The sequence below is a fragment of the Jaculus jaculus genome, chromosome 10, assembly GCF_020740685.1.
Source record: "Jaculus jaculus isolate mJacJac1 chromosome 10, mJacJac1.mat.Y.cur, whole genome shotgun sequence".
NCBI classification, from domain to species: domain Eukaryota; kingdom Metazoa; phylum Chordata; class Mammalia; order Rodentia; family Dipodidae; genus Jaculus; species Jaculus jaculus.
In genome coordinates, this window is record NC_059111.1 from 89,577,179 (window position 1) to 89,859,574 (window position 282,396).

The 282,396-nt window shown below is 48.5% G+C and overlaps 7 protein-coding genes and 1 non-coding gene across 24 annotated transcripts in view; 6 read left to right on the forward strand and 2 right to left on the reverse strand.

Annotated features, from left to right (window-relative positions):
- The first annotated feature begins 13,929 nt into the window (after positions 1-13,929).
- On the forward strand, positions 13,930-14,001 carry Trnap-agg. The gene has a single exon. It is a non-coding gene; the product is annotated as a tRNA-Pro (tRNA).
- A 6,984-nt stretch (positions 14,002-20,985) lies between these two features.
- Positions 20,986-61,671, forward strand: Ccdc136 (coiled-coil domain containing 136). Of its 6 annotated transcripts, XM_045161037.1 has the most exons (19): positions 20,986-21,044; positions 21,729-21,836; positions 23,872-24,117; positions 24,214-24,288; positions 35,622-35,945; positions 39,444-39,555; positions 40,689-40,857; positions 42,949-43,089; positions 43,409-43,561; positions 44,468-44,638; positions 45,536-45,718; positions 47,403-47,597; positions 48,350-48,577; positions 49,937-50,446; positions 50,840-51,061; positions 52,894-53,154; positions 53,949-54,251; positions 56,671-56,777; positions 61,346-61,481. In XM_045161037.1, the coding sequence occupies exons 1-18, from the start codon at positions 20,987-20,989 to the stop codon at positions 56,770-56,772; spliced, it is 3,561 nt and encodes a 1,186-aa protein (XP_045016972.1). In that variant the 5' UTR covers position 20,986; the 3' UTR covers positions 56,773-56,777; positions 61,346-61,481. The 6 variants fall into 6 exon arrangements, with proteins under 6 accessions (XP_045016972.1, XP_045016971.1, XP_045016975.1 ...); XM_045161036.1 differs by lacking the exon at positions 56,671-56,777 and having other exon boundaries at positions 61,346-61,671; XM_045161039.1 differs by lacking the exons at positions 20,986-21,044; positions 56,671-56,777 and adding an exon at positions 21,422-21,632 and having other exon boundaries at positions 61,346-61,671.
- Positions 61,672-70,401: 8,730 nt separating this feature from the next.
- On the forward strand, positions 70,402-105,331 carry Flnc (filamin C). Of its 2 annotated transcripts, XM_045160144.1 has the most exons (48): positions 70,402-70,946; positions 77,432-77,680; positions 79,221-79,318; positions 79,693-79,843; positions 79,931-80,049; positions 80,187-80,264; positions 80,449-80,611; positions 80,772-80,972; positions 81,941-82,078; positions 82,458-82,584; positions 82,741-82,877; positions 83,015-83,208; positions 83,302-83,415; positions 84,072-84,215; positions 84,322-84,445; positions 84,592-84,752; positions 85,042-85,132; positions 85,237-85,406; positions 85,585-85,702; positions 85,797-86,059; positions 86,397-86,994; positions 88,110-88,283; positions 88,400-88,562; positions 88,830-88,990; positions 90,117-90,284; positions 90,364-90,487; positions 91,322-91,478; positions 91,553-91,742; positions 91,940-91,963; positions 92,065-92,312; positions 92,730-92,828; positions 93,128-93,227; positions 93,779-93,919; positions 94,364-94,492; positions 94,584-94,757; positions 96,734-96,895; positions 96,974-97,177; positions 98,048-98,200; positions 98,290-98,412; positions 98,526-98,768; positions 98,952-99,221; positions 99,340-99,477; positions 99,762-99,877; positions 101,382-101,514; positions 101,614-101,790; positions 101,944-102,162; positions 104,127-104,336; positions 104,448-105,331. In XM_045160144.1, exons 1-48 carry the CDS (start codon positions 70,595-70,597, stop codon positions 104,633-104,635), a joined length of 8,178 nt encoding a protein of 2,725 aa, XP_045016079.1. In that variant the 5' UTR covers positions 70,402-70,594; the 3' UTR covers positions 104,636-105,331. The 2 variants fall into 2 exon arrangements, with proteins under 2 accessions (XP_045016079.1, XP_045016080.1); XM_045160145.1 differs by lacking the exon at positions 92,730-92,828.
- Positions 105,332-110,375: 5,044 nt separating this feature from the next.
- Atp6v1f (ATPase H+ transporting V1 subunit F) lies at positions 110,376-113,724 on the forward strand. Its single transcript, XM_004661220.2, has 2 exons — positions 110,376-110,601; positions 113,245-113,724. The coding sequence occupies exons 1-2, from the start codon at positions 110,444-110,446 to the stop codon at positions 113,444-113,446; spliced, it is 360 nt and encodes a 119-aa protein (XP_004661277.1). The 5' UTR covers positions 110,376-110,443; the 3' UTR covers positions 113,447-113,724.
- Positions 113,725-116,246: 2,522 nt separating this feature from the next.
- Positions 116,247-119,289, forward strand: Atp6v1fnb (ATP6V1F neighbor). Its single transcript, XM_012949371.2, has 2 exons — positions 116,247-116,832; positions 119,023-119,289. Exons 1-2 carry the CDS (start codon positions 116,412-116,414, stop codon positions 119,130-119,132), a joined length of 531 nt encoding a protein of 176 aa, XP_012804825.2. The 5' UTR covers positions 116,247-116,411; the 3' UTR covers positions 119,133-119,289.
- Positions 119,290-130,822: 11,533 nt separating this feature from the next.
- LOC101604950 (kielin cysteine rich BMP regulator) lies at positions 130,823-166,300 on the reverse strand. Of its 7 annotated transcripts, none has more exons than XM_045160326.1 (41): positions 166,217-166,300; positions 163,626-163,783; positions 161,531-161,720; positions 161,365-161,441; positions 159,303-159,399; positions 159,092-159,174; positions 158,799-158,892; positions 158,037-158,072; positions 157,723-157,811; positions 154,897-154,990; positions 154,693-154,772; positions 154,528-154,621; positions 154,142-154,227; positions 153,821-153,902; positions 153,434-153,586; positions 153,250-153,356; positions 153,081-153,174; positions 152,117-152,290; positions 151,901-151,983; positions 151,716-151,809; positions 151,384-151,572; positions 150,860-151,030; positions 148,540-148,716; positions 147,031-147,116; positions 146,708-146,798; positions 146,518-146,600; positions 146,335-146,428; positions 144,833-145,006; positions 144,554-144,636; positions 143,671-143,791; positions 139,785-139,864; positions 139,455-139,554; positions 138,885-138,973; positions 138,554-138,656; positions 138,321-138,463; positions 137,883-138,058; positions 137,668-137,779; positions 137,289-137,390; positions 136,448-136,612; positions 131,403-131,709; positions 130,823-131,270 (listed from the first exon to the last, which is right to left on the reverse strand). In XM_045160326.1, exons 1-41 carry the CDS (start codon positions 166,290-166,292, stop codon positions 130,999-131,001), a joined length of 4,959 nt encoding a protein of 1,652 aa, XP_045016261.1. In that variant the 5' UTR covers positions 166,293-166,300; the 3' UTR covers positions 130,823-130,998. The 7 variants fall into 7 exon arrangements, with proteins under 7 accessions (XP_045016261.1, XP_045016263.1, XP_045016262.1 ...); XM_045160328.1 differs by lacking the exon at positions 166,217-166,300 and adding an exon at positions 165,895-165,922; XM_045160327.1 differs by lacking the exon at positions 158,037-158,072.
- A 43,093-nt stretch (positions 166,301-209,393) lies between these two features.
- Irf5 (interferon regulatory factor 5) lies at positions 209,394-225,411 on the forward strand. 3 transcript variants are annotated; one of them, XM_045159970.1, is made up of 9 exons: positions 209,394-209,477; positions 215,289-215,494; positions 221,640-221,829; positions 222,209-222,273; positions 223,104-223,137; positions 223,307-223,576; positions 223,790-224,182; positions 224,256-224,392; positions 224,580-225,411. In XM_045159970.1, exons 2-9 carry the CDS (start codon positions 215,300-215,302, stop codon positions 224,823-224,825), a joined length of 1,530 nt encoding a protein of 509 aa, XP_045015905.1. In that variant the 5' UTR covers positions 209,394-209,477; positions 215,289-215,299; the 3' UTR covers positions 224,826-225,411. The 3 variants fall into 3 exon arrangements, with proteins under 3 accessions (XP_045015905.1, XP_045015904.1, XP_045015906.1); XM_045159969.1 differs by lacking the exon at positions 209,394-209,477 and adding an exon at positions 212,625-212,705; XM_045159971.1 differs by lacking the exon at positions 209,394-209,477 and adding an exon at positions 212,628-212,705 and having other exon boundaries at positions 224,274-224,392.
- Positions 225,412-227,183: 1,772 nt separating this feature from the next.
- The window catches only part of Tnpo3 (transportin 3), a 98,987-nt gene continuing 43,774 nt past the window's right edge, over positions 227,184-282,396 (reverse strand). For 2 of the 3 annotated variants that reach the window (XM_045159966.1, XM_045159968.1), the window contains 18 exons: positions 281,616-281,791; positions 280,792-280,930; positions 277,439-277,585; positions 274,207-274,314; positions 272,455-272,546; positions 268,854-268,993; positions 265,888-266,079; positions 262,360-262,451; positions 256,936-257,012; positions 254,306-254,366; positions 252,835-252,975; positions 249,230-249,346; positions 246,135-246,229; positions 244,320-244,476; positions 242,842-243,009; positions 237,178-237,290; positions 229,228-229,319; positions 227,184-228,253 (listed from right to left, as the gene is read on the reverse strand). In XM_045159966.1, coding sequence (XP_045015901.1) covers positions 229,259-229,319; positions 237,178-237,290; positions 242,842-243,009; positions 244,320-244,476; positions 246,135-246,229; positions 249,230-249,346; positions 252,835-252,975; positions 254,306-254,366; positions 256,936-257,012; positions 262,360-262,451; positions 265,888-266,079; positions 268,854-268,993; positions 272,455-272,546; positions 274,207-274,314; positions 277,439-277,585; positions 280,792-280,930; positions 281,616-281,791 — 2,076 coding nt within the window. In that variant the 3' untranslated portion in view covers positions 227,184-228,253; positions 229,228-229,258. The remainder of the gene's footprint in view (positions 228,254-229,227; positions 229,320-237,177; positions 237,291-242,841; positions 243,010-244,319; positions 244,477-246,134; positions 246,230-249,229; positions 249,347-252,834; positions 252,976-254,305; positions 254,367-256,935; positions 257,013-262,359; positions 262,452-265,887; positions 266,080-268,853; positions 268,994-272,454; positions 272,547-274,206; positions 274,315-277,438; positions 277,586-280,791; positions 280,931-281,615; positions 281,792-282,396) is intronic. The other variant, XM_045159967.1, reaches the window with a different exon arrangement.

Sequence of the window (282,396 nt, forward strand, 5' to 3'; positions counted from 1 at the left end):
AAGACTCCTGGAGGGCAAAACTTCCTAGAAGAAAGCGTTTGGTGCATGTTTGGGGGCCACATGAGGTATGCTGAGTTCTGCCTCGCTGAGGTCCTGATACCCCTGAGACATGGACACCCTGCCCGCCCCTGACTGTCCTTCCACCCTGGTCTCTGCTGTCCCACAGTGACTGTCAGGGGACAGGCTCTTCTCTCTGGTCCAGAAAGGACAAAAATGAAGCCCTTGTTTTGCTCAGCATCAGGGCACATATTATTTATTTATTTTGGTTTTTCAAGGTAATATCTCGCTCGAGCCCTGGCTGACCTGGAATTCACTATGTAGTCCAGGATGGCCTCGAACTCACAGCAATCCTTCTACCTCCGCCTCCCAAGTGCTGAGGTTAAAGGCATAAGCCACAATGCCTGGTTAGCACACATTAAAAATCTACTTATTTAGCTGGGGCGTAGTGGCACACACCTTTAATCCCAGCACTCGGGAGACAGAGATAGGTGGATCACTGTGAGTTCGAGGCCACCCTGATACTACACAGTTAATTTCAGGTCAGCCTGGGCTAGAATGAGACTCTACCTCAAAAAAAAAAAAATATTATATATATACATATATATATATATATATGCTTGTTTATTTGCAAGGAGGAAGAGAAGGAGAGGGAGAGAGATAATATGCATATCAGGGCTTCTTGTCACAGCAAATGCACTCCAAGTGCATGCACCACTTTGTACATCTGGATATAAGTGAGTACTGGGAATTTGAACTTGGATTAAACATAGGCCACCAGACTTTGAAAGCCAATATCTTTAACCACTGAACCATCTCCCCATCCCCTTCAGCACAGGTTTTTTTAAAAAAATATTTAAATCATTTTTATTTATTTATTTGAGAGCGACAGACAGAGAGAGAAAGAGAGAGAGAGAATGGGCACGCCAGGGCCTCCAGCCACTGCAAAGGAACTCTAGACATGTGCACCCCCTTGTGCATCTGGCTAACGTGGGTCCTGGGGAATCAAGCCTGAACTGGGGTCCTTTAGGCTTCACAGGCAAACACGCAATGGCTAAGCCATCTCTCCAGCCCAAGCACAGGTTGTTTTAGAGAAGAACTTTACTAAAAAGCTGGGGAAATCGAAACCCCTTTCCTATTCCTTTTGACCTAACTCCCTGCCCCTCTCCCCTGCCAGGGATCAGGGAGAAGTTCTGAGCCTGGCTGGCCATCAGAGTACTTATCATCTCAATCCAAGTTGAAAATAGAAATCAGTCATCTTTTCCAGGGACTGGAGAGATGGGTCAACAATTAAGATGCCCAACAATCTGGTTTTGATTCCCCAGGACCCACATAGGCCAGATACACAAAGTAGTGCACACATCTGGAGTTTGTTTACAGTGGCTAGAGGCCCTGGCATGCCCATTTTCTCTCCCTCACTTTTCCTTTTTATTACTATACATCAAGAAGTGTAGGAGTGCCGGGTGTGGTGGCGCACACCTTTAATCCCAGCACTCGGGAGGCAGAGGTAGGAGGATCGCCGTGAGTTCGAGGCCACCCTGAGACTACATAGTGAATTCCAGGTCAGCCTGAGCCAGAGTGAGACCCTACCTCGAAAAACCAAAAAAAAAAAAAAAAAAAAAGGAGACCCAGCATCCTGCTGGTGTTGGTGGAGCTCCTCAAAAAAAAAAAAAAAAAAAGAAGTGTAGGAGTGAGCTGGGCGTGGTGGCGCACGCCTTTAATCCCAGCACTCAGGAGGCAGAGGTAGGAGGATCACCGAGAGTTCGAGGCCACCCTGAGACTCCATAGTGAATCCCAGGTCAGCCTGAGCCAGAGTGAGACCCTACCTCGAAAAACCAAAAAAAAAAAAAAAAAAAAAAAAGAAGAAGAAGTGTAGGAGTGGAAATCTGTGTTCAATTCAGTGGGTAAACCAATCCTGTATGCTCTGGCCCTATTGCCTAGATGAGGCCTTCAATGCTGCCTAGCTCCCGGTCTTCCTCTAAGCACAATAGCTTTCTTCATCTTATACAATATGGGGCTGGGCATGGTGGCACATGTCTTTAATCCCAGCATTTGGGAGGCAGAGGTAGGAGGATCGACATGAGTTCAAAGCCATCCTGAGACTACATAGTGAATTCCAGGTCAGCCTGGGCTAGGAGTGAAACCCTACCTTGAAAAACCAAAACATATGGTTGGAGAGATGGCTTAGCGGTTAAGACATTTGCCTGCAAAGCCAAAGGATCACGGCTCTATTCCCCAGGACCTATGTAAGCCAGATGCACAAAGTGGCACATGCATCTGGAGTTCATTTACAGTGGCAGGAAGTCCTGGTGTGCCCATTCTCTCTCTCTCTTTCTCAAATAAATAAAATAATTAAAAAAAAAAAACAAACAGCCGGGTGTGGTGGTGCACACCTTTAATCCCAGCACTTGGGAGGCAGAGGTAGGAGGATCTCTATGAGTTCGAGGCCACTGTGAGACTCCATAGCGAATTCCAGGTCAGCCTGGGCTAGTGTGAGACCCTACCTCGAAAAACCAAACCAAAACAAAACAAAACAAAAAACCCTATATATATAGAATCTCTAGAGGGGCCAGATACAAACTAAGCCATATTAGGAAGACTGATGTCCCATGTGCCCATACACACAGAGGCTCGTCTGCAGACAGGATCCTGTGCAGATTACTGGAAAGAAAGATCCATCTGAGGGTGTAGAAATCACAAGGCCACTTTGACTTTATCAGGCCATCTGAGCAGGATCCAAGGACAGAGCTAAAGGCCACTTTAAGATGCCTATCTGTGAGCAAGCACATGACATGTGTCAACCACACGTGGATGCCACAGGTCAGCTTCCATTGTTTGCCAAATGGCTCTGACAAGAGTCTAGCTACTGTGGGCACAAGATACAGAGCCCCCTTACTTACTTCTCCTGTGAGGTTAGATGGCCACGTCTTTGGCCTCTCCTATCGCTATCCTAACACCTTCTTGAACAGCCCCCTCCCACACTATTCTCACTCTCCTTAGGAAGGGAGGAACATGGGGTTCAAGCTGGGGGTGACCCAGCTCCAGCTAAGATGGGTAAATGCCTCGGAGAGGCTCAGGCCCAAAAGATTAGTCAAGTACACAGTCTCACTGGCACCAAGCCAGAAAATACTATTTTCCTTTCTTCCTTCTTTCCTTCCTTCTTTCTCTCTCTCTCTCTTTCTTTATTATTTAAGAAAGAGAAAGAGAGGCAGATAGAAAGAGAATAGGTGCTCCAGGGCCTCTAGCCACTGCAAACAAACGCATGTGCCACCTTGTGCACCTGGCTTATGTGGGAAATGGGGAATTGAACCTGGGTCCTTTGGTTTTGCAGGCAAGTGCCTTAACTACTAAGCCATCTCTCCAGCCCCTAGAATCCTATTTTCTAGAGTCACTGAAGCCATAGAATAGGGGGACAGAAGATATTAAGTATAGGGCATGAGGTAGAGAAGGAGTATACTGATATAAAAACTGAAGATGTAGCCGTGGTGGAGCACGCCTTTAATCCTAGCGCTCGGGAGGCAGAGGTAGGAGGATCTCCATGAGTTCGAGGCCAGCCTGAGACGACATAGTGAATTCTAGGTCAACTTGGGCTAGAGTGAGATCTTACCTTGAAGAACAAAACAAAACAAAAAACCCTGAAGACTTTCAGGTGCTGAAGGATTAATAGCTCTTCCTGAAAACTAGAGGGAACTAAAGAGTTAATAACTAACCTTAAGATTAGAAGGCCATAAAGACACCGCACAGACATTCAGTCTTGAAAGGCCTGACAACTCCCCTGATTGATAAGCGTCCCTTAGCTCAGAAAAATAACTTCAGTTCCTTATCTCCTTCCCTGGGAGCTACAGCTGGTTCAGTCTGTTTGTCCTAGGGTCTTCCTTATAAGTTCACAGCCCAGCCTGACTCAGTGCTTCAGCCTTCATCCCACGGGAAGGCTGCTGCTGCTCCCCGTTTCTCTCAATAAGCAGACTGGAGCTGGAGGGATGGCTTAGCAGTTAAGGCGTTTGCCTGTCAAGCCAAAGGATGCCGATTGGATTCCCCAAAACCCACGTAAGCGATGCACAAGGGGACCCACGCATCTGGAGTTTGTTTGCAGTGGCTGGAGGCCCTGGCGCACCCATTCTCTCTCTCTCTCTATCTGCCTCTTTCTCTCCCTCAAATAAATAAATAAATAAATTACATTAAAAAAAAAATAACAAACAGTCTGTCTGTAGAGATCAAGTCCAGTGTTCTCTTTCGCTTTTCTCTTACACTTTCCTTACAGGTGCATTTATTATATAAAGTGCCCTTCCCAGTAAAGTCACTCTGTTGGTTTAGGAGCATGACAAATGCCAAGGTCACATAAGTCATATTTAGACCACGGTTTCTCAGCGTGGGCACCATTGACACACTACATCACATACCACCTCCTTGTTGTGGGGTTGCACTGTGTCTCATACAGTGTTTGACAGCACCCCCAGGTCAGACCATCAATTCCATTCCACTCATCATAACCAAAACATGTTCCCCGAGCGACAAAATCCTCTCTTTCCTCCTCTCTGCCCTCCAGTAGAGAGGCACTGATTTAAATTTAGACTTATCAATCTGCCCAGAACCAAGTGGAAAACAATAAAAAAGAAATTTGTTTTCCAGGGGAAAAAAAAAAAGGGAAAGTCCTACAAAAAAGGTATTTTCTGAATAGTTTCAGGGCTTTTTCTCCTAATCTCATTAGAGTTCATCATCTTATACTCCTTATTATCCAGAAATAGATTAAGGGAGGTTTCTAGGAAAAGATGGGCTGCAACAAGAACCCACGAATCAAGTGTGGGAACACAGGAAAGAAAAACACCACCACAGAGTTACAAAGTCAGGAATGAAGCTGAAATTCAATCACCCTGTGGGCTTGTTACCCCCAAGGCCACAAACTCAGCTCCATGCTTTGGAGAAGCCACACAGTTACGTAATTCAAAGTGTCCAGAGAGTCACTGCAAACCCGTTGTTCCTGGGATCATGACAAATGAGAATGTTCCTCTGGGGACTTCACAAGAAGACATTGGTGGGATACCATAAAAAGTGTCCTCAACAGCGTTCCCAAGCAGACACGAAAAGCAATATCACAAGACTGGATCTATCACTGACCCCCAATATAGACTCCACACAGCTCAGAACTGTGCAGAAGCTGAGTGTCAGGTTCAGTGGAGGGAGCTCCCCTGAGCCAGAGAAATGTTGGCTGTTTAGAGGTTTGAAATGTATTTCTTCCTTTCCTAATGATTGCTTCTCTCTGCTGAGTATTTGCAATTTAATTTCTGTTTAGAGTGCTATATACATAACATATGTGGGCTGGAGAGATGGCTTAACAGTTAGGGCACTTGCCTGTGAAGCCTAAGGACCCAGGTTCGATTCCCCAGGACCCATATAAGCCAGCTGTTTGCAGTGGCTACAGGTCATGGTGTTCCAATTCTCTATCTGCCTCTCTCTCTCTTTCTCCCTCAAGTAAACAAACAAACAAAAAAATAATATAATGTATAACATGCATCCAAAACTTATTTATTTATTTATTTATTTATTTATTTATTTATTTATTTATTTATTTATTTGCATGTGTGGGGGAGAGTGCACCAGGTTTGTGTCCACATGGGTGGCTTGGAAATTAAACCCAGGCTGGCAGGTCTTGCGAGCAACCTTTAATGACTGAGCCATCTTCCCAGCCCTACAATTTTTTGTTTGTTTGTTTGTTTTTGTTTTTTTGAGGCAGTTTCTAGCTCTAGCCCAGGCTGACCTGGAATTCACTATGTAGTCTCAGGGTGAACTCGAACTCATGGTGAGTCTCCTACCTCTGTCTCCCGATTAAAGGCATGCACCACCGTGCTAGCTCCCATCAAAATTTTATTTTTATTTATTTATTTTTCCTACAAAATTTTAAAAAGCACCAAAAGAATATATAGGGAAGAATACGTTTCTTTCCCAGTGTCCAACAACTTAGTCACTCCTTTTCAGAGACAACTTAGGCTAATGTGTTCCTATGTGGTTTTTTTTTTTTTAATAATTTTATTTATTTACTTAAGCAGAGAGAAACAGAGAAATGGGTGAGCCAGGGCCTCCAGCCACTTCAAATGAACTTCAGACGCATGTGCCATTTGCGCATCTGGCTTTGCATGGGTACTTACTGGGGAATCAAACTCTGGTCATTAGGCTTTGCAGGCAACGGTCCCACAGAACCATCTCTCCAGCCTCCCGCTTCCCCCCCTCCCAGCCTTATTATTATTATTATTTTTTAGTGTTTTTTTAGTGTTTTGGTTTTTCCAGGTAGGGTTTTGCTCTAACCCAGGCTGACCTGGAATTAGTTTCAGAATGGCTCTAACTCTTCAGCCTCCTGAGTGTTGGGAGTAAAGCCAATGTGCCACCATGCCCGGCCTTATTCCTATGTTTTTGATGCAAAGGAGGTGACAATAAGCTTGAGAAGATACGTTGTGACAGTATTCTCTGTTGAAAACTGACCCACAGGGCTCTCCACACAAATGATGAGAAACAGGACCAGTTGCCATGTTCTTGTGATTTCTATCCCCATGCTTGGGAGGGTGGTAAAGAAACTTCCGAGGTAGAGCTAGGATTTTCCCCAGAAAATTCCATCTGTGGCTTTTGTTTTTTTTTCCGTTTTTCGAGGCAGAGTCTCACTCTAGCTCAAGCTGACCAGGAATTCACTATGGAGTCTCAGGGTGGCCTCGAACTCATGACGATCCACCTACCTCTGCGTCCTGAGTGCTGGGATTAAAGGTGTGCGCCACCACGCCCGGCCATCTGTGGCTTCCTTGTTACAGAAGCCAGCAAATGATGGAGAGTGCCGTGTCCTACTGCACGGAGCAGTATTCACCACCTTTCCTTACCCCCACCCCACACAGGAGGCATTGGAAAGCTGTGGGACCCAGTGAGAAATGGGATTGCTGGTATTTAGTAGGCAGGATGCTACCCCAGATACTTCAGATAAGCCATGCAAAGAATAATCCTGCCTCAAATCCAAAGCTCCCCTCCTCCAGAGCAATATTGGCTGGGACCCAAGTGGGGTCTCAGCTCTGAAACATTCTCAGTGAAGTGCCCCCCCAGGAGCCCTAGCTTTGAGCATCATTCTCTGACACACCCACCAAAGAGAGCTGTTTAGGGGACATGGTTGTGCTCATGCAATGACATATTGAGTGTGCTTTTTTTTTTTTTTTTTTTAATTTGAGAGTGACAGAGAGAAAGAGAGAGAATGGGTGTGCCAGGGCCTCCAGCCTCTGCAAACAAACTCCAGACGCGTGCGCCTCCTTGTTCATCTGGCTAACATGGGTCCTGGGGAATGGAGCCTCGAACCGGGGTCCTTAGGCTTCACAGGCAAGCACTTAACCACTAAGCCATCTCTCCAGCCCTTGAGTGTGCTTTTATTTATAAGTCATTTTGAAGCTTAGGAATAGCTATCCTCCCCCACCCCCGCAAAAAATAAATAAATAAAAAGCCTCTTTGGTTTGAGAATAGACTGTGACGTCTCTCTCTGGCCATGACTGGTCAGTTAGCAGAGTGGTGTCTGATGCAGTCCTGGGTGACAGTAATAAAATCTTACAGCCAGGGAGACCAAGGCGAGATGGCCGGTTCATTTTCAGGAGGGAGGCCCATTCCTCCCGCCTGCTGGAGGGAAGTGCTAACCCTTTAGGAAGTCTATTCCACAACCTGGGTGTCAGGGGCCTTCCTCCAGGCCAGGCAGTGAGGAGTCACATGAACATCTGTTGGTATTTGTGACTTAAAAAAAAAGAAAAAAACCACTCCTGGGACTTTCTTTCTTTCACTCCCTCCTTCATTCCACAGACAGTTGCTAAGTGATGACCACATCCAAGAGAGATGCTTATATAAGCCAGGCTTACAGACCTGCTTGGGAGTCATTGGCATTGTTGAGATTGTCAAGAACCACATACGCAGGGTTAGACTCAAAGACGGCAAGACAGGTCTCTGACCCTATGGAATTCCCAATTCACTGAAACTCCTGTCCCCTGCCAAATGCAAGCAAGGATGGGTGTGCTTGGGTGTGCTACAGGATGGGTGAGCCCACTGGGATCTCCCATAGTGCCCTAGAATTTGAGACATACTCTCAGCTCCTCACCTGCTTTTGAAAATCTTCTCTCCTGAAGGGTCCACAGCCAGGCCGCTCTTAGGCTATGAGGAGTTCTTCTGGGTGTAGACTAAAGTTCTCAGTTAAAGATTCTTCTTGGGCTAGAGAGATGGCTTAGTGGCTAAGTGCTTGCCTGTGAAGCCTAAAGACCTAGGTTCAAGGCTTGTATTCCCCAGGACCCACATAAGCCAGATGCACAAGGTGGCACATGCATCTGGAGTTCGTTTGCAGTGGCTGGAGGCCCTGGTGCACCCATTCTCTCTCTCTCTTTCTCTCTGCCTCTTTCTCTCTCTGTCTGTCTGTCACTCTCAAATACATAATTAAAAATAAAAAGAAAGATGCTGGGCATGGTGGCACACGCCTTTAATCCCAGCACATGGGAGGCAGAGGTAGGAGGATCACCAAGAGTTCAAGGCCAGCCTGAGAGTACAGAGTGAATTCCAGGTCAGCCTGGGCTAGGGTGAGACCCTACCTCGAAAAACAAAAAATAAATAAAAAGAAAAAACAAAAGATTCTTTCTTTCTTTCTTTCTTTCTTTCTTTCTTTCTTTCTTTCTTTCTTTCTTTCTTTATTTATTTTATTATTTTTTTTTTCAAGGTAGGGTCTCACTCTGGCTCAGGCTGATCTGGAATTTACTATATAGTCTCAGGGTGGCCTCGAACTCTCGGCGATCCTCCTACCTCTGCCTCCCTAGTGCTGGGATTAAAGGCGTGCACCACCACGCCCGGCAAAAGATTCTTCTTGAAGGCTGAGCAATTGATTAGAATTTTGTGATTGTGGAGAGTTGAAATATTGTCTTGATGTATTTTAGCCTCTTCAGTAGCCATTGATTGCTCATCTCTGTGTCTGACTTGACATCCTGTGACTATTACATGAAACCTTTGAGGATATATTAACAGACACCAACCCTAAAGCTGAGAATCTCCTCAGACAGCACTGGGTATTTCCCCATTTTACTATGACCTGCCTACCTGATGGCTCCATCAGTGTATTTGAAATATGTCTTGGCTTATGCTTTTTCTTTGTTCTATAACTATAAAATTTTTCCAAACTGGGCTGAAGAGATGGATTAGTGGTTAAGACACTCGCCTGCAAGGCCTAAGGACCCAGGTTCAATTCCCCAGTATCCACGTAAAGCCAGTTGCACAAGGTGGTGCATGTGTCTAGAGTTTGTTTGCAGTGGCTAAAGGCCCTGGCATGCCCATTCTTTCTCTATCTGCTTCCTTCTCTCTCTCTCAAATAAATAATATAAAATAAAATAATTTAAAAACTTTACAAAACTGATATCACTTTGAAATATGGTATTTGGGGGATGGAGAGATGGCTTAGTGGTTAAGGTATTTGCCTGCAAAGCCAAAGGACCCAGGTTTGATTGTTCAGGACACACGTAAGCCAGATGCACAAGGTAGCTCAGGCATCTGGAATTCCTTTGCAGTGGCTGGAGGCCCTGGCAGACCCATTCTCTTGCTCTCTTTCTATCTGCTCCTCTCTCTGTATTAAGTAAATAAAACAAAATAAAAACATTTTTTTAAAAGAAATATGCAGCTGGGCTTGGTGGCACACACCTTTAATCCCAGCACTTGAGAGGCAGAAGTAGGAGGATCTCAGTGAGCTTGAGGCCACCCTGGGACTATGTAGTGAATTCCAGGTCAGCCTGGACTAGAGCAAGACACTACCTTGAAAAAAAAAAAAAAGCTATCTGCGCTATTTGAGGTTATTTGAATCTATGTTGTTGGGCCACAGTCACTCCTACTTGGCTCCAGAATAGATGATCCCTTATTCCCTTTGAGATGAGAGATGTATTTCTTTTAACTTTTTTTTTTTAATTGACAGCTTCCCCATAATTATAGCCAATAAACCATGATAATTCCCTCGCTTCTTCCACTCTTGAACATATCCCCTCCCCCTCTCAATTTTATTTTGATAAATCAATCTTTTATTTTGATGTCTTCATCTTTTCCTCTCATTACACAGGTCTTGTGTAGGTAGTGCCAGGCACTTCGAGGTCATGGATATCCAGGCCATTTTGTGCCTGGAAGGGTGCATTGTAAGCAGACCTAGCCTTCCTTTGGCTCTTACATTTTTTCTTTTTCCGCCATCTCTTCTGCAATGGACCCTGAGCATTGGAGGGTGTGATAGAGATGTGTCAGTACTGAACACTCCTTTGTCACTTTTCAGCACTATGGTGCCTTCTGAGTCTTCCCAGGGGTCACCACCGTCTGAAAAGAGAAGCTTCTCCAATCAAAAGCAAGAGTAGCATTAATAAGTGGGTATAAACATTAAGAAAGTTGCTTACTGGGCAGTTTGGTGAGCATAATATATGCATTTAACCAGACACAAGCAGCCATTATAGCTCTAAGGCTCATGACCTCACTTGACATAGGCTTTTGGTTAGGTTTTCAATACCAAGCATGTATTTCCTCCTGTGGAGCGGGCCTCCAGTCCAATTAGAGAGCCTTTGGTTTCCCCCACAACAGACATGTCACTATTGCAACTGTTGGGTCATTTGGCCTGGCTGGCCAAAGTTAAGGTTTGCAGTGCCCACTGTTTATTACCGCTGATGACTTCTCTCTCTCCCATAGGACCACATGCAGAGTAGCTTTTTCCCAGCTTTCTGTCAGCCGGTCTACAGGAAGGAGGTTTTCAGCTCAGCTCCAGCTTGAATTCTAAGTGACCTTGTAGCCAAATCATGTGGAGTCTTCAGCGATAGGGTGTTGAGAGTGCTTTTTAAAAAATTATTTATTTATTTATTTGCAAGCAGAGAGAGAGAGAGAGAGGAGAGACAGAGAAGAGAGACAGACACAGAGAGAATGGGCATGCCAGGGCCTGTAGCCACTGCAAATGAACTCCAGACACATGTGCCCCTTTTGCATCTGGCTTACGTGGGTCTTGGGAAATCGAACCTGGGTCCTTTGGCTTTGTAGGCAAATGCCTTAACCACTAAGCCATCTGTCCAGCCCGAGAGGTGCAGTTTTGAGTTGACCCCTGACAGCTGTCCTGGGCAAACTGAGTGGGGCTGGAATCAGGAAGGTAATATGAATGGATATATGCAGATGTCGTTCCATCTCCGGTTTTCTAGCAAATCTGGGAAGCTGTGTGTCTGGCATTTCAAATAGGCTTTGAATTCAGATAAATGTGCCTAGGCTGAATTTAGGCGAGCTTAAGCATTCAAATGGATATGCAGCATGAGATGAATTTAGTAAGGTGTCTTTATCTTAAAGCAGAGTGGGGGTGGGCATGGATCTTGCCACACTAAAGTCAGAAAGGTCTGAGGGCTGGGGAGACAGGTCAGTGGGTAAAGTGGTTTCAGTGCAAGCATGAGACCTGAGTGTGGATGCCCGGAACCCATGCAAAATGCCCAGCGTGGGCTGGGGAGATGGCTCAGTGGTTAAAGCCACTTGTTTACAAAATGCCAGGCATGGTGGCACCTGCATGTGAGCCCAGTGCTGAGGAGGTGGAGACAGATGGCTCCTAGAGCTTGTTGGCCACTTTGTCCAGCCACGATGGTGACCTTCAGATTCAGGGCCAGATACTATGTCATCGGGGAGAGAAATTGAGGAAGATGTCTGACTTCAGCCTCTGGCCTCCACCTGAAATATGTTTAGGCACACATGTACATAACTACTCACACATACACATGAACCCATATACATGCAAATATGGGCTCACATACACATACATGGGCAACAGAAAAAAAAATGTGTAAAACACAGAGTGTGTGCCTGGGTCTCAGCAGACATGAGATGGCAGCTTTCCTGTCTTGCAACCTACTCCCTTTGGGTTGCAGTCTCCAGTTCACAGAGGGCATCACATACATCCTCTCACCTGATCCTTACGGTCACGGTCACCCTGTAAGGTAGACAGGGCAGATGAGTACATTAAACAGCTTCCAGATGTTGTCCTTCCCAGGTGGCAAATCAAGAAACTGAGTAATTTAGCAGATGTCACTGAATTAAAGGTGAGCTGGGACAGTCTCTGGGTTCTCATCTAAGAGTCTGGCAAGCATGAAGTTTTCTGGGGTGGGAAGATGGATCGAGGGTAAAGCACTTTTTAAAAAATTTTAAATTTATTATTTATTTATTTGAGAGCGACAGACAGAGAGAGGAAGAGGCAGATAGAGAGAATGGGCATGGCAGGGCCTCCAGCCACTGCAAATGAACTCCAGATGCACGCGCCCCCTTGTGCATCTGGCTAATGTGGGTCCTGGGGAATCAAGCCTCGAACCGGGGTCCTTAGGCTTCATAGGCAAGCGCTTAATGGCTAAGCCATCTCTCCAGCCCAGTAAAGCACTTAAACAAAAAATACTTTTTATTTATTTATTTGTTTATTTATTTGAAAGAGAAAATGAGGCAGACAGAGAAAATAGGCATGCCAGGGCCTCTAGCCACCGCAAATGAACTTCAGATGCACATACTACCTTGTGCATCTGGCTTACGTAGGTACAGGGAAATCAAACCTGGGTCATTAGACTTCTCAGGCAAGCATCTTAACCACTGAGCACCTTTATAGCCCAGGTAAAGCACTTTCTCTGCAAGTATGATGACCTGAGCTTGGCTCCCCAGAACCTACTTAAAAAGCAGAATGCAGGCTGGAGGAACGCCTTAGTGGTTAAGGTACTTGCCTGCAAAGCCAAAAGACCCTTGTTCAATTCCCCACGACCCACGTTAGCCAGATGCACAAGGGGATGCACGCGTCTGGAGTTTGTTTGCAGTGGCTGGAGGCCCTGGCATGCCCATTCTCTCTCTGTCTCTCCGTGTTTCTCTGTCAAATAAATTAATTAATTAAAAAAAAAAAAAGCAGAATGTGCCAGGTGTGGTGGTGCATGTCTTTAATCCTAGCACTTGGGAGGCAGAGGTAGGTGGATTGCTGTGAGTTTGAGGCCACCCTGAGACATGGTGAATTTCAGGTCAGCCTGGGCTACAGTGAGACCCTACCTCGAAAAAACAAACAACAACAACAAAAAAAGCAGTGTGCAATATTGAGTGTCTGTAATCCCAGCCGTACTATGGCAAGACAGGAGGCGGATACAGGAGCAGGCCAGAAACTCCTGGCCAGCTGGCCTGGGGGATGCAGCAGTGGGCAGGAGACTTTGCCTCAACACGAGGTGGAAGGTGCATACTCGAGGTTGTCTTTTGATTGCCAAACATGCTCTATAGGGTGCTTGTTTCTGTATTTGCACACATATACACACACGTGCATACAAAGATAATTTTAAAAATTGATTTGCACTCTGTGTGTGTGTGTGTGTGTGTGTGTGTGTGTGTGTATGGGTGCACCAGGGTCTCTTGTTGCCTCAAATGAATGCCAGACACTTGTACCCTTTTTTGTGACTGGCTTATGTGGGTTGATTTAGAAATTGAACTCAGGCTTTGCAAGTAAGTGCTTTTAAGCACCTAGTAATTTTCGCAGCCCCAATAAAAAATTATTTTTTAATAATGGAAAAGAATTTTTTTTCCTAGTAGTCTAATCAGGAGTTAAGGAAGAGGGGTGGTTCTCAGTTTGTTGCAAGAACATCTGGAAAGGCCCGTTCAGCCCAGGGGCTACAAATCGGTAGCCGCTGGGGCCTGGCCTTCTCTGTCTTTCTTCCCCCAACCCACTTGCATGGAGCCCCAGGCAGAGGAGTGGCTCTGCAGCTCTGCTGTGGGCTTAGGAGCCCAGAAACCAGCCAGGCCTGCTGGAGTGTTGCCTGAGGCCTGGGCTGGGAGCCAGTCTGAGGGAGGAGCAGGGAGGCTGCTCCTAGGAGCCACACACTGCTGCTGCTGCTGCTGTTAATGTTGATGTGGCAGAGAGGATTCATCTGGCCAGGCATAACTACCAGTGGCTCGTTGGTCTAGGGGTATGATTCTCGCTTAGGGTGCGAGAGGTCCCGGGTTCAAATCCCGGACGAGCCCTGTTTATTCTTTTCTGGTTTTTCATTGGCTGGCTGCCTGCACTTTCCAGTAGTATGTTATTAAAAGCTCCTAAAGGCCACCTGCCCATCAGTCACCCCTTAGCCAGGGTCTGTGTGCAATCCTGTTATTTCCACGCTGGGGAAATGTGAGGAGGTCAGAGCCAAGCATTAGGCAGAAAGACAGCCTGAAGAGTGAGGGGCCCAGCTGGTGCTGGGACTGAGCTGAAGAACAGGTGCACTCACCAAGTGAAGCCCAAGCCATATGATGCATCGCACTCAAGGTCCAAAAGCTGAGATTTGAGGGCTGGAGAGACGGTTTAGCAGCTAAGGCGCATGCCTGCTAAGCCTGAAGACCCAGGTTCAATTCTCCAGGTCCCACGTCAGCCAGATGCACATGGTGACACATGCGTCTGGAGTTTGTTTGCAGTGGCTAGAGGCCCTGGTGCACCCACTCTCTCTCTCTCTCTTTCTCTCTCCAATAAATAAATAAAATAAAATAAATCTAAAATAAAAAACCAAAATATGGGATTTGAGCATTTAATGCTGAGACTTTTTTTTCCTTCAGCAAAATGGTAACGATACTTATTTCTCAGAGTGGTTGGGAGGGTTAAATCAGAAACTGTACTGCAAATAGGACTTGTTAGGAATAAAACCAAGGATAAAGAGAATCTAGAGGGATACTTCTGGCGATACAATGGACTGGACTGCTGGAACTATCCCCTTATTTAGCACCCTGAAAACACACAGAGAAACTGGGTAAAATGGACTTCTTGGGCTGGAGAGATGGCTTAGAGGTCAAGGAACTTGCCTGTGAAGCCTAAGGACCCAGGTTCAATTCCCTAGGACCCATGTAAGCCAGATGCACAAGTTGGTGCATGCATCTGGAGTTTGAATTTGCAGTGGCTAGAGGCCCTGGCATGCCCGTTTTCTGTCTCTCTGTCTCTCTCTCTCTCTCTCTCTCTCTCTTAAATAAATGGGCTTTTTTTTTGAGGTAGGGTCTTGTTTTAGCCCAGGCTGACCGGGAATTCACTATGTAGTCTCAAGGTATCCTTGAACTCATGGCTATCCTCCTACCTCTGCTTCCCAAGTGCTGGGATTAAAGGCATGCACCACCATGCCCAGCTCTTAAATATGGACTTCTTATTAGCAATAAAAGATTATAGAAAAATAGCTAAGACTACATAGTGAATTCCAGGTCAGCCTGGGCTAGAGAAAGACCACACCTCAAAAAGTCAACAAAAATGTATAGAAAACTAATAGAAAAGATCTACAGAAAAATATTATAGAAAAATATCTTATTGGTACTAATTAACAACAAAACACCTTTAAAAGTCTAAGGAAGCAGGGCATGGGGAGGCAGAGGTAGGAGGATCGTCGTGAGTTTGAGGCCACCCTGAGAATAGAGTGAATTCCAGGTCGGCCTGGACTAGAGTGAAACCCTACCTCAAAAAACAAAAACAAAACAAAACAAAACAAAAAAATGTCTGAGGAAGGCAGGTGTAATCTTGGCACTTAGAAGGCCAAGGCAAGAATATTTCCTTAAGTTTGAGGCCAACCTGGGCTGCAAAATGAAACATCATCTCAAAAAAAAAAAAGAAAGAAACTAAGAGAAAATAACTGTCACTTAGAATTCTATGCCCACAAAATTGCCATTTAAGGAGTATGAAATAAAGACATCTTAAGAAGAATTACCAACCAAGGCCTTTCATAGAAATGCCACAAATAGATATGCTTTATAGGAAGGAAACAGAAATGAGAAGGAAAACAGTGGAATGTAAGCAAAAATGGTGAACAGAGAAATTTATAAATATATTAGTAGGGTCGGGATATAGCTCAGGACCTGCCTACCATGCACAAAGCCCTGGGTTGGATCCCCAACACCGTAGACACCTGGGATACCAGAATCAGAACTCAAGGTCATCCTCAGAGTTCAAGACTAGCCTGGGATACATTAGACCTTGTCTCAAAAAAAAAAAAAAATAGTGAATCCAAACAAACAGTGTTTAGAGGACGGTGATGGTAAATCAGAAATGATACGGTGGTGAGAACTAGTGGTGCTAGAAGCAAATATAAACTAAAGCAAAGATTGAAATACATGGGGGCTGGAGAGATGGCTTAGCGGTTAAGCGCTTGCCTGTGAAGCCTAAGGACCCCGGTTCGAGGCTCGGTTCCCCAGGTCCCACGTTAGCCAGATGCACAAGGGGGCGCACGTGTCTGGAGTTCGTTTGCAGAGGCTGGAAGCCCTGGCGCGCCCATTCTCTCTCCCTCTATCTGTCTTTCTCTCTGTGTCTGTCGCTCTCAAATAAATAAATAAAATTAAAAAAAAAAAGATTGAAATACAGGCGGGAGAGATGGCTTAGTGGTTAAGGCACTTGCCTGCTAAGCCTAAGGACCCACATTCAACCCCCCAGGTCCCACATAAGCCAGACACACGAGGTGTCTCAAGCACACAAGGTCACACACCCTCACAAGGTGGTGCATGTGTCTGAAGTTCAATTACAGTGGCTGGAGGCCCTGGAGTGCCAGTTCTCTCTCTATCTCTCTTGCATTAAAAAAAATAATAAAAGGCTGGGCATGGTGCCAACACTCAAGAGGCAGAGGTAGGAGGATCATTGAGTTCGAGGCCACCCTGAGACTACATAGTGAATTCCAGGTCAGCCTGAGCTAGAGCGAGACCCTACCTTGAAAAAAGAAAAGAAAAAGAAAAAGAAAAGAAAAAAATAGAAGAAGAAAGCAAAGCAAAGCAAAACAAAACAAAAGGACAGTCTGTTGGGCTTACCTCAAAAAAAAAAAAAAAAAAAGATTGAAATAGAAGAGATTGTGAGAAAAGATCAGAGTTGACATGTTCTAAGATCTTTTCATTATTCTGAAAAAGTATGGTGATACTGGCACACTGTAAGCTTAACTAAGAATTTATAGCAAATATATAAAGAGGGGATGAGCAAAAGAGTCGAAAGAGAATACACAGCTTCCAAATCAGTGGGGACTGGGAGTCAGTAAGATAAATAACAAATAAAGCCAGTGGTAATGCTCTTTAAGTTGGCTCAACTATTTCATAGAGCACTTTGGCAACAATTAATAAAGTTTTTAAATATTTATATATATTATTTATTTATTTGAGTGAAAGAGAGAGAGAGAGAGAGAGGGGGCACGCCAGGGCCTCTAGCCACTACAAACAAACTCCAGACGCATGTGTCACCATGTGCATCTGGCTTACATGGGTACTGGGGAATTGAACTGGGTCCTTAGGCTTCACAGGCAAGCGCCTTAACTGCTTAGCCATTTCTCCAGCCCAACAATTAGTAAAGTTTTAAGAGGTATCTACTCCATGTTCCAGAAATTCCCTTTTGGGTGTCTGCCCTAGAAGCCCACTCACACGCATGCCAAGGAGGCAGGCACAGAACTGTCCAAAGCAACATTCATTTGAATCTGGAAAACTGAACACACCCTAAATGCCCACTGGTAGCTGAAAAGCTAAATGAATTACAACCCATGAACTCTAGTTACAAGAAACAGCATAGATGCCAGGTGTGGTGGCACACACCTTTAATCCCAGCACTTGGGAGGCAGAGGTAGAAGGATAGCCATGAGTTCGAGGCCACCCTGAGACTGAGATTACACAGTGAATTTTAGGTCAGCCTGGGCTAGAGTGAGACCCTACCTTGAAAAACCAAAAAGAAAAAAGAAACAGCATAGATGTCTAAAATCCCCAGAGAAAAATTTTGCAGAAGAAAGTATATAATGTAACATTCTTTAAATAGACACCCAAAACACACAAATCAAAATGATACATTGTTGGCAGATATGCACATATAATGTAAAAGTCTAAAACCATGAAATCAGATGCATCATGATATGAATAGTTGTGGTAGAATGGTCTGGTAGCATAGGCCTATAATCCCAGCTACTCAAGCTGAGGCAAGAGGATCAAAAGTTCAAGGCCAACCTGGACATTCTAGCAAGACTTTCTCAGAATAAAAAGTAAAAGAAACAAAGAGGATGGTTCAGGTCATTAGGTGCGGTTAAGTGGCAGAGCACTTCTCAAGCATGCACAACCGAAGGTTCGATCCCCAGTGCTGCAAGGGTTAAAAAATATATATATGAACAGTTGTTGTATTTCAGTCCTGTGCAAGCATTTGTTACACTATTCTCTGTGCTATACTTCTCTGCATGCTTCAGATACTCAATTTTAGAATGTTTAAAGCCGGGCGTGGTGGTGCACGCCTTTAATCCCAGCACTCGGGAGGCAGAGGTAGAGGATCGCCGTGAGTTCGAGGCCACCCTGAGACTACATAGTGAACTCCAGGTCAGCCTGAGCCAGAGTGAGACCCTGCCTCGAAAAACCAAAAAAAAAAAAAATAATAATAATAATAATAATAATAAATAAATAAATAAAATAAAAATATAATGTTTAAATGGTTCCATCTAGGCATTTAGAAATGAGGGTAAAGGGGGATAAATGGCTGGATCAGTCCTCAGGAAGGATGATCTCCTGGGACAGGATTAGGAGGGAGGCTGAGCCCTGACTCTGGGGATTATAAGGATTAATTCAGATCATCCCCTAAACTGATCACCTGGCTGACCCACCAGTCCTGGCCTTTTAGACATGTCCTGAGGCCATAGTCCCCACCCCGTAACTCTTAAGCTCTCTCTGTCTGTGTTTCCAGGTAGGGTCTCTCTCTAGCTAAGGCAGACCTGGAATTCACTCTGTAGTCTCATGGTGGCCTTGAACTCATGATCCCCCTACCTCTGCCTCCCAAGTGCCTGGACTAAAGGCATGTGCCACCACGCCCGGCCTTCTGAGCTCTTTTCGGCTCCTAACTTTACCTTCATCCTCAACCCTACACTAGTTTGAATAAGGTTTGCTTGTAATAACAGACTGACTCAGCTCACCTTTGCATATTCTCCAAGTCAAGAATGAGTGGTGACATATACTCAGCAACCAGGGAGAGATTAGTCTCAATACTCAAGACGGGGGCTCCCTAAGGACAGCTTGGACTCCTGGATGTCACAATTGCAAACTTCTCCAGTCCCTCCTTCTATCTGCCCAGAGGCCAGTAGCCAACGCCAAGTGCTAATCTGACCTGCTTTTGAGGTGGAACCAGAAGGAGCTGTGTAGGGCAGAGCCACTGAACTTCCACCATAAACCATCCCTGTCAGCTTGCCAGGCCAGGCCAGGCCAGGCCCCTTTTCATCGGCTCTAATGACTACCAAGTTGCTCCTCCATCTGGGATAAACCCTCTGCAGAAAGGGTCTACCTAGTGGGATCCTGTCCTCTGGGGAGCACATAATAACACTCTTCCAGAGCCCTGGGGGTGGTGATGGCTGTAATGGACAACTCCTACTGTAGTCACTTAAGTGTTGTTAAAAGATAACCTAACTCCTGTCTTAAATAATAAAGCAGAGCGTTTCCGTGTAGTTTAGGAGATTAATGTTTACTGGTTTATTCTCAGGGTCAGCTACTTTGATAGATGACTAAGATACTGCCCGACCCTGACAAGCCAGGGTGCTGCTGCCCACGGGCACAGAAGACTGAGCGCAGCGGGGCCATCTGATGAGGATGGGATGCGAAGTGACTCCGCACTGAAGGCTGACAGGAGCATGTGAAGGAGAACACAGACAATCCAAGCCCCAAACCTGGGGAGCAGAAACACAGGAGAAGGGATGGGTGTGTGGAATCGGTTTAGGAATCTCCCAGTCTTTTTCTGGGAGGCTGGTTCCCAACGTGTCCATGTCGATGCTGCGCTGAATGAGACCTGCAGAGATGTGAAGCTCTGCCTGTGAGTTCTGCTTATTTCTTAGAGAGAGAGAGAGAGGAGATGCACAGATAGGGAATGGGCAAGCCGGGGCTTCCAGCCACTGCAAGCGAATTCCAGACGTGTGCACCGCCCACTACATCTGGTTTACGTGGGTACTGGGGAATCGAACTTGGGTCCTTAGACGTGGCAGGCGAGCACCTTTTCTCCAGCTCCTGGCAGTAATTTCTTTCTTTCTTTTTTTTTTTTTAATATATTTTATTTATTTGAGAAAGAGGGAGAATGGGCGCGTCAGGCCCTCCAGCCACTGCAAACGAACTCCAGATGCATGCGCCACCCTGTGCATCTGGCTTACGTGGGTCCTGGAGAATCGAACCGGGGATCCTTTGGCTTTGCAGGCTAAGCCATCTCTCCAGCCCGCCTGGCAGTAATTTCTTGAATGAACACTACAATAAATCCGACCCTTCTACATCTCCCTTCTGTGACAGGAGCCATCAGCAGCGCTCCCACTGAATAGGTATAGGGGAGGGGGTTGGCTCAGAGGACAGCGGAGGAAGCAGGTGCGGGGCACTGAGGCCGAGTGGGGCGACGGAAGGGAGGACCCCTTTCTGAACTGGTCCCTGGCTCTGGCTTGGTGGGAAAGCAGAGAGGGCAACGCCGGGCAGTTGGCCCATCTCGGGCCCTACAGGAGCGTTGAGGCTCGCTAGGTCACGGTGCGCGGCCGAGGTCAGCCGACTGCGGAGGTGGCGTGTTTCACGGACGCCAGGGGAGGCGCGCGTGTCTGCGCATTTGGAGGAAACGGTCCGTCCCGGTCTTTTCTGACCCAATCACTGGACAGGACCGGGCCCGACACCCTGGGATCCAGGGATTTTCCCTACGAAGAGAGCTGACCTAGGGTGGGACCCGCCGTCAGAAACAGCGGATCCCGTGGCCATCCTGTAGCCCCCGACGGCTGCCCCCGCCCCGCCGCTCCTCGCGCGCGCCGGGTCCCGGGGCGCATCGGGGGCCACGCGGCTCGGCCACCGGGTCCCCGAGAGCCCGGGGAGGGCTTCGAGGAGGCGGTGGCGGGCGGGCACCCGCGTCAGGTGGCCCTTCGAGGCCCCGCCCCCTGGGCCCGCCCTCCCTCCTCTCTGCGCACCCGGCTGCTCCCGGTCCCCGGCCCCGCGGCTGCGGCTTCTGCTCCGGGAGGCGGCGGCGGCGGCGGCGGCGGCGGCGGCGGCAGGAGCGGCCATGGAGGCGGGCGCCGGGGCCGGCGCGGGTGCCGCGGGCTGGAGCTGCCCCGGCCCAGGTCAGAGCCGCCGCTCCCTTAGCTCCCACGCCCCTTTTCCTCTCCTCCATCCGGAACCCCCGCCTCTCCCCCCATAACCCTACTTCCCCGGGGCTCCCGGGGCTCCTTCCAACCCCGGCCTCCACCCCAGCCCAGATCTCCATCTTTCGGCCTGGGGCGTCCCCCCGTCCCCCGGCAGTCTCTGTCCAGGCGCTCCCCCATTGGCATCTCTGCAGCCCGATGGTGCTTCGAGCTCGCCTGCACTCCTCCAAGCCGGGGCTTGGGGAGAGGGCGAGGTGGGCGAGGTCTAGTGAGGGAGGAGGGAGTTGCAGCCCCCTTCCCACGTCGCCACGCCGGCCCTCCCCTCCTGGCCTCGAGCCACGGCACCCTTGCAGCCCCTGTCCTCGCTTCCGTCCACCCCCATCCTACCTCTCCTCTATCCTCCCCCACCACCCCAAGCTAAATAGACACACACCCTCTTTCTAGCTGGTTCAGGGAGAGGAGCTGGGAGCAGCCTGAAATAGGGGTGCCAAGGAGGTTTGGGCACTGTCGATCTGGGGTCCCCCCCCCCATAGGCGGAGCATGAGAGGTGGGGAGGAGAATCGCAGAGTAAGGCAGAGTTAAGTCAGTCGCCTCTATTGGGGTTACAAGTCAGGGCTCCCCAGACTAGAAGGCACAACCCTTCTCCTGTCTCCCTGCTCACAGGACCCACAGTCACCACGTTAGGATCCTATGAAGTGTCTGAAGGTTGTGAGAGGAAGAAAGGCCAGCGCTGGGGGCCCCTGGAACGGCGTGGATTGCAAGCAATGGAGGGTGAGTTTTCTGCAAAGGCTTTCCATCTTATCCTTCCTTCCCTGACACCGGGAGCTCTGAGCCAGGACCGGCCTTCTCACAGCTGCCCTCAGACCCCTCCTCCCTGGCAGCTGAGCTCCACACCTCCCCAAGGGCTTATAGGCCCAGGACCCCCCGGGTGCAGTCCCACTGGGGCCCTTAATCGCCCAGCTAACCAGACTGCGCGTCTTGAGGAAGCTGCCAGACAGAAAGAGGCCCCGTTGAACAGAGCATTGAAACAGCCTTTCCGCAGGGGGGTTTGTTCTCCCCGCTTGAGCGACCCAGATCCCAAGCTGTCTCTCATTTTTTCAAAGCCAGGGTATGGCATGTGAATTGTCTTTCTGGGGCCAGTGCTAACTTCGAATTGAAGCCTTGTGGCTTTGGTAAGACAGCGCTTAGGATAGAGGGCCTAGATGAAGCCAATTTCCCAATACACAGGCATCCCCACCACACCTATACATATGACAAGGCAATTGTTGCCAACACATTTCCCAGGGCTTCCTGTGAGCTGTCCCCGGACCCCTGTGTAATTCACTTATGGCAACCCTGCTCCCTAAGGTGGCGAGATGAAGCAGGGGGTTTCGGATGAACTTTAGGCTGGTGGTATTAGAGGAGGTAAGACCAATGATGGAGAATTTCAAAACAAAGCAGGAAAATCTCCATCCAGCCAAAATTTTGCTATTTACAGGAACTGCATTGCAGCAAACGAGGGGTGCTCTCCAACCGGGGCTGGGGACCAGCACCACACCCCAGGTTTAAAGTGTATTGAGACAAAGATTTCTGCTACTAAGTTCAACCTCAGACTGCATTGGGTTAGCAGGAAAAGAGGACCTCATGAAGGGACGATCAAAGAACAGGTGTAAAAGATTTCAAAAGGGGATTTGATACATACATTTAAAGCAGCTTCCAGTATTTGTTCAATAAAACAACTTAGAATCATTTCATTCGAATGTTTTCCTTTTTTTTTTTCTGAGGTAGGGTCTCACTCTACCTCAGGCTGACCTGGAATTCACTGTGTAGTCTCAGGGTGGCCTCGAACTCACCTCTGCCTCCCAAATTGCTGGGATTAAAGGGATGCACCACCACATCTGGCTCAAATGTTTTCTTTACCTACTGACAGCCAATGCTTTCTTATAGAAAGACCGATGTCTTGCAAGCCATGTGGATAATTTTTTAACTTCCAAACTTGCCCCATTACTTCCAAACTTGTCCTATTTGGCCTAAATACATAGTCAGGGTCTGAATCATTTCTTTTTTAAATATTTTATCTATTTATTTATCTATTTGAGAGAGAGAGAATGGGTACACCAGGGCCTCCAGCCACTCTAAACGAACTCCACATGCATGCGCCCCCCCCCCCCCCCCCGTGCATCTGGGGAATTGAACTGGAGTCCTTTGGCTTTGCAGGCAAGTACCTTAATCGCTAAGCCATCTCTCCAGCCCTAAATCCTTTCTTGACTACTTACTTGTGCCACCACTTAGAGACTACACTAGAAGGACCAGGTGTCCTCACACAAGCTCACTTCTTATTTATTTATTTGAGAGTGACAGACACAGAGAGAAAGACAGATAGAGGGAGAGAGAGAATGGGCGCGCCAGGGCTTCCAGCCTCTGCAAACGAACTCCAGACGCGTGCGCCCCCTTGTGCATCTGGCTAACGTGGGACCTGGGGAACCGAGCCTCACACCGGGGTCCTTAGGCTTCACAGGCGAGCGCTTAACCGCTAAGCCATCTCTCCAGCCCACAAGCACGCTTCTTATGACTGATCTAGCACCAGGCTGCTCCAAAGGCAGCAAAAGTTTAATATTGGGCCAGAAAGAGCTGGGGGAGGGGCCTTGAACTTGACCCACCAGAATATTCATCATGAGTATAGGTCCTGCCCAAGGGTGCTTTGGGGGACACCAGATGGCACTGTTCCTACCATCTGGGCCTTGGTATGGCGAGATATAGGGTCCTGGAAGGAATGTGGACAGGGAGTGGGGTGCTGATTCTCCGGTGGGATGGGCATCTCTCCTAGGGGAGGTGTTACTCCCAGCTCTGTATGAAGAGGAAGAGGAGGAAGAAGAGGAAGAAGTGGAAGAGGAAGAGGAAGTAAAGAAAGGGGGCAATGTGGGCTCCCTGTCAGTGGGTAAGCACCGGGGCCTGAGCCTCACCGAGACCGAGCTGGAGGAGCTGCGGGCTCAGGTGCTCCAGCTGGTGGCGGAGCTGGAGGAGACCCGGGAGCTGGCCGGGCAGCATGAGGACGACTCTCTGGAGCTTCAAGGTGAGCACCTGTGACGGTGGGGTGGAGGAGGGAAGGGACCTGGGCCCAAAGGCTCTAATCCCCTGGACCCAAGCCAGATTCCCCTTCTCACGGCAGGGCTCTTGGAGGACGAGCGGCTGGCCAGCGCCCAGCAGGCCGAGGTGTTCACCAAACAGATCCAACAGCTCCAAGGTAAGCCCCCCGCCACCCCACAGCCGCGGCTCCCGCATCCAGGAGGAGAGTGGGTAGCCACCCAAATCAAACAAACCTAACTCAGTCCTCTCTCTTTCTCTTTGCTTTCTGTGTTTTCAAGGTAGGATCTCACTCTAGCCCAGACTGACCTGGAATTCACTATGTAGTTTCAGGGTGGCCTCGAACTCACAATGATCCTCCTACCTTTGCCTTCCAAATGTTGGGATTAAAGGAATGTGCCACCACATCTGGCCCTTTTTTTCTCCCTGCAATTTCTGCTTTCTCTGTTCATCGTTTTTTTCCTTGTGTCTCTAGTCTACGTTTTTCCCAGTTTTCTTTCTTGTTTTTTTTTTTTTAAAGAGCATTTTAAAAATATTTTCTTTTAGTTTTTTTTTTAATATTTATTAGCATTTTCCATGATTATAAAAAAAATCCCATGGTAATTCCCTCCCCCCCCCCACTTTCCCCTTTGAAATTCCATTTTCCATCATATTACCTCCCCATCTCAATCATTTAAAAATATTTTCTTTATTGGCAAGGAGAGAGAGAGAAAGAGAATGAAGGGCCTTTAGCCACTGCAAACAAACTCCAGATACATGCATCACTTTGTCCATCTGGCTTTATGTAGGCACTGAGGAATTGAACCGGTATCATTAGACTTTGTAGGCAAGCACCTTAACCGCTGAACCATCTCTCCAGTCCCAAAATGCATAGCCCAGGCTAACCTTGAACTCCTGATCCTCCTGCCTCTACCTCTTCAGCAATTTGCTACTGGTGTGTGCCATCACAACCAACCCAATTTTATTTCTCTGTATCTCTACCTTTCCTGCCCTGTTCTCCCCTTCCTTTTCTTTTCTTTAAAACAATTTGTTGTTGTTGTTGTTTTGGTTTTTCAAGGTAGGGTTTCACTCTACCCCAGGCTGACCTGAAATTCACGGTGGCCTAGAACTCATGGCAATGCTTCTACCTCAGCCTCCCAACTGCTGGGATTAAAGGCATGAGCCTGGCTCTTTTTTTTTTTTTTTTTTTAAACATTTTATTTATTTATTTGAGAGAGAGAGAGAGAGAAATAGCATGCTAGGGCCTCTAGCCACTGCAAACAAACTCCATATGAGTGTGCATCTGGTTTACTTGGGTACTGGGGAATTGAACCTGGGTCCTTAGGCTTCATAGGAAAGCGCCTTAACTGCTAAGCTGTCTCTCCAGCCTTCCCCTTTCTTTGCTTACCATCTTGCCTCGCTTTTTTTTTTTTTTTTTAATCAGGTTGATTTTTTTTTTCCCTCTTTTCTCAGTCTCAGTCTTCACAGTACATCTCTTGTCCTTTGTCCCCTGTGCAGGGTGGTCAAGGTCATGTTCCAAGCTAGATTCCATTTTCTGATCCCTCCAAGGGCACCACGGGAAGGATGGGGAGCCAATGCCAAGTGGCAGGAGGACACGCAGATAAGAGCACTTTTCTGACTCTGTCGTACCTGAGCTTGTGGCCCCCACATCCCTGTCTTCTAATGCCTATGTCCCTTGTCTCCAGAAAGCAGCAACCAGACACCCCACAGTCCACTGCGCCACTAAATAAAGAGGAAGCTTTTGTTAATTCTGTAGGCTTCCGGAAGGTTTTTTGGGGAGCTGCCCTAGAAAACAGCAGGGACGTGCTAGGGACAACTGAGATCAAGCCAAATGAGAAGTATAAATGGAGACAAGAAAGGAAGGCTGGGAGCTGGCCTGGAGGGAGCCAGCAAAGGTATAGGAGTAGGAGGGAAAGAGAAGCTGCAAGCAAATGGAGCTGTGGGAACTATGGTTATGAAGAGGGAAGGAGGCAGGGGATCCTAGCACAGGGAGAGAGCGTGAACACTGGTTTCAGACCACCTAGAACCTTGAGCCCAGCTCTACTACTTACAGGCTTTGTGTTCAAGTCACTCTGAGTCTCAGTTCTAATCTGTCAAAGGGGTTGAACTCATTAGTCTATTGAGAAACTTTACATTTGAAGGACCACAATCTAGGAACAAGGTTGACCACTTTCCTCATGAACTGTCTAGGTGTGGTGGTGCATTTGGGAACTACAGGCAGAAGAATCAAGAGTTCAAGGCCAGCCTGGGCTACTTGAGACCTTATCTCTAAACCAAACAAGCAAATAACAATAACAACAAAAAGAGTAGGTTCTAAGGGAGAAAACCAAGAAATAAATAAATAAGCTACACAGGGGCTGGAGAGATGGCTTAGCGGTTAAGGCGTTTGCCTGCAAAGCCAAAGAACCTAGGTTCAATTCCCCAGGACCCATGTAAGCCAGATGCACAAGATGGCACATGCTTCTGGAGTTCGTTTGCAGTGGCTGGAGGCCCTGGCATGCCCATTCTCTCTCTCCTTCTCTCCCCCTCTGTCTGATTCTGCCTCTCAAATAAATAAATAAATAAAATAAATATTTTTAAAAAATAAGCAACACAGATTTAGGTTGTAGTAAGTGTATGAATATATAAGTATATGAGAAGAATTCAGCCATTCAAGATCTGATGGAAGACCATACCTCACAGAAGGAGTGGCAGCTGCAAAGGCCCAGAGATGGCAATGAGTTTCACATGTTGGAGAACAGAACAAAAACCATTGTGAGGTGCATGTCGTAAGAGAAAGTTCCAAGAAATAGGCAGAGTCAGATTACAATATGCCTCTGAGGCTAGCTAAAGATCTGGTTTTCATTTTAAGAGTAGTTAGAAACTATAAGGGAGTCTTGGCTAGGCTGGTATGATGTGATATGTTTTACATTTTTAGGGTTTTTTTTTTTTTTTTCCAGTGTTGGGGTTTGAACCTAAGCCTTTGAATGTACCAGACAAGCTTCTACCATGGAGTAACAGCACCAGCACTTTGCTTTATAGCTTTACTTCTTTCTCTTTTCTTTCTCCCTCCCCTTCTCTTCTTCTCTCCCTCCACCCCCACTCCAACTGTCATAGGTATTGGAGATTGAACCCAGAACTCAGAGTCTTATACATGCTTTAGACCAATTATTTATTTATTTTGTTTTCTCGAGGTAGGGTCTCACTGTGGCTCCCAGGCTGATCTGGAATTCACTGTGTAGTCTCAGGGTGGCCTTGAACTCACAGCGATCCTCCTACCCCTGACACCCAAGGGCTGGGACTAAAGGTGTGCGCCACCACACCCGGCTGCTTTAGACCTTTTAAAAGAGTACTTGACCACTGTGGAATCCAAGTTGAGGAGAGTGAGTTTGGTCAGCCAGTGGTCCATCCAAGAGATGATGGTTTCTTGGATTGAGGTAGTAAAAATGGAGATAGTAGCTGGGTGTGCTGGTACAATGGAGGCTGAGGTAGAAAAATCATTGTGAGTTCCAGGTCAGCCCCGGGCTAGAGTGAGATGTACCTTGAAAGACACAAACAAAAAAGAAAATGGGAATAGTTCAGAATATATTTTGAAGGTGGAGCCCTCAGGGTTTGCTGATGAATTAGATGGGGGATAACAGAAACAAACAAACAAACAAAAGCATGAATTTATGTAGAGAAAGTGGGTGAATGGTGACATCATTTGTTGACATGGGAAAAAACTTGGCAAGTTGGGACTTAAGGAACCATTTAAGACTTATGCTACCAGAAGAGTTTGACATCCAAGTGACTAGGTGAGGGAAGCATTTGGAACCAAGGGAAAAATGAGGGCTAGAGATGGAGATTTGGTGATTATTAGCATACAGATAGGGTTAGAATCCATGGGAGGTGTGACCTATGGACAGTACCAGAAGAGGGAAACGAGACCTGCCCATAGAGGGCCAACAAAAGAGAAAGGAACTCCTGAAATACATTCCTTCTTGAAAGCCAAAATCAGAAAGTGCTTTGAGCAGCTAATGCTGTGTGTCCAGATTTGCTAAGGCAAGTGAGATAACCGCTAGAATTGGCAAAATGGAGAACAGTGAGACATTTTTATGCAAGTACACAGCTGATTGGATTGAAATTGGAGAGAAAATGGGAGGTCCCATGGAGATCGTGAGTACAGATCACTCTAATACTCATTTCAAAGATAAGCAGAGAAGCATCTGGCAAGGTGAAGTGGGGTCAAGGGAGAGCTTTTTTTTTTTTTTTTTTTTAAGGTAGAGACCCCCTAGATCTTATTTGCATGATGAAAAGAACAAACACGCAGTTGAGCAGAGGAAAAGTAATAGCTTTTGCTTGGGAAATGAGCAGTCTTCTTTCCCAATAGGTGGTGGGGAAAGTCTGAGAATCTGCACGATCAGGGAACCGTTCTACGGTTCTTGTAGCTAGGATGTCCCAGGTTCACAGGGATCTCAATCCAGGCCTGGCTGGTCGGGGGGGCCCCAAGGATGGAGATGCCCTTGGCGCACGCGCTCTGCCCGTTTCCGCCTAGTGGGGGCGCTCGCGGCCTCGGAGGTACCTGGTGTCCAGAGGCCCTTCTGGCCCGCCACAGCCCCTTGGGGGCTGGGACCGGCCAGGAGGCGGGAGGCCCCCCAGGGAGACCGCTGGTGGGGGGCCGGCGAGATGGAGGCCATCACTAGTGAGTGAGAGTCGGCTTGGGTGCCCCCCAATCGCGACTCCTGGGTCCTCGGCCACCCCCTCCCTGCCTCCCCGAGGCCCCAGCCCCTGGGTCAACGGTTCTGGTCTTTTCCATGTCCATCCTGCCACTTGGACCCGCCCTGGCCCCCTGCGGGCCTCTTGGCTCCTCTTCCATCTCGCGGTGGATCTTAGCGCCTGATTCCAGGGGAGGGTTTAGGGGCGATTTGAGGGCCATAATCAGAGGGGGTGTGGTTGAGGTTGGTCTGATTCCCATAGAGAGCCTGCCTCAGGCTCTGGGCGAGGGGGGAAGAGGGGAGTCTTCGTTCCCAGTGGTCAGTTGACTCTTGTGTCTCCTCCGAGACCGCCTCAGTAGTCTGGATGGAGCAAAGAGTTCTTCCCTTCAGTAAGACGTCAGACTTGCCTGGCATACCTGAGGTCCTGGGTGCAACCCTCAGGACCACTTAAGAATTAAAAAAAAAAAAAAAGGACAAGAGGGCTGGAGAGATGGCTTAGCGGCTAAACGCTTGCCTGTGAAGCCTCAGGACCATGGTTCGAGGCTCAATTCCCCAGGACCCACGTTAGCCAGATGCGGAAGGGGCCGCACGCGTCAGGAGTTCCTTTGCAGTGGCTGGAGGCCCTGGGGCTCCCAGTCTCTCTCTCTCTGCCTCTTTCTCTCTCTGTCACTCTCAAGTAAATAAATAAAAATAACAACAACAACAACAAAAAAAATAGAGGCTGGAAGAGCCATATGTTCTCCCTCATATATGGATCCTAGCTACAGATGATTGGGCTTCTGCATGAGAAGGAAAAAACTCAGTAGCAGAGGCTAGTAAGTTAAAAAGGAGATGTAAAGGGAAGAGAAAGGAAAGGAGGAGGGTATTTAATAGGTCGGTATTGTATATATGTAAGTAGAATGATTGAGATGGGGAGGGGATATGATGGAGAATGGAATTTCAAAGGGGAAAGTGGAGGGGGGTATTACCATGGGATATTTTTTATAATCACAGAAAATATTAATAAAAATTGAGAGAGAAAAAATAGGGGCTGGAGAGATGGCTTTGGCTTAGCGGTTAAAGTACTTGTCTGTGAAGCCTAAGGATCCCAGTTCCATTCTCCTAAGGATCCAGGTCCCACGTAAGCCAGATGCACAAGGTGGCACATGCATCTGGAGTTCGTTTGCAGTGGCTAGAGGCCCTAGTGTGCCCATTCTCTCTCTCTCTGTTTCTAATGAATAAATAAAAATTTAAAAAATCTAAAATAAAAAAAAAAAACAGGACAAGAAACGGGGGTTGGTGGCAGCGTATGCCTTGAATACCAGCACTTGGGAGGCCCAGGTGGGAGGATCACTGTAAGTTCGAGGCCAGCCTGAGATTACAGAGTGTGTTCCAGGTAGCCTGGGCTAGGGCTAAACCCTACCTCCAAAAACCTTTTAAAAAAAAAGAATTTTGGGCTGGACGTAGCTCAGTTGGAAAAGTGCTGGCCAGTTCAGAGTCATCCTCATATACCTGGGTTAGCAGTTAGTAACTTCCAGGCTAGCTTGGGGGAAGAAAAAAACAAAACCAAAAACAAACAAAATAACAAAACAAACAAAGAACACACACACACACACAAAAAAAAACCAACCCACCCATCCCTACAATATCTTGTATATGCTGCCTAGGCTGGTCTCAAACTCCTGAACACAGGAGGTGCTCTGGTCTCAATCTCTGAAGGGCTGGAACAACTGATATGTACCACTGTACCCCAAATTTGTTTTATAAAATGTCTACATTCTCTTCTGACGTACACAAAATACAAAAATACAATTCTTTTTTAAAAGTTAATTTATTTTTGTTTTTTGAGGTAGGGACTCTCTCTGGGCCAGGTTGATCTGGAATTCACTATGTAGTCTAAGGCTGGCCTCAAACTCATGGCAAATCCTCCTATGTTGGCCTCTCGAGTGCTGGAACTAAAGAAGTGCACCACTATGCTTGGCCAATTCATTTTTTTAAATTTTTTTTTAATTAGTAGGCTTATTCTTTTGAATGTTATTTATTTATTTGAGAAAGAGGGAGAGAGAGAGAATGGGCATGCCAGGGCCTTCAGCCATTGCAGACAATCTCCAGATGCATGCATCCCCTTGTCTTTGCAGTCAAAAGTGCCTCAACCTCTAAGCCATCTCTCCAGCCCATCCCCCCCAATACAATTCTATATACCCAGAGAAATATAGCAAAAGTTTGTTGAATGGATGAACCCTGCCTCAAGTATGCATGAATACAGTAAGTATTTATTGAGCTGCGTTCTGTCAGATCTTGGAGCTACAATGCTGAGCAAACAGGCATGTTCCCTACTTTCATAAAGCTTATAGCCAAGTGAGAGGAAAACAAACATGTACACTGCAAAAGCTCACAGTACGCCAGGCATGGTGGGGCATACCCTTAATCGCAGCCCTTGTGAGGCAGTGAGTTCAAGGCCACTCAGACTACACAGTGAATTCTAGGTCAGCCTGAGCTAGATCGAGACCCTACCTCAACCCTACCCCCCCCCAAAAAAAAACAAGTTGACATCTGATTGCTGAGTAAAATAAGCAGGGGATGGGACTTGGAAGGAATGTTAGCTACAAAGGACTGTGGAAGGCCCACAAACCATCCCAAGTCTCATTAATTCCTGCTTCCCAAAGTTTGAATTTTATTACTATCAGTCTCTTTTACCACTTTTGAACTTTTTAAGCTTTTTTAAAAACCATTTATTTTGAGAGAGATAGAGAAAGAGGCAGATTCAGAGAGAATAGGCACACCAGGACCTCTAGCCAGCGCAAATGAACTCCAGATGCAAGTGTGCCCTTGTACATCTGTGTGTCCTGGGAAATTAAACCTGTGTCCTTTGGCTTTGTAGGCAAGCACCTTAAACACTAAGCGATCTCTCCAGCCTGAGTTTATTTTTTTTAACATTTTTTTTTATTTTTAGAGAGAGTGAGAGTGAGTGAGCGAGTGAGCAAGAGAGAGAGAATTGGCATGCCAGGACCTCAGCCACTGAAATTGGACTCCAGACTGTTGCACCACCTGGTGGGCATGTGTGACCTTGCACTTGGCTCACTTTTGTGTGTCTGGGATCTGGAGAGTTGAACATGGGTCTTTAGGCTGGCAGGCAAGCACCTTAACTGCTAAGCCATCTCTCCAGCTGCCACCAAGGTTCTTTTTTTGAGTAGGGGCTCACTCTAGCTCAAGCTGACCTGGAATTCACTATGTAGTCTCAGGGTGGCCTTGAACTCATGGTGATCCTCCTACCTCTACCTCCCAAATACTGGGATTTAAGGCATGTGGCACCATGCCTGGCTCCAGAGTTTATTTTATTTTATTTATTTATTTATTTATTTTCTGAGGTAGGATCTCATTCTAGCCCAGGCTGACCTGGAGAATTCACCATGTAGTCTCAGGCTGGCCTCAAACTCACCATGATCCTCCTACCTCTGTTTCCTGAGTGCTGAAATTAAAGGCATGAGCCACCATACCCTGCCACTTCTGAGTGTTTTTTTTTTTAATTTTTATTTTATTTATTTATTTATTTGATGGAGAAAGAGGGGGAGAGAGAGAATGGGTGCACCAGGGCCTCCAGCCACTGCAAACAAACTCCAGATATGTGCACCCCCTTGTGCAGCTGGCTAATATGGGTCCTGGGGAATCAAACCTGGGTCCTTCGGCTTTGCAGGCAAATGCCTTAACCGCTAAGCCATCCCTCCAGCCTTTTTTATTTTTTTGGTTTTTCAAGGTAGGGTTTCACTTTAGCTCAGGCTGATCTCAGGATGGCCTTGAACTCATGGTGTGCACACGTGCACACACACACACACACACCACACACACACTGTAAACAAGTTTGACACATGAGCCACTATTTCTGTCTGGCTTAATGTGTGGGTACTGCGGAATCAGTCTCTGACTGCTATGCTTTGCAAGCAAGTGCCTTTTCCTGTGGAGCCATATCCCCAGGCCCCTTTTGAGTTTCTTTTGTTTGTTTGTTTTTTCGAGGTAGGGTCTCACTCTAGCTCAGGCTGACCTGGAATTCACTTTGTAGTCTCAGGGTGGCCTCAAATTCATGGTGATCCTCACACCTCTGCCTCCCAAGTGCTGGGATTAAAGGCGTGCACCACCATGCCCGGCTTTTTTTTTTTTTTTTTTCCCTTTTGAATTTCTTATTCCAGAGGAACCTGCATTCAGGAACTATTAGATGCTCCGCAGATGCAGAGAGCTCTGACACATTTCTTTTGCAAATTGAAATGCACACACACAGAGGAATGTGTGAACAATAAAATAGCACATATGATATGGAAGTTAGAATACTTGGTAGCATGTTATATCCACTGCTCTGAAACTACGCTTTCTGGTGTGGGGGATATATCTTAACAGGCTTTTCTCCATATCTTTGTAAATTTGTGTGTCACATATGACTTGTTTTTTTTTTTTTACTGATTATTGTAGCACCACATTTTTTTTTTTTTTTCTGAGGACAGGGTCTTATGTAGCCCAGGCTGTTCTCTGTGTGTACAAGAATGACCTTGAACTCCTAATTCTTCCGCTTTTACCTCCCAGGTGCTGGGATTATAGGCACATACCACCACTCCCAGTTTTCTGAGGCACTGGGGATCAAATTCAGGAATTCATGCTAGGCAAGCACTCTACCAAAGGAACTACACCCCCATGCCCAGAAAACTCTTATACCTTTTATTTCAAGTAGTAAAAGAGGTTTATTTTGGCTCACAACTGTGAAGGTCCAAGACCCTGGCACTGGTATTCTATGAGGGCCTCATGGTGGCATCGCATGTTAGGAGCACAAAAGAACATGAGAGAAGAAAGGAGTGGTCAGCTCACAGGGCAAGAGGGAAGCAGAGTCTTTTTCATACCTTCACTGTAGGCTTGCTACTTTCACTTCAGTGATTGCATCACATTCTGTTTAACCATCATTGATTAAAAACTTTGGCATGAAAGGAAGGGTAGGACTCCTTACAACGTGCTCTTCCAGACACAAAATGGCCTGGCTATCCATGACCTCAAAGTCCCTGACACTACCTACACAAGACCATCATAATAGGAGGAAAAGATGATGACATCAAAATAAAAGAGAGACTGATTGAGATGGGGAGAGGATATGATGGAGAGTGGAGTTTCAAAGGGGAAAGTGGGGGAGAGGGAGGGTATTACCATGGGATTTTTTTTTTAATATTTTAATTTTTTTTTATTTATTTATTTGAGAGCAACAGACACAGAGAGAAAGACAGATAGAGGGAGAGAGAGAGAATGGGCGCGCCAGGGCCTCCAGCCTCTGCAAACGAACTCCAGACACGTGCGCCCCCTTGTGTATCTGGCTAACGTGGGACCTGGGGAACCGAGCCTCGAACCGGGGTCCTTAGGCTTCACAGGCAAGCGCTCAACCGCTAAGCCATCTCTCCAGCCCATGGGATTTTTTTTTTAATCATGAAAGTTGTTAATAAAAATTTGAAAAATAATGGCATGGACTGGAGAGATAGATGGCTTAGCAATTGCCTGCAAAGCCTAAGGACCCAGGTTTGATTCCCCAGTACCCATGTAAGCCAGATGCACAAGGTGGTGCATGAGTCTGGAGTTCATTTGCAGTGGCTAAAGGCCTTGACGTGCCCATTCTTTCTCCTCCCCCTCATAAAAATAAAATATAAACATTTGGCATTATCTTTTGACATTTAGGTTATTATCGCAGACCTTGTTATCATGTGATAAACTTATAATTGAATTTGAGCTGTGGAATTCTAAATACACATTGTCTTGCATGCTGTGCTTACCTGAAGCAGTTAGTTCATGGGGGCTCAGAGACTGTCATTTCTAAACTCTCTCAGGATGAATAGGAGAAAACAGTTTGTGAAGATTTTTCAGACAGCGAATTTGTAGAAATGCTCAGGACATTGACAAAAACTACCAATTAGGTTTGGTTTTTAATCTGTCAAGTGTCAAGTGATTCCTTAGGAGCACTTAATAGTAGCCAAGCATGGTGGCACACACCTTAAATCCCAGCACTGAGGAGGCTGAGGTAAAAGGATTGCTGTGAGTACAGGTCAATCTGGACTACAGAGTGAGTTCCAGGTCAGCCAGGGCTAGAGTGAGACTCTATCTCAAAAAATAAATAAATTCTTGAAAATGTCTTAAGTGCTTGTAGCCCAGGCTGACTTGGAACTCACTCTGTAGCCCAGGCTAGCCTCCAACTCACAGCAATCCTCCTACCTCAACCTCCCTTGGGCTGAGATCAAAGGGGTGCATCACCACACCAATCTTTCATCAAGGCAGTTTCATTCCTATCTGCCATTTTCTTTTGTTCTTTTTTTAATTTTTTTTTTGTTTATTTTTACTTACTTATTTGAGAGCGACAGAGGGAGAGAGAAAGAGAGAGAGAATGGGCACGCCAGGGCCTCTAGCCATTGCAGATGAACTCCAGACATGTGCGCCCTCTTGTGCATCTGGCAAACGTGGATCCTGGGGAATCGAGCCTTGAACCGTGGTCCTTAGGCTTCATAGGCAAACGCTTAACCGCTAAGCCATCTCTCCAGCCCTTCTTTTGTTCCTATAGGAGTTAATACTTTCCTTCACAGTGGCCTACATTGTTGGTTTCAGTGCAAGCCTTCAAATTTGCCTTTCAGTCACCTTTCCATAGGAGAGTCACTCTCTGTTCCCTTCTTACCTATCCTTCCACTCCATACCATATACTTCTCCGGTGCGATAGAGACTTAGGGCATGTTGAGTTTCCAGTCAAGAAACGCCTGCCTTGAATTTAGCACATGTAGAACATGGTAGATTCACTTGCTTTCCTGACCACGTTAATCTCTGGGCCTTCCAGGTGAGCTGCGGCATCTACGGGAGGAGATTTCCCTGCTAGAGCGTGAGAAAGAAAGTGAACTTAAGGAAATCGAACAGGAGTTGCACCTGGCCCAGTCTGAGATTCAGACCCTACGGCAGGCTGCGGCCGACTCGGCGACGGAACACGAAAGTGACATAGCCTCCCTGCAGGATGACCTCTGCCGGCTGCAGGGCGAACTCGACGACATGGTACGCATCCGAGGGGATTATGAACTGGAGATTGCCGCCCTCCGCGCCGAGATAGAAATGAAGTCCTCGGAAACATCTGACAGCCTGAGTCTCTCCGAGTTTTCCGGGTTACAAGGTATGAGCTCTTTTCCTGGTCTGCCAGCAAAATCAAACAGAGGAGAGGACGTCATAGTTAGGAAGGTGGTAGACAAGCGCTGTTACATAAATCGTGCATTAGAAACCTCTAGAAAAATCCTCCAGGTTGAACTCAAGACTGTAGGGGAGAAAAATAAAACCCAACTGTTGTGTAAGCAGTGCATGGTGGTGTAAGAAGTAACACCGTGGAGACATGGGGATTCTCAGAGAGTTACCAGGCATTTTCTTTCTTTCTTTCTTTCTTTCTTTCTTTTTTTTTTTTTTTGAGCTAGGGTCTCATTCTAACTCAGGCTGACCTGGAATTCACTATGTAGTCTCACGGTGGCCTCGAACTTACAGTGATCTTCCAACCTCTGCCTCCCAAATGCTGGGATTTAAAGCGTGCACCACCATGACCGGCTCCTGAGTATTTTCTGATTTACCCATGAGAAAGCCCTCCTGGGAACAGTGTCTGTCACCTGGGGAACTGGGACATGTCCCGCTGCTCTGGCACCATGGCTCTTGGCCTGAACCATTATGCTTCCAGTCCCATTTCTCCGATCCCAGAATGCTGATTCTTAGGGTCCATTAGCCTTCTCCAGAGTCTAAACTCTAAGGGGCAACAAATCAGAGCACAAGACAGCTGGAGAAGAAGAGAGGTTATTTCTAGCAATGCATGAAGTACTCAAAAGCTTCAAGCCCTGTTTTCAGAAAGTCTCCCAGCTAGTTGCTAGGATTCATGACATCAGAGAGCTTGCCTTTATTCTAGTCTAGATTTATGATCTGGGTATAATAGAGGCCCTATATTTGGCCAGGTCAAGCAGAGGCAATCAACAAGAAAATCAGAGAACTCCATGTTTTCCCAGATGTATCAAGCCTCCCAGGAGAGTCTTTGGATGGGTGGTGCTAGGAAGAGGAGACAACATGGAGAAAGGCTTTGGCTAGTGTGATCCTGACCTGAATTCAGAACTCAGCTCTACCTGCCAGCAGGATGAACTTAGTCAAGTTATATATTCCCCCCCGCCTCTCTCTCTCTCTTTCTCTCTCTCTCTTTCTCTCTCTCTCTCATTTCCATATCTGGAATATGGAACCCAAATTAGTTAACAACATCTTATAGCAAGATGGGACATGGGAACAGAAAAATGGTGTTAAGAAAAATGTAGAGAGATCTGAATGAAGTGTGGAGTTAATGGTAATGTTCCGAGGTTGATGCCTTAGTCATGACAAATATGCAATAGTGATATAAGATACTGAACAGCTGAAGGAGTTAGATGAGAATCCTCCCAGGGAACTCTGTTATCATGGTGATATTTCTTTTTTAAATCTAAAACTACTCTAGGGGTGGAGGGATGGCATAGAGGTTAATGTGCTTGCTTGTGAAGCCTAAGGACCCAGGTTCAATTCCCCAGGACCCATGTAAGCCAGTTGCACAAGGTGGCGCATGCATCTGGAGTTCATTTGCAGTGGCTGAAGGCCCTGGCCCGCCCATTCTCACTGTCTCAAATAAATGAAATAAAAATTTAAAAAGTAAATATCCTAAAACTACTCTAAAGTTAAGAATATTAGAGGAAAAAATCCCTTATATGACTATTTCAGAGAGTAAATGAAATGTCTAGCCAAGGCCAAGACCATCAAATCTTATGCTTCATGCATAGTTAGTATGGTTTGGGTTTTTTTTGTTGTTGCTATTGTTGTTTTGTTTTTTGAGGTAGGGTCTCACTCCAGTGCCCAAGCTGACCTGGAATTCACTATGTATTCTTTCTCAGGGTGGCCTCGAACTCAAGGTGATCCTCTTACCTCTGCCTTCTGAGTGCGTTGGTTAAAGGCGTGTGCCACCATACCCACCTGGTTATTTTCATTAAAGTTTCCTTCCTTTCTGTGATGATCCCTGACAGTCAAAGGACTTCTGTTTGGAATAAAGAGGAAACATTGGAAGTGATGTTCAAAGTGTTGAATCTTCTGGCAGAGAAGGAAGCTCTTGTGTTGTAATTAGAGCAAGTTAGTGAACCTTAAATGTCAGTAGAATCAGTGTGGTAGGCTACGTGATTCTCAATCATAAACAAAACATGAGTGTTTGTATCATCTGGGCATTAAAAAAGTGTTTGGAGAGATGGCTTAGCCATTAAGGCATTTTGCCTGCAAAGCCAAAGGATCTTAGTTCAACTCCCCAGAACCCACATAAGCCAGATGCACAAGGGGGTGCCTGCATCTAGAGTTCATTTGCAGTGGCTGGAGGCCCTGACATGCCCATTCTCTCTCTCCCTCTGTATGCCTCTCTTTCTCAAATAAAAATAACAGTTAAAAAAAATAAAGGTGTGTACCATCACACCCAGCTTAGATGAATTTAAAATAAAATAAATTTAAAAAAAAACTGTTGGTAACAGCTCCTTAGGAACACTTACTGGGAAGTGTCAACCAGACCTCTCCTAATGCTTGAGGAAAAGATGGAACCTGGCTGGAATGGACTTTTCTGTCAGCAGACAAAAGATTACCTGGGACTAAGGATGTGGCCCTTGACTCTTGGTGATTCTCCTACCTCTGCCTCCTGAGTGCTGGTATTAAAGGCGTGCGCCACCACCTCCTGGAATTTTTTTTTTTTTTAAGGGCTTGGGCTGGAGAGATGACTTAGCAGTTAAGCGCTTGCTTGTGAAGCCTAAAGACCCCGGTTCGAGGCTCAATTCCCCCATACCCATGTAAGCCAGATGCACAAGGTGGCGTGTGCATCTGGAGTTCATGTGCAATGGCTGGAGGCCCTGGTGCAACCATTCTCTCTCTTTCTGCCTCTTTCCCTCTCTGTCATTCTCAAATAAATAATTAAAAATAAATAAATAATTTTTTAAAATAAAGGGCTGGTCGGGCGTGGTGGTTCACACCTTTAATCCCAGCATTTAGGAGGCAGAGGTAGGAGGATCGCCATGAGTTCGAGGCTACCCTGAGACTCCATAGTGAATTCCAGGTCAGCCTGGGCTAGAGTGAGACCCTACCTCGAAAAACCAAAAAAATTTTTTTAAATTTATTATTTATTTGCAAGCAGAGATCAGAGTGAGAGAGAAAGAGAACTTTAAATACAATAAGCCCAAAACTTATTTAAACCTTCAAGAGCTCCTAAAAGCTCAAGCTCAGTTGGGCCTTTCAGGATGAGTGCACAGAGGAGAGGAAGAACAGCTTATCTGAGAGGGAGGATTTGTTGTTAATGGTGCTGGGGGGGGGGGGGGGACTCAGGGCCTGACACATGTCAAACAAGTGTATCCCGGAGCTCCATCCCCAGCCCAGTTATCTGAAAGAGGACAAAGACTCGGGTGCCCTGTGGAATTTTCTGGGCTCTGTCATCTGTACTCTGCATGTGGTATTTCTTTTCTGTCTCCAGAAAAAGAGAAGCTGTTTGGCTCTCTGCTGTCAGGCTTCTAGGCAGGAAAGCTGGGGGCTGGTCATCAGTGTTTCCTCCTCTCCGCCCCCCGCCCCCCCCAGGATCTCACCTTTCTTCCTTTGTCCTCTGCAGAAGAATTGCAGCAACTGCGGGATCGCTACCACTTCCTGAACGAGGAATACCGAGCCTTGCAGGACAGCAACAGCAGCCTCACGGGGCAGCTTGCTCAGCTGGAGAGCGAGAGGTACAGCCAGGAGGCAGGAGCTCTGTGGACTCTGCCTTGGGCATTCCCCAGAAAGCAGAGGGCAGGGTCACGAATGTTCCTCTATTCCTGGGGAGCCCATTGTTTCCATGGTATCTCAAGTGTGTGGAGACCACCTAAAAGCAGGTGCAGGATGCTACCCAGTTAATTGTATTAGAATGCACTTGAGTGAGCTCTAAAATTTAGTTTTCTTCTATTTTTTAAAGTATTTTATTTCTTTACTTATTTGAGGGGGGGGGGGAGGAAGGGGGAGAGAGAGGAGAAGAGGCAGAGAGACAGAGAATGGTGCATCAGGGTCTCCAGCCACTGCAAACGAACTCCAGATGCAGGTGCCCCCTTGTGCATCTGGTTTATGTGGGTCCTGGGGAATCGAACTTGGGTCCTTAGGCTTCATAGGCAAGTGCCTTAACCACTAAACCATCTCTCTAGCCCTAAATAAAATACTTTAAAAAAAATAGGGGGCACATGCCTCTGGAGTTCATTTGCAGTGGCTAGAAGCCCTGGAGTACCCATTCTCTTTCTCTCTCTCTCTCTCACCTTCTCTCTCTAATTAATAAAAATAGTTTTCTTAAAAATATTTTATTTATTTGAGAGAGTGAGTGGGTTGACACCAGGGCTTCTTGCCCCTGCAAACGAGTTCCAGACCCATGTGCCACTCTGTGCATCTGGTTTTATGTGTGCCCTTGGAAACTGAATGTGGGCCATCAGGCTTTGCAAGTAAGCACCTTTAACTGCTGAGCCATCTCTCCAGCCCGTTTTCTTCTATCCTTGTTATTGAAGTCTAGTTTGCCCTGATGTACTTAGAACAGAAGAAATATGCCTCTGTTGTCCACACCTATGGGATCCAGTCTAATGACACTAAACCTCTGGGTTGGAACTGGCTTCATGCCAGGCTCAGTCTTGAAACCTAGGGAGTCAGTCCTCTTAGGCTATCCCAAAGCCCAAACCACCTTTGCCCGGAAAAGCACTGGAGGCTTCCTGAAATCTTCTAAGCACTATAAAAAGTGAAGTACACTAAAAGGCTCTTTCCTGCTTTGGCCTAAACTGAAAGCATCAGGCCTGTACCCACTAGCTGGTGATAGAGGCAGAGCTCCCAACATAACTCCTCCCAACAGGACACGAAGAGCAACAGAGATGTGGTTGGAGTCCCAGACGCTAAGGAGTATGATGTCAACAGAGTCTCAGACTTCAGAAATGGATTTCCTAGAGCCTGATCCTGAAATGGAGCTGCTGCGCCAGCAGCTACTGGGGGCCGAGGAGCAGGTGCAGAGCATGCAGGACAAGGTGGGCTGCAGGAGAAGGGAGGCGGACCCCTCCTACCGTCTCTCTTACCTTCTTCTGGTCTGTGGTGGGCACAGGGCCAGGGCAGGAGATACTATCTAGGATCTTTGTAGCCTGCCTGATGTAAATACAGTTATATGTCGTGTGATGATATGTCAATAAAAAATGGGGGGGAGGCAGGGCTAAAGAGGTGGGTCAGTGGGTAAAACACTGCCACAGAAGTGCAAGGTCCTGAGTGTGGATTTCTAGAACCCATGGGAAAGCCAGGCAGGTAGGTGGCTCACTCCTGTAATTCTAGCTCTGGGAAAATGGAAACAGGGTTTGCATTGCTGGTAGAAATCGCCCAACCAAGAGCAGCTTGTCGTGGGGGGGGGGAAGGTTTATTTTGGCTTACAGGCTCCATGGGGAAGCTCCATGCTGCCAGCGAAAACAACAGCATGAGCAGAGGGTGGACATCACCCCCTGACCCACATAAGGTGGACAACAGGAACAGGAGAGTGTGCCAAACACTAGCAAGGGGGAGCTGGCCATCACACCCATAAGCCCGCCCCTACAATACACTGCCTCCAGGAGGCTTTAATTTCCAATTGCCTTCAGCTGGGGAGACTAGCATTCAGAATATGTAAGTTTTGGGGGGACACTTGAATCAAACCATGACACAGGGAATCCCCGGGCCTCACTGGCTGACTGCTCTAGCTGAACCAGTGAGCTCTAGGTTCAGTGACAGCTCCTGTCTCAAAGGAGGTGAAGAGCAGCTGAGGAGGACACCTGTTGTTGACTGTTGGCCTCCACACCCCATATCCCCCCCACATATATCTACTCACATATGCAGACCACACACACATATACACATAACAAAAAATGGACTGGGGACTGGAACAATGGCTCAGCAGCTAAGGCACTTGCCTGCAAAGCCTAACAACCTAAGTTTGATTCCCCAGTACCCATGTAAAGCTAGATGTAGAAAGTGGTGCCTGTATCTGGAGTTCATATTTTTAATTAATTAATTTATTTATTTGAGAGAGAGAAAGAGGCAGAAAAAGAGAGAGAGAATGGGTGTACCAGGGTCTCCAGCCACTGCAAACGAACTTCAGATGCATGTCCCACCTTATACATCTGGCTTACGTCCTGGGGAATCGAACCAAAGTCCTTTGGCTTTGCAGGCAACTGCCTTAAGTGCTAAGCCATCTCTCCAGCACTGGAGTTCATTTGCAGTGGCTAGAGGTCCTGGCACACCCATTCTTTCTGTGTCTGTCTGTCTCTCTTCTCTCTGTGCTTGTAAATAAATAAAAACATACTTGGCAATAAAAAAAAATGGACTGGATGCATGGTAGTGGTTCCACAAGATATAATGGGGTAATTGGAGTTCTTCTTACCTAGTAAAGTAGTGTAGCATGTTTCTTACAAATCCACCATGCTGCCAATTGTGTAAGATTATAGCACAAACAATTATGCCCAGTCCCAGGGCTTGATAATAAGTAACTGCGTTATTTTACATATTATTGTTATTGTTACTATATTCTTTCTACTTACAGAAACAATACACATTAACCCTAAAACAGCATGCCATGTTACAGCCTCAAATATCGCATGTTTATCTCTGTCTCTTAAAGGCATCATTTTCTTTTTAGCTTGATTCCATCTCATGCTGTTGAGCAAAAGACCAGCCACACACACACACACACGTGCACACACACACACGTGCACACGCCATACAGTTTAGGTGAATAGCAGGTCTTTTTTTTTTTTTTTAATTTTTTGAGGTAGGGTCTCTCTCTAGCCCAGGCTGACCTGGAATCCATATGTAGTCTCAGGCTGGCCTAGAACTCACAGTGATACTCCTACCTCCACCTCCCACATGCTGGGATTAAAGGTATATGCCACCACGCCTGGCTTCTATTGTCTCAAGTTTGTGTACAAATACTCTAGTATATGCTTTCGTGTTCATACAACGATCCAATAGCCAAGTGACACATTTCTCAGTTGGAGTCTCTGTTGTCGAGTGACACCTGACTGTGACATAGTTTCCCAGTCCTGCTTGTGAGCCGCACGTGGTACTGATGGTAAATGAACCTCCCGCCCCATTTCCCACAGTGTAAGGAACTATGCTGTGAGCTGCAGGAGCTACACCATCATCGCCGGGTCAGTGAGGAGGAGCACAGGCGGCTGCAGAGGGAGCTCAAGTGTGCCCAGAATGAGGTGCTCCGGTTTCAGACCTGCCACAACGTCAACCAGGTAAACGCTGCTGGGGGAGGCAGCTGGGAGGGCAAAAAGGCTGCCTCCAGGGAGGCTGGGTACCAGGAGCGAGGCTGTACTCCACCGACTCTTGCCTGACTAGCTCAGCTTACTGGAAACCAGTTATAGAAGCCACATGGCATGGCGTTCTAGAAATGGTCACTGTTGAGTGTCTGCCTCACGGAAGAAGCCAAACCATAGATCCAGGGAGCTTCTCAAGTCCTCAGTGCCTGAAAGTGACCAAAGTACCAAAGTGACCTGGAAAGGGTCTGCGGCTTCTTGAGAGTAAGTGTTCTACCCGTGCCCTCCCTTGCCACAGAACGAGGAGCTCAAGACCAGGCTCTGTGCCCTGCAGCAAAAGTACGATGCTAGCCAGGATGAGCAGACGGAGCTTCTGAAGGTGCAGGTGCAGCTTCAGAACGAACTCCGGCAGCTCCACGTCACCAGAGTCACAGAGGCCCAGAGCGAGAAGGTAAACCCGCTGGAGGTGAAGGCACAGCTGAGGGACTAAAGACATGGGTCTCGGGCTGGAGAGATGGCTTAGCAGTTAAGGCGCTTGTCCGCAAAGCCTAAGGACCCAGGTTCAAGTGTCCAGATCCCACATAAGCCAGACGCACAAGGTGATGCAAGCATGCAAAGTCACACATGCCCACAAGGGGGCGCACATGTCTGGAGTTTGACTGCAGTGGCTGGAGGCTCTAGTGCGCCAATTCTCTCTCTCTCTCTCATTAAAGAAAAACCTGGGTCTGAGGTTTGAGGGATGATGAACAGGAGCCGAAATTAACTCCAAGGCTGGGGATAAGCTCAGTGGTAGAGTGCTTGCCTACTATATGCATGAGGCTCTAGATTCAACTCCCAGTCCAAAAGGAAAAAAAAAAAGAGTTGCGTGTGGTGGTGCACACCTTTTAATCCCAGCACTTGGGAGGCAGTGGTAGGAGAATCTCTGTGAGTTCAAGGACAGCCTGGGACTACAGAGTGAGTTCTAGGTCAACCTGGGCTACAGTGAGACACAACTTTGAAAAAAAAAAAAAGAAAGAAAGAAAGAAAGTTTGAGCTAAGTGTGGTGGCACACTCGGGAGGTAAAGGCAGAAGGATTGGGAATTCACGGACTGCCCCGGCTACATGTCAAGTTTGAGGCAGCCTGGATTGCATGAGACTCTATCTGAATTAAATTAATAAACCAAAAAGAAAAGAAAAAAAAAACAAAACACTCACTCCTCTCATTACCTACAAAACACCACCGGTGAAGACCCGGGCCACTTCAGGCGCTGCTATAGATGAGAGGACACGGGCAGGGGGCAGTAAATTCACAGCCCGGTCGTGGCTGAGAGGGCCAGGAGCGAGTGAGGTCACCCACGCCCCTGCACCCCGCATGCAGGAGTTGCAGGGCAGGTTCCAGAAGCTGCAGCTGCAGCACCAGAGCGTCACGAGCGAGAAGGACAGGCTGATGGAAATGCAGTGCCAGCTGCAGGAGGAGCTGCGCTGCCACGAGGCGGAGATGCAGCGCCTCCGGGACATGGTGAACTGCTTGCGCGAGAGCAATGAGAAGGTAAAAGGAGGCCCAGGCGAGGGGAGCCGAGCCAGGCAGCGAGGCGTGCGAGGGCGAGCACGGGACTGAGGCCCGAGGGAGCGGTGCGGAGGGTCTGCCATCAGCTGGGCTGGAGAGGTACGAGGAGAGGACCGATACTGAGACAGTCACGGCTTCCTTTCCTTTCCTTTCATTTACTTTTTTTTTTTTTTTTTTGAGGCAAGCCTAACAGACTGCTCCCCCTCCCCCCTTTTTGTATGAGAGGGAATGAGAGAGAGCGAGAATTGGCATGCCACTGTAATTGAACTGTGGACACGTGTGCCACCTTGTGCACATATGTGACATTGCATGCTCACGTCACCTTGTGCGTCTGGCTTACACGGCACCTAGAGAGTCGAACATGGGTTCGCAGGCAAGTGCCTTAAGCACTAAGCAATCTCTCCAGCCCTATTTTTTTCTTAATATTTTGTTTGTCTATTTGCAAGTAGAGACAGATAGAAGAGACAGATGGGCACACCAGGGCGTCCAGTCACTGCAAACAGACTCCAGATGTATGTGCCACTTTGTGCAGCTGGCTTCACGTGTATACTGGGGAAATCGAACTTGGGTCATTAGGCTCCGTAGTGAATCCCCTTAACCGCTGAGCCATCTCTGCAGCCCCTCATTTTAAATGAGAAAATTAGCCTATAGAAAGGAAGCTTCTTTCCTTCCTACCTCTCTCAAAAGGAAGTCTATCATAAGGTCAGGGTGTCAAACCTGTTAAGGATTAACTATCTTGAGCCTTCCTGGCTGGGATGAAATCAGGGCTGGAAAGGACAGGGGAGGACACATCCCTCCGCTGGTCCCTACCCAAGAGAAAACAGCAGAGCGTAGGGCAGTAGGTGCACCTGGGGTGATGGCTCGGCGCCCCCTGCCCAGAACGCAGGGATTCAAGTTGAGCTTCAGGAGATGAAGGGGCTGTACGAGGCCAGCAAGGATGAGCTGGAGCGGCAGAAGCACATGTACGACCAGCTGGAGGAGGACCTCCTGCTCTGCCAGATGGAACTGCAGCAGCTTAAAACCAGCCAGCCGGAAGACAAGGGAAAGTGCACCAGCAACAAGGTAATTGTAGTGCCGGTTGCTAAGCGCTTCTGGCACCTTCCCTGGACACAGGAGATGTAGAGGCAAGGAGTGAGGTCACCCAACCGCAGGAGACAGAGGTAAACCCATGTGGGCTGTCCTTAAAAGAGTTTGCCTTGATCTTGACTTTGAGCCAGAGCCACAGCTCAGTAGATCAGTCCATCTGGATCCTAGTCTGAACACCTGACTGTTTTAGAGACATCGCCATGCGTGGATACATTCGCACCTTGGTATGATGACTGGTGACGGCTGGTTATTCGTGGAGAGGAGCATACGCATGGACCCTCACGCATAGCTGTTGCTACTGTCGGAGCTGAGAAGAGGGGGGCCGGTTTTCTAAGCAAATTGCGAATGTTCTTTTTAGGGGTATGGTCTGTGCCCAGAGGGCTCATGGAGGATCTAGTCTGTAACTCGAAGTAAATTCCCAAGGCTTAAAATTTGCCCTGTTCAAATTGAATAGGATGCTAGTGTTTTTCTGTTTTTGTTTTGAGGGGTAGAGGTCGTTTGTTTGCTTGTGTTTGAGAAAAGGCGCGAACGAGTTGGGAGATGGGGGAGATAGTCACACTTTGCGAGAATGCTCAGGGGCTATTGCCTCTGCCAATAGACAGAGGACTGGGAAGCTTTTCGATTGCCAGGCTCGTTTTTCTCCCCTCCTTCGAGTCCCTCAGTTTAGGAGTGCACTTTAGAAGCGACTTTAGAACGAGAGACATGGTAGGGGATGAAGCTAGCCTTCCCTACGGTCATAGGGCAGCATTGCGATTTCATTTGATATTAGATTTGCTTTTTGGAATCATGAGGTAATTTAGTCTTAACCTAAATTAAGCAATAGCTGATACTTCTCCAAAGGGTTTTTTAAAACTTTTTAATTAATTTATTTGACAGTGAAAGGCGGAGTTGGGGAGAGAGAGAGAGAATATGGGTGCTCTAGGGCCTCCAGCCACTGCAAACTCCAGATGCGTGCATCCCCCTTGTGCATCTGGCTAATGTGGATCCTGGGGAATCAAACCTGGGTCCTTTGGCTTTGCAGGCAAACACCTTAACCGCTAAGCCATCCCTCCAGCCCTTCTCCAAAGGTTTTAAGAAATGATTATAAGGCTGGGTGTGGTGGCACTCCCCCTTTAATCCCAGCACTTGGGAAGCAGAGGTAGGAAGATCACCATGAGTTCAAGGCCACCCTAAGACTACATAGTGAATTCCAGGTCAGTCTGAGCTACAGTGAGACCCTACCTCAAAAAAAAAAAAAACAAAAAATGAAAGAGAGAGAAATCAGAATAAAATCAAGCTTTTATTGATAAAGAGCATAAAATTAGGTCCAAAACAATTGACCCTTCGAGTGGCTGAGCTGGAGTCCTATAGAGTAGGAAAATAGCATGCTACAGGGCCAGAGAACAGGAAGGTGGGAAGGAGGGAAGAGAGGGTTGCATTAACAGCACGCCTTCTCTTCTCACTCTTAGAGCACAGCCATTGGCGGCGCAGAGTCGCCTGCTGAAAGAGGGGCCTGCTGTGCTCCGCCTTAGCATGAGGCTGCTCTGCACAGGGAGATCAGTCCAGGGTGACGAGGGCAACCCCCAGGAGTGGCAGGAGGCAGGTGCACACAGGTGCTCCGCTGGCTGTCAGCCGTGCGCCTTGCAGAGTAACCGCGCCCCATGCACCCCTTCCCATCCAGTGTGAGGCGCTGCTGGCCAAGCTGACAGACTTGCAGAACAAGTTCAAAGCCACGCAGAAGCAGATGGGGCAACTGCAGATGGAGCAGTGCGAGCTCCTGGAGGACCAGAGGAGGCTGCAGGAGGAGCAGGGCCAGCTGCAGGAAGAGCTGCACAGGCTCACCTTCCCGCTGCCCAAAAGCGGCCTCCTGCCTAAGGTACCCACTGGCCAGGGCGAGGCCTCTGCTCAAGGCGCAGCTGCCTTGAGAAGCTTCCCCAGGTGTATCTGTCCCTGGGAAAAACAAAATGGTGGGCAGTGAACATTTTCCTTTCCTGCCCAGCCATTCCTTTCTTTCTCTCCAATCTCCCCACACCGAAACAGTTCCATAGGGCTGATTTGGACTTTTCCTCCTAAGGGCTTTAAATCTTAAAATACATTTTGTATTCTTAAAAAATCTGGGCAGTTTTTCAGATTTAGATATTTAGTCCATCTGGAGGAAGAGCACCTGAAGGCACTTTGTCAACTATGAAACACGCACGCGCGTAAGGACCCATTGCTATTCAACTAGCAGGTCTCCGCAGAAAGAGCCCCTGTCCTCTGGGGGGCTATGGGAAGCCAACACAGAGATGGGGCCCAACAGGAATGAGGTGCAGGAGGGGCCCAACCTTTTTCTTTATTTTTTAAAATTTATTTGAGTGACAGAGAGAGAGAAAGAAGCAGAGAGAGAGAGAGAGAGAGAGAGAGAGAATGGGCGCGCCAGGGCCTCCAGCCACTGCAACCAACTCTAGACGTGTGCGTCCCCTTGTGCATCTGGCTAACGTGGGTCCTGGGGAATCGAGCCCTGAACTGGGGTCCTTAGGCTTCACAGGCAAGCGTTTAACCGCTAAGCCATCTCTCTCCAGCCCGGGGCCCAACCTTTTAGTGGGCTTTCCCTTTAACCGCCACTTTTCCTTCCTCTGCTCAACTCAGAGTCAGGAGTTGTTTGCAAAGTTGCAAGATCTGTGCGAACTGCAGCTGCTCTACCAAAACATGCAGGAGGAGCAAAAGAAACTGATCCAGAATCAAGAGTGTGTGTTAAGGGAACAGTTAGAGGCTCACAGAGAGCTGCGAGATTTCCAAGACACTAATTTCCAGCAAGTGTTGAGGAACTCTGAGGATGCCAAGGGGCCTAAGTCCTCAAAGTCTTCTGAGAGCAAGGTAACTATAGAAAGAGGGAGAGAGACGGTTCTCCTGCGCCCAGCAGTGTGGCAAGGAATAGGGGCTCTGTGCCAGGGCCAGACTCAGGGAGGCCTGTTTGGCTAGGAGCAAAGTGAGGCTAGAGCCCTGCCCTTCATAGCCAGGAGCTCCATGGGCTCCAATAAGCTGTGGCCTCGCGTGGCCTTCGCTCAGGTGGTTTGGCTTTTAAGATCGTGGAATGATTTAGTCCTAATAGATGACGTACTGCCAGCACCTAGAACAGCGTGGGCAGCCCAGGAGTCCATGTCTGAACACGGGACTCAGTCCCTTCAACATGGTATTTTCAAGATGTGGGATGCCAAGCTTGTGTTGGTTTTGTATCCTTTTCTTATGAACTGAAAAATACATTCTCTCTTTTCAAAGTTGATAACCTTTTGAGGCTTTTTGGGGCAAATCTGGGCCTATTCATCTCCATGAGAAGCACAGTTAGCAGTTAGGTTCATGATCCTGCCCTCTGTCTTACGTGGGACTCTGACAGCAATAACAAAGCCAGGACACAGGGGTTAAATCAGAAAAATCAATGTGTGTCTCAAGTATCACCTGACTGGTCTTGAATATGAGGCAATGCAGGCAGAAACATACACGTCTATTGGTAAGGGACACATCTGATCCCAGGTCTCACTCAGCATAAGTACGGGGGAGCAGGCAGGTAGTTTCAGTGTAGGCTGACTTTCCCTATTTAAATATTTGCCTGGACAAGGAGATGACAGAAATCCAAACGGAGAATGAGTCCTCCCATGGCCACAGATCTCCACACTGAAAACCTGGATACCACAGGAACCAGGAACTAGGCATAATCTATTGTCTTCACCAAAAAGATTTCATCTGGGCATCAGCAGCCAAAAAGCCTGGGATCATGACTAAATGCCAAATGACGGCAGGCGGTATAGGAGCTAGTGCACAGCAGGCCACTGATTCCAAGCATGCATCTTCTGAGGAAAGAACTCACACACACACACACACACACACACACACACGCTGCAGCTAGGCGGATTTCAGCGTTAGGGGTGGAGAGGGCTGAGCCTACAGGTCAGGATAATGGGTACATCAGGCTGAGAAGAGGGAGGGATAGGGCCAGGGTGTTCTTGAGACCCACTTAGACTGCTTCAAGAAAAGGGATGTGCCGGAGAGGGGACAGAAATGGGAGCTCTGTAATCACAGAGCCTTTGCTGTGGGGAGACTTTCCCAATATGAGCAGGAAACTGACGTATGGGTGTGCACTTCTCTCAGATGCAAACTCAAATCTGCCCTGGGAGAGGGGCAGCTAAGAAATACCTCAGAGTAGTGATGGTATTTCCTGCCTCCTCCACCCTGTACCAGTCTAAGGTGCTCATGAGCCAGCTGCAGGCTCTGCAGACGCTGTACAGCGCCAGTCAGAAGGAGCAGGAGCTGCTGCAACAGGAGCATGGGCGGCTCCTGGAGGAGCGGAAGAGGCTGCAGGCTGATCTGCAGCTCTGCATGGAAGAGATGCAGTTGCTCAAGATGCAGTCCCCCACCATCAAGATGAGCCTTGAGTCCTACAGGAAGAACCTAGACAGCACAGTCCCCAGCAGCGAAAACTTCCAGAGGAGCTACGACAGTACCATTGAGGAAAACGAAGGCTACCAGAAGAGTTATGTGAGCACTCAGGCCAGCAACGAAAGCCTCCTCAAGAGCTATGACAGCAGCACCAGCGCCAACGAGGCCTACCAGAAGAGTTACCACTCGGGCAGCGGCAGCAGCATTGCCAATAAGAAAAGTTACGGCAGTCCTAGTGGCTCGGACGTCTACTACAAGAGTTACGCAAGCAGCAGTATTGTTGAAGACCCGGCTGAGCCTGAAGACATCGAGGTAACCACTGTCAGGTGACAGGGCGCAAGGGGAAAGACAGGCTCCTCCTATCTTGTATAAGAGAAGCACTTGCAGGGGAAGGGCACAAAATGAGATGGGAATAGTGTCAGAGCTCACCTAGGAGACTTCCGGAAGCAAGTTAGGACTCTGTCCACGGCGGCCCTACTTCCTGTCCCTAACCTCAGTGCTCTCTGACAGAGGTGCCTCATCTGGACAGGGACTGAGGACCATCAACCTGCCAGGGTGCTCTTTATGGGAAGCAATCGGGTATCCCCACGGGCAGCTCCAGATCCTTGTAGCCACTGTTTGCATCTAGGGAAGGGCCTAGCAAAAGCACCGCGTAGAAGTCAGGTGCTTCTTGGGGGTGCTGTCATTGCTCCCCGCCTTCTGCAGCACTTTGAGGAGACGGTGGCCAAGGTGCTGGTCAAGCTCCAGGCAGTGCAGGCCCTGTACCAGGTGAGCCAGGAGGACCACGGGCAGCTGCAAGAGCAGATGAACAAACTGCTGGTCAAGCAGAGAGACCTGAAGGAGGAACTGGACATCTGTGAAAAAGAACTCAAAGAGTGCATGGAAAGCCTGGAGAAGTCAGCAGCCTGTCAGAATGACAAGAACGAGGTAACCGCTGTCAGGCGCCAGTGTTTCTCCTGGGAGCCCCTGGAGCCATTTCAGAGAGACCGAAGAGGGGGGGGGGGCAGGGCAGGGACACTGAATCCTAGGAGGCCGGGCAGTCTACTGCAGCTGATGGACATTACTCAGGCAAAGGACAGCTCTCAAGTGGCCACTGTGCTGTGAGGTACTACTGGTCATCCAGGCTCCTTTCTTGGAATGATTCTCTTCTTCCTTTTGCCACTTCTAGTCTGTGTTTTGCTGTGTGTCCTATATCACTTCTTTTTATTTTATTGGTTTTTTTTTTTGTTTTTTTTTTTTAGATAGGGTCTCACTATGGCCTGGAATATAGGCTGACCTGGAATTCACTATGTAGTCACAGGCTGGCTTCAAACTCATGGCGATCCTCCTACCTCTGCCTCCCGAGTGCTGGAATTAAAGGCGTGTGCCACCACGCCCAACCTTCATATCACTTCTGAAGAGGTGTATTTTTTTTTTAACTTGCCAGTTTCTTTCATTATTTTGAGTGTATTTGTCTTGTCACTCCAGCTAGATTTAGGACTACAAGAACAGGGCTGTGGCCAGTGGTGATTTAAAGTCCAGTAGGGACTCACTGTCTTTACACCTGGGAGGAAAAGGAGAGACCCTGACAATGATGGCCACACGAGCCAGGGTTGGTCAGTGCTGACTGTGTCTGCTGGGCTGTCCTCAGCCAGGGACGACACCCGAGATCAGAGGGCCGGGTTATAGCTTGCCTGTGTTTCCAGTATAGGCTGGGCATATGCAACAGCTCCTGAAGTCACTCCATCGCTCAGAGAATGGACTGGGTGAAGTAAGAATTCCTGGAAAAATAATTACACAATGAATGCCTGAGGTTCAGCAGTGGTTGTTGACCTGTAGTTATTCCTCAGACTGGTCATAGTAAAACCTGTAATTTAACTCAGCATTATTTGATCTTGTTAGATGCAAGTCTTCAGGTATGTCAAGTTAGGGAACAGCTATTTTTTAAAACGGTTTAAAAGGCTTAGTTTTATTGTTTAGTTTATTTTGTTTTTTTGAGGTAGGGTTTCACTAGCCCTAGCTGACCTGGAACTCACTATATAGTCTCAGGCTGGCCTATGAACTCATGGTGATCCTCCTACCTTTGCCTCCCAAGTGCTTGGATTAAAGGCGTGTGCCACCATGCCCAGCTGTTTTTTTCTTTTTCTTCTTTTTCCCAAAGTATGGTTTCACTCCAGCTGGCCTCAAACTCATGGCAATCCTCCTACCTCTGCCTCCGGAGTGCTGGGATTAAAGCAGTGTGCCACCATGCCCAGCTGTTTTTTTCTTTTTTTTTTTCCCCAAAGTATGGTTTCACTCTAGCTGGCCTCAAACTCATAGCGATCCTCCTACCTCTGCCTCCGGAGTGCTGGGATTAAAGGAGTGTGCCACCATGCCCGGCTCAAAGTTTTGTTTTGTTTTGTTTTTTATTGTTATTTTTATTTATTTATTTGAGAGTGACAGACATAGAGAGAAAGAGGCAGAGAGAGATAGAGAGAGAGAACGGGCGCGCCAGGGCCTCCAGCCACTGCAAACAAACTCCAGACGCATGCGCCCCCTTGTGCATCTGGCTAACATGGGTCCTGAGGAATCGAGCCTCGAACCAGGGTCCTTAGGCTTCGCAGGCAAGCGCTTAACCTCTAAGCCATCTCTCCAGCCCCTTGTTTTGTTTTTAATTATCCACTTCCCTGTGGGACATTAGCAGGAAGATTCGTGAAGCAGTGACCCCTCCCCCCCCCCCGCCCACCAAAGGAGGGCCTAGGCTGACCATTCTGGGTAACTGGCACCCCAACTACCAACAGATCAAAGAACTGCAGGCCAAGCTGCGGGAGCTGCAGCTGCAGTACCAGGCCAGCATGGACGAGCAGGGGCGGCTTCTGATGGTGCAGGAGCAGCTGGAGGGGCAGCTGCAGTGCTGCCAGGAGGAGCTCCGCCAGCTCAGAGAGAAGAAGCCCCCTGTTGACAGAGATGTCAGGGCCAAGAATGGCAATAAGAATATGAACAAGAATGCCAATGGAGTTAAAAACAAACGGGCGACCAATATGTGCCCAGATAGTACCGAGGTGAGTTGCCACCAGAAAGGCAGGTGGGTGGAGAAGGCCTGGGGGAAAGCAAAACAGAACTTCGGCACTACCATTCCTGCCAGGTAAGGTATTTGTAGAAAGGCTTCTGGGATCCCTAAGTAGTTATAGGAGTTCTCTCTCTCTCTCTCTCTCTCTCTCTCTCTCTCTCTCTCAAACACACACACACACACACACTCACTCTCTTTTACTCAAGGTAGGGTCTTGCTCTAGCCCAGGCTGACTTGGGATTCACTATGTAGTCTCAGGGTAGCCTGGAACTCTTGGTGATCCTCCTACCTCTGCCTCCCGGGTACTGGGATTAAAGGCGTGTGCCACCATGCCTGTGGAGGAGTTATGTCTTCATAGGAAGTTTGGACTCTTTTCCAGAAGTTAGGGGGAGAGTGCTGAGCAACTGGCCCAGGTCCATGTTTTGGGTCCTGCTTCTTCCTGGGTTATATGGCCAAGAGAAGACCCACTAGATGGAGAGAAAGGAATTTATTCAAAGCAGTAAGTGGCAGAGGACTGGGTGCGCTAGGAATCTTCAAGAAGGGCGGGAAGCAAGAGTTGAGACAGCGAGCCCGAGGATCTTGAATTATGATTGGCTCTTTGAAATGGCTGGTGGCCAAATAGATGCGTTAGCCCCCCACATTGTGCTCAGAAAGCTTAGCTTACAGTCCTGAAACCTGGTGCTGCACCTCGGCACTGTGATGCGGTGCAAGTCGTTTTCTGAAGACAGTACAGACCTGTCATAAGGAGAGCAGTGGGCCCCATCCTGTCCTCCCTCCACCCCGCAGAGTCTGGAGGTGGTATTGTACTACAAGGCCAGCCAAAATCAATTAGATGAGCTACGAAAAGAGGAGGAAAGAAAAGAGATGGAGGAAGCAGAACAGAAAGAAAAAGAGGAAAACAAGAAGTTGGAGGTGCTGGCTACGAAGCCGGCAGATCCTAAAGAAGCTATGGCACCGAAAGACCAGGCAGAGGAGTTCGAAGAGTTCAAAGGGGAAGAGGAGGGCAAAGGAGGCGAAGAGGAGGGAAACCGTGACAGCTCTCCTGAGAACGCTGAAGAGAACCCACTCAGGCTTTCTGAAAGCAAAAAGGTAACCACAGCCAAAGGCCGGATCGAGCCGGAGCAGCGGAGGGCTCGGGTACTCCAGTGTTCACGGGTGGGCCCATCAAGAGGGTACTTGGAAGTAGAGGCCCTTGAGTATGAGGGGACATGGTACTCCGAGGAGGTGAGAATGGAGAAGGTAGCTTCTCCGACAGAAATGTCAGGCCTAGGTCGATTTGCTGTGGAGTCATCTCACAATGACTACTTGTGCTGGAAACCAAAGTGGGGGGTGTTGAATCCTGGATCTTTTCACTTACATGGAAGTGCCTGTTACCTCTGTATATCAAGACTGTTCCTCCACTGTCACTGTGTCTTTGGTATGCACAAAGGACCTTGACAGTGTGAGACCTTCATGGCGCTCTACTACCTCAGCAAATGGTTCGGTCCTGTTTTCCCATAGTACCCTGTTAGAGTTAACCATTGTTGCTGTTAGAGTTGTGGGAGGCAGATAATCTCTTTGTAGGCTAGTGTTCATCCACTGGGTTCTACGTATCACAGGACATAAAGGTCAGGGCTGGAGGTAGTAAAAATTTCGATGTCCACAGAGGGGGAATTGGTGGGTCCGTGACCAGCCACAGCCTTGGTCCTTTAGTTCCTAGCTCTTTGAGGGATTAGAGTGGAGATATCTTGGGGTTATATTCCAGGATGACAGGGATAATTTACCAAGTGTACAGAATTATCTTCATCTCTTAGCAACTGGCACATTTTTTTTTTTTTTGAGGCAAGCCCAACAGACTGTTCCCTTTTTTTAAAAAAAAATTGTTTATTTTTATTTATTTATTTGAGAGTGACAGACAGAGAAAGAGGCAGATAGAGAGAGAGAGAGAATGGGCGTGCTAGGGCCTCCAACGACTGCAAATGAACTCCAGATGTGTGCACCCCCTTGTGCATCTGGCTAACGTGGGTACTGGGGAATTGAACCTGAGTCCTTAGGCTTCACAGGCAAACGCTTAACCACTAAGCCATCTCTCCAGCCCTGCCCCCTTTTTTTATGAGAGGGAGTGTGAGAGAGAGAAAGAGAGGGAGTTGGTATGCCAGGGCCCCCAGTCACCGTAATCAAACTCCAGATGCGTGCACCAACTTGTGTGCAGGTACAACCTTGCTTGCTTGTGTCACTTTGTGCATGTGGCTTACATGGGATCTGAAGAGTCGAACATGGGTCCTTAGGCTTTGTAGGCAAGCACCTTAACTGCTAAGCCATCTCTCCAGCCCTAACTGGCACATTTCTATTCATATGTATTAGTTGAGTTCTTGCCTTGGGGTTAACTAACTGGAGGCTCTGGAGTTTGAGTGTTTCTTTTTCTGTTTTGTTTTTCAAGGTAGGGGCTCACTCTTAGCCCAGGCTGACCTGGAATTCACCATGTAGTCTCAGGGTGGCCTTGAACTCTCGGTGCTCCTCCTACTTCTGCCTCCCAGGTGCTAGGATTAAAGGCGTGCGCCACCATGCCTGATTTGAGTGCTTCTTGAGTAAGTCCTCAGTTTACAGTCCATCTGCTTTAAGGATATCTGAAAATCTCCAGCAGTTCAGTCTATAGCACTAAGGATGTAGTGTGTAGCCTTCAGCCTCGTGGCAGAGGACAGGCACCTGGGATGAAGACAGTAGAATCTCCAGCTCTTCCCCAGGGTCATAGTTCTTCGAGCCACCCTATGCCACCACAGTCTGGCTCAGAGCCTCGTAGATTTGTTTACCTTGGGGACCACATTTCCAAAGCCAGACCTGATTTTTTTTTTTTTTTTCTACTTCGAAGCCAAGTCCATCACTTGTCTGCATAGGAAGGTATCCCTTTGTTTACGTCAGTGGGTCCTGCGTCTTTTGCAAGCAGCACAACTGGTACTTCTGTCACCGCCTACAAGTTCAGTTGTGGCAGTCAAAGATCTGGCCCGTTTCCGTCGTTGGCTTGTGCTGCATTTTGTCTCGCAAGGCTGACAGGTGGCCTGGCTGAAGAGCGGCTCATCCCAGAGCGACGGAGGAAAAGCATCTCTGCTGCTCCCTCCTTTTTCTCCCAAGGGAGCACACTGCACTCTGCAGTGTCACTTTTCCAGAGTGTGTGACTCTCGAGAACGGTCTAGATACCGGTACCTTCTGCTCGACGAGATATGAGTGGTACATACCAAGAGAGAAACCTGGCCCCACCGCCGCATTTGGACCTGGCTGCTGCTTAACCCATTCAGTTTTGCCACTTCTGCAGGCTGCCCGCAGGATGAACTGTGCTCTTCTCAAGGCTTGGGGGACAGAGAAGTAACGCTACCTCTCTAGCTTGTATGGTTTTTAACCTTTTGATTCTTTTCTCTTTTCCCCGTGTTTCTTCATCTTCATTATCTGGTGGGTTCATGTGTTTGTGTCTTTTTCACACACCTCACATCCTCTGGTCTCTCCCTGTGCTTGTCTCTCATTCGACATGCTGTAGCCATCCCCTGCCCCTGAACCCCCCATATTCTCCTTGCCTCTTGTAGGCCTGGTGGTCATATCAGCTCTGCTCTGGTGCTGGTGGGCCGAGACATCATCCTAACGCAGGTACTGGTATCGCTTCCACTCCTCTTTCTCCCCAGCTGCTTGCTTCTTGCTCTGGCCATTGTGAAACAGTGACCGCTCGGGTTTGAGTTGCGCCCTGACTTTTCCTCAGACTCCTGCAAGGCCTGTGTCTTCCCCAGAATGTCCCACAATGCACGTCCTGTATAGAGAGTTAGAATGCTTTCCAGGGGTCGGGGAATCCTCCCATAAGCCTACTTCTGTTACTGTGGTCAAAGCTGCCCAGCTACCTCCTGATGAGCTGATGTTTGTCTGCAAGGCAGGTCTGGGCCCTTTTTGTGTTTGTTTAACCCCAGAGCCAAGCTCTTACCATTCCCTCTACCCTATGGTGAGAGAAGAGGCCTAAGGAGCTGTGGTCCTTCCAGTTCTCCCAGGGGCATTTCAGTGAGGACACCCTAAGTTGGTCCTTCTCCTTTGACTGAAATGGAACCAAATCACTGGCATATGCCACACTTCTACCTAAAAATATTTCTGGCTTATAACCTTTTTTAAAATTTTTTTTTTAAATTTTTATTAGTATTTTCCATGACTGGCTTACAACTTTTAATCTCCAGAAAAGTTAGAACAAAAAAAATGCCAGAATCATGGATGAACCTAAACAATGGTACCAAACTGCCTGTATTTGCTGAAAAGAAAACTAATAAATTAAATTTAAAATAAATAAATAAATAATGCCAGAAAATCATGTACAGGTCTCTGTTAATCACTTCTGGGAGCCATATTACATTATAGTTGGCTGTCCAAACTAGATTTGCTTGAGAGAATGTGGCCTTGGTAGAAATTTCTAGTAGCTAGTGATGTAGATGCTCTCAGGAATCAATACTGTATTTGGGGCATCTCCCCATTGGTCCAGTTCACATGTTCTGGTCTGTCTCAGGGGCTGAAGTAGAAACCCGGAGTCCCACCTGCCTTCTGGAACCCATAAGCTCTTCTTTCTTGACCTTGGTATCCCTGCTCCCCACTTCTCCCCTCCTGTCTCTATAAAGAAAACGCAGAGCTGGAGAGATGGCTTAGTGGTTGAGCGCTTGCCTGTGAAGCCTAAGGACTCTGATTCGAGGCTCAGTTTCCCAGGTCCCACGTTAGCCAGATGCACAAGGGGGTGCATGCATCTGGAGTTCGTTTGCAGAGGCTGGAGGGCCTGGCTTTCCCATTCTCTCTCTCTCTCTGCCTCTTTGTCTCTCTGTGTCACTCTCAAATAAATAAATAAGAATAAACAAAAGAAAAATTTTTTAAAAAATGCAGCGGGCTTAATGCAACGTGGCTGAAGCATGCATTGGTGGCACCTCTCACCGCTTCCCTTTCTGTCCTTTAGTTACGCCCATCCCTCCCCTCTCCTCTGCAGCCTCTGGTTACTTCCCATGGTAGACTTTAGCCCTTTTTTCTTTTCTTTTTGGTTTTCTCGAGGTAGGGTCTCACTTTAGCTCTAAGCTGGGCTTCGGCTCTTTCAGTGACGGAGGTTTGACCTTTTACTCCGTCTTCCCCACAGTCTCCCAGAAGTGTTGAGTCCCTATGGCACGAGACACCAAGCACTCGGCCACAGTGTTTTGCCAGCGCTGGCTCTGCCGGGCCCAGTCACAGTGCAGGGAAGGGACTTCTCAGAGGAGCCTCTTCCTCCCAGAGCTCTGGCTGAGCCCCATGTGCGGCTCCTACCTCGGACTTGGAGCAGCACCGTATCTAGTGAAAGGTCTGGCTCACAAGTGGCAGGGAAGCTTGGATGCATCCCTCCAATCTTACTGGCTTTATCCTGAGGAGCAAAATGCATAATCTGAACTTGAATTTCTTCAAATATAAGTAAAGAATGATTAAGTGCTGCCTTCCTCATAGGGTTTCTTCAAGGGTCAGATGAGTTAATGCATGCAAAGCAACCTGTACAATATAAAATTCTACATAAGTAAAAAAAATCCTCCACTTACACAATGCATGCTATATATGCCGGGCACTGCTTTAATCAATTACATATCTTAACTAATTTAATTTAGTGAGGAAACTGTCACATTTTAGACATGATAAAACTCAAACATAAAAAAAAAAACCCTCTCAAACATAAAAGCCAGGCATGGTGGTGCATGCTTTTAATCACTGTAAGTTCAAGGCCAGCCTGGAACTTGTAACAGAGTGAGTTCTGTAGGTGAGGTAGGAAGACTGAGGATTCAAGGAGTCAGACCCTGTCTGACTCGGAAAATGACAAATAAAAACCTGCTTCCACTTATCTCTCTGAGCATTTTCCTTGGTTGGCCCCTAAAGTAACTAGAAATGCACCTACCACAGACTATACTTTCATTGTAATCTTCTGTGTATGCTGCCTTGGATCTCAGCTGTCTTGGTAACTAATGTCATTAATTCACTTGGTGTTTTACTTATAAAGCGCTTTTGCATTTGGCATATAGCAAGCCTCCTCTCATTCTGTACTGGCATTTAATTATTTGGGGTCCAACAGCAGAATTTTCCATTCTTCTCTATTAGAGATCTCACCGTTGTCACCTGTGAAGTTTTGTTTGCTTGCCCACTTGTTTGTTGGGCTCTTTGTTCTTTTTCTTTCTTTCTTTCTTATCAAAAATACTTTTAGCTGGAGCGTGGTGGTGCGTGCCTTGAATCCCAGCACTCAGGAGGCAGAGGTAGGAGGATCTCTGTGGGTTCGAGGCCACCCTGAGATTACATAGTGAATTCTAGGTCAGCCTGGGTTAAAGCGAGACTCTGCCTTGAAAAACCAAAACAATAAATAGATAAAAATATTTTTATTATTTATTTGAAAGACAGAAAGAGAATATGGGTGCCCCGAAAGATCACTGGGTTACTCAAGCCCTTCTTTTATACATCTAGTTTAGGATCTTGCCCAGTATAAGCTCCAATTCTCATTTATAGATTTTACCAACCTTCCTCCTTCAAGAACATAGACTGACATATTTTAGCAATTTATATTGAAGTCTAAACATTTTTCCTAGTTATTTTTGCTTATCTTCTGAGTTGATTGGTTGTGTTTGTTTGTTTAAGGGGCAGAGAGTATATGGGTGTGCCACCTTGCCAGTGCAAAATGAACTCCAGATGCACCCATCACTTTGTGCATCTACCTTTATGTGGGTACAGGGGAATTGAACCCAGGCTGGCAGGCTATGCAAGCACATGTCTTTAAGCACTGAGCCATCTCTCCAGTCCCTGGCTGGTTGTACTAAGACAAGGGTTCACCATGTAGCCCAAGCTACCTCCTCATGGTCCGTCTGACTCTGCATCGTGAGTGCTGTGGTCACAGGCCTACAACAACACGCCAGACTCAGTTTTATATATTGATTATTCTGTATCTCCTCCAACATTATTTTGTTTGCCATTTCATGTCTTCTGTTCTTAGGTAACTATTTTTACATATGTAGGAGAATTTCTTTGCTCCTTGTGAATCTGGATTTTTAAATTTTTTATTTATTTATTTATTTTTTTTTATTTTTTTGGTTTTTCGAGGTAGTGTCTCACTCTAGCCCAGGTTGACCTGGAATTCACTATGGAGTCTCAGGGTGGCCTCAAACTCACAGCGATCCTCCTACCTCAGCCTCCCAAGTGCTGGGATTAAAGGCATGCGTCGCCACGCCCGGCTCTGGTTTTAATTTTTTGAGGTAGGGTCTCACTCTAGCCCAGGCTGACCTGGAATTCACTATGTCGTCTCAGGGTGGCCCTGAACTCACTGTGATCCTCCTGCCTCTGCCTCCCCAGTGCTGGGATTAAAGGTGTGCACCACCACACACGGCTAGATCAATTAAGCAAATGTCTTCTTAACTTGGAATGGGCTCTGCTCCATTTTTACCTAAAGCTATCCTTCTTTTACGTTATGCCATAGATCATGACTGAAATTCTAGTCTATCTTTCAAGTAGTACAGTAAAATACAAAAGGAACTCTTACCCCTAGTATATATTTTAGTGCCTTTAATTTCATGTTTCCTGAACATTTTCTGATAATGCCATTTCTTATCCATGAGTCAGCAATATCTAGAAGCCTCCACACACTTCAGCTCATGTCCCAGGGAATTAAGTCCATGCACCTAGGGGCAGGGCAAGGGCCACACTCGCCTCCACAATCAGCAGGATATTCCCTTCAAGTCTTTGACCCTTCGCTGCTTGGCACAGGTGTGGCTGCCTAAGAACTCCCTCTAGCTTCATTCTGCCCTGTCTTTTGCTCACTTTCATTCATAGCCCTGCTTTGCTTCCTCCGGACTTGGAGTTCATTTCTCCTCCATACAGCTCAGAAGGTGCTAGTCCTTTCCCCAAAGGTGTAGGTTACCCCCCCCCATTCACAAGGAGGATCTGAGGTGAGCCTGTGAGCTTGCTTTGGGGACCAGCGATCTCCTCGTTCCACGGGAAGAAGTGAGGCCCAGATATGGACTTTACCTGGGTGATGTGTACAGCCTAGTTTAGTGGTACCAGGATGAACAGACCACCTGGCCTCCACTGGTTGTCCAGGAGAGAAAGAGGCTAAGCTATGACGTTCCCAAGTCCAGCAGGCAGGCGATCTCTGGCTTAGGGAGGGTTCAGAAGGCTGGGCACTCACTGTTTCTCTTTGGTCCCCACAGAACATGTTTGGGATGTGGAAGCCTGTTGTGTTCTTGGCTATTGCAGCTGTGGCTCTGTATGTATTACCCAACATGCGCCCACAGGAGACAGAGTTCTGCCTCATGGAGTGATGGCAGACATGGGCTTGCCCAGAGGGCAGATCCCCAGCGGTCACCACCCTCACCTTTGGGCAGAATTCCCTGTGCCAGCACCCCTACCCTACCCATGTGCCCCCATCTCCTTTGCCTCAGTCGCTCAGGCTAGAAAGGCTTAGGTGGCTGTTGGCTCCCACCTCCTGCCTTGTGTAAGATTCTAGGTTCCTTGTAATTAAATATCGACCTAATTACATGAGTCTCTGTGGTATATTTTTTTTTTATTTGCTACATACTTCACATATACAAAGCAGAATAATTCCCCTTCAACCAAATATCTCACCTAAGAGCCTGGCTTTGAAATGTGAATTCTCACCTTACAACTGATCTCAGAAATGAAGCTGGCTCCCTGGAAGCTGAGTGCCAGGGAGTGATCTGTGTTTATTAACCCCATCTCAAGGAATTGTCCTGAGCATGGAAATATGAAATAAACTGGGTCCTTGCGGGGGACAGGGGAGGCAACAACGGCAGCCAGAGACCTCCCGTTTGGTTTTGTGCCCTAAGATCTGCATGGGAGCCTTTGTGGCTTAGTTCTTATGACTCAAGAGATTCACTTTCAGAGGCCTTTTTAATCATTCAAATACCCCGACTGTAAGCAGGATACCCAGTGTCATTTGTTATCCATGAATCAGCAGTGTCAGGAAGCCTCAACACACTCGAGCGCATGCCCCGGGAAGTCGGTCCACGCACCTAGGGGTGCATCTAATGAAGGTACTGTGTGTGAAGGCAGAGTTAGGAGAATCCAAAAGAAATCGTGAAACACCCAGGTCCTGGCAAGGATGGAAAGCTGTGGCTGCCCCAGGCTGGAGTGGGGCGGAATCCAGAGCTGGAGCTCTGAGAAGACACCCTGGGCCAGATCCATGAGGGGGGAAGGCTTGGTCCCCTCCCCTTTCCTCCCACCCGCCAAACTTCCTAGTGGCACCTCTCAATGTTAGAACCCATCAGGAAACCGGAGGTTAGAGGTGCCCAGCTGATGTCGTCTTTCAAGGCCAGCCTCCTGAAGGTGAGTGCAGGGCAGAGGACTGGGAACAGATCTAAGAAGAGACAACAGCATGGCCAGGATGATTTCTGAATGTCTCTGTGCACCCTCATTCCTGTGGGGCCCTTTCTTTATGATTTGTTGTTTTCAAGAGTATTTCCACATGAAGCCAGGTATGGTGGCACACGTCTTTCATCCCATCCCAGCACTCAGGGGGCCGAAGTAGGAGTGTTCCCGTAAGTTTGAAACCAGCCTGGGCTACAGAATGAGTATCAAGTCATCCTGGGCTAATGAGACCCTGCCTTGTCAAAAAAAAAAAAAAAATATGTTTCCACTTGAAAGGCCACAAATGTGTATTTCAAAGTTTTTATTGGTATATATTAAACTTATATATAATTGGGCTTACTAGGATGTGTTGATATGATGTGGGATTTTTTGTTGTTTATTTTTACTTATTTGAGAGGGACAGACAGAGAGAGAAAGAGGCAGACAGAGAGAGAGAGAATGGGCACATCGGAGCCTCCAGCCACTACAAACGCACTCCAGACGCATGCACCACCTTGTGCATCTGGCTTATGTGGGTCCTGGGGACCTGAGCCTCGAACTGGGATCCTTAGGCTTCACAGGCAAGCACTTAACCACTTAGCCATCTCTCCGGCCCACTGTGATGTGTTTTGATGATATCCGTTGCCCCCTCTTCTTCTCTCACTCCTGCTCCTCCCCTGCTTCCCAACCAGCCTGCTGTCTACTTCTGTGCTTTGTTTTGTGACCCATTGAGTTGAGTTAGTAGCGTGGTTTTTACAGGGACCAGGGTGAGGGGTTGTTTACCCGCCCAACTACACCACTGAAGAAGATGCCTCTCCCTCCCCCCTCCCCCCCCTTCCCACAACCATTAACTGCCAATGGTTGCTCAGGGAGGGGTGGGGCCCTGTGAAGCCACTCCTCTATCCATGAGGGAATGTTGACAGACCCAATCTTGTGCAGGTAACCACAGCTGCTTTGAGCTCATAAATACAACTGTCATGCTGGAAGACAGTGTTTCATAGCACTCCACCCCATCCTCTGGCTCTTGGATCCTTTCCGCCCCGTATTTCACCATGCTTCCCGAAGGTTGGAGGAGATGATCCAGATGTTTCCTTTAAGGCTGAGCAGGCAGCAGTCACTTATTCTCAGTATTCTGACCAGCTTTCAGTCACTGCAGTAATTGCTGCCTAGTGCTGACCAAAGCCGACAGCCACACGAATCCACTGGGCGTAAACATAAATATTTTGAAGGAAATTTGATAGGCACCTCATATCCATTTAACACAACAGTAGTAGCTTCCCCACTTGGACCTATGACCTCCCCTGGCCACAGGATTTTGACCAGGTTTCACCACCACCACCACCAGGTGTATAGTACCATCTGTGAATTCTCTCCTGTGGATTGGGCCTCAAATCCAATCAGATACCCTTCGATTACCCTCATAACAGTCATGCCACCATTGCATCACTGACTTGGCACATCTTGCCAGACAAGTTGGTAATACAGCACCCAGGGTCCACGGCCGAGGGAGACTGTTGGTACTAGCTCTCTCCTGGTACCCTGCATAATACCTTCGGACACTATGAAGACTAGCAGCAGGACCAGCTGTATTCTTGAACTACAGTGCACAGGGCTGAAGGGATGCCTTAGCGGTTTAGGAGCTTGCCTGCAAAGCCAAAGGACTCAGGTTCGATTCCCCAGGTCCCACGTTAGCCAGATGCACAAGGGGGCGCACGCGTCTGGAGTTCGTTTGCAGAGGCTGGAAGCCCTGGCGCGCCCACTCTCTCTCTCTCTCTCTCTCTCACTCACTCACTCTCTGACTCAAATAACTGAAAATAAAAATAAAAGAACTACAGTGCACAGATGACTCTCATGACCTTGTGACCTGCCCCCTTTTTACCTCCTTCCCACCTGACACCCTAGGACTTTGTGTCTTTTTCAAACCCAGCTAAGCATCAGAAGTGATGCCTTTGGCCAGAATGTATGCTGTGGTGGGTGCTGCTAAATTCCCAAAGAGGAAGAGGAGGAGGAGGGAGTGACATTTCGAATGGAAAGATTTTCAGAAGAGTGATGTGGCTGAACCTAAGTCCTCCTCAGAAAGGCTGGGTCAGTGTTGACATCGTGACCAGCCCCAGAAAATCATGGTTGCAACTAGGCAAACTTGCCCCACGCGTCTCTTTGCCTCTCCCAAAGTTGATCTTTGAAGATCATCCTGATTTAGGGTGGTCCACACTAGCAACAGTAACATCATGTAGGACTTCTTAGAAAGACAGGCAGAGTCCTGGGCTACTTCAGACCTCCCAACTCAGAATCTGCATTATAAGCAGGTTCCCAGGTGATTAGAATGCCCAGTAGGTTTGAGAAGCATCATCATCCCCAATGAAGATGCATATTCCCAGTTGTAACCTAATTCAAGAAATTCTTTCACACTAGCTGGTACATTTTATGAGCGAGTGAGCAAACGAGCGAGAGAGAGAGAATTGGTGTGCCAGGCCTCCAGCCACTGTAATTGAACTCCAGACGCGTGTGCCATTTTGTGCGCATGTGTGACCTTGATATATGTCACCTTGTGTGTATGGCTTATGTGGGATCTGGGGAGTCAAACATGGGTCCTTAGACTTCACAGGCAAGCACCTTAACTGCTAGGCCATCTCTTCAGCCCACTAGCTGGTACTTTTGAAAGTGGCAACACCCTGCTTTATCCCACTACCACCAGCTGCCTAGCCAGACATTTGTGTGTCCCCAGAATTCATGTTCAAATCCTAATCCCTGAGGTGACGCCATTAAGAGCTGGGGAAGAACACTGCTGAGTGCAGTTAGTACCCTTTTAAAAATTTATTTTAATTTTTATTTCTTTGAGAAAGAAGCAAATAGAATGAGTGCACAAGGGGCCCTAGCCACTTCAGACAAACTCCAGATACATGCACCACCTTGTGCATCTGACTTACATAGGTGCTGGGGAATTGAACCGGGGTCCTTAGGCTTCATAGGCAAGCATCTTAACCACTAAGCAATCTCCCCAGCCCTAGGGCGCTTGTGAAAGAAATCTCTCAGCCCTTCTGCAATATAAGAGGATGGCTGTCTCTGAGGAAAAGTCACTCACTAGACGCAGAATCTGCAAGTGCCTTGAACCCAGACTTCTGGCTTCCAGAACTGTGGGAAACAGACCTCTGCTTATAGTCCATCCAGCGTGTGAAATCTTTTTTTTTTTTAAATTTTTATTTATTTATTTATTTGAGAGCGACAGACACAGAGAGAAAGACAGATACAGGGAGAGAGAGGGAATGGGCGCACCAGGGCTTCCAGCCTCTGCAAACGAACTCCAGATGTGTGCGCCCCCTTGTGCATCTGGCTAACGTGGGACCTGGGGAACCGAGCCTCGAACCGGGGTCCTTAGGCTTCACAGGCAAGCGCTTAACCGCTAAGCCATCTCTCCAGCCCGTGTGAAATCTTTTGACAGCAGTTTAAATGACATGAAGAATCACTAATTTCATTTGGAATTAGAATCAAGAGGAAGGTCGGGTTTTGGTAAGCAGATCATCCAGTCAGGGGATCTGCACCTAGAGCCTGGGTAATGACAGGAACATTTCGCCATGAATAGGGAGCTCTTCTCTCTTGCCCCTCTGCTCAGTTTACAACCTCCCTCTCTTCATTTGGTTTGAACGTAGTGCCTCCTGCTCCTGCTCCTGCTTTCTGAAAACACAGGCTTCATTCCGTTAAATGCGAAACATCCACCTGAGCTAGCTTTAAAAGGCAAAGGGGCCGGGCGTGGTGGCTTACACCTTTAATCCCAGCACTCAGGAGGCAGAGGTAGGAGGATCGCCGTGAGTTCGAGGCCACCCTGAGGATACAGAGTGAATTCCAGGTCGGCCTGGGTTAGAGTGAGACCCTACCTCGAAAAACCAAAAAAAAAAAAAAAAAAAAAAAAGGCAAAGTGGGTAGGGGGCTGGAGAGATTGCTCAGTGGTTAAGGCGCTTGTCTGCAAAGCCTAAGGATCCCAGTTCAATTCCCCAGTACCCATGTACACAAGGTGGCGCATGCATCTGGAGTTTGTTTGCAGTGGCTAGAGGTTCTGGTGTGCCCATTCTGTCTGTCTCTTTCTTTCTCTCTCAAAAGTAATTTTTTTAAAAAATATATATATATATCTTTTAAGGCAAAGAAAAGGCACTAATTTTAAGTTGGGCTCATCAAAGAAACCACAGCCAGGCATTCACCTCAGTCTGAGTACAAGTGAAATGAAGGACCCTCATCTCCCCAGCTACGACCCCCCCACATAGCTGCCTGCTTTCGACCCCTCCCTGCAAGCCAGGCCCGGATGCAGCTTCTATGAAAGACCAACTGCTATTGGAGGCAGGGTGAACTGCTCTAAAGATCACAGAACTGCAGCTTCCTCCGACTCTGGCAAGGGAAGGAGTGAGGGGAGTGGCATGGAGATCCAGCTGTAATGAAGGGAACCCACTTAGTTCCCTAGATGTCAGAAGCAGCAGCAAACTAGGTTTTCGAGCCTCTATTACACAGTAGGCCCCATACTAGTAATTCTTTGTGTTATTTCTTCTCATTAACACATCTTTTTTTTTTTTTTGGTCATTAACACATCTTTTAAAATCCCTTTGAGTATGTTATTAACTCCATTTTACAAATGAAGAAGCAGAGATTCAAAAGTGTTACATAACCGGCTCAAGGTTACAGAGCCAGGAGTAGAGACACTGGAACTCAGCCTGCGAAGTGCCCCTCCATTCTGCCACCCTGCCTGGCACACGACTCAGACCACAGTGTCACAAAAAGATTGACAAAGTGCTTGCTGTAAGCCTGGCCTACCTGTAATTAGCACAGGTGATTGGGATGGCCCCTGATTCCAAAGCCCAAGACTTTTTGGACCCACTCAAATGGATCCAGCTCAAACCAAGTTAAATGTGGCCTGGGTTTATGACCCACGAGCAGTGCCCCTTGAAGGGAAAGACAGGCCCAGGTGATGAGCCAGGCAGACAACCTGGTCTCCTGAGACAGATCAACGGGGTGGTGAGTCAGGGGGCTATAAATGGCCTGTGGCCCCAGCCAGCACTACACATACTCAGCTGATGAAACCACCTGTAAGCCCCTCATGGGGCCCCTGCCTAGCTAGCTCTTCTCAGGGTGGGGGCCCCATTTGGCAGGTCCTGGGATAGCATTGCGCACGGTCTGTTCCGCCACATGGCCAGGCCTGGGGCCTGGGCTCATGGGCTATATTGAGGGCTGAGTCACCGGCCTGTGCCTGGGTAGGCTGACTGTGACTGGCTGCTGGAGCCTGAGTCAGGCCCCAATTTATCCTGGAGAGTGACAGGCTCAGGTTTCCAGAAGGGGGGTTCTGAGAAGCATCCATTGGCACCCTGCTCTGCCAACCATTCACTATCCCCCCCGCGGGCCTGCACACCGCCATCCCCCTAGTGAGACAATAAATTGGAAAACTCAAGAGAGGCTATCCTTAGGAGGTCTCTCTCTCCTTGTGGGGGTTTCCCTTTGAACCCTGCCACCCTAACAGAGGCCCTGGTTTGACTGGGGAACCCTCAAAACACCCACCTGAGACCATGAGCCAAGAGGGCTTGTGATGGAATTGTCAGCTCTAGGGTAGTCCACCTGACCCCTTTCCTTCCTCCCCAGCAGCTCAGAAAGGAATCTATCCTTTCTCAGATCGATACCTCAGTTTCTTCATTAGAGACCACACTGCAGAGTCCGTGGGACCTCAGGTTGATTGTCAAAAGTCAGCGCTTTCTCCCTCTCCCTCTCTCTCTCTCTCTCTCTCACACACACACACACACACACACACACACACACACACACACTCAGAGTCTCCTTAGTAGGCCTAGCTATGGGTCGCAAGCTGGGCATCCCTCCACAGAAAAGCTAGGTGTCTCAGTGCCATGGGATAAAGGTGGCCTGGGAAGAATGACAATTCTGGAGACAGGGAATGGGGGGGTTGCCAACAGGAGAGTGGAATTCCTGAGCACCTCGTCACAGGCAGCCGACAGGACATGAACCGCAGGGCGCAAGCTATTTATACCTCTCCTGTCACTGTCAGGGCCCCTAGAGGCAGCCCCCCCCCCCCACCAGACATGCACAACAGGCCTTTTTTCTGTTTCTAGCCCCTTCTCTACCCCTCCCCCTCTCTACCTAAGGACCAGACCGTCTCATTAAGTGAAGAGGAGAAAATAGAGATGTTTGGGGCCTGTCTGCTAAGGGTTTTTTTCATGGAATGATGTTGTTATAAGCACTGCCCCCTTTCCTGCAGACCCCCTCAACTTTCTCAGGCCATTACAGGCATTATCCTCTTGAAGAATCCCCTTGAAGAGGGATTCCCCGCAAATGCCCGCTATCTCTTTCTTTTTCACCTGGCATGGAAGAAAAAGTAAGGTAGAATGAAATGATTCGCCCCTAAGGTCCCAGAACCACCCCGAGCCCCAGTCGCCTCATGTCTTGAGTAGAGAACTGGTTGGCTCAAAGAAATTTCTCAGACCCAGACAAGGTGGAAGGCCTGAAAGGGATGAGAAGCGTGGAATACACTTAGGTGGCAGAATGGCTGTAGATGTGTATTTTCCTTCTGGGAGCTGGAGAGATGGCCTAGTGGTTAAGGTGCTTGCTTGTGAAGCCTAAGGACTCAGGTTCTATTCCCCAGAACCCATGTGAGCCAGATGTACAAGGTGGCACATGCATTTGGAGTTCATTTGCAGTGGTTGGGGACACACACACTCTCTCTCTCTCAAATTAATTAATTAAAGCATTCTTTCTCCTCATCCGTAGCTAGGCTCTTTGAGTGTCTCAGTTTCTCTGTTTTCACCAGTCCCCGTACCTTCTGCTACACTGGTTTTACTGTAAAGCCTAACTCTGCCTAGGCCACCTGCCTGGTCCTTCCCCCTGTCCCTGTCCTCTCTGCTCCCAGCCCTGCCCACCACGTCCAGTCACGTTTCTTTTGGCTGCTTTACCAGGGCTTTTCCTGCTGTCTGGCACACTTGCATTTTCCCTGTGAGGATCTTCCCTGTGCCCAGATGGGCACATTGCCCGGGGGGGTGGGGGGACTCCCTGGCACTACCTAAGCAGTCTCTCCCTCCCTCATCACCACCGTTGAGTCAGACGGGGGACAAGGGGGGCCCACAGTGTGACTCACTGGGTACCCTTTTCCTGAGCTCAGCTTCCTTCTGAGCCAATGAGTCTAAACGGGCTGGTGACAGGGTCATTGAGTCAGGGGCAAGAAAGAGCCTCTGTCTTGCCCCTTTGACCCTGGGTTTGGGCTCCAAATGAGGGTTTTCTATCTATAAGGTGAAGCATTAAGGGTAGCCCCTCCACCCCAATCTTCTCCCCAGTTGGTCTAGTCAGTGTCCCCACTTCTCGTAGGTCATCTCTTAACACACGCACGTGCACACGCACGCACACACATACACTCCCTTTCTCTGTCCACAGGTGGACAATAGTCCAGGCTACAAGCCAGGACTCCCGGGGCCTGTCAACAGTCCCCATCACCACCAACTCATCCAGAAAATTCTGTCAACACCAGATCCGTGCGTTCAGCTCTAAACCTCCTTGCGCCTCAGTTTCCCCATGCATCACTTTCATCCGGGCTGGGTAATGCAAGACGCGGACCTCATCCCTCAGTTGACAACATCCCAGCTCTGGGGTGCTGCGTGCGCGTGCAAAGCGGTACCCCCAAGCCCTGCTCACCCTACTCCACCCCACCCCACCCCGCGGCTCGCTCACTCGCTCTCGCTCTCTCTCTTTGGTCGCGCGGGCCCGTGGGGGAGGGGCTGGCGGAGGCGGGGCCGTGGGGCTCGGGCGGGCGGCATTCCTGGGAGGCCGGCGCTCTGACGTGGACCCGGGGGCCGCGGGCGCGGCGGGGGGTGCGAGGGTGGGACGGCGGCGGCCCGGGGGCTTCTTAAACCCCCCGCCCGGGCCCGGCCCGCACTTCCCGAGCACCGCTCCACCCCGAGAGGGACAGAGGGAGAGAGAGAGAGAAAGAGAGAGCCGAGAAGCCCGAGGGAAGAGGAAGGATCCCCCGGAGTGCCACCAGCCAGGGCGCAGAGAGAAAGTTGGAGAGAGCGCAGCGCCGTGCGCCGACGCGCAGCCCCGAGCCCCGAACCCGCGCCGACATGATGAACAACAGCGGCTACCCCGACGCCTCGGGCCTCCTGGGCGACGAGGCGGACGAGATGCCGTCCACCGAGAAGGACCTGGCCGAGGACGCGCCGTGGAAGAAGATCCAGCAGAACACGTTCACGCGCTGGTGCAACGAGCATCTCAAGTGCGTGGGCAAGCGCCTCACGGACCTGCAGCGCGACCTCAGCGACGGGCTGCGGCTCATCGCGCTGCTCGAGGTGCTCAGCCAGAAGCGCATGTACCGCAAGTTCCACCCGCGCCCCAACTTCCGCCAGATGAAGCTGGAGAACGTGTCGGTGGCCCTGGAGTTCCTGGAGCGCGAGCACATCAAGCTCGTGTCCATCGGTCAGTGCGGGGCGGCGAGGCGGGGAGGGACCTGGTCACAGCGTGGGGTTGGGTGTGGGGGGAGCCTCGGGGACACAGGTGCCTGGGAGCTGAGAGCTGGTCCTTCTGGCACGCCAATGGCCCCTGGTTTTGTCTTCGCTCTCTCTGCCACCTGGGCACTGCCCTGACAGCCCTTTAGGGACACCAGGCACCTCCTGGGTTGCCTGAGAGAGGCCAGGCCTTCGGAAGGTTCCCGAACCGTCGCAGCTACAAGCCTGTCCACTCACACTCCCACCAAACCTGCCAAGCTCACCGGTACCCTGTCCCTCCTCTTTCCTTCCTTTGGGCAACCCTCCTTGCGCATGCTTGAGAGCATAGGGAGGATAGTCCACTGCTGACTTTGAGGGCGCGGGGTGGGGTGGCCATCTCCCTCCACCCCCAACAAAGCAAATGGCTTCCCCTACCCGCAAAAAAAAAAAAAAAAACCCTTAGCAGACAGGCCCCAAACATCTCTAGGTGGATGCGGGGGGTCTTCGGGCTCTGAAGCCAGGAACACTGATAGTCTGCAGCTCCACCGAGGCCCTTTGCGGGCATGTGCTTAGCAGCTGGGATCAGGCTCAGCCTCCGAAACCTAAAAAGGCGCTGCGCGACGGCAGGCAACCTTAACCCCTGTTTGCCTCCCTGGCTTCAGTCGCCCTGGAGGGGGGCGATTGCCTGTCCCCGGTCGGGGAGGGGGCCAGCCCACCCCCTGGCCTGGGATTGGCTGTAGCTAACGGTCAGGCTGCCCCTGGAGGGAGGGGAAGAAGGCCTGCGGAAGGGAGGAAGTCACTGAGTGTAACCAGATTTGGAAGGTGTGTCAGGGCTGGATGGGGGGTGGGGAGACACTCTAGCCTTGGGAATCCCAGAAGCCCACGGTGGGCTCTCAGGGTCAAGGGGCTGCCTCGCCCCCTCCCAGCCATGCTGTGTCCTGCTAGGGAGGCCAGGGCAAGCAAGACCTCCAATGCCACCCCTACGGGTGAGCTCTGTTGGTGATATCTTGCAAGGACTCTCTCCGAAGATGCACCCTAGGGTTCAGGAGAGGAGTTTCACATGGTGCCAAGTGCCCCATCCCTCCCCACACGCTGCCCCCGAGAGACTTCTCTACCCAACTAGATGATCCGTCCACCATCCCCCCATTGTTGCTCAGGGCCATCTTCAGACCTCCTGAATTAGCAGCTGAGATCAGTCCGGGGCCCTTTGCCCTGTCCAGTCCCCTCCCTGGGCCTTACCTCTTCTTGTCCCAGCATTACACTGCCCCCCCCCCCCATCACCACCCGCCTGCCCTGGCCTGGAAATAGCCCTGTCTCCGTGACACAGCAGATGTCTCTGAGCTTTCCAGAAGGACAAGTTTGAGGACAAGGGGTGGGGGAAGGGGCCTGTTGTGTGTAGTGGGACTGAGGGTTAGGAAAGTGTGCGGGTGGGGTGGGGGGAGGCTCTAGACAAGCCAGACCTGGGATTGTCATCTCTCCCCCGCTCCCCACCCCTCTCTATGCGGGGACTGACTGTCCCAGGTGGGGTCTCCAGGGGAAAGCCTGAAGTCTCTGCAAGACATTATAGGAAATGGCTCAGCCGTCGGTCCCTGCTGGCTGCGGGGGCGGTGGGCCCCTCTCCAGGCCCCATCCTTCCCCGGCGCACCTCTCCCCTCCCCCACGGTGGTGCCTGGCTCCAGCCCCCTTGGCTCGGCCGTGGAGGGGCCGGGCTCAGAGTAGAGGGGAAGAAACCAGCGCCGGTTGAGGGGGGCGGGAGGGAAGCGCCAGGGATCCCGCTGAGAGGAAGGGGAACTGTGCCCTGTTTGGGCCATGTGGCTCACTCGCACTGATGAGATAAGCTGTCAGCAATTCAGCTGCTGGGCTGGACCCGAGGCTGCAAGAAAGGGGCGCAGACCCAGTAGGGGGGATCCCCAGGAGCTGGAAAGAGGCTGTCACTGGGAGGGGCACCCTGCTTCCTCTGGCTCCCTGACCCATCTAGACGTAGAAAGGGGAGTCCCTTGCCAGTCACCAGCTCAGGACTGAAATTGAGAATCTGAGCACCTGAGGAGGGGGGTTCTCAAAGACTCCCCAGGTCTCCCTAGAAGGGAAGTTAGGGCCTGAGGTCAAGTTGACAGCTGGGAAGTCCACCTGGAGGAGGAGGAGGAGAAGGTCCTCGGCCTGCCGAGCTTCCTACCTACCCCCAGCACTGGGTGCAGCCCCCCACCGCCCCCGCAACCTCTCCAAACAAAGAGGTCTATGAGACAGTTCTGTCCCGCAGCTGTTCCCCAGTTGCTCTCCCTCTCCTGAAGCCAACAGCCTGGGGAGGGGTTGGAGGGGGTAGCAGCTGTCCCGGCCCCTCCGTCGGCCAGCCCACTCTCCTCCCCTTCACTAGAGGCTGGGGAGGGGGGGGGACTGAAGTGGCTGGCTCCCCCTAGCCCTTTGGGGGTGTCCTCAGGCAGGCAGAGAAGTGGAGGCTTGGTGGGGTGCAGTGCGCGGGAAGAAGCCAGGGTTGGGTGGAGCCCCACCCCGCCCTCTCTTGGCCTGGCTTCGGAGGAGGTGGAGGGAACGGAAGGTCATTGCTCCCAGGGTGGAACTCGGGGCCTGTCCCCTCCTCCCTCCTGCCCCAAGCTGGGGGACCACTTGCTATCTGGCCCAGAGCCAGTTGCTAGGGAGAAACCTTCCTCTCCAGCAAACATGAAGGACCCTCCCCTGTCTACCTCCACCCCTGTCTCCGCCCCAGCGGGCAACTTCAAGGTCTCCCTCCCGCAGGGGTCCGGCTCTGGTTTGCAAAGAAGAGCTAGCTATTGGGTGTGTTTGAGCCCCTCTTTGGCTCGGGAGGCCATCGGGGGTTGTCCGAGAGGCTTGGGGGCACTGGGGCATCCGGACTGTGTGAAAAGTGTTGCGGGCCTGTATTGGAGAGAGTGAAAGCACCGGGAGCGAGTGTGTCATGGAATCCGAGCGCTGCCAAACCATTGTGCTTCAGTGAAACCAGGGGAAAGGGGCGGGCTGCAGAGGCTGGGGAAGGAAGAATGAATCAGTGACCGAGGAGGGAGCGGGAGCCAGAGCTCCAGCCCTGGGGAGAGGCTGGGGGCGGGGGGCGGGCGACAGATTCTCCCTCCTGGGGCAGGTGGGGGTGGAGTTGGAGGATGCTGCTCCCTGGGCCCTTCTCCCTTGCGCCTCCTCCCTCTCCCCCCGCTCCCAATCTGGGCAAGGGGGAATAGAAAAAGATGTGTAAGAGGGAGGGAGCCTCCAGTCCCACCCTCTTCCATCTCTCAGGAAACAACAGTAAACAGAACTGAACCTTCTGTCCCCTCCTGGCCTCCTAAAAGCTGGGTTCAGGAAAGCTGATGGATATCAGACTACCATTTGCCTCAACAAATAGGCTAGATTCCAAAATGTATAGACTCACCCCAATGTTCTGCAATTGCAAAAGGGAAACCAGACTCCTAAAATCTTGGGAAACTATTCCCTGAGAGTTGAGTTCTCATTAGGTGACAGTCCTGGATCTTGGGACACCCTGTTGGCCTCCAGGACTTTCAAGATTTAGTTACACATGTGCTGGACCTCCCCCCCCCCCGTTCTCCTACCAGAACCCCTGTTTTTCAGGAAAAAAATTTTTTTGGTTTATTTTATTTATTTATTTGAGAGCGACAGACAGACAGAGGCAGATAGAGAGAGAATGGGCACGCCAGGCCCTCCAGCTGCAAACGAACTCCAGATGCATGCGCCACCTTGTGCATCTGACTTACATGGGTCCTGGGAAATTGAGCCTCGAACCAGGGTTCTTAGGCTTCACAAGCAAGTGCTTAACTGCTAAGCCATCTCTTCAGCCCTCCAGAAGGCTTTTTGACCCTCAGGGCAGATTCTGAGTGGTGCTGAGTTGGTCCTTTTAACTTTTGCTTTCAAGATACTCATTCATTCAACCACTTTTTAAAAATATTTTATATTTATTTATTTATTTGAAAGAGAAAGAGGGAGAGAGAGAGAATGGGCACTCTAGGGCCTACAGCCACTGCAGATAGACTCCAAACACGTGTGCCTCCTTGTGCATCTGGCTAATGTAGCCCCCGGAGAATCGAACCTGGGTCCTTTGGCTTTGCAGGCAAACGCCTTAACTGCTAAGCCATCCCTTCAGCCCAACCACTTTTTTTTTTTTTCTTGAGAACCTGTAAAGGTCTCCCCAGTTTAGCATGATAAAAATCCAGGTCTGAGTGAAAAAGAAGCCAGAAACAAATGAAAAGAAAAACAATTTACTGTATGGTCCCATTTATAGAAAACTAGGGCTGGGGTTGCCGGCTTGGTGGCTGACCCCTGTAACCCAGCCCCTGGAAAGCTAACGTAGCAGTTTAAGGCCAGCCTAGACTACATGTGAGCCCTAGGGCAGCCTGGGCCAGAGTGAGCCCTACCTCAAAAAGACAAGACAAAAAGCAGGCTTAAGGCGCCTGCCTGGGAAGTCTAAGGACCTGTGTTCAACTCTCCAAGTCCCAGCCAGACGTGACGCACAAGGTCACACTTGCACACTAGGTGGAGCGCGGTCTGGAGCTTGATGATAGTGGCCAGAGGCCCTGGTGCACCAGTTCTCTCTCCCTCTCCCTTTTTCTCTCTCACTCACTCACTCTTACTCTCGCTCTCTCCAATAAAGAAAAATGGCCCCCACCCTACCTCTAAAAACCAAAAACAACATCAACAAAAGGTCAGGCGTGGTGGCACATAGCTTTAATCCCAGCACTCAAGAGGCAGAGGTAGGAGGATCGCTGTGAGTTCGAGGCCACCGAGAGATTCCATAGTGAATTCCAGATCAGCCTGAGCTAGAGCGAGACCCTACCTCAAAAAAAAAAAAAGGAGGGGGGCGCTGGAGAGATGGCTTAGCGGTTAAGTGATTGCCTGTGAAGCCTAAGGACCCTGGTTCGAGGCTCGGTTCCCCAGGACCCACGTTAGCCAGATGCACAAGGGGGCGCACGCATCTGGAGCTCGTTTGCAGTGGCTGGAGGCCCTGGCATGCCCATTCTCTCTCTCTCTTCCTATCTGCCTCTTTCTCTCTGTGTCGCTCTCAAATACATAAAAATGAACAAAAAAAATTGAAAAAACACCCAGCAATAGCTTCCTGCTCAGGACCCCTCCCTGCTTTCTCCTTCCTAGCTTGGTTGCTTTCCTGATTTACTTCTACTTTCTGCTGTGCTCTCTTAAAACAAATCTTGTTTGTTTGTTTTGTTTTAATTTTTTTAATTTAATTTATTTGAGAGAGAAAGAGAATGGGCATTCCAGGGCCTCCAGCCATTGCAAATGAACTCCAGATCCATGCGCCACCTTATGCATCTGGATCCTGGCAAATCGAACCTGGGTCCTTTGGCTTTGCAGGCATATGCCTTAACTGCTAAGCCATCTCTCCAGCCCCAAATAAATGTTCTTAATTTAAAAAAAAAAAAATCAGCTAGGGCTGGGGAGATGGGTCAGTAAGTAAAGGGATTGCTGCACAAACATATGGACCTGAGTTCAAATTCCCAGAACCTAGGTAAAAATCCAAGTGTGGTGGTGCACACCCGTAATCCCAGTGCTGGGGAGGCAGAGACAGGCGGGTCCCAAGGGTTTGCTGGCTACCTAGTCTAGCAGAATTGGTGAACTCAAAGTTCAGTGTGGGACTCTGTTTCAAAAACTAAGCTAGAAGACCAAGGAAGACAACTGAGGTCCATCTCTCGCCACCACACACACATGCTTACATACACTTACGAACATGCATCCACCCACATATGCATTAAAAAAAAAAAAAACTGAAAAGAAAGGAAATACCAGCTATCAAGAGAGCAGGTCATTTTTTTCCCTGGAAAGGTGGGAAAAGGACAATCAGGATGGAGGGATCACAAAAGGGTACATGCCAGGAAATTTGGGGAATGATAGCTATACTTACTAGTTTTGATTTGTGCCTATGGCTTTGTAGGTACGTGCCTATTGTCGACGTTTATCAGATTGTGTTCTGTAACACAGGCAGCTTGTGCGTTAGGAAGACAAAATAGTATCTGTCCCCCAAAAGCCTTCTGGCCAGTAGGAACAAAGACCAAATTGCTTACAAGGGAGATGACTCTAGTGTTGGAGGTAGGGCTGTAGAGGAAGAGAGATCAGGCAAGAAGCACAGAAGAAAGCAATCTGGTTCTGAGGATTGGACCACAGAGGAGTTGACATCTGGGCCAGACCCGAAGGAGGAGAAGACATAGGCAAAGGAGGTAGGTTCCTTATGTAGGAGGTTGTGCAGCTGCCTCTAGAGCAAGTTAGTTTATTTTTATTTGTTTAACAGAGAAAGAGAGAGAGAGGGAATGCACCAGGGCCTCCAGCCACTGCAAACAAACTCCAGATGCGTGCGCCCCCTCGTGCATCCGGCTAACGTGGGTCCTGGGGAATGGAACCTGGGTCCTTTGGCTTTGCCGGCAAACACCTTAACCGTTAAGCCATCATCCCTCCAGCCCTAGAGGAGGTCTGAGCCGGCCTGTTCTCTTCGCTCTGCAGACAGCAAGGCCATCGTGGATGGGAACCTGAAGCTGATCCTGGGCCTGATCTGGACGCTGATCCTGCACTACTCCATCTCCATGCCCATGTGGGAGGATGAGGACGATGAGGATGCCCGTCAGCAGACACCCAAGCAGCGTCTGCTCGGCTGGATCCAGAACAAAGTGCCCCAACTGCCCATCACCAACTTCAACCGCGACTGGCAGGACGGCAAGGCTCTGGGTGCCCTGGTGGACAACTGTGCCCCTGGTGAGTCGGCCACCTGGCGCGTGATGGAGCCTTTTGTGCAGAGGGTGAGCTGGGGGTACGGAGACCTGTGGTTCAGCAGGAGCAGATAAATGACTCATCCGCTCTCACACTCCAGAAGCACCCCAGGGCCTTGACTCCCGCCCTGCTCCATGAAACGTCTGCTTTGTCACGTGGACACACACACACACACACAGACAGACACTGAGCTGAAAGAAAGGAAATAATAGGGACTTACAGAAAGTGCTGTTCGTGAGACCATGGTAGAGCTTTGAGATGACATTAGACCTGGAATGGTGGCATTATACTGTCCAGTGACAGGTGACCCAGCTCTCCCCCTCCACACATGCCACACCCCTAGGTTTGGTCAGATCAGAGCAGATCAAGGCCCTGGAAGAGTGAGTGGGGCTCCAGAGCCCCATCCCCATGTCCAGCGTCTTCCTGACTGTCATCCACCCTGGGTCGGCCAGCTCTGCCTGCAGAGCCTCAGCCCCTTGGGGGGAATCCACCCCCACCTTGGGGTCAGCTGGGGAGCGGGGGGTTGGGAGGCGGGGGCATTCAGCCTGGGAAGCATTCCCAGCAGCTGAGCCATTGCCCGTAGCTGGTGTGGCTGCCAGCAGTGAGCTCAGCTGTTCCAGCCAGTCATGGATTCTAGCCTGTGGGGGGGCCCTCTCCCCATCACTGTGCAGTGCCCCCTCCAGCTCCTGCCTGGACCAAGCCACCTCTGACCCTGCAGCCCTTCACAGGATAATCTGGGACTGCCTCAGCATTCTTCCAACCAGGAGGCTGGGTTCTTAATAGCTATACAAGAGAACTCATCCTCCAATAGTTGTTTCCAAGCCTCGGTTTCTCCAATAGACAGTTAAGAAGGGAGAGGTAGAGCTGGGGGCTACAACTCAGTTGGTAGAGTACTTGCCTAGCATGCACAGAGCCCTGGGTTCTGTTCCTAGCACCACATAAACCGGGCATGGTGGTGCATGCCTGTAATCCTAGAACTCAGGAAATGAAGATAGGCGGATCAGGAGTTCAAGGTTGTCCTTGACTATATAATGAATTCAAAGCCAGCCTGGGATACATGAGACCCTGTCTGGCAGGCAGTTGTGCCTTAAGGTTGGTGTGAAAGAGCTTGGAAAGCTGGGAACTTCAGGGAAGAGGTCAGAGGACTTCGGGGGAACAAAGGCTCTGGCCACTGCCCACCTGGAAACAGATGAAAGGGTCAGGAATGACACGTGGACACTTAGAATGTCCAGGGTCTCTGCTGGATCCTGGGCAAGAGGAACACTGGCTGCTAAGGCTGGTGCCAGGCTGCATCAGTCAAGGGAGAAAGGCTGCATTGTTAGGCTACTCTACCTCAGCGTGGTGATGGGCATCCCAGCTGATGGGTTGCAACGTCAGGGGTCAGTGAGAACCTAGCCGGAGAAGGACCTGGATACGACCAGAAAGGGTCTGAAGCTGCAGCCTCTGGGAACATTGGATGAGCAAATGTTCTGTGGCTTGCCTGTGTCAGTTTTCCTAACTGCCATGTCCCTCCACAACTTCTCAGGTCTCTGCCCTGACTGGGCAGCCTGGGACCCCAACCAGCCCGTGCAGAACGCCCGGGAGGCCATGCAGCAAGCGGACGACTGGCTCGGGGTGCCCCAGGTACTCTGGCAGATGGGACATCGTGGGAAGAAGGGCAGGGAGAGCTGACAGCTGTAAAGATAACCTAAACAGGGGCCTGGAGGGATGGCTTAACGGTTAAGGCACTTGCCTGCAAAGCCAAGGGACCCAGGTTCAATTCCCCAGGACCCACATAAGCCAGATGCACAAGGTGGCACATGCATCTGGAATTTGTTTGCAGTGGCTGAAGGCCCTGATGTGCCCGTTCTTTCTCTATCTGCTTCTTTCTCTCTCACTCTCTCAAATAAATAAAATTAAAATAACTATTAAAAAAAAGAGAGAGATACCTGATCAGGAAGCAGGTGAGACTTGAGTGGGTAGCACTGGGTAAACAATGCCACCTCTCCCCCTGGCAGGTGATCGCCCCTGAGGAGATCGTGGATCCCAACGTGGATGAACATTCTGTCATGACCTACCTGTCCCAGTTCCCCAAGGCCAAGCTCAAACCTGGAGCCCCCGTGCGCTCTAAGCAGCTGAACCCCAAGAAAGCCATCGCTTACGGGCCAGGTATGTGTTGAGCTCTGCTAGCCTTCCCTGAGATAGCTGGGCAGCCGTAGGGTCTCCCCGAGTGATGTGGGCTCCTTGTGCCTCCAGGCATTGAGCCCCAGGGCAACACGGTGCTGCAGCCTGCCCACTTCACGGTGCAGACAGTCGATGCCGGCGTGGGCGAAGTGTTGGTCTACATCGAGGACCCTGAGGGCCACACTGAGGAGGTACAGAGCGACGCTGAGGTTAAAGGCATCAGCATGGGACTGGGTGAAGAGACGGCCTGGGACAAGGGAGCCCTGGGCACTGTGGGGTCAGTAGGGGCTACAATTGTGTGGCTATCGATCTTTTTCCTTCCCAATAGGCCAAAGTGGTTCCCAACAATGACAAGGATCGCACGTATGCCGTCTCCTATGTGCCCAAGGTTGCTGGATTACACAAGGTATCTCCCTGGAACCCCCTCTTGCCCTCTTGGCCACTCACCATTGTGGCTATGACCAAATGAATCTCTTAGTCCACACCCTGCCCAGGCTAATCTCTTGATTCTTTTCCGCCCCTCCACCTTCTGTCAGGCCACGAGCCCCTAGAAGCTAACCTTTGACCCCTGGTCCCCCCACCCCCCCCAGGTGACTGTGCTGTTTGCTGGCCAAAACATCGAGCGTAGCCCCTTTGAGGTGAATGTGGGCATGGCCCTGGGCGATGCCAACAAAGTGTCAGCTCGTGGCCCCGGCCTGGAACCTGTGGGTAACGTGGCCAACAAACCCACCTATTTTGACATCTACACTGCCGGTAAGGGCGGGCCCGGGGAGGGTTGGGTGGCGGCCTCCAACAGTGCGTGGGCGTGGGTCTGAATAGAAGCTAACGCAGTGGTCCCAGGGTGCGGCTCCGGGGTCTCAGGATCAGTGAGAGTGATCTGCTGTGTCCACCGACAGCCACCTGTCCTTTGCAGGGGCCGGCACTGGTGATGTCGCCGTGGTGATCGTAGACCCGCAGGGCCGACAGGATACAGTGGAGGTGGCCCTGGAGGACAAGGGTGACAGCACGTTCCGCTGTACATACAGGCCTGTGATGGAGGGGCCACACACAGTGCATGTGGCCTTCGCTGGTGCTCCCATTACCCGCAGCCCTTTCCCGGTCCACGTGGCGGAAGGTAAGGGCGCTTCTCATCAAGATCAGACACATGCCAGGCATGGTGGCGCACGCCTTTAATCCGGCACTCGGAAGACAGAGGTAGGAGGATAGCCGTGAGTTCGAGGCCACCCTGAGACTACATAGTGAATTCCAGGTCAGCCTGAGCTAGACTGAGACTCTACCTCAAAAAACCAGGAAAAAAAAAAAAAAAAGAAGCTGACACAGAAAGACTTGCCACCAAACTTCAGGTCTCAGGATGATGAGATATGCAGCGCTTAATTCCCAGGGGTACAGCTAGCTTTGGGTTAGACTCGACAGGTCTCTGGGGAGATCTTGTCTTTATCATCCCCTCCCCCTATCCAAGGAGGCTAGGATGGGTAAAAGAAGGATCAGAGACCACACAGGGAATTAGACTAAAATAGGGGTGACATGGAAGATCCAAAACACTGACGGGCACAAAGGGTAAGCCCCCACTGATTTGCCAGCCCCCTCAGTTGGTGAACGCCTCACTGGTTCTCTCCCTGGGCTCAGTGCCCTTGCTGCTGCCGGCCCCCTCCGTGCCCGTAGTCCGCCAAGCCAAAAGAATGGTGCCACGGCAGTACCCTTTGGTGGAGGTGGGGCCAGGCATGTCCCTAGCTCACTGGCCTTCTGGAAGGCTGTAAGTTAATGGCCGTGGATTTGGGGAAAGAGCCTTTCTCTGTCTCTTAGCCCCCTCCGCCCAGATGCCTTTGTCCGAAGTGACTCTGGCTCTGAGGACCCCAGTGGGGAAGGGAGTTTTGTAGCCTCCCTGACCAAGGCCCAGCATGGGTCCAAGCAGCCTCAGTTACATGGGCTGCAAAGAAGGCACCAGGGTAGGGTTGCTTGAGGCCACATCCTGTGCCTAAGAGGGATCAGAATGGCACACGGCAAAGGGAACCAGTGGTAGGAGCCGGGCCTATGTCCAGGGCCGCCTCCCCATCCCAACCCCCCTTCTCCTCTGCTCCCCAGCTTGTAACCCCAATGCCTGCCGTGCCACCGGCCGAGGCCTGCAGCCCAAAGGTGTACGTGTGAAGGAGGTGGCTGACTTCAAGGTCTTCACCAAAGGAGCCGGCAGTGGAGAGCTCAAGGTCACAGTCAAGGGGCCAAGTGAGTGCCAGGGCCCAGGGCTGAGAGGGCCAGACAGTAGCTCTGACAACCTTGAGGGCACTGACGACCAGCACCCCTGCACACACACCCTAGACCCAAGGAACCAGAGGCCCTATGGGATCTCCCACATGTTGGCTCCTCTCTGCCTCAGTTTCCCAGTCTTCAGACTGGAACTCACTGTGTCTGTCCTGTGTGCTACCCTGGCCTGTTGTATATGGGGATGGCACGGGGTCCTGTCCTGAGATCCACCTCGGTCCACTAGTAGCTCTGCCTTCGGGTGGGCCTGGGCCCCAGGGTGCCTTGACCCGGTGGGGAAAGCGGCTGAAGAGCCGGGACTCCCAGACTACTGACTGTCACCCCCTGACCCCCACCTCCTCAGAGGGCACGGAGGAGCCTGTGAAAGTGCGCGAGGCTGGGGATGGTGTGTTCGAGTGTGAATACTACCCTGTGATACCTGGCAAGTATGTGGTGACCATCACATGGGGCGGCTACGCCATTCCCCGCAGGTAAGCACCATGGGAACCCCGCTTGGGGTCTTCCTGTCTGGACCATCAGTATGAGAGGCAGGGAAGTGGCTACACGGGGATTTGAGGGAAGAAAGGAGGCTGTCTCTGGAAGGGGCACCTCCTGTCATTGACCCCCAACTCCTTCCTTGCCCCCAGTCCCTTTGAGGTCCAGGTGAGCCCAGAGGCCGGGGCCCAGAAGGTACGGGCCTGGGGTCCTGGTTTGGAGACCGGCCAGGTGGGCAAGTCAGCTGACTTCGTGGTGGAGGCCATTGGCACAGAAGTGGGGACGCTGGGTGAGTCGACCAGGCAGCAGTAAGTGGGGTTGCTGAGGGGGTGTCAGGATAAGTAAGGAGATGGGGTGGGAGCTGGGAGAGAAGTGGGTGCCCATCTGATGATCCAAACCGCCTCTCATACTCTCACCTTACCCTAGGCTTCTCCATCGAGGGGCCCTCACAAGCCAAGATCGAATGCGATGACAAGGGTGACGGCTCCTGTGACGTGCGGTACTGGCCCACGGAGCCTGGAGAATACGCTGTGCACGTCATCTGTGATGATGAGGACATCCGTGACTCGCCTTTCATTGCCCACATCCAGCCAGCCCCTCCAGACTGCTTCCCGGACAAGGTGCAGGGCCAGCTCTCATGCTGTGACTGACGCGGGCCAGAGGGTGCTGGTCTCCCTCCGGTCCCCAACCGAACCCTCCTCTCTTCCCCACAGGTCAAGGCCTTTGGGCCCGGCCTAGAGCCTACTGGCTGCATTGTGGATAAACCTGCCGAATTCACCATCGATGCCCGTGCTGCCGGCAAGGGAGACCTGAAACTCTACGCCCAGGTGGGGCACCACCGCCTTCACTGCCTCACCCACTGCCCCAGGCAGAGACCCACCCCCCCCACACACAGAAGGGAAACTGTGGCATCACAGAAAGGCAGGAGGACCGAGTCTCCTGTGTCCAGAGTACTATGAAAAAGTTCAAACTATATATTAGTTACGGCTTAAAAACACATTTTATCCAAAACTCATTTTTTTGTATGAATAATTTGTAAACTGAAATGTGATTTCACCCAATAAGACATTGGTTTCAAGTCAGTTTCCTAGACCAGTGTCCACAGACCCCTAAAGGTGAATGGCCACATTCTTGAGGCTCCAAGGGGACAATTCTTTAGAAGGCTTATTCAGTTTTAGAACAGTGATTTAACCCAACCTTTCCAATTAACACATTTTATAGATGAGAAAACAAAAGTCTTAGAAAGCAGGCCTCATGGGGTAGCCTTGCACAGGATCTTTGGGCTCCCAGGGTGGGCCCTGACCACCAGAGTACTTACTTGTCAGTAGGCTCACAAGGCCTGACCTCAGTGACTAGGAAAAGGAGTTCTGTGTGATACCAGGTGGGAAAGGAGGGGTGCCAAGTCCGCCCTAGCCAGCAGAGGGCGCACTGAGGCACCTTAAGTTGGCCACTACCGTGACCGCTTTCTGGCTGATACCCACAGGATGCAGACGGCTGCCCCATCGACATCAAGGTGATCCCCAACGGCGATGGCACCTTCCGCTGTTCCTATGTGCCCACCAAGCCCATTAAGCATACCATCATCGTCTCGTGGGGAGGCGTCAATGTGCCCAAGAGCCCCTTCAGGGTACGTTTGCCAAGCTTGCCCGTGATCAGTAATCCCGGAAGGGAGTGGGCCCCACATGCAGCCCACGTTGGCTGTCTGTGGCTGAGCGTCAATCCTCTCTCCGCAGGTGAATGTGGGAGAGGGCAGTCACCCTGAGCGAGTAAAGGTGTATGGCCCCGGTGTGGAGAAGACAGGCCTCAAAGCCAACGAGCCGACCTATTTCACAGTGGACTGCAGTGAGGCCGGGCAAGGTATACGCACTTGCCTCGGGGCCAGGGCCTGGGTGGGAGGAGCTTGGGACCATTAGCACCAGTTTCCAGGACACGGCTCCTGGCGACTATTCGGGTCAGGGGGGCTGTTGAGCCCCACTCCCAACACCTATATGTCATTATCTCAGGTGACGTGAGCATTGGCATCAAGTGTGCCCCCGGCGTAGTGGGGCCTGCGGAGGCTGACATTGACTTTGACATCATCAAAAACGACAATGACACCTTCACAGTCAAGTACACGCCCCCCGGGGCCGGCCACTACACCATCATGGTGCTGTTTGCCAACCAGGTATCACAGCCCTTCAGGAATTGGTATCCACGAGCCAGCACGTTGAAGGACTGGCCAGACAGCTAGAAATGGGTGCTCTGCATGCAGCACAGGAAGCGCAGTTAAACGGACACCGAGGGAGCCCCACATGTGTGAGGGCACTGTGCCTCAGCCATTGGGGTGGGGGGACTCTTGTAGAGATCACTTTGGCCTTCGTTTGGTCCCTGGACATCCTCACCAACATCTAGCCCAGCACAGGGGTGAGTGTGGTCTTTCTGGGGAGCCCTCACCAAACCTTCACCCCATCCAGGAGATACCCGCCAGTCCCTTCCACATCAAGGTGGACCCATCCCACGATGCCAGCAAGGTCAAGGCTGAGGGCCCTGGGTTAAATCGCACAGGTAGCTGTCTGGACAGGGTTGGGGCTGCTGTGAAGTTGGGGTTGGGGCTAGATGTCTTCCAGGCTCTCACCATCATCTCCTGGGGTGCGGGGGGGCAATCTCAGGTGTGGAAGTCGGGAAGCCCACTCATTTCACCGTGCTGACCAAGGGAGCTGGCAAGGCCAAGCTGGACGTGCACTTCGCTGGGGCAGCCAAGGGCGAGGCTGTGCGGGACTTCGAGATCATAGACAACCACGACTACTCTTACACCGTCAAGTACACCGCAGTCCAGCAGGTGTGCCCCACTCCTTCACGCCCTCCCCCTCTCCTGCCAACGGAGTCCTGGATGGCATCGGGGCTGTTCTGAGTCCATGGCCATTTCCCACCTCCGCTCTTCGCTATGGCTTTCTGAGCCCCAGAGTCTAAGGGGATGCTGCCAGGTTGTCAACCTAACCTTCTCTCGTACCCAACAGGGCAACATGGCAGTGACAGTGACCTATGGTGGGGACCCTGTTCCCAAAAGCCCCTTTGTGGTGAATGTGGCGCCCCCACTGGACCTCAGCAAAGTCAAGGTTCAAGGCCTCAACAGCAGTAAGCGGGGCAGTCGCCGCCCTGGGGAGTGACAGGGGCTGGAGTAGGTGGCTAGCGTCTCTGCTTATGATGTCCCTTGTCTTCTTCCGTGCAGAAGTGGCTGTGGGGCAGGAGCAGGCATTCTCGGTGAACACACGGGGGGCTGGTGGTCAGGGCCAGCTGGACGTACGGATGACCTCACCCTCGCGACGACCTATCCCCTGCAAGCTGGAGCCTGGAGGTGGAGCTGAAGCCCAGGCCGTGCGCTACATGCCCCCGGAGGAGGGACCCTACAAGGTGGACATCACCTATGATGGCCATCCAGTGCCCGGCAGCCCCTTTGCTGTAGAAGGCGTCCTGCCCCCTGACCCCTCCAAGGTGAGCAGAGAGGGGTCTGATGGGAGTTGGGGGCTGATGGGGAACATGGGTGAGTGGCGAGGTAATGACCCAAAGGACTTACATGCCTGGAGTGGGCACAGGCCCTGGACCATCCCACACGTAGAGTCTTCCTTAGAGGCAGCTTAGTTATAAAGAGCCTGGCCTTGGAATCAAACCTGGGCTTGAGTTCCAGACCCCCAATGGCTTTATCTGTGCCTCAGTGTCCTTTTCTTGCCTGGAGTTGTAAGTACTCAGTCTGTCGGTGGGCAGCTGCGGAGGCTAACAGCTTGGAAGTGGCCAAGTCCAGGGGACCCATACGCTTTCTCTTCTCCCCTAGGTCTGCGCTTACGGCCCTGGTCTCAAGGGTGGGCTGGTAGGCACCCCTGCTCCGTTCTCCATCGACACGAAGGGGGCCGGCACTGGGGGCCTAGGGCTGACCGTAGAGGGTCCCTGTGAGGCCAAGATTGAGTGCCAGGACAACGGTGATGGATCCTGTGCTGTGAGCTACCTGCCCACTGAGCCAGGCGAGTACACCATCAACATCCTCTTTGCTGAAGCCCACATCCCAGGCTCACCATTTAAGGCCACCATCCAGCCTGTATTCGACCCAAGCAAGGTGAGGGCCAGTGGGCCGGGCCTGGAGCGTGGCAAGGCTGGCGAAGCGGCCACCTTCACTGTGGACTGCTCGGAAGCGGGAGAGGCCGAGCTGACCATTGAGATCCTGTCGGACGCCGGGGTCAAGGCCGAGGTGCTGATCCACAACAACGCGGACGGCACCTACCACATCACCTACAGCCCCGCCTTCCCCGGAATCTACACCATCACCATCAAATATGGAGGCCACCCTATACCCAAGTTCCCCACCCGTGTCCACGTGCAGCCTGCAGTGGATACCAGCGGCGTCAAGGTCTCGGGGCCTGGTGTAGAGCCTCATGGTAAGAGAGGAGCAGGTAACAGCTGTTAAGTTGTAGATTCAGAAGCCAGGTCATAATTAAAAAGGAGGGCTGGATGACAAGGAGGCTTTAGGAGATTTTTCTGTTGAGATCTTTTTCTCTAAATATTTTATTTTACTTTATTTTATTTTTGGTTTTGCAAGATAGGGTCTCACTCTAGCCCAGGCTGACCTGAAATTCACTATGTAGTCTCAGGGTGGCCTTGAACTCACGGTGATCCTCCCACCTCTGCCTCCCGAGTGCTGGGATTAAAGGCGTGCGCCACCAATGCCCTGCCTTAAGATTTATGTTTATTTATTTATTTATTTATTTATTTATTAGAGACAGAAAGATGGAGAGAGAGAATGAGTGAGAATGGGCACGCCAGGGCCTTTAGCCACTGCAAACGAACTCCAGACGCATGCGTCACCATGTGCATCTGGCTTATGTGGGACCTGGAGAATTGAACCTGGGTCCTTAGGCTTTGTAGGCATGTGCCTTAATCGCTAAGCCATCTCTCCAGCCCTAAACATTTTATTTATTTATTTATTTATTTATTTATTTATTTATTTGTGAGAGAATGGGCACACCAGGGTCTCTAGCCACTGAAAATGAACTCCAGATGCATGTATCAACATGCATTTACATGCGTTTTGGGCAATCGAATCTGGGCCCTTCGACTTCACAGGAAAGCACCTTAACCACTAAGCCATCTCTCCAGCCCTCTGTTGAGATCTTTGCGCTTGTCATCTTAAAAGGCATCTTTGACCCAAGAAAGCTGAGAACTCAGTGGGAACACTTTTGGGATAGAGGGATGACAAGAGTCGGGAGACAGTGTCATGAGTGGCAGGAGAAACTAGATTAAACTGGCCATGGGGTGAGCAAAAGCGTGTAAGATTCCGAGCCACCCCTCAAAGGGCTGCACCCTCGGGTGGGGGGGTCACTGATGCGGGCAGAGGATGTCATCAGATGGCGAAGGGAAGGAAGGCAGAGGCTGTGGATGGAGGCTAGCCTGGGACTTGAAGAGAGGTAGCTGGCTCTACTTGGAGGAGCAGCCATTGAGTGGGGGGTGAGGCCCCGAGACTGTGTGAAGGCTGAGCATGCCTCGATATACCCAGGTGTCCTGCGGGAGGTGACCACTGAATTCACTGTCGATGCAAGGTCCCTAACGGCCACAGGTGGCAACCATGTGACAGCTCGTGTGCTCAACCCTTCGGGCGCTAAGACGGACACGTATGTGACAGACATTGGGGATGGTACCTACCGGGTACAGTACACAGCCTATGAAGAGGGTAAGGAAGTGGCCCTGAGCTCCAACAGGGCCAGCCGACATTCCATCACGGCTCCCTTGGGGCGGGCAGGGATGGGGGTTCTTCCGTCCTTGGCTGAATTGGTACCCCACTTCCAGGCATGCATTTGGTGGAGGTGATGTACGGCGAGGTGGCCGTGCCCAAGAGTCCCTTCAGAGTGGGCGTGACTGAAGGCTGTGACCCCACCCGCGTTCGGGCCTTTGGACCGGGCCTGGAGGGTGGTTTAGTCAACAAGGCCAACCGCTTCACTGTGGAAACCAGGTAGCCCTCAAGGGTCTAAGCTTGACCTAAGGCTGTGACCACCTTGATCTCAGCCACTCATCCCTCCTAATCTGCCCTGTCACTCGCCCCCACCCCATCCTTTCTCAGAGGTCACCCAAGAACACACCTGCCTCAGTGATCAGCCTGTGTAGTCCATCCCTTCTGATCTGGGGCCCCAGCAGCCTGCTGGCTTTCCCCACCCTGTCCCAACCCCTTCCACGCCCATTCGTTGATTCCAGCAGAGTTGACAAACGTGTCATTTTACAGGGGCGCTGGTACGGGAGGCCTAGGCCTAGCCATTGAGGGCCCCTCAGAAGCCAAGATGTCCTGTAAGGACAACAAGGACGGTAGCTGCACCGTGGAATATGTCCCGTTCACCGCCGGAGACTATGATGTCAACATCACCTTCGGGGGGCGCCCCATCCCAGGTGGGCAGAGAGTGGGCCGGGCTCTGGGGAAGAAGAGAGAGTCAGAGACAGGATACTCGTGCCATGAGGGAAACTGGGCAGGGGGTGGGGGGAGCTGGGTAGGGAGAGTCTCAGAGGGCAAAGGGCAGGGTTGAAGGTTCTGGGAAAGTGCTAACTCTATAGTTCAGGCCAGAGGCCCTTACCTGCAGCTCCACACCTTGGTCATGTCCGCTCATTTGATTTGGTCAGACAGTCCAGGCTCCCTGGCCACTCTTACCACCCAAACTGTTGCCTTTATTGACTACAAAACATCATCGTTTTAAAAAAAAAATTCCAGAGCTGGGCATGGTGGCACATGCCTTTAATCCCAGCACTCGGGAGGCAGAGGAGGATTGTCATGAGTTCAAGGCCACCCTGAGACTACATAGTAAATTCTAGGTTAGCCTGTGCTAGAGTGAAACCCTACCTCAAAAAGCCAAACAAACAAACAAACAAACAAGCAAACAACAACAACAACAAAAATGATTACAGAGCTGGAGAAATGGCTTAGTGGTTAAGGCACTTGCCTGCAAAGCCAAAGGACCCAAGTTCAATTCCCCAGGACCCACATAATCATGAGGTGGCGCATGTGTCTGGAGTTCATTTACAGTGGCTAAAGGCCCTAGAGCGCCCATTCTCCCCCACTCCTTTCTATCTCTCAAATACATTTTTTTTGGTAGAGTCTCACTCTATCCAGGCTGACCTGGAATTCACTATGTAGTTTCAGGGTGGCCTCGAACTCACAATGGTCCTCCTACCTCTGCCTCCTGAGTGCTGGGATTAAAGGCGTGCGCCACCACGCCCAGTTTAAAATTACTTTTTTTCAAAACCAGACTATTTTTAACTTTTTGTTAATTTAGGAAGGCCTTCCTGGCCTGAGCCCAAATGAGTGAGGTTTGCCCAACCTCATTGTGCAGACAAATTCATTTACTCTTGTTGGATTTCTTAGTAAGTTGCAAAGCTCTTTCCCACTTTGCCTCTGGCCACCCAGTGGTAATCTCACTGGCAGAAGGACTGCCTCCCCCTTGGCATCTCAGCACTAGGGAGACAGGCTTTCCCAGGCAGTGGGTAGAAGTCGATCATCTCCTCTTCCTCCTCCTCTTCACAGGAAGTCCATTCCGGGTGCCAGTGAAGGATGTGGTGGACCCTGGAAAGGTGAAGTGCTCAGGCCCAGGGTTAGGGGCCGGCGTCAGGGCCCGAGTACCCCAGACCTTCACAGTGGACTGCAGCCAAGCTGGCCGGGCCCCTCTGCAGGTGGCTGTGCTGGGCCCGACAGGTATAGAATGTCTGGGTATGGGGAAGGGAGAAGGTGTGGGGTGCCAAGAGGCTCTGCTGACCCCACTTCCCTTGAGCAGGTGTGGCTGAGCCTGTGGAAGTGCGTGACAATGGGGACGGCACCCACACTGTCCATTACACTCCTGCCACCGATGGCCCTTACACTGTAGCTGTCAAGTATGCTGACCAGGAGGTGCCACGCAGGTGAGGAGCAGACTTGGGCCACCCATGTTGAGATCTAGAATGTTCCTCTTGGGGCCACCTCTGGGCTTTGGAGCGAGTCCTCCTCGCTTGTCCAAGCCTCTTCCATTGGGCTGCCATCCCCTGTTCCTCCCCACGGTTGTCTACTCTGGAGATGGCATGGCCCCAAGGGCTTTGGCACCAACATCAGCATATGGGGATAAGGCAGAAGGTCTGAAAAAATAGCCTATGGACTCTCCTCTTTTTATTTTTTTTAATTTTTCAAGGTATGATTTTGCTCTAGCCCAGGCTGACCTGGAATTTACTGTGTAGTCTCAGGGTGGATTCAAACTCACAGTGAACTTCCTATCTTAGCTTCCCAAGTGCTGGGATTAAAGGCGTGCGGCATCATGCCCGGCTTCTCTTTTTAAAGAACATTTTCTTTTTTTTTCTTAGAGAGAGAGAGAGAGGAGAGATAGAATTGGTACTTCAGTGCCTCAGCCACTGTAATTGAACTCCAGACACTTAAGCTACCTAGTTAGCGGGCATGTGTGACCTCTCGCTTGCCTCATCTTTGTGCGTCTGGCTAACATGGGTTCTGGAGAGTAGAACGTGGTCCTTAGGCTTCACACGCAAGCGCCTTCACCGCCAAGCCCTCTCTTCAGCCTGGGCTGCGTCTCTTTTAACAAAGGGGTACTCCATGACCATCCCCAAAGTTTAGGGTGTCACATAGTCCTAGGGAGCTGATCCTCCCCTCTGGGCTCAGAGTCAACCCTTCCCCCCATGTATGGGAAGGACCCCAGGCCCAGGATGAGATGGGAACCCCCAGCCAATTGTTCATCTCTTTTCCTCCTCAAGCCCTTTCAAGATCAAGGTGCTTCCGGCCCACGATGCCAGCAAGGTGCGGGCCAGTGGGCCTGGCCTCAACGCTTCCGGCATCCCCGCCAGCCTGCCAGTGGAGTTCACCATCGATGCCCGAGATGCCGGGGAGGGGCTGCTCACCGTCCAGATCCTGGTGAGTCCGGGCTCAGCCCACCTCCCTGTTCAGCTCTGGCCACGGGCAGACCTTGACCTCTGCTGTTCCCACAGGACCCCGAGGGCAAGCCCAAGAAGGCTAACATCCGAGACAATGGGGACGGCACCTACACCGTGTCCTATCTGCCGGACATGAGCGGCCGGTATACCATCACCATCAAGTATGGGGGCGACGAGATCCCCTACTCCCCCTTCCGCATCCACGCCCTGCCCACGGGGGATGCCAGCAAGTGTCTTGTCACAGGTGGGCAGCCACTCTGCATCTCTGCCCTTCTCATCAGTCAGTCTCCTCAAAGTGCAGCCGGATCCCCAGCCTAGGGAGGGATTCTGACCAGACAGCCTGTCCCCGCTGCCCCTCCCCCCGCACCCCCCCAACTCCATCCTCACGTCTGACTTATCCTGAGCCTGCATGACTAAATCCAGTCTTTTCTCTGTTTCCAGTGTCTATCGGAGGCCATGGCTTAGGTGAGTGCCACACCCTTGCTGGAGGCTGGGGGTGGGTAGCTGGAGGCAGGAGGGCTGGGCATGGCCCCCACGACCCCTGATTTGGCTTCCCCACCTGGCAGGTGCCTGCCTGGGCCCTCGGATTCAGATTGGAGAGGAGACCGTGATCACAGTGGATGCCAAGGCAGCAGGAAAGGGGAAGGTGACCTGTACGGTGTCCACGCCAGATGGGGCAGAGCTCGACGTGGACGTGGTTGAGAACCACGACGGTACCTTTGACATCTATTACACAGCGCCCGAGCCGGGCAAGTACGTCATCACCATCCGCTTTGGGGGCGAGCACATCCCCAACAGCCCCTTCCACGTGCTGGTAAGCTCACAGCCACAGTGGGGCTGGAGGATGAGGGTGGGTGAGTGGAGGGCGTGGCTCTTAGTAGCAGCAAGGGAACCCAGAAACACTCACAGAGCCTCTCCCCATGTCTGATGGATCCTGAAGACAGGGCTTCAGAATCGAACCTTGACAGGTCCCTGCATGGAGTCCGGGATGGGGGACACAGCTCCACATCTGGCTCCGGAGACCTCGTACCTCTCTGGAGGAACTCACAACATTCCTGTCTGACCCTGAGGCTGCTGTCCCCAGTCCCTCTGTTTCCACTGAGGTGACCCTACAGAGAGACAAGGACAGAGAACCTGAGATGTTGTCAAAGACTTTAGGTCCTGGGCCATTCTGAGTCAGCGCTAGTGGCTTGGGTCCACCACATTGTGTGCCCTGTGCCTTGTTCCCCAGGCATGTGACCCCCTGCCCCGTGTGGAGGAGCCTGCCGAAGTGACCCCGCTGCACCAGCCCTACACCCCTACCCGGCCTGGTGCCCGCCCCGCCCACTGGGTACTGCCACCTCTCACAGCAGGCCTTGTCCTCCTCCATCTCTTCCTTCTATTTTCCTGCAGCCAAGCCTGCGGCATGGTTGGGGCCTCTTGGGGAGCAGGCGGGCATTACACTGGGCAGAGGGGAGTCCCCGGCTGAGCACGGCACCTCTTCTCTTGCAGCTGGCGCATCTCTCCTTCCACTCGGGTTTCGCTGTTAACCATCCTTTTCTTTCTTCGCTCCCTCTGACTTCAAGTCACGAGGCAGGCCACGACCCCAGGACTTCCCCACCAATGGCTCTTCACTCTTACTTCCCACAGGCTACAGAGGAGCCCGTGGTCCCGGCGGAGCCGCTGGAGTCCATGCTGAGACCCTTCAACTTGGTCATCCCCTTCACTGTGCAGACAGGAGAACTCACAGGTACTGTCTGGGACCCTGCATGTGAGGCTCAGAGGACAGAGATCATCTCCCTAACCCAGCTTCTTTTTTACTTTAAAAAAAAAAAAAAGATCCTTATTTATTTATTTCTTAGAGACAGAGAGAGGGAGAAAATCAAAGAGAGCGAGAATGGGTGCACCAGGGCCTCTACCCACTGCAAACGAACTCCAGATGCATGCACCGCCATGTGCATCTGGCTTTACATGGGGCCTGGAGAATCGAACCTGGGTCCTCAGGCTTCGCAGGCATGCGCCTTAACCACTGAGCCAGCTCTCCAGCCCCCTAGCCCAGCTTCTTATCCTAGAGACGAGAAGGGAAGTACATTACTCTAGCTCTGCCCTCAACAAGTTGGACAGAGCTAGAACTCAGGCTGAAGCCCCGTGTCTCCCAACTCAGGGTTCATTCCTCTCTAGCAAGGCTGCATCCCAGTATCTGGCCACTGGGGTGAAAGCCAAGCCCCTCAGCAGGGGCTTATGGTGGGAGAAACTACAGAGTCCTTCATGTAGCCTCATGCAACTGTGTCTGCCCTGCAGGGGAAGTGCGGATGCCTTCTGGGAAGACTGCTCGGCCCAATATTACCGACAACAAGGACGGCACCATCACAGTGCGGTACGCGCCCACTGAGAAGGGCCTGCACCACATGGGGATCAAGTACGACGGCAACCACATCCCTGGTGAGTTGGAAGTGGGGTGGGACCATGGGGAGAGGAGCTGACACCACATCAGTCCTGCCTTCCTTCTTTTTGCTTTGTTTTTTTCTCACTCTAGTCCAGGCTGACCTGGAATTCACTCTGTAGTCTCAGGCTGGCCTCGAACTCATGGTGATCTTCCTACCTCTGCCTCCCCAAGTGCTGGGATTAAAGGCGTACGCCAGCACACCCAGCTGCCTTCCTTCTTTAAGCAAATGTTTAATGAGCACCTGTCATTCATAAACACTATGAGAGTCTCTGGGGAATTGCATATCCTGGGGGGGGGGCGGGGGAGGCAGGTTTCCATAAACCAGATCTCTATGAGCCCTGTGAAGGGCTTAGTAGCAACGCTGCCAAAGATGCTGGTGCCAGTGTGGGCACAGGCAGCCCCTGTCCTGTGCTGAGCCGGCCTTATCTGTCTCTCCCCAGGGAGCCCCCTGCAGTTCTACGTGGATGCCATCAACAGCCGCCACGTTAGTGCCTATGGGCCGGGCCTGAGCCACGGCATGGTCAACAAACCCGCCACCTTTACCATTGTCACCAAGGATGCTGGGGAAGGTGAGGAGAGCCGCTGACAGAAGTGGGGGGGGGGGGACTAGCTGGGTGTAGGAATAAGGGCCTTGGATCTCAGTCCCACCTCCACCCACAGGAGGGCTGTCACTGGCTGTGGAGGGCCCGTCCAAGGCAGAGATCACCTGCAAGGACAACAAGGATGGCACCTGCACGGTGTCCTACCTGCCCACGGCACCAGGAGACTACAGCATCATTGTACGCTTCGATGACAAGCACATCCCAGGGAGCCCCTTCACAGCCAAGATCACAGGTAGGACCAACAATTCCGTACATACAACCACACACACACACACACACACACACACATGCACACACACACATATGGCATCCAATGGATGTTCAAGCCCAGCATGTTGAATGCACTCAGGCCATATGGACAGAGGCCCCCTGGGGATGGAGGATAGCATCTTGGGATGTAATCATGTCAGGACCCTGTTCTCCACCCACTCCCATACTTTAAAATATATGCTCTCAGGGCTGGGGAAATGGCTTAGCGGTTAAGGCGTTTGCCTGTAAAGCCTAGGGGCCCCGGTTCAATTCCCCAGGACCCACGTAAGCCAGATGCACAGGGCGCATGCGTCTGGAGTTTGTTTGCAGTGGCTGGAGGTCCTGGCATGCCCATTCTGTCTTTCTCTCTGCCTCTTCCCCTCTCTCTCTCAAATAAATAAGGAAATAAAATATTTTTTAAAATAACTTAAAAGATATGATCTCAGCCAGGGGTAGTGGCGCTCGCCTTTAGTCCCAGCACTTGGGAGGCAGAGGTAGAAGGATCACTGTGAGTTTCATGCCAGTCTGAGACTATAGAGTAAATTCCAAGTCAGCCTGGGCTAGAGTGAGACCCTACCTCAAAACAAAAAGAAAATGCTGAATGTGGCAGTACACACCTTCTGATCCTCCTACCTCTGCCTCCCGAGGGCTGGGATTACAGCCATGATGTCTGGTTTTACGCAGTGCTGAGAGAGCCAGCTGACTCCCAGCCCTTGGGAGGCAGAAGTAGGAGGATTGCTCTGAGTTCCAGGCCAGCGTGGAACTGTAGAGTGAGATGTGAGACCTTATCTATCTCAAAAAAAAAAAAAAAAAGCAAACCTTAATAGGTAAATATAAAAAGGAAGACATGATCTCAAGGACACACACAACGCTCTCTGGCATCTGTCTGCATGTACACAGGGCACATGCATCTACACACACGTACACCATCCATACATCATAAAAATAAGTAAAAATAAAAGTTGGCATCTCACAGGATGTAGCTTTCTTGGTATAGTGCTCTCCCAGCATGCACAAAGCCCTGGGCTTACTTCTCAGCACTGTGTAAAACCAGACATCATGGCTGTAATCCCAGCCCTCGGGAGGCAGAGGTAGGAGGATCAGAAGTTAAAGACCATCCTTGGTTACATACAGAGTTTGAGGCCAGCCTGGCTACATGAAATCCTATCTCAAAAACAAACAAACAAACAAAAACCTGACATCTTGTTTTGGTTTTGAAGTTACTCTCCCCCCCCCGCCCTTTTTTCTTTTTTCAAGATAGGGTCTCACTCTAGCTCAGGCTGACCTGGAAATCACTCTGTAGTCTCAGGGTAGCCTTGAACTCATGGCGATCCTCCTTCCTCTGCCTCCCAAGTGCTGGGATTAAAGGTGTGCACCACCATGCCTGGTGAAGTTACTCTTGAAAAACTAGGGTATTGACAATCTTCACCTCCCTTTTCTTTCTTTTTTTTTTGGGGGGGAGGGTCAGGGGAGTGCAGGTTTCAAGGCAGGGTCTCACTCTAGTTCTAGCTAACCTGAAATTCACTTTGTAGTCCAGATTGGCCTTGAACTTACAGTATTCCTCCTACCTCAACTGTCTGAGCGGCGGGACTAAAGGCGAACACCACCATGCCCGACCTCCCCCACTTTTTTTGTAAACTGGGATTTATAGGCAGTCCTTTTGATATTTGAGGATAGCTTTCTGAAGGAGGAGAAGCACTGTGGCCTATGTAATCTAATCTAGAGTCCCATTCTATAACATGTGATTTAGGCTTAAATAGACAAGGTCCAAGTAAGAAGTTAGCCTACACAGAATTGAGAGAGCCATAGAGAACTGGGCTGCTGGGTCCTTCCGAGTTGCTGTTAGCTGAAGTGAACGTGGATCTGTCCAGCAAGGTCTGCCCAAGGGCTCCCGGGCCCTGTGAGGGGCCGTGTCTGCCCGTAGTCACAATAGCCCTGTACACCCTGACTCCCTTGCAGGTGATGACTCGATGAGGACGTCTCAGCTAAATGTGGGTACTTCCACGGACGTGTCACTGAAGATCACCGAGAGTGACCTCAGCCAGCTGACTGCCAGCATCCGCGCCCCCTCGGGCAACGAGGAACCATGCCTGCTGAAACGCCTACCCAACCGGCACATCGGTGAGCCCGGGGCCTCACGGGGGTGCTTGGGGACAGGGAGGCCGCAGAGATGCTCCGCCTGACACCCCCTCTCCACAGGGATCTCCTTCACCCCCAAGGAAGTGGGGGAGCACGTTGTGAGTGTACGCAAGAGCGGCAAGCACGTCACCAACAGTCCCTTCAAAATTTTGGTGGGGCCATCGGAGATCGGGGATGCCAGCAAGGTTCGGGTCTGGGGCAAAGGCCTTTCAGAGGGGCACACCTTCCAGGTGGCAGAATTCATCGTGGACACTCGGAATGCAGGTACATCTTGCCCTGGAGCCTCCCCTTCCAACGGGCCCTCCATGGATATTTGTCCCTCTTTGCTTTCTGGCACCTCCCCTTCTGGTCATATCCTGCTCCCCAACCTTCCTTTGCTGAGTCTGTTGGGATTCAGCCTGGAGCCCACCCAGGGGAAAGTGAATGTATCCTGTCTGCTCTCTCACTGTTAAGAACAAGCTCAACCTGTTGGGTGGGGTGGCGGGGGAAGGCTCTTAGTGGTTAATGCACTTCCTTGTAAGGGTTAACTGCCTGGGTTCCATTCCCCAGTACCCATGTAAAGCCAGAAGCACAAAGTGGCACATGCGTCTGGAGTTCATTTGCAGCAGCTAGAGGCCCTGGCACACCCATTCTCTCTGTCTGTCTCTCTTCTACCTTTTGCTGCTTAAAAATAAATAAATATAAGCCGAGTGTGGTGGCTCACGCTTTTAATCCCAGCACTCGGGAGGCAGAGGTAGGAGGATCACCGTGAGTTTGAGACCACCCTGAGACGACATAGTGAATTCCAGGTCAGCCTGGGGCCAGAGTGAGACCCTACCTTGAAAAACCAAACAATAAATAAATAAATATATTTAAAGGAAAAAAGCACAACCATCCTCAACTTGTCTCTCCCCACCCAGAGGAATCCAAGTTTACATAGGGAATTTTCCAGACTTCCTCTCCAGTGGGCTTTGGAAAACAGGGCCTGGCTCTCCCTTCTGCCTCTCCTTTGCACCATTCTCCTTAGTGGTTACTCCACTCGCTGGACCCCCGTTCTGGGTGGAGCTTACAGCTTGGGGCAGAGAAGGTAGTAATTGAAGGTGTGATTTTCATCAGCCCGGGAGAGAGACATTTCTCTCACTTTCCTTCCCTTAGGTTACGGTGGCCTGGGGCTAAGTATTGAAGGCCCCAGCAAGGTAGATATCAACTGCGAAGACATGGAGGATGGCACATGCAAAGTCACCTACTGCCCCACTGAGCCTGGCACCTACATCATCAACATCAAGTTTGCTGACAAACACGTGCCTGGTGAGGGTCTGGGTTGAGGCCAAGCGGGGACAGTCCAGGGCCTGGGCGTTAAGGGGATCTGCATACCTGACTCTCCTTCTCACTTGCAGGGAGTCCCTTCACCGTGAAGGTGACAGGTGAAGGCCGCATGAAGGAAAGCATCACCCGGCGCAGACAAGCACCTTCCATCGCCACCATTGGCAGCACCTGCGACCTCAACCTCAAGATCCCAGGTAGAGCCTGCGCGCGTGCGCAGGGCAGGGAAGAGCGAGGTGGAGCAAGGCCGTGGGGTGTACCTGGGGCCTCTCTCCTCACTGCCTCCTGCCTGCATCGGGGCATTCCACAGGGAACTGGTTCCAGATGGTGTCGGCCCAGGAGCGCCTGACGCGCACCTTCACGCGCAGCAGCCACACGTACACGCGCACAGAGCGCACGGAGATCAGCAAGACTCGGGGCGGGGAGACCAAGCGGGAGGTACGGGTGGAGGAGTCCACCCAGGTCGGCGGAGACCCCTTCCCTGCTGTTTTCGGGGACTTCCTGGGCCGGGAACGCCTGGGCTCCTTTGGCAGCATCACCCGGCAGCAAGAGGGTGAGCAGAGAGGGTCCTTGAAGGGGGGGGGGGGCTGCTGTCCCCCTGACATGGGATGACCTCTTCCCTGTCTGACTCAGCCCTAATGGCCGGGGCTGGTGTGAGCGGAGGAGGAGGTGCCCTTGGGTTGGGAGGAGGGGTGAAAAGCATGGGAACAGCTCTGACGTCCCTCGAACCCTGCAGGGGAGGCCAGCTCTCAGGACATGACTGCGCAGGTGACCAGCCCATCAGGCAAGATAGAAGCCGCAGAGATTGTCGAGGGAGAGGACAGCGCCTACAGCGTGCGCTTTGTGCCCCAGGAGATGGGGCCCCACACTGTCACCGTCAAGTACCGTGGGCAGCACGTGCCTGGCAGCCCCTTTCAGTTCACTGTGGGGCCGCTGGGTGAAGGTGGTGCTCACAAGGTGCGAGCTGGAGGCACAGGGCTGGAGCGAGGTGTGGCTGGGGTGCCAGGTGAGGAGCAGGGGACTGCGGGGGAGGGGGGCGGGGGGGGGGGAGGTTAGGGTGGGGGGGGCACCCTTGTGTGAGTGTTGATGGTACTGAAGGGTTACTGCTATTTCCCTGAATCCAGCTGAGTTTAGCATCTGGACCCGAGAAGCCGGTGCTGGGGGTCTGTCCATCGCTGTGGAGGGTCCCAGCAAGGCGGAGATCGCATTTGAGGACCGCAAAGATGGCTCCTGTGGTGTCTCCTATGTTGTTCAGGAGCCAGGTCAGTGTGCACGCTGGGGTGGAGGTGAGGGTGCCCAGCCTGCCCCTCCACGGTGGGCTCCTCCTGCTCACAGTAGGCAGAAGATGCTCAGGGCTAGAGGACTCTCCTCATGGGGGCCCCTGCTTCTTCTGTGCTCCAGTTCATGGCCAAGATCACAGAGGAGGAAGACATTCCACCGTGCCCCCCCCCAAAAAATAAATGCACGTCTGTTCCCTGGGAAGCACGTCCCGGGATGTGGCCCGGGGGGGTGGTTGGCAGTGTGCTGACTTGGCCTCCCTCCCCAGGTGACTATGAGGTCTCCATCAAGTTCAACGATGAGCACATCCCAGACAGCCCCTTCGTGGTACCCGTGGCCTCCCTCTCAGATGATGCCCGCCGTCTCACTGTCACCAGCCTGCAGGTGTGTGCTGGGGGTGGGGCCTCTGTGCCATCTGAGATGGGCAGGAAGCTAGGATGGCAGGCTCATATGGCCACTGATTAGCAGTGACCTTGCAAGGCCAGTCAGCCTTAGACTCCTCTCCCCACCGTATAGAGCATAAGGCAGAATGTCTGGGACCCAGTTGATGTGTCCCCCAAATCTTGCTTCTGACTTTTATAAGATACTTTTACAACACTGTCCTTATTGCTGTCATTGTTGATTTCTGTGTGTTCCGCTTCCTTCCGGAAGTTATAATGACTTTATACATGCAAAAAAATCAATACAGGGCTGGAGAGATGGCTTAGCGGTTAAGCACTTGCCTGTGAAGCCTAAGGACCCCGGTTCGAGGCTTGGTTCCCCAGGTCCCACGTTAGCCAGATGCACAAGGGGGCGCACGTTTGCAGAGGCTGGAAACCCTGGCGTGCCCATTCTCTCTCTCCCTCTATATGTCTTTCTCTCTGTCTCTGTCTCTCTCAAATAAATAAATAAATAAATAATTTAAAAAAAATCAATACAAGTTAAGAGTAAGCCAGTTTGCAGAGAACGCTGAGGGCTGCTCCTTGCCTGACCACTGAGGACTTTGCTGTGACATCTAGAGAGCCTGTGCCATGCACGCTTCCAGCAGGTCACGCTGACAGGAGTTCATGGGCCACGCTGGGAAGGAACTTACTGAGCCTGAGACAAGGGGAAGGCTTTGCACCCCGCCCTTCCAGCTGCTGTCCGGGCAGTGCTAACAGCCCACAGTGAGCCCCAGCTCTAGAGTCCCCAGCCCAGGCTCGCCCCTCCCCCGGCCTCAGACCCCCACCTGTGCTCCCTCCAGTCTTTCCTCTTGGCCCCCTCCTTCTGAAAGTGCTCCAAGCCAGTCTGACCACACAGATTGCTGTCTCCAAGCCCAAGGACACGCAGCACTCTCAAACTCCTGCCTGTCTGCCCTTTAGCATCTGGCCTGTGATTTCTCAGTCAGGATAGGGGTGCCTACCTCACCCCTCATCCCGTACAGCACCCGGGATCCAGCACAACTAGGATGTGCCCATCTCATGGCAGGTGCATTAAGGGGTGGCAGACTCCACCTCCTCAGTTATTTTTTTTAAATTTGTTTGGTTTATTATTTATTTTTTTTATTTGAGAGTGACAGACAGAGAGAGAAAGAGGCAGATAGAGAGAGAGAGAGAGAATGGGTACACCAGGGCTTCCACCCACTGCAAACGAACTCCAGATGCATGCACCCCCTTGTGCATCTGGCTAACGTGGGTCCTGGGGAATCGAGCCTCGAACCGGGTTTGTTAGGCTTCACAGGCAAGCGCTTAACCGCTAAGCCATCTCTCCAGCCCTCAATTCTTTTATGCAAACAGGGCTGACGGACTGGGGTCAGACTGGGGAGTTGAGAGCCTTGGGCTAGCCTTACATTGAGAACAGCATCTAGCTATAGAGAACCTTTCCAACACCAGTCTCTTTGGATTTCAAGTATCTTCTCTGGCCTCTGCAGGAGACTGGGCTCAAAGTGAACCAGCCAGCATCCTTTGCGGTGCAGTTGAATGGGGCACGGGGCGTAATCGATGCTAGGGTGCACACGCCTTCAGGAGCTGTGGAAGAGTGCTATGTCTCTGAGCTGGACAATGGTGAGCTTGCCCTGTCCCTGTTTTCTCCTGGCCATGCCAGTACCTCTGGGAGAAGGTAGAGAAGGACAGAGACTAACCCACCAGCCCACTGCCTCACAGATAAACATACCATCCGCTTCATCCCCCATGAGAATGGCGTCCACTCCATTGATGTCAAGTTCAACGGCGCCCACATCCCTGGAAGTCCCTTCAAGATCCGCGTTGGGGAACAGAGCCAGGCTGGGGACCCAGGCTTGGTGTCAGCCTATGGTCCTGGACTGGAGGGAGGCACCACTGGTGAGCGCCTGGAGCTGGGCTGGGAGCAGGGGGTGCTTTGAGGGTGCTCAACCACTCACTGGCACTGCCTTAGAAAGCTGCCCCCAAGAGGCCCAGGGCGTGCTCTGGGCTGCCTCCTTTTCTGCCTACAGTCTTGCTCTCTCTGGCCCCCAGGTGTGTCGTCAGAGTTCATTGTCAACACCCAGAATGCAGGCTCCGGAGCCTTGTCTGTCACCATTGACGGCCCCTCCAAGGTGCAGCTGGATTGCAGGGAGTGTCCCGAGGGCCACGTGGTCACTTACACTCCCATGGCCCCTGGCAACTACCTCATTGCCATCAAGTATGGTGGCCCCCAGCACATTGTGGGAAGTCCTTTCAAAGCCAAGGTCACAGGTGAGTTCCCTGGCTGAGAGAGGTCCTTGCAGCCCAGCCCACCCAGCCGTAGTGGCCATTCATAGTTGGTCATAGTCTGCCCTCAGTTGGGGGTCAAGTTACCTCCTGGATGGAGGTGGGCTTGGTTTTATGCTGTGTTCCATTCTATGCAGTTGTGCATAATCATCTGTAAAAATATACTTCTGGGGCTACAGAGATGGTTCAGTGGTTAAGGCACTTGTCTGCAAAGCCTAAAGACCCAGGTTTTGTTCCTCAGTGTTCACATAAAGCCAGATGCAAAAGTGGTGCATGCATCTGGAGTTCATTTGCAATGGCTAATGGTTCTGAGATGCCCATTCTCTCTCTCCAATAAATCAATCAATAAAAAAAAATTTTTTTAAATCACAATTCTGCTGCGTATGGTGGCACATGCCTTTAATCCCAGCACTTGGGAGGCAGACAGAGGTAAGAGGATCACTGTGAGTTCAAGGCCAGCCTAGGACTATAGAATAAGTTCCAGGTCAACCTGTGTTCAAATGAGACCCTACCTCAAAAAGACCTGGGCCTGAGGGATGGCTTAGGAGTTAAGATGTTTGCCTTCAAAGCCAAAGGACCCAGGTTCGATTCCCCTGGACCCACGTTAGCCAGATGCACAAGGGGCACACGCGTCTGGAGTTCATTTGCAGTGGCTGGAGGCCCTGGTGTGCCCATGTGCTTATTCTCTCTCTCTCTCTCCCCCTTTCTCTGTCAAATAAATAAATAAATAAATTTTTTAAATACAATTTTTCTGGGCTGTGGATGTGGAGCAGTGAATAGTGTCTGCTTAACATACGAAGCCCTGAGTTCAATCCCCAGCATTGAATAAACTGGGTATGGGGTACATGCCAGTAATCCTAGCATTCAGGAGGTGAAAGCAGAGTTTGAGGTCAGCCTCAGCTACATGAGGCCCTGTCTCCCCCACCTTCAGTACTGGGGATCAAACTCAGAGCCTTGCCACATGCCAGGCAGGCGTTTTGCCACCGAGCTGTGTCTCTCCCTAATTCTTTTTCTGTTGTCACTGCCTACCCCTTGGTTAATCTTTGACCTGCACAGGCTTTGGCTTAACTCTTTCACCTGCTTTCTGCTATGTCTTGTTTCTAGTAAGATAAATAGTTAGCAGAGTTGAAACCAGGGCCTTGTACATACTAGGTAAATGCTCTACCACCGAGCAGTACTCCTAGCCTTACAAATTTCCCTATTTGAAGCTGTTTAAGGAGCTTTTGGATATTTGTTTTTGTTTTTGTCTTTTTCTTTTTCGAGGTAGGCTCTCACTCTAGCTCAGGCTGACCTAGAATTCATTATGTAGTCCCAGGGTGGCCTCGAATCACAGCGATCCTCCTACCTCTGCTTCCCTAGTGCTGGGATTAAAGGTGTGTGCCATTATGTCTGGCTGTATGTTCTTTTCTTTTTTTTTTTAATATTTTTGTTCATTTTTTATTTATTTATTTGAGAGCAAGAGAGAAAGACAGATAGAAGGGGAGAGAGAGAATGGGCACGCCAGGGCTTCCAGCCTCTGCAAACGAACTCCAGACGCGTGTGCCCTCTTGTGCATCTGGCTAACGTGGGACCTGGGGAACCGAGCCTCGAACTGGAGTCCATAGGCTTCACAGGCGAGCGTTTAACCGCTAAGCCATCTCTCCAGCCCTGTAGGTTCTTTTCTAAAAGTCAAACTCTCGACCTGCAAATAAAACTTTCCAAACAAATCCTGGAAAGGTGAGGGGCAGAGCCAACAGTGGCTTAGGCCGAGGGCTCTGGTAGTGGGGTGCTTTGTCTGGGATGGGCTGTGCTCTTCAGACGTTACAGATGAGGACAGGGTGGTCCTAGTGCAGGCACTGTGGGCTAGATCCCCAATTCCAGAGGGTTCTCAGTGTGGGCTGAAGGCTGCCTACCTAGGGATGAACAGGAAGTCCCTGACCACATTCTTGGCCGCCTATTCTTCCCCTCAGGTCCCCGGCTGTCTGGAGGCCATAGCCTTCATGAAACGTCTACAGTTCTGGTGGAGACTGTGACCAAGTCCTCCTCGAGCCGTGGCTCCAGTTACAGTTCCATCCCCAAGTTCTCTTCCGATGCCAGCAAGGTGACGACACGAGGCCCTGGGCTGTCCCAGGCCTTTGTGGGTCAGAAGAATTCCTTCACTGTGGACTGCAGCAAAGCAGGTAGGCCCCAGGGGAGAGGGGACTTGCCTTGTGGGGAGCATGGGAGGGGAAGCAAAGTGCAGATTGCTGGGGACCCTGGTTTGAGCCACATCACTCTACCTCCCTCTGCAGGTACCAACATGATGATGGTGGGTGTGCACGGGCCCAAGACCCCCTGTGAAGAGGTGTATGTGAAACACATGGGAAACCGGGTATACAATGTCACCTACACTGTCAAGGAGAAAGGAGATTACATCCTCATTGTCAAGTGGGGTGATGAAAGTGTCCCCGGAAGTCCCTTCAAGGTCAATGTGCCCTGAACCCAGAAATGTCTCCCCACAACCTAGGCCCCCCCCCACCTGCCAAACACACACACTCACACCCTCATCTACACAAATGTGCCACACCCAGATGCACACTTGCAGAATCACACTACAAATGCATATCTGGGGTGTGTTGTGAGTGGCACAGCCCCTCTTCCCTCTGTGCCCCTATGGGGGGGGTGGTGGAAGGCCTTCTCTGTCTCAGGACAGTGTCCCTCCCTCGGATGTGGCACAAGGGCAGACTGGGGTTGGGTTCAGGGGCAGAGACTGTGACATACGGGGATAGACGAGGGATTCGGGGCCTAGGGGAGCCCTCTGAGTATTGGAGTGGGGAGTGTCATGTTGGAGACATGTGTGAGAGAGAGGTCACCCACACAAGCCGCCCCACGCGAGGACTGCATCCGGTGGCCACCATCGAAGAGTGTCAAGGACTTGGAAAATAAAGCACAATCGGAGAAGAAAACAGACCCAGAACAAGCATCACATGCCATGTGGACTGGCCTTGATTACGTGCACCACCTAAGCCAGGCTTCCTGAGGGACTGCTTCTCTCATTTTTCTTCTTCTTCTTCTTTTTTTTTTTTTTTTTAATGATTGCACAGCTCTGCCCCATTGGGGCCTTTTTTACACACTGCGAGGCCCAGCTTTCTGGGGGACTTTTGGAAAACTCCAAATAAAGTGAGGCTGTCGCAGAGGCTTGGCTATTCCGTGTGTTTGTGCGTGTGTGTGTGTGTGTGTGTGTGTGCGCGCGTACTCACCAGTGGCTATCTGGCCTGCTGGTCTGACTAAATCAGACCCTGGGGACCAGAGACAGGACTGGTTATCCCCTGGAGGCCTGTCCCTAGGCTGAGGGGAAGGGTCTGAGTCAGACATGAGGAAAGAGCATCAGGATGGAGACCTGGTCCTCTGCTGGTTGGAACATTGGTCTGTGGCAGTGGGCATGCACACTGTTCTGGAAGAGTGTTCTAGGATTAATGGAAGACATTTGAACAGGGTCTTAAAACAGGGTACACTGTCTCAAGCACGAATGTTTCTTACCCAGCAGGCTGCTGGGACCAAATGCCAACTCGGAACATCCACTCCAGAGTCCGGGTCAACCCAGGGCCTGTTGCATGCCCCACTCTAGCTCTGACCTTGAACCCCTGCACCAGCCCCTGAACTAATCTCTTGGCCCTGAGTCACTCCAACCTGTTTCTCTGCCTCCACGCTCCTTGCAGCTGGAGGAGGTCCTATTAAAGTTCTATGTCCCTCAGATTTAGGGCCCAGGGCCTGATGTGGCTCCCTCCTATTCCAGGTGAAAGTCGACTCCAAGATTCCTTAAGTTCAGCACTTCTCTCCACTGTGTGGGTTGGGCAGCATCCCCGCTCCCTCTTTTAACCCGAGCTGCCTTCATGGCCTCTGGTTTCCTAAGCACCAGAGCCGCACTTTGGGCCTCTACCCAGAAACACCTCTGCCACTCCACCCACACCTTGCTGGCCCCTCCTTGTGCCCTGGGGCACATTCCTGGCTATGGTTACTACCCTGATCTGTGAGCAGGTCTCCATGGCTTCCGCCAACCAGTCTGAGCTCCCTGACCCTGAGAGAGCTAATGCAGGCATGAATGATACATGAACAGCTTAGGTGCAGAGTAACACTGAGACTCATTTCATTAGATGGGTCCTGTAACAGTAGATCTTCCCCAGGTACTTGCCAGAGGAGATCCAAACACACGTGGCCCCAGCCCCTAACCCTGCTCCTCGTCAGCTCTTCAGTCAGGGGTCTGTCTACTTCCTCACTCCTCTTTCAAGTTCCTTCTTTCCCTCCTTTTCCTAGGAGTGAGGCAGGATAAAGGGAAAGGACACCCCTCGCCCAAATCTGGTTGAGAGTCAAAATTCCCAGGCATAATTAATATTTGCTGTGAAGGAGGCTGACAGAGACATAATATTCCTTTTATATAGATTTCAGATGAGAAAGTTCAAATAGCAATGGACCATGCTTAAGGCCTATATACACAGCCTTATTCCTTTCTCAGGTAATTTTCTGGAAAAGCTCATAAGCAAGACTATAAACTTTTGGGCTGGAACAGTGGCTCAGCAATTAAAGGTGCCTGTTTGCAACGCCTGCCGACCTGGGTTCAATGCCTCAGTACCCACATAAAGCCAGATGAACGGAGTGGCACATGCACCTGGAGTTCATTTGTAGCGACAAGGTGCCTACACTCTCTCCTCAAAAATAAATAAATTAATATTTTAAAAATTACTTTTAAAAAGGGTTTCAGAATTGGCTCAGTAGTTAAAAGACCTTTCTTGCAAAGCCTTATGACCCAGTTTGATCCCCCAGTACCCATGTAAAGCCAGATGCATAAAGTGGCACATGCATCTGGAGCTCATTTGTAGTAGAAAAAGGCCCTGGCACACCACTCATTCATTCTCTCTCTCTCTCTCTCTACTTGCAAATAAGTAAAAATATTTTTAGAAGTTAAATTAAAAAAAAAAAACCTGCCAGGCATGGTGGCACAACCTTAAATATATATATATATATATATATATATATATATATTGACAACTTCTATACTTACAACAAACCATGGTATTTCCTTCCCCTCCCCCACTTTCCCCTTCATAACTCTGCACTCTGTCATATCCCCTACCATCTCTCCATTAGTCTCTCTCTTAATTTGATGTCTTCATCTTTTTCTTCTATTATGAGGGTCTTAAGTAGGTTTTGCTAGGCACTGTGAGGACTTGGATATCAAGGCCAAATTCTGTCCAGACAGTTGTATGTAACCCCTTCCTTTGGCTCATATATTCTTTCTGCCACCTCTTCCACAGTGGACCCTGAGCCTTGGAGGGTGTGAGATGTTTCAGTGCTGGATACTCCTCTGTCCCTTCTTCTCAGAAGTACATTGCCTTTTGGGTCACCCCAGTGGTCTTTGCCACTTGAAAAGAGAAGCTTCTCTAACCAGAAGTGAGAGTAGCTTTAATATGAGTATGAACATTAAGTGTAGTGCTTTCAGGGCAATTTGGTGAAAGTAATACATGCATTTATCCAGACAAGAGCAGGCTTTATACCCTCTAAGGCTCATAATCTCCCCTGCCATAGGCTTTTGATTAGGTTTTCAGTACCAGGCACGTATTCCCTCCCATAGAGTGGGCCTTCAGTCCAACTAGAGAGCATTTGGTTTCCCCCAGAGCAGACATGCCACTATTGCACTCATCCAGACATTTGGCCTGTCTGGCCAAACTTGAGGTTTCCAGTGCCCACTGTTTTCACCACTGTTGACTTCTGTCTCCCATAAGACTGCATATAGTGCAGCTTTCAGTTGGCTGGGCTACAGGGAGAAGGTTTTCTGCTCAGCACCAGCTTGATTTCTCAGTGACTTTGCCGCTCAGGCACGTGAAGTCTTCAGCAATAGGGTCTTTCCATCTCTTTCTCACAGGAAACCAAGGGCCCTGGCAATAGTCTATAATGTTTTAGAGGCAACAGGGACCTCCCTGACAACAACTCACTGGAATGTATCCCATCCCAGGCACTGAAAATTTTCTAGTAACAATTTATGGTTTATGGATGTGCCATTATTTAAGAAAGTAGATTTTCATATGTCTTATTCAGAATATCTTGAATTTTGACTGACCCTCACCCCACCACCTTTCTTTTATACGATCTCTTCCCCTGACCTCACTTAGGCCTTTCCCCTCTCTGTAGTCTGTTATTCTGCTTACATAGATACAATACCATCCCCTTAAGACCTTCTCTTTCCTCCTCCCTTACAGCCTTTTTCTAGCTTATGGGCACCTGCTACTGATTTTTGGTTCCAGATCTCACCCAAGTCTATACATTTGTAGGTAGGGTCCACATATAAGAGAGAACATGTGACATTTGGCTTTCTAGGCCTGGGTTTCTTCACTTAGTAGAATCCTTTCCAGATCCATCCATTTCCTTGCAAATTTCATAATTTCATTTTTCTTTACTGCTGAGTAGAACTCCATTGTGTAAATATACCACATCTTTATTATGCATTCATCTGTGGATGGACATCTAGGCTGGTTCCATTTCCTAACTAGTGTGAACAGAACAGCAACAAACATAGTTGGGCAAGTATCTCTAAGGTAGTGAGAAGAGTCATTAGGATATATGCCTAGGAGTGCTATAACTGGGTCATATGGTAAATCTATTTTTATGTGTATGTTTGTTTTTTTTTTTTTTTTTTTTTTGAGATAAGGTCTCATGCCAGCTCAGGCTGACCTGGAATTCACTATGTAATCTCAGGGTGGCCTCGAACTCAAGGAGATCCACCTACCTCTGCCTCCCAAGTGCTGGGATTAAAGGTGTGGGCCACCACGCCTGGTGGTAAATCTATTTTTAGCTGTCTCAAAAACCTCCACACTGGGGCTGGAGAGATGGCTTAGTGGTTAAGCGCTCGCCTGTGAAGCCTAAGGACCCCGGTTCGAGGCTCAGTTCCCCAGGTCCCACGTTAGCCAGATGCCCTGGCGCGCCCATTCTCTCTCTCTCCCTCTATCTGTCTTTCTCTCTGTCTCTGTCACTCTCAAATAAATAAATAAAATATTTAAAAAAAACCAAAAACCTCCACACTGATTTCCATAATGGCTATACCAGATTACATTCCCACCAACAGGGCAGAAAGCTTCCCCTTTTTCCACATCCTCACCAACATTTATTGTCCTTTGTTTTCTTAATGGTAGCCATTCTGAGGAAAGATGGAATCTCAAGGTAGTTTTGATTTGCATTACTGGAGAGCCAGAGGTAGGAGGATCACCATAAGTTCAGGGCCACCCTGAGACTACATAGTTAATTCCAGGTCAGCCTGGGCTAGAGAGAGAGCCTACCTCAAAAAAGTTAAAAAAAAATAAAATAAATTAAAAAAAAAACCTGCTATAGATGGCAACTGGAGCTGTGTCCTGCTATGCCACACTGCCACTGACAGGAGGGTACCTTCCCCTCCTCTCTCTGGGTTGGCTCCCATCTCTTTTTAACTGTTCTTGAATATCTTTATGCCATCTAGTCAAGAGTTTGCAGAGACTGGTATTCCTGCCTGAAACATCCTCTTGGCCTCATGTCCATCCCTTTCACCCTGCTGACCCTTCCGGTTTCTGCTTAGTTGATAAAACCTTCTGCGGGGAGGGGGTGTCCTTTGAGTCAGTTTCTTTGGATTAGTAAACAAAGATGGCACTTCTGTGTCCTGCTCCCATGCCCTCAGCAAACACGAGCTTTGTAACTATGCGTTCCCTTAGCTCTCTATGGCACTAGACAGCACCGTCATTACTTTGCTCGTTGCTTTAGTGAACTGGACAAATGTGTATCAAGTGATTGTTAACATCCCATACACTACACACACGAAACAAACATCTAAGCATACAAACACTCGGAAAAGCAGAGGCAGGGGAATCGGATAAGCCCGGATCCATAGCCAATTCAGGCTCCACGACTCCTTGTCTCCAAGGGCCCCAAACAAACAATACGACACACACACACACACACACACACACACACACACGGAGGTTTCTTTTCTTCCCCGGAGTCTTGACACCTGACAGTGCTCGGTTCACAAACGTTTGTTCCACTAAGGAATGAATGAACGAGCTTCGAACGCTTCCACAAGCCCGCAGTTCCACGGATCACGTCGCTCTCTTTCCGGCGCAGGCGTAGTCAGAGTGAGGCCGTGCTCCTGCTACTGCGCATGCCCGGGAGGCGGGGCACTGCGCGCGCATCCGAAGGGGCGGGGCCGGGGCGCGCTGTGCGTCGCGCGGCGTGGGCGGGGCCTCGGCGACTGCGGGTGCCTGGGGTGACGCTCTGCCTGGCTGAGGCCATGGCAGGCCGGGGTAAGCTCATCGCGGTGATCGGAGACGAGGACACGGTGACTGGTTTCCTGCTGGGCGGCATCGGGGAGCTTAACAAGAACCGCCACCCTAACTTCCTGGTGGTGGAGAAGGATACCACCATCAATGAGATCGAAGACACCTTCCGGTACGGTAGCCTGATGGGCCCTTCTGGTTTTGTTTTTGATTTTTTGGGGGGGGCGGGGGAGAAAGGGAGTAGGTTAACGCGGCCAGTTTACTGAGTGATCGGACCGGGACGGGGTTGAGGGTTAGTCCTGCAGGACAGTCAAGGCCTTCGCACCCCGTTCCCTTTGGGTGCTCGGTGTGACCCTGGCTGTGTCACATGATCATGTGTCAGGGTAGCAGGGGAGCAGAACTCGTGATCTGCCATCACTGGACATCTGTGAGCCCCCCTCTCCCCCCAGCCAGTGGTGACTACCCAGCCCCAGCTTCTCTATCGGGGTCCCTGTCACTCGCGGTGACAACCGTCCCTGGGCCTTGCAAACTCGCCACCTTAAAGAGAACCTCATAGTCAGTGTGGATCTGGGCTGTGCGCTCGCTCTGTCTTTCCTTGCACGCTCATCTGCCTTAGACGTTTACAGTCGTCCTTGTAAGGAGGGGATTGCTCCCACTGAGTGGTGAGAAAACTAAAGCCCCGGGGAAATTAAGGCACAAGCCTAAAGGCACACCAGTTCTAGAGGCAGAGCTGGGGTTTAAAACCCAGACCTAACCCTTTCTGTGCGAGCAAAGCCAGTACCTGTTCTATTAATGCAGCTCTCACCAGTCCGAATTGGAATTCCCCTTAGTCTTGAGCACACTGGGCAGAACTTTTGGAACGTCGACCTTCTGTTAAGACCTTCTACTTCCAAGTCCTCACTTCCTGCTCTGGTTCAAGGATGATGGTGCAGGCATTGTTGGTAATCTCTCAAGTGTCCCGGTGACTAGAATTGAGGATGCCAGCCCACTATTGGTTCTTCTATCCCTTCTCTGGGGCTCCTGGGCCAACTCTGCTGAATAAACTATTCTCACCTGTTTCCCTAAACAGCCCAGCCCAGAGCCACTGGCTGTGACTAGTTCCCACTGCCTGGAGTATGCTTGGGAAGCTACTATCAGCTGATCTCTCAGCTGTCTAGTAAAGTGACCTAATGTGTTACTGAAGGACAGATTTCATTTCAAGAATTTTCTCTTTCCAACCAAAAGAGATGTTAGAGCTCTAGTCCGACTTGTTCCAGTGCCTGGCAGAGTAGTTGTTAATAATTCATTTTTCATGGGGAAATGGCAGAATGAATGGGGTGGGGGGGTGATCACATGAAAGGAAGGTCGTGGGGCAGGTTCTCTCTGTGGAAACTGTGATTCCTCCATTGCTGAGTTTCCTCTTCCCCTTTTGGGACCCTGGCCAGTCAGTCCTCCACCCTCATCAGCATAGACTTTGAAGCTTTCAGAGGTCTCCTTAGCCTGACATGTAAAACATTAGATGCTGGAGAGATGGCTCAGGGTTAGGTGTGCTGCCTGCACAAACTGGGAGCCCGAGACTGCTCGAGTTCAAATCTCCAGATCCCATGTAGAACAGTTGAGTATGGACACCTGCCCCTGTAACCCCAGTCCCACAGGGGAGCAGAGAGTTGAGGATGGAAGGAACCCACAAGCTCTACAAACAGTAAAAAAGACTCTCCCTCAAACACAATACCAGGCTGAGGAGAGCAGCAGCCAAGACTGTGAGAGGCACCTCAAGGGCACATATATGTCCATACACCACACACACATGAAAACACATGCAAATTTTTTAAGGTTTTGGGGTTGTTTTTTTTTTGGTTTTTTTTTTTTTGGTTTTTTGAGGTAGGGTCTCACTCTGGTCCAGGCTGACCTGGAATTAACTCTGTAGTCTCAGGGTGGCCTTGAACTCACGGCAATCCTTCTACTTCTGCCTCCCAAGTGCTGGGATTAAAGGCATGCGCCACCACGCCCGCTTAAGTTTTTTTTTTTTTTTTTAACTTTTATTTATTTGTTAGAAAGAGAGAGAGGGAATGGGCATACCTGGCCTCTGGCCACTGCAGACGAACTCCAGACCCATGTTCCACCTTGTGCATCTGGCTTATGTGGGACCTGAAGAATCGAAGCTGGGTCCTTAGACTTAGCAGGCAAGCGCCCCAACCACTAAACCATCTCTCCATCCCATATGTAAACTTTTTAAAATACTTTAAATGTATTCATTTTTAAGCAAGAAGAAAGATTAAGAGAGAATGAGTGGCTATCTCAGGGTTTCTAACTGCTGCAAACAGACTCCAGATGAATGTGTCACTTTGTGCACCTGGCTTTGTGTGGGTACTAAGGAATTAAACCCAGCTTGTTAGGCTTTGCAGGCAAGCACCTTAACCACTGAGCCATCTCTCCAGCCCACAGGTTTGTTTTTTAACATTTAGTAATGTTCAAAGAAGGTATATTAAGAAGTCTTCTCCACCCTGTCCTTCTACCTTCTTTTCTACTTCCTGTGCCTAACAACATACCTCATCATTGTCGCATTTAGCATTTATTTTTCTAGCATCTCCTCATGCAACTCAAAGGGCACACACATATGTCCCTCTCCTCCCTCTTCCTGCCCAGAGACATCATATTGCACACACTGACATGCAGCCTGGTCTTGGCATGCACCAGTTCCTCTGAGAGCAGCTGGGTGGCAAGCCAGCCCTGATCAGCGTGGCCCCGAGCTTTCAAGGAAGGAGAAGGTAGTGTAGTAGCTTCTCTCCTTGTGCCCCTAGGTCATTCTCATTGCTCGTCTCTTCTCCCCCAACAGACAGTTTCTAAACCGGGACGACATTGGCATCATTCTCATCAACCAGTACATTGCAGAGATGGTGCGGCATGCCCTTGATGCCCACCAGCGCTCCATTCCTGCTGTCCTGGAGATCCCATCCAAGGAGCATCCCTATGATGCGGCCAAAGACTCCATCCTGCGCAGGGCCAAGGGCATGTTCAATGCCGAAGATCTGCGTTAGTGCTCCCTGGACCTCAGTCCTTCTCTCACTACCAATCCTCTTCCAGCTTGCCATCTTCTTTAAGTTTCAAGCCTCTGGTTTCCAACCCTACCCGTCCCTGGGTCTGTGAGAGGCTGGGTGAGTTCTTCCAGGCTGCTGGGGTTCTGCTGGGTCAAATCAAGGCTGGGTAGAGAACAGGAGACCCAGGCATCTTCTCTGTCCACTACCTCTCCCCTATGTTGTCACTCAGTGTCATGGTCATTGTTAAATTAAAGTAATAATTCTTGCTTCTTTCTGAATGGGTGCTGGAAAGGGCACAGTTGTCGCAGGGGAGGGGGATGATCATTAGATTGGCAAGGGTGAAAAGGTCCTACTAGGCAGTGAGGTATTGAAGAGTTGGACCAGGAGACCAAACTCAGAGGCTAATGTTGCAGTAACCTCATTGCTGGGACAAAACACTTGACCAAAAGCAGCTTATGGGAGGAAGGGTTCATTTCAGCTTACAGTTTCGAGGGGAAGTTTGAGCATGTCAGGAATCATTCCCCATGAGCTGAACTAGCTAACACACAGTAGGGCTGGGCTAATAAATCTCAAGGTCTGTCCCTGGTGGCACACCTCTTCTAGCAAGACTTCTCCCAAGTTGTCACCACTTGGTGACAAAGTATTCAAGACCCACGAGGCTATAGGGGACATTTTACATTCAAACCACCACAGGCTGGTCATCTGGCTCAAACAGGACAAGCTGAGGGGACAGAGGACAAAGCTTGAGCCAAGCCCCTGCCTCTGTTCCCCACCCCGACCCTCCACACACCCCTCATTCAACATGGGACTCAAAGGGGCTCAGGCCAAAGGATGGAAGCAGACAGCACAGGAAATTTGAAAGCTCATTATTCTGCATGGAAACTGGGTCCTGCCAGTGTGGGGATTTGTTGCAGTCAGGTTCACATTGCTGGTAGAAATCACCCAAACAAGAGCGGCTTGTGAGAAAAAAGAGGTTTATTTTGGCTTATGGGCTCAAGGGAGAAACTCCACAATAGCAGGGAAAATGATGGCATGAGCAGAGGGTGGATATCACCCCCTGGCCAACATAAGGTGGACAATAGCAGCAGGAAAGTGTGCCAAACACTGGCAAGGGGAAACTGGCTATAACACCCATAAGCCTGCCCCCACCAAAATATTGCCTCCACGAAGCATTAATTCCCAGTCTCCATCAGCTGGGAACCTAGCATTCAGAACACCTAGGTTTATGGGGGGGCACCTAAATCAAAGCACCACATTCCACCCTTGGCCCCCATAAACTGATAACCACCCATGATGTAAAATGCAATGCGTTTGGTCCAACTTCAAAAGTCCCCATATATTTTTTTTAAATCAATCCCAATGATGTTCATACATCCCCATAATCCAAGGTCTTTTAACTGAGCCATAGTGCCAAAAAACAACTTCAGAAAACCCATAATGGCACAGAATAAACATTCACACTGCAAAACATGACATTGGGCATAGCAAAGAAATATTCAGCCAATACAAGATTTAAAACAACCAGGGCAAACATCAGACTCTATAGCTCCAAGCCCAACAACTGTAGTCAATGAACAATCTCCAGGTCCAGTAATTCTAACTAGCAACAAGTCTTTGGTATTCCAATTCCACCTATCCAGCTAGGCTATTCACAGTCCTGTCAGGGCCGGCAGCTCTCCTTAGCAGCCATCTCGTGGCCCCAGCATCTCCACTGGGTCTCCACTGCAATCCATGGTTCATCCTCATGGCCCCATGGGGTCTCCATGCAGGCAACCAGCAAACCTGTTTCACACTACCCATGGCCATTTCCAAAACACAAGACCATGTTGCAAACTCAATGACCCTCTTTCCAGCATTTCTTATACTCCACGATACCAGGTAGGGTGCCAATTTGTTAATCCAGGGGGGAATAAAGCAGACTTTGAAGAACAGGACACTTCTTGAGCACTCAGGCTCCTTCAAAAGAGTCTACATTCTTCCTGTTGCCCCAGTGCAGGTCAACTGGCCCAATCTCAAAGGCTGTCATCTCCCAATTGCAGCTGAATGGGCAGCGGTTCACCCACAGATTTTTTTTTTTTTTTTCCTGTGCTCTCTCTCTGCTCACACCAGTTCATTTCTATGCAAAGCAACCCTGCACAACTTCTCAGGACATGGGCATAACAGCCAGCTTTTCACACAAACTGCTAGCCCAGTCCAGGCAAAGCTCTTTCTCACCCTCATAGTCCAAACTTCACAGTCCATAGTTCTTAGTGCATTTAGGTCTTTCAACTCTGACCAGAATAGTCCATCAAGCTGTACTTAACAGCACTACAAGGTGTCTCTTAGGCCAAGGTTTCAAATCCTTCCACATTCCTCTTGAAAATCAGCTCCAAAAGTCCAAAGCCACAGAGTTAGGTATCTAGCAGCAACCCCACTCCTTGGTACCACTTTACTGTTACAGACAGGTTCACATTGCTGGTAGAAATCAACCAACCAAGAGCAGCTTGTGAGAAAACAGGTTTATTTTGACTTACATGCTTGAGGGAGAAGCTCCATGATGGCAGGGAAAATGATGTCATGAGCAGAGGGTGAACATCACTCCCTGGCCGACATCAGGTGGACAATAGCAACAGGAGAGTGTGCCAAACACTGGCACCCGTAAGCCCGCCCCCAACAATACACTCCCTCCAGGAGGGATTAATTCCCAAATCTCCATCAACTGGGAACTTAGCATTCAGAAGACCTAAGTTTATGGGGGGACACCTGAATCAAACCACCACAGGATTGAAACATCTAGCTAGTGGGCACCGGCCCCAGGCTGCCTCCCCAGGACGGACAACACTGATCTGCTGAGGGCACTGGGCAGGTAGAATCCTGTCCCTGTGTGAGGTGAGGCTTGGTTGCCAGGTGATTGTCCCAGGGCAGTCCCTCACTGTTGGGCTCACTCAGCTGTAGTCACCCTGTGGCTGCTCCTTCCTTTGCCACCATGGCCAGGCAGCTCAACATGGACACGATGCTGCAAAACTTCTGGAAAGAGGAATATCTAAAGGAGAAGATGCTGCGCTGTGAATGGCTCCACAAATACGGGTCACTGGTGAAGGCCAAGCAGAAGGCTAAGGCTGCGGCCCACCTGCCCCTCAAACTGCCCACCTTGCAGCCCAAGGCCCCAGTTATGCCACGGCCTGTCCCCAAAGCAGCCCCTTCCAAAGCCCCTAGCCCTGTTCCTGAGGTTTCCTCTCAGTCAGAAATGTACCCGGTACCACCCGCTACCCGGGCCCTGCTGTATGAAGGCATCTCTCACGACTTCCAGGGTCGCTACTGCTATCTCAACACCCGGAAACTGGACCTGCCAGAGACTCGTTACCTCTTCCCCATTACCACCAACTTCACATATGGCTGGCAGCTGGGTGAGCCCCAACCAACCTTCCACAAATGAGCGCCTGCCATGTGCCTGGGAGCTGGCATTTTATGGGATAGGGAGAGTCCAGACCGAACCCACAGCAAGGAAGACAGTTCCTGCGGAAGCTAAGGGGTGATGGGGCGCAGGGAGGCAGGAGTGTGTGCTTCAGCTGGGACCATCAGACAAGGCTTTTCTGAGGGCTATGATGGAAGGGTTTGGATTTTTTTTCCTAATTTTAGGAAAAGCCAGTGGGACTTTAGGCATGTTTTCAAAAGTCACCCAGTTTTGCAGGGCATGGCTTTTTCATGGGACATTTTGGAGTCTGGCAGGTTAGTTATGTATTTTTTTAAATTTTTTAAAAGTATTTTATTTCTATTTATTTATTTATTTGACAGAGAAAGAGGGAGAGAGAGAGAATGGGCGTGCCAGGGCATCTAGCCACTGCAAACAAACCCCAGGCACGTGTGCCCCCTTGTGCATCTGGCTAACATGGGTCCTGGGGAATTGAACCTGGGTCCTTTGGCTTTGCAGGCAAATGCCTTAACCGATAAGCCATCCCTCCAGCCTCCCCCCCCCCCCCCCGGCCGTTTTTAAATTTTTTGAAGTATTTTGTTGACATGACATGACCATGGCTCCAGGTAGGGAATTAGCAGTAGAGCTGAAATCAAGGATGTTTTGAAAGAAAAAGGACTCAGTGGACCTTATTAATGGATTGAGTGTGTGTGTGTGTGTGTGTGTGTGTGTGTGTGAGAGAGAGAGAGAGAGAGAGAGAGAGAGAGAGAGAGAGAGAGAGAGAATGACAGCCCAGATGTTTAGCTATAGCTGCTTGGAGGATTTGAGGAGGATAGGGCTGTGGAGGGTGGTGAAGATGGGTCATCGTGGTCATGGTAGGTTTAGGGGATCACCGAGGCAGCTGGGTGTAAAAGCTAGCCTTCTGGAGCAAGGTCAGAGTGGGTCATTAGAATATGCATGCTGAAAGATTACGTTAAGTGTTGGATCTTGAATTGCTGGAATCTGACCTGAGAGGGAGGCAGGAGGTGATTGGGATGATGTTAGCAGGCCACCCCACCCTGAGTGGTGGTTTTGTTTTTGGTTTCTGTGAGGCTGAGACCAGGCCATCAGCTGGGAGGGGAGCCAGCTTAGTCGGTGGAGTTTTCAATGAAGAGTGAAGGTGTTGAGGAAAAGAATATGGGACCATGGATTGCTGGGGGGTCCTTAGGGTCCCTTTGCTACCTCTGTCATAAGTTGCAAGGGAGATGGTCACTCAGCCATGAGTGTCCAGGTGCTTGAATATGCAGAAGAGGTGGGTGGTAGGGGATCAACACAGTTCCCTCGTTTTCCCCAGGGCTCTAAGAAAAAGAACAACTTTATTTTTATTTTTGGTTTTTCAAGGTAGGGTCTCACTCTAGCTCAGGCTGACCTGGAATTCACTATACTCTCAGGGTGGCCTGGAATTCGCAGCAATCCTCCCATCTCTCTCTCTCTCTCTCTCTCTCTCTCTCTCTCTATCTCTCTCTCTTTCTCTCTCTCTCTCTCTCTGCCTCCCAAGTGCTGGGATTAAAGGCGTGGGCCACCATGCCTAACCAAAAAAAACAGCTTTAAAAAAAAAAACAAAAGTAATCTTTTTGTTAATATTTTATGTATTTATTTGAGAGACAGAGAAAGAAAGGCAGACAGAGAATGGGCATGCCAGGGCCTCTAGCCACTGCAAATGAACTGCAGATGCCATCATGTGCATCTGGCTCATGTGGGTACTGAGGAATTGAACCTGGGTCCTTAGGCTCCCCAGGCAAGTGCCTTAACCTCGACGCCACCTCTCTAGCCCAAGAACAACTTCTTAACAAGAGCAGGAAGCAGGCTCCAGAAGGGAAGGGAGAAGTCTCATGCCTCCACAGTCTGTCCCTGTAACAAGCAGGACTAGAGCCTCCCTGTGCTCTGGCATTCCTAGGGGACAGCAGCCTGTCATCCAGATGGTAGAGAAAGGCCCTGGTAGAGGATCTTGAAGCTGGGGGCAAGGGGGCGGGTGGTGACCATTGCGGCCAGATGCCCATCTTGTGTTTTCCTGTAGTCTCCCCTCCATTTCTATTCACACAAAGCAGATACATCTTAGAGTCCTTGGGCTATGTGGATGGTCAGGGCACCGATGCTGCGTTCCTTCTCCAGAAACCCATTCCTGGCCTCTGACATCTTTTCCCAGGCCCTGCAGCAAAGCAAGAACTGGTCTCCTGCAAGATGTGCCGCATTGAGTCCTTCTTCCGCAAGAATGGGGCCTTTGCACTACTAGACCCCCGAGACCTGGCCCTCTGACCCTGGGTCGGGCCCATGGCTGAGAGGAGGAATGAGGAAATACAGGCCTCCGGGAGGAACAAAGTGTACTGTGTCTTGCCGTGCCCAGTTGCCCGGCTCTTGAGTCTTCACCACCTCGCAGCTGGAGGTCACCTTATCGTCACACCCTACATTAACCTCTCTCTCTCTCTCTTTTTTTTTTTTGTGTGTGTGTGTGTGTGTGTGTGTGTGTGTTTTGAGGCAGGGTCTCACTCTAGCCCAGGCTGACCTGGAATTCACTATGTAGTCTCAGGTGGCCTTGAACTCACAGCGATCCTCCTACCTCTGCCTCCCTAGTGCTGGGATTAAAGGCGTGCGCCACCACGCCCGGCTGACCCCTCTCTCGTTAATCATCCCTTTGAGGACCCGGCAAAGGCCAGAGTGATCTGGTTAAGGATGGGCGCTAATCTCCAGGCGCAGGCTCTTCAGCTCCTGGGGACAGTAGCTCCTGAAAGTCCTGTGTGTTCCTGAGGAAAGTGATCTGTTATCTTAGATGTCAGAGCCGGGGGGAGGGGGGGAGGGGGGGTTGGGGGGTTGCCCCTGCCACCCCACCCCACCCCCTGCTTGCGCCCTCACTTACCTGGCTACAAGCGCCCGCAGCCTCCGGGTCCTTTGCAGATGCACCTGCTGCAAACGCTCCCGCAGGGCGTGTCGCCTCCCGGCCGCGTCCTCCTGGGCGGGCGGGCGGGCGGAGCGCTGAGCCCGGGCCACCAGGACGGGGGTGGGCAGCGATCTAGCCCCGGGGCCCCTGAGCTGTCGCACGACCTCGTCGTCCCCGCCCCCCTCTGCCCCCGGGGCAGCCTCCTCCTCCTCCGGGGATTCTTACCGGAGCCGGGAGCTCCAGGGGGAGCCCCACGGGGTGAACTCGGCGGTGGCGGTTCCCCGCGATGCGGAGTCGTTCCAGAACCTGGGGGAGGCGACAATCAGCCCGGCCCGACGGGACCCCTGGAAGCCCGACACCCCGCCATCCCCGCGCGGCTCTCCCCCCCACCCCACCCCCCGCGTCCGCACCCGGAGCCGCTGCCGCTCGCGGTCCCGCCGCCGCCGCCGCCTGGCCGCGCCGTGCAGCTCCAGCAGCCGCTGCAGAGCCGCGTGCCCAGGCGCCTCCCCCGCGCTCCCCGGCGCCGGCCACGCGGCCTTCGGGGACCCGGGCGCGCCCAGCCTCCGCTCCCCGAGCGCGTCCGGGGCCGCTGTCAACTCCTGCCCCGCGGGGCTCGGGCTGCTTCCGGGGAGGGCCGCGGGGAGCTCCGGCGGCCCCGAGGCTCCCGGGCTCGGTGCCCCCCGCATCCCGCCTGCGGGCTGGCCTGGGAGGTGGCTGTCTTCTGGGCGCTGGGCTGTCGCTCGTCCCTGAGCCACCTCCGAGGCTCGTGGGGCGTTGTCTCCCCAAAGCGGAGGGGTTTTCATTTCCTCGCCCCGTGGAGCCCGTGTCCCAGGACCCTTAAGGCTAGTTTCTCTTGGACTGCGAGGAGCCCCCTTGTCCTCAGCCTGAGGTGTCTTTCCTCTGTGACCCCGAGGCCACTGACCACCCTGATCGCGTGCTGTCTTCTCTTGCTGAACCTGAGGAGGGTCTATGGCCAGAAGTATTTGTGGTTCGGTTCCCATACCAGAGCCCAGGCTCTTGCAGGGGTCTTGGGGCGTTGGCAGGCCATGGGGGGCTAGGCCAGAGATCTGTGGGGCCTCCTGGGTGAGCTTTCTCCCCTGTGGGCTCCTGGATGTTGGTCCTTCGGGCCTCTGCATGCTAGGCTCTGCTTGGCTCCTCTCCTCCCCCTGGGCCAGGAGAGAGGAAGGAGGAGATCTCTGAGCTCCCAGGCTTATGAGGGAAGCCTTTCTCCCAGGGGAGCCTGGATGTCACCTCCACACTCCCCTTTTGGCCTGATAACCGAATTATGATTATCAAAGGTTCCTGGGCAATGGCCCCTTCTTCCACCTGCCTACAGCAGACAGGCCCACCGCATCCCAGCAGCCTCCTCCCAGACAGACCTCACCCCAGATGTCCCCAACCTGAGAGGTCCCTCGCCCGTGGCACTTTGACCCTTTCACCTTAAGCTCCGAGTTTCCTGACTCCTTGAAGTTAATGACGGTGGTGGTGAGGTCCAGCTCTTGTAAGCAACCTGACAGAGAAAGGCTAATGTTGACAGATGTCTACTTATGTCCTAGCCCCTCTCACACTTTCTTTTCTTTTAATATTCTATTTATTTATTTGAGAGAGAGAGAGAGAGAGGTGGAAGAGGGGGCACATGGGCATGCCAGGGCCTCTAGAAACGAATGAACTCCAGACGCATGCGCCACCTAGTGCACCGGCTTTACGTGGGTGCTGGGGAATTGAACCTGGGTTCTTATAGCTTTCCCAGCAAGTACCTTAACCACTAAGCCATCTCTCCAGCAACCCCCACCCCCACTTTCTATCTGAGCTGGAATGGAGATGTCAAGGGGGCTCCTGGAACATGGAGAGAGGGAAGAGCCTTGAGGGCCCTGCTTGAGCTTCATGCTGTCTCAGATCATCACCACCGCGATTTCCACAGCATTGCTGGTCAGCTGTCCCTGCCAACAGCTGACCCTCAGCCTTCCAGCCAAGGAAGATCACCGTAAGGGAACCTGCACATCTTCTCCCCAACTACACTACAGATCACCTAGGAGCAAGAAGGGCCTATCTGCCAGGCGTGGCGGTGCATGCCTTTGATCCCAGCACTCAGGAGGCAGAGGTAGGAGAATCAACATGAGTTCGAGGCCACCTTGAGACTACAAAGTTAATTCCAGGTCAGCCTGGGCCAGAAGATCCTTCCTCAAAAACGGGGGGGGGGGGGGCTATTTGCTGGGGTCTTTGTGCATAAGTACCCCTGCCCTGCTTTGTCCTGGTATTCCAGTTCAGGCCCTACAAAGAACCCCACTGTATATATTATGGTCTCTCCTGTTATTAAGGAAAATCCTACTTACCTCTTGGTTTCTGACAGCAAAATCAAGGAAAATCCTAGGTGTGGAATGTTAAGAAAGAGCCTGGCCTAAAAACAGCGTATCTTCATAATTAACAAAAATCTAGCCTGGACTAAAGCAAGACCCTACTTTCAAAAACCCAAAAACAAACAAACAAAAAAATCTGAAAGCAGGGTCTGGGCTGGAGAGATTGCTTAGTGGTTAAGACGTTTGCCTGCAACACGTAAGGACCAGGTTTGATTTCCCCAGGACCCACATAAGCCAGATGTACAAAGTGGCACATATGTCTAGAGTTCATTTGCAGTGGCTGGAGGCCCTGGCTTGCTCATTCTCTCTTTCTGCCCCCCCCCCTCTTTCTCTCTCTCTCTCTCTCTAATCAAAAAGAAAAGCAGGATCTGCTGTCGCTGCCCCCCACAGCTGTGGAGGAAGAAGAGAGGTTCTGCATGCATAAAACTAGATCAAGAGCCTCATTTCACAGGCTCTAAAAACCAAGCTCTTTCACAAGAATATCAAATCTTTCTCCTGTAAGGAATATAGACCTGCATGAATATTCATTCAGACCAGACCAAATAGATATGTTTTCTATGGAAACAGATCTTCCAAAGGGCTTTTTGAACAGAGGAGTCTTATAAGACTCCCATCCTTTAGAAATGATTGCAGGAAGGTCACTGAGAAACCCTGCTGGAGCTGAGCTGAAAACCTCCTCCATGTAGACCAGCTGACAGAAAGCTGGAAAAAGCCACACTGCATGCTGTTCCATGGGAGAGAGAGAAATCACCAGTGAAGATACCAAACAGTGGACACTCCAAGCCTTAGTTTTGGCCAGCCAGGCCAAATGAGCCAATGGGTGCAATAGTGGCATGTCTGTTATGGGAAAAACCAACCACCCTCTAATTTGACTGGAGGCCCCCTCCATGAGAGGGAATACATACCTGATACTGAAAGCCTACAACAGGGGTAGTAATGAGCCCTAGGGATATAATGTCTGCTTCTGTCTGGCTAAATGTATATACTATGCTCACCAAAGTGCCCAGTAAGCACTTCTCTTAATGTTCATACCTTTATATCAATGCTACTCTCACCTTTGGTTAGAGAAGCTTCTCTTTTCAGATGGCAGTGACATTGGAATGACCGAGAAGGCATCATGGTGCTGAGAGATGACAGAGTAGTGCTCAGCACTGAAATATCTCTATCACACCTTCCAAGGTTCAGAATCCATTGCGGAAGAGGTGGCAGAAAGAATGTAAGAGCCAAAGGAAGGGTAGGACTCCTTACAGCATGCTCCTCCAGACACAAAATAGCCTGGATATCCATGACCTCACAGTGCCTGACACTACCTCCACAAGACCATCATAATAGGAGGAAAAGGTCATGACATCAAAATAAAAGAGAGACTGATTAAAAGGGGGAGAAAAAAGAAAAGCAGGAAGTAGGAAAACAACTCTCTCCCCCCCCACTGAGATGCTGATCTGTGGTCTTAATAAACAGTTTTTTTATTTCCCATATAATAGTGTAATGTTTATCTCTGTCTTCCCAAGATATACATGTAGAAACTTGTCAATCAGAAATGAATCACTGGGGCTGGAGAGATGATTTAGCAGTTAAAGTACTTGTCTGCAAGTCCAAAGGACCCAGGTTCAATTCCCCAGGACCCACATAAGCCAGATGTACAAGATGGTGCATGCATCTGGAGTTCATTTTCAGAGTGCCCATTCTTTCTCTCTCAATCTCTTACAAATAAAATAAGTTAAAAAAAAAAAAAAAGGAAAGGAAAGTAATCACTGGCACGCTCCTCTTCTGTCATTTGTGTGGTAGAACAATTAAAAGCTTATGGGGGGAGGAGGCTGGAGAGATGGCTTAGTGGTTAAGGTGCTAGCCAGCAAAGTCAGAGGACCCAGGTTCAATTCCTCAGTACCCACGTAAAGCCAGATGCACAAGGTGGCATATGCTTCTGGAGTTTGTTTGCAGTGGTTAGAGGCCCTGGTGCGCCCATTCTCCATCTGCCTCTCTTTCTCTCTCTCTCCCAAATAAATAAATAATTTTTGAAAAAGCTTATGGGCTTGTTAGATGCTTTGTTTGACAAATAATTTGAGGATCAGTTTCCTTTGCAAAAACAGGTCGAAGGCCCACAACACTCAACCCACCAAATAAAACCTTCCCTCACCCTGACTTCATGTCACACTCTCGACAAAGCTTTGACCAAAGACAGGACCAAGCCCCTCAGGCTCTCTGTATAGCCCCAGTGCCTGGCTAAAGGTGGTAATTGGTGACCTGAACTTGCTCTTCCAGGCCCTTCTTCCCAGGCAGCAAGTCATGTATATCCCTGCTGCTCCTCTGCCTGAGCCCCAGTTCATTCAGCATCCTACCAAACACAGTGCCTGAACCAGGGGGGACTGGCAACGAAATCTCCTGACAGCTGAACATGATGGCACATCTACACTGCCAGCACTCGGGAGGCTGATGCAGGGGGATTCTGAGTTCAAGGCCAGTTTGAACCACACAGCCTTGTTTGCATATCAAGACCATGTCGCCTAATGAAAAGGTGAGAGATGCAGGATCAGTGAAGGATGAAGGAAGGAAGTTCTTGATCTGGGCTGAGGCTGCCTGTGCCTCCCAATCTAATTTGGCTGCCCCGGCCCTGGGGTGTCCTGCACTCTCTCCTGTTGACGTACCGGGTGCAGCTCCTGGGGGTATAGTGGGGCTCTCCCGCCTTGAGTCCGCATCACTCCTGGTCTCCCTCAGCTCCGAGGCAGATGAGTCTCTGGTCTGTCCCCTGCAGGTGTTGAGTGGCTGCCTCAGATGTAGCCTTATCAGCCTCTGGGCTTCTCAGTTGCCCTAGACTCCTGAGCCTGATCCACCTCAGCACCCCAATTTTGAATCCAGGGATTCAACTCCCGTACCCACTGGATTGTGGTATCTGGAATTGGGAGGTTATCCTCCCAGGATTTGGGGGACAACTACCAGTGAGGGCCTGGAAGGAGCCAGAGGCAGGAGGAGGGACACTGATGTGACTGTGGAGGGAGGTAGGGCGGACTCATGACCCCTGTGTTGGGGCAACATGGTGAGAAGACAGGATCCCCAGGGAGAGAGACTCACCTTTCCAGGAGCAGGTAGTTCTGACTTGGGGTATGCCCAGCCTTAGGTGGAGAACGCAGTCTGGAATTCTGCAAAGGTTGGGGGAGCTCGGGGCCACCAGGCAGCGCCCTCCAGTGTGTTAAAAAAGCAGGACCCCACCAACCCTCCTCCCATTCAGGCCCTTGTGTGACCCGTCTCCCTTCCCTCCATGGCAAGAAACTTGAAACTGTGCCTCTCCTGGCCCCTGGAGCCTTTAAAAGAGCCTATTGGAGCTTTCGTTAGTGATCACACTGACACCTCTCCTGCTATATCTGACCACTAACATGGCCTAAGTGATCCAAGCAGCCAGTGGCTGGGCCAGAACTGGGATGCACATTCCCAGTTTTCACCTCTAATTCTGGGGGCTAGGCACCATAGCTCCCTCTCCCATAGACTCAGCCAACCTCCAGCACTACAAGAGAGGACAATGGCAGAGCCCACGCGGCATCTGTTTCAGGGTACTGGTGCCTCTGCCCTCTGGGACCTGCCAAGTGGCTTGTCTTCCTCTGGGCAGCCACATGAAAAGCTTTCAGGTATAGCCACACAGTTGATGTGGGTAACCCAGTCATTAATTGTGGGACGATAACCACAAACTGTAAGGAGTACGTGGTCATGGTGTGTGCTGTAAGCCTTTTTTGTTTGTTTTTGTTTGTGGCTGTAGGGTCTCCCTCTAGCTCAGGCTGACCGGGAATTCACTATGTAGTCTCAGGGTGGCCTCGAACTCATGGTGATCTTCCTACCTCTGCCTCCCAAGTGCTCTGGTGAATCTAGTGGTCCAGTGACCTTTGAAGAAAGCTCTACCACCATTCATATTTATTGCTAAGGAAGCCAAGGCTCAAAGTCCTCAGGGAGCCTCAGAGCTAAGAGCTGAACCCAGGGCTGTTGGTCTTCAAAAGTGATGCACTTTCCACCTCCCCTCACCACTGCGACCATCCCAGGGTCACACAGTCTCCTTACTCACTGCGCTCACCAGCTGCTCAGAATCCCGGCTGTCCCAGCTCCGTGTATGCTGGGTCTGATCCCTGTGACCATAGACCCCGGTCCAGGGGGGCCAGAAGAGACCCAGCCCCAACCCAGTCAACAGTTCCAAGTCCCAGAGGAGCTAAGAGAAGAGCAGGGAGTCAGGGCTGAGAGAGAAGCCGAGCTAGCCTCTGGCCACCCCATCCCACCGTCGGGTCCTTACCTTCTTCCGAGCTCGCTGGCGCCGCTCCATCTCCAGAAGCACCATGGGAAGCTCCAATCCTGGGAGGCAACCCGGGCCTTCATGCACCTGGGAGATGGGGCGGTAGAATCAGAGCCCTGTCTGTCCGCCCCATCAACCGCAGCCCCTGCCCTTCCTCACCTGCCACACAGCAGCCTGCAGCTGGTCCAGGCCTGCAGGGCGCCGAAAGAGGAGCTGGTACAAAGCCAAAGCGTGCTTGGGGCTACAAGGGAGCCCTGGGCCCTGGGGAGTGGCTGCCTGTGCCATGGGGAAGGAGTCAGGGCAGACGCCTTCTCCCTGGTCTGTGTCTGCCTCTGCCACAGGAGCCTGTGAGAGGTGGAAAGCGGGGGTTCGGAGGACTGCAAACAAAGAACAAATGCTTTGATCTCAATAATGCAAAAGACCCTGACACCTGAGCAGGGCCAGGCTGCACCCGAGCCTCTGAGACCAATAATAGCTTGGCCCAGAAGTGAGGGTGCCGAGCGCTGAGCCGGAGCGTCACCCAGACCTGTGTGCATGGGCCTGTTTGTAATCCTAATAAGCATCTTTCTTACGAATACGCAGACATCTATGTTCGCAAGAACTTTCCAGCCGTGTTATATGGGCGTGGCACAACTGCTCCTCCTGGCAGCTGCAGGAACAGCTCCCCCCAGCACAGTATGCACCAGGACCCCCACGCCTCTCTATAGGTGATTCCCCTTCACACCATCTCTATGCAATATATGCTATGTGCTTGGGAGGCAGAGGTAGGAGGATCGCCATGAGTTCGAGGCCACCCTGAGACAACATAGTGAATTCCAGGTCAGCCTGAGCCAGAGTGAGAACCTACCTTGAAAAAAAGTTTAAGATCAGTATATGCTATGATCATCCCAGATCACAGGTCAGCAAACTGGCTCCAGACCACCATGACAAACACACTCTGGGAAAACGACCTAAGGCTGTGAGAGTGTGAAAACAGTGTGAGTCTGGCAATAGCAGACACTGCCTTGATCCACCTGCTGAACACTGTACAGTTACCCTACTGATTCCGCCCCACATGCAAAATGCATGCTGCTGTTTCCCCATGTGACATGTGTAAGTTAGGGTAAGGTAGATGTTTAGGTGATAAGGTATTGTGGGAACTTCTTTTTGTTCTTTTTATTTGAGAGAGAGGGAGAGAAAGAGAGAGAGAGAGAGAGAGAGAATGGGCACATCAGGGTCTTTAGCCACTGCAAATGAACTCTAGATGCGTGCGCCCCCTTGTGTGCATGTAAAACATTATGCCTCTGGTTTACACAGGACCTGGAGATTAGAACATGAGTTCTTAGACTTCATAGGCAAGTGCCTTAACTGCTAAGCTATCTCTCCAACCCGAATTTCTTTTTCATGTATTTATTTGAGAGAGAGAAAGAGGCAGAGAGAGGCAGAGAGAATAGGTACGCCAGGGCCTCTAGGCTACTGCATATGAACTCCAGGCACATGTGCCACTTGGTACATCTGGCTTTACATGGGTCCTGGGGATTCAAACCTGGGCTTTTTGGCTATGCTGGCAAGCACCTTAACCACCAAGTCATCTCTTCAGCTCTATTAAGGGAATGTCCTTTGTTTTTTTCAGGGGAGCCAGTTTTATTTATTTTTTTTATTTCAATTTTTTAAAAAATTGTTTATATTTATTTATTTATTTGCAACAGACAGAGAGAGAAAGAGGCAGATAGAGAGAGAGAGAATGGGTGCGCCAGGGCCTCCAGCCACTGCAAGCAAACTCCAGATGCGTGCACCTCCCTGTACATCTGGCTAATGTGGGTCCTGGGGAATCTAGCCTCGAACCGGGGTCCTTAGGCTTCACAGACAAGCGCTTACTCACTAAGCCATCTCTCCAGCCCTTTTATTTCAATTTTTTTAAAATATTTTTTGTTCATTTTTATTTATTTGAGAGTGACAGAGAGAGATAGAGGCAGAGAGAGAGAGAGAGAGAGAGAGAGAGAGAGGGAGAGAGAATGGGCACGCCAGGGCCTCCAGCCACTGCAAACGAATTCCAGATGCGTGCACCCCCTTGTGCATCTGGCTAACATGGGTCCTGGGGAATTGAGCCTCAAACCGGGGTCCGTAGGCTTCACAGGCAAGTGCTTAACCGCTAAGCCATCTCTCCAGCCCTTATTTCAAATTTTTATTAACAACTTCCATGAGTATAGAAAATATATCATGGTAATACCCTCCCTCCCTCCCCCCCCCACTTTCCCCTTTGAAACTCCATTCTCCATCATATCCCCTCCCCATCTCAGTCAGTCTCTCTTTTATTTTGATGTCATGATCTTGTCCTCTTATGATGGTCTTGTGTAGGTAGTGTCAGGCACTGTGAGGTCATGGATATCCAGGCTATTTTGTGTCTGGAGGAGCACGTTGTAAGGAGTCCTACCCTTCCTTTGGCTCTTAAATTCTTTCCGCCACCTCGTCCACATTAGACCCTGAGCCTTGGAAGGTGTGATAGAGATGTTACAGTACTGAGCACTCCAGTCACTTCTTTCCAGCACCATGGTGCCTTCTGAGTCATCCCACGGTCACTGCCATCTGAAAAGAGGGGCTTCTCTACCAAAAGTGAGAGTAGCATGAATATAAGGATATGAACATTAAAGTGCTTACTGGGCAGTTTGATGAGCATAGTATATACATTTAGCCAGACAGCAGCATACGTTACACCCCTAGGACTCATGACTACCCCTGTTTTAGGTTTTCAGTATCAGGGATGTATTCCCTCCCATGGAGCGGGTCTCCAGTCCAATTAGAGGTTAGTTGGTTTCCACCATGACAGACGTGCCACTATTGCACCCATTGGCTTGTTTGGCCTGGCTGGCCAAATATAAGGCTTGCAGTGTCCACTGTTGAGTACCTTCACTGGTGATTTCTCTCTCTCCCATAGAACTGCATGCAGAATGGCTTCTTCCAGCTTTCTGTCAGCTGGTCTACATGGAGGAAGTTATCAGCTCAGTTCGAGCAGGATTTCTCAGTGGCCTTGCAGCCCAAGTATGTTAAGTCTTCAACAGTAGGGTCTTACCATGTATTCCCGGTGGGAAACCAAGAGCCTCGGCAATGGCCTGTAATGTTTTGGGGGCATCAGGGACCTCCCTGGCCAACAACTCACTGGAAGGTGTCCCATAAGGGAATGTCTTAAGTCATTGGTAGAATGCCTTTGAAGGGAATTATGGAACGCCTGCCCTATTCTATTTCCTGGCTCGTGATGTAAGAAGCTTGTTCTCACACGTGTACCTGCCATTGCCATCTGGTGCCCTTGCCCAAAACAGCCTAGTTTTGGATGGGAGCCTCCAAACCTGTGGGCCAGAATAAATGTTTTCTATTTATAAGATAACTGCTTCAGGAATTTCATTAATGACACGGAGAGCTGACTAACAAGGACCGGGCATCTTTTCCTGTCTGCCCGGTCACCTGCAGCTTGGCTGGCCTGCAGCCTTGTCTCCTCTGGGAAAACGGGGTGCAGCAAACTGTCCTCTCTGGTCCCCAGATAAGGACATGGAAAGAGGACTGAGCTGGCAGGGTGGGTGGCCTGAACTTAGCAGTCTCTTGTTGATGAAGCGTCTGGCTGTGTTCTCCCCCGCAGCACGGAGCCCCAACATTAGGGGCTGTGCCCTTGACCTGAAAGCCACAGTTCGTTGAAGTCTAAGAGCGTGGCAAAGAAAACTCAGGTTCTGGGCATTTCCCACTCGAAACCCATGCTCCCTCCCTGAAAAAATCCTGGCAAGCTGAATTTGTCTACTATCCTGAAACTGTGTGTCTGTGAACACAGGCAGGTAAGCATGCATATGATACGTGTCTAAAATGTGTTTGTGCATGTGTGTGTGTGTGTGTGTGTGTGTGTGTGTACGTGTATGGACTGCATTTCTATCATCTCTCACCCCTGGTGGTCCTCTGTCAGCAGCTTTTCGAGTGGCCAATACACCTGAGCGCATGCTGGTCGCAGGCCATGCTTGTTACACAGACTGAGACTAGGTTAGGGGACCAAGATAACCTCCATCATCACTCCCATTTCAAAGTTTCCCAGACAGCACCAAGGAGCGGTGGTTTGGGATCCAGGAATGGAAGTGTAAAGTCTGAGCGTGAGTCCTCGAACTCCAGGGACACTGCTGGACACTGACCACATTCCAAGAAACCCTGCCACCACCCCCGTGCCAGGATGAAACACGCACACACAAGCCAGCCTTGGGCAGGCAAGGAGTCTATTTTCTGTTTTGATGCCGCTGAGGTCTGGAGGCCATGCCTGCCTGAACAGGGCACTGTCCCTGCAGCTTGGGCCTGGGGGCTGCTGCTCTGCAAGGAGTGACTTTTTTTTTTTTTTTAAGTATTTTGTGTATTTGTTTATTTGAGAGTGAAAGAGGCAGATAGCGACAGAGGGAGGGTGGAGAATGGGCACATCAAGGCCTCTAGCCACTGCAAGCAAAGTCCAGACGCATGCGCCGCATTGTGCATCTGGCTTACGTGGGTCCCGGGGGAAAATTGAACCTGGGTCCTTAGGCTTCGCGGGCAAGTGCCTTAACTGCTAAGCCATCTCTCCAGCCACCGGGCGTTGACTTTTTGGCCTGATGAGTCTTGATGGGGGTGAGTTTACTTGTCTCAAGGTGAAGCGCGGGTGTGCTCCTGGCTGGGAGGAGGCAGCAAGCGGGGCGGCTGGTGTCCAGTGAGCAGGACTTGAGGACAGGCCTCAGGCGGGATGCAGTGGCTGTCGTGCTCCACCAGGCCCGCAGGGCACTGGCAGCCTGGGACGCAGGGCCGCACACAGTGGGCGGCCAGTTCCCCCAGGGGCACATGCCGGTTGAAACAAGTGCGAGGGCACGGTGGTCCACACTCATCGAACACAAAGCCACGGTCCAGGGGGCAGCCCACCACTGCAGGCAGAGTGGAAGGTGGTGTCACAAGGGTCCCCCAACACCACTCCCTTTGTAGGCTGCCTGCCCTCTCTGCACGGTCCCCTCCCCCACCAACACGTGCTGGTCACGTAATGCCCCGTCACCACTCACCGCAAAGCGTGGGGCCCCTCCAGTCTGGTGTCACTCCTGCCTGGCGACAGTGGCTGGCATAGGCCTCCAGGGCGTCACAGAGACAGGCATCGGCTGAAGAGCCAGGGCCACAAGCACACAGGTCATACACACAGGCAGCAAAGAAAGGTTCGGGTGGCACAACGGCGTGGCAGCGACGGAAGGGTGAAGACTTCAGCAGCCCGCACCGGGCATTGGCCTCACGCCTAGCACGGTAGCCTGCTGTCCGGCAGGGATCCACCTCTCGGCCCGCAGAACAGGGCCGCCCAGGTCCTGGTCCCTCGGGGACCTAAGTGGACAGAGCAACTTCAATGTGAAAACGTTTCTTTGTTTTTTCTTTTTTTTTAAATAAATCCCTTTCTTCCTTCCTTTCTTTCTTTCTGTTTACTTTTATTTATTTATTTGAGAGTGACAGACAAAGAGAGAGAATGAGAATGGGCGCACCAGGACTTCCAGCCACTGCAAACGAACTCCAGATGAGTGCGCCCCCTTGTGCATCTGGCTAATGCCGGTCCTGGGGATCGAACCGGGATCCTCAGGCTTCACAGGCAAGTTCTTAATTGCTGAGCCGTCTCTCCAACCCCCATCTTTTTTTTTTTTTTTTTTTTGACGAAATTTCCCTTCAAGAGTGGAGCACGGCTGTCCATCCCTCCTGAACTTCCAGGTTCTGGTAAGCCTCCACTCATCTCTGTGGGACTGGGCTGAGACTAGAGGAAACAGCCTCCCTGTATGCCCACATGGGCTCTCTATCCCCTCCCACCTCCCACGTGGCAGAAGCTCGCTGTACTTCCTCCTCTTTCTTTCTCTTGATCTAATAAACTCCCGAAACCTTAAAAAAAAAAAGCCACACGTACTGGTACATGCCATTCATCCCAGCACTCAGGAGGCAGAGGTAAGAGGATCGAGGCCACCCTGAGACAACATAGTGAATTCCAGGTCAGCCTGGGTTAGAGTGAGATCCTACCTTGAAAAGCCAATAATAATAATAACAACAATAACAATAATAATAAATAAATTTTTAAAAGTGGAGCATGCCTGCACTTGCAGCCACACAAGAGGAAAAGGCAGGAGGTCCATGAGCTTAAAGCCAAGCTAGGCTATATAGCTAGTTCCAGGTCCGCTCTGGACTACTTAATGAGATTTTGACTCAAAAAAAAAGAAAAAGAAAAAAGAAAAAAAAACACAGTTGGGCATGGTGGCACTTGTCTTTAATCCCAGCACTTGGGAAGCAGAGGTAGAAGGATCGCTGTGAGTTCAAGACCATCCTGAGACTACATAGTGAACTCCAGGTCAGCCTGGGCTAGAGCGAGACCCTACCTCAATAAATAAATAAACAAATAAATAAAAACCAGACAGTCCCAAGCCCAGACCAAATGGCTATCTCTCTGACTCACCTGAACAAGAAGGTAGAGCCCACCACCATAAGGTCATAAACATGGCTACGAGAGGAGGGCAAGCTCTCTGGGCTGCCTTACCACTCCTGAACCCCCAGATTCTTCTAAGTTTCCCCTCACCTTGGCCCAGCCAAGCTGAGAGGAGAGAACCCCTTGACCCCTATTCCCACATGGGCTCTTTACCCCCTCCTGCCCTCCACATGGCAGGAACACTTTGTACTTTTTTTTTTCTGTCCCCTCTCTCTCGTTTTAAATATTTTATTTTTATTTACTTATCTGAGAGAGAGATACAGAAATAGGCAGGTAGAGAGAGAGGGAGAGTGGATGTGCCAGGGCCTCCTGCCATTGCAAGCAAACTCCAGACACATGTGCTCCCATGTGCATCTGGCTTATGTGGGTCCTGGGGAGTCGAACCTGGGTCCTTTGGCTTTGCACACAAGCACCTTAACTGCTAATCCCCCCTCTCTCTCTTTACAGTTTTCCTAGGCCCATGACATGGGCTCTTGGACCACGTGGGTGTATTCATTTTCCTTCCCTTGGTTCTGTACTTCCCTCAATAAATATGAATACACACACACACACAATATAGCTCTACCAGAAGTCCCAGATTATTGATCATACATTCCAGTGCCAAGGGTGAGACATCTCCCAATGAGCTGGTGGCCAGGGAGGTCCCAGAGGCCCTTAAAACAATCAATACAGGAAGTTGCTATTGCTCTAGGATGCCCACCACAACTGGATGATAAGCCCCTGCTGCTGAAGGCACCAAATGCTTCAGAACATAGAGAAACTAAGCTGGAACTGAGCTGGAAACATCCTCCCTGCCAGCTAGCTTTCTTCATACCAGAAGGTACTAAGCCAACCACTACAGAAGAAAAGCCATCAATCCCCCTACCCAGCTGTGGACCCTGTCGACTCCACAACTGACCTGCCAGGCAGGATACACTCACTCACCGGTGGCATGCGTGTTACAGGAATATAACTAACTGCTTTCAGATTGGATTTGAGGCCCACTCCACAAGAGGGATTTCATGCCTGGTACTAGAAACCTGGCCAAAAACCTATGGCTAGGGACATGGGCCCTAAGGGAGAACCTACTGATTGAGAGGGAGAGGAGATATGATGGAGAGTGGAGTTTCATAGGGGAAAGGGAGGGGAGGGAGGGTATTACCATGGGATATTGTTTACAATCATGGAAGTTGTTAATAAAAAATTTTTTGAGGGCTGGAGAGATGGCTTAGCGGTTAAGCGCTTGCCTGTGAAGCCTAAGGACCCCGGTTCGAGGCTCGGTTCCCCAGGTCCCACGTTAGCCAGATGCACAAGGGGGCGCACGCGTCTGGAGTTCGTTTGCAGAGGCTGGAAGCCCTGGCGCGCCCATTCTTTCTCTCTCCCTCTATCTGTCTTTCTCTCTGTGTCTGTCGCTCTCAAATAAATAAATAAAAAATTTATTAAAAAAAAAAAAAGATGCATGCTACCACGACTGGCACTCTCTTTAAAAAAAAATTTTTTTTTTGAAAAGAAAAATAAATAAATTAATTAATTAAAAAAGATTGGGCCTGTCACTACTTCATCACTGATGGTGGAAGGATACGTGAGACCCCAGACCCCCCAGAGCAACTAATGGTTGCCGGGAGAGGGGAAGCCAGTTTTTGTCCTTGGCACAGTCACTAGTAAATTTCCCATTCCACAGTAAATAACCTTCCAGCCATGATCATACAAGCAACCCTAACTTAACTTAATGAGTTAAAAGGTGGGGGGATGAGGCCAGGTGTGTTGGCACACGCCTTTAATCCCAGAAGTAGGAGGATCGCCATGAGTTTGAGGCCACTCTGACATAGTGAATTCCAGGTCAGCTGGGGCTAGAGCAAGACCCTACCTTGAAAAAAAAAAAGTGGGGGTGGATGGATACTGGAGAGATGGCTTAGTGGTTAACACACTTACCTGTGAAGTCTAAGGGCCCAGGTTCAGTTCCCCAGGACCCACGTAAGCCAGATGCACAAGGTGGCACAAGCATCTGAAGTTTGTTTGCAGTGGCTGGAGGTCCTGGCATGCCCATTCTCTCCACCCCTTCCCCACCTATTTCTCTCCCTCTCTCTCAAGTAAATGAATAAAATAAATTGAAAAACAAAATGAAACAAAGAATAGCAAAAGTTGGGCTAGGCTGAGCCAGGCTGGAGAGATGGTTCAGTGGTTAAGGCACTTCCCTGCAAAATCTGATGATCCAAGTTCAGTTCCCCAGTATCCATGTACAGCCAGGTGCACAAAGTGGTGCATGTGTCTGAAGGTTGTTTACAGTGGCTGGAGGCCCTGGAATGCCCATTCACTCTGTTTCTCTTCTATCTCTCTCTGCTTGAAAATGAATCAAGATGAGGGTCTACTTTAGGGCTGGAGAGATGGCTCAGCATTAAGGATATGGCTTGCAAAGCCTAAGGACCCAGGTTTGATTCCCCAGTAACCCATATAAAGCCAGATACACAAGGTGGCACATGTGTTTGGAGTTCATTTGCAGTGGCTAGAGTCCCTGGCATGCCCATTCTCTCTCTCTCTCTCCCTCTATCTATCTGCATCCCTCTGAAAGGAAGGAAGGGAATGAAGTTGGGCTGGGAGGATGGCTCAGTTAGTAAAATGCTTGCACAAAAGCATGAGAACCTGAGTTCAGATTCCCAGGACCCACATAACAGTCAGTTTAAGTAGTACGTGCCTGCAATTCCAGTACTGGGGAGGTGGTGACAAGCAGATCCCTAGGGTTTGCTGGCTCGTCTCTTTGTTCAGTGAAAGACCCTTCCTTTCTCAAAAAGTAAGGTAGAGCCAGGTGTGGCAACTCATGCCATTAATCCCAGCACTTGGGAGGCAGAGGTAGGAGGATCGCTGTGAGTTCAAGGCCACCCTGAGACTACATAGAGAGTTCTAGGACAGCCTGGGCTAGAGTGAGACCCTACCTCAAAAAACCTAAGGCAGAGAGATTGAAAAAGTCCCTGACATCTAACTCTGGCCTCTACACTCAGTATTCACACACTTGTACCCACATATATAAAAACATACAAACACACACATGCACACCAAACAAAAACAACATTAAAGGAGGCACCATCTACATTGACCTTGTCCTCTTTCTACAGACAAACTAAGGCCCAGAGTAGAAAAGCAGTAAGGTCACATATCCAGTGAGTGACAGAGGAGGATTTAGCGATTCAGGTTAGCAAGTTTCTGGTTTCTTCCATCAGGTCATCCTACCTCTCCTAGCACCAGGATAGGCAAAAAGCCCCCAATCTGGGCTGGAGAGATGGCTTAGAAGTTAAGCGCTTGCATGTGAAGCCTAAGGACCCCGGTTTGAGGCTCAATTCCCCAGGAGCCATGTTAGCCAGATGCACAAGGGGGTGCATGCTTCTGGAATTCATTTGCAGTGGCTGGAAGCCCTGGCGTGCCCATTCTCTCTCTCTCTTTCTCTGTCTGCCTCTTTCACTCTCTCTCTGCCTGTAGCTCTCAAATAAATAAATAAAATAGACAAAAAAAAAAAAACTTTTTTAAAGCCCCCAATCTCCCTGACAATCCAAAGCCCATCTTGAGGCCCTCTTTTCATAGCGGAGGGCTGCTCCTGGGCTCATGCCCAGCTTCTAGCATGGTGCCACTCACCTGCCAACTGTTCCCAAGTGCAGCCTCGGTGGGCAGGAGCAGCCCTTCTGGGCCCTGCAGGTCATCCTGGGCAAATCCATTGAAGTTCCCACAGAGCCCACAGGTCTTGCCCCGGTAGGAGCCAGGCACTCTCACCTCCACCTGGGACTGCCCATCCCACAGCACCTGTGTGGAGAGACCTGGAACTGGGGAGTGGGGAAGGAAAGGGACTCCACAGGGTCCAGGATCAATCAGGGACCCTTGCATGTGCTGCAGGGAGAAGGATGGATGGGTGCAGACTCCCCGCAGAAAGGCCAGCAGATGCCAAGGAGAGCTGCTGCCCATAGTTCCTGGGCATCCCTGAGCTGGGCACCAGGTAGAATGCACCCCACTTCCAGAGAGTCACTATCTCAAGGGCACTGGGTCTTAAGAGGGCAGGGCACCAATAGAGCTTGGATCTGAGGTGCCCACAAGCCTTACAGAATCTATCTGTAAGTATGACTCTGGCTAGGGGGAAGGAAGCAAGTTACTCTTCTACATGGCACTTGAGAGGACCCTCAGAGACCACCTAAGAGACCTTAGTTCATATCCTCCTGACCCCTACTAAGCCTGTCCCCACTTCACAGAGAAGCAAACTGAGGTCCGGAGAAAGCTGATGGTGGCCAACAGTCCAGAGCGTAAGTGGCTGAGTGAAGACTGAAAGCAGGTTCAGAGTGCCTCTGGCTATCCCCATTCCTAGGAGCATAGCAGCATTCTCTCATTTTCACCATCCATCTCCTTCCCCCCCACAGGAGGAAGCAGGCAATCCCACTCTGCAGGCCTGAGACTCCAGGTCCACCAGGGTCCTGTCCTCCAGCCGCACCTGGAGCCCAGGCTGGGTGTGTAGGATAACGGTGCGGCCCCGCAGTTCCACGTACAGCAGTGGTTCTTGGAGGAAGGGCAAGGCCACAGGGTGCCCATTCACCTGGAGCAAAAAGGAGGTGGGAAGAGTGATGATGTGGGATAGACAGGTGGATGACAGAGCTTTATTTAAAAAAAAAAAAAGACACTTTATTTATTTGGAAGAGAGAGAGAATGTGTATGCCAGGGACTCCAGCCACTGCAAACAAACTCCAGACACATGCACTACCTTGGCTTGCATGGGTACTGGGGACTCGAACCTGGGTCCTTAGGCTTTGCAGGCACACGCCTTCAAGGCTGAGCCATCTCTCCAGCCCCTTCCCCCGGGATCTTTGGCTCACCGTGACTGTCTTGCCTTGCAGCAGCCTCACAGTCGTGTCTCCCAACAGCACTGCCACCTCCTGGGTCCAGGCCACAGCCCTCCGGCCCCTGTTGTCATTGGTCACGTGCACACTGTGGGCAGGGCGACGCCCAAGTGCCAGTCAGTGGTCAGCTGGGCCAGGTGTGCGAGTCGGGGAGGAGGAGGACGGGGGGCCGGGGGGGGGGTGTCACCCACCTGAAGTCCCCGCCGCCGTGGCAGTCCTTGGCCAGCACGTAGGTGCACGTGCCCTGGAAGTGCAGCAGGCGGCCGTCGAAGGTGCGATAATGGGGGTCTCCGAAGGCCATGCAGGAGGCGGGCCGGGGTAAGCAGCGCGGACAGCAGCTGCCGGGACTCAGGGCGGGGGCCTCGTCCTGGCCTCAGCCCCGGACCGTGTCAGGCAGGCAGCCCACCGCACCAAATGCCCGGAGCCTGGCTCTGACAGCGCCCACCATGCCCAAGAAACCCAGGCTTTCTGCCAGTGGGCCGTAGCGTCCCCTGGAGCAGTGCCACCCCTGGCTCCTCCCCCATCCTCTCCAGCGCCCCTTCCCAACAATGGTTACAGCCCATTCTCGCACACCTCGGAGGCCTACGATGGCACTGTGCCATCTCGCCGTCTAGGACCGTGGCACTCACCGGGCCACATGAGAGCGCCCTGCACTGCTGGCTCTGGCAGCGCACAGTGCCCGCCACACAGGAACAGCTGGTGCAGGCGTCTGCGGTCCAGCGATGCCCAGAGGCCACCTCTCGACCCAGGTGCACACAGGGCTGGGAGGGAACTGAAGGGACATGGGAGTCAAGGAGTGTGAGCGCCCCCCCCCCACCGCACACCAGCCCTCGCCCCCCTCCTCCGCGATCCCGACCCACACCTTGGCATTGCTCACAGCAGCTGCCAGCCTTGGGCACCTTCTGCCAGCCATGAGGACAGGAGAGTGCCTGGCACTCTTCCAGGTGACACTCCACGTGGCCCCGCTAAGAACAGACATTAGGGCTGTCGCGATTTCCTACACGGCCTGGCATCGTTAGCCTCACAGTACCCCTTCTGTCTGGCCCTGAAACCCCCCCCCCAACAATGTGCGCAGTGTGGTCCAAGTGGGGAGGAAGTTCCAGCACAGTGATGCCTCCGCCCCTTCCAGAACCATATTTGCTGGTGGATGTCCAAGCCCCCTCCTTTCTCCATCCCCTCCCCTCCAAGATTACATGGCAGGTGCAGGTAACACATTTGTTGCTGGGGTCCTGCCAGCTTTCTCCGTCTGCCGCTCTCCGTCCACTGGGCTCTACCACACATTCTAAGGAAGAGAAATGGGTGGGCAGGCTTGGGACATCACTAGGACCCTGAAGGTCCAAAGATCTAACATCCAGAACCCTCTACCGGACCAACTTCCGGCTTACAGGCAATGCCTAGGGACCCTGAGTTCCCTATAAAGCCGCAGGCATTTGCCTGCGGAAGCCTAAGGACACAGGTTCAATTCCTCAGGACCCATGTAAGCCAGATGCGCAAGGGGGCGCATGCGTCTGGAGTTCATTTACAGTGGTTAGAAGCCCTGGCGCGCCCATTTTGTCTCTCTATCTGCCTCTCTCTCAAAAATAAATAAATATAAATCACTCCAGGCTTTCTTCCCTGTCTCCACCTCGCGAGTTTCCGTCTCCAAAAACAAACACTGCATTCTGAATGCGGACCCCAGGGTACTCACTGAGTCCACTAATACCAGCCCCTCCTCGCTCCCTCCTAGCCCCTCTGGGACGATGAGGCTGAGGCTGTCCACTTACCCCTGCACACAGGACAGCAACCGCCAGGGGGCGTGCGCCGCTCCAGCGGGGGGCAGCTAAGCTCAGGACAGACCCGGCGAGTGCAGAGCCACGTCAGGTCCTGCCGTGGTTAACAGAGCAAAACGGGCAGGAAACAGAAGATCTCGAGGAGTTGCAAGGGGGTGGGGGCACACTTGGGGATAGGACATAGGCAAGATATGTGCGGCGTTCAGGACAAATGGGTAAACGTCAGGGTGGGTAAGCCAGGAGCTGCTGGAGGGAGAAGGCTTAGCCACGCACAGAACAAGATCAAAGGGGGTTCCGAGGTCTCCCCAAGGCAGGAGGACTTACCCGGCATTGGCAGGTGTAGCAAGGGTCTGGGGGTGTCAACTCAGACCCCAGCAGGCCCTCTGTGCAGTTACTCAGGGCCTCTGTGAAGGTAAGAACGCAGGGTGGGGGGGGGTGAAAGGGTAGGAAACAGGAATTGCATGCAACTCGCTGGCCCAGAGCACACCCATAACCCCAGCACCTCGATTCCATGGAGGATAAAGTCATTTTCCCCCTGGACCTCTCTTTTGGGCGGGGGGCGGGGTGGTGGCATTCAATCAAAAGGAAAAATGAATGTTTCTACCTGGCACACAAAGTGGCGTGTGCATCTGGAGTTTGTTTGCAGGGACTGGAGGCCCTGGTGCACCCATTCTCTCTCTCTCTCTCTCTCTCTCTCTCTCTCTCTCTCTCTCTCTCTTCTCTCTCCCCCCTCTCTTCTCTCCCTCTCCACGCTCCCCCCCAACCCGCTTACAAATAAATAAAATAGTTTTTTAAATATTTTATTTATTTGACAAAGAAAGAGGGAGAGAGAGCGAGAGAGAAAATGGGCCCACCAGGGCCTCCAGCCACTGCAAAGAACTCCAGACATGTGCACTCCCTTGTGCATCTGGCTAACGTGGGTTTTGCAGAATTGAACCTGGATCCTTTGGCTTTGCCTTAACTGCTAAGCCATCCCTCCAGGCCCTAAAATAGTTTTTAAATGAATGTTTTGCAAAGTTGCTTTAATATTCTTTTTTTTTTTAATTTTTATTTATTTGAGAGTGACAGACACAGAGAGAAAGACAGATAGAGGGAGAGAGAGAGGGGAGAGAGAGAGAGAGAGACCTACGCAGCTCAGGTTTGATTCCCTAGGACCCATATAAGCCAGATGCACAAGGTGGCACATGTGTCTGAATTTCACTTGCAGTATCTGGAGGCCCTGGTGCACCCATTCATTCTCTATCTATTTTCCTTTCTTTCTCTCTCAAATAAATAAATAAAATATCATTTTTAAAAAATGAAGCACATACTCTCACTTTTGGTTAGAGAAGCTTCCCTTTTCAGATGGCAGTGACCTTGGGATGATTCACAAGGCACCATGGTGCTGAGACGAAGGGACAGAGGAGTGCTCAGCACTGAAATATCTCTATCACACCTTCCATGGCTCAGGATCTATTGCGGCAGAGGTAGTGGAAAGAATGTAAGAGCAAAGGGTAGGACTCCTTACAGCGTGCTCCTCCAGACACAAAATGGCCTCGATATCCATGACCTCGCAGTGCCTGACACTACCTGCACAAGACCATCATAACAGGAGGAAAATATCATGGCATCAAAATAAGAGAGACGGGGCTGGAAAGATGGCTTAGAGGTTAAGTGCTTGCCTGTGAAGCCTAAGGACCCCGGTTCAAGGCTTGATTCCCCATGACCCACGTTAGCCAGACACACAAGGGGGCGCATGTGTTTGTTTGCAGTGGCTGGAAGCCCTGGCATGCCCATTCTCTCTCTCTCTCTCTCTCTCTCTCTCTCCCCCTCTTTCTCTCTCTGTCACTCTCAAATAAATAAATAAATAAATAAATAAATAAATAAAAAACAAGAGAGACTGATTGAGAGGGGCCAGGGGTATGATGGAGATGGAATTTCAAAAGGGAAAGTGGCAGAGAGGGGGAAATACCATGGGTTATTGTCTACAATTATGGAAGTTGTCAATAAAAAATAAATTTATAAAACAAAGCAGCACAGAGTGAGGGAACTCAGGCTCCAATCCTGGCCCCACACTCAGTGCCTAGGTAGTTTTGTACCTATTAACTAACTTCCCTGAGTCTCGGTTTGTGTGTAAAAGTGGAAAAACACCACATATTTCACTAGGTCACTGTGAGAATTAAGTGAGGTGTTATTGATTGGGCACATGAAGTCCTGCATATTATGCATTAGGTGCTTAATAAAGGGGATCTTCTCCTCACCCTAGAAGTTCATGCTAGCAATATAGCTCGCTGACCAGCGGGACTGTTGCGCAACCTTTATGAACGCACTGAGTCCTACCAAACTGTACCCATGAATAGGGCTAAGGTGGTGTCATTGTGTTTTGAAAGTTAAACGTCCCCATATCCTCGTGTACTTGAATACTTAATCCTCAGGTGGTGGTGATCTTTGGGAAGGCTGTGAAGCTTTTAGGAGGTAAACCTTTACTGGAAGAAGCGTGTCGATGGGTGTCGGGCTTTGTAACCCAGCCCCAGTTCCTATTTGCTCTCTTAACTTCCTCCTGGCTGATGTTACAACGTGATACCAGCTGTCTGCTCCTGCTGCGCCTTCCCTGCCACAGTGGATCTTCCCCTTGAAAGTGCACACCACAAAAAAAAACCCTTTCCTCCCATAAGCTGCTTCTGGTTGAGCACGGTTTTCCCAGCATGGAGAAAGTAGTTGATAGGTGTAAGCTGTCATACAATCGCATGTCTACCACAGTGAAGGCACCTCTAAAGGAGGGCAGAGGGACTGAGATCCTTAAACGAGAAGCAGAGCTTGGTGTCCATGGGACAATGTGAGCTTGCCTGATACACTGGGGCATCGCTTCGATGCTACTGTGCGAGTGGCCACTGCCACAGTGAGGTGGGGTGACCGGGTTGGTAAAGGGCAAATCCTAAAGCTGGAAGTACGTTCGATGTTTGCAATGAAGAACACGGCAGTTTCTTTACTCCCCATGCCCCAACTTTATAAGTCATTATTCAAAGAAACTTAAAAAAAAAAAAAAACAAGGAAAGGAAAGCTGGGGTGTCATACATCCTTAGTCCCAGCACTCGGGTGGCTGAGGTAAGAGGATCCCCATGAGTTCGAGGCCAGCCTGGGGTTACAGGGTGACTTCCAGGTTAGCATGGGCTAGAGTGAAACCCTGCCTCGAAAAAAGCAGAGAAAAGGCTGGGGAGATGGCTTAATGGTCAAGGCATTTGCCTGCAAAGCCAAAGGATCCTGGTTGGATTCTCCAGCACCCAGGTAAGCCAGATGCATAAGGTGGTACACACATCTGGAGTTCGTTTGCAGTGGCTAGAGGCCCTGGTGTGCCCATTCTCTCCCTCCCTCTCTCTCTCTCTCTCTCTCTCTCTCTTAAATAAATAAATAAATATTTTTTAAAAGTTTTTTTTTAAAGTAAAGGGCTGGAGAGATAGCTTAGAGGTTAAGGCTTTTGACTGGAAAGCCAAAGGATCCCGGTTCGATTCTCCAGGCCCCACGTAAGCCAGATGCACAAGGGGTGCACGCATCTGGAGTTCACCTGCAGTGGCTGGAGGCCCCTCGCTCACTTGCTCTCTCTCTCTGCCTCTTTCTCTCAAATAAATAAATAAAATATGTTTTTTTTAAAAAAAAGTAAAGGGCTGGAGAGATGGCTTAGCGGTTAAGCGCTTGCCTGTGAAGCCTAAGGACCCCGATTCGAGGCTCAGTCCCCCAGGTCCCACGTTAGCCAGATGCACAAGGGGGCGCACGCGTCTGGAGTTCGTTTGCAGAGGCTGGAGGCCCTGGCGCGCCCATTCTCTCTCTCTCCCTCTATCTGTCTTTCTCTCTGTCTGTCGCTCTCAAATCAATAAAAATTAAAAAAAAAAAAAAAAAAAGTAAAGAAAAAAGCAGCGGAAAGGAAGGGGAGAGGCGGGGAGGTCCTGGTTGTCCCCTCACAGCCCAGAGAGCCCGCAACCAACACAAGTGCTGCCCTGCAGCGCCACCTGCTGGGCATGATGCTCCACAAACTGCACCTAGCTGCTTCTCTGCCAATCCCCAGCAGATCCCTGCAGCTTGCTTTGGAGCTGCGTAGGTCTCATCCACCCAGGCAAAAGCTTCCAGAATGGTCCACTAGAATCTTGGGGGGGGGGGGGGGTTAGGGCTCTGGAGGAGAACTGGCTGGCTGTAGTCCAGCCCTCCTATCTTATCTATCCTGTATCCCAGGACTCACGGGCACATGTGGGGCAGCAATGTTGGGGTCCTGGGGGCAGGAGCTGGTTGGGTGGGCAGCCCACCAGGCTGGGACATTGCCGACGGTGACAGCGAAGGCTTGGAGGACCCTCAGGCTGCAGCTAGAAGAATGAACGAGTGGGGGTGGGTCCCAGGCCACGGCAGTCAAGAGCCGCCCCTTTTCCTGGACTCCAGGCCCTCAATCGGCTTGCAGCACCCTTCTCTTTGGATGCTGTGGGCACATCAGAGTCAAGTTTAAAGACCCAGTTTGGGGCTGGAGAGATGGCTTAGCGGTTAAGGAGCTTGCCTGCAAAGCCAAAGGACCCCAGCTTTCGGTTTGATTCCCCAGGACCCACATTAGCCAGACGCACAAGGTGGCGCATGTGTCTGGAGGCCCTGGTGGGCTCATTCTCTCTCTCTCAAATAAATAAATAAAAACCAGTGTGTCCTAGACTTGCTCTCATCCCACCTCCTCCTTCAGAGATGATGTCCCCTTCCACTTTTCAGCCAATTGGGCCTGGATCCTCCTGTGACCTTTGACCCTTTGGCGTTCTCATTCCATCTCCCCCTCCCCATTGTCTGTTTCCTGATCGATGATGTCAGCTGCCTGCCCTAGCTCACCATCACCTTTCAAGCACGACTCCCTCCTTACATGGACCCTGTCCACTTCCACCCTACAGACCAGGCAGGGAGGGGGCCCACCTACAGCCCCCCACACACTCAGACCCTGTCTGGTCCTATTGGTCCAAACCCAACCCTCAGCTCTAAACTCAGGGACACAGTCTGTGACCACATGGTGCCTGCTCTACGAAGTGCCCGGCTTGGATGGGCCTCTTCCCATGCTGCCCGGCCCAGGATGGGTGCCAAGCAGTTCTCTTTCCTACCTCACAGATGCACACCTCACAGGGGTCTAGCCCCGGCTGGAAGCTCTCTCCAGGTTCATACTTCCGGCCTCTGTGCTCACAGTCTTGGAATGGAGAAAGCAAAGGACAGGACCAGGGAGCCTCCAGGCGGGCAGCCATGCCCGAAGGTAGCCCCCTCCCCTTCCCAGCTCCTGCCCTTCCCCCACAGACTGTCTAGAACGAAAGTCGCTTCTCCTGGAGCCAATCCCTCACTACCACCGATGGACCCCGGGGTTCCCTCCCACCACAGGCTCCCGGTACCAGAGCATCGAGGGCAGCAGTCACTGGGCCCCTGATGGGGCTGGGCACAGGAATCGACGCACTGGATGCGGGCGCAGGTGACGACGCCCTCATGACACATGCAGGAGGAGCAGGGGCTGTCCGGGGGCACCCAGGTGCTGCCTTCAGGGTGCTCCTTCCCATGAGCCAGACAGCCTGTGGTCCCAGTGGGCAAGGATGAGCTCAGAGTCTGACATATGGACAGCTGTCCCCACCCGGTGGTCAGTAGGACATGCGGACAACCAGAAGGGACTTCCTCAGAGATGGGGGGGGGGGGTTGGGGCAGAGTTCCTGTCTGTGGTAGTGGGGAAAGGACCTTCTTACTAAGCCAAAATGCAAGTGGCAGGCACTGTCTGGCAGCCCGGCATGCAGCAGGTATGTAATAAGTTCATGTGGAGCGGATGAATGGCTCCACCACTAACCACGTGCTCCAGATATCCATCCAAGCCTCAATCTCTTCTCCTATACAGTAGGGACTGTGTTTGTCCTGCCTGGCCCACAGGACAAGAGATGCTGGCAAGTTCTGGGTTAACTCCACAGTGACAAGCAGTGGGGGAAGGGGAAGCAGGCCAGTCAAGAAAGAAAGGCTCGGGTTCTGGAGCCATGTGGCCACCATGTGCATCTTGACTCAGCTGCCTGCCGGCTGAGGGACAAGTTTCTAGCTCCTTGGACCTCTATGTTCTCATCCTTGAAATGGGAATAAGGACAGCACTTATCTGGCAAGATTGTTGTGCTGTTTAAAATATTTTTAACTTTGCTTTTTTTGTTGTTTTTTTTTGTTTTCTTTTTCAAGGCAGGATCTCACTCTAGCCCAGGCTGACCTGGAACTCACTATGTAGTCTCAGGGTGGCCTCGAATTCACGCCGATCCTCCTACCTCTGCCTCCCGAGGGCTGGGATTAAAAGTGTGTGCCACCACGTCCAGCTTAAAATATTTTTATTTAAAAAAAATAAAAAGGGCTGGAGGGATGGCTTAGCAGTTAAGGCCTTAGCTTGCAAAGCCAAATGACCCTGGTTCAATTCCCCAGGACCCAGATTAGCCAGATAGATACACAAGGAGGCACATGTGTCTGGAGTTCGTTTGCAGTGGCTGGAGGCTGTGGCATGCCCATTCTCTCTCTCTCTCCCCACCTTTTTCTCTGTCAAATAAATAAATTTAAAAAATAAAAAATGTAAAATATTTTTATGAGCCAGGCATGGTGGTGCACGCCTTTAATCCCAGCCCTCGGGAGGCAGAGGTAGGAGAATCACTATGAGTTTGAAGCCACCCTGAGACTACATACTGAATTCCAGGTCAGCCTGGTCTAGGGTGAAACTCTACTTCAAAAAACAAAAACAAAAAAAGAGAGAGAGAGAGGAGGAGGAGAACTGAAGTGAGGCTGAGGCAGGGTCAGTCGGTGGGTAGGAACGTGAAGCAGATGAAGGGCCCCAGGGACAAGGACAGAGGCTCAAGTGTGGGCATGATCTCCCCAGAGCCGGACATACCTCTGCAGCGAGGACAGCAGCTCCCTGGCTCTGTGACCTGGAGCAGGCAGGGCAGAGGCGGGCATTGCAGCCGCACACAGCTGAGCTGGCCAGCCTGCAGAGGATGTAAGGCCAAGGGTTGGCCACACCGAGAGGCCTGGTCCTAGAAGCAGGCTGCCCCTGCCCTTGCCGAGCCCTGCACACCTGACAGCGGCAGCGCTCGCAGCTCCCTGCCGGCCCCTCAAACTCCTCTCCGTCTTGGCGCTCCTGGCCCTGGGAAAGGCAACCTGTGGGCAACATACTTCTTGGGTGGGATGGTACCACCCTGCCCTGTCCAGGCCTGGTTAGGGAGGGGGCAGTGCATGGGAGCTGGGTACATGGGAAGACAGCTCACTGTGGCAAACAGGGCAGAAGCAGGGGCCTGGAGAGGGGTGTGAGCAGAGAGCTGGGGGGCATGGTTTCTTCTGGCAGCGCATGGAACCTTCCTGGGGAGAGATCACACTGCTTCTTGGACTCCTGTGTCAACCGTACTGCACCCTCAAACCAGGCTGTACTGCCCTTTGGCAGCCAACCCCTCTTTCTCTTGGCCCAAGAGAACTGACTTTGCCCCACCAGGTGTCACAGGTAGAGTGTACCCTTTGTGACCTGGACAGAGACAGCCGCTTCCAGGCCGGAGAAGAGGAAAAGGTTAGCAAGATCCCAGAGGCTCTGCCTCACCTGGCAGGTGCAGATGGAGCAGGTAGGGTCAAGTGGGTCGGGAAGGGTCTCTCCGGAAGCAGCAGTGACCCCATGGTACAGGCATCCTGGCAGAGAGGGGAATGCAATGAGAGGACCACCATCTGCAGGGCCCTACATGCACACACACACCACAGAGAGCGCACGCACTAAGCCAGCCTGGGACCTCCTGCAAAGCTTAGGGACAAATTATCTAACAGGAAGGGGGAGGAGGGAGGAAAGATGTTGTCACCCAAGCCACAGATGGTGATATTTGCATGGAACACAGCCGATGAGCAGGAGATGGCAGGTTGAGAGCCTAAGGACAGGTTTGCACGGGCATGTTGAACATGTGGCCAGGTGGGCAGGGGAGAATATCTGTCCTAGTTGGTGATTCCAAGGCAATGGGAGCCCCTAAAGAGTTTTGAGTAGGGTGACAGGATATTTCAGCAAGAAAATTTTAAGAATAGGAAAGTAGGGCTGGAGAGAGGGCTTAGCGGATAAGGCGTCTGCTTGCAAAGCCAAAGGATCCTGGTTCAACTGTTCAGGACCCCACGTAAGCCAGATGCACAAGGGGGCGCATGTGTCTGGAGTTCGTTTGCAGTGGCTGGAGGCCCTGGCCCATTCTCTCTCCCTCCCTCTGCCTCTTTCTCTCAAATAAGCTCTGTGGTTAAAGGCACTGGCTTGCAAAGCCTGCTGGTCCAAGTTCAATTAGCAAGCTACCTACATAAGTCAGACATACACACACACACAAAAAAAAAAAATGGCACAAAGCAAAAGGTCCTGGATGCACCCATACACATAAATAAGTAAATAAATACATTTTTTATCTTTAAAATTTATTTATTTGAAAGCAGAGAGAGAGAAGAGCGACACACAGAAAGAACGGGTGCGCCAGGGCCTCCGGCCACTGCAATCAAACTCCATACACACACACACCACTTTGCATCTGGTTTTACACAGGTACTGAAGAATCGAACCTGGATCATTAGGATTTGCAGGCATGTGCCTTAACCACTAAGCCATCTTTCCAGCCCAGTAAGTAAATATTTTTAAAAAGAGTAGGCAAGTTTGCCAGGCATAGGCCTATAATCTCAGCTACTTGGAGGTGGGGCGGAGAGAAGAAAATCAGAAGTTCAAAGCTTACCTGAACTACAGTGTGTTCAATGCCGCCCTGAGTAACTTAGTGAGACCTTGTCTCAAAGTAGAAAGAACGTTTGGAGACAGTGTTAGACCGCTTGCCTAGCATAGGTTCAATCCTCAGTAACACACACACACACACACACACACACACACACACACACACACGGTGTAGGAAAGTTTGGTAGCCAGAAGACTATTTATTGGGGGAGGATGACGCTCTGGAGTGGGGTAACAGCAGGGACAGAGAAGAAGGCATGGATGTTTATCTGGGAACTGCCGTGGCTCTGTTGGGTGCCTACTTCCTGATGGCTGGTGTGTGGGTCCCTGGGAGCCCCAGAAGGGGAAGAGCAGGGCCAGGTGATACCTTACCCTGGCAGGTTGGGCAGCAGTGCCCGGGTGCAGTGAGCGGGTGGCTGCAGCTCAGAGGCTCACAGGGCTGGCGACTGCAGGTCACGAAGCCTCCAAGGCAGGTGCATAGGTTGCAGGAGTCCCGGGGGTCTCGGAACTCTTGGCTGCTCAGGTAGGACACCCCCAGATACTCACAACCTATCAGAAAAGGGCAGGAGGAGGAGGTCGGTGAAAAGCATGAGGCTAGGTGTGGTGGCGCACGCCTTTAATCCCAGCACTTGGGAGACAGAGGTAGGAGGATCACTATGGGTTCGAGGCCATCCTGAGACTACATAGTGAATTCCAGGTCAGCCTAGGCTAGAGTGAGACCATACCCCAAAAAAAGAAGAAAAGAAAGAGGAGAGAAAGAAGAGAGGAGAGCAAAGAAGAGAAGAGAAGAGAAGAGAAGAGAAGAGAAGAGAAGAGAAGAGAAGAGAAAAGAAAAGAAAAGAAAAGAAAAGAAAAGAAAAGAAAAGAAAAGAAAAGAAAAGAAAGGAAAGGAAAGGAAAGGAAAGGAAAAGACAAATGAGGAACGAAGTCGCTCTCCCTGAGTTTGACCTGACTGGAGGTGAGGGTCTCAAAGACGGCACCTGGGGGGCCTGCGGGAGGACAGAGTCTCAGCCCTTGGCAGAGAAACCTTGAGGGGGTAAGGTTTGGACTTGGCAAGGGGCATGGTTTTTCCACTACAACCTGCAAGCAATCGCCCAGTCCACCTATAGGGAAAACCACCGAGCTCTACTTGGCAGGCCACTGCAAAAAAGGTGCTAATTCTCCCAGAATGAGGAGAGTGGAATACCAGTTGACACGGGTCTAAGATATCCTCTTTCCAGTGCCCTGCCAATCCCTGATTAATTAAGGATTGGACGCCTCCCCCCCCCCAAGGAAGTGGTGGTCTACTCTGGGCATTGGAACTCACTCTGTAGTCCCAGGCTCAAGAGACCTCAAGGCAATCTCCCTACCTCTGCCTCTAGAGTGCTGGGATTAAAGGTGTGCGCCACTGCAAGTGGCAGAACTTTCTTACTATAACAGGCAGTGGTTAACGCAGAGATGCATAACTGGCAAGAATAAGTGTCTACTATGTGCTCAGCTTTAAACAGGACATCTGAAACATCCTGACCAAGGCTCAGGGAACCTTGCAGAAGTGGGAACAGAAAGAATATAAGAGGAGGAAGACAGGGTAGAAGGCTGGGAGACAGTGTCTTCTAGATGCAGTTCACAGGCAAGTGTGGTTAAAGCACTTGCCTGTGAAGCCTAAGGATCCAGGTTTGATTGCCCAGTACCCACATAAAGCCAGATGCACAAGGTGGCACGTGTGTCTGGAGTCTGTTTGCAGTGAGTGGCTAGAGGCTCTGGTATGCCCATTCTCTCTCCCTCTCCCCCTACTCTCTCTCTCTCAGACACACATAAATATAATAAACAGGGCTGGAGAGATGGCTTAGCGGTTAAGCGCTTGCCTGTGAAGCCTAAAGACCCCGGTTCAAGGCTCGATTCTCCAGGACACATGTTAGCCTGATGCACAAGGGGGCGCATGTGTCTGGAGTTCGTTTGCAGTGGCTGGAAGCCCTGGCTGCCCTATCTATCTATCTATCTATCTATCTATCTATCTATCTATCTATCTGCCTGCCTCTTTCTCTCTCTGTCACTCTCAAAAAAATAAATAAAAATGAACAAAGAACTTTTTAAAAAATATATAATAAATAAAATATAAAAGTTTTTTTTAATGATCAAGGAAAAGAGACCTGTGTCTGGCTCAGCTTTCTCTTTTTTAAAAAAAAATTTTTGGTTTATTTTATTTATTTATTTGAGAGCAACAGACAGAGAGAGAAAGAGGCAGAGAGAGAGAGAGAGAGAGAGAGAGAATGGGTGCGCCAGGGCCTCCAGCCACTGCAAACGAACTCCAGATGCATGCACCCCCTTGTGCATCTGGCTAATGTGGGTCCTGGGGAATCAAGCCTCGAACCAGGGTCCTTAGGCTTCACAGGCAAGCGCTTAACCGCTAAGCCATCTCTCCAGCCCAGCTTTCTCTCTTTTAAACAATATTTTTATTAGCCGGACGTGGTGGCGCACGCCTTTAATCCCAGCACTTGGGAGGCAGAGGTAGGAGGACTGCTGTGAGTTCAAAGCCATATACATACGTGCCTCTTTCTCTCCAAAAAAAAAAAAAAAAAAAAGTTTTTTAAAAAAAATTTTAGGCCCATTCTAGGGCAGTGAAGAGGACTCTGACGTTTCTCCTGTCACCGCCCCCCAGTTTCCCTCCCCGACTCCTTCCCCAGTCCCACGTCTCCGGTGAGTGGCCACTCACCGTCACAGGCAGGGCAGCAATCATCCTTGGTGGGGAAGGGACACTGTGCAGGGGCGCAGGCCCTGGGCTCACAGTTAACGCTGCCCTCCCAGCACAGGCACACGCGGCAGGCGGCGCTGGGTGATTGGAAGCGCTCCCCGTTGGCAAACTCCTTACCCTGATACAAGCAGCCTAGGAAGAAGGGAAAGAGGGGGAGCGCATGGTGGCTCTTCTTTTTATTTACTTTATTTACTTACTTTTTATTTACTTTATTTATTGAGAGACATGAGAATGAGAATGTGCAGACTAGGGCCTCCAGCCACTGCAAACGAACGATGCATACACCATCTCGTGCAGCTGGCTTAACGTGGGGAATCGAACCTCGGTCCCTTGGCTTTGCAGGCAGGCGCCTTAACCGCTAAGCCATCCCTCTCCAGGATTCATTCTTACTGAATGACCCTGACATGAGGAGCGGGGGGAGGCAGAGGGTCTGGAGAGGACTTCGAGCCCGGGTGCCATCACCACGAGGGCCACCGGGGCAGTACCGTCGCAGGAAGGACAGCAGGAGCCCCGGCGCGGATGGGCACAGGGCGCGGGCGGGCAGGGCAGCCGCTGGCAGGATACGGAGCCATCGAGGCACAGGCATCGGCGGCAGGGGTCGCCCGGCGGGAAAAAGTGCTCCTGGTGGCGAGCGGGGACCGCGTCCCCTGACTGAGGGCAGCTGGCGGGGACCGCTGAGGAGAGAGCGCGCGCGCGCGCGCGCGTCACGCTGGACCAATCAAAAGGCGCCCGAGGGCGCGCGCGTTACGCTGGACCAATCAAAACGCGCCTGAGGGAGGAGCCCCGCGGAGCCGCCGCCCGAGGGAGCGCCCCCTACCGGGGCACCGCGGGCAGCAGTCTCCCGGCCGCAGCGCCGGCTCCGGGCAGGACAGCGGCGGGCAGCGGCGCGCCAGGCATTGCACGTTGCCGCTCTGCGGAGGGACAGACGGACGGAGCCAGGCCGGGTTAGTGCGCGGTGGTCCCTGCCCCTTTCCGACCCTCTCCACCAGGTCGCAGGCTCACCAGACAGTGACAAAGGCGGCAGGGGTCCGAGGGATGGGGGAAGTCCACTCCGTTGGGGTACTCTTTCCCTCCAAAGGCGCAGCCTGGAGAAGGGGGCAAGCTGTAGGCCCGAGAGAGGCCGCCCCCCGCCCCCCGCTGTCCACCAGGGCTAACCGCCTGCAGTGGGTGTCAGCTATTCCTGCAAGCACGCCCTCGCCCCCCCAGGGGCCACCTCACCACTGCAGTCGTTCCGGCAGCAGGTGCCAGGCAGGGGATGGCCACAAGGGGCGCTGGGGCAGGGGCGTGGCTGGCAGTGGGCATGGCCTTCCCGGCACTGGCACTCTTGGCAGGGGTCTCTGGGGTGAGAGAAACGCTCGCCATCCACAAACACCTGTGACTCCAAGATACAATCTGGGAGCAGACAGTGGAAGGAGAAGGGATAAAAGATGACAGGGCTAAGAACCACCCCGACCACAAGCTACAGAGTCCAGGACCACCAAAGCCACTGAGCATGGCCAGCACGGAGGCTGTCTCCTCTCAGGGCAAGGAGAAAAGGAGCTGTGTAAGCGGGTGTGTAGAAATGAATATTGTGGGCGGGAGAGATGGCTCAACGGTGCTGAAAGACCCAGGTTCCATCCCCCAGGTCCCACGTAAGCCAGATGCACACGGTGGCGCATGCGTCCCAAGTTTGTTTGCAGTGGCTGGAGGTCCTGGTGCGCCCATTCTCTCTCTCTCTCGCAAATAAATAAACCATTTAAAAAGGCAAAAAGAACTATATGTTGCTCTCACAAGTGAATCCATTTGAGGCCATTAACCTGCAGGCAGATACGTATTTCTGAGGGCCACAAGATGAACAGTTTACCCACGTATGTGCCTGTGACATGCACTCAAGCACAGAACTCTCCTTACGAGCAGAAACCATGTCCCATTCCACCCCAGCCTCCTAGACACCAGATGTGAGTGACTGGTGCGTGAGCCTGTTACGCAGGTGCACTGGAGTATAGGGAGTATTGGATGGGACCGGAAAAGGATAACAAGTCTCGATTCTCCTCCCACTCATGACCCTTGAGTTCCAGAGAGTTCTCAGCTGAATGAGAACAAAACCAATTCAGAAGATCATTGCTTCTGGAGCTATCTGCTGGGCCCACAGGGCTATGGGACACAGCAGGGCCCAGACCAGTCAGGTTCAGTAAGCACATACCTGGACACTTTGGGCAACACTGCCCGGGTCCACTCTGGGGCTTGGCACAGGTTGTAGGAGGGCAGTTGACCAAGGAACACCTCACAGTCCCATCCTAGAAGCAGGGGAGAGACTATGGGGTGGGCCCTAGGCGGAGCTCATCAGGGCAGCAGTAAGCCTGGCGACCTACTTCACAGTGGCAGGCATGGCAAGGGCTGGCTACATCAGTGAAGTTCTGCCCGTTGGCATATACTTGGCCATGGTAGGTGCAGCTCTCACAGCTGGGACAGCAGGCACCTGGGTAGGGCAAGCTGGTCAGGGCGGGTTGGGCAAGGCAGAGGGGGAAAGGCAAGGAGATCTGGCTGGGCACTCACCAGGGGGCTGGGTAGGGTGTTGGCAGGGGGCTGGAGAGCAGAGTACAGCCTCACACACAGGCACCCCATCTCGGCAGGAGCAGGCAATGCAGGGCTGACCGTCAGGCTCCCACTGGACCCCTTCAGCAAACTCCTCTCCATGGAGCACACAGGCTATGGGAGGGGAGCTGTCACCATGGCAACCCAGCCACCTTCCTCCGTCTCTGTCCTTCAAAGCCCATGGGGATGCTGGCTTGCATCCCCACCGTAGCCTCTGAGCAGACTCTGAAATACTTAGTGGCCCGTCTTGACTGGGGTGGAGCATCCCATCCCTCCTTCCAGACCTATGGAAGCTGTGCCCTTGGCAGGTGCTCACCGTCGCCCTCAGCCCCAAACACGTATATATACCTGAGCAGAGCTGGGGGGCAGAGGCAGATGGAACACAGGGGGCCACTGGGCAGTCCCGCTCCTCACAGGAGACCTCACCAGCCTAGGAGGGAGGCCAGGTAAGAGGCCCTTAAGGAGTGAGACAAAACTGGGTGGGAGCCAGGCGTGGTGGCGCGCGCCTTTAATCCCTGCACTCAGGAGGCAGAGGTGGGAGGATCACCGTGAGTTCGAGGCCACCTGAGACTACAGAGTGAATTCCAGGTCAGCCCGGGCTACAGTGAAATCCTATCTCGAAGAACCAAAAACAAAGCCAACTGGGTAGGAAGAGGTGAGACCGCCCACCTGACAGGAGCAGCGGAGGCAGCGACTGCTCTCTTGGAGGGCGAAGGTCTCTTGGCTCCGATACTGTTGTCCCTGGTACTCACAGGCTGGACAGAAGAATGAGGGTCTGGGGAATAGGGCTGGTAGCTGAGAGGGAAACACCATGCCCCAAGGCATCTATCCCCATCCGGAGGAAGATCAGCTATGCCAGTCTTCTAGGGGAGCCTGCTGTCACCTGGCTACACATCACAGCAACACAGGTCCCACCATAGTACCCGCTTTGCCATGAGGTGAGGTGAGGATTCATCTGTGATATCCATGAGAGCTTACGGACAAGGGACTCCAAAGACCACCACAATCCCAAGCCTGTCCCCAGCTAGTGCCTTCCCGTCCCCTTCCCCACTCACCATCACAGATCGGGCAACACTGCCCCGGACTCCTGCCTGGGTGTGTGCAGGGCGCAGGTGGACAGGGCAGAGGGTCACACTGGACAGTCCCGTTCTGCCAACAGGGTACAGTCAGCAAGCAGGCCTGGAAGCCAGACCCTCCCTGATATGGGCAGCCACACTCACGGCGCAGCGGCAGCTGGAGCAGGGGTCTCGGGAATCTACAGGCTCCCCGCTGCGGTGCTCCCGCCCATTTAGGAAACAGCCTGGTAAGAAGAGCTGCTCAGATCCACCTCACAGACCCTCCCTACCTCACTCTTGGCCATTATGGGACACCTATGGTAACAGCACTCTGAATCCCACCGGGGACTTTGTCCTCCCCTGACTCACCGTCACACACAGGGCAGCAGGTGCCTGGGAGGGGCCGGGCAGGGTATGGACACAGGCTGGCACATTCTCGCTGACGGCACCGGATGTGACCCTCCTGGTAGGGAGGGACGGAGGGTGGCAAGGGAGAAACCCCGCCCCCAGGGCTCAACCAAGTGGCAGAAATAACACTGGAATGCCAGCCATTCTTTCTTTGAATGTTGAATTGTGCATCCCCTCAAAATTCATACATGGGGGGCAAGGTGAAGATATGGTTCAGAGGTTAAAAGTGCTTGTTTGCAAAGCCTGCTGGCCTAGGTTTGATTCTCCAGTACCCAAAAGAAGCTAGATGCACCATGTGGTGCATGCACCTAGAGTTCATTTGCAATTTGAAGGGTACCCTGGTGTACCCATAATCCTCCCTTTCTCTCTCTCATATAAAAAAAAAGTAATTAAAAAAGAAATCAGGGCTGGAGACATGGCTTAGCAGTTAAGGCACTTGCCTGCAAAGCCAAAGGACCTAGGTTCAATTCCCCAGGACCCATGTAAGCCAGGTGCACAAGGGAGTGCATGCGTCTGGAGTTCGTTTGCAGTGTCTGGATGCCCTGGCGCCCATTCTCCCTCTCTCTCTTTCTCTCTCTCTCCTTCTCTTTCCCTCTGTCTGACTCTGTCTCTCTCAAATAAATAAATAAAAATAAAATATTTTTTTAATCATATATTGGCGCCATAGGCCCTGGTGCCTCAGAATGTGATCTTATTTGAAATAGAGTTGGTCCAGATGCAATCAGTTAAACTGAGCTGATACTGGAGAAGGTGCACCCTTTAATCCAATAGAGTACGGTGCCTATGGAGGGGAATTGAGGCTCAGAGATGCGCACAGGGAGAATGCCATAGGAAGATAGCGAAGTTAGAGATTTGGATGCTGCAGAAACCATGGCATGGCAGCAACCAGCAGATGCCTGAAGAGAGGCTCAGAACAAGCTCTCAAAGCGAAACAACCCTGCCACCCCTTGGTCCTGGACTTCTGGAAAAATCCATTTCTCTTGTCCTAAGCCACTATGTCTATGGTCTCTAATTCTAGCAGCCCTAGGGAACTAATACAGATGTACAATTTAACGTGTGACTTAAGCTGTCTGTCCGCTGGATTACTTATCTGGGGGGAAAAAAAACAGCCGGCCATGGTGGCGCACACCTTTAAGCCCAGCACTCAGGAGGATCGCTGCCTGCAGCCTCACCAGTGTGTGGGCAGCCAGTCTCTTCTTATAGGCAAAAGGAAACCGGGAAGACACGGCCACAGTGGGGTTGGGCATCCAGGCAACCTTCACGATAGAGCTCTAGTCCGCAGCCCCAGCGGCTCGGCCCTCTCAGCATGCCTACCTGGCGTGAGGGTGGGAAGGTGCCCGGCTTCCTTCCCAGATTTTCCCTACTTCCCCTCCTCAAATCCAACTCACCCTCAAAGCCTAAGTAAACACCACTCCCCCATGAAGCTGTTCTTGATGATGGCTGCCCAAGAGCAGGCTAGCACAAGCCACACAGGCCAACTGTGCTTCTTTCAAAGCCAACTTTGGGCCGGGCGTGGTGGCACACGCCTTTAATCACAGCATCCAGGAGGCAGAGGTAGGAGGATCGCTGGGAGTTCAAAGCCACCCTGAGACTCCATAGTGAATTCCAGGTCAGCCTGGACTAGTGTGAGACCCTACCTCGAAAAGCCAAAAAAAAAAAAAAAAAGCGCCAACTTTAGAAAGGTAAAAGGAACCAAGTGAAATAAATTTTTAACCATATGGGCTGGAGAGATTGCTCAGTGGTTAAAACACTTGACTGCAAAGCCTAACAACCCAGATTCAATTCCCCAGTACCCACATAATACCAGACACACAAAGTGGCACATGCATATGGAGTTTGTTTGCAGCAGCTAGAGGCTCTGGCATACCCATTCTCTCTGTCTCTCCTCTATTTCTCTCTATTTGCAAATAAATTTTTTAAAAAGTTAGGCTCTGGAGAGATGCCTTAGCAGTTAAGACGCTTGCCTGTGAAACCTAAGGACCCAGGTTCGATTCCCCAGCACCCACATAAGCCAGATGCACAAGGTGACATATTCATCTGGAGTTCATTTGCAGTGGCTAGAGGCCCTGGTGCACCTATTCTCTCTCTCTCTCCCTCTTTATCTCTCTCAATTAAATTAAAATATTTAACAATGTGATATAGCATATCAAAATGTTTCAACATATAATTCGCATGATCAATTAATGAGATATTTTCTATTCCTTGTTATCCTACTGTCTTTGAAACCAGGGTTTATTACACACTTGCAACACATCTTGGTTCTCTCTTTTATCCTTCCTTCCCTGTTCCCTCCCTTCTTTCCTTTTTCTTCCTGGGGGAGATAATCTGGAGACAGAGTATACAGCCCTGTCTGGTCTTGAACTCATGACTCTTGAATTTCCTGCTTTTGCCTCCTAAGTGCTAGAATTAAAGGTATACCGCCACCACATCTGGTCCATTTCAGTTCTGACCAGCCACACCTCAGGGCCTCAGTGACCACAGGCAACAGGCAGTTATAGAACTGGATATCGCACGTCAGGCGGTTTCTCCCTCCTGGAGCTTTGAACATTGGCATGATCAATGCCACTGTCCTTCCCTCTGCCCATGAGCTCCTTGGGTTAGAATTACAAGCCTGCTGAACATAACTGTGAGGCCATCGCACGCTCCCGGGGCCCAGGATTCAGTGTTCTCCATCTGTGTTCCCTCCCAATGCCCATGACTGTGGCTCATGAAGCGAAGTCGTGTGTTCAGCAGGCGTGAGAGCAAGGGCAGGGCCAGGAACAGCCTAGGGGCAATCTCAGGACTCACCAGGCACTGGCAGATGCGGCAGGGGTCCCCAGGAGTGGTCCACTCTTGGCCATGGTCCTTGTGAGAATCACCTTCCATGCAGCCTGGGGCTGGGGTCAGAGAGCCAGCCTGGTGGGAGCTGACCTAGACCCCTGGCCTCCTTTATCCTCCTCATATACCTTCCTCATACCAGGCCATGCCTCTGCCTGGACTCAAGGGCTCCCAGTGCTCCAGGCACGGGGGTGTGGTCCCTACTCTCCCTCTGTCTGCCCTTCCATTCCTTCCCTGGCCAGCACAGGGCACCCACCTGCCTTGCTATGGTGGCCACTCCTTACCTCTCCCTGGACATCCACACCCATTACACCATCCTGCTAACATAACATACCAAAGCTGAGTGTCAGGTCCAAGTTTTTGCACACTCTGTCCTCTCTCCTGCAATATCCTTCTTTGACCCACCCCCAGGTCACTGCCGTTTATCCTTAAGGGTCACCTCAACACAGACTCCATCTGGGATACTTTGTGTCCTGTGCCCAGCTGGACTGGGTCTCCCTGCACTGAGATCCCACAGTACCCGGTCCCTGCCTCCACTACTGCCTTTGTGACATTATCTTATAGTACCTATGTGTCTCAGGGTCACCTAGTGGTAAGCATTCTGTTTTTGGAATGCCCAAAGAAGATATCTGTTACATATTTATTACATAGACTAACACTGTGTGCACCTTATTTATTTATTTGGTTTTTGAGGTAGGGTCTCACTCTAGCCCAGGCTGACCTGAAATTCACTATGGAGTCTCAGGGTGGCCTCAAACTCACTGCAATCCTCCCACCTCTGCCTCCCGAGTGCTGGGATTAAAGGCGTGCACCGCCATGCCCAGCTGTGTGCACCTTATAATGTTGAAACTGAGGCACCGGGCAACCTGGAGTCATGTGACTACTAAGGGGCAGTGGTAAACTTTGAGAGTGGGCATTGCAGCTCCAGAGCAGACTTTGGACTTGGATTGCTTCCCCAGTGATGAAATCGAGGTGGGCTCAGGAGTTACAGAAATGGTCTGAACAATGCACAGGGACTTTACAAGAGAGCAGTTGGGGTTTCTCACCTGGGCAGGCTGGGCAGCAGTGCCCAGGCCTCGAGACTGGCTTAGAGCAGGGGCTGGGTGGGCACTTCACAGGCACACAGTGCACCAGGCTCCTCTGAAAAGTCAATGGCTGTAAATGCGCCTGGACCCGATTACCAGAGGGCACAGCGTGGGCAGATATGTGTGGCAGAGATGGAGGAGGACCCTCACTGGCACCAGCTCTCAGAAAGCATGGAAGAGGCTGAGAGGGGACCAGGATGGGACACGGAGTGATCAGGAAGGGGCAGGCCTGGGCAGAGGTGAAAGGGACTCACGAGGCAGGAGCACTGTAGGCACGGGTTAGAGCTGGACAGGAAGCTGGCCCCTTCTTCATGAAACTGTCCCTCATATTCACAGCCTGGAGGGTTGCCAGGGTGAGGTCACCAGAGAGCAGGGCGGGGCAGGCGAGGGAAGACACGACCCCAAGTAGGTATGGACCTGCTTGGGCTGAGAAGATGGGGAGACCTGGGCAGGGTGGAAGGTCACCTGGCCGGCAGATGGGGCAGCATTCCCCCGGTGGGGTGTAACTCTCCAGGCAGTTGAGCTCAGAGCATGCCGACCTCTGGCACCGCACAACCCCGGCCTGCAAGGCAAACATCAAACACTCCCTCAAACTCTCCACTTGCCAAGCTGAGCTCCTTTTGAGAGCCTTGAAGGCCTAGCAGGCTCTAAGCCTTGATGGAGGCATGGCCAAGCTTGGGGGTGTGCAAAACACCAGGATGGGATTGGAGGCAGGGGCCAGATCCCGATTCTCTTACCTGGCAGGTACAGATGATGACACAGGCCTCTGGTTGCCACCTTTCCCCAGCCCTATGACCCCCACCCCCCCCCCACACACACACCCAGGGCAGCCTATGAACCAGGCCTGGGTCTCCAAGGAAGAGGGCCTAGATTTGGGCATGCGCCCATGCATCTGTGGGAGAGGTAGGAGGATCGCCGTAAGTTAGAGACCAGCCTGAGCTAGAGTGAGACCCTACCTCAAGAAAAAAAAAAAAAAAAAACAAGCTGGGCATAGTGGTGCACGCCTTTAATCCCAGCGCTCAGGAGGCAGAGGTAGGAGGATCGCAGCAAGTTTGAGGCCACCCTGAGAGTACAGAGTGAATTCCAGGTCAGCCTGGGCTAGAGTGAGAGCCTACCTCGAATCACATACACACACAGAGCCCTCCTGCCCATAGAAGGAAGTTTAAACTGCACAGCTGACAGCAGCCTATTCCCACTGGCCCACGAGTGACTCCTGCCTCACATTTATCCCCACCTACTACCTGCACACAGAGGGCTCTGAAGCACTTCTCCTTCTGATGTGAGTCTCTCTTTCCCTCAAATATCCAGCTCAGAACCAGGAGTGCACGCCTTTAATCCCAGCACTCGGGAAGCAGAGGTAGGAGGATGGCCGCGAATTCAAGGCCACCCTGAGACTATGTAGTGAATTCCAGGTCAGCCTCGGCTGGAGTGAGACCCTACCTCGAGAAACCAAAACAACAAAAAATGTCCCTGGAAACCTTCTTGTCCATCTACCAGCAACTTCACCAGAGAAAAGAGACCTTAAAAAGACAACCAAGAGCTTTCTCAAGAGTACAGGGGATGGAGAGATGGCTTAGTGGTTAAGCACTTGCTGTGAAGCCTAAGGATCCCCGTTCAAGGCTCGATTCTCCAGGTCCCACGTAAGTCAGCTGCACAAGGGAGCGTGCATGCATGCATCTAGAGTTCATCTGCAGTGGCTTGGAGGCCCTGGCGCACCCATTCTCTATCAATCTGCCTCTTTCTCTGTCTGTCGCTCTCAAATAAATTTAAATTTTTTTTTTTTTTTTTAAGAGAAGCATACGGAAAGAAAGGCCCAAGGGAGGTGACTGTGGAGGTATCTGAGAGAGGACAGGTACTCAGGGAGTCTGAGGTAGGGGGTGGGGCAAACTGAAGAATGGGAACAAGGAAGATTTCATGGGTGAGAGCTGAGGGGAAGGAAAACAACTGTACCCACTTTTTTTTCTTTTGGTGGTTGTTTTTTGTTTGTTTGTTGTTGTTGTTTTGGTTATTTATTTATTTGAGAGCGACAGAGAGAGAAAGAGGGAGAGAGAGACAGAGAATGGGCACGCCAGGGCCTCCAGCCACTGCAAATGAACTCCAGGTGAGGCCCCTTGTGCATCTGCCTAACGTGGGTCCTGGGGAATCGAGCCTCGAACCGGGGTCCTTAGGCTTCACAGGCAAGCACTTAACCACTAAGCCAACTCTCCAGCTCTGTTTGTTTGTTTGTTTGTTTTTTGAGGCAGGGTCTTGCAATCCTCCTACCTCTGCTTCCCAAAGGCTGGGATTAAAGGTGTGAGCCATCATGCCCAGCTTCATATATCCTCTGTCTTTTCTGCCATTTTGGTCCAGGGCCAAACAGAGGAACTGGGGGGGTGGGGGGTGGAGGAGCAGCAAGGATGTGAAGATTGAGCTCCAGAAAGGAGCTCATCACACATCTGGCCCAGCGCTTAAGCTACAGATGACCTGACCATGGCGGCTAGAGGACAGGAATGGGCGTGGAAGATCCAGGTAGGTGTCCAGCACTCACGAGGCAGCGGCAAGTGGTGCAGGCATCTTGGGAGAAGGTCTCGCCATTACCATGAGCCTGGCCGTTGTGGCTACAGCCTGAGGAGGAGACAGTACTGTCATTTGGGAACCTCGTGCCATCTTGAGGTCCTGAGAGAGTTCCATCAGGGAGACGGGGTGATACTGACCACGGCAGTGGGGCAGGTCGGGGCGGGGGCCACAGCGTGGGGTGCCCTCTTGGCACTCACAGACTGTACAGGTGTCGGGCTCCCAGCGAGCTCCTTCAGGCCAGGTGCGCCCCAGCCCCCAACACTGTGGAGAAGCTGAGCGGCACTCACAAGACTCCAGCCGCCTCACCCTTTCCTGCAGGTCCTTATTCTGGAGGGAAGGGGGTGGCAGGCACAGGTTAGCTTCCCCATCATGTTCCATGCATTTGTGGGGTGGGGAAACTGAGGCAGGATGAAAAGGATTCCCGAACAGAGGTCGGTGCCCCTTTATCGGCATCTCTCTGGGATCACAGGACCCCAATTCTTTTGTTTTGAATATTTTATTTATTAGAGAGAAAGATAGAGAATGAGTGCACCAGGGCCTCTAGCCACTGCAAACAAACTCCAGATACATGTGCCACCGTGTGCATCTGCCTTACGTGGGTACTGGGGAATCGAGTCTAGTTCCTTAGGCTTTGCAGACAAGCACCTTAACCACTAAGCCATCTCTCCAGTCCCAGGATCCCAATTCTTAAACAAAATAACCTTAATAGTTAAAGATTTTGAATAATTTTGAAGCTGGGCATGGTGGCGCACACTTTAAATCTCAGCACTCGGGAGGCCGAGGTAGGAGGATCGCTATGTGTTTGAGGCCACCCTGAGACTATATAGTGAATTTCAGGTCAGCCTGAGCAAGAGTGAAACCTTGCCTCGGGAAGAAAAAAAAAAAAAAAAAAAAACAGAACAAAAAAGTTTAGTTTTGTTTGAAGCAGGATCTTGTAGTCCTGGCTGGCCTGATATTCGTTAAGGATTCAGGATAGCCACAAAATCACAGGAACCCTCCTTGCCTCTGCCTCTCAAAGAGCTTGAATAACAGCAGACATAGACCACCAGGCCTGGCTTTTAAAATCATTCTTTTATTTTTAAGTTTTTTTTTGTTTATTCATTTGAGAGAGACAGAAAGACGCAGATAGAGAGAGGGAGAGAGAATGGGCATGCCAGGGCCTCCAGCCACTGCAAACGAACTCCAGATGCATGTGCCCCCTTGTGCATCTAGCTAACGTGGGTCCTGGGGAACCGAGCCTCGAACCGGGGTCCTTAGGCTTCACAGGCAAGCGCTTAACCGCTGAGCCATCTCTCCAGCCCCAGGCCTGGCTTTTAAAGACTTCATTACTACCCAAAATCTTTCCTGTTGATGCCCTGTACACAGGTGCTCCACTGTGTTTGCTAAATACATGGAAATCTAGAATCTAAGTGTTCCTCGTCCATGGGAGGACAGATGTTAAGACTGGCTCAAATAAGAACCTCTTTATGTGTATTTATTTTCTTATTATTTTTATTTTTTGTTGTTTAGTTGTTATTATTATTATCGGTTTTTCGAGGTAGGGTCTCACTGTAGCCCAGGCTGACCTGGAATTCACGATGGAGTCTCAGGGTGGCCTCGAACTCAGGGTGATCCTCCTATCTCTGCCTCCCAAGTGCTGAGATTAAAGGCTTGCACCACCATGTCCGGCTGTTTGTTTTTTGAGTTCGAGAGTCTCTCTCTAGCCCAAGCTGACCAGAAACATACTCTGTAGCCCCAGGCTGATCTTGAACTCACAGTAATCCTCCTACCTCTGCCTCCCAAGTAAAAGGAATGCACCACTACACCCAGCTTTTTCTAAGGGACTGGGGAGACAGCTCATTAGTGTAGGGCTTGCCTAGCATACATGAGGCCCTGGGGTGTAATCTCCAGCACTGACAAGAAAAGAAAACCTCGGGCTGGAGGGACATCTAAGTAGTTCAGGTGCTTGCCTGCGAAGCCCAAGCACTGACGTTCAACTTTCCAGGTCCCACGTAAGCCAGGCACACAGTGACGCGAGCGCACAAGGTTGCACATGCGCACAAGTGGCTGTACGTGTCTGGAGTTCGTTCCTAGCATGCCCATTCTCTCTCTCTCTCAACAACAATAATAATTTAAATAAGAAAAAAAAAAGAAAACCTCAATTTCAGGGTTCTCGGGACCCCAAGCTCAAGCCCTCTCTCCTCCCTCACCAGTCCACCCCATCCCATGGTTGGCACCTGGCGTCCACGGTACCTGTTCTCTGAGCTCTGTCACTTCAGCCTCCAGCTGCCCCAGACGCTCTTCCAGGGAGCGCCAGGGTGCCCCAACAGGGCCCAAGGATTGAGCCAGTTCCTGCCGCCCATAGTCATGGATGTCAGCAAGCACAGAGGGCTCCCTGGGTTCAGCTCTGCCTGAAGGGCGCAAGAACCCAGGGGGGCAAGAGCTAGCAAGATTCCCTGGGTTCCGTCCTCTGGACCACGCAGGGAGGGAAGGTCACCCTGGGGCCCGCCCAGTCCACTGTCCTGCCATCCAGGAAAGGAGACATGGTCCCTACAGGAGCCGAAGATGGGGACTGGCATGGGAGCAAGTAGCGGGCCCTGAGGGGAGCAAAATGGCCCAGACCAGCTTTCAGTTCTTGTCAGGTGTGAACTCAGGGACATCAACACTCGGCGGGCCCCTGCCCGCATCCAGATGAGGGTCTCACTGAAAACTGTCCTGATTCTGTAAGGATCCTAAGTCACAGGGGTGGAGGGACAGGACCGTGCATCCTTTGTGGGTCAGGGACAGTCGAGGGACCTGACATGTCATAGAGTGCTGGATATGTGCAAGGAGGGCTCTAAGTGGCTTGAGATCTGGTGAGCCACCCCCCCCCCATGTGTGTTGTGTGTGTGTGTGTGTGTGTGTGTGTGCGCGCGCGCGCGCGCGCTCCCATCCACCAGGGTCAGCAAGGGTGCTCCTTGAGAAAAGGTGCTCTGGGACGGACAGCTGTTTCCCATCCCCCACTCTCCACCTCACGTCTGCGCCAAGGGCCTCACATTGAGCGAGGCAGGCTCCAGAAAGCTAGCTGCTCCAGAAATCCAAACTCTGATGGATTTGGGGAAGTGTTGGCAGGGCCCCCACTAGCCTCTAGAACCCCAGGTGCAGAAAGGCTGCCTGTCCCTGGTTCTTCCTGGGTCAAGGAGACATGCCTCTAGTCCAAGCCTGAGGAGCAGGCCGACACCTTTCTTTTTCCTCCCACCCCCCCCCTTTTTTTTTTTTTTTTGTCTGTCTGTTTTACAAGGTAGTGGCTTCCTCTAGCTCAGGCAGACCTGAAATTCACTACGTTGTCTCGGGCTGGCCTCGAACTCATGGCCATCCTCCTACCTCTGCCTCCAGAGTGCTTGGGCTAAAGGCGTGCGCCACCACGCCTGGCTCTTTTTCCTTTTTGTTGCAGAAAGAAAGGTAAAGAGGCAAGGAAGTTTCGGGTTCACTTCGGGGGAGGGGGGGACTGTTTCCCACAAATATTCAGTGGGGTGGGCGGGCAGTAAAGGGTCCCCAGGAGGAAGTGACTGAGCAAGAGACCAAGAGAATGACTGCTCCTAGAATGTGTAAGCCTTTTTTTTTCACAAGAACATGAGGCCAGTGAGGGAGGGGGGCAAAGTCACCTCCTACTCCTTCCCCTAAAACCAACAAGTTGGGAGGGAGGGGTCGGGAGGAATCCCAGTCGAAAACGTGACTTGTCTCTTTCCAGACTTGCTTTATGCCTAAGTTTCTGTGGCTTGGTTCATTCCACCCAATCCAGTGAGTTACCTAAACCAGCCACCTGTGGCTCAGTGCCCCCTCTTCTGTGCTCCTCCCAGACCACACCTGGTCTCTGGTCTCCCCCTAGTTATCCAGCAATCCTTCCTCTCCCCACTGTGAAACTGAAGAGAAAACCTCCCAGAATCCACGCAGTGAACGCAATGCGAAGACTCTCCTCTCTCCCTCTCAGGGACTCTAACCTCCACCCCCGACACCACCAGCCTTCAGACCTCTCTACCCATTTCTCTCTCCCTCTCTCTCTTTTGTTTATCTTTTTTCCAGGTAGGGTCTCACTCTAGCCCAGGCTGTCCTGGAATTCACTATGGAGTCTCAGGGTGGCCTCGAACTCCCGGCGATCCTCCTGCCTCTGCCTCCCGAGTGCTGGGATTAAAGGCGTGCGCCACCACGCCGGGCTCCTGTTCCCATCTCTTGCCTTGTGCAGGGCATCCTGTTATCCCAAGTGTCTTGGCAGTGCCCGACTTCCAGCCCACAGTGGAGGCTGCCCATGGATGGTGCCTCAGCACCCAAGACCCTCTGTGCAAACTGGATCTCCGTGGAGTCAGTCACTCATCCTGCCCTGATGGCCCCACAACCCAGGCAGCTCCAACAACCCTGCTTTAGCAAGCACAGGGGAGCCACGGGTCCCTCTGGCATTCACCAAGTCGTCCTTGTCTGCAAAAAGTGCACAAACCTGTGACTCCCCAGAAACTGCCTTTGGGTCTCCCCCTCCGCCGTTCCTTACCCTGTCCCCACATCCACGCCTGCCTGCTCCCTGGTTGGGGTTGGGGACGGGGAGAGGATAGCCAGACAGAGTCAAAGGCAGTTCCCACTGCAGGGCCTCTTTCCTTAAGACAAATAATTAACTTCAGACTCCCAGATGGCCAGGGGCAGCCTCTCCCTCCACCACCACCACCACGGCCACTGCTGTAAGATCCCTGGGCAAGGACAGCAGGGGCCACCCCCGCCCCCCCTCCTCCTCTCCCGGAGAGGTGGCCCGGGTGTCCCAGAGCGCCCGTCGGGCTTGGGGAGACGGGGACGCGGCGGTCCTCGGCGCCCCGACTCACCGCCTTCGGCCCGAGCCACGATCAGCCTCGCGAGCTGCAGGAGCAGCGGCAGCAGCGCCGCCCGGGCCCCCGCCATTCGCCGCAGCCGCCGCCCGCGCGCTCCGGGCTCCGCGCTCCGCGCTCCGGGCTCCGCGCTCCGGGCTCCCGCTCCGTGGTCGGTCGTCGCGGCTCGGCGGTGGCCCGGGGAGACGGGGGTGGGGAAGACACAGGCCACCGCCCACCCAGTCTTTGTTCAGGGAGGGCCCGGGAGGCCTCCGCCCTCTGCACACCCTCCTTCTCCTCCCCACCCCACCCCATGGACGCCTGGTCCCCCAAAGCCACCCCCAGAGCCAGGACAGCATTCCCCACCCCACCCCCGGCCACCCCCAGCCTTGCAGTGGCTGTGGATCCTGTGCGCCATCCAGGAGAAACCGAAGTCACCCGGTTCCCCAAGTTAGCTTTTCCACTCTTCCCTCCGATTTTTTGAGAACAGCAGACCGAACGGGGTTCAAATCCCTGTGCAGCCAAATTCCGTGATGAGAAGTAGTCTGGGTAGCTTTGTTAGGCAGTTAGGGTGACTGGACGCCTGAAAGTATCCTTTGCGGTAAGAGATGAACCCTCCCCAACACCCGGTTTCCATGTGGTATTTATTTATTTTTGGTTTTTCGAGGTAAGGTCTACCCCAAACTGACCTGGAATTCACTATGTAGTCTCAGGGTGGCCTCGAACTCACAGTGATCCTCCTACCTCTGCCTCCCGAGTGCAGGGATTAAAGGTGTGCATCACCACACATGACTCAATGCGGTTTGGTTTTCTGGTTTTTGGTTGGTTTTTTTTTTTTTTTTTTCTTGTTTTTTTGAGGTAGGGGTTCACTCTAGCCCAGGCTGACCTGGAATTCACTATGGAGTCTCAGGGTGGCCTCGAATTCACGGTGATCCTCCTACCTCTCTGCCTCCCGAGTGCTGGGATTAAAGGCGTGCGCCACCACCCTCAGCCTCAACATGGTTTTTAAGTAAACCCCTAACTTCTGCCAGAACCTCAGTCTCCTTGTTTGTAAAACTGTGGATCACAATGGCTGCTTTAGAATTTACAGTGGAGAGGAAGTGAAATTATGTAAAGAACTTAAGGTAGGGCTGGAGCGATGGCTTTGGGAAGAGGCGCTTGCTGTAAAATTTAAGGATTCAGGTTCGATTCCCCAGTGCCCATGTAAAGCCAGATGCACAAGGTGGCGCATGTGTCTAGAGTTCGTTTGCAATGACTAGAGGCCCTAGCGTTCCCATTCTCTCTCTGTGTCTCTGTCTCTCTTTCTCACTTTAATAAGTAAATAAATGAAATATTTAAATATAAAGAATTTAAGCCGGGCGTGGTGGCGCATGCCTTTAATCCCAGCACTCCGGAGGCAGAGGTAGGAGGATCAGAGTGAGTTCGAGGCCACCCTGAGGCTCCATAGTGAATTCCAGGTCAGCCTGAGCTAGAGTGAAACCCTACCTTGAAAAAAAGAATTTAGGATAGTAGCAATAACACAGCTGTTCAGTCTCTGAAATGAGGGTGCCCACTCCACCTATACATTTCTTCCCTGTGATCCACTCACCACCTCTGCCCACCGCAGCAGCCTCAAGCTTGGTCACAAGCACCCACTAGCTGGACCCTGCCCTCGTTTTTCCAGCTGTGGGATCTCAAGCCTTGCTTCTGGCCGAGCCAGGGTAGGGGGCAGGGCTGGGCCCCCGGCAGAGGAAGAGGCCAAAGGGAGGAAATGAAAAACGCTGTCCACGTGGGCCCAGGGCTGGGAAACTCCTCTATGCAGCTGGGAAGCAGGAATGGGGCTCCAAGTTCCCAAGCGGAAGAACACTGAAGGCGGGCAAAGCAGTCTCTCCTGGGCCTCGAAGACCTGGCGTGAGGGGTCACCCCTCCCCCAGTCCCTAGTCCTCTCTCCCCCGGCGCCAAGACTGGAATAAGGAGAAGACAGTTCTCTTTTCCAGATGTGGGGCCTCTTCCTGGGGCTAAGCAGTTGTGCGCAGGGGGGAGGGAAGCTGTCAATCAACCTGGCGTCTGGGACCTGGAGCTGGGGTCAGCTAGCAGAGAGGAAAGCTGGGGTCACAGGGAGCCAAGGGAACTAGAGAGTGGCAGCTCGCTTCCCCCTGGGAGTAAGGAAAATGGTTTCTGTCCACTGGATGTCTCTTACAAAGTGGTCGGGTGGTGGCCAAGCAAAGATCACAGACTCACCAGCACTGCCAAGCTACTTACTGCCTTTGTCTGTCTAAATAAAATAAATATGTATGTGTGTGTGTGTGTATATACATATATATATATATATTTCATTATTATTATTTTGTTTTATTTTTGGTTTTTCAAGGTAGGGTCGTGCTCTAGCCCAGATGGACCTGGAATTCACTATGTGGTCTCAAGGTGGCCTCGATCTCACTGCGATCCTCCGCCTCAGCCTCCCAAGTGCTGGGATTAAAAACATTTGCCACTATGCCCGGCTTAAGTAAATATTTAAAAAATACATAGAAGACAGGGGCTGGAGAGGTGGCTGAATGGCTAAGGCGTTTGCCTGCAAACCCTAAGGACTCAAGTTCAATTCCCCCAGGCTACCTACTGGGTCTGCTGCTGACTGCTTGTGTGATTACTGGCAAGACATGTCACTTTCAGTGGCTAATTTTTCTTTCTCTTTTTAAACTATTTATTGACAACTTCCATAATATAGACAATATGCCAGGATCATAATCCCCTCTCACTACCCTCCCTTTTCCCCCTTCCAACCTCCCCTCCGTTGAATCCCTTCCTTCCAACTAGTCTTTCTTCTATTTGCGGAGGGGGGGGGTGGGTGTTAAGAGAGGGGGGTGTAAATAGAGAATGAGCATGGCAGGGCCTCTGGCCACTGCAAACAAACTCCATATGGATGTGTCCTCTTGTGCATCTGACTTATGTGGGTACTGGGGAATTGAACCTGGGTCGTTGGGCTTTGCAAGTATACGCCTTAACCACTAAGCCATCTCTCCAGCCCCTCTCTTCTCTCTCTCTCTTTTTTTTTTTTTTTTTTGAGGCAAGTCCAACAGACTGGGCCCTTTTTTTCATGTGAGAGAGAGTGAAAGAGAGAGAGGGTGAGAAAAAGAGAGAATTGGCGCTCCAGGGTCTATAGTCACTGTACTAGAACTCCAGATGTGTGTACAGGGCTGGAGAGATGGCTTAGCGGTTAAGCACTTGCCTATGAAGCCTAAGGACCCCAGTTTGAGGCTCGACTCCCCAGGACCCACATTAGCCAGATGCACAAGGGGGCGCACGCGTCTGGAGTTCTTTTGCAGTGGCTGGAGGCCCTGGCATGCCAATTCTCTCTTTTTCTCACCCTCTCTCTCTGTCTCTCTGTCTGTCACTCTCAAATAAATAAAAAAATAAATAAAATGAACAGACATGTGTACAACCTGGTGCACATGTGTGACCTTGCGTGCTTGCATCCCCTGGTACATCTGGCTTATGTGGGACCTGGAGAGTCGAACATGGGTCCTCAGGCTTCACAGGGTATTGCCTTAACCACTAAAACATCTCTCCAGCCCTCTATTTTTTTTTTAAAGTTTATTTATTTATTTAAACAGAGAGAGACAGAGAAAGAGGCAGAGAGAGAGCACAAGCTTGGGTACACCAGTGCCTCCTGCCACTGTAAACAAACTTCAGATGCATATACCACTGTGCATTTGGTTTACATGGCTACTGGGGAATTGAACTTGGGCTGCCAGAATTTGCAAGCAAATGCCTTTTTTTTCCCCCGAGGTAGGGTCTTGCTGTAGCACAGGCTGACCTGAAATTCACTATGTAGTCTCAGGGTGGCCTCAAACACATGGCGAGCCTCCTACTTCTGCCTCCCGAGTGCTGGGATTAAAGGCGTGCGCCACCACAACTGGCCAGCAAATACCTTTAACCACTGCCATCTCTCCAGGCCTCTCTCTTCTATTTTGATGCCATCATTTTTCCCCTTGATTATCTTGTCTTGCATAGATAGTATCAGCCAATGGCTAATTTTTCTTAATGTTAGTCCTGATCTCTAATAACACCCACTTCAGAAAGTGTGCAGGTTAAAATTATCACTCCTAGCCAGGCATGGTGGCACACACCTTTAATCCCAGCACTTGGGAGGCAGAAGTAGGAGGGTCACCGTGAGTTTGAGACCACCTTGAGACTACATAGTGAATTCCAGGTCAGCCTGGACTAAAAAAGTAAGACCCTACCTCACAAAACAAAAAACAAAACAAAACGAAAAATTAATAATCCAGGGTTCAGCAGTTACAAACTCTTGGTTGCAAAGCCTGATGGCTCAAGTTAGGTTCCCCAGAACCCATGTAAGGCCAGGCACACAAAGTGACATGTGTCTGGAGTTTGTTTGTAGAGGCCCTGCAGTTCATTTGCAGTGGCTAAAGACCTGGCATGCCCATTCTCTATCTGCCTCTCTCTCTCTCTAAATAGTTAAAAAAATTAGCCAGGTGTGGTGGCACACACCTTTAATCCCAGCACTCGGGAGGCAGAGGTAGGAGGACCACTGTAAACGCAAGGACACCCTGAGACTACATAGTGAATTCCAGGTCAGCCTTGGCTACAGAGAGACCCAACCTCAAGAAACAAAAATTATCAATCCCTGAACAAAGCACCCATCATAGGCTAGTGGCTTGTGCATAGGAGGTTTTACTAGTTCTGTTTATCTCTAATCTATGCCACAGCCATGCAGAATGGGGTTCCTCTGCTCACATTTTTAAAAAAAAATTAATTATTTGCAAACAGAGAGAGTGAGAGAGAGAGAGAGAGAGAGAATGGGCATGCCAGGGCCTCAAGCCACTGCAAATGAACTCCACATGCATGTGCCATCATGTGCATCTGGCTTACGTGGGTCCTGGGGAACTGACCCTGGGTCCTTGGCTTCGCAGGCAGATGCTTTAACCACTAAGCCACTTCTCCAGCCTCTCTGCCCACATTTTACCAATGAGCCGTCTGAGAGATAGTGGGTAAGCTGCTCAAAGCCTCACTGGAGGTAAACCACAGAGCCTGGGCTCAGTGCCAGCTCCCTGATACTTCATCCCCCACCCCCCTCCCTCATTCCCTGTGTCCCAGTGGTTCCACTCCTGACCCACTGTATGATCTTGGCCATTGTTGACACTTCTCTATCTCAGGTTCCTGTCCTGTGATATAGAGATGGTAATAACAGTACCTGTATCACTGTGGTTATAAGGATTGTCTTAACCTGAGTTCCCTGGAGCCAGAGCCTGAGACAAAATCGTGCAGTCAGGTTTATTTTGGAATGTGATCCCAAGGAGCAGGAGTTAACCATGGGAAGGGTGCAAGAGGGAAGGGTGGAGAGCCAGAAAGGAGTATGAAGCTGTCCACTCCTCAGTCAGTCCCACAGGACCATCTGGGCCACACAATATGCAGGCAAGTGTGAGCCCTGGTGCATTGCTGTTTGTGATTCACTAGTCCAAGGTGACCCACGGGGGGATTAGCTACTGGCAGTTATGCAAATGCAGGTGCCCAATGCCATGCATCAGAGGAATTCCAAATTTTAAAAAAGAGAGAGAGGGCTGGAGAGATGGCTTAGCGGTTAAGCGCTTGCCTGTGAAGCCTAAGGACCCCGGTTCGAGGCTCGGTTCCCCAGGTCCCACGTTAGCCAGATGCACAAGGGGGCGCACGCGTCTGGAGTTCGTTTGCAGGGGCTGGAAGCCCTGGCGCGCCCATTCTCTCCCTCTTCCTCTGTCTTTCTCTCTGTCTGTCGCTCTCAAATAAATAAATAAAAAATGACCAAGAAAATATTTAAAAAAAAAAAAAAAAAAAAAAGAGAGAGAGGGGCTGGAGAAATGGCTCAGCAGTTAAGGCACTTGCCTGCAAAGCCTAAGGACCCAGTTTGGATTCTCCAGTACTCATGTAAGCCAGATGCACATGATGGCCCAAGCGTCTGGAGTTTATTTGTGGTTGCTAGAGGCCCTGGTACATCCATACTCTCTGTCTGTCTATCTCTCTCTCTCTCTCAAATAAATAAATAAAAATAAAAAATATTTAAGAGGGCTGGAGAGATGGCTCAGCCATTAAGGCACTTGCCTGTAAAAGCCTAAGGACCAAAGTTCAATTCCCCAGTACTCATGTAAAGCCAGATGCACTAAGTGGCACATGCAACTGGAGTTCATTTGCAGTGGCAAGAAGCCCTAGGGTGCCCATACTCTCTTTCTGTTTGCCTCTCTCTCTCTCTCTTCCTCAAATAAATAGATAAATAAGTTAATAAAAATATTTAAGAAAGGAGAGGATTTTCAGGGGTCAGGGCTAAGGTGAGATTCTGGGATGCCCCTGCACAGAGCTATTTGCATCTTGCTTAGAATTCGAATGGGGTGTTCAAGAAGATTTGCACAAGAGGTGCCCACACAAATAGAATAATGCACATAAAACACTGCTTGCTTGTTGGTTTGTGAGGTAGGGTCTCACTCTAGCCCAGGCTGTTCCTAGAACGCATCCTGTAGACTCGGGCTGGCTTTGAACTCATGATAATCCTCCTACCTCTGCCTCCCCAGTGCTGGGATTAAAGTCATGTGCCACAAGGCCAAGCTATAAAACAGGCTTTTTCTTTTCTTTTTATTTATTTGTTCATTTATTTATTTAAGAGAGAGTAAAATAGAAAAAGAGGCAGAGAGAGAGAGAAAGAGAATGGGCACACCAGGACCTCTAGCCACTACAAACTCCAGATGCATGTGCTACCTTGTACACTGGCTTTCAAGGGTACTGGGGAATTAAACTCTAGTCCTTGGGCTTTACAGGCAAGTGTCTTAACCCCTGAACCATCTCTCCAGTCCTAAAACATTTTTAAAATATATTTTTTAAAATTATTTAGCTATTTCTTTGCAAGCAGAGAGAGAGCAACAAAGAGAAGAGAGACAGACAGAATGGGTGCACCAGGGCCTCCAACCACTGCAAACAAACTCCAGATGCATGTGTCATTTTGTGCATCTGGCTTTACATGGGTACTGGGGAACCGAACTAGGGTCCTTAGGCTTTGCAGGCAAGTGCTTTTACTGCTGAGCCATCTTGCCAGCCCTAAAACACATTTTTAAATATATTTTTAAAAATTAGGACTGGAGAGATGGCTTAGTGGTTAAGTGCTTGCCTGTGAAGCCTAAGGACCCCGGTTCGAGGCTCGGTTCCCCAGGTCCCACGTTAGCCAGATGCACAAGGGGGCGCACGTGTCTGGAGTTCGTTTGCAGAGGCTGGAAGCCCTGGCACGCCCATTCTCTCTCTCTCCCTCTACCTGTCTTTCTCTCTGTGTCTGTTGCTCTCAAATAAATAAATAAATAAAAATTTTTTAAAAAATTATTTTAATATTTTTTATTATTTTTTATTTTTTTTATTCTTTTTTTAAAATTTTTATTAACATTTTCCATGATTATAAAAAAATCTCATGGTAATTCCCTCCCTCCCCCCTGATACTTTCCCCTTTGAAATTCCATTCTACATCATATTACCTCCCCATCTCAATCATTGTACTTACATATATACAATATCAACCTATTAAGTACCCTCCTCCCTTCCTTTCTCTTCCCTTTATGTCTCCTTTTTAACTTACTGGCCTCTGCTACCAAGTATATTCCTTCTCACGCAGAAGCCCAGTCATCTGTAGCTAGGATCCACATATGAGAGAGAACATGTGGTGCTTGGCTTTCTGGTCCTGGGTTACCTCACTTAGTATAATCCTTTCCAGGTCCATCCATTTTTCTGCAAATTTCATAACTTCATTTTTCTTTACCGCTGAGTAGAACTCCATTGTATAGATGTGCCACATCTTCGTTATCCACTCATCAGTTGAGGGACATCTAGGCTGGTTCCATTTCCCAGCTATTATAAATTGAGCAGCAATAAACATGGTAGAGCATGTACTTCTAAGGAAATGAGATGAGTCCTTTGGATATATGCCTAGGAGTGCTATAGCTGGGTCATATGGTAGATCAATCTTTAGCTGTTTTAGGAACCTCCACACTGTTTTCCACAATGGCTGGACCAGATTGCATTCCCACCAGCAGTGTAGAAGGGTTCCTGTTTTAATATTTTTTATTTTTATTTAATATTTTTTATTTTTATTAATTTATTTATTTGAAAGAGAAAGAGGGGGAGAGAGAAAGAATGGGCGCACACTCTAGATGAATGTGCCCCCTTGTGCATTTGGCTTACGTGGGTCCTAGAGAATCGAACCGGGATCCTTTGGCTTGTCAGGCAAATGTCTTAACTGCTAAGCCATCTCTCTAGCCCCTAAAACACGTTTTTATAGTTCTCATTACACCTTAAGCATCAGCAATACATTATTACTTTTTTTTTTTTTTTTTTTTGGTTTTTCGAGGTAGGGTCTCACTCTTGCCCAGGCTGACCTGGAATTAACTATGTAGTCTCAGAGTGGCCTTGAACTCACGGTGATCCTCCTACCTCTGCCTCCCAAGTGCCAGGATTAAAGACATGCGCCACCATACCCGGCTGTTATTACTTTTATTATAATCATTATTTTCCTCCAAGGAAACAGCAATATTAGCTTTTTTTTTTTTTTTTTTGAGACAAGGTTTCATGTAGTTCAGACTGGCCTTGAACTTGCTATGTAGCCATGCTCTTGAATTCCTGATCCTCCTTTCTCCACCACCCCCCAAGTATTAGGGTTGTAGGTGCTTGCCATCATACCCAATACATCGTTTTCCTTAACTATGTAAGGAAGCTTCTAGAAACTTCTTGAATGAAATCAGAGCCCAGGGTTCTGAGGAAAGAATGTCACTGGGTGATGCACTGGAGTCCCACAGTTGGGTGACTACTGTAAACCTCTTTCAAGTCAGACACTGTTCTCAGCACTATACAAGCATGAATGAGGCCCTGCCCTGAGTCCCCAGCGCAAGTAATAAGAGAAGAGCCAGAGTCCGAGCAGAGGGAAGCTCATGAGTACAGGACTCATGAACACACACACCTTCCTGGACATTCAGCCCCCCTGTATAGAGACTGTCTGTGTCCGTGTGTGTGTGTGTGTGTGTGCGTGTGTGTGTGTGTGTGTGTCCCAAGGGATGGAATGCAGAGGGAGCAGAGATCAGAGTCCCTAAGCTGTCAGTTCAGTCCCTGCTGTCACTCATGGTCCATTCCAGGAAGTGCATGGCAGAGGAGATCTCTTCACTTCATGGCTAGACAGAAAGTAGAATTGGTGAAGCTCCTCCCGGGGGGGCAAAACCTGGGGCCTGGAGGTCACTGCCAAGCCTAGAAACCTGCCCCCCTCAACCTGAGCCCACTTAGATGGGAATTTCACTGGGATGACACTGCCCTTCCTCCCAAGTAAAACAAAATTGAAAAACTCACCCAGCGTGGTGGTGCACGCCTTTAATCCCAGCACTTGGGAGGCAGAGCAGGAGGATCACCATGAGTTCAAGGCCACCCTGAGACTACATAGTGAATTTCAGGTCAGCCTGGGGTAGAGTGAGAACCTATCTCAAGGAAAAAATAGAATAAAATGAAAAACTCAGCCAGGTGTGGCAGCACATGTCTTTAATCCCAGCCCTCCAGAGGCAAAGACAGGAGAATCACTAAGTTTGAGGCCAGCCTAGGACTACTTAGTGAATTCCATGTCAGCCTAAGCTAGAGCAAGACCCTACCTCCAAAAAAGCAAAAACAGGGCTGGAGAGATGACTTAGCGGTTAAGCGCTTGCCTGTGAAGCCTAAGGACCCCAGTTTGAGGCTCAATTCTCCAGGACCCACGTTAGCCCGATGCACAAGGGGGCACATGCATCTGGAGTTCGTTTGCAGTGGCTGGTGGCCCTGGCATGCCCATTCTCTCTCTCTCTCTCTCTCTGCCTCTTTCTCTCTGTCTGTCACTCTCAAATAAATAAATAAAAATAAACAAAGAAAATTTTTTTTAAAAAAATTCAAAAATGGGGCTGGAGAGATGGCTTAGTAGTTAAAGTGCTTGCCTATGAAGCCTAAAGACCCACGTACTCTCAAGATCCCACATAAGCCAGACACACAAAGGTGAGGCAAGTGCAAGGTCGCACATGCCCACTAGGTGGTGCAAGTGTCTGGAGTTTGACTTCAGTGGCTGAGGCCTGGAACACCAATTCTCTCTGTCTTAAAAAAAATAAAATAAAATAAATAAAAAATCTCATACACCCTTCTGAAATCTTAGTGGGTTCCAGCTGACCAAGAATCAGGCTCCTGACTGTCCTGAACCTATGAGCAGTGATGGTCAGGTGCGTGGACTGACTTCATATGTCAGCAGACATACTGCAGCTCAGCACTGTGCCCGGAACCCAAGGAAGCGGCCTGTAAGGACTGGCAAAGAAGATCTCTCATGAAGAAGACTGCTGGGCCACTTGGGCTGCAGGTGGAGGAGCTGTGTACAGGCTATGCATGGTATGAGCTGTGGAATTTGAAACTCGCTTCTATGATAAATGCCACATTCTTCTGCACTTGCTACTGATCACTCAGCTGGGGACCCCTTTGCCTTGTGGGTAGATATGATGCTCTGAGTGGGGACCAGAGTGGAGATGAGATGGGAACCTCTCAGAGAGGTGATTTGGCAAGGGTTGTGGTGAGGTACTGGCAGAGGCTGGGTCTTGCACAGCCAATTACCAAATGCACTCTTCCAACTGAATCACATGCTGCACACATGCTTGTCTGTGGAGCTATGAGCCAGATGAAGGTGTAGGAGTTGATCCCAGGCTGTGACCCTGGGTCATATCAGGCAGGGAAATGGCCAGAACAGGCCAAATGATGGACTTTGCCTCTCTAGCTTCAAGGTTCATATCTTTTGTTGTTGTTTTAATTTTTTTTTTAGTTTTATTTATTTATTTGTGAGAAAGAGACAGAGAGAGGGAGAGACAGAGAAAGAATGAGCACGCCAGGGCCTCCAGCCACTGCAAACGAACTCCAGATGCATGTGCCCCATTATGCATCTGACTTTACGTGGGTCCTGGGAAATCAAACCTGGGTCCTTTGGCTTTGCAGCAAGCACCTTAACTACTAAGCCACCTCTCCAGCTCCATTGTTGTTGTTTTGAGGTATAGTATCACTCCAGGCCATGCTGACCTGGAATTCACTATGTAGTCTCAGGCTGGCCTCGAACTCATAGTGATCCTCCTACCTCTGCCTCCCAAGTGCTGAGATTAAAGGTGTGTGCCACCACATCGCCTCTCCTATCTTAATTGGTCACAATGGTCATGATTTCAAAGATATCAAATCAAGTAATTCCTCCTCTCTCTCTTTCCCACAGTGACCATTTGCTTCCAGCCACCAAATCTAGAGAGAAAAAAACAACCTGCTCCTATTAGCAGTGCAACCCAGAAGTGATTAAAAAGAAACAAAAGAAGAAGAAAAACGATGTCACTCCTGTTGGGGTGCCTGTGGCTGGCACCGTGCCTACGGCAGGAGCGCATTAGCTGTTTTCTGCCTTGTTGAGTTATCCCAATATAAGGACTGTGTTCGTATTTCATGTAACAGGTGGAAACTTTTGCCTTAGAGATCAAGTAACTTGATGGTGTCAGTGTTTTAATTTAGGAGAAAACAGAAATCTTCTCAAAAAGATAGAGCTGAAGAAAGGACTGTTCATAGATCTGCAGACATATTTAAGGAAATCAAGAGCTGTCAAGACCCTAAAGGGACTAGCAATTGCAGAGAGCCATTACAGTTTCTCCGATATGGAAATAGAACCCCTTTAATAGCAGCACTCAGGAGGCAGAGGTAGGAGGATAGCTGTGAGTACAAGGCCAGCCTGGGACTACAGAGTGAATTCCAGGTCTGGGCTACAGTGAAACCCTATGTCAAAATAACTAATAATAATACTACTACTACCATTGGGCTGCAGGGATGGCTTAGCAGTTAAGGCATTTGCCTGCAAAACCAAAGGACCCAGGTTCGACTCTCCAGGACCCATGTAAGCCAGATGCACAAGAGGGCGCATGTGTCTGGAGTTTGTTTGCAGTGGCTGGAGGCCCTGGTGTGCCCATTCTCTCTCTCTCTCTCTCTCCCTCTTTCTCTCTGTCAAATAAATAAAATTAAAACAAAATATTTAATAAAAATAATACCACAATCACAAGGGTAACTGTATTACTTGAGACTGCATACTCCTGCCTAGCTTCCTGAGCGCTGAGATTAAAGGCATGAGCCACCATGTAACACCCCCCGCCCTGGCCCCAGACTTTGGGGAATTTCAGCAGCCTAACCAGAATTGAGGAACTGGCTGCTGACCCCTGCTTCCGCTTTGGCTGGTCTAGACTCAACCCCTGTGTAGCACTGACGGCTCCTCTCCCATGGCCCATGACTTTGCGCTCACAAGATAGCTGTGTCTTCACAGTCTTCCCCAGTTGGCTCCCCTGGGTGCCCTCTGTTGGGTATTCTAGCTGACCCCCCACTACCACTGCCACTTACCAGGGAGAGCCCCAAGGGCAGGTTCTTGCCATCTCTGCCCCTCCCACGTGGTTTGATTGGACCTCCATAGGTTCGTGTTTGAACCCTGGACCCCGAGCTGGTGGCCCTGTTTGGAAAGATTGTGGACCCTTGCTGGAGGAAGGGAGTCACTTGGTGGTGGGGGGGAGGAGGCGAGTCCTTAAGGTGTTATATACTCTCTGTCCTGCCCCGTTCATCCTCTGTTTCCTATCCAGGGATGTGAGATGTGGCCAGTTCTGCCCCTGCTTCCACCAGCCCTCCTTTCCCCACCAGAATAGACTCCACCTCCTGGAACTATAAGCCAAAATATACTCTTTGCTCTAAGTGGCTTCTGGCCGAGTCTTAGTTCCCAGTAATGAGAACCCAGCAGATGCGTGGCTGTTCCCTCTCACATCTCCATCCGTGTGCAAAGCCCAGAGGTGCTATGGGGTTCCTGAGACTCAGTGGTTCCTCTGGCCCCATCTCTGGGCTCCTGATTGAGACCCCAGGATTCATACCCCAAAGAAAAATAGCGCCTGTCAGGGCTGGGCAGCCTGCCTTGCAGCTGGGGCTAGAAGGGGGTGGCTTCCTGGGGGTGCAGCCTGCACTGACCCTCTGCTCGGTGGGTTAGCGCAGCACTTTCTTCACCCAGTGGATGCTGATCTATCAATGTTCACCTTCTCCGGGCAGAGTGACCCAAAGAACGACTGCCACTCAGGAGTCTGGGCCAACACTGGCCACGGGGCATCTGTCGTCAAGGACCTAGTCTCACCTAGCACGTAACCACTGCTCCATAGTTTATAGGCAATGAGATCTTAGACAGGAAGGCTCCTCCTCCTCCTCCTTGCATGGTTTTGTGGGGCAGCCTCTCACTCTGTAGCTAAATGTGGTCCAAAACTCGCCATGTTGCCCAGACTTGACTCAAACTCACAGCAATCCTCCAGACTCACCCGCTGAGTGCTGAAATTGTGGGCATGAGCCATTTAAAAAATATATATTTCTTTTTCTTTTTATTTATTTGAGAGAGGCAGAGAGAGAGAGAGAGAGAGAGAGAATGGATGTACCAGGGCCTCCAGCCACTGCAAACAAACTCCAGATTGCATGCGCAACCTTGTGCATCTGGCTTACGTGGATCCTGGGGAATCGAGCCTCAAACTGGGGTCCTTAGATTTCATAGGCAAGTACTCAACCACTAAGCCATTTCTCCAGCCTGGCATGAGCCATTTTTATTTTGTTTATTATCTTTTTGTTTGTTTTTGTTTTTCGAGGTAGGGTCGCACTCTAGCCTAGGCTGACCTGGAACTCACTCTATAGTCTCGGGGTGGCCTTGAACTCACAGCCATCCTCCTACCTCCGCCCCCCAAGTGCTGGGATTAAAAGTGTGCAACACCACGCCCGGCAATTTTGTTTATTATCTTTTTAAATATATTTGTTGGGCTGGGGAGATGGCTCAGTGGTTAAAGGCACTTCCTTGCAAAGTCAGATGACCCAGGCCTGATTCCCCAGTACCCACATAATGCCAGATACAGAAAGTGGGTGCATGTGTCTGGATTTCGTTCACAGTGGCAGGAGGCCCTGGTGCACCTGTTCTCCTCTCCTCTCCCCTCCCTTTCCCTCCCCTGCTCTTCTCTTCTCTTCTCTTCTCTTCTCTTCTCTTCTCTTCTCTTCTCTTCTCTGTCTCTCACTCTTTCTCTCTGTCTCTGGATCTCTCATCAATCAACCAATATATTTTTTTTTTGAGGTATGGTCTCACTCTAGCCCAGCCTGACCTGGAATTCACTATGTAGTCTCAGGGTGGCCTCGAACTCACAGCCATCCTCCTACTTCTGTCTCCCAAGACCAGAGTGTTTGAATGAAGGGTAGAGGAGAGTGTCTGAATTTTTGTTAAAATTTTAGTTGCAAAATAAATAAGTAAGAGAGGAAATGGGTGCACTAGGGCCTCTAGTCACTGCAAATGAACTCCAGATGCATGCACCACCTTGTGCATCTGGCTTTACATGGGTACTGGAGAATTAAACTCTCCAGCCTCCAAGTGCTGGACCGAAAGGTGTGCACTCCCATGCCCAGCCAATAAATAAACAAATAGATAAGTATATATTTGCAAGCAGATAGGCACAGCAAAAGAGAGGCAGAGAGAATGGAAAGAATGGGTGTTCCAGGGCCTCTAGCAGCTGCAAATGAATTCCGGATGTGTGTGCCATTTTGTGCACTGGGAAACTGAACCTGGGCCATCAGGCTTTAACAGTAAGCACCTTTCACCACTGAGCCATCTCTCCAGCTCTTAAAAAAAAAAGAAAGAAAAACTTTTGCTTAAATTTATTTACTTGTAGCCAGGCATGGAGGCACATGCCTTTAATCCCAGCATTCAGGAAGCAGAAGTAGGAGAATTGCTGAGTTCAAGGCCAGCCTGGGACTACGGAGTAAGTTGCAAGTCAGCTGGGCTAGAGTGAGACCCTACCTCAAAAAATATATATTGTGAGAAGAGAGAGAGTATGGGAATGTGCCAGGGCTTCTTGCTGCTACAAACAAACTTCAAACATCTGTGCAATTTTGTGTGTCTGGTTTTACATGGGCACTGGGGAATCTTTCTCTTTGGGATTTAGTTGTAAGAGGTGTGTGTCCTGGGACCCCACTGAGGGCACCTGGATACTAAGCATATACTCCCGACTGAGCTACCCACCCAGTCCCAAGGGAACCTTTGATGCTCTGGATACTGGCTGCTTATCAGGTATATGGTTAACAAGCATTTCCCAGGAAAACATCTTGAAGTCTGGGCACGGTGGATGTCAGGTTCCCTAGGCAACCACTCTTGCAGCCTACAGACTTGCTCCTGAGCACGTCCCAGTGTGGGCTCCTGAGCCACGAGTACCCTTCTCCGCCTTAGGACCAACAAAGGTATGAGCAAGGCTCCCTCTTGCCTGAAGTTCTGAATTGGAACCTACTAGAGGGCAAACTCGAGAATGAAGGGCAGAGCAGTGTGTCCGAATTTGGGAGCCCTGGAAGCAGAGGTCTGAGAAAGGCACCAGCTTTTTTTCTTTTCTTCAAAACCCTTTTTCCTCTTTTCCGATATTTTTATTTATTTATTTGCAAGCAGAGAGAGATGCAGACACAGAGAGAAAGGGCACACCAGGGCCTCTAGCCGCTGCAAACGAACTCTGGATGTAGGCACTACTTTGTAAGTCTGGCTTTACGTGGGAACTGGGGAATTGAACCCAGGTCCTTAGGTTTTGCAGGCAAGTGCCTTAACTGCTGAGCCATCTCTCCAGCCTACATCAGTTTGCATTGTTCTGCAGGATTCTGTCCTCTAAGCCCTGCCCCTCATCCCCAGCAACGCTGACTTCCGTAGCATGCAAAATCCAGAAGCAGGACTTGATGCCTGGTAAATCCTGACCCAAGGTAGAGGTGGGGGTTTGGTGTCTGAAGATCCAGGGCGAGGTTTCCGGGGAGGAAACCTGTCTGAGGCCTTTGGCCTTCACCCCAGTCAGTCCTTCCTCTTGAATCCCAAAACATCTCTGAGACTCCCAGGAGATGAATCTACAGAGGTGATTTACAGACAGGGACCTGCAATGGGATAAAAGGCAGATAATGTATCCACACAGGGGTACAGGTGCCCAGCACTGTGCCAGACCCCTCCCAACCCCGCCAGAAAGTCTCCCAGCAGCTGCCACCAACCCTGGGCACTGAGAATATGCAGCCATTCTCGGCTCCCGCCACCAGGGGGCGTGCGTGGAGAACGCAGAGGTAGCCTTGCAGATGTGCCCACTACACCAACTTGGGTGGCAGGTCCCTTGCTCTGCATACAGCTGTCTCTCCCTCCTCTCTCTTGTGGCACCGGCACCTGAGTGAGTCCCTGGAATGCAGCCTGTGTCCCTGAGCAGTGAAAATGGAGAAGGCAGGGCTGGAGAGATGGCCTAATGGGTAAGGCGCTTGCCTGTGAAGCCGAAGGACCCAGGTTTGACTACCCAGAACCCGTGTAAGCCAGACGCACATGGTGATGCATGTGTCTGAAGTTTGTTTGCAGGAACTAGAAATCCTGGCATGCCCATATTCTCTGTGTGCCCTCCATATATATATATATAGATAGATATTTGGTTTTTTGAGGTAGGGTCTCACTCTAGCCCAGGCTGACCTGGAATTCACTCTGTATTCTCAGGGTGGCCTCGAACTCCTGGTGATCCTCTTACCTCTGCCTCCCTAGTGCTGGGATTAAAGGCGTGCACCTCCACGCCTGACAAAATAAAATATTTTTTTAAAAAATGGAGGGCTGAAGAGATGACTTAGTGGTGAAGGTGCTTGCCTGTGAAGCTTAAGGACCCATGTTCAAATCTCCAGATCCCACATAAGCCAGACACACAAGATGATGCATGCACAAGGTCACACGTGCTCACAAGGTGGCACACGTGTCTGGAGTTCGATTATAGTGGCTGGAGGCCCTGGTGTGTCAATTCTCTCCCTCTCTCTTGCTCTTGCTCTCTCTTATTAAAAAAAAAAAAGGTACTTAATAGGTTGATATTGTATATATGTAAGTACAATGATTGAGATGGGGAGGTAATATGATGGAGAATGGAATTTCAAAGGGGAAAGTGTGGGGGGGGGAGGGAATTACCATGGGATATTTTTTTATAATCATGGAAGATGCTAATAAAAATTTAAAAATAAAAAATAAAAAAAAAGGCCAATCTGTTAGGCTTGCCTCAAAAAAAAAAAAATAATGGAGAAGGCAGAACTCAAGAGCTCATTCCCTGATGGGTGTCCAGGGAGGACCATGCAGACTCCCCAGTGCCTGACAGGGTACCCTTACCTCCACCCCACCAACCCCATGAGCCCCTCTTATGCTCAGGATTGGTGTAGGGTCTGGAAGTGGGTTCTCAGGAAGTAGACCTTAAGGGCCTGGAAGGACAGGAGTTTTGGGAAAAGTACTCAACTGGTTCTTAGTGTCTGTGGGAATCAACCTCTATCGTAGTCAGCTTCTCATCGCTGTATGAACACCCAAACCAGGCGCAGCTTAGAGGAAGACGGGATTTATTTCAGGCTTACAGATCCGGGGGGGAAGTTCCATGATGGCGGGAGAAACTGGCTCCTTTCACAGATCCAAGCAGAGAGACACTGCCGGATAGGCAGCCCCACAGGCAAGCACAAGGAACAGCAAGCAGTAGGTCGCTAGCAGCCTGCAGCAGGGACCCCGAGAGAGCTCAGACTGGCCTGCATTACCCCCGCCCCAGCTGGAAATTCAGATCTGCCCCCAAGCACACCTGGGGGCTGGACCCCAGGATCTGCCCACAGTGACACTTCCTCCAGCCAGGAGGCTGGCAATCCAAGTTACAAACTTTAATAAAACACCTGAGTCTATTAGGGGGCCATCCATTCAAACTATATTTGATCATCTTTCCACTCACAGATTCTTGTTCATTTTTATTTATTTATGTGAGAGTGACAGAGAGAGAGAAGGAGAGAGAGAGAGAGAGACAGATAGAGAGAATGGGCGCACCAGGGCCTCCAGCCTCTGCAACAGACGCGTGCGCCCCCTTATGCATCTGGCTAACGTGGGACCTGGGGAACCGAGCCTCGAACCGGGGTCCTTAGGCTTCACAGGCAAGCGCTTAACCGCTAAACCATCTCTCCAGCCCCACTCACAAATTCTTATGTCTGTGCCTCTTCCTTCCTTCCTTCCTTCCTTCCTTCCTTCCTTCCTTCCTTCCTTCCTTCCTTCCTTCCTTCCCTCCTTCCTTCTTTTCTTCTTCCTTCCTTCCTTTCTCTCCTCTCTCTCTCTCTCTCTCTCTTTTTCTCTTCCTTTCTGGAATTCCCAGTCTGAAAGAGGCGCTGACACACACTTGGCAGTCACTGGGGAGCAGCTGGAAATAACCTTGGGTTCCCAGGGCTGCTCCCAGTGTGACTCGGGGTTCTCCCTCCCTGCCATCCTTCCCTGCTCCATGCTCTGCTTTTTTCTGTCTTATTCTTGCCCCAAAGCTAGTAGTCACTTGGCCTACATGACTAGATTCCCTCTAATTATATATTTATATATATATGGTTCTATATATTATATATATATATATATATGGTTATATATATATATATATATATATATATATATATATATGGTTCATGGGAAGCACTAAGTTAGGAAGGCAGAACATTAACCAGACAGATTTCTTCCCTCTACCTTCCCTCTGACCCGGCTGGACCTTAGCTCCCCGAAAGCAAGCCTTCTGAGGATGGCGCTGCTTCCACGCGGGAACTTCCACAGCCATGTTTCCCTGTCCCCACCTCTGCAGATGGTCCCTTCACCAAACTCTTCCATTCAACACTACCTGTGTCCTAGCCAGGTATGTTGGTGCACACCTTTAAACCCAGCACGCACCAGGCAGAGGTAGGAGGATCACGGTGAATTTGAGGTCAGCTTGGGCTAGAGTGAGACCTTACCCCCAACCAACCAAACAACAAAAACAGTACCCATGTTCTGCCAGGTCCCAGCTTTGTTTGTACCTGTCAGAGAGCCAGCCATCGGAGGGTAGCCTCTTGGCCTGTGTCTCTCTGGCATTCAGGGGACCTGGGAGTCCCTGGGGAAGAAATCAGGAGAGAGACAAGCAGAACAGTTGTGCCATGACTCAGAGGCTCCAGGCTTCTGGGGCAGAGAGAAGATAGGGCAAGGCTCCCTACCCTGCTCCTTTGTGATGTGAAAGACACTTCTGGATTTCCTTACTCTGTCATCCCAGACTGGCCTCAAACTTACAGTGATCCTCCTGACCTCTACCTCCCAAGTACTGGGATTGAAAGCATGCACCGTCACAACCAGCTCCCCAGTCCTCTTTGTTTTATTTATTTATATCATTATTTGTTTTGTTTTTTTCAAGGTAGGATCTTTATGTAATTCACTCTGTAGTCCCAGGCTGGTCTTGAACTCATGGTGATTCTCCTAACTCTGCCTCCAGAGGGTGGGGGTGGTTTCGAGGTGGGGGTCTCACTCTAGCTCAGGCTGACCAGGAGCTCACTCTGCAGTCTCAGGGTGGCCTTGAACTCACGGCAATCCTCTTACTTCTGCCTCAAGAGTGCTGGGATTAAAGGCGTGCGCCACCATGACAAGCTCCTCCTCCTCCTCCTCCTCCTCCTTCTTCTTTTGTTGGTTTTTTGTTTTTCGAGGTGGGGTCTCACTCTAGCTCAGGCTGACCTGGAATTCACTATGTAGTTTCAGGGTGGCCTCGAACTCTTGGCAATCCTCCTACCTCTCCCTCCAGGGTGCTGGGGTTAAAGGCGTGCACCACCATGCCTGGCTCCTTCTTCTTCTTTAATGTGATTATTTTCCTCCTCTTAATATGAAGGTCTTGTGTAGGTAATTTCAGGCACTGTGAGGTCATGAGTGTCAAGGCCACTTTGTGTCTGGACAACAGCAGAGTAAGCAGCCCTCCCCTTCCTTTGGCTCTTCGATTCATCCCATCACCTCTTCCACAGTGGTCCCAGAGTCCTGTAGGGTGGGATAGAGATGTCTCACTTACTGTTGAACACTCCACTGTCATTTCTTCTCAGCACTGTGGTGAGGTTTGCATCACTCCAGTGGTCATTGCCATCTGAAAAGATAAGTTTCTCTAACCAAAAATGAGAGGAGCTGGCTGGGCGTGGTGGTGCACACTTTTTAATCCTAGCATTCAGGAGAACGAGGTAGGACCATTGCCATGAGTTCGAGGCCACCCTAAAACCATATAGTCAATTATAGGTCAGCCTGGGCTAGAGAGAAATCATACCTTGAAAAACAAAAGACAAAAATCTAAAAAACAAAAAAGGGATGGAGAGATGGCTTAGCGGTTAAGCGCTTGCCTGTGAAGCCTAAGGACCCCGGTTCGAGGCTCGGTTCCCCAGGTCCCACGTTAGCCAGATGCACAAGGGGGCGCAAGCGTCTGGAGTTCGTTTGCAGAGGCTGGAGGCCCTGGCACGCCCATTCTCTCTCTCTCCCTCTATCTATCTTTCTCTCTGTGTCTGTCGCTCTCAAATAAATAAACAAATAAATAAATTTTTAAAAACCAAAAAAAAAAAAACAAAGGGAGATGGAGAGAGTAGCATTAATATATACTCATAAACATTAGTATTCAGAGGGCAGTTTGGTGGACATAATATATCCATTTAGCCAGACAACAGTAGTCATTTTCTTTTTTTGAATTTTTTGTTCATTTTTATTTATTTATTTGAGAGTGACAAAGAGAGAAAGAGGCAGATAGATACATAGAGAGAGAGAACAGGCACGCCAGGGCTTCCAGCCACTGCAAACGAACTCCAGATGCGTGCACCCCTTTGTGCATCTGGCTAACGTGGGTCCTGGAGAATCAAGCCTCGAACCGGGGTCCTTCGGCTTCACAGGCAAGCACTTATCCGCTAAGCCATCTCTCCAGCCCAGTAGTCATTTTCTTCTGAGGCTTATGACCTCCCAAGCCATAGACTTTTTTTTGTTTGTTTGTTTTTTGAGGGAGGATCTCACTCTGGCCCAGGCTGACCTGGAATTCACTACATCGTCTCAGGCTGCCCTTGAACTCACAATGATGCTCCTATGTCTGCCCCCTCTTCCTGAGTACTGGGAGTATACGCGTGTGCCACTACACCCGGCTTCTTTTTTTTTTTATTGCCTCTGGAAGATGTGCCACACCTTCATTATCCACTCATCAGTTGAGGGACATCTAGGCTGCTTCCATTTCCTAGTTATTGTGAATAGAGTGGCAATAAACATGGATACGCAAGTATCTCTAAGGTAGTGTGATAGGTCCTTAGGATGTATGTACCTAGGAGTGGTATAGCTGGATCATATGGTAAATTTATTTTTAGCTGTCTCAGGAACCCCATGCTGATTTTCACAGTGGCTGTACCAGTTTATATTCCCACCAACAGTGTAGGAGTGTTCCTCTTTTTCTACATCCTCACCAGCATTTGTTGTCATTTGATTTCTTCTTTTTTTTTTTTTTTTTTTCAAGCTAGGGTTTCACCGTAACCCAGGCTGACCTGGAATTCACTCTGTAGTCTCATTGTGGCCTCAAACTCACAGTGATCCTCCTACCTCTGCCTCCAGAGTGCTGGGATTAAAGACTTGCATTACCACACCCGACTTTCTTTCTTTTATTTTTAATATGTTTTTGTTTATTTTTATTTATTTATTTGAGAGTGACAGACAGGGAGAGAAAGAGACAGAGAGAGAGAATAGGTGCGCCAGGGCCTCCAGCCACTGCAAACAAACTCCAGACACATGCGCCCCCTGGTGCATCTGGCTAACGTGGGTCCTGGGGAATAGAGCCTCGAACCGGGGTCCTTAGGCTTCACAGGCAAGCACTTAACTGCTAAGCCATCTCTCCAGCCTTGTATTTCTTCTTTTGAGAACTCTCTGATTCTATAGCCCATTTTTTAAAATTGGCTTGATTTCTTATCATTTAGTTTTCTGAGTTCTTTGTATATCCTAGATATTAATTGTCTATCACATGTATAGATTTTTCTCCCATTCTGTAGGTTGCTTCTTTGCTCTACTGACAGTATCCTTTGCTGTACAAAAGCTTTGTAATGTCATGAGGTCCCAGTGGTTGATTAGTGATTTTATTTCTTGAGCAACTGGGGTTATATTCAGAAAGTCATTACCTATGCCAATATGTTAGAGGGTTTCCCCTACTTTTTCCTCTAGCAGTTTCAGAGTTTCAGGTCTGATATTAATGTCTTTGATCCATTTGCACTTAATTCTTTTGCTTGGAGAAAGATAAGGATCTATTTTCATCCTTCTACAAATTAATATCCAGTTTTCCCAGCACCATTTGCTGAAGAGGCTGTCTTTTCTTTTGTGCTTTTGGCATTTTTGTCGAAGATCAGGTGGCTGTAGCTGCCTGGACTTACATCTGGGTCCTCTATTCTGTTCCACTGATCTACATGTCTGTTTTTGTGCCAGTACCATGCTGTTTTTGTTACTATGGCTTTGTAATATAGGTTAAAATCAGGGATGGTGGTATGAAGAATGCTATTGAAATTTTGATGGGGATTGCATTAAATGTGTACACTGCTTTTGGTAAGATTGACATTTTCACAATATTGATTCTTCTCATCCAAGAACATGGGATGTCTTTCCATTTCCAAGTGTCTTCTGCAATTTCTGTCTTGAGTGTTTTAAAGTTTTCATTGTAAAGATCCTTTACTTCCGTGGTTAGGTTTATTCCAAGGTATACTTTTTTTGTAAGACAATTGTGAATGGGAGAGATTCTCTGATTTTATCCTCAGCATGTTTGTTGTTAACAGATAGGAAGGCTACTGATTTCTGTGTATTTATGTTGTATCCTGCTACATTGCTAAAAGTGTTCATCAGCTCTAACCATTTTCTGGTAGAGTCTTTAGGGCCCACTGTGTATAGAATTATATCATCTGCAAAAACATGATAATTTGATCTCTTCCTTACAAATTTGTATCCCTTTAAAAATTTTTATTTATTGAAGTTATGAAATTTGCAAAAAAATGGATGGATCTGGAAAGGATTATACTAAGTGAGGTAACCAGGCCCAGAAAGCCAAGCACCACATGTTCTCCCTCATATGTGGATCCTAGCTACAGATTATTGGGCTTCTGCATGAGAAGGAAAATACTTAGTAGCAGAGGCCAGTAAGTTAAAAAGGAGATATAAAGGGAAGAGAAAGGAAGGGAGGAGGGTACTTAATAGGTTGATATTGTATATATGTAAGTACAATGGTTGAGATGGGGAGGTAATATGATGGAGAATGGAATTTCAAAGGGGAAAGTGTGGGGGGGAAGGGAGGGTATTATCATGGGATATTTTTTATAATCATGGAAAATGTTAATAAAAATTGTGAAAAGAAAAATTTATTTATTTATAAGCAGACAGAGAGAGAGAAGAGAAACAGGCAGAGAAAGAATGGGCTTGCTAGGGCCTGTAGCCACTGCAAACACACTCCAGACGCATGTGCCCCTTGTGCATCTGGCTTACATGAGTCCTAAGGAATCAAACCTGGATCCTTTGGCTTCACAGGCAAACACCTTAACCACTAAGCCATCTCTCCAGCCCAATTTGTATCCCTTTCATGTTTGTCTCTTGACTTACTGTTACAGCTAAGACTTCTAGTACTATATTAAGGAAAAGTAGGGACAATGGACACTGTAGTGGTTTGATTCAGGTGTCCCCCATAAACTTAGGTGTTCTCAATTCTAGGTTCCCAGCTGATAGCAATTTGGAAATTAAAGCCTCCTGGAGGCAGTGTATTGTTGGGGGAAGGCTTATGGGTATTATAGCCAGTTTCCCTTTGCCAGGTTTGGCACACTCTCCTATTCCTGTTGTCCATCCAATTTTGGCCAGGAGGTGATATTCACCCTTTGCTCGTGCCATTGTTTTCCCCTGCCACCATAGAGCTTCCCCTTGACTCCATAAGCCAAAATAAACATTTTTTTTCCCATAAGCTGTTTTGGGTCAGGTGATTTCTGCCAGCAATACAAACCTGACTACAACAGGCACCTAGTCTTGTTCCTGATTTTAGTGGCAAAGCTTCAAGTTTTTCCCCACTTAGTATTATGTTGCCTATAGGTTTGTCATAAATAGCCTTTATTATGTTGAGATATGTTCCTTCTATCCCCAGTTTCTGTGAGACTTTTATCATGAAGGGATGTTGGATTTTGTCAAATGCATTTTCTGTATCTATTGAGATGATCATGTAATTTTTGTCCTTCGAAGTCCATTTACATAGTGTATTATCATTATTGATTTGTGCCAGCGTTTATAGTCATTTGTTTTCATAATGGTGGCCAATCTGACAGGAGTGAGATGGAATCTCAATGTAGTTTGAATCTGCATTTGTCTGTTAGCTAGGGATGTACAACATTTTTTTTTAATGTTTATATGCCATATATATTTCTTCTTTTGAGAACTCTCTATTTGGATACACACACACACACACACACACACACACACACACAGAGAGAGAGAGAGAGAGAGAGAGAGAGAGAGAGAGAGAGAGAGATTTGGATACACACCCTTTTTTTCCCCATGCTTTTTCAATGTAGGGTCTCACTATTACCTCAGGCCTCGAACTCAGTGATCCTCCTACCTCTGCCTCCTAAATGCTGGGATTAAAGGCATTCACTACCAGGCCCAGCCATAGCCCATTTTTTAATTGAGTTGTTTGATTCTTATTTAGTTTTTTGAGCTATTTTTATATCCTAGGTATTAATCCTCTGTCAGATATATAGCAGGCAAATTTGTTCTCCCATTCTATAGGTTGCCTCTTTGTTCTATTCAGTGTCCTTTGCTGTACAAAAACTGTAATTTCATGAGCTCCAAGAGGTTGATCCGTGGTTTCATTTCCTGAGCAATTGGAGTTATATTCAGAAAGTCTTTGCTAAAGAGCCTGTCTTTTCTCCAATGAGTATTTTTGGTATTTTTGTCACAGATCATAGCTGTCGCTACCGGACTTACATCTGGGTCCTCTAGTCTGTTCCATTGATCTATATGTCTGTTTTGTGCCAGTACCATGCTGTTTTTGTTACTATGGCTCTGTAATATAGGTTAAAATCAGGTCTGCCCTAATCTTTATTATTTCTTCCCATCTACTGATTTTTGGTCTGCCTTATTCTTTTTTTTCACAAGGCCTTGAAGTGAAGCATTAAGTCGTTTACTTGGACGTTTCTAATTTCTTTTTTTTTTTTTTTAATATTTTTTGTTCATTTTTTATTTATTTGAGGTGACAGACACAGAGAGAAAGACAGATAGAGGGAGAGAGAGAGAGAATGGGCGTGCCAGGGCTTCCAGCCACTGCAAACGAACTCCAGATGCGTGTGCCCCCTTGTGCATCTGGCTAACGTGGGACCTGGGGAACCGAGCCTTGAACCGGGGTCCTTAGGCTTCACAGGCAAGCGCTTAACCACTAAGCCATCTCTCCAGCCCTAATTTCTTTTTTTAAAAGATTTATTTATTTTTAAAAATATTTTATTATTTATTTATTTGACAGAAAGAGGGAGGGAGAGAGAGAATGGGTGCGCCAGGGCTTCCAGCCACTGCAAACGAACTCCAGACACATGCTTCCCCTTGTGCATCTGGTTAACATGGGTCCTGGGGAATCAAACCTGGGTCCTTTGGCTTTGCAGGCAAATACCTTAATTGCTAAGCCATCCCTCCAGCCCTCTAATTTTTTTTTTTAATTTTTATTAACATTTTCCATGATTACAAAATATATCCCATGGTAATTCCCTCCCTCCCCACCCCCACCCCCACACTTTCCCATTTGAAATTCCATTCTCCATCATATTACCTCACCATTACAATCATTGTAATTACATATATACAATATCAACCTATTAAGTATCCTCCTCCTCCCTTCCTTTCTCCACCCTTTATGTCTCCTTTACAACTTACTGGCCTCTGCTACTAAGTATTTTCATTCTCACACAGAAGCCCAGTCATCTGTAGCTAGGATCCACATATGAGGGAGAACATGTCAGCCCTCTAATTTCTTAACACAGGCCCTTAAAGCTATAAATTTCCCTCTTAGGACTGCCTTCATTATGTCCCGAAGGTTTTGGTATGTTGTGTTCTCATTATCATTTGATTCTGTGATTTTTTTGTTTGTTTGTTTGGTTTCTTGAGGTAGGGTCTCACTCTAGCTCAGGCTGACCTGGAATTCACTATGTAGTCTCGGGGTGGCCTCAAACTCACAGCGATCCTCCTACCTCTGCCTCCCAAGTGCTGGGATTAAAGGCGTGTGCCACTACTCCCTGCTCCACATGGACTTTAAAAAATATTTTTTTTAATTTTTTTTTTATTATTATTTGAGAGCGACAGACACAGAGAGAAAGACAGATAGAGGGAGAGAGAGAGAATGGGCGCGCCAGGGCTTCCAGCCTCTGCAAACGAACTCCAGACGCGTGCGCCCCCTTGTGCATCTTGCTAACGTGGGACCTGGGGAACCGAGCCTCGAACCGGGGTCCTTAGGCTTCACAGGCAAGCGCTTAACCACTAAGCCATCTCTCCAGCCCCCCAAAAATATCTTTTTTAAGCCAGTTTAAGCCCTTGGGTTTGAAGTCACCCTGGAACTACAGAGTGAGTTCCTATACTACAGTGAGCTACAGTGAGACACTATCTCAGATTTTTTTAAAATTTATTATTTATTTGCCAGGGGGAGGGGGGAGAAAGAGAGAGAGAGATTGAGCACACTAGGACCTTTTGCACCTGCAAATGAGCTCCAGAAGCAGCACCACTTTGTGCATCTGGCTTTACATAGGTACTGGGAAACTGAACCCTGCCATCAGGCTTTGCAAGCAAGCAGCTTTAACCACTGAGAAATCCCTCCAGCTCCAATGAAATTCCCCCCCCCCACAAGGCTACCCACACTGGCCTCAGATTTTCATCTTCCTATCTCAGCCTCCCAAGTGCTTAGATTTATAGTGTATATTACCATAGCCAGCTCTATGGACATCTTGATCTCAGATTTCTGGCTTCCAGAAGTACATTTCTATTGTTTAGGACATAGGAAACCAACATAATATCAAATTAGATTTTGGACTAACAGGACAAATTTTGGTAAAGGATTGAATAACTATAAAGCAATGAAAAGAACTGTAGAGTAGATCGATGCATTGCATCATGGTTAAATGATCTTTCTTAGTTGTTCAGTAAATGTCCTTATTTTTAGGAAATAAGCGTTTGTAAGTGAATGACCTCTGCACAGTTTTTCAAAAGTTCTAGAACAGAAACCCAGTGAGCAGAGCTGACCTGCGAAAGACAGATAAGCAACCGTGGCAAAATGTTAACTAATGAATCTGGGTAAAAGGTCCCTTGTCTATTCTTGAAATTCAGAGCGTGAAGGTGAAGTAAGACCCAGTTTCACACCTGGAATCCCAGCACTCGGGGGAGGGGGACGAGACAAGAGGATCATAAATTGAGACTAGCCCGAGCTACAATATAGTTTCAGTCCAGCCTGGGCTATAGTAAGCTCCTGTCTCTACTAAACCAAAAGCCAGGCGTGGTGGCGCACACCTTTAATCCCAGCGCTGGGGAGGCAGAGGTAGGAGGATCACTGTGAATTCGAGGCCACCTTGAGACTACATAGTGAATTCCAGGTCAGCCTGGGGTAGTGTGAGACCCTACCTTGAAAAACCAAAAAACTAAAAAATAAAAATAAAAAAGTAAACCAAACCAAATCAACCAAACAAACAAAAACTACCCATAAGAGTAGCTGGCTGGGCATGGTGGCGCACGCCTTTAATCCCAGCACTCAGGAGGCAGAGGTATAGGGATCCCACTGAGTTTGAGGCCACCTTGAGACTACATAGTGAATTTCAGGTCAGCCTGGGCTAGAGTGAGACCCTATCTTGAAAAAACAAAACAAAAAGGACCTGGAGAAAAAGCTGGGCGTGGTGGCGCACACCTTTAATCCCAGCACTCGGGAGGCAGAGGTAGGAGGATTGCCATGAGTTCAAGGCCACCTGCAACCCCGTAGTGAATTCCAGGTCAGCCTGGGCTAGAGTGAGACCCTACCTCAAAAAACTAAAAATTAAAATAAAATAAATAAAGGACCTGGAGAGATGGCTTAGTGGTTAAGATGTTTGCCTGCAAAGCCAAAGGACCCAGATTTGATTCCCCAGGACCCATGTAAACCAGATGTACAAGAGTGCATCTGGAATTTGTTTGCAATGGCTGGAGGCCCTGGCAAACCCATTACCTCTCTCTCCCCCTGCCTGTTTCTCTCTCTCAAATAAATAAAAATATTAAAAAACAAACAAAAGACCCATCTCAGGGACCAGAGAGATGGCTTAGGGGTTAAGGCACTTGCCTTTATAGCCTAAGAACCCAGGTTTAATTTCCTAGTACCCATGTAAGCCAGAGGCACAGGCTAGCGCATGCATCTGGAGTTTGTTTGCATAGTCTAGAGGCCCTGGCACACCCATTCTCTTTATCTTCCTCTTTCTCTCTCTCTCTCTCTCTATCAATCGGGCAGCAGAGGTAGGAGGATCACCATGAACTCTTGGAGACAACAAATAGAAGGATCCTGCTTTTTAACCCAGACTGCAAACCTATGTCTTTTGGTTGGGGTATTGAGGCTGTTGATATTAAGTGTTATTATGATTTTTTATTTTTTGGTTTTTCAAAGTAGGGTTTGGCTCTGGCTCAGGCTGACCTGGAATTAACTATGAAGTCTCAGGGTGGCCTCAAACTCGTGGTGATCCTCCTACCTCTGCCTCCCGAGTGCTGGGATTAAAGGCCTGTGCCACCATGCCCCGCTCGATATTAAGAATTATTATTGAAAGATGTGTAGTTATTCTTGCCACTCTTCTTGTTTTGCAGTTCTTCCGGTTTTTTCTTTACTCTCTTGTATTAACTAGTATCTGACTGTGGTCTATTTCTTCCTTGTTCCTTATGTGTTTGCTTTTCTTTTTCTTCTACATGGTGGATCCTTTCAAGTATTTTTTGTAGAGCTGGTTTAGTGTTCATATGTTGCTTTAGCCTGCTATTGTTGTGGAATGTCCTTATTTCTCGGTCTATTTGAATGACTAGCTTTGTAGGATAAAGTAATCTTGGTTGACAGTTGTTATCTTTCAGAATTTGGAATACACCATTCCAAGCCCTTCTGGCTTTTAAAGTTTGTGTTGAGCAATCTGCTGTGATCCTGATGGGCTTGCCTTTGTATGTGACTTGATTTTTCTCTCTAACTGCTTTCAACATACTTTGTTTGGTTTGTGTGTTTAGAAGTTTAACTATAATTTGATGGTGAGAGGTTCTTTCCTGATTTTGTCTGTTTGGCATTCTAAAGGTTTCTTGTATCTGCTTTGGCATCAGTTTCCCTAATTGGGACAAGTTTTCTTCTATGATTTTGTTGAAAATACCTGTTATGCCTTTAAAGTGGAATTCTTCTCCTTCTACTATGCCCTGAATTCTTATGTTTGATCTCTTCATAGTGTCCTGAATATCTTAAAATTCCAATTCATACCTTCCTATTAGCTTGTCTTTTTCTTGTTGTACTGTATTAGATCTGCCACCTGGTCTTCTAGCTTAGATATTCTGTCCTCTCCTTCATCCATTCTACTGGTGAGATTGTCTACAGAGTTTTCTATTGGACTTACTGTTATTTTTTTATTATTTCTATTTTTTTCTTTTCATTATTTCTATTTTGTTACTCATGTTTGTATGGACCTCCTTATTTCATTAAGTTGGCTTCCTGTGTTCTGTTGGGATTCCTTCAGGAGTTTGTTTTCTTCTTTGATTTCTTTGAACAGAGATATAATCTTTTTATTTTGAAATCTTTATCAGGCATTTCATCTAAAGCAGTCTCACTGGAGGTCATTTGTGATGGATTTGTAAATTTCTTTTGTTTTGTTCTGGTTTTCAAAGTAGGGTTTCACTCTAGCTCAGGCTGACCCAGAATTCACTATGTAGCCTCAGGGTAGAGTTCGAGGTCGAACTCGTGGTGATCCTCCTACCTCTGCCTCCCAAGTGCTGGGATTAAAGGCATGTGCCACCACGTCCAGCGGAGGGGGGGGGGTTTGATTGTCTTGATTTTTTTGTGTTTCTTGTATTATAATGTACATATTTTTGCATTTTGAGTTAACTTGATGCTTGAAGTTTTTAATTATCAGCAGTTTTCTTAGTCATGTAAACCTGACTTTATGTATCTTCAGGGTAGGAATTCATGGTGCCAGGTGTTGCTCTTTAAAAAACAAAACAAAAAACAAAACAACAACAACAAGACTTTGGGCTGGAGAGATGGCTTAGCAGGTAAGTACTTGCCTGTGAAGCCTAAGGACCCTGGTTCAAGGCTTGATTCCCCAGGACCCATTATAACCAGATGCACAAGGGAGCGCATGCATCTGGAGTTCATTTGCAGTGGCTGGAGGTGCTGGCTCACCCATTCTCTGTCTCTCTCTCTCTCTCTCTCTCTGCTTCTTTCTCTCTCTGTTGCTCTTAAATAAATGAATAAAAATAAACAAAAAAATTTTAAAACTTTATTTTTATTTATTTGAGAGTGAGAAAGAGAGAGAGAGAGAAAGAAGCAGAGAGAGGGTGAGAGAATGGGTGTGCCAGGGCCTCCAGCCACTGCAAATGAACTCCAAATACATGCGCCTTCTTGTGCATCTGGCTTACGTGGGTCCTGGGGAATCAAACCTAGGTCCTTCGGCTTTGCAGGCAAGCACCTTAACTGCTAAGTCATCCCTCCAGCCTAGTTATAGCTCTTACAAGAGAAACAGCAGAAGTCACTGTAGGTATTGAGTTCGCCTACAGTTCAAGTATTCTAGTGGACTGGGTGGAGTAATAAACTGGCAAATTCTAAAATTCAACTAGCAACATACATATTTAATCCACACAAGCACAGAGTATTTATGCAAGACTGGAGCTTAAAACAAACAGATAATCTAATGAAGCCAAAGATCCCAAGGGTATGTGGTGCTCCACACCCTTAATCCTGTCAACTGGGAGATGGAGATTTCTGGTCTGAAATGGGTTCCAGGTCAGCCTGTGGCCAAGCCAGACCCTGCCCCAGATAATGACAGGAGAAAAAGACAAAGGCCCTATGAATAAGAAAACATCAAAGGCAACAATAGTCAACACCAAAATATAGCTTATTTGAGAATGGTTATGCCAACCAAGAATATGTAACACATAACCTGTCCTGACATGGAAGGAGATTAGCACTTCCAGTACAGGCCTATGTACCTGGCTTTGTGTAAGTAGACCCTGTTACCTTTTGGGGTAGCTTCCAATCTCACCAATGCTGAGTGCCCACCTCCGTCCCTCTTGATTCTGATTTACTGTTTGTTTGTTTGTTTTTTTAATTGTTTTTTAATTTATTTATTTGAGAGCGACAGACACAGAGAGAAAGACAGATAGAGGGAGAGAGAGAGAATGGGCTCGCAAGGGCTTCCAGCCTCTGCAAACGAACTCCAGATGCGTGCACCCCCCTGTGCACCTGGCTAACGTGGGACCTGGGGAACCGAGCCTCGAACCGGGGTCCTTAGGCTTCACAGGCAAGTGCTTAACCGCTAAGCCATCTCTCCAGCCCTGATTTACTGTTTGATCAGCTACGCTGGATGCCGGGTGGCTGGGGGTGAACGAGTTCTCTGAAGGGTGGGGGTAGGAGGCTGTGCCAGATTCCTGGAGGTGTGCCAGAGCTGCTCAGCTGGTCCCATTTCGCTTCTCCTTCAGCAGCCGCTCAGCTGGCCCTGTTGTCTTCTCTTCGGGCTTCTTGACTTGGGGAGGAGGCTGATGTGAATGGAAAACCCCTCCACCTGGTTTCTGATCCTGTAGCTCTTGGCAGGATTACTGGCCAGTTTCCTCCTTTCTGGAAGATCATAGTCTCTCCTGCTTTTTTTTTTGTTTTTTCAAGGTAGGGTCTCACTCTGGCTCAGGCTGACCTGGAATTCACTATGTAGTCTCAGGGTGGCCTCGAACTCACAGCGATCCTCCTACCTCTGCCTCCCAAGTGCTGGGATTAAAGGCGTGCGCCACCACGCCCGGCTCTCCTGCTTTTCTGCTATAGATGATAACAACTTATACACCTTCACTTTTTGGTAGAAGCGTGTATTTTGCAGTTTTTCTGCTTATTTCCCTCCCTAGGCTGTTTTGGTATGGCCATGATGCCACCATCTTTAAAAAAATTTTTTTTTGTTTATTTTTATTTATTTGAAAGTGACAGAGAAAGAGGGAGAAAGAGAGAGGGAAAGGGCGTGCCAGGGCCTCCAGCCACTGCAAATGATTTCCAGATTGGTGCACCCCTTTGTGCATCTGGCTAACGTGGGTCCTGGGGAGTTGAGCCTTGAACCGGGCTCCTTAGGCTTCACAGGCAAGCACTTAACCGCTAAGCCATCTCCCCAGCCCTGATGCCACCATCTGACCTGGAAGAGCCAGAGGCTTTTGACAAGGTTTTCAGTACCAAGCATAAATTCCCTCTGGTGGGCTCCAGTCCAATTAGAGAGCAGTTGGTTTCCCCCAAAACAGATACGCACATTAATAGTATATTACCAAAAAAAAAGGACAGTGAGATGCGGACAGATTGAGTAAGAAGCCTGAGGCCATTCAGACAGGATCATCTGACTCTGGAGATGGAAGTCATCCACTCTGAGGTCAGCTTCCAATCTCAGTGCCTCATGTCACTTGTCACCATGTGCCTTGGGGTAAGCTGCCTTCTTTTCTGAACCTCGATGTCTTCAGATGACGGTCAAGCAGTCACGTGCTCTGTGTGGCTGTCATGAGAATCACATATGCCCCAGGTGTGGCCAAGAGCAGGATTTTTGAAGCATCATCATTGGTTGAATTGTTGCGGTTCTCCTCCCCACTTCCCCCCCAGAATTTGAAAACAGAGTCTTTGCATAGGTAATTACTTAGAGGTCGTTAAGGAGTCCTTAATCCAACATGACTGGTATCTTTATAGAAGAGGGCATTTGGGTTGGAAGGACTGTGCAGTGGTTAAGGTACTTGCCTGCAAAGACTAAAGACCCAGGTTCGATTCCTTAGTACCCATGTAAAGCCAGATGCAGAAAGTGCCACACATCTGGAGTTCATTTGCAGTGGCAGGAGGGCTGGTGTGCCTGTTCTCTTTTTCTGTCTATCTGCCTCTTTCTCTCTCTCAAATAAATAAGTAAATAACCAGACATGGTGGCTCATGCCTTTAACCCCAGAATTCAGGAGGCAGAGGTAGGAGAATCGCTGTGAGTTCAAGGCCAGCCTGAGACTACAGAGTGTATTCTAGGTCAGCCTGAGCTACAGAGGGAACCTACCTCGAGAAAACAAAAATAAATAAATAGGGCTGGAGAGATGGCTTAGCGGTTAAGCGCTTGCCTGTGAAGCCTAAGGACCCCGGTTCAAGGCTCGGTTCCCCAGGTCCCACGTTAGCCAGATGCACAAGGGGGCGCACGCGTCTGGAATTCGTTTGCAGAGGCTGGAAGCCCTGGCGCGCCCATTCTCTCTCTCCCTCTATCTAAATAAATAAATAAATAAAATGAACAAAAAAAAATTAAAAATAAATAAATAAATAAATAAAAATAAAAGCGGGCATTTGTGGGGCTGGGAATGTAGCTCAGTGGTAGAGCACCTGCCTGACATGCACAAGGCCAGGGGTTTGATCCCCAGCACCACAAGAGGGAGGAACATTTGGACAAAGAGGCATGTCAGGGGGATGGCCATAGAAAGACAAAGGCAGAGCTAGGCAACAACTCTGCAGCTGAAGAACACCGCTAAAGTAATAAGAACAGGGGCTGAAGAGATGGCTTAGCGGTTAAGGAATTTGCCTATGAAGCCCAAGGACCCAGGTTTGATTCCCCAGTACCCAGGTAAGCCAGCTGCACAAACTGGTGCATGCTTCTGGAGTTTGTTTGCAGTGGTGCCCATTCTCTCTCTCAAATCAATTAATAAAATAAAATAAAAAATAAAGTAATAAGAACAGAAGTAGGGTTGGAAGCTGGGCATGGTGGTGCATGCCTTTAATCACAGCGCTCGGGAGGCAGAGGTAGGAGGATTGCCATGAATTTGAGGCCACCCTGAGAATACATAGTGAGTTCCAGGTCAGCCTGGACTAGAGTGAGAAACCAAAAAAAAAAAAAGAAGTAGGGTTGGAGATAGCAGTCAACCAAATACTTGTCTCACAGTCCTGAGGACCCAAATCCAATCCTCAGTTCCCATGTAAAAATGTCAAGGGCTGGAGAGATGGTTTAGCAGTGTAAGCGCTTGCCTGCGAAGCCTAAGGACCCCAGTTCGAGGCTTGACTCCCCAGGACCCAAGTTAGCCAGATGCACAAGGGGGTGCACGCATCTGAAGTTCATTTGCAGTGGCTGGAGGCCCTGGCGCACCCATTCTCTCTCTCTCTCTCTCTCTCTCTCTCTCTGCCGTTCTCTCTGTGTCTGTCGCTCTTAAATAAATAAATAAAAAATGAACAAAAATGTCAAGTTTAACAGTGTCTATAATCCCAGTGCTGTGGATACAGAGACAAGAGGATCCTTGGGACTCTCTGGCCAGCCAGTCTACCCTAATCAGTAATTTCTAAGCCAATGAAAGATCTTGTCTCAGAAAAAAGTGGATAGGGGGGCCGGAGAGATGGCTTAGCGGTTAAGCGCTTGCCTGTGAAGCCTAAGGACCCCGGTTCGAGGCTCAGTTCCCCAGGTCCCACGTTAGCCAGATGCACAAGGGGGCGCACGCGTCTGGAGTTCGTTTGCAGAGGCTGGAAGCCCTGGCGCGCCCAATCTCTCTCTCCCTCTATCTGTCTTTCTCTCTGTGTCTGTTGCTCTCAAATAAATAAATAAAATTTACAAAAAAAAAAAAAAAGTGGACAGGGGGCTGGGAAGATGGCTCAACAGCTAAAGGTACTTGCTTGCAAAGCCTGATGGACCACAAAAGCCTGGCGTTCATATGCAGTGGCAAGATGCCATTTGAGTGTATACACCCATAAGTACAATTAAGTTTCTTTTTTGTTTTGTTTTTTTTGTTTGTTTGTTTTGTTTTCAAGGTAGGTCTCACTCTGACCTGGAATTCACTCTGTAGTCCCAGGTTGGCCTTGAACTCACAGTGATCCTCCTACCTCTGCCTCCTGAGTGCTGGGATTAAAAGCATGAGCCACCATGCCTGGCTGAATTTTTTTTTATTTTTTATTTTTTATTTTTTATTTGAGAGCAACAGACAGAGAAAGAGGGGGAGAGAGAGAGAGAGAGAAAGGGAGGGAGGGAGAGAGGGGGCACGCAAGGGCCTCCAGCCACTGCAAATGAACTCCAGACGCGTGCGCCCCCCTGTGCATCTGGCTAACATGGATTCTGGGGAATCGAGAGCCTTGAACTGGGATCCTTAGGCTTCACAGGCAAGTGCTTAACAGCTAAGCCATTTCTCCAGCCCTGAATTTTTCTTTTTAAATGTTTTATTTATTTACTTATTTAAGAGAGAGAGAGAGAGAGAAGTAGACAGACAGAAAGAGAATGGGTGTGCCAAGGCCTCTAGCCACTGCCAACAAACTCCAGATACATGCACCTCCCAAGTGCTGGGATTAAAGGTGTGCACCATCACACGCAGCTAAGATAGATATTTAATATTAAATTTAAGATGCGATTGTTAAATTTGTTTAAAACAACACAGCCAGGCGTGGTGGTACACACCTTTAATCCCAGCACTTCGGAGGCAGAGGTAGGAGGATCACCATGAGTTCAAGGCCACCCTGAGACTTCATAATGAAATCCAGGTCATTATGAGCTAGGGTGAGACCCTACCTCAAAAAACCAAAACAAAACAAAAAACCCAAAAACAAAGAAGTAAGCAGAAGACTGTGGCAAAGTGGCTGGCTGTAGCAATTAAATGCATTAAGGCATGAAAAGTGCTTAGCATGTGCCTGATAAGGGTCAAGACCTGATTAGTGTCGTGCACCCATCTGACTCCAAAGCGATGAAATGTCACTCATGTTTTAGTCGGTCAGCTTCAAAGCCCAGAGCACCTTTAATCACGTCTCCCTGGAGGGGAGCAGGCCTGCTTCTCTGTGGCTTGGGATTGGCTGCTTTTTGTGAGGGATCCCACATGCCCTACAGTTGCTTCGCTGACCCCAAACATCAAAAGTGTATTCAAGGTGGGCGTGGTGGTGCACAACTTTAATCCCAGCGCTCGGGAGGCAGAGGTGGGAGGATCGCTGAGTTCAAAGCCACCCTGAGACTCCATAGTGAATTCCAGGTCAGCCTGGGCTAGAGCAAGACACTACCTCGAAAAACAAAAAAATAAAATAAAATAAATAAAAGGGAAACTGGGCCAGCAGGACTGGTCTAGATGGTCTAGATAAAGAGTTTCCAGATTGCCCAGGCCTCCAGTCCCATCACCCTCATGGCCCCAGTGCACCAAACACAGTGGTACTGGTGACCATCAGGGTCCCAGCTTGGAAAAAAATCACTAAGGTTCCAGGACCACTGGCCTGTGAAGAACTCCAACCCAGGTCCCCTTCCAACACCCTGGAAGGGTCAAGGAGAAGACAGGGCCCTGGCGGCCCGTGGCACTCCTCTGAGACCTTCAGTTCCCAAGGCTCTCTGTTTCCTTGACGATTCCTTGACCCTGGTGTAGAAGCCACGAGAACAGAACGCTAGGGGCTGGAGAGATGGCTTAGCAGTTAAGTGCTTGCCTGTGAAGCCTAAAGACCCTGGTTCAAGGCTCGATTCCCCAGGACCCTCATTAGCCAGATGCACAAGGGGGCGCACACGTCTGGAGTTCGTTTGCAGTGGCTGGAGGCACTGGCGTGCCCATTCTCTCCCTCCCTCCCTCCCTCCCTCTCTCTCTTTCTCTATCTATCTGCCTCTTTCTCTCTCTGTCTGTCACTCTCAAATAAATAAATAAAGCTGGGCATGGTGGTGTATGACTTTCATCCCAGCACTCAGGAGGCAGAGGTAGGAGGATTCGTCATGAGTTCGAGGCCACCGAGACTACATAGTTAATTCCAGGTCAGCCTGGGCCCGAGTGAGACCCTACCTCAAAAAAACCAATAAGTAAAGAAATAATTAAAAAAAAAAAAACAAAAACAGGACACTGGCCTAGGTGCAGCCCATGCAGGCCCTCCATGGCTGGACCATACAGGATCATTACTTAGGCCCAAGAGTGTCACAACTGTTTCCACAACCCTATGTGGCCACTGGCCCCTAGAGCTCCCTGTCATATACCTAAAATGCTCAGCCCATAGTCCCCCACACAGTCAAACCCCTCACCGCTCTCCCACCATCTCACCCCTCAATGACTACAAGCCGGGGGGGGGGTGTCATCCAGGAGTCTGAGGCATCTCTGGACATCCCTCCAGGGTGGCACTATCATCTCCTCAGCTTAGGTATGGGCTGAGGAGAGACACCACCCTTGGGCTCACCCCGCCATGTCATCCTGGATAGAACTGAATCGCTCTTGCTTTCCCAGTTTGCATTCCATTTCTCACGACAAGGGTCCTGCCCAGGAAGACTTTGGCCTTGGCTCAGAGCTGCAGGGGCTTGGGATGTTTTTATTTTATTTTTTATTTTGGTTTTGCCCAAGGTAGGATCTCACTCTAGCTCAGGTTGACCTGGAATTTACTATGGAGTCTCAGGGTGGCCTCGAACTCATGGCAATCCTCCTACCTCTGCCTCCCGAGTGCTGGGATTAAAGGTGTACTACCACACCAGATATTTTATTTTATTTTATTTTTTGGTTTTTCAAGGTAGGGTTTTACTCTAACCTAAGTTGACCTGGAATTCACTATGTAGTCTCAGGTTAGCCTCAAACTCACAGCAATCCTACCTCTACTTCCCAAGTGCTGGGAGCAAGAGAAAGAGAGAGGCAGAGAAAGAGAATGGGCACACCAGGGTCTCCAGCCACTGCAAACAAACTCCAGATGCATGCACCACCTTATGCATCTGGCTTACATGGGTTCTGGGGAATCGAATCTGGGTCCTTTGGCTTCTCAGGTGAGCGCCTTAATCACTAGGCCATTCCTCCAGCCCTTGGGATTTTTTTTTTAAACATTTTTTTGTTTATTTTTACTTATTTCTTTGAAAGTGACAGAGAGAAGGAGGGAGAAAGAGAGAGAGAATGGGCATGCCAGGGCTTCCAGCCACTGCAAACAAACTCCAGATGCGTGCGCCCCATTGTATATCTGGCTAATGTGGGTCCTGGGGAACCAAGCCTCGAACCGGGGTCCTTAGTCTTCACAGGCAAGCACTTAACCCCTAAGCCATCTCTCCAGCCCCCTTGGGATGTTTTAAACTCATAAACCTGGGGTCCCCTGAACCTCATACTGAAGAAAGGTGCTCCTTGTGTACTTGGATGGGACTCCTGTGGACAACTGAAAACTCTTGAGTTTCACCAGGTTGATCTTGGGACAGGGAGGACCTAGGAAGTCCTCACACAGATTGCTGTGTGGCCCATTTAGCCCTACTCCAGGAGCCTCAGAAAGCTGAAGTTTCCAGCCAGCCTTTCTGCTCTTCCTTTTCCTCTTTGTCAGGAGCAGGCCCACCAGACTTGCTGGCATCCCCGGCCCTTCCCTGACAGGGACCAGCAGTGGGGAGGGGAGCATCCTGAGGCAATGCTGAGCTGAGCAGATCCCAGGGGCTTGCCTCAGACCCAGGGCAGGAGTGGGAAGGGAGGCCAGCGGGTGTGTGTGTGTGTGTGTGTGTGTGTGTGTGTGTGTGTGTGTATGTGTGGAGTCTGGGCTGCAGTCTAACAAGGACAAGGGCAAAGAGGCCACTGAAACCAGGACAGACCCCGGGAGCAGAGCCAGAGGAGGAATCCCAGCACTTAGGAGGCAGAGGTAGGAGAATGGCCTTGACTTCTTGAGTTCAAGGCCACCCTGAGACTACATAGTTCATTTCAGGTCAGCCCAGGCTAGGGTGAGACCCTATCTCAAAAAACAAACAAACAAACAACAACAACAACCAAAAAAAAAAAAAAAAAAAACAGAGGGGCTGGAGAGGGCTTAGCGGTTAAGTGCTTGCCTGTGAAGCCTAAGGACCCCGGTTCGAGGCTTGATTCCCCAGAACCCACATTAGCCAGATACACAAAGGGGCATACACATCTGGAGTTTGTTTGCAGTGGCTGGAAACCCTGGTGCACCCATTCTCTCTCTCTCTCTTCCTGTTTCTATGTCTGTCACTCTCAAATAAATAATTAAAAAAAAAAAAAAAACAGGTGCAGAAGGTCAGGAGATGCTGGACTTTTGGGGAGTCCCTAAAGCTTTCAGGGCTAGTTTACACTGTGGATCCAACACCCAGAAAAGTGGGACAAAGCCAGAAAAGAGTCCATTCAGGGACTTAGGGTGAGTGACCAGCAGGGTAAAAGGAAGAGACAATTGTTCTCACTGGGTGGGGCAAAGAAGCCAGGAGCCAGGCCTTAGGATGAATATCTAGACAGCTTCACAGACCCCAGCCCATGGGAAGAGAGACTGAGCGGTGCTGTGGTGGTTGGATTCAGGGGTCCCCCATAAACTTAGGTGTTCTGAATGCTAGGTTCCCAGCTGATGGAGATTTGGGAACTAACGCCTCCTGGAGGGAGTGTATTGTTGGGACTGGGCTTACGGGTATTATAGCCAGCTTTCCCTTGCCAGTGTTGGGCACACTCTCCTGTTGCTGTGGTCTACTTTATGTTGGCCAGGGAGTGATGTCCACCCTCTGCTCATGCCATTGTTTTCCCCTGCCATCATGGAGCTTCCCCCTCGAGTCTGTAAGGCAAAATAAACCTGCTTTTCCCCCACAAGCTGCTCTTGGTCGAGTGATTTCTGCCAGCAATGTGAAACTGATTGCAACTCGTGGGTTGGCAAAGGTGGGCGCCGGAGATCTGAAGGGACACGTGTGACACTGCGGACTGAGCGGGGGATTTCCAGGTCATACTTCAGAAGCTCCGAGCAGGCAGAAACAGAGGGGAAGCCCCCAAGTCACAGTGTCCTGAACACTGATCATTAAAATAAAAAAAAAATCAGAAATTGCAGGCTCCACCCCGTGGAGTCAGAACAGCCTGGTTATGCCGTGGGTCCCACCCTCCAGCCTCTCCTGCCTCAAGGAAAGCTCATCCTTGGTGACCCTTGAGGCCATGCTCAGTCATATTACCCAGGAGAATGGACTGCCCAGGGGCGCAGTGGGTTTTGGAAAGAATGAGTTTGTTCACGTTCTACTTTGGCAAGTTCAAGGCGCTACATCAGCAGCATCGGTCGCTACCCATTGGTGACAGGGATGCAACCATCCTTTCTTTTTATTTTTATTTTTCATTTCTTTTTATTTATTTATTTGGGAGCAACAGGAGAGAAAGAGGCAGATAGAGAGAGAGAGAATGGACGCGCCAGGGCCTCCAGCCACTGCAAACGAACTCCCTTGTGCATCTGGCTAACGTGGGACCTGGGGAATCGAGCCTCGAACCAGGATCCTTAGGCTTCACAGGCAAGCGCCTAACCGCTCCGCCATCTCTCCAGCCCCATCCTTTTTTTTTTTTAAATTAAAAAAATATTTTTTAAAATTTGGAGACTGTGAGAACAAGAGAGAGAGAGAATTGGCGTGCCAGGGCCTCAGCCACTGAAATTCAACTCCAGATGCTTTCTGCCACCTAGTGGGCACATGCGACCTTGCACTTGCCTCGTCTTTTGTGCAGCTGGTTTACGTGGGATCTGGAGAGTTGAACATCGGTCCTTAGGCTTCGTAGGCAAGCGCCTTAACCGCTAAGCCGCCTCTCCAGCCAGCAAGCATTCACACTTTATAGGTGAAAAGGGGGTTCCAAGAGATGAGGAGGTGTGCCCCTGTGTAGAGCCAAGATGAGACTGCACTCCGTTGGACTCAGAGCCCAATGCCCAGCCCACAAGTTCTCAGAATCCTGGTGTGGCTGAGAAACAGGGCAGCCTGGGGAATCCTCACAGAGCCCAGGACCGAGGAAGTAGAGTTCCTAGAAGGGAGACCCAGGCAGATGGCATTTCCTGCATTTAAGGGGGCTGACCCAAAGATGACAGTCCACAGTCTCTGTCCTTGAGCTTCTTTTTTTTTAATCACTCACACTGGGTTTCTTTCGGTTCCCTCTGCTGACATGGCTTCCCCTGCTGCACCCTGCGTCTACGCATATGCTCTAGCGTTGCCCAAAGCAAGGAAGGGTGCCTGTTACCCCAGAGAGATGCAGTGTGGGTGAGGGCAAGGGTCATATCACTGCTGGAGGGGAATCACCTGCACTTTTTTTTTTTTTTTTTTTTTTTTTTGGTTTTTCGAGGTAGGGTCTCACTCTAGCCCAGGCTGACCTGGAACTCACTACTTATGCCTCCAGAGTGCTGGGATCAAAGGCATGTGCCACTGCACCCGGCTCACCTGGACTCTTGCTGAGCTCTTGGGGCTGTGGAGGCCAGGTCTCCCTGTTCCCTCAGGGCCTCCACTGGACCAGGGGGAACTGAGATTAACTTTGTGAGGCAGCTGGAGCCCCACTTCCCCCTTGCTGGTGCTTCCTCCTACAAGACAGTTTGAGAAGGCCAGAGGATTCGTGGTTCTCAGAAAGCCAAAGTTCTGTCCACTACCTGAATACTGCCCTTCCTCCCTTCCCAAGCTTGTCTCTGGTTCAGGCTGAGAAGCTCCTTGGAGAGAGAAGGTAGGACCTGGCTAAGTAGTAGTCTTTTGTAGTCCAGTCTACCCCTCAGCCTGCAGCACATTCTGGGAGTTCAGTAAGTCATGTCCCTTTCAGGAAGCCAGAGATGGGATCCGCAGGGTCTGGCCGAAGTTATGCAGCAGATCTCTGGCCTAGAATGCTTTATGTAGACCCTAACTGATCAGTGATCTTTCTATCTCTGCCTTCTGAGTGCTGGGCTTGCAGGTATGTGCCACCATACCTGGTTATTATTAATTTTTAAGGATGTCTAGTTGGTAGTATTGTAAGTTCAGCACTCTTGAAGCTGAGACAGGACGACTGCAAGTTAGATGCCAGCCTAGGGTATATAATAACATTAAAAAGGGGGTCTGGAGGGATGGCTTAGCGGTTAAGGTGTTTGCTAGCAAAGCCAAAGGATCCCGGTTCCATTCTCCAGGCCCATGTAAGGCAGATGCACAAGGGGCATATGCATCTGGAGTTCATTTGCAGTGGCTGGAGGTCCTGGCTCACCCATTCTCTCTTTCTTACAATTTCTCTCTCAAATAAACAAATAACTCCAAACAAACAAACAAACAAGCTATCTTTAGGCCAAGTGTGGTAGTACAAGCCTTTAATCCTAGCACTTGGAAGACAGAGGTAGGAGGATTGCTGTGAGTTCGAGGCCAGCCTGGGACAACAGAGTGAGTTCCAGGTCAGTCTGAGCTAGAGTAAGACCCTACCTCTAAAAATAAAAACATATATATATATATATACACACACACACACACACATAATGTTTTTTATTTTTTATTTATTTTATTTAAGAGAGAGAGGGAAAGAGGCAGATAGAAAATGGGCGTGTCAGGGCCTCCAACCGCTGCAAATGAACTCCAGCCGCATGCACCACCTTGTGCATCTGGCTTATGTGGATCCTGGGGAGTTGAACCTGGGTCCTTCGGCTTTGCAGGCAAATGCCTTAACCGCTAAGCCATCTCTCTAGCCCATATATATATATATGCCATATATATATATATACTTGAACTGGGCATGATAGCACATCTATAATCTCAGCTACTCAGAGGAGGCTGAGGCAGGAGGATTACTTGAGTTCAGGAGTTGGAATCCCATCTCAATAAATGAAAAGACAGAAGTGGACCCCAACTAAGCAGAATCTCACTGGAAATCAGATAGGAAAATCACAAGCTGGACCAAGGACCTTTAGGAGACTTTGATCTTCCCACCTCGTCTTCCTCGGAAACGTAAGGCCTACATAAATCGGAAAGCGCATGATTTAACACGTGAAAACTGCTCCAGAGGAAACAGGATGTGAAAGTCGAGGCTGTCGTTTAGATGGAACGGAAAACCGTTCGGGATTACAAACCCACGGCGATGGCAGAGGTTTTCGAAAGAAGAAGGGGAGGGACTGGCCGGCGCACGCTGCGGGGTAGAGGCCCGAGGGCGCGAGCCGCACGGGGTGTGCATCGCGCAGAGGCAGGACCGCGGCCCGGGGACCCTCGCCGGCAGGCACGTAGGAGCGGGTTGGGGACGTCGCGGCGGGCCCCGGGGTGGGGGGGGGGATCGTCAGTCCTCGAGGCTCTTGCATGCAGCGGATCCTGAGCTTCGGGATCGCTTTTTTTCTTTTTGCCGATCCAGATTCCCAAAGGAGTCCGCTGGGATCCTTCCGGGGCGCCGCGCTGCCAGGCGTCTTCCCTGAGGCCCTGGGTCTCTCCGGGGTCCGCGGGGGCGGGGCGCTGCCCGGGGTGGGGTGGGGTGGGGCGGGGGCGGGGGTGGCCAAGGCCAGACGCGGAAGTGCCCGGCCGGCTGGGCGACCCGCGGGAGGCGCAGCTCCGGGAGGGAGCAACCCGCGCCACCGTCCGGCCCGAGCTCCGTACCCAGGTAGGTCCGCGAGCCGCGCCCCGAGGGCAGTGGGAGCGGTACCCGGTTGCTGCCAACCTCCCACCGTCCCCCCCCCCACCCCAGCTCCACCGTGGGCAGCGCCCCGGCGACACCTGCAGGTGGGCGGGAGGGGTCCTTGGTCCCCGATGCCCCAGTGCCCGAGCTCCGAAGGGCGCCTGGCGCAGGGTGCGCCTGGCTGGCTTGAAGGTTTTCCAGAGGTGCCTTTCACGCCGGACCCACTTGGGACGAGGGCCACCGGCCGCTGTCGTCCCGCAGGCGCCGGGGAAGCCCCGAGGCCCGAATGGAGAAGTTGGCAGCGCAGGCGAGGCGCCAGCTCGGTGGCGTCTCCTCCCTCCTCCTCCTCCTGCCCATGGCCAAGGATGGGGAGTACCCAGGAGCGGGGAGGGGAGGGTTAGGGGTGAGGGGAGCTAGATGGAGCTGGAACCACGCGAGGAGCGAGGCTCTGACCCCCTCCCTCCCCGTTTGGTACCCTTCCTCCCTGGCCACCCGTTTAGGGCAAGAGGTTGGAGTTTCAAGCAGTCACCTTCCCAAGGACAGTAAAGCCAAACGAGTTTGTGGGAATAGTGTTTTTTTTTGGGGGGGGGAGAGGGGAGATCGCGTCTGTCCTGGAGGCGCAGGGCTTGCTCTGGTTTCTTTACGCCTGGCCCTAAACTGAAGAAGGAAACGGTGAAGAATCTAAAAAATGGAACGAAAGGGAGACCCGTGTGGCTGCAGCGCGCTGCAGGTGATGGCGAAGGCCTGCGCCCTGCCCCGGGCAGGTGTCTGCCAGGCTGCCAGTGTGTCTGGGACCCCGGCCGGGCCCCGAGCGGATATCGGAGAGCGGAGGTGGGCGTGAGAGGACTTTCCTGGCCTTACCCTGGCACTGCGGGCCGGGGAAGGGGGTGGCACCATCAGCCGTAGGGAGCAGTCTGGGGGAGGCGCAGACCCTAAGTCAGCGCCCGGTGGTGGACTAGCTGGCTGGCCCAAGGGCCGTGGGCGTCCTGCCTTCGGTGGAGCCTGCGAGGGTGGCCACGAGAGAGCCCTGCTTGGCCTGGGCTCCAGAGCGAGTTATTAGTAGTGAATAGGACCAGAAAGGGCGTGGGCTGGTTTGATGGAGGAAGTTGGAGGTCTTCAGGTTGGGGACGTGTGCCCCAAAACAGTGCCCATCCCTAAACCCTTAGGGTCCTGGCTGAGGTAAGCGGTGGGAAACCACCCCACTTTTTACCTTGGGCCCTACTTTGGGGCTTCCCCTTGAACCCTGGCCTTCCCCCAACCAGCCTCTGGAAGCAAGTCAAGCAAGAGTGGTGCCTTCCTGCCGCACCTGCTGCCCAGAGTCTCGCCGGTCTGCACCCCGAAGGGGCAGAACTCGGGTGTGGAGAGGGCGGGATTTAGGCTCTGGTCTGGTGCAGAGAATCCCTTGTAGTTTCCCTGAGCTGGGTGCCTCTAGTGCAACTTCCTCTCTCCATGGGCCTTATGGTGAGCTGGTTGCTGCTAGGGGAGGCTTTTTCTGGGTCTTTGGCAGGGCCCCAGTTGAGTTGGGGGCTCCCTACCACAGTTGGGGCTCCAGGGCTGCCCTTCCCGATGCTTGTGGGGGCTTCTTCCTCCGGTTCTCAGCAGTCCACATCCCTTTTGACATTTCTAATTTTTTAAGTTATTTTATTTTTATTTGAGAGAGAGAGGGAGAGAGAGAATGGGTGCACCAGGGCATCCAGCCACTGTAGACGAACTCCGTTCCTCCTTGTGCATCTGGCTTATGTAGGTTCTGGGGAATCTAACCTGGGTCTCTTGGCTTTGCAGGCCAGCGCCTGAACCGTTAAGCCATCTCCAGTCCCCTTTTTTGACATTTCTGTGGAAGGCTATGGAATGGATATTCTTGCGGAGTACCTTTTCCTGTCTTCCCAGAGCTCAAATCCACAAGACCTCAGTTTGGAGGCTGCCTACTTGTCACCCCCAGACTCACGACTCCAAATTTAGATGCTGACAGTTCAGAACTGGCAGACCTGGGATGGTGTGACTCTGATCTCAGCCTTCCTGTGGAAGCTTAGTGTTGAGGGGTGCAGGGGCGTGGATGCTGAACCTGCTTCTGGAAAGGACCATGCAACCTCCGGGAGGGGGTGGCAGACCCTTCTGCAGTTTGATGGACAGTCCTGCTCTTGGTATTAGTGGTGGGCTGGTTGTGGGAGCCTGTTCTGTATATCCTGCCACAGCTGAAGGGACTGTATCAGAACTTTGCTCGGAATTAAACATCAAGCTGAGGACTGGTCTCTGGTCTCCTCAGCTACCCCCTATGGACAGCTGCAGGCCTGGCCGTGTGTGGTGGGGTCATCTGGGTAACTTTCCCATCGTGTGAGCCCGACGTCCCACTGCCCATCCTCCAACAGTTAGAATTGCTTGTCACCGCTCCGTTCTAGGATCAGTGCCTCACAAGGATTACACATAAAAATTAAGATGACCGAGGCTACTTAACCCCGTGAGCCACATTAAGTGCACCCAGAGTGTCAGCAGGCTGGGGTGTGGGAATTTGAGTCCCACTTCAGAATGATCTGCACCCCACCTCCCCGGACACACACACCTCCTTTCCTCCCTCAGCTCACAATGAGTCAGGTTTCTGAGCTGTCCCATCAGGCCACTTTCATTTCCCCTAGGTCAGGGTGGAGGGTGGTTCAGAAAGAGGAACTGAGCTACAAGTCTTCTTAGGCCTGGGGGCAGGGCTGGGAATTCTCCCACCCTCCCTGTCCAAAGCTGGCATTCCTCTTCATGGGTCACTGAGAGCCGAGATGGACACTGCTGTGGAACACTCTGGCAGCCTAGAGGTGGCATGTAGCAGCCACGACCCAAAAGGGTTCTGGGTGAGGAAGTTTAGGGGAAACTGAGGCTCCATACCAAGCAGGTTCAAGCTTTGGTTCCTTACTGGAGGTGCAAGTGGCACATTGGCCTTTTTGTCTTTGACCTGGGTCCACAAAGTTCAAGGCCAAAGGCATGGACAAGGGGGAGAAGAGAGCCTCTCAGGAGTGGAGAGGGACAGAAAGGGGGATCAGAGTGTGATGAGTTTCAGGTTCTGTCTGGAGGACAGAAAGGAGAGAGGGTTCAGGGGGTTTCTGCTTGTCTGACTCTAGTGAGGCAGAGACCTGGCAGTTATTAGCCATTTCCCTTCTGCAGCGCACTGAATGACTATTGGAAGAGACGGAGCAGGAGCAAGAGGCTAGGACAGTGACGGCTGCAGACTGGGTAGGATCTGAAGCGGGAGGCCACTGTTCTTGTTGGTGGTAGTGTGAATGGTTGATGGGATTTCTCCAAAGAAGTCCAGGTGGAGGGGAGCTTGGAGGGAAACTGAGCAACAGTAGTGTAAGCGCTACACTTGGTCTTAGCCTAGGAACTCTGAGAACTGAGTGTGGAATCCCTCCCTGTATTCGTACGTTCTACTTTTGTCTAAGGCCAGGCGTTTTTGTTTTTGTTTTGAGGTAGGGTCTTAATCTAGCCCAGACTGACCTGGGATTTACTCTGTAGTCCCAGGCTGGCCTCGAACCTCTCACCTCTGTTCCCTGAGGGATGGGATTAAAATCATGTTCCACCACTCCCAGCTAAGGCAAGGGTTTTAGAAGCCTGAGATGGGATTCTTGTTTTTTGTTGAGGGGGGTTTTCTGGGAAAGGAGGGTACAAAAAGCTGAGCAGGGGAGGAGGCATGGCAGAAACAGCTGATTCCAGAAGAGTGCACATCACACCCATTAGCCCATTTTATATAAGAGACCTAGGCTTTTGTCCTAGGTGTGAGGCAGTCACTGGATGTGAGTGTGACTCCAGAGTAGAGGTGGTCTGATCTGGGAAGTGAGGTGTCTGGGTGCTATTAGCAACTAAAGAATGCATGTGGGCCTGGAGAGACAGCTCAACGAAGGCACTTGCCTTCAGAGCCTAACAACCTGTGTTAGATTCACCAGTAGCCACATAAAGCCACATGCACAAGGTGGCAAATGTATCTGGAGTTCTTTTGCAGTGGCTAGAGACCCTGGAGTTCCCATTCTCTCTCTCCCTCATAAATAAACAAACTTAAAGCCAGGCATGGTGGCACATGCCTTTTATCCCTTTACTTGGGAGGCAGAGGTAGGAAGATCACTGTGAGTTTGAGGCCACCCTCAGAATACAGAGTGAATTCCAGGTCAGCCTGGACTAGAGTGAGACCTTGTCAAAAAAATAATTGCTGGATATTCATGACCTCACAGTGCCTGACACACCTACACAAGACCATCATAATAGGAGGAAAAGATGATGACAACAAAATAAAAGCCTGATTGAGAGGGGGAGGGGATATGATGGAGAATGGAGTTTCAAAGGGGAAAGGGGGGGAGGGAGGGCATTACTATAGGATATTGTTTACAATCATTGAAGTTGTTAATAAAAAATAAAAAATTGGGCTGGAGAGATGGCTTAGCGGTTAAACGCTTGCCTGTGAAGCCTAAGGACCCCAGTTCGAGGCTCGGTTCCCCAGGTCCCACGTTAGCCAGATGCACAAGGGGGCGCACGCATCTGGAGTTCGTTTGCAGAGGCTGGAAGCCCTGGTGCGCCCATTCTCTCTCTCTCCCTCTATCTGTCCTTCTCTCTGTGCCTGCCACTCTCAAATAAATAAATAAATAAATAAATTTAAAAAATAATTAATTAATTAAAAAAAATTTTTTACAAGGGAGCTAGAGATGGCTTAGCAGTTAAGGTGCTTGACTGCAAAGCTAAAGGACCCAGGTTTAATTCCTCAGGACCCATGTAAGCCAGATGCACAAGGTGCACATGCATCTGGAGTTCGTTTTCTGGAGGCCCTGGTGCACCCAATGTCTGTCTGTCTCTCTCTCCCTGTCTGCCTCTTTCTTTCAAATAAATAAAATAAAATAAAGAACTCTTACAACTCTGTAAGAACTCTTAAAAAAAATTTTTTTTTAAAAGAATGAATGTGGGCTGGAGAGATGGCTTACGGTTAAGGCACTTGCCTATGAAGCCAAGGGACCCAGGTTCAGTTCCCTAGGACCCACATAAGCCAGATGTACAAGGTGGCACATATGTCTGGAGTTTGTTTGCAATGATTAGAGACCCTGGCACACCCATTCTCTCCCTCTCTTACCCCCTTCTATATGCCTCTTTGTCTCAAATAAATAAAATTAAAAGAAAAGATATATATATATATATATATGAATGAGGGCTGGAGAGATGGCTTAGTGGTTAAGGCATTTGCCTGCAAAGCCAAAGGACCTCAGTTTGATTCACCAGGACCCACATAAGCCAGATGCACAAGGGGGTGCATGCATCTGGAATTCACTTGCAGTGGGCTGGATGTCCTGATGCACCCATTCTCTCTCTTTCTCCTGACCTATTTCTATATCTCTGTCTCTCTCAAATTACTAAGTAAAAAAAAAATATATTTTTAAAAAGAATGAATGTAAGCTGGGCATGGTGGCACTTGGGAGGCAGAGGTAGGAGGATTGCCATGAGTTCAAAGCCACCCTGAGACTACATACTGAATTCCAGGTCAGCCTGGGCTAGACGGAGACCCTACCTTGGAACCCCAACCCCCCCCCAAAAAAAAGAATGACTGTGGCATAGGGTTTCTGGGGAAGGTGCCCACAGTGTCCACTAACAGAGTTTCTGCCTCCTATTCCAACACAAAGCTGTGGTTCAGGGAGTCTGTGACAGGGAGGCTCTGGGTTCAAAAACAACCTTGGCCTCAAACACCTGGATGAACTGACGAGACTGTCCCCACAGTCCCTGTGCTCAGGGTGGGGAGATGCATCTCTACAAAGCTGTTGAGCTACGCCTTGCTTCCTGTCGCAGAGTCCTTTGCCATGAGCCAGCCGGCCCCGGGAGCCCTGCCCCCGCCCCGCCGTGTGAGGCTGAAGCCCTGGCTGGTGGCCCAGGTGAACAGTTGCCAGTACCCAGGCCTTCAGTGGGTCAATGGGGAAAGGAAGTTCTTCTGCATCCCCTGGCACCACGCTACCCGGCATGGGCCGAGCCAAGATGGAGATAACACCATCTTCAAGGTAAGCCGTGGACAGGGCGCTGCCTGCATTTCTGAGGTGCTGCCTCAACCTCTAGGGCACCCCTTCCCTCGAGGATGCACAAACACACACACTCATCTTGAGCCTGTTCTCTCTCCCACCTCCCATGCTTGGGGATGCCACCTAGCTGCAGGATCAATCTCTCTTCTAACTGTATCCCATAGCAAGGTGAGGATCAAAGGGCCTTGGGAGGCCTTCCCATCCACCCCTCGCTTTTGCCTCACTGGGACACAGAAGTACACATTTAATACTCACATATGGTAAATGAAGCAAACAATTACCTCTAATCTTGTAATTTTTTTTTTTTTTTTGAGAGAAAGAGGCAGAGAAGGTACATCAGGGCCTCTAGCCACTGCAGACTCCAGATGCATACGCCACCGTGGGCATCTGGCTTACATGGGTCCTGGGAATTAAACCTGAGTCCTTAGCTTTGCATGCAAGCACCTGCTAAGCCATCTCTGCATTCCCCTATTTTGTTTGTTTTGTTTTGTTTTGTAGCCTAAGCTGACCCTTTGTAGTCAAGGGTGGCCTTGAACTTGTCATCCTCCTGTTTTACCTCCCAAGAGCTGGGATTACAAGCATGGACCACTATGTCCAGCAGCTCTAATTTTCTTTTTCTTTTTTAATTTTTTTTGAAACTTATTTTATTTTTATTTATTTATTTGAAAGTGAGTGAGAGAGAAAGACAGAGAGAGAGAGAGAGGGAGGGAAGGAGGCAGGCAGATAGAGAGAGAGAATGGGCACACCACGGCTTCCAGCCACTGCAAACGAACTCCAGACGCGTGTGCCCCCTTGTGCATCTGGCTAACGTGGGTCCTGGGGAGTCAAGCTTCGAACCAGGGTCCTCAGGCTTCACAGGCAAGTGCTTAACCGCTAAGCCATCTCTCCAGCCCTAGCAACTCTAATTTTAATGCTTAGGTCATACTAACATTATTTTACAATAGAAAATATAAATGTCAGTATTTTCAAGATTTTGTATGGGTATATGACATGTAAAACTGAATCTACATTTATATTGTTTTAAATATAAATTTATTAAGTTTTGTTTTTGTTTTTCTAGATAGGGTCTTGCTTTAGCCCAGGCTGACCTGGAATTCACTGTGTTGTCTCAGGGTGGCCTTGAACTTAGTGATCCTCCTACCTCTGCCTCCCAAGTGCTGGAATTAAAGGCATGTGTCACTATGCCCAGCCTTAAAATATTTTTGATGGAGATGGAGAGATGGCTTAGCAGTTAAGCGCTTGCCTGTGAAGCCAAAGGACCCAGGTTCAAGGCTCGAATCCCCAGGACCCATGTTAGCCAGATGCACAAGGTGGTGTATGCATCTGGAGTTCGTTTGCAGTGGCTAGAGGCCCTGATACACCTATTCTCTGTCTGTTGCTCTCAAATAAATAAATAAAAATAAGCAAAAAAATTTAAAAATTTTTTGAGATGGTATCCCTGAGTCTTGAATGGCCTGGAACTCACTATGTAGCCTAGGCTTGCCTTGAATTTATGGTGATTCCCCTGCCTCTGCCTCCTAAGTGCTGAGATTACAGGCATGATCCACCACACCTAGCTCACTTTATATTTCTTTCTTTTTTGTATGTCAGGGTTTCTTTTTTTTTTTTTTCCCAAAAATTGTTTTATTAACAACTTCCATGATTACAAAAATATCCCATGGTAATGTCCTCCCTCCCCTCACTTTCACTTTATATTTCTTTTTTTGTTTCTAATTCATTTTTTTTATGGACAACTTCCATAACTGTAAACAATATCCCATGGTAATTCCCTCCCCCCCCCACACTTTCTCCTTTGAAATTCCACTCTCCATCATATCTCCTCCCCCTCTCAATCGGTATCTCTTTTATTTTGATGTCATGATCTTTTCCTCCTATTATGATGATCTTGTGTAGGTAGTGTCAGGCACTCTGAGGCCATGGATATCCAGGCTATTTTGTGTCTGGAGGAGTATGTTGTAAGGAGTCCTACCCTTCCTTTGGCTCTTACATTCTTTCTGCCACCTATCCCACAATGGGCCCTGAGCCTTGGAAGGCGTGATAGAGATATTGCAGTGCTGAGGACTCCTCTGTCACTTCTCAGCACCATGGTGCCCTTTGAGTCATCCCAAGGTCACTGTCATCTGAAAAGAGAAGGTTCTGTAGCCAAAAGTGAGAGTAGCATTAATATATGGGTATGAACATTAAGAGAAGTGCTTATTGAGCAGTTTGGTGAGCATAGTATATACATTTAGCCAGACACCACCAGACATTACACCCCTTGGGCTCATGATTACCCCTGTTGTAGGCTTTCAGTACCAGGCATGTATTCCCTCCCATGGAGCAGGCCTCCAGTCAATTTAGAGTTGTTGGTTTCCCCCATAACAGACATGCTACATGGCACTATTGCACCCATTGGCTAATTTGGCCTGGCTGGCCAAATATAAGGCTTGCAGTGTCCACTGTTGAGTATCTTCACTGGTGATTTCTCTCTCTCCCAATGAACTGCATGCAGTGTAGCTTTTTCCAGCTTTCTGTCAGCTGGTCTACATGGAGGAGGTTTTCAGCTCAGCTCCAGCAGGATTTCTCAGTGACCTTGCTCACTTTATATTTCGTGAAGATCACATCAGTATACGAAACATTCCACCTTTTTGTTCCCTGCATATTCATTCTGTCCTAAGAGTGAGTTTGCCATAATTGAACCAGCCTCCCAATGAGGGACCTCACATATTTTGGGTCTTTTGCTTTTAATGCAAGAGACTGCAGTGAGTAACTTTGCACATGTAAAATTGTATGTGGCTGTTTGTACATGCTGTATCCTTCTACTAAAGTCCAGTTGTTAGGTTAAAGGGCAGAAACATTTGTAATCCTGACAAATTGCCAACCAAAATAATAATACCATAAATTAAAAAAAGAAAAAGAATGTAGCTGGGCGTGGCAGTGCACGCCTTTAATCCCAGCACTCGGGAGGCAGAGGTAGGAGGATCGTCATGAGTTCGAGGCCACCCTGAGACTAAATAGTTAATTCCAGGTCAGCCTGGGCCAGAGTGAGACCCTACCTCGAAAAAAAAAAAAAGAAAAAAGAAAAAAGAAAAAAGGGCTGGAGAGATGGTTTAGTGGTTAAGTGCTTGCCTATGAAGCCTAAGGACCCTGGTTCGAGGCTCGATTCCCCAGGACCCACGTTAGCCAGATGCACAAGGGGGCGCACGTGTCTGGAGTTCGTTTGCAGAGGCTGGAAGCCCTGACGCGCCCATTCTCTCTCTCCCTCTATCTGTCTTTCTCTCTGTGTCTGTCGCTCTAAAATAAATAAATAAATTAATTAAAAAAATAACAATACCAGCTAGGGGTGTGGCTCAGTGGTATAGTTTGTGATTAGCAAGTATGAAAGTGTTCTGTCCTATGAACAATAGTAATAATAAAAAGAAAAGCCAGGCATAGTGGCACTAGGGTTTGAGAGGTGGAAGCAGAGGATCAGGCGTTCAAGGTCATCCTCAGCTTCTTAGCAAGTTCAAGGCCAGCCTGGACTACTTGGAGCCTTTTTTTTTTGAGGTAGGGTCTCACTGTAGCTCAGGCTGACCTGGAAATCACTACGTAGTCACAGGGTGACCTCGAACTCACAACAATTCTCCTACCTCTGCCTCTCAAGTGCTAGGATTAAAGGCATGCACCACCATGCCTGGCTTAGACATTTTATTTAAAAAAAGTATATATATGTATGTATGTATGTATGTATGTATGTATGTATGTATGTATGGGCTGGAGAGATGGCTTAGCAGTTAAGGTGCTTGCCTACAAAGCCAAAGGACCCAGGTTCTATTCCCCAGGACCCATGTTAGCCAAATGCACAAGGTGGTGCATGCATCTGGAGTTTGTTTACAATGGCTGGAGGCCCTGGTGGGCCCATTCTCCCTCTCTCTTTCTCTCTCTGCCTCTTTCTCTCTCAAATAAATAAATAACAAAATAAAAATATTTTTATTTATTTATGAGGGGAGAGAGAGAGAAAGAGAATATGAATGGGCACACCAGGTGAACTCCAAATGCATATGCCACTTTGTGCACTGGCTTTATGTAGGTACTGAGAAATCAAACCCAGGCTGGCATGCTTTGTGGATGGACCCATCTCCCCAGCTAGGAGACATTTTTCCTTTTTTTTTTGTTTTTTTGTTTTTTCGAGGTAGGGTCTCACTCTGGTCCAGGCTGACCTGGAATTAACTCTGTAGTCTCAGGGTGGCCTTGAACTCACTGTGATCCTCCTACCTCTGCCTCCCGAGTGCTGGGATTAAAGGCGTGCACCACCACGCCCGGCTTTTTTTTTTCCTTTTTTTAAAAATTATTTATTTGAGAGGGACAGACTGAGAAAGAGGCAGATAGAGAGAGACACAGATTGGGCGCAGCAGGGCCTCCAGCCGCTGCAAAGGAACTCTAGACATATGCTCCTCCTTGTGCATCTGGCTAATGTGGGTCCTGGGGAATTTGAACCTCAAACTGGGGTGCTTAGGCTTCACAGGCAAGCGCTTAACCACTAAGCCATCTCTCCAGCCCTCCTTTGTCTTTTTTTAAATGTTTTATTTAGTTTTTATTAGACAGAGAGAGAGAAACAGGCATATGGGGGAGGGGGAAGGGAAGGGCGTGTCAGGGCCTCCAGTAACTGCAAACAAACTCCAGACACATGCACCACCTTGTGCATCTGGCTTACATGGGTCCTGGGGAATTGAACTGAGGTCCTTTGGCTTCACAGGCAAGCACCTTAATTGCTAAGCCATCTCTACAGCCTGCATCTGGCTTTTTATGTGGGTACTGGAGAATTGAATCTGAGTCCTTTGGCTTTTTTGGCAAGTGCCTAACTACTAAGCCAGCTCTCCAGTCCCCTCCCCCCTCTTTTTTAAAAATATATTTATTTATTTAGTTGAGAGAGAGAAAGACAGATAGAGAATGGACACTCCAGGACCTCCAGCCACTGCAAGCAAATTCCAGACACATGTGCCACCTTGTGTATCTGGCTTACGTGGGTCCTGGGGATTGAACCTAGGTCCTTTGGCTTTGCAGGCAAGTGCCTTAATCGCTGAGTGATCTCCCCAGTACCCGCCTCCTTTTTTTTGGTTTTCCAAGGTAGGGTTTCACTGTAGTTCAGGCTGACCTGGAATTCACTCTGCATTTTCAGGGTGGCCTTGAACTCATGGCGATCCTCCTACCTCTGCCTCCCAAGTGCTGGGATTAAAGGCGTGCACCACCATGCCCGGCCTTTTTCCCCCTCCTTTTGTTTTTTGTAGTCACAGACACATATATACAACATACAACATGTCACAGCCTCGCCATCACCCAGCCCCACTGTATGTTCCCACCCATGAGCAGGGAGGCACAAGATGGGATCCAAGATCAGGGATGACCAAGAGGCTTCCAATCCCCTCCTTTTTAATAAAACAACCTTACAACATATATTGTCACACAGTAATAACATAAGGCCCATCGAAACAATACATAGAGACTTTTAAAAAACAAAAACAAAACCCAGCTGGGCTGGTGACACACCCCTTTTATTCCAGCACTCAGAAGGCAGTGCAGGGGGATTTCCATTAGGGCCAGCCTGGGCTACAGAGTTCTATGTCAGCCAGGGCTAAAGTAAAACTCTTCAAAAAAAAAAATCCAAACAACAACAACAACAATAATACATGTTGTTGAATACACTCAGCCTATCTTACATACGGGCACAGTTCCCTACGTCACAGGTAGGCAGTGACCCTTGAGTCTTCACTGTGACCCTGTGACTAAGTGAGGAGGTGGTCACATCAGAGGCATAGTGACATGGCCTGGCCAGCATGCAGCTGGTTCATTCCAGCTTCAGACCCAGCCTGGCTCCAAATCGGGGTGCCCTTTTCCACCATGTTACCTTGTGCCCCTAAGAGACTGGGCCTGTTTGCCCTCCAAGGAACAGTGAGCCGTGGTGAGTGACACATTCATGTCATCAAGTTCATCGGAACCCTCGGGGCTGAACAAGGCTGTATCCACCTGAGGTCAATAATAAGGCCTTCGGCTTGGCAAGGCTCAGCCTGTGGCCGAAGGTGTCAGCAGTGACTCTAGCGGAGCACGAGGTCTCTGGGGCCTGTGACAGGTGAGATTCTCTGTGGTGGGCTGTCCTTTCTTCCCGCACCAGGCTTGGGCCAAGGAGACGGGCAAGTACACCGAGGGGGTAGACGAGGCTGACCCGGCCAAGTGGAAGGCCAACCTGCGCTGTGCCCTTAACAAAAGCCGCGACTTCCGCCTCATCTACGACGGACCCCGCGACATGCCGCCGCAGCCCTACAAGATCTATGAGGTCTGCTCCAACGGCACTGCTCCCACAGGTATCCTGCCTGGTCCTGTGTGCCCACCTGGCACACCGAGACCTTCGGGGTATAAGAAAGTCCAGGGTCCCACCAGCAGGAAATGGCTCTGCTAGGTTATAAGCCCAGGGTTCCTAGGACATCTGGTTTGGAACGGGGGACCCTACAAGATACGTCTTTCACCCCTGCCTTGCTCTGGGCTCTTAGTTTCAGGGGAGGGCCCTGCTATTTCCTTATGGTGAGCCCTGAACCCTCACCCTGTGTTTGAGTGGCTTTGAGGAGGGCAGGAGCCCCTGAAGGAGTTTCAGACAACCTCTCAGGGTGCCTGGATGGAACTTAGGGCGGGTCTGGCTCCTGTTCCACCATGAATTACCTGTCCTTTTCTGTCCCTTATTGACAGAGTCCCAGCCTGCTGATGATTACATTCTGGGTGCCGGAGAAGAGGACGAGGAGGAAGAGGAAGAGGTACCTATGGCTGGGTGGTGGGGAGCGCCTGCGCTGGCCACTGGCAAGGCTGGGATGACCGAGTAGGACCTTCTGGTGGAGCCACCATCCTTTTGTGGTTCTGAAGCAGAGGAACCAACAAAGTGTCCATCTTGATCCTCCCGGGGGGAGGGGACTTTGTTGTCACATGGTGTCACACGTCTGACTCCCACAGCAGTTGGGCTTGGTGGGTATTGCTGCCTGCAAAAGGCAAATGAGAAGACAGAGGCACCGACAGCTTGCATGACCTGCTAAGGGATGGCAGAGCTGCCACTAGCAAAAGGGTCTGCCCTCCACTTAGTGGAAGCTGGAGGATTGCATCAGCACTGGATAGGTTTTGTTTTATTTTATTTTATTTTGGTTTTACGAGGTAGGGTCTCACTCTAGCTCAGGCTGACCTGGAATTCACTATGTAATCTCAGGGTGGCCTCGAACTCAAGCGATTCTTCTACCTCTGCCTCCCGAGTGCTGGGATTAAAGGCGTGTGCCATCACGCCTGGCTTGGATATGTTTTATTTGTATTTATTGGCAAGGAAAGAGAGAGAGAGAGAGAGAGAGAGAGAGAGAGAGAGAGAGAGAGAGAGAAGAGAGAGAGACTGAATGAGTGTGCCAGGGCTTCCAGCCTCTGCAAATAAACTCCAGCTGCATGAGCCACTTGGTGCATCTGGCTTTACTTGGGCACTGGGGAATCGAACTTGGGTGGTTAGGCTTTGTAGGCAAGTGCCTTAACAGCTAGGCCATCTCTCCAACCCCTGGATTGATTTAATAACCTGTCTTCCCTTTCCTCCTCCTTTGCCGTGTCTGCCCTTCAGCTCCAGAGGATGTTACCAGGCCTGAGACTCACAGGTGGGGCTGGGAGGTTGTGCGGTAGAGGGTCTAGCCTAAGGATGAGTGACAGGTACCCAGCCAGGAGGGTTCCGGAAGGGAGGCTGTGGGAAGGCAGGTCTGGGAGTTAGGCCTAGGAAGTCATTTGAAGAGGTGGCATTAACAGCTGTGTCTACCCCACCCTCTGCAGAACCAGTGCAGCCGGGGCCTCCCATGGCACCATATTCTTTACCCAAAGAAGATATTAAGTGGCCACCTCCTCTTCAGCCACCTGTAGGGCTGCGTCTTCCTGCCCCAGACCCCAGCCTCTTGGCCCCTCCCTCCAGCAATCCTGCTGGCTTCGGGCAGCTTCTGCCTGGGGTCCTGCCAAGCCTGGAGACCCAGCCCCTGGCCACAAGCCTGCCCCCCGCGGGAGAACAACTCTTGCCCGACCTGCTGATCAGCCCCCACATGCTGCCTCGTAAGGACCTGGGGAGAGGGGCTGGGCAGGCCGGCAGGACAGAGCAGGACCGGGCACTGCGGTAGGGTTGGCCGGGAAGAAGAGGGTGGTGGAGAGCACAAGCTTTTACGGCAGTAGAATGGTGGGAGAGAAAGTAGGGGAGCTGCCGAGGTTGGGCCTACCACGTGGCTGCAGAGCAGGAGCCACAGGGCAGCCTGACGCTGTGCCCCACAGTGACTGACCTGGAGATCAAGTTCCAGTACCGAGGGCGGCCCCCGCTCGCCCTCACCATCAGCAACCCGCAAGGCTGTAGACTGTTCTACAGTCAGCTGCAGGCCACCCACGAGCAGGTGGAACTCTTTGGCCCCGTGAGCCTGGAGCAAGTGCGCTTCCCCAGCGCCGAGGACATTCCTAGCGACAAGCAGCGTTACTACACGAACCAACTGCTGGATGTCCTGGACCGCGGGCTCATCCTGCAGCTCCAGGGCCAGGACCTGTACGCCATCCGTCTGTGCCAGTGTAAGGTGTTCTGGAGTGGGCCTTGTGCTTCAACCCATGGCTCCTGCCCCAATCCCATCCAGAGGGAGGTCAAGACCAAGCTCTTCAGCCTGGAGCAGTTTCTCAATGGTGAGGCCCCACCCCATGCTCCCCTCCTGGCCAGCCCCCTCACCCAGAACGCAGTTCTAGCCTCTGACGGGAGGCTTTGCTCTTGATGCAGAGCTCATCCTGTTCCAGAAGGGCCAGACCAGTACCCCACCACCTTTTGAGATCTTCTTCTGCTTTGGGGAGGAGTGGCCTGACTGCAAACCGAGAGAAAAGAAGCTTATCACTGTACAGGTGCGCCCCTTGCACACTCCGCTATATAGCTTGACGATTAGGGGACATGATGGGCTGGACTGGGCCCAGGGTGAATGTTGGGCCTTCCAGGCCATGAGGAAACAGATCACCAAGGAGGAAGTCCCGTCCCATGTGCACCTAGGCCTGGCAGCCCTGCCACACCACTCTGCCTCTCCCCCTCCCCCAGGTGGTGCCTGTTGCAGCACGATTGCTGTTGGAAATGTTCTCAGGGGAGCTTTCTTGGTCAGCGGACAGCATCCGGCTACAGATCTCGAATCCAGACCTCAAAGACCACATGGTGGAACAGTTCAAAGAACTCCATCACATCTGGCAGTCCCAGCAGCGGCTGCAGCCTGTAGCTCAGGCCCCACCCGTGGCAGGCCCTGGCACTAGCCAGGGCTCCTGGCCTATGCACCCAGTTGGTATGCAGTGATGCGGTTACAGATAATGGCTCTCCCAGGCTTCCTGGGGCTGTGCGGGTATGGCAGTAAGAGTGGCTCCAGCAGGCATGGCTGGCTGCCAAGTTCTACTTCTGGGTCTCCTGGCGGTAGATCTGGGCTAGGAAGGACTGAGAAGAGAGACCTGAAGTCAGGTTCTCCCCAGCCATCTTATTGGAGGACTCTTGTCTTCCTGGGACTGCCTGTCTGGTGATGGCTCTGCTCCTGAGAGAAGTGCAATCAGCAGCTTCACTGAAGAAGGAATGTCTGCTTCCCTGGGTCCTAGCTTCACAGCGAAGCACCTCAGGCTGGCTCACTTTTATGGTTCCCCCATTTCCTCTAGCAAAAAAGAGCCAAGGAGTATTGTGGTCCAGGTCCCCACCATCAGGGCCTCAGCAAGGAATGATCCTGGTTTAGGGGTTCCCAAAGCTGAGCCTCGCTTTATCGTTTCTTCTTCCTGACACGGATAGGATCCTGTAGATGTCACCGGACACTTGAGTCTGGTAGCTACCCTCAGAGTCTTAAGAATCTGGGGTAGAAAGTAGAATGTAGTTTGTTGGATTAATAAATGTTCCAAGAATACTTGGCTGTTTCTTCTTTTTCCAGTGCCAGAATCTTCCCTTTTGTTCTACTGGACCCCACTTCAGATGCCAATGGGCCCTTGCCCTCAGCACCTGGCTCTCTGGCTGAGGCCTCTGGCACAGAGGGCTTGCTCAGTGAGTCAGGGCCTTCACAAACACTCACCTGGCTGGCTTTGCTTTCTAGAAGGGAAGTGGATTGAGGCAAAGGCATGGAATTTTCAATATGTGCAATCTAGAGACCTGTAAAATCAACTTTCCCAGGGAATGACTACGAGTCTAGTTATACTTGGGACCATTACAATTTTTTGCTATTTGTTTTTTAAATTTATTTGAGATAGACACACAGAGAGTGAGTATGGGTACCCCAGGGCCTCCTGCCACTGTAAAAAACAAACAAACAAAAAAACCCCTCAAGGGCTGAAGAGATGGCTTAGCGGTTAAGCGCTTGCCTGTGAAGCCTAAGGACCCCGGTTCGAGGCTCGGTTCCCCAGGTCCCACGTTAGCCAGATGCACAAGGGGGCGCATGCGTCTGGAGTTCATTTGCAGACGCTGGAAGCCCTGGCGCGCCCATTCTCTCTCTCTCTCCCTCTATCTGTCTTTCTCTCTGTGTCTGTCTCTCTCAAATAAATAAATAAAAAACTTTAAAAAACTTATTTAAAAAAAAAACCCTCAAATGCAGGTGCCACTTTGTGTACCTGCTTTACCTGGGTACCGGCAAATTGAACCCGTGCAGTCAGGCTTTGCAAACAAGTGTCTTTAAACAACCGAGTCCTCTCTCCAGCACTTGCTTTTGATTTTGAGGTAGGGTCTTGCTCTAGCCCAGGTTGACCTGGAAGCTATATACCCTCAGGCTGGCTTCAAACTCAAAGCCGTCCTCCTACCTTTGCTTCCCAAGTGCTGGGGTTAAAGGTTTGTGGCACTATGCCTGGCTTTGCTGGGTTTTAAATAATAAAATACTCCATCTTCAAGAGTTTATCCACTAGCTTGGCTATACCATGTCCAAGGTTATCAAACTGTATACTTTAAACATTTGCTCTTTTTGTTTGGTTTTTTGGGGTAGGGTTTAACTATAGTCCAGGCTAACCTGGAATTTACTATGTAGGCTCAGGGTGGCCTCAAACTCACGGCGATCCTCCTACCTCTGCCTTCCGAGTGCTGGGATTAAAGGCGTGCACCACCACGCCCAGTTTAAGCTTAATTGTTAAACATATGTGAGTATACACATTTAAGCTTTATTTTTTTTGGCTTGTTAAGTTAGGGTTTCGCTGTAGTCTAGGCTGACCTGGAATTCACTGTGTAGTCGCAGGGTGGCCTCAAACTCATGGCAATCCACCTACCTCTGCCTTTCGAGTGCTGGGACTAAAGGTGTGCACCACCACACCTGGCCTTTTAAGCTTTAATTTTAAACATATGTGAGTATATGAGTGCATATATATAAAGACCAGTAACTGTGTCTTTAGGAGACACTCTAGGTGGAATAACATTTGTTGGTTAAGAAGTGACATAGTCATTCCAACTAGGGTAGCATGAGAGTGGGATGCAGCATGAAGAGCTACGGGGGGCTAGAGCATACAATACTTCCTGAAGGGTCTGTGATAACACGGTGGGGCCTGCTTTTGAAACTCTGCACCTACATGTCCGTCCAATACCAACTTATGCTATTTACTTAGCTAGTCAAGCCAAATCATTTCTGAGCTATGGGGCAGTGAATAGAAGTAAAAACAAAGACTGATTAAATTTTAAAAATTTATTGTTTATTTTTCTTTTTTCTTTTTCTTTTTTTTTTTTTTTTTCCTTTTGGTGCTGTTGTTTTGTTCTTGAGATGGCTACACAAGACAGAACAGTGCCCTTGTATCTAATGGCGATGCAGGACTGCACTCTTTCAAAACATTACAATCTGTTTTGGGCTTCCCCATTGGGCCTCATCTCCCAAGAAGTCAATTTAGTTTTCACTTTTTAGTAAAATATAATTAGCCCTGTAAACACATTTTCTCCGTAAGTTCACCCTCTTCCTTTCATATCTATGTGTAAATAACTGATTAAGAAAAAGGGGGGCTTAAACAAGAGCACACATTTGCATCCTTCCCTACCCACTCCATTTGGCTCTTCTCCCCAAGGCTAGAGTGGATTTTGTGCCTGCACAGGGTCTCCAGGGTGGATTATACACAAATATGAACTTTGTCCTGGCTGGTCAGGAATACCACCAATGTGACCATGATACAAAACAGAAAAGGCTCCTTGTCTGAACAGCGTTAAAGGTGAGAAGGAACAGCATGGGGGAGGACACAGTATTTCTATTCACTTGTGTTTAACAAGAGGGGAAAAGAAAAAGGAGAACATAGGACAAAACAACAGAAAACCTTAGGAGATGACCCTGACTTTTTACTTGCAATTGCAGGTAGCTACATAGTTCATTTGATTTCCCACATTTTCCTTAATAACATGTGTTTCACACAAAGTTCTCACTTTTATTTTTTCTGTGTGTGTGCTGCATGTTGGTGTGTGTCATTTGCTACCACGCGAATGCTCCAGTTCCGGTTTCAGTTTAGCTTTCCTTTTTTTCCTTTTCTCTTAAATTATTTTTCCTTTTAGAAACAAGTCCACCAGGAAACCAGCTCCCCTCCCAACACGCTGGACAGACTGCAGCCATCTTTCAAAAACCACGCTGATTTTTCCTCACACCCCAAACGTATTCCTCAGGATCCTCAGAAGGTTGGAGTCTCTCCCTGTCTGGAGGGATGCCCTGGTGGCAGTGAAGGCCCCTCTGCCACAACGGAGGTTTCTGATTGTGGGACACCGTCTGGGTTTTGTTTTCTTCTTGTCTTCTAATTAAAAAGACATTCCTGACCAAAGAAGAGAAGACACAGCTAGGAACTATGCTCCTGAAAGTGATGAGCATGATTACAAAACTCTCAAGGGAGTGCCACTGTAGACTCTGCCATAAGATCTCGCTTAAAAAAACAAAGTTGGTAGCCGGGCGTGGTGGCGCACACCTTTAATCACAGCACTCGGGAGGCAGAGGTAGGAGGATCGCTGTGAGTTTGAGGCCACCCTGAGACTACATAGTGAGTTCCAGGTCAGCCTGGTCTACAGTGAGACCCTACCTCAAAAATGTTAAAAAAACAAAACAAAAAACCCACAAAGTTGGGCTTTTCTAAAGTGGTGCTATCCAGACAGTAGCTACTTGAGTGACGTGTGCCAGTACCACAGAAACCAAGGATGACGGACAAGGGGTCAAAAATAGGCCAGCAGTTTGGGGCCTCTCCAAATCAATTGGAAAAGCTTCCCTTTAGTCTGTTAAATACCGGGATGTTTTATGCAAGATTTTATTTTGAAACAAGGCTTTGTCTACTAACAAGGATTAAAACCCACTGATTCAGACTCCATGGAAAAAGTACAGAAATATTATCTATAATGGTCAAAAGCAAGGACTTGGATACCCAGAATGTCTACACTTGAATTCTGCCACCCTACCTCCACAGGTTCTAACTATAACATTAAGCAAATTGTTAAACATCTCTGACCTCCAATTTCTTTAGTTGTAAAATGACCAAGGGAACTATATGAGGATTCCTTTCGTTAATACTTATAACATACATTTGTTATCCCAGAAATGTTTGCAAACTTTTTGATGCCTTCTATAATAATTGCCTCCTTATGAAGGTAGAAATGGCATCAAATATACTGACAATTATCTAGCCATCCTGGCTCTGGCCTAAGAAAATCAGGGTCTAGTATATCCCAATTGCTCCTCTTTGACCAGTTCAGTGAGAACAACAAGCCCAGCCCAGAACAAGCTGGAGTGCATACACCTCACCTGGGTGACAGGCACAGCGCAGGAGAACCAGCTATCGAAACAACCTGGTGAAGTCTCTCAAGGCCCAGCACACCTGCTTACATTCCTCAGCACTGGAAGAGAAAAGGAAGGTGAGGTGGTCCTTGACTGAAGAGAAAGGTACAATCAGCTGAAAAACAACTGCAACATTGAGGCACAACTGAGGAGGGCCCCAACTCTTCCCCAAGTGCCTCCACCAACTCTTATGTATTTTTGTTTTTTCGAGGTACAGTCTTGTTCTAGCCCAAGCTAACATGGAATTTACTATGTAGTCTAAGAATGGCCTTGAACCCATGGCCATCTTCCTGCCTCTGTCTCCCTTGTGCTCGAATTAAAGGTGTGAACCACCATGCCTGATTCCCCCAACTATTGACTCTGCTTGCCTCATTCAGCCATTATAAAACCAGAATAGGGGGCTGGAGGGATGGCTTGGCAGTTAAGGCATTTGTCTGCAAAGCCAAAGGACCCAGGTTCGGTTCCCTGGGACCCACGTAAGCCAGATACACAAGGGGGCACACACGTCTAGAGTTTGTTTGCAGTGGCTGGAGCCCTGGCACGCCCATTCTCTCCCTTTCTTTCTCCCTCTTTCTCTGTCAAATACATAAAATAAATAAAAATAAAATATGTAAAAAAAAACCAGGATAGGGCTGGAGAAATGGCTTAGTGGTTATAAGGTGCTTGCGTGTGAAGCCTAAGGACCCAGGTTTGATTCTCCAGCACCCATATAAGCACAAGGTGGTATGTGCATTTGGCATTCATTTGTAGTGGATGGGGGCCCTTTTGTGTCCATTCTCTTTCTCTATCTGCCTCTTCTTCCCTCTCTCTTAAGTCAATAAACTGATAAAAATATGGAGAAAAAAATCAAAGTTAAACCAGGACAATTATGAACTTGGTGATCCTTACAGAGTGGCCATTGGAGATAAACCACTGCCTATGGCTGATTCTTGGCTCTTGTTTAAGATACCAACCATTTCTTCTTTTCTCCAAGGTAGGGTCTCACTCTAGCTCAGGCTGACCTGGAATTTACTATGTAGTCTCAGGGTGGCCTCAAACTCAGTGTGATTCTCCTACCTCTGCCTCCTAAATGCTGGGATTAAAGCCCAATCATTTCTTCTGTCATCACCTACATCAAGTTATTCAGGGTTAAATGTTCACATTTGTACAGCACTTATGACAACAGACTAGTGAGCAACATAGTACTACCAAGGGTAGGCTTCTACAAAAACACTTGAGGTCCCTGACAAATCAAGGGCACTTGAACCCTCAGAGATGGCCAGCATATTCACCTAAGGCTCTGAGCATTTCAACACTATATGAGTTATGGTAACTCAGGTCCCCTGGCTTCCCTATTATCTTCCAAAGCAGAATGTTTACAAGGCTTAGTCTAGCAACTACATTTCTATAGTCATTCATTTTCTAGCTGAACAGGCTGCTCGGGGTTTTCTTCTGTGGGAGGAGAGAAAAGGGTTCCGGCATGTACAGTGGGAGAAGGATAGAGCAGATTTAGTCCTCAGGCAAATACTGAGACACCCAGGTGGTATTAAGAGCTCAATATTCACCTGACTCCAGGTTTTTGTTTGTTTGTTTGTTTTTCCCCCCCAGGTAGGGTCTCACTACCCCAGACTGACCTGGAACTCATAGTGATCCTCCTACCTCTGCTTCCCCAGAGCTGGGATTAAGACATGCATTACCATACCCGGCCTTCTTTTAAATTTTATTTATTTGAGAGAAAGGGGCAGATTAGATAGATAGATACAGAGAACACATGGGTGCCTTAAATCCCTTGTGTCCCTATAGTGGGATTGAACCCAGGGCTTTACGCATGCTAGATAAGTGCTCTACTATTGAGCTATATTCCCAGCAGCCCTCTGTGGATTTAACAAGCTGCACTAAAGCATTACATTCCACTGTGTGCATCTCACTCTACGTGGAAAATCAAATCCAGGGCACCAGACTTTGCAAGCAAGTGCTTTTAAATGCTGAGCCATTTCACCAGCCCTGTTCTCAGTCTATATCCAAATCCACACTGAATGGTTTGTTACTACAACAGACTAACACAGGATACACTGACCTTTTATCATCCTAATATTCTCCTTGTTTGAAACTGCATACGCTTCAACCCAAGACTTTGTTTTAATCTGGATAGGAAATGCCTCCATCGCTAGACTTTTTTTTTGGTACATGGGAAACAGTACTGAGATCACAAATGCAAGCACAGGAGAATTGTAGTAAGATGGCAAAATGAGAGGTAGCCACAGTCTCCAATAAGCTCTCCTTGTGTTCTCAACCCTATCAGTGATTGCTTTGGTACCAAGAGCTTCAGCAAAAAGCTGACCTTATCTTTGGGAGTTAAGCCCATAGACAGGATCAATAGGCTCCCTGGAGAAATAAACCAAAAATAACATCAAAATCTGAACAGAGTTAAAAAACAACTAGAGGGGGCTGAAGAGATGGCTTAGCAGTTAAGACATTTGCCTGCAAAGCCCAGATACCAGTTTGACTCTCCAGGATCCACATAAGCCAGATGCACAAGGGGGCGCATGCGTCTGGAGTTTGTTTGCAGTGGCTGGAGACTCTGACCTGCCCATTCTCTCCATCCCCCTCTGTCTGCCTCTTTCTCTCTCTCTCTCTCTCTCTCTCTTACACACACACAACTAGAGTGCTTGCACAGTTTTCTTCCCTCAGTCTCTCTGACAATGACATCCTAACCTCTATTTTTTTAAAGATTAATTTTTATTTATTTATTTATTAGAGACAGAGAAAGGAAGAGAGTGAGAATGGGTGTGCCAGGTCCTCTAGCCACTACAAACGAACTCCAGATGCATGCACTACCATGTGCATCTTGCTTACATGAAAACCGAGAAAATTTAATCTGGCTTAGAGATGGTTAAGGCGCTTGCCTGAAAAACCAAAGGACCCAGATTCGACTCCCTAGGACCCATGTAAGCCAGATATACCAAGAGGGCACACTCATCTGGAGTTCATTTGCAGTGGTTGGAGGCCCTGGCGTGCCCATTCTCTAATAAATAAATTACACACACCCTTTACTTGTCAGAGAGAAGGAGAGAATAAGTACATGATAGCTTCCAACCACTGAGCTCCAGACATATGTACCACCTTGTGCATCTAGCTTACGTGGGTAATAGGTAATCTAACTTGGGTCCTTAGGCTTCACAGGCATGTGCCTTAACCACTAAGCCATATCTCCAGCCCATGCCCATAATCTCTAATTTTTTTTTTTTTGGGGGGGGTTTTCAAGGTAGGGTCTCACTCTAGCCCAAGCTGACCTGCCTGGAATTCACTATGTGGTCTCAGGCTGGCGTGCAGCACTTCTCCTACCTCTGCTCCCCAGTGCTGGGATTAAAGGCTTGCACACCATCATGCCATTCCCCCCTCAGGTAGGGTCTGGCTATAGCTCAGGCTGCCTAACCTCTATTTTTTTCAGCTGCCAACACTTTCCTAAGTTTTGTTTTCTATATGCTTCTACTATACAGTGAACCCTTTTATAGTGATTATTTCTCAAGCCTCCCAATCCTGGTGTATGCTGAGAATCACACCCTTCTAATCTCATATCCTGGCAGGTAGTAATGACCTCATCAGGGAGATATCCCATACTGGCTTCTAATTCCAGTGTCAATACTTTTCAGCATCTTTTGCTTTGAAGGTCCTTGTGAAAGTCATTAAGCAGCTACACCAAGATACAGAAATGGAAACAGAAGGATTCCTTATAGTCTCAATTACTTTGAGCTAGTGATTAGGCTCATCTGGTGTTCAGAAAGCAATATTATTGTAGGATGAAAAAACTCAGCTTTCTTCAACTTGACCAACTAAAAAAGTTAGGGAATTAATTACAAGTACAATTTGAGAAGCAGGCTGAGACTTGCTGCAATGAAACTGAACCAGTTCACCCTCCCTCCTCAGATGGAAAACAAAGCAGCATGTTGAGGCAGGAGTCAGAGAACCTGAAAACCAAAATGGAGACTGAGTCATGCATGGGTTCCAGAGCAACAGGCATACTAGAGAAAGAATTACTAAGAGGAGGTGAGGCCACCTCAAACCTTTTCTCTAGAACCTCAACACTACTTCTCACTTCTGCTCACTTCCCACCATTATGTCACAGCCTATATAGGAGGAGCTGCAAAACTTGTTTAGCAATGAGAGATCAAGTAGGCCAACTTGAACTTCCGTATCACACTGCAAGACCACAAATGTTTTTATTCACAGTATTTTATTTATGTCTCTTTTCTTGCCCCTTCTCTTGAGAGAGTAATGTCCATGACCTTCAGTTCTTACATTATTCTACCTGTCATAGATTAGCCCCATCAAGGGTATATGAGCTGGTAGAGACTTATTACAGAACGTGTGGGTGGCTCCTGTAAAGCTACCAAGAGACAAGCCCCAGCTAGTTTTGCAAATATGTGATGACATTCCAGCAGTTTTATCCCCAACAAGAAGAAAGGAGTTAAAAGTCCCCAATCACCTACTATGTGCAGGATCTTCTTCACGGCACCACTTGGCATCACTTAGTAAATAAGCCCATGAGAGAGGCAGTAGTGACCACATCGCTGAGATGAAGTAATTGAAACTCAAAGTAACAGCATGAACTGTCAAAATTCAAACCGACATGCTTGACTATAAGCCCAGTGCTCTAGGCTTCCCTTTGCTCTAGCGAATCAGAGCCCATGTGATCCTGCCTGCTGACCAGCGAATGGAGTAAAGCAAACAGGAGAAGCAACTTTTTGCTACTTTCACCTGGAACTTGTAAGTAGACTATTCTACTGGGAAGAGTTACAGGAAAAAAAAAATCAATTCATTACATAAGGGCATCCATTCGATATATGCCTACCTGATACAGGGGAAATCCCTATTCCTGACAAAATATATTACAAAGGGAGTCAACATGCTGTTGTTTCTCAGTCATGCATGTTACTTGATGTAAAGTTAAACATCAATTATTTCTGAGGCATGAAGTTAAGCCACATAAGTAAGTTACAAAATAAGAGTATTCCTTTATTTTTATTTGTTTGAGACAGGGTCTCTCTCAAACAGGTCAGGCTAGCTCTGAACTTCTGATTCTCTTGCTTCTACCTTCCAAGTGCTGGGATTACAGGCAAGTACCACCAAGCCTGGTTTATACAGTGTGAGGATTGAACACAGGGCTTCATACATATTAGGTAGGTGAGCACTCTACCAACTGAGTGACAATCCCATTTACATTTATATATCTTTCAAAAACTTTACATCAAGTAGCCTGAAGTTGGACAAACAGGTTGAATACAACAAAACAGCTTTTGTAGGTAAGTATACACTGTCCCATTACAAAGACATAATCAAAACAAAACCTTAGGAAAACATTTAACCAAAGAAGTGAAAGGATAAAATGCTACAGAAGGATGTAGAGCTGTCTCAGTGGCCAAAAGAGTTTGCTTGAGGGGGCTGGAGAGATGGCTTAGCAGTTAAGTGCTTGCCTGTGAAGCCTAAGGACCCTGGTTTGAGGCTCAATTCCCCAGGATGCCAGTTAGCCAGATGCACAAGGGGGCACACGCGTCTGGAGTTCATTTGCAGTGGCTGGAGGCCCTGGAGCACCCATTCTCCCTCTCTCTCTATCTGCCTCTTTCTGTCACTCTCAAATAAGTAATTTTATTTTAAAAAGTGCTTGCTTGCAAAGCCTAGCAGCCAGGTTTGATTCCCCAGAACCCATGTAAAACCAGATACACAAAGTGGCACATGCATCTGTAATTAGTTTGCATCAGCAGGAGGCCCTGCACATCTATTCCTTCTCTCATTCACTTTCTCCTTGCCAACAAATAAAATATATTTATTTTTCTATGTAGGGTCTTGATCTAGCCTAGGTTGACCTCAAATTCACTATATAGTCTCTCTCAGGGTGGGCTCTAACTCATGGCGTTCCTCCTACCTCTGCCTCCCAAGTGCTGGGATTAAAGGTGTGTGCCACCACGCCCAGCTTATATATATAATTGATGCAAGAGGATTGCAACAGCAAGAGGATTTTTATTCCAAGCATGCTGGGGTCCACAGTCATACACCACGCAGGGGTAGAGGACTGCAGAGCCTAAATATATATATTTTTTAATGCTGCAGCCAGGCCTAGTGGTGCACGCCTTTAATCTCAGCATTGAGTAGGCCAAGGTAGGAGGATTGCCATGAGTTTGAGGCCATCCTAAGACTATATCGTGAATTCCCAGTCAGCATGGACTAGAACAGGACCCTACCTTGAAAAAACAATACTGCAGAAATTAGGTTAAAACAGTAAATGGAATGATAGATATGTTGTATTCATTCTTTTGGATTTTTTGGTCTCTCTCTGCTTACAACTAAGGAAATAAAGTATTTTTAGAAGTACACACTTGGGTTGGGGATGGGATGTTGGTTCAGTGGATAAAGTATATACTGCTCAGGCATGAGGAGGACCTGAGTTTGGATCACCAGAACCCAAGTAAAATAAAACCCAAGTAAGATTGTGGGCATTGTGGCATGTGCCTGTAATCTGTGTTGGGGAGGCAGAGACAGGCGGTGAGCTCTACACATTAAGTGGGAGAATCCAACTCAAAAAAAGGGAAAAAAGGGTTGGAGAGATGGCCGTTAAGGCACTTGTCTGCAAAGCCTAAGGACCCATGTTTGACTCTTCAGATCCCACATAAGCCAGACACACAAGGTGACACAAGCATACAAGGTTGCACATGTGCACAAGATGGCACACGCATCTGGAGCTCAATTACAGTGGCTGGAGGCCCTGGCATGCCAATTTTTTCTCTTTCTCTCACTAACACACACACACACACACACACACACAGAAAATGAGGTGTGGGGCTGGAGATGGCACAGCAGTTAAAGGTGCTTGCTTGCAAAGCCTATAAGCCCAGATTTGATTCCCCAGTACCCATGTAAAGCCAGATGCACAAAGGAGCACAGGTGCCTGGAGTTCGTTTGCAGGGGCAGGAGGCTCTGGTGCACCCATACTCTTTTTGGTTTGTTCTCTTTCTCAAATAAATTTTAAAAAAAAATTTCAAAAATTAGAAAAAATAGGCTGGAGAGATGGCTTAGTGGTTAAGGCACTTGCCTGTGAAGCCTAAGAACTCATGTTCGAACCTCCAGGTGCTACGTGGCCAGAGAGACACGCAGTGATGCAAGCAAGCAATGTCGCACATGGGCACAAGGGGGAGCACATGTCTGGAATCCATTCACAGAGGCAAAAAGGCCTGGTGTGCCCATTCTCTCTCAAAAATAAAATAATGAAAAGAAAAAAGAGAGTAAAGAACAAAAATAAGATGAAGAGACTGAAGAGGACTTCTGATACCAGCAGTGTGACCTCCACATGCTCACACATCTGCACACACACGTGCACCCACTATATATAAAACATGCATACATAAAATAATATACTTCACACAAAGACACACTAACCACTAGCCTAATTTATCCCAGAAAGGTGTTTTGTTTCATTTGTACAATATTACAGCTTTAAAATTCAAAAGAATCTGAGTATTTTAGGTTTGGAGGAAACTGTCTGATTAACTGTAGTCTACAACACTCTCGAGTGGTTTATAGCCAATATCACACTTATTCATGCACCTGTGTTCTTCACCCATGAACAGGGAAGAGAACTAAGTATCTGAAAGGCAAAGACAGAATTCATGAAGGGGTGGCGAGCTGTTCAGTGCCTCTTTCTTCTAGAAGAAGCCACGCCTCCACTCCCCTTTACGCCAGTTAGTTCACATGTGTAGTGATGTGCATGTATACACAGCATGGTTTCATTGGCACCCACTGGCTTCCTACGCTAATTTCTATGCAATTCAAAGCAAAAGACACAAAACTGTGAATTTAAAAGGACACATAAGAAGCCCAAGATGTTTCATCCTCAAGCTCCAGCCGCTGCATCTGCTCCTTTCACAAGCCCCCAGCATCACTCACCTAGTGACTTGCTTGTGAAAGTCTGTAAGTTGTTTGTGTGTCACTGTGACAGCTCCCACAGTTGTCTCCTTTGGCAAACCTTTCAAGGAATTCTCTAACCATCGACAAAAAGTCTGTGTAGAGAAGTTGGATAAGAATTTTAAAAGGAGGCAAGGTTTACTTACCTGGGACCCTATAGGTTGTTTCCTTAGTAGCATTTGCACCCCAGAGTTATAGCAAATAAGGTAATGACAAAAGTACTGTAACACTCTGGCTGGATGCAGTATGCAAATGCAACTGCGGCCTTAGACTTCCCTTCAGAAGGGTAGTGAATGTCGTTTAGATGGAGGCCTTCCATGCCTTGGAAATGAACTCTCTTCTAGATGATGTTCCTGTCATTAAACTGTAACACTGAAAAAGTAAAGATATCCCAGAAAACCCTTTTAAACACTAAGTCCTTAAATATCAAGACCAATTCAAAACAAATGCTCAGATACCAGAAAAACATGCATACTAAGAGACAAAACGCCTACTAAGTAAGTGTGGTGATCTGAATAAAATGCTCCCATAGGCTACATATACTGTGCTTTAGCATGGCCAGAGAATATAGCATTTGGAGACCAGCAGAAGTTTGCCTCAGCCAGCATGGCCCTGGTAGACTTTTCTTAAAATTTTTTATTTTAGCTGGGTGTGGTGGAGCATGACTTTAATCCCAGCACTCGGAAGGCAGAGGTAGGAGGATTGACATGAGTTTGAATCCATCCTGAGACTACATAGTGAATTCTACGTCAGCCTGGGCTAGAGCAAGACCCCACCTCAAAAAACTAAAAGTAAAACAAAAAAAAAAGATTAATTTTTTTTTTTTTTTATTCAGAAGAGAAAGACTGATTGATTGATGATTATGGATATGCCAGGGCCTCTTGCTGCCAAAAATCAAACTCCAGGCCCACGTGCCACATTGCATAACTGGCTTTACGTGGGTGCTGGGGAAGTGAACCCAGACCCTCAGGCTTTGCAAACAGGTGCCTTTACTCTTTTAAACATTTTATTTATTTACTTGGGGTGGGGGGGAAATGGGCATGCCAGGGCCTCTAGCCACATTGCAAACAAGCTTGAGATTCATGCACCACCCTATGCATCTGGCTTATATTGGCACTGAGAGGAATCGAACCTGGGTCCTTAGGCTTCGCTTTGTTTTAACTGCTATGCCATCTCTCCAGCCCCCGCCCCCATAACTAATGAATTTATTTGAACGTGTATGTATGGGTGTACATGTTACAACATAAAGGTGGAGGAAAAGACTCCTATGCTCTTATGTTCTTCCTCTCTCCCTCCTTACTTCCTTTTCTTTTTGTTTTTTTCAAGGTAGGGTCTCCCTCTAGTCCAGGCTGACCTAGAATTCAATCTGTAGTCTCAAACTGGCCTTGAACTCACAGCGATCTTCCTATACCTCTGCCTCCCCAGTGCTGGGACTAAAGGCATACCATGGCCAGTTTCTACTTCCTTTTTTTAAATCCCCCCTTTTTATTTATAATGAGGAAGAGAGTGTGTGTGTGTGAGAGACAGAAAGAGAGAGAACTGGCACAACAGGGCATCCAGCCACTGTAATCAAACTCCAGGCGCTTGTGTCACCTTATGGTCTGGCTTAAAGTGGGACCTAGAAAGTCAAACATGGGTCCTTAGGCTTTTGCAGACAAGTGTCTTAATGGCCATCTCTCCAGCCCTCCATTTTCTTTTTGACAGGATTTTGTCAGACTAGCTGGCTTGTGAGCTTGGGATTCTCCAGGCTCAAATCCCCATAATCATAAGCAGTTGGGATTACAGATGTTTCCATACAGCTTTACCTGGGTACTGGGAAACTGAACCAACAAGCTTTGCAAGCAAGTGCCTTTGACCACTGAGCAATCTTCCCAGCCCTTGATCTTTTTCTTTTCTTTCTTTCTTTTTCTTTTCTTTTTTTGGTTTTTCGAAGTAGGGTCTCACTCTAGCCCAGGCTGACCTGGAATTCACTATGGAGTCTCAGGGTGGCCTCGAACTCATGGCAATCCTCCTACCTCTGCCTCTCGAGTGCTGGGATTAAAGGCGTGCGCCACCACACCCGGCGATCTTTTTCTTAAGTGAGATGTTTACTAGGGTCCCAACTTTCAGCTGTAAAATTGCCTTTTGTTTTGTTTTTCTTTTTTGTGAGACAGGGACTCACTCTACTCAAGGCTGACCTTGAACTCATGGTGATCCTCCTACCTTAGCCATTCACGAGCTGGGATTATAGTCATGAACCACCACACCTACTAATTTATCATCCCACCCATTTTTGTACAAAAACACTAAACTAAAAAGCAAAAAACAAATGATCTAGCACTGTTGTTTGCATGTGAAATGTCCTCTATGGCCTCATGTGTCAGTGACTAACCCTAATACCCAATCCCATGCTGGGGGAGCCTTGCTGAAGGAGGTGTGACACTTGAAGTTTATTAGTCCAGTCCTACTGGGTGTTCACTTGGTAGCAGTTTAAATTAAAAAATTTTTGAGAGAGAAAGAATGGGTACACCAGGGCCACTTGCCACTGCAGACAAATCCACACACATGCACCACTTTGTGCATCTGGCTTTACGGTGGGTACTTGGGAATTGAACCTGAGACTTTGCAAGCAAGCATCTCTAACTGTGCCGACTCTCTATCCCTTAGCTAGCTCACTCTTGTTGCTACCTCCCAGCAAGGAGATGCCCAGCCTCTGCTTTGCCATGCCATGATGAGACTTCCCAAGACTGTAAGCTGAAGTAAACCCTTTCTGTCCATATGCTGTTTGTGGCGGGGAGCTCAGTTCCAGCAGTGAGAGGGTAACTGCTACAAGCACAGAATGGTCCTTTACCAGCTTCCAGGGAAAGATCTGAAACATCTGGTTAAAAACCTAAACAAATTCTCTAGAAAATAGGTTCTTTATGAAGAAAGAGGAGAAAAGAAGAAAGGGTTTTTAAACAGTTGATTCAAGTTACAAGAGAAAGGCAGTATGCAACCTTCTATGAAGAATTTGTATACTCAACTTGGAAAATGATTTGGCTAAGACACTGCTCTGGGAATGAAAAGTTTCTCTGGAGTCCTGTCCTTAGTTACAGTGTTAATCCATTTATAGGGTTGGGACAACCCAAATGTGCATTTGAGATCTTTTACAAAAATTCAGTTGCAAGTTGCTGTTAACAAAGGACAAATGCTTTATTTTTAGTTATTTATTTGTAAGGAGAGAGAGGGGGAGAAAGGGGGGGGGGAAGGGAGGAAGGGAGGATGGGAGGAAGGGAGGGAATGAACATACACCAAGGCATCTTGCCAGTGCAAATGAACTCCAGATGCATGTACCACTTGGTCCATGTGGCTTTACATGGGTACTGGGGAATCAAACTTAGGTATCAGGCTTTGCAAACAAGTACCTTTAACCACTAAGCCATCTTTCCAGCCCATTATCTGACAGTTAAGTGGATATCTACATAGTAAATTCTCATAAGCACATGGCTACTTGGTGTCTGTTCCTGTCCATACCTGCTGTTACCAGTTTCTTAAATAGCTATTTATTTATTTATTTATGTACTTATGTGTGTGTGAGAGAGAATATGAATGAACGAGAATGTGCCAGGGCCTCTTGCCATTGCAAATGAACTCCAGATGCATACGCCACTTTGTGTATTTGGCTGTATGTGAGTACTGGGGAATAGAACCTAGGCTCTCAAGGTTTGCAAGCAAGCGCCTGTAACTGCTGAGTCATCCTTCTACATCCCCCCCACCCTCACATTTTCTTATGTTAGCACTTCATATATGCTACAAATTAAATGTAAAATTAAATCTACCTGTAAGTCTTGTTATTTGGGAGCAAAGGGTATTTACTAAAATATTTAAGCAGAATATGGAGGTTTTATTTATCAAATTAGGACTATTATTAGGATCTAGGGAGGGGATCAAACAGTACTTTCTTTATGAAAACATTCCATACTAATGCATTAAATTGAAATAAAACATGTGTTCTGAACAAATAACAATGGGACACATGGGTATATTATACATTATTATTCATTATTTATTCTATGATTCTGGAGGACAGCCCAGTTTAGATACCAATGTGTATTTTCCTGAAAGATTTTATATTAATATTAAAAATTATAGACCAAATGTGGTGGTGCACACCTTTAATCCCAGCACTCAGGAGGCAGAGGTAGGAAGATCACTGTGAGCTTGAGGCCAGCCTGAGACTACACAGTGAATGCCAGGTCAGCCTGGGTTAGAGAGAGATCCTACCTCGAAATGACGTCCCCCCCCCCACCAGATAATAGTATATCCACACTGGGCATGGTGGCATACCCTTTATTCCCAGCATTCCAAGAAACTAAGCCTTGAAAAACAAAGAAATGACAACAACAGAAAAAAGAAATTATAAATCCTATTTTAAAACTACTATAATTTTATTACTATGCTCAAAATGTTGCATACTACACATGAGCATTTATAATTATGTGGCTAGTGCTGAAATTACTTGAAAGATGTGAAAGCTACTTGTCTGTGTTATCTGTCACCCCAATGACCATGAGGATTAAAATACCTGGACATTAGATAGCTTCAATTTTTTTTTTTTTCTCCAGAGCTGGAGATGTGGTTCAGTTAGTACAGAGCTTGTCTGGCATGCACAAAGTCCCAGCACCACATCAACCTTGTGTGGTAGTGCATGATTGTAATTCTAGCACTGGGAAGGTAGTGGTAGGAGAATCTGAAGTTCAAGACTGTCCTCAGCTATATTAGATGTTAGCCTGGGCCACATGAGACCCTGACTCAAACAAACAAACAAACAAACAAACAAAACAAAAAACCCACTACGGTCTAGTTCAGCAATACAGTGCTTACTCAGCATGCATAAGCCCACCCCTCCATAATTTTTTCTCATATTTAGGTGGTGAAAGGGCCTGGGTCAAGTAGCCCCAAAGGGAGAAATCAATCTAAGTGTATATATGATGGGTTAGTCTTAATATTTATGCACCTACAGATGTTCTGTCTGCATTTATCACCAAGGAATAATAGTACAATATAAAGTCTCCAAAGTGAACACTTCATGAAGATTTAGATACTTTCTTTACATAACTGAGTACCTCACAAATGGATTGACTTTCCACTGGCTATCCACAAAGCTGAATTCAATGCTCTGTATATATTTCTGGTAATATACATCATGAACCTGGCAGTGACACAAACATGCCTTCAAGAACCCAATTATTTGGGAGGCAGAGGTAGGAGGATCACCGTGAGTTCGAGGCCACCCTGAGACTACATAGTTAATTCCAGGTCAGCCTGGGCCAGAGTGAGAACCTACTCCGAAAAACCAAAAGAATCCAATTATGAGCTGGGCATGGTGGCACACTCCTTTAATCCCAGCACTCAGGAGGCAGAGGTAGGAGGATTGCCGTGAGTTTGAGGTCAGCCTGGGCCAGAGTGACACCCTACCCCGGGGGTGGGGGGGGGGGGGGGAAGAACCCAATAACTAACTACTGGCCTTCTACGGGGCTTTGTATCTACCAATTCAACTTAGTGATATGCCTACATTTGGTTCCAAGAATATGTATGATAGATCTGTTTTGAAAGTTAGGGCTAGCTTCAAGGAACAAAAGCCTATTAGATTTAGGGTGAGGTAGATCACCAGTGAAACATTCTTACCGGTCTATCAACTTGCATGATCTCCCAGAGCACTTCCGCCACATCTGGCAGGGTATAAGGGGGGAGGCAAAAGCAGCACGTGTGCAGCAGCTGGCTTACAAGCTGCTGCCCAAGCTGGTTCATCACCTGTCCAATCAGTTCTTTCCTTAATTCAAAATCTTCTTCATGCTGTAAGAAAGTAAAGACATCAGACTGGGGACAAGGATATATATAAACATTTATTTTGGTTTTTTGAGAGATCACTAGCCCAGGCTGACCTGAAATTCACTATGTAGGCTCAGGATGGCCTCAAACTCTCGGTGATCCTCCTACCTCTGCCTCCCGAGTGCTGGGATTAAAGGCGTGCGCCACCACGCCCGGCTCAGGCTTGTTTGTTTTTTGAGGGAGAGTCTCATTCTTGCCCAGGCTGATCCAGAACTCACTCAGTAGTTCCAAGCTGGCCTCAAAGTCATAATGATCTTCCTACCTCTGCCCTTCGAGTGCTGGGATTAAAGGTGTGAGCTGAACCCAGCAAGAATAGATTCTGACTGCTCTGTACATACTCAGCACAGTTATTAGAGACTCAAATGACGAAAACTTGGCTAGTGACTCATCCACTATGGTACAGGTTTACTAATACATATCAAATAAAGACAAATAGAATAATGGTTTTCCTAAATCCAAAATGATGTGGAAGGGGTAGGGAAGAACATAAAAACCAGAAGATGAGGGAGTGCTTTAGACATGAAGTGGCCACTATCTTCATAACCCAGCTGCTACTGCTACCTGTGCCACATCTACACAGTATTAGACCCATCAACATTGTGACATGGATGATGGAGGAGGAAACAAAACAAAACAAAAAATCATCAGGGGCTGGAGAGAGGGCTTAGTGGTTAAGGCGCTTGCCTGTGAAGCCTACGGATCTATGCTTGATCTCTCTCCAGATCCCACATAAGCCAGACAAAGGTGACACAAGTGCAAGGTCCCACATGTGTACTAGGTGAGGCATCTGGAGTTCAAACGCAGTGGCTAGGGCCCTGGCATGCCAATATCTCCCCTTCATTTAAAAAAAAAAATCAAATATCAAAATAGAAGAGGGAGGGCTAGAGAGATGGCTTAATGGTTAAGGCGCTTGCCTATAGGGCCAAAGGACCCAGGTTCAATTCCCCAGGACCCCTATAAGCCAGATGCACAAGGTCTGGATATGTCTGGAGTTCATCTGCAGTGGCTGGATGACCTGGTGGGCCTATTCTCTTATCTCTCTCTCCTCCTTTCTGTTTCTTGCTTTCTCAAATAAATAAATAAAAATAGAAATGGGACTAGCCAGAGAGAAGGGGTTCAGTAGAGGTGGGATAGAGTAGGGAGACAAAAGAAGGTAATGGAGAGGAATTATGTTCAAAATGTACTATGTACATTTTAAAAACTGTCAATAAAACAGTTAACAATAAGAGAGATCATAAGCTGCAAACTAGAAAAGGCACAATGTTTACACTTACGTCATTGGCCACTCCTGTGTGGATGAGGTCTCGTAGGAATCTCATGACACTACAATTGGCATCTCGGTGATCCAGTGTAGTAGATGCAATGGCCCACTGTAAGATTGGGATGACTACTTGGCTCCTCAGCAAGGTGACAGGGCTACGCTGAATAAACCTGGTGTGGGAGGAGAAGCTAGGTGCATATGACAAGATTAGGCTACAAAAGCCAAGATAAAAGACAAAACCATGGAGAGAGTAAAAAAGTCAACTAGTTGCTAAGAACTGTCGGGAGGAGACATTATAGGTACTATGGCATACCTGTCACAACTCAAACTGAACCCAAAAATATATTGTATGAACTGCAGGTAATTTTAATGTATGAATGTAATTCTATGGGCTTTAACAAGCATATCACTCTGGAAGACAGGGTTGTGTGTGTGTGGGGGGGGGGGGGTTTGTAGACAAGCTGCTCCTTTTATTTCTTTTCTCTTTTTTTTTTTTCTTCACGGTAGGGTCTCACTCTAGCCCAGGCTGACCTAGAACTTACTCTGTAGTTCTAGGCTAGCCTCAAACTCATAGCAATCCTCCTACTTCTTCTTCTTTTTTTTTTTTTTTTGGTTTTTCGAGGTAGGGTCTCACTCTAGCCCAGACTGACCTGGAATTCACTATGGAGTCTCAGGGTGGCCTCGAACTCACGGCAATCCTCCTACCTCTGCCTCCCGAGTGCTGGGATTAAAGGCGTGCACCACCACGCCCGGCTTCCTACTTCTGCCTCAAGCGTCCAACTAAGATTTTATGAATCAAGTCAGATAGCTTCAAAGGTCAAAAAGGGGGGGGGGGGCTGGAGAGATGGCTTAGCAGTTAAGCAATTGATTGTGAAGCCTAAGGACCCTGGTTCAAGGCTCAGTTCCCCAGGACCCACGTTACCCAGATGCACAAGGGGGCACACGCATCTGGAGTTCGTTTGCAGTGGCTGGAGGCCCTGGCATGACCATTCTCTCTCTCTTTCTATCTGCCTCTTTCTCTTTCTGTCTGTCACTCTCAAATAAATAAATAAAAATAAACAAAAAAAATTTTTTTAGAAAGCTAGATATGGTGGCACATACCTTTAATCCCAGCACTCAAGAGGTTGAGGTAGGAGGACCACTGTGAGCTCAAAACCAGCCTAAGACTACATAGTGAGTTCCAGGTTATCCTGGGCTAGAGGAAGACCCTACCTCAAAAAACAAACAAACCCTAAATAAAATCCCAGGACATCAATAAGAATCAATAAGAAATGCTTGTGTGAGCTGAGCATGGTGGTGCACACCTTTAATCCCAGCACTTGGCAGGGAAGCAGAGGAGGGGGATCACTGTGAGATAACTTTTAAGGTACCTTAAAGTCCTCAAAATCCTTGATTCTAAAATATGATTCTATGTGAAGGACCTTAAACTTCAGGAGGAGAGGCATGTATGAAGTAACCAGTGGCAGCATGAAGAGTTAACACTTCCAGCAGTTTGCTGAGGTTATCTAAGCAAGCACTTTCTCTTCTGGCAGTGGGGCTTGAGCCCAGAGCCCCCACTGTGCTTTATCCCCAGCCCCTACTACAGACACTTTTGTCTTGTGCATGTTCCTCCCATCACAAGAACTCAGCTCCTTTTCTCCCTGCTCGCATCCAGTACCTCTTTACCTCTGGGGATACGGCAGCTCACAATGAACTTGGAGTTATGAACCATTAATCCACCTTCTCCAATGGCCTCATTTTACAGAGGAGGAAGCAGTAAGGTATCGGATGACATTAAGCAGTGATAGGGAAGAGCAATTAAAAAGAAATTTTGCTCGTCAGGACTGACCTGGTGGCTAACCTGAACAGGTCATCTACAGTGTCAGGATGATTCTGGAGGCCATTCTGCTGTTCCAGGAGCTGAAAGGTGGGGAAGCACAGGGCCTAGAACAGAACAGTCATTTAAAAGGCAAATGCTCACATAATGCCACAACACTCAGACTTGTCAAGTATCGTAAGAACAAAGGGAGCAAGGAGTGGAAGCACACAGGTTGGAAATGAAAAAAGGTTGTGATGAGAAGTAAATCAGAAAAAAATAGAAATCTTTTCCAGTTGAAACAAAGTTTTCACATGAAAAGTCCACATTTCAGAAAGAGAGTTAAGTTGTAATAGGTTTCAGTTGATGAAACTGGACAAACATCATCTTACAGAATGAATGATTAATATTCTTGTTTTAAAATGCTTATTCTCATGTGTATGTGTTGTATGTGTGCATGTAGGAGCAGAGGACAACCTCAAGTATCCTTCTTCAGGGGTTTTCTACCTTTTATTGTTTTGGTTTTCCAAAGCAGGACTTCTCTCTAGCCCAGGCTGACCTGGAATTCACCATGTAGTCTCTGGGAGGCCTCAAACTCATGGCTATCTTCCTCCCTCTACTTCACAAGTGCTGGGATTAAAGGCATGCTCTACCACACCAGGCTTCTTTAATTTTTTAAAAATATTTTATTTTTATTTATTTATTTGAGAGAGAGAGAGATATACAGAAATAGACAGGTAAAGAGAGAATGGGCACGTCAGGGCCTCCAGCCCTGTAAACGAACTCCAGATGCATGTGCCCCTTGTGCATCTGGCTTATGTGGGTTCTGGGGAATCAAACTGCTTGGCTTTTTGAAATGAATTTTGGCGATCTAACTCAGGTTTTCATGCGTGTAAAGCAAACACTTGACTGACTAAGCTATACTCTCAGCCCTATGTGTTTACTTTTGTTTTATTTTTGGTCTTTTCAAGATAGGGTTGCACTCTAGTCCAGGTTGACAACAATCCTCCTACTTCTGCCTCCCAAGTGCTGGGATTAAAGGCATGTGGCACCATAGCTGACTTTTTTTTTTTTTTTTTAATTTGAGAGACAGAAAGAGAGAAAAAGAGAAAGAAAGAGGTGGGAGAGGGGGGAGGAACAGAGAGAGGGAGAGGGAGATAATGGGTGTGCCAGGGCCTCCAGCCACTCCAAATGAGCTCCAGACACATGCGACCCCTTGTGCATCTGGCTTACATGGGGCCTGGGAAATCGAACCGGGTCCTTTGGCTTTGCAGGCAAATGACTTAATTGGTAAGCCATCTCTCCAGCCCTTTTTATTTATTTATTTGATTTAGACAGGGACTCACACTATAACCCAGGCTGACTTGGGGCTCACTATATAGCCTAGGCTGGCCTCAAACTCACAGGAATTCTTGCCTCAGCCTTCCAAGGACTGGCATTATAACAATGTGCTACCATATCTAACCATCTCAGTTTTAGATTTTTAAAAACTGATTTATATATTGAGACAAGATCTTGGTACATAGCATAGCACAGGCTGTCTTCAATTCCTAATTTTCCTATATCCTGAGGCTGGGATCATAGACATGAGTCACCATGCCTGGTTTAGGGTTAGAAAGTTTTAAAAGCAAAGACACTATTTATGTAAATTTCCCTCAAGAAATAAATGAAAATTTTAAAACAAAGAAATGTCAATTTTATTTTTATTTATTATCATCATCATCATTATTATTATTATTTTTGGTTTTTCAAGGTAGAGTCTCACACTAGTGCAGGCTGACCTGGAATTCACTCTGTCTCAGGGTGGCCTTGAACTCATGGCGATCCTCCTACCTCTGCCTCCTGAATACTGGGATTAAAGGCGTGAGCCACCACGCCCGGCTAATTTTATTATTTTGAAGAGAACACTGAGAAGGTTTCACATAGCCCAAGCTGACCTCAAACTTACTATGCAGCTGAGGCTGACCTTGAACTTTTGATGTTCTTCTTGCCTCCACCTCCCAAGTTCAGGGATTCTAGGCATATGGCACCACATCCAGCTTGAAATATCCATTTTATTTTATTATTTATTTATTTTGTTTTTTCAAAGTAGGGTTTCACTCTAGCTTAGGCTGACCTGGAGTTCACTATGTCATCTCAGGGTGGCCTCCAGCTCACGGTGATCCTCCTACCTCTGCCTCCAAAGTGCTGGGATTAAAGGTGTGCGCCACCACGCCCAGCTATTTATTTATATTTTTTGGTTTTTCGAGGTAGGGTCTCACTCTGGCCCAGGCCGACCTGGAATTCACTATGTAGTCTCAGGGTGGCCTTGAACTCATGGCGATCCTCCTACCTCTGCCTCCCGAGAACTGGGATTAAACAGGCGTGTGCCATCACACCGGCTCTGGCTATTTTAGTTTATTTAGTTATTTATTTATTTCAAGGTAGGGTCTCACTCTGGCCCAGGCTGACCTGGAATTCACTATGTAGTGTCAGGGTGGCGTTGAACTCATGGTGATCCTCCTACCTCTGCTTCCCAAGTGCTGGATTAAAGGGATGTGCCACCATGCCCAGCTTGAAATATCAATTTTAAATGAGAAGATATCATGTGGGAAGGAGTATACTTAAGCTTGGCATGGTGGTGCACACCTCTAACAGCAGCACTTGAGAAGTACAGGTGAGCAAACTGTCATGAGTTCGAGGCCAGCCTGAGACTACGTAGTGAATTCCAGGTCAGCCTGGGCTACAGCAAGACCTTACCTCAAACAGCCAAAAAATAAAGATAACAATAAGTGGTATACTTTAACTATACTGGGAATTTATTCTAATGCCTCTTATTAAGCCTAAAATGCTTCCTGTTACTTTTCAAGGTACAGTCTCATTCTAGCTCAAGCTGACCTAGAATTCACTTTGTAGTCTCAGGCTGGCCTTGTACTCACAATTATACTCCTACCTCTGCCTCCCCAGTACTGGGTGGGATTAAAGGATGTACCACCATGCCGAGCCAATTAACCAACTTCCAACCTCCCTAATAATAGAAAATCAACATGCTTTGATGGCAGTAGAAATAAGAGGACGGTAAAGAACACATTGCTAGCTTTTTAGGTCCTTTAGATCTGATGTGTCTATGCTTCCCAAGAAAAACATACCTGAAGCATGTCTAGCAGTCCCTGCCGACAGCCTTCTTCCATACCATACTCGTCCACAAGGATACTGCCAAGGTACAGGAAACAGGAGTGCTGATGTACATGGTACACATTCACCATCTGCCAAGGAAACCAATCAGTTCAAATTTTCACACTCCAAAAAGCATCAACTGGGCTGGAGAGATGGCTTAGCAGTTAAGCACTTGCCTGCAAAGCCAATGGACCTAAATTCGATTTTCCAGGGCCCATGTAAGCCAGATGCATAAAGGGGCCTACACAACTAGAATTTGTTTGCAGTGGCTAGAGGCCCTGGCATGCCCATTCTCTCTCTCGAATAAAAAAGAAAAAGAAAAAGCATCAACTTAGTGCACAAGGTACCACATGCACACAAGGGGGAGTTCATCTGGAACATGTCTGGAGTTCAACTGCATTGGCTAGAGGCCCTAGTGTGCCAATTCACTCTCATTCATCAAAAAAAAAAAAAAAAAAAAAAAAAAAAAAAAGCATGAACAACTCACTGGGTGTGGTGGCACATGCTTTTAATACAAGCACTGAGTTCCAGGCCACCCTAAGACTACATATTGAATTCCAGGTCAGCCTGGTCTAAAGCAGGACCCTAACCCGGAAAAAAACAAACAAACAAAAAAACAAAAGCATCAAGCATCAATAACCTGTTTCAAGAAAGATATTAGTGATAGACTGGTCTTTTTTCTTAAAGGCAATCTACTAAAGTTTGTTAGTAACATGTTGTAAAACAATTTCTTTTTTATTTTATTTTTGTTTATTTATTTGAGAGAGGGGGAGGGAGGGAGGTAAGGAAAGAGAAAGAAAGCAAGAGAGAATGGGCATGCTAGGGCTTCCAGCCACCACAAATGAACTCCAGATGCATGTGCCACTTTATGCATCTTGCTTACATGGTCCTTTGGCCACCCTGAGACTACATAGTGAATTCCTGGGCAGCCTGGGCTAGAGCAAGACCCTACCTCAAAAAAAAAAGAAAGAAAGAAAGAGAGGGAGACGGGGGGGGGGGGGGGGGCAGAGGGGAGGGAGGGGAAGGCAGGAAGAGGCAGGCATGGTCACAGCACTTGGGAGGCAGAGGTAGGAGGACCGCCATGAGTTGTAGGGCACCCTGAGACTACATAGTCAATTCCAGGTCAGCCTGAGCTAGAGTGAGACCCTGCCTTGGAAAACTATTAAAAACAGAAAAGGAAAGAAAAAAGGTAGCAGTGGGGGGTGTCTGGAGAGATGGCTTAGCAATTAAAATGCTTGCCTGCAAAGCCAAAGGAACTGCGTTCGAATTCCCAGAACCCATATAAGACAGATGCACAAGGTGCATGCTTCTGGAGTTTATCACCTGCAACAGCTGAAAGTCCTAGCAAACCCATTCTCTCTCTCTCTAATAAATAAAAGTAAATTTAAAAAATTTAAATGTGCTACAGTGACAAAGTTATGACCCTGCTGAAAGGTTAATATCAACACAAATTACTTTGTTATTTAAGCTTAGGTGTCTTCCATAAGATAGTTCTAGATGTGAATATTTCTGTGAGTCATATTATTGTAATTTCCTATCTTAATGATGAAAAGAATCAGATTTGTGGGCTGGAGATATTGTTCAGTGGTTAAGGTACTTGCCTGCAAAAATTAACGACCCAGGTTCTATTTCCTAGTACCCATGGAAAGTCAGATGCACAAAGTACACATACATCTGGAGTTTATCTGCAGTGACTGGAGGCCCTGGTGTGCCCTTTCCCCCCAATTTGCTTGTAAAATAAACAGATAGAATTTTTTTTTTTTTTTTTTTTTTTTTTTTTTTTTTTTTTTAAGAATTGGATTTGGGATAGAGAGAGAGATGGCCATGGTTAAAGGTGCTTGTTTGAAAGCCTGACGACCAGGGTTCAATTCCCCAGTACCCACATAAGAAGTCAGATAAACAAAATGGTGCATGCATCTCAAGTTCATTTACAGGGCAAAAGTCCATGTTGCACCCATTCTCCCTCTCCCCACCTCCATTCGTCTTATAACTAAGTAAATAAAATAAACTTAAAACTGCTCAGAGTAAGCCAGGCATGGTAGTACATGCCTTTAGTCCCAGCACTTGGGAGGCAGAAATAGGGAGGATCACTGTGAGTTCAAGACTACACAGTGAATTCCAGGTTAGCCTGAGCTAGAGTGAGAGCCCACCTTGAAGAACAAAAAAAACAGCTCAGATTGGGCTGGAGAAAGTTTAACAGTTAAGGCACTTGCCTGCAAAGCCTAAGGACCCATGTACAGCCAGATGCACAAGGTGACACAAGCAAGGTTGCACATGCATACAAGGTGGCACATACATCTGGAGTTTGGTAACAGTGGCTGGAGGCCCTGGCATGCCAACTTTCTCTCTCTTCTTCTTTTGCATAAAATAATAATAATAATGATGATGATGATGATGATGATGCTGATGCTGCTGCTGCTCATATCGCTGAGGTAGGAGGATCAACATGAGTTTGAGGCCACCTTACATAGTGCATTTCAGGTCAGCCTGTGCTACAGTGAGACACTACAAACACACCCCCATAAAATAAAAAAATAAAAATAAAAAAAACACCCTCAGATTGGAGCCGGGTTTGGTGGTACATGCTTTTAAGATAGGAGGACCAGGCTGGAGAGATGGCTTAGTAGTTAAGCGCTTGCCTGTGAAGCCTAAGGACCCCGGTTCAAGGCTCGACTCCTCAGGACCCACGTTAGCCAGATGCACAAGGGGGTGCATGTGTCTGGAGTTCGTTTGCAGAGGCTGGAAGCCCTGGCGTGCCCTTTCTCTCTCTTCTCTCTCTGTCTCTGTCTCTCTCTCTGCTTGCAAATAAATAACTTTAAAAAAAAAAAGATAGGAGGACCACTGAGATCGAGGCCAGCCTGAGACTACAAAATCTCAAAAAAAAAAAAAAAAAATCAAATTTATTTATTTATCTGTTTACTTTGGATTTTTCGAGGTAGGGTCTCACTCAAGCCCAAGCTGACCTGGAACTCACTGTGTAGTCCCAGACTGGCCTCAAACTCACAGTGCATCCTTCTACCTCTGCCCCTGGAATGCTATAAATAAAGTTGTGCACCACCACACCCAGCTTAGATTTATTTTTGACAAAGACACTTGTGTGAACAAAATAGAATAAAATCTCTCTGGGTCAAAACATAGAATGTTTGACTTGCTACATACTGTCCACAAGGATATTATAAAAGCTGAGTATGCTGGGCATGGTGGCACACATCTTTAATCCCAGCACTTGTGAGGCAGAGGTAGGAGGATTGCTGTGAGTTCGAGGCCAGCCTGAGACTACACAGTGAATTCCAGGTCAGTCTAAGCTAGAACAAAACCCTATCTAGAAAATAAATACATTTTTTTTTTAAAAGCCAAATATGAGTCATTCTCTTCACATACTTTATCATTAGAAAGTGTTGCTGTGCAGATGACTACCATAAAAAAGAGATGACAGACTTTCTCTACAGATAACCCATCTACCTCCAGAGTATTTACTTTGTACTTAACAATCAAAAGGGCTTCATTTCATCAGCAAGGATGTTGCTCTCAGGACATACTCTGTGCCCAGCAGCAGTTCATCTTGTGGAGAACTCACCTGAGTGACGAGCGGCTGCAGCAGGGCTGCAGATCCTTTGCCCACACAGCGAACAGCGAAGCGCAGGCATCTGCAGCAACGCTCTACAATCCGATTATCAGCCCGGTGCTTATTCAGAGTCTCAGATAAAACTGGCCATATCTGAATCAAAATTAAAGAGCATTAAGAAAGAAAAACTGAACCCAGGACATCTGCATTTACAAACAAGTGATTTTAACTGCTGAGCAGTCTCCCCAGCCCCTGATCTCATTTTTTGACACAGGGTTTTTTTATACTATAGTCCAGGGTAACCAAAAACTCATGGTGCTATTCGTACCCCAGCCTCCCAGGGGTGGAATTATAAGCATATAGCCACTAAACCTGGGTGATGTGACTTCTGAATAATTTGATTAGGTTTTTATTTCTATTTTTAAAAAAGTATCTTTATTAGCTGGGCATGGTGTCACACGCCTTTAATCCCAGTCCTCACGAGGCAGAGGCAAAAGGATTGCTGAGTTCAATGCCACCCTGAGACTACATAGTAAATTTCAGGACAGCCTAGGCTACAGGAAGACCCTACTTCAAAAAAAAAAAAAAACCTTTATTTATGTACTTGCAAGCAGAGAGAGACCGATAGAAAGAATGGACACACCAGGGCATCCAGCTATTGCAAACCAATACCAGTTGCATGTGCCACTTTGTGCATCTAAGTGTGTGTGGATACTGGGGAACTGAACCTAGGTTCTTAGGCTTTGCAACCAAGTGCCTAAACCACTTAGCTATTTCTCCAGTGCTGATTAGTTCTTTTAATAGGAACATGCATGGCCTGAACTTGCTGGTATGTGTATTTGAGCAGAGGTTCAATATATTATCCATTCTTAAAACCTAATCACTTCAGACTTTAGAACAGCAAGAACATGTTTAAATGTATAAAAAAAACCAGATACATATTGTCCTAAATATTAGACTTTCTTCAGGAGGATAAAAAAGAATTAATGCTGGGAAAGAGGTATTTAAAGGCAGTTCTGGAATGGTAGAAGACTAGAAGACCTTAACAAAAGCGCTGGGGTTAGGAAATGGTATCATTTAATACAGGTAACAATCAAGGATATTTAGCTTTCATGTAACTTCCCCTCTAAAGTGTGAACCACACTTCTTAAAACCAAGACTCTTAATCCTCACCTTACCTGGAGTGAATAGAGTACAAGGGAAATATTATATATGTTGGAAACAGAAGCCACAAGGTGCTGTCAGTAATATTTTGTTAGGACTGCTCAGACCTTCTAGCAAAACTAGAAGTCACAAAGTCAATTTCTACTTCTTCTTTGGTCTTAAAGTGCATTTATCCATAGCCTGTTGCAGTTAAAGGTGCTTGACAGCCTAGGTTCAAATCCCAGTCACTCACATAAATCACATGCACGCACACACACACAAATAAATCAATACATACACTTTTAAAAGCTTGGATTCCATGGCACCCATTAGCACTTACTTCTTGTATGACTTTTTGGCATGGATGAGTTTGTCCATTTTCCACAATAGGGTTGGTGTGTCTAGGAAGAGAAAATTAAAATTAAAATAAATAAATAAATAAGAGGGCAATGGTCCCAAATTGTGAAAGAATAATTTCACTGAGGACCCAGACCCTTATTCTGGCTTGTTTAACTATAGTATCATTCTTACCACGTAAAAGAATCCAGGTGGTATAGTTACTTACTTTTAACATCTTTTCCTAATATCCCATTCAAACATAAACACATACTTTATATCATTTTGTAATTTTGTTTCAAACACCTTTAAGTCTTTCAGTAGAACATGCAATTCTGATGATACAGGCTGTAGGGCATTACTGACTTTTCTATTTCCCTCTTATGTAAACCTATGTAGTTTCTTCAAAATTAATAAAAGAGGTAGGAAATCACTGTGAGTTTAAGGCTAGCATGGGAATACCATGCGAGTTCCAGGTCAGCCTCAGACAGAGTGAAACTCTAACTCAAAAAAAAAGCACAAATACCAACATCAAGCTACTCTTATTAGTAAGACAATTTAATTAAAGCATTTCTATTCCTTGCAGATTCTCATCAATTTACTGTAAAATCAAGGTCACTGTTAACAGGCTCTCAGGATGGTTTGTATCAAGGTTCGCCTAACAATACAAGGAAAGTACTGTGGCAAACTGAGGAAGACTCTTTTTAAAAACATATTTTACTTATTTATTTGACAGACAGAGAGAGAGAAACGAAAAGAAAAGAAGAAAGGGCACACAGATAGAAAGAATGGGTGTGACAGGACCTCCAGACACTGCAAACGAACTCCAGATGCATGTGCCACTTTGTGCATCTGGCTTACATGGATACTGGGGAGTAGAATCTGGGTCGTTAGGCTTTTCAAGGAAGTGCCTTAACCACTAAGCCATCTCTCCAGCCCTAGACTTTTTCTTGAGGCAGGTTTTCACTCTAGCCAAGACTGACCAGGAACTCACTATGTAGGTCAGGGCTAGCCTCAAACTCACAACAATCCTACCTCATCCTCTCCAAGACTGGGATTAAAGGCTTGTATGGCACTATGCCTAGCAAGGAAGACGTTTATTGACAATGACTAATAAGCCTCACCTCTGGTGGACATGCGCGCGCACATACACACACACACACACAGAGCCAGGCCTTTAACATACTAAACATAGACTCTATTTATTTTTCTGATATTCCAGTTAAACCCATAAATCTCACAAGTTTATAAACTATGTAACTCAGTCAGGATGACCCTTAGAACACTGTCAATCAAGTGCCTTTGTAAAGGCATTTGTGTCTGGAATAGCAAGGAGAAACAGCAACATTACCAGAAAACCTACTAGAATTGCAGTTTTCAGGTTTTGCCCAAGATATAGTGAATCAGACACCTGGGGAATGTATCCTAAGTAATTGGTGTTTTGATAACCTCTCCAGGTGATTATGATGCATATTAAAGTTGGAAAATTGACAAGAGACCAAAGGGTACTTTGTTTTCTGAGATAGGGTCTCATTCTAGCCCAGGCTGGCTTAGAACACACTCTGTAGCTTCAGACAGCCTTCAAATTCACGGTAATCTTCCTACCTCAGCCTCCTAAGGGCTGGGAATAAAGGCATGTGCCACTCCACCCAAAAGGTATTATTATTACTACTTTTATTTTTTGGTTTTTCGAGGTAGAGTTTCACTCTAGCTCAGGTCAACCTGGAATTAACTATGCAGTCTCAACGTGGTCTCGAACTCACGGCGATCCTCCTATCTCAGTCTCCCAAGTATTGGGATTAAAGGTATGTGCCACCACTCCCAGCTTATTTATTATTATTATTATTATTTTTTTTTTTTTTTTGAGGTAGTCTCACTCTAGTCCAGGCTCACTGAGGTCCAGGCTGGTCTTAAAACTCCCAGTGATCCTCCCAAGTGCCACCACACCCAACTACAAAAGTGTAAATTTGAGACAGGGTATTGATAAGTAGTCCAGGCTGCCTTTGAACTTGCTATCATCCTCCTTCCTCAGTCTGCTGAGTGCTGGGATTATAGGTATGTGCCACCATGCTTAGTGAAATCAATTATATTCTTTCTTATTTATTTTTTAGGGGGGGTTGACATAGTGTCTCACTCTAATCCAGGATGACATGACAGAACTATGTAGTCTCAGGCTCAAACTCACAGTGATTCTCCTACCTCTGCCTCCTTAGTGCTGGGATTAAAGGCATGTGCCACCACGCCTGGCTCAACTATATTCTTTTTTTTGTTGTTGTTGTTGTTTTTTGTTTTTTGAGTTAGGGTCTCACTCTAGCTCAGGCTGACCTGGAAGTCACTATGGAGTCTCAGGATAGCCTCGAACTCACGACAATCCTCCTACCTCTACCTCTTGAGTACTGGGATTAAAGGTGTGCACCACCACACCCAGTTATCAACTATATTCTTAAAGGGTCTTTGGCAAAGATATACCAAGAAGGAATTCTCGAAATTTGTCTTTGCTGTTTCCTGACAGAATTATGGGACGTACTTGGAGTCTGCTTTAAAACAAAAGAAAAAAATCTTGCTTATTTCACTGTATAATGGTTTCATTTGTGTTTTTAATCCCACTGAAGAAACCAAGGTCTCCCTTCTTACCTAAATATCACGGCCAGGCGATCTAAGAACACAGTGGGATCTGAAGATATGCCATTGCTGGGCTCCTGAGATAATAGCTAAAGAGAGAAAAATATTAACATATAAAAACCTGTAACAGAGACTGCAAGACACAATTAAATATCAAACTTTGTCTCAATTTCTCTTCATCTCCTTAACAGAATTTAGAATATAATTCTAAAAGTTACTCAAATGGTACAAACATTGTTTTTTAAATTTATTTATTTGAGAGCGACAGACACAGAGAGAAAGACAGTTAGAGGGAGAGAGAGAGAATGGGCGCGCCAGGGCTTCCAGCCTCTGCAAACGAACTCCAGACGCGTGCGCCCCCTTGTGCATCTGGCTAACGTGGGACCTGGGGAACCGAGCCTCGAACCGGGGTCCTTAGGCTTCACAGGCAAGCGCTTAACTGCTAAGCAATCTCTCCAGCCCGGTACAAACATTTTTTAAAACAATTCCTAACTTTTTAAATTTAACATATTTTATATTTGGAAAGAGAGGCGAATAGAGAGAAAGAGAATGAATGGGCATGACAGGGCCTCCAGCACTGCAAACAAACTCCAGACGCATGTGCTACTTTGTGCATCTGGTTACATGGGTCCTTGGGAATTAGACCTGGGTCCTTCAGTCTTGCAGGCAAACAAATCCATCTCTCTAGCCCAGTATTTTATTTTTATTTATTTGAGAGATCAAGAAAGGCAGATATAGAGACAGAATGGACATGCCAGGACCTTAAGCCCCTCCAAATGAACTCCAGATGCATGTATCACTTTGTGCATCTACCTTACCTGGGTGCTAAGGAATTGAATCTGGGTCTTTTGGCTTTGCAGGCAAGCACCTAAATCACTAAGTCAATCTCTCCAGCCCAGTCCAACTTTCTTTTATAAAAAAGAGGTCAGGGGAATTGAGTAAAGGAAAGGAGGAGGGAGGGCTAATCAACATCTAAGAGGATGCAAATAAATCATATGGAATCCTCCGGTTTCAGACAATGGAACACTCAGGAGCCATAGATCATTGTTAAAAAATTTTCAGGGCCAGGGATGGGATACCTCCAGTGAGTTGTTGGCCAGGGAGGTCCCTGATGCCCCCAAAACATTATAGGCCATTGCCAAGGCCCTTGGTTTCCCACCAGGAATAGATGGTAAGACCCTATTGCTGAAGACTCCACATACTTGGGCTGCAAGGCTACTGAGAAATCCTGCTCGAACTGAGCTGATAATTTCCTCCATGTAGACCAGCTGACAGAAAAATGGAAGAAGCCATTCTGCATGCAATTCAATGGGAGAAAGCGATACCACCAGTGAAGATACTCAACAGTGGGCACTGCAAGCCTTATATTTGGCTAACCAGGCCAAATGAGCCAACGGGTACAATAGTGGCACGTCTGTCATGCTGGAAACCAACTGCCCTCCAACTGGACTGGAGGCCCGTTCCATGGGGGGAAACACATCCCTGATACTGAAAACTTAAAACAGGGGTAGTCATGAGCCCTAGGGTGTAACATCTGCTGATGTCTGGAAAAATGTATATATTATACTTATCAAATTGCCTAGTAAGCACTTCTCTTAATATTTATACCCTTATATTAATGCTATTCTCACTTTTGGTAGAGAATCATCTCTTTTCAGATGGCCTTGGCCTTGGGATGACTCAGAAGGTATCATGGTGCTGGAAAGAAGTGACCGCAGTGCTCAGTACTGCAGTATCTCTATCACACGTTCCAAGGCTCAGAGTCTAATGTGGAAGAGGTGGCGGAAAGAATGTAAGAGCCAAAGGAAGGGTAGGACTCCTTACAACATGCTCCCCCGCCGGACATAAAATGTCCTGGATATCCATGACTTCATAGTGCCTGACACTACCTACACAAGATCATCATAAAAGGAGGAAAAGATCAAGACATCAAAATAAAAGAGAGACTGAGATGGGGAGGGGATATGATGGAGAATGGAATTTCAAAGGGGAAAGTGGGGGGTATTACCATGGGATACTTTTTATAATCATAAAAAATATTAATAAAAATTGATAAAAAAGTATTTTTAGCCAGGTGTGGTGGTGCACACCTTTAATCCCAGCACTTGGGAGGCAGAGGTAGGAGGATCATCATGAGCTCAAGGCCACCTTGAGACTACATAATGAGTTCCAGGTCAGTCTGCGCTAGAGTGACACCCTACCTTGACAAACCCATCACTCATTATTTAAAGCAGAGAGAGAGAGAGAGAGACAGACAGAAAGAATAAATGAGCTAGGGCTTCTAGCCCCTGCAAACGAACTCCAGATGCATGCGCCATCTTGTGCGTCTGGTTTTACGGGAGTACTAAGAGAAGTGAACTTGGATGTTTAGGTTTTGTAGGTAAGCACTTCACCTGCTAAGCCATCTCTCCAGTCTACAAATTATTTATTTTCAAATTATATTCCTCCATCAGAAAATAGTATCATTTGGCTCCTGCATTCAACAGGATTAAGATACTATCTATAGTTGAACTAGCTTTTTTTGGAGACAGGGTTTTCCTATCTAGTATAGGATGACTTCCATCTTCCAGCTACCTTCCTACCTTAGCCTCTGAGTGTTGGGGTTACATGCATGTACCACCATACAGTTTATATTTAGCCTTATATTACCAAGCTTTAAGACTACTACAGCTTTACAATCAATTTTAAGCAAAATTGCCTTTCATTTTCTTTCCTAGATTTTCTTAAATACTTTCATCAATATATCACCATTGAACTTTAGAATCATTATGTCAAATCCTAGCTCACATTACTATGTCTGTCTACTGCTATTACACAAGAAACATCAACTGAAGAAGACCCTACATTGTTAAAATATTCTTCATAAAGGATGAGAAAGATGGCTCAATGGATAAAGGTGCTTGCTTATAAAACCCAGTGGCCTAGGTTCAATTCCCCAATACCCCATGTTAAGCCAAATACATAAAGTAGCATATGTTTCTAAAGTTCATTTACACTGGCAGGAGGCCCTATATACCTGTACTCTCTCAAATAAATAAATATACATATATATTTTTTAAAATAAAATAAAAATATTCTTCAAAAAACTCCCTATAAATAAAGGATTTATTTTGTTGAGACAGTCTCACTATGTAGCTCAGAAAAGCCTGGAGCTCATGAATCCTCTGACTTAGCTTGTCAGTGCTGGGATTTCAGGCATGCACCACCACTTCTGGACTCTACATGGATCTGACTGCTAACTAGAATGGTCTCTTCACATTATATTTTCTAAATGGGTATTACTGATATTCAGAGAATCTACTGCTTTGCAATTCAGTCATGTACCAGGAACAATGACATGTACCAAAGTGGTGTAAGATTATAACAGAGGGGCTAGAGAAATGGCTTAGTGGTTAAGCAGCTTGCCTGAGAAGCCTAAGCATCCTGGTTCAATTCCTCAGTATCCACATCAGTCAGTTGCACAAGGTGGTTCATGTGTCTGAAGATTGTTTGTAGTGGCTTGAGGCCCTGGTATCCCCTCTCACTAATAAGTAATTTTTTAATTAATTAATTAATTTAACTTCTGCTCAAAACTGTACTCTAAAAATTGTTTTCTTCCTAATTTTTATTGACAACTTCCATGATTATAAAAAATACCCCATGGTAATACCCTCCCTCCCCTCACTTTCCCCTTTGAAACTCCATTCTCCATCATACCCACTCCCCATCTCAATTAGTCTCGCTCTCCTTTTTTTTTTTTTTCCCTCGAGGTAGGGTCTCACTATAGCCCAGGCTGACCTGGAATTCACTATGGAGTCTCAGGGTGACCTCGAACTCACGGCAATCCTCCCACCTCTGCCTCCCAAGTGCTGGGATTAAAGGCGTGAGCCACCACGCCCGGCTCAATTAGGCTCTCTTTTAATTTTGATGTCAAGATCTTTTCCTCCTCTGATGATGCTCCCTCCAAACACAAAATGGCCTGGATATCCATGGCCTCACAGTATCTGCACAAGACCATCATAAATACATTTTTTTAAAAGTATTTTAAAAACAAAAAGCTGGGCATGATGGCACACACCTTTAATCCCAGCACTTGGGAGGCAGAGACAGAAGGATCACCATGAGATTGAGGCTACCCTGCAATTACATAGTGAATTCCAGGTCAGCCTGGGCTAGAGTGAGACTCTATCTCAAAAACAACAACAAAAAAAAAGATTATCAACAGAGCTGAAAAAGTCCTAACATATGGTGACATCACAGCTGCTCAAACATCACCCATTTCACATTTTCAGTGCTTCTAGAGCAAATAAACTACAGGGCTGCTAAGTCATGTATAAGTATAGCATACGGAGGCTGGAGAGATGGCACAGTGGTTAAAGGCACTTACTCTCAAAACCTGCCAGTAGGGGCTCAATTCCCCATCACCCACATAAAGCTGAATACAGAAAGTGGCACTCATCTGGCATTCATTGGCAGTGGCAAGAGACCTTCATACACAGGTGTGCATATAAACAATGCACATGTGCAAATACATAAATAAATATTTTAAAAAATATGTACAGCTGGGCATGGTGGCACACACCTCTAATTCCTGCACTTGGGAGGCAGAGGTAGGAGGAGTGCTGTGAGCATAAGACCAACATGAGACTTACATAGTGAATTCCCAAGTCAGCCTGGGTTAGAGTGAGCCTTACCTCAAAAACAACAGAGTATGCCCTAATGACCTTGGGACGACTCAGAAGGTATCACGGTGCTGGAAAGAAGTGACTAGAGTACCGAGTAACATCTCAATCACACCTTCCAAAGCTCAGTCTAATGCGGAAGAGGTGGCGGAAAGAATGTAAGAGCCAAAGGAAGGGTAGGACTCCTTACAAGGTGCTACCCCCAGATATAAAATGGCCTGGGTATCCATGACCTCACAGTGCCTGATGCTACCTACACAAGACCACCATAATAGAAGGAAAAGATCATGATATCAAAATAGAGACTGATTGAGATGGAGAGGGGATATAATGGAGAATGGAAGTTCAAAGGGGAAAATGGGGGGAGAGAGGGCATTACCATTGGATATTTTTTATAATCATGGAAAATGTTAATAAAAATTGAGAAAAAAATGATTAAAAAAAAAAAGAGTATGCCCTGATATGTTAACAGCGGTCTCATAAATCCTGTGTTTGATTGTATTTCAATTGCACTGAGAGATCTTACCAAGTGATGACCTATAGCTTTTGGGTTTGTATTGGATTTCTACAAAACTGATTACTGATGAATGTCTCAGAATGTACCTCTGATTTACAGCCATATATAACTGTACTCTGTGTGCAGCACCTCAGAAGTTAATTTTGTAAGTTGTCAGCTCATTCTCTTGCCTCATGCAACCTGTAAATAAGCAATTTTATCTTTTCTTCACAACCTAGAAGCATGTATCTGTTTCATTCCATACTTAATTGGGCTCACCTTTTTCAATGCCATCACCTGAACAGAACATAGTTCACTAAGACATTCAGTAATCTTATCCAAAGGCAATCTTGCTAGCACAAGGGCTGTTCCTGGAAGAAGAAAAAGATGTAAATGAAGGAAATAAAGGCTGAATTGAGGGATTTAACATGATACAGTTAACAGAAAAGGTGAACTTCCATTCTTTTTCATGAGGCTTTTTTTTTTTTTTGTTCTTCAAGGTAGGGTCTCACTCTAGCCCAGGCTAACCTGGAATTAACTCTGTATTCTCAGGGTGGCCTTGAACTCACAGTGATCCTCCTACCTCTACCTCTCAAATGCTGGGATTAAAGGCATGCAACACCTCACCTGGCAATTTTGTGAATTTTTAACTTTATGTTAGCTGGTATTATAGAGACCCACTCTATAGTTTGTGGTTTGTTTTTTTTTTGTTTTTTTTTTGGTTTATTCGACGTAGGGTCTCACTCTAGCTCAGGCTGACCTGGAATTCACTATGTAGTCTCAGGGTAGCCTCGACTTCACAGCAATCCTCTCACCTCTCATGTGTGCTGGAATTAAAGTGTACCACCATGTCCAGCTCAAATTTGTGGCTTTTTATGTGGGGCCTCAGAACCAAATGTGCTTGTTCAGGCTTGAACAGCAAGTACTCTATTTACTGAGCTATCTATCTCTCCGATTTCAAGTTCCATTCTTTTATTTTTTATTTTATTTTTGGTTTTTCGAGGTAGGGTCTCACTCTAGTCTAGGCTGACCTGGAATTCACTATGGAGTCTCAGGGTGACCTCGAACTCCTGCCCCTGAGTGCTGGGATTAAAGGCGTGCACCACCACACCAGGCTTACAAATTCCATTCTTTTAAAATTAGCACTACTAGGGCTGGAGGGATGGCATAGTGGTTAAGGCATTTGCCTGCAAAACCAAAGGACCCAGGTTCTATTCCCCAAGACCCACGTTAGCCAGATGCACAATGGTGTGCACATGTCTGGAGTTCGTCTGCAGTGGCTGGAGGACTTGGTGTGCGCCCATTCTCTCTAATAAATAAATAAATAAATAAAAATATTTTAAAAATTTAAAAATTTTAACATTTATAGCTATGGTTATTTGTTGTTTCTTTTAAATCCTGCTTAGAAGCCTATGGACAAGTTTTCAGCTTAACTCAACTGAAAGTTAATCTCTCCTTAGTAGTCCATTGGTTTAAATAAGTCTCTCCAATTAATCAAAGACATAGAATCTCCTTTATAAAGTTGTGGTGTTTTTGGTTTTTCAAGACAGGGTCTGTTCTCACTCTAGCCCAGGCTGGCCTGAAGTTCACTATGCAGTCTCAAAATGGCATGGAGCTCACAGTGATCCTCCTACCTCTCATAAAGCTCTTTTATAGACTATATAATGTGATGTTTCTTTTCCTTCCCAGAGGTTCTGATTTAGCAAACCAAGAAGTGCTTTATTTTTGGTAAGTACTTCAGGCAATTCTTATCAGAGAAGACTGGAAAACACATCCTGTAATTTTAGGAAGAATAGGTTTATGTCATAGATTTCATCTTCATTTTGTTCAAACACACTTTGAACTTAATGTTAAACATTCTTTCTGTGAAAGTAACCAGGAAACTAATAATCAAGCTTCCCTTTCTTAAAAAAAAAAAAAAAGTTACAAAACAACCTTTCCCTCCTCAAAATTTTAACCTGGAACTCAATAACTTTAAAAATTTTTTTATGTGTGGGCATAATGGCACATTATCAGCACCCACAAAGCTAAGGTAGAAGGATCAATGTGAGTGCTAAGTTCAAAGCCAGGGTGGGGCTACAGAGTGAGTTCCAGGTCACCAATGAGGCCCTGCCTAGAAAAAAACAAAAACAAAAAACAAAAAACGAAGCAAGAAACTTAAGAAGTAGTAGTTAGGGCTGGAGAGAAGGCTTAGTGGTTACGGCATTTGCCTGCAAAGCCAAAGAAGGATCCTGGTTCGATTCTCCAGGACCTATGTAAGCCAGATGCACAAGGGGGCACGTGTGTCTGGAGTTTGTTTGCAGTGGCTGTAAGCCCCGGCGCTCACTCACTTGCGCGCACTCTCTCTTCACCTCTAAAATAAATAAAATTTTAAAATAAATAAATAGGGCTGGAGAGATGGCTTAGCGGTTAAGCGCTTGCCTGTGAAGCCTAAGGACCCCGGTTCGAGGCTCAACTACCCAGGACCCACGTTAGCCAGATGCACAAGGGGGCGCAACGCATCTGGAGTTCGTTTGCAGTGGCTGGAGGCCCTGGTGCGCCCATTCTCTCTCTCTGTCTGTCTGCCTCTTTCTCTCTTTGTCTGTTGCTCTCAAATAAATAAATAAACAATTAAAAAATTAAAAATAAATAAATAAATAAAAAGAGGTAGCTGGATTCAAATGAGGATAAATGACTCTTCCCACTCAGCCTCTCTTGTGTTGCAATCTTCCAGAAAGTTTAGCAAACTAGTGTTTTCTTTCTAGAAGCCAATATATGTTTCCCTATAAAGGGGGCTGACATGGATTACTTACAAAATAAATCTTTTATTTATTTATTTGCATGTGAGAAAGAGGGAAAAAGAAAGAAAATGGGTACACCAGGGCCTCTAGCTACTACAAACGAACTCGAGCACATGCACTACTTTGTGCATCTGTCTTTACGTGGGTACTGGGGAATGGAGCTTAGGTCATTAGACATTGCAGGCAAGTGCCTTAACTCTTCAGCCCCCACCCCAAATACATCTTTTTAATAAGACAATCTTTCAAATGTTTAAAATAGCCACTATATTTGAAGTCTGCCTAAGTCTTTTTTCCTAACTTGACAATTTCTACTTCCATTCATCTAAGGCTATCTATCATTACCCTGGCTGTTTGGTACTGGGTAAGCAGTCACTCAGTCAAGTTCATCAATAATGGTAAAGACCACTAAGAAACCAACCCCCTTGGCTTCTTCTTTTTTTTTTTTTAATTTTATTTTTACTTATTTATTTGACTGAGAGAAAGAGAGAGAGAGAGAGAGCGAATATGGGCACGCCAGGCCCTGAAAACTAACTCCAGACGTGTGCGCCCCCTTGTCCATCTGGCTAACGTGGGTGCTGGGGAATCGAACCTGAGTCCTTTGGCTTTGCAGGCAAGTGCCTTAACCATTAAGTCATCCCTCCAGCTCCCCTTGGCTTTTTAAGGTGCTATTCCAAGCACACTACTTTTCAATTTCCTTTTTGGTAAGGTATTGCCTGTTTATTTGGTCTCCTTTTAATTTTTCCTCTGATTTAAAGAAGCAATTATGAACATGTTTAATTTGAATGTGCTGCTTTACCCAAAATCTAGATCCGGGCTAGACATACTGGAAGAAGAAAGAATCAATCTGGTAGTCTTAAAATTTTCTAACAAAGAATGCATTAAACACATAATCAACCCCCTCCTGTGAATGGAAAAGCCACCATCACCATCACTAAACACATTATAACGGAAAAGCCTTATATATGCCTTAAGATACCTCTAATTAGTATCCTGGAGGAAACTGTAAACAGTATCTCAAAGTCAATACCTTTTAGCAAACCCACAGCAGCCTCTGGAGACAACATGAAGGAATCAAGGGAGCGGGCAATTTCCAGGAGTCCATTAAAGTGCTGAGCCATATGGTCCCGGCAGACTGAACAAATGTTATGAATGGCTTTGGCTGCAGCAGAAGCCAGAGGCTTTTCACACAGGCCTTTCATCAAATACCCCAACACAGGGTCTAAGAAATAAAGCCAAGTAGAGATTATACATCTAAAACTCAAGGAAAATTAGTTTATTAGAGCAAAGGTTTACAAACGCTTTTTAAAAAATTTTTTTTTGTTATTTTTATTTATTTGAGAGTGACAGAAAGAGGAAGAGGCAGAGAGAGAGAGAGAGAGAGAGAGAGAGAGAGGAAGGGGGGGGGGATGGGCGTGCCAGGGCTTCCAGCCACTGCAAATGAACTCCAGACGTGTGTGCCCCCTTGTGCATCTGGCTAATGTGGGTCCTGGGGAGTCGAGCCTCAAACCGGGGTCCTTAGGCTTCACAGACAAGTGCTTAACCGTTAAGCCATCTCTCCAGCCCTACACTTTTACAAAATGAAGTATGGGGGCTGGAGAGATGGCTTAGCAGTTAAGGAGTTTGCCTGCAAAGCCAGCCCAGTTCGACTCTCCAGGACCCACACGAGCCAGATGCACAAGGGAGTGCATGCATCTGGAATTCGTTTGCAGTGACTAGAGGCACTGGCATGCCCATTCTTCCTCTCTCTCTCCCTCTCTGTCTCTAATAAATAAATAAAAATAAAATCTTGAAAAAAATGATAACTGTCTAAAACTTACATTTTTATATTTGTTTCTTTCTAGTTACCAAAAGTCAGGCAAAGAAATCTCTAGCACTTTTTTTTTTCTCTTGTGTTTGAGTTGGCCAGAGGTTGACATTAGGTACCTTTTTCTTAAATTTTTTTTTTTGGTTTATTTTTATTTATTTATTTGAGAGCAACAGACAGAGAATGAGGCAGAGAGAGAGAGGGACAGAGAGAGAGAATGGGCGCGCCAAGGCTACCAGACACTGCAAACAAACTCCAGACGCGTGCGCCCCCTTGTGCATCTGGCTAACGTGGGACCTGGGGAATCGAGCCTCGAACTGGGGTCCTTAGGCTTCACAGGCAAGCGCTTAACCGCTAAGCCATCTCTCCAGCCCATTAGGTACCTTTTTGGATCACTCTTCAATTTCCTTATTGAGGCCAAAGATCTCAGTTGAACACAGAGCTCACTCATTGGGCTAGGAGTCTAGCTAGTCAGTTTGCCAAGGGGATCCTCTGCCTCCATGGCCACCATGCCCACCCAGCATTTATATGGGTGCTGGGGATCTGAACTCTAATCTTCACACTTGCATGGCAAGTATTAACCCCAACCCTTCTTTAGAACTTCTAAATGATGGCGGCACATACCCTTAATCCCAGCACTCTGGAGGCAGAGGTAAAAAGATCACCATGAGTTCGAGGCCACTCTAAGACTATATAGTGAATTCTGGGTCAGCCTGAGTTACAGTGAGACTCTACCTTGAAAAAACAAAAAACCTGAAGAAGAAATCAAAAGCATAATGTCTCAAAGTCTGTTTAAAAACATCATCTATGACTGGAGATGTAGCACACTACTAGAGGTTTCCCTAAAATGTGCATGGCCCTAGGTTTAATCCTTACTATTACAAAATTAATTTTATAACACAAACCAACAAAGTATATACCCCCTCTCCAAAAGTCCTAAGGCTGTTGAGGCTAAGACACTGAGACCAAGGATCTGAAATATAGCCCAAGAATTCTTATCTGCAGATTTTAGTGATCCTCAAATGGAACATTAGCAATTTTGGCAATTTTAAAGAGAATATGAACACACAGTAATTTACTACTGATGTACAAATCTGAATTAGACACTACAAGCACATGCTAAATGACAGCTCAAAGTTCAACACAGCTTCTTGGCTTATTGAACACAAACTGAAGATATTAAATTAACACAAACAACATTCATTTTTTCTCTTTTGGGAAAAAGTAGTTGCAAATGTTGGAACAGATAATGGGTGAAGAGATGTAAGAATCAGAAAATAAGAATTTGGAAAACACTGGATAGTTTACTGACCTTAGACAAAGGTTCAATTATAAACTGAGAATGTCTATCACAGAAAGTGTAAACAGGACTATGTCCCTTCTTTGTGGTGTGTTTCATACCAGATCATTTTCAAAGATTATTCACAAACTTGGAGACTGAAAATTCTCAGAATGTTATTTCTTAAATATGAGGAGCTTGCTATAAATTCATCTTGGTAATTTTTGCTTTTTGTTTTTGTTTTTCCAGGTAGGGTTTCACTCTAGCCCAGGTTGACCTGGAGCTCACTATGTAGTCTAAGGGTGGCCTTGAACTCACAACAATCCTCCTAGCTCTGCGAGTGCTGGGATTAAAGGTGTGCGCCACCACGCCTGGCCTGATAATTTTTTTTTTTAATTTCTTTGGATCTCAGTGACCTTATCTACAAAATGAGGGACTTAAAATAAATAATTTTATTTTATACAACCTTCAGTTGTTTTTTTCAAGTCAATAAGGGCAGCCAGAGGTCTGAACACTACTCATTGTAATTTGTATTTACTTTGTTTCAGGTAATTTGTTTTTTTATATAAAGCATGCATTTAGCACAGAAAAGCCCTTTACTGTAGCTTATTCATTTTTATAGCCTAAAACTATTGTCTGATTACCCCACACATGTACTAAAGACTAGCAATGACAGAAACATTCCTGCTTATACAAAGTACTAGAATCTAAGTTTTTCCCTATCTGAAGAGCTAACAAAGGTCTTTCTCCCAGATCACATTACAAATTTAGAATCATCTCAGTAACTTAAAAAAAATATGCTTATTCTATTTGTCAATATAAAAGCAGGCAAGAAAAAATAAAAAGTTAAGAATGCCAAGAGAAAATCAAAAGAAGCAGAAGTAGCAGCAGCAGGACAAAATTCACATACCAAGGAATTGAGGGTTTCGATCAACCACTTCACTCATTTCTCCAACCAACTCAATGCTGGTGTATCTTACAGCTGTGTGGACAGTCTCTGGAAGACGGACCACTCCTTCTAGGACCTCCACAAGTGTAGGATTGTTCTCCCTGAGAGAGAAGGAGGCAAATACATACAGTTACTGACTAGCAGCAGGCTGCGGTAACACCTGACATTGCTCAAGGGCTTCTTTCTAATAAAGCTCAATACTAGATATGGACATTTTTCAGACAATAAGTTGATTGTGGATTTTTGTTGTTGTTTTTCCCTTGAGGTGTTGAGGATTGAATTCAGGGCCTTGCTTGAAAGCAAGTGCTCTATCACTGATCTACAGCTCCAGCTCTAAACATTTTTCAAATCCTCAAAAGAGAAAAGACAGGCTTTGTTCCAGAAAAGACACACAGCTCCTTTATCCCCTGAATGTCAAGAAGAAGTATCCAAAGTTACATCATGTTATCAAATAGGCACTTTCCAGTTGGGAAGGCAGTGATTAACCGAAGATGAATACTGTCTCATGCTCCACCCCCAACTCCCACGAGGTAGGGTCTCACTCTAGCTCAGGCTGACCTAGAACTCACTCATTCGTCCCAGTCCCAGGCTGGTCTGAAACTCAGTGATCCTCCTGCCTTTGCCTCTCAAATGGTAGGATTAGTCTTCTAAAAACTCTACACCTCTCTTATCCTATATCTGAAGCACCTAAAACAGTGCCTGGCATATAGTAGGCACTCAAGAAATCCTGCTTAATGTTTAAATGAACAACTCTCATAGACCATTTTCTATCAATTGTTACTCTCCAAAGCTTTCTTATGTCTGGATATCAGAAACTTTAAGGAAAGTACAGATCTCTGGCCCAGCTCATTACTGAAAGAACTCAAGCAAAAAGCTGCAGTTAAGGTGCCCTGATCTGGGATACAGGGAAAGTAGAGCTAACCAAGAATTTTCTACCGATCCACGAACTTCCCCTCCTCCCCCTCCCAGGACACTGGCTTAAGAAAACAAAGTTGATGTCACTCGTCATCAGGGAAATGCAGATTAAAACTACGTTGAGATTCCATCTCACTCCTGTCAGATTGGCCACCATCATGAAAACAAATGATCATACATGTTGGCAGGGATGTGGAAAAAGAGGAACCCTTCTACACTGCTGGTGGGGATGCAATCTGGTCCAGCCATTGTGGAAATCAGTGTGGAGGTTCCTAAACAGCTGAAGATTGATCTACCATATGACCCAGCTATAGCACTCCTAGGTATATATCCTAAGGACTCATCACATTTCCTTAGAAGTACGTGCTCAGCCATGTTTACTGCTGCTCAATTTATAATAGCTGGGAAATGGAACCAGCCTAGATGTCCCTCAACTGTTGAGTGGATAATGAAGATGTGGCACATTTATACAATGGAGTTCTACTCAGCAGTAAAGAAAAATGAAGTTATGAAATTTGCAGAAAAATGGATGGATCTGCAAAGGATTATACTAAGTGAGGTAACCCAGACCCAGAAAGCCAAGTGCCACATGTTCTCCCTCATATGTGGGCTTCTGCGTGAGAAGGAAAATACGTAGTAGCAAGAGGCCAGTAAATTTAAAAGGAGATATAAAGGGAAGAGAAAGGAAGGGAGGAGGGTACTTAATAGGTTGGTATTGCATATTGTAAGTACAATGATTGAGATGGGGAGGTAATATGATGGAGAATGGAATTTCAAAGGGGAAAGTGTGTGGGGGGGGTATTACCATGGGATATTTTTTATAATCATGGAAAATGTTAATAAAAATTGTGAAAAGATTAAAAGAAAATTTAAAAAAATCAATATTTGGGGCTGGAGAGATGGCTTCGCAGTTAAGTGCTTGCCTGTGAAGCCTAAGGGCCCCAGTTTGAGGCTCCATTCTCTAGGACCCACATAAGCCAGTTGGACAAGGTGGCACAAGCATCTGGAGTTCGTTTGCAGTGGCTAGAGGCCCTAGTGCGACCATTCTCTCTCTCTATCAGCTTTTTTCTCCATCTGTCTGTCCTTCTCAAATAAATAAATAAAAATAAACAAAAAAATATGAAAATTTTTAAAAAAGAAAGAAAACGAAGTTGAAGATGTCCCTATGCTAGAACTCAATCCAGAAATGAAGATGTTTAAAATGTAAATCTTACTCTATGTTAGAACAAGAGTACCCTCTGCTGATTACCAGGATGATGATGATGATGATGATTATTTTTGGTGGGGGGAGGTGTGTGTCACCACTCTAGCCCTAAAAATTCACTCTGTATCTCAGGGTGGCCTCAAACTCATGGCAATTCTCCTACCTCTACCTCCCCTGTGCTGAGATTAAAGGCATTCACCACGATGCCCAGCTACTAGGGTTATTTAATCTGTGGATTTATAAGAACTGTAATCACATGTTTGGTCTGAAATCAGATAAGGAATAGAAAATCTCTCATTTATACTTTAATTTCCTATGGATCTTAGCCAGTTAATGAAGACTATGTATAAAACATTTTTTTTTTGGGGGGGGGTAAGGTAGGGTCTAGGTTAACCCAGAATTCACTATGTAGTCTCAGGGTGGCCTTGAACTCATAGTGATCCTCTTTATCTCTGCCTTCCTAGTCCTGGGATTAAGGCTTGTGCCACCATACCGGGATACACATCTTTTTTCAAATCCATACATATTGGTTAGCATGTTAATGATTTTAGTAATCTTCTGTCAGAAGGTACCAACAGATGCCAAAATGGTTTTAAAACCAAACACTATAGTAGGAAGTTAAAGAGCAAACTTCTAGATAGGTAACTTAAAAAAGAAAAATAAACCTGACAGGTCCTTGAATATTTATTAGATTAGAAACAATATCAGATTTCACTGACTAGGCTCTGAATGGCAGCTAAGAAAAAAGCACTGTGCTTTTAACAGATATCTGCCTGAATCATCTTTACAATCAAGGCCCTAAATATAGAGCTAGACTGTAGGTATCCAATCAAAATACAAAGTAATTTGACAGATAATAACATCACTGTATAAATTTAGGGCACAAATGAATTCTGTCTTTAAAAAGCTCAAGTCATAAATGGAATTTCTATGCTATATATTAACAAATCAAATTCAAATAATTTAAAATTTCTCAGTGGCAGTAACAACTGTCCCTTAGACTTCCCTATTGTCTTAGGTAAATAGTACTAATGCCATGCCTCTCAAACTCTCAGAATCTCTAAACCAAAACAACAAATAATAATGTAACTTACCCAAGGTCACAGAAACAAGAGACCTCAATTAATGACTATTCAATTGTTTAAGCAAATACCAACAATTGAAGTCTACCAAATTCTTTGATCATATCTACTGTCACAAGGGAGCCACAGAAGAAGAAATAAATTAGCATTCTACTTCTAGCATAGAGAGTAAAATATATTAACTCTAGAAAGTATATTAGCAAGGCAGGGCACCCTGCCCTAGACTAAAGTCAGAAGGCTTGGTAAGAACATAGAAGTTCTAAGAGAGTTTCCAATAGTGAAGCATGTAACAGAAAAATGGTGTCATTTTCCTTTTTCTTGATATTTAGAGTTCCCAGCAAAAGACTTATTAGACACTCACGGATCAACACTCTTTGCTATAGCAGCCATGATAAAGAGAACAGCTTCTGTCACCTCCCAGGGTGGGTTGCCTTCTTTCAGAGTAGAATATAACTAGAGAAGAAGAGGTGGATTATGGAGCCATTAAAAGGAAAACAGAATTCCAAAGCAAACAAAACAAAAATGCTGTTAGTTCAAAGAAACCTAGCTCCTTGCTTCTAAATCTAATTCTCTCTCAGAGCGGGCCAAAAATAATATTTTCATTATCTATATCACTATCATGAAGTTAACTATTATTTTAATATCTAAAATAAACACATTTAGAACTCTAAAAGCTTACCAAGATTATCATCTATCACCAGAAAATAGGCAGTATGGGAAAAATAATACATCTCTGGATTGTCTACTTCTGATCTTGATAACTGATAAATACATAAACACTCAAAATATACATTTTCTACATGAATACTGGCTTTAGATTTCTACTATTTTAACTATTCCCTACATCAACACTAGGAGTTCAAGGTAAATTCCTAAAAAGCAACTATTTAGAAGGATGTATCACATTACCATATCCAACACTTTTTTTATTAAAGGCAGTCTGAGCAGAACACTCTGAGATGTTCTGGCCCACAATTCCCTAGATTACATTCATCTGTGGGATGTGACTAGGTATTATTCTATATAAGATTTCTGCAGTGAGAAAACACACTATTAGGGAAGACAAAATTGAAAAACTTGTATGACTTTATAGAACCTTGGATGTACTATGCAGATATATACATCATTTCATGACTTGAATTAATGACTTAATTTTTTTCTTTTTTTACTGGGCAAAGAACATCTCCTGGGTCTGGTATTCCACAGAACACATCTTGGCAAAACTGACAGTTCATGTAACTTGGTAAGCTGAAGTCACAAACTTAAGACACAGAGGCAGTGAGAAAAGAGCTGAAGTCTGAGTCCAAGGTCATCTATTGGCCTGTGGTTCAGGGATCTCAAAGAATGTGCTTTCTAAAAATCCCTAAGTACTTACAGTTGAGTCAAAAAACATGCTTTGTAACGAAAAAGTTCTAATTTCATTAAAATTTTCTAGATAAGATTATGCCCAAATATAAACAAAATGCCTTGAGTAAATCACACCCATTGGCTTCTTTTTGGTTTGGTATTGCTATGGCACAGCATCCCAACAAGTGTTTCAGAACTCATCAGCACGATCCAGCAATGAGATAACCACATGACATTATTCTAATACTACAGAATGGGGAATGATGATAACTACAACCTTATGAGGTGGAATACAAATCAACGCTCGCCAGGAACACCACAGCCTATGAGTCTTCCTCACTAGTATAGTCACCTCTGGGACAAAACTGCACAGAAGTCTAATCATAACTGGACAAAAGAATGCCAAATAACTAAAAGTGTTAGCTATTTTTCCTGGCTAGACCCAAATTCCCTGTAAGTTTCCTGGAGGCTTCAGTACTTATTTATATATTACCTTTAATTCTAGCTGTACAAGCAGAATAGCTCTCAGTAGCAATGTAATAGAACAAACCACCAATGAATTCATCAATACACTGGAACTGCCTTATCAGATCCTCTATGAATATCACTACTATATGCCAGGCAATGTGCTAGGCACCTGCATACCTATTTTTATTTCATTAGCCATTGAGCTTAAAAAATTCAGGTGGCATATTTACAGCAGACAGAAGTAAACATAACTAAGATGATCAGTAAAACTGGACCCAAAATCTCCAAATAGACTTACCTGAGCAAAACACTCCATAGACCCAATCAAGAAAATCAAGTCTTTCACTAGGTCTGATACTCTCATCCGAAATTCCCCAAAGTCATCAGTCTCTTCAGGAACACCCTCCTGAAATTTCAAATCAGGTAACAATTGGTTTAAACTCACTAAAGGCTTCCAATGACCTTTTTAGTATCAGTGAAGAAAACACCATTAAGCAGTCAAGTCCCAACAAGCCAAAGGTGTCAACATCAGAAGGATATTTTCATCATACTAGGTCCCCCAAACTGCCAAGTGTGTCAAGCCAACTCTCTTCCCTCTACCTTACTGTGAGGGTATATATGAGAATCTTGGGTCATAAACACCTGGATAAAATAATTCATATCATTGAGAACTGTTTGCCTCCTTGTATTTAGATGAAGAAATTACAATGGAAAAGTAAGACAGCTTTTTCAGGTAAAATTACAAAACATATACTTTCAAGTATAACAAAATACTTTCAGGGCTGGGGAAATGGCTTAGTGGTTAAAGTGTTTCCCTTTGAAGCCTAAGGATCCAGGTTCAATTCCCCAGTACCCAAGTAAGCCAGATGCACAAGGTGGCACATGTGTCTGGAGTTCTTGTGCAGTAGCTGGAGGCCCTGGTGTGCCCATTCTCTCTCTCCCTTTCTATCCCTCTCTATCTCAAATAAATAAATAAATGATTTTTAAAAAGGTAAAAAAATACTTTCAAGGGAAATGGTGTCAGTAAATTAGTAGAAAAGGATCAAGTAAGAAGAGCCATTTATATCAAAGCAGCCTCACTTTTATTTACATGCAGATCTTTGAAGAAAGATGTGGTTAAACCTAGGAATTCTCAGTTTAAAACAAAACAAAGCTTGAAAATCATAGCAGGGTGTGGTAACAGATCTTTAATCCTAGCACTTGGGAGGTAGACATAAGAGATCACTGTGCATTCAAGGACAGCCTGGGACTACACAGTAAGTTCCAGTCAGCCTGGGCTAGAGTGAGACCCTACCTTGAAAAAACAAACAAAACAGAAAATGAAAATCATTACCCTAGGGATGGAGAGATGGCTTAACGGTTAAGGCATTTGCCTATGAAGCTTAAGACCCAGGCTCAATTCTCCAGGTCCCACGTTAGCCAGATGCACAGGGGCGCACATGTCTGGAGTTCATTTGCAGTGGCTGGAAGCCCTGGCGCGCCCATTCTCTCTCTCTCTCTTTCTGTCTCTGTCACTGTCAAATAATTTTTTTAAAAAATTAAAAACAAAAAAAAGAATTTGCCTTTCAAGAATGAGGGCCTGAATTTGGATCCCAACAGCCATATACATGGTAGGTGTGGTGATGTGCACCCACAATCCAACACACGGGAGGCAGACAGGCAGAAGGAGCCCTTGAGCAAGCTGACTAGCTAGACTAGCAGAATGGGTGAGCCTGGCTTAATAAGTATAGTGGAGAACAACTGAAAAGGACACCCAATTTCTACCTCTAACTCCACTTACATACGCACCCACACGTGGCATGCACACAATACACCCATAAACATATGAATAACTGTATACTAACACCACACACATATAGAAAATAGTCATTTTTTCTTCTTCTATAGGATTATTACAATAAATTCCTAGGTAAAGAATTACTAGCCCAGCAAGAGTGATTTCACTACAGAGTCTCTCTCTAGCTGGGTATGGTGGCACCCAGGACTTGGGAGGCTGAGGTAGGAGGACTGAATTCAAGGCCACACTGAGGCTGTAGAGTGAATTCCAGGTCAGCCTGGGCTAGAGTGAGACCCTAACTCAAAAAAGAAAAAGAAAAAACATTTTTTTAAGCTTGAAGATTCCATTAGCTCTATCCTCCATATTTTTGGGCTGGAGAAATGGCCAACTTCCTGTGCAAGATGGGCCTTAGGAGGCCAAAGAGACCACTCAAGTTTGATCCCCAGAACCCACATAACAGCTAGATATGGCCATGCACATATGCAGAGGAGCACAGACCTGAGAATGACTGGGCTAGTGAATAGCATGTTCCAGGATCAATAAAACACTCTGGCTCAAATAAGAATGAGCAGGAAGGGTAGAGAGATGGCTTAGCAGTTAAGGTGCTTGCCTGTGAAGTCGAAGGACCCAGGTTTGATACCCCAGAACCCATTAAGCCAAATGCACAAGGTGGTGCATATTTCTGGAGTTTACAGTGGATGAAGGCCCTGGTGTGCCCATGCTATCTGCTTTTTCTCCCCCAACTCAAATAAATAAATCAAGAAAATTTTTTTAAAAATCCACTGGAGAGATGACTTAGCAGCTAAGCACTTGCCTGTGAAGCCTAAGGACCCTGATTCAAGGCTCGATTCCCCAGGACCCATGTTAACCAGATGCACAAGGGGGCGCACAAATCTGGACTTTCGTTTGAAGTGGTTGGAGGCCCTGATGTGCCCATTCTCTCTCTCTGTCTCTCTCCCTCCCTCCCTCTTTCTGTCTGTCACTCCCAAATAAATTTTTTTTAAAAAGAAAAAATTTTTTTAAAAAAAAGGAGCAGGAGTGCAATGGAACAGGCTACCTGACATCTTGCCCTGCCCACCACAGAGAGCCCAGGCAAGTACACAGAATGCTGCATGAGCACATACATGTGCTTACACACACAACATAAACAAGCAAAAAAGAGAAAACAAAAACCAAACAAAGAGGAAAAGGTCTGAAGCAGCAGGGTTGAGTAGAGGGCTCAGTAAATAAAGTGCTTACCATACAAGCGTGAGTACCTGAGTTCAGAACCCCAGCACCCACATAAAAAAAAAAAAAAAAAAAAAATCACAGGCAGGAGCTGGGGAGATGACTCAGCAGTTAAAAGATACTTATGTGTAGAGCCTGGCTGTCTCAGTTTGATTCCCAAGCACCCACAAAATGCCAGACCCCAAAGTGGTACCCATGTCTGGAGTTCATTTACAGTAGCAAAAGATCCTGGGCACACGCATACGTATGTGTGCAAATAAAAAACTTTTTTTTTTAAAGATGGGTGAAAAGGGAGGTAGAGACAAGAAAACCCACCAGAAGCATGAAGCCAGATAGCCTGGCCGGGGGGGGAAAAAAAAAGCAGTACACAAGAAGTTTCCTCAAAGAGGTGCAAGGCGAGAACCAACACACAACAGTCGTCCTCTGCTCTGCACACATGCACAAAGGCACATGTGCGCCAGTTCTCAAACACTACCCCGCAACCACCTACAAAGCAAAATTTGAAGATGCACAGAAGGAAACATACGTGGTCTGGTTCCAGCTGGCAGTGTCGAGCCAAAGCATGCAGCAACCTCTGAATGTAAGCTTTGAAGACGCCATGAATAACCTCATCATTGGTTTTGTACAAATGTTCTCCTAGTCGGTACCAGAAATTAAAGGAAATTTCTACAACCTGTCAAGATAACAGAGGGATGATTTATTTGAATGGGCAATGTAGGAAAAGAACAGAACAAGGTGACAGTTTATTATGGCCATACAGGAAAAAGGCCTACTTCTTGATAACATGTATAGCATTAGTTAAGGAACCAACTTTTCTCTAATAGAGTTGTTATATTATCCTCCTTACAATCATCCCATGTTTGGCCCCAATGTCTACCTAAATGACTAGTTTCATATTCTCTATTCCTCAAAGAACATTTCCAAAAATATATTAAGATTCTAAAAGCAGAAAACAGAAATGGGGAGTCTTTTTAAGCATAGTTTTCCCAAACTCTGAAATAATTTCATTATGTTGAGAACAGAAAATGTCTTAACAGGCAAGCCACCTGTAATTCCCTTAACATTCTTGATTATACTGATATGTCATTTTCACTTGGTGATTGGTTGTCGTTGCTGTTGTTTGTGATAGGGTCTCATGTAACTCAGGCTGGCTGGCCTCCAACTCACTATGTTGTCGACGTTGACCTTGAACTCCAGATCCTCCTGCTTCACCTCCCAACTGCTAGGGTTACAGGCTTGTGTCACCATGCCCAGCCCTCATTTGACTGCTTTCTTGAGTAGGAAAGAAAGAGAGAAAAAAGCTGGGACTTTTCTCATAGCTGATTTTTCATTTGGTACTACTTTTAACAGTAATTGCTATTATGTAGTGCTATGCTTCTTACAATGTTTTGGGTTTTACCCAAATCTAGATAACCTTAAACAACGAAAACAGTATTATTATTATTATTATTTTATTTTTTGGTTTTCCGAGGTAGAGTTTCACTCTAACTCAGGCTGACCTGGAATTCACTATGTAGTCTCATCTCAGGGTGGCCTCAAACTCATGGCGATCCTCCTACCTCTGCCTCCTGAGGGCTGAGATTAAAGGCGTGTGCCACCATGCCTGGCTAGCCAGTACCTTTTATGTGCTAACAGAGTAAAAAAGGGTTAAGACTCATAGGAGCAATCTGTCTAAGAATAAGCATAGTTAAGAGGGACCCAGCTTGGGCTGGAGAGATGGCTTGGTGGTTAAGGTGCTTGTCTGCAAAGAAAAAGACCCAGGTTCAATTCCCGAGGACCCACATAAACCAGATGCAAAGGTGATATATGCATCTAGAGTTCATCTGCAATGGCTGGAGGCCCTGGCATGCCCATTCTTTCTTTCTCTTTCATTCTATCTGCCTCTTTCTCTCTCTCCCTCTCTCAAATAAATACAAAGAGGAACCCTGCTGCTCTTTCTCACTGAGTATTCAAAGCATAACTGTTTAAACCAATGCTCAACTCAGAAGGACTTTTTTCTCACTTCTTTTAGTACTAATAAGAGGTTAATAACATCTCAAAGAAACTCATTTTAAAAATTTTATTTTTTAAAAGAAACTGACTGAGATGGGGAGGGGATATGATGGAGAGTGGAGTTTCAAAGGGGAAAGTGGGGGAAGGGAGGGCATTACTATGGGATTTTTTTATAATCATGAAAAATGTTAATAAAAAATATTTTTGGAAAAAAATTTTATTTTTGACAATTTCATACATGAATATAATGTATTATATATATTATAAATACATTACATTATATATATTACCGCCTTATCCTCCTCCCACTAAATCCCTTCTTCCCAATTACTTCCCTTCCTATTCTCATGTCTTTTTGTAAACAGTCTCACTGTGTAGTCTAGGCTACCCTAAACCCACAATGTAGACTAGGCTTCCTCTAACCCAAGATAGATCCATAAGCCTTACCCTCATGAGTGCTGGCTATTCATATGGGCTAGCACACCTGGATTTTTTTTTTTTAAACATTTTAGCGGGGCATGGTAACACATGCCTTTAATCCCAGCACTTGGGAGACAGAGGTAGGAGGATCGCTCTGAGTTAGTGAATACCAGGTCAACCTAGACTACACCCTACCTTGAAAAAACATTTTATACACACACACATACACACACACATATGTATATATGTAAATTCACTTGCAATCAGAGAGAGAGAGGAAGAATGAGAATGGGTGTGCAAGGGCCTCTAAACACTGCAAACAAACTCCAGATGCATGTGCCAGTTTCTGCATCTGGCTTTACGTGGGTACTGAGGAATCAAACCCAGGTCGTTAGCCTGTGCAAGCAAGTGTATTAACCACTGGGCTATTTCTCTAGCCACTATCCCCACCTTTTTCTTGAGAATAGGAGGTAGAGTCTCAATATGGCCCAGACCAACCTGGAACTCACTATGTAGCAAGCCTCAAACTTATGATCATCCACCTTGGCCTCCCTAGTGCTGGGATTAAAGGCATGAGTCATCATGCCCAGCTCTGTGTGTTAGAAAACTTAGTCCCCAGATACCTATGGTGCTACTGGAAAGGACATGGAACCTTTAGGAGGTTGGGCCCAGTGGAATTGAGTTAGATCATTTGGAACAGATAGTTGGAGGGGATACTGGGAGTCCAGACCCACCTTTTCCTCTTTCATACCTAGCCAGCTTGAAGTAAATAAGCTTCCTCCACCTAGCACTCTATAGGCCTAAAAACAAAAGGGATGGGGTGGGGGGTTGGGGTGATGGACTAATATATCAAAACCTTGAGCTAAAATAAACCCTCTCTAGTATTTAGTTACAGTATGGAAAGCACAAGGTAGTTTTTTTTGGTATTGTTTTTATAGTGGAAAAGCTCTAAAAATGGAACTGGGACAGGTGCTTAGTGGAAAGGTACAGGTTTCCTTTCTAACAGATTATGTGCAGTACCTACAACAGTCAACTCAAAACCAGATACATATATATATATATATCTGTAACAGAAATCCAAATGCAATTTTAAAGTATTATATCATGGGCTGGAGGGATGGCTTGGCAGTTAAGACATTTGCCTGCAAAGCCAAAGGACTTAGGTTTGATTGCCCAGTACCCACATAAGCCAGATGCACAAGGGGGCACATGCATCTAGAGTTCGTTTACAGTGGCTGGAGGCCCTGGCCTGCCAATTCTCTCTCTCTCTCTCCCTCTTTCTCTCTGTCAAATAAATAAATACATAATAAATATAATATTTTAAAATATTATACTATGGAGAAAACCCTCATATCACATTAATTAAAAAGAGCACAATTTCCCAGGAATAAAAAGTGGGGCACAAAGCAATGGAGCATGCATTGTACAATTAGGGGAATAATCCACTCAGCACAGGAGACATACTACCTCATATTGAGGATGCCCTGCACAGATAAGAAGCAGTTCCAGAGTTCGAAGGTCTCCCAGGCCTTGGCCTGGAGTACAAACAATTTTTTCAAGAAAAGTTTCACATAATTCAGTGAAAATACGGCAGTAATTCAGAACTCTGTAAAAGAAAAAGGAATGACAACAACAAGTCAGAAATTGGCACTTTATGTGTGTTACAGACATCATGTATCAAATAAACAGGTTTCTAGCCTAAGGGACATTTAGTGACTATTCACTATACTATACCACAATCTTTGGGGCAATTTTTATCTAGGTTACCTAGTTCTATATAGATAAAACATAATAAGACTTATAAGTCAACTCAGTGTCTCTATTAAGGAAATATATGAATAAATGTTCTATCAACTAGCTGGGCGTGGTGGCACACGCCTTTAATCCCAGCACTCGGGAGGCGGAGGTAGGAGGATTGCCATGAGTTCAAGGCCACCCTGAGACTCCATAGTGAAGTCCAGGTCAGCCTGGGCTACAGTGAGACCCTACCTCATAAAACAAAACAAAAAAAAAAGTTCTAGCAATTACCTTGATATGTTAAAGTTTATCCCTATTCTTACATCTTCCAGCCTTCCCATTTTAAATGTAAAAAATTAGCACATTCTACCTTTCCTGAATACAATTTGCCACTTACATTCAGGTAAGCATAGAAAGCATCTATAACAGTATGGACTGCTTTTATATTCACAGAATTAATAAGAATAAAAACTAAAAGATGAATTACAAAAAGTGACCTAAGCTACCACCAGACTGTAGGCAACCCAGGACTCCAGCATTACATAATTACTCACTTGTCTAAATCTTCCCGTGCCACAGCCATGTGATAGGCAGTCTCCAACGTCAGGACTCCTTGAAACAGCTGCATAGCTAAGGGCAAGTTAGTCTCCACATTCTCAATAGCATAAAGAGCTGAGCATACACAGTCTGAAGCAGCTTCATGGAGGTTGGAAGAGGTTTTATCCTGTTGCTGGAAGATAGTAGGAACACAGATACAAGAATTAGGATCACCATAGTCCAAATAGTAGGAAATCCAATTATAGCTTCCTTCTGAAAATGTTTAATTTGTATTTTTATAATACAGACTCAACTATGAAGCAGAAGTTGACCTTAAACTCCTGATTCCCCTGCCTTCACCTCCCAAGTTCTGGATTATAGGGTTTCATTATCATAAATGTATATACCCAACTGTGAATGTATTACATATATTATCAGCCACAAGGCAATATCTATCAATCTTCTAATACTACTTCCATTTCCAAAGAGACCAAGAAAATTAGACTTAATACTATCTTTACAGTCATAAAAATTATCTATCAAGCAGCATGTGGTGGCACATGCCTTTAATCCCAGAACTCGGGAGGCAAAGGAAGGAGGATCACTATGGTCTTAAGGCCACCCTGAGACTATATAGTGAATTCTAGGTTCTATCCATCTGTCTATCTTGATGGTAGGGTCTAACTTTGGCCTTGGCTATAACTACGTAGCTCAGGCTAGCCTCGAACTCAGAGTCAATTTGCCTGCCTCAGCCTTCTGAGTCTAACTAACCACAAGTCTCTCTAAACTGAATATTAC

Excerpts from the sequence above, each read along its gene's own strand:
- Ccdc136 (XM_045161036.1), top strand. The coding sequence starts at position 20,987 with ATGGAGGCGGGCGCCGGGGCCGGCGCGGGTGCCGCGGGCTGGAGCTGC. Across the intron at positions 44,639-45,535 it reads TGCGCGAGAGCAATGAGAAG|AACGCAGGGATTCAAGTTGA; the intron begins GTAAAAGGAGGC and ends CCCCCTGCCCAG. Across the intron at positions 54,252-61,345 it reads GGCTTTCTGAAAGCAAAAAG|AACATGTTTGGGATGTGGAA; the intron begins GTAACCACAGCC and ends TGGTCCCCACAG.
- Flnc (XM_045160144.1), top strand. The coding sequence starts at position 70,595 with ATGATGAACAACAGCGGCTACCCCGACGCCTCGGGCCTCCTGGGCGAC. Across the intron at positions 80,050-80,186 it reads CTGAGGGCCACACTGAGGAG|GCCAAAGTGGTTCCCAACAA; the intron begins GTACAGAGCGAC and ends CCTTCCCAATAG. Across the intron at positions 98,769-98,951 it reads CATCACCCGGCAGCAAGAGG|GGGAGGCCAGCTCTCAGGAC; the intron begins GTGAGCAGAGAG and ends CGAACCCTGCAG.
- Atp6v1f (XM_004661220.2), top strand. The coding sequence starts at position 110,444 with ATGGCAGGCCGGGGTAAGCTCATCGCGGTGATCGGAGACGAGGACACG. Across the intron at positions 110,602-113,244 it reads GAGATCGAAGACACCTTCCG|ACAGTTTCTAAACCGGGACG; the intron begins GTACGGTAGCCT and ends CTCCCCCAACAG.
- Atp6v1fnb (XM_012949371.2), top strand. The coding sequence starts at position 116,412 with ATGGCCAGGCAGCTCAACATGGACACGATGCTGCAAAACTTCTGGAAA. Across the intron at positions 116,833-119,022 it reads CACATATGGCTGGCAGCTGG|GCCCTGCAGCAAAGCAAGAA; the intron begins GTGAGCCCCAAC and ends ATCTTTTCCCAG.
- LOC101604950 (XM_045160326.1), bottom strand. The coding sequence starts at position 166,292 with ATGGCGGGGGCCCGGGCGGCGCTGCTGCCGCTGCTCCTGCAGCTCGCG. Across the intron at positions 152,291-153,080 it reads GTGTTGCCCAAAGTGTCCAG|ATTGTATCTTGGAGTCACAG; the intron begins GTATGTGCTTAC and ends GTCTGCTCCCAG. Across the intron at positions 146,799-147,030 it reads GCTCCATCTGCACCTGCCAG|GAAGGTTCCATGCGCTGCCA; the intron begins GTGAGGCAGAGC and ends ATCTCTCCCCAG.
- Irf5 (XM_045159970.1), top strand. The coding sequence starts at position 215,300 with ATGAGCCAGCCGGCCCCGGGAGCCCTGCCCCCGCCCCGCCGTGTGAGG. Across the intron at positions 223,138-223,306 it reads ACCAGGCCTGAGACTCACAG|AACCAGTGCAGCCGGGGCCT; the intron begins GTGGGGCTGGGA and ends CACCCTCTGCAG. Across the intron at positions 224,183-224,255 it reads CCTGGAGCAGTTTCTCAATG|GCTTTGCTCTTGATGCAGAG; the intron begins GTGAGGCCCCAC and ends CTCTGACGGGAG.